Source organism: Leptidea sinapis, chromosome 23 (assembly GCF_905404315.1).
Source record: "Leptidea sinapis chromosome 23, ilLepSina1.1, whole genome shotgun sequence".
Taxonomy (NCBI): Eukaryota; Metazoa; Arthropoda; class Insecta; order Lepidoptera; family Pieridae; genus Leptidea; species Leptidea sinapis.
This window is the reverse complement of record NC_066287.1, coordinates 5,677,629-5,962,035: the sequence shown is the minus strand read 5'-3', so window position 1 is coordinate 5,962,035 and position 284,407 is coordinate 5,677,629. Positions and strand designations below refer to the sequence as shown.

The 284,407-nt window shown below is 35.4% G+C and overlaps 5 protein-coding genes, 2 long non-coding RNA genes and 1 other non-coding gene across 22 annotated transcripts; 4 read left to right on the top strand and 4 right to left on the bottom strand.

The window, feature by feature from the left end:
• Positions 1 to 8,128: 8,128 nt before the first annotated feature.
• Positions 8,129 to 10,779, bottom strand: LOC126971494 (uncharacterized). The gene is made up of 2 exons (XR_007730913.1): positions 10,221 to 10,779; positions 8,129 to 8,870 (listed from the first exon to the last, which is right to left on the bottom strand). It is a non-coding gene; the product is annotated as an uncharacterized LOC126971494 (long non-coding RNA).
• Positions 10,780 to 10,814: 35 nt separating this feature from the next.
• Positions 10,815 to 13,467, bottom strand: LOC126971473 (p53 and DNA damage-regulated protein 1). Of its 3 annotated transcripts, none has more exons than XM_050817805.1 (2): positions 12,329 to 13,467; positions 10,815 to 11,003 (listed from the first exon to the last, which is right to left on the bottom strand). In XM_050817805.1, the coding sequence occupies exon 1, from the start codon at positions 13,341 to 13,343 to the stop codon at positions 12,951 to 12,953; it is 393 nt and encodes a 130-aa protein (XP_050673762.1). In that variant the 5' UTR covers positions 13,344 to 13,467; the 3' UTR covers positions 10,815 to 11,003; positions 12,329 to 12,950. The 3 variants fall into 3 exon arrangements, with proteins under 3 accessions (XP_050673762.1, XP_050673763.1, XP_050673761.1); XM_050817806.1 differs by lacking the exon at positions 10,815 to 11,003 and adding an exon at positions 11,782 to 12,192; XM_050817804.1 differs by lacking the exon at positions 10,815 to 11,003 and adding an exon at positions 11,782 to 12,084.
• A 2,520-nt stretch (positions 13,468 to 15,987) lies between these two features.
• On the top strand, positions 15,988 to 25,639 carry LOC126971426 (basic salivary proline-rich protein 1-like). Of its 3 annotated transcripts, XR_007730896.1 has the most exons (10): positions 15,990 to 16,256; positions 16,387 to 16,580; positions 17,284 to 17,412; positions 17,627 to 17,870; positions 18,732 to 18,854; positions 19,483 to 19,554; positions 19,753 to 19,878; positions 20,263 to 20,405; positions 23,706 to 23,790; positions 25,534 to 25,639. XR_007730896.1 is itself a non-coding variant. In XM_050817745.1 (9 exons), the coding sequence occupies exons 1-9, from the start codon at positions 16,171 to 16,173 to the stop codon at positions 21,575 to 21,577; spliced, it is 1,125 nt and encodes a 374-aa protein (XP_050673702.1). In that variant the 5' UTR covers positions 15,988 to 16,170; the 3' UTR covers positions 21,578 to 21,944. The 3 variants fall into 3 exon arrangements, 2 of the variants coding, with proteins under 2 accessions (XP_050673702.1, XP_050673701.1); XM_050817745.1 differs by lacking the exons at positions 23,706 to 23,790; positions 25,534 to 25,639 and adding an exon at positions 21,567 to 21,944 and having other exon boundaries at positions 15,988 to 16,256; positions 20,266 to 20,405; XM_050817744.1 differs by lacking the exons at positions 23,706 to 23,790; positions 25,534 to 25,639 and adding an exon at positions 21,567 to 21,944 and having other exon boundaries at positions 15,991 to 16,256.
• A 4,352-nt stretch (positions 25,640 to 29,991) lies between these two features.
• On the bottom strand, positions 29,992 to 31,865 carry LOC126971475 (60S ribosomal protein L30). The gene is made up of 4 exons (XM_050817808.1): positions 31,754 to 31,865; positions 31,603 to 31,648; positions 31,214 to 31,359; positions 29,992 to 30,185 (listed from the first exon to the last, which is right to left on the bottom strand). The coding sequence occupies exons 2-4, from the start codon at positions 31,621 to 31,623 to the stop codon at positions 30,011 to 30,013; spliced, it is 342 nt and encodes a 113-aa protein (XP_050673765.1). The 5' UTR covers positions 31,624 to 31,648; positions 31,754 to 31,865; the 3' UTR covers positions 29,992 to 30,010.
• A 33,562-nt stretch (positions 31,866 to 65,427) lies between these two features.
• Positions 65,428 to 178,872, top strand: LOC126971424 (uncharacterized). The gene is made up of 3 exons (XM_050817742.1): positions 65,428 to 65,895; positions 162,452 to 162,803; positions 166,192 to 178,872. The coding sequence occupies exons 1-3, from the start codon at positions 65,428 to 65,430 to the stop codon at positions 166,506 to 166,508; spliced, it is 1,137 nt and encodes a 378-aa protein (XP_050673699.1). The 3' UTR covers positions 166,509 to 178,872.
• Trnas-uga (transfer RNA serine (anticodon UGA)) lies at positions 81,645 to 81,718 on the top strand. Its single transcript has one exon. It is a non-coding gene; the product is annotated as a tRNA-Ser (tRNA).
• LOC126971506 (uncharacterized) lies at positions 121,892 to 134,736 on the top strand. Its single transcript, XR_007730926.1, has 3 exons — positions 121,892 to 121,981; positions 133,005 to 133,079; positions 134,285 to 134,736. It is a non-coding gene; the product is annotated as an uncharacterized LOC126971506 (long non-coding RNA).
• A 3,602-nt stretch (positions 178,873 to 182,474) lies between the features above and the next one.
• On the bottom strand, positions 182,475 to 242,249 carry LOC126971371 (matrix metalloproteinase-14). Of its 11 annotated transcripts, XM_050817668.1 has the most exons (15): positions 241,987 to 242,249; positions 228,705 to 228,998; positions 204,139 to 204,292; positions 198,328 to 198,432; positions 197,252 to 197,420; positions 194,888 to 194,963; positions 193,006 to 193,083; positions 191,267 to 191,398; positions 190,453 to 190,624; positions 189,994 to 190,197; positions 188,550 to 188,806; positions 187,573 to 187,726; positions 185,246 to 185,425; positions 183,672 to 183,772; positions 182,769 to 182,816 (listed from the first exon to the last, which is right to left on the bottom strand). In XM_050817668.1, the coding sequence occupies exons 2-13, from the start codon at positions 228,864 to 228,866 to the stop codon at positions 185,379 to 185,381; spliced, it is 1,710 nt and encodes a 569-aa protein (XP_050673625.1). In that variant the 5' UTR covers positions 228,867 to 228,998; positions 241,987 to 242,249; the 3' UTR covers positions 182,769 to 182,816; positions 183,672 to 183,772; positions 185,246 to 185,378. The 11 variants fall into 11 exon arrangements, with proteins under 11 accessions (XP_050673624.1, XP_050673626.1, XP_050673630.1 ...); XM_050817667.1 differs by lacking the exon at positions 183,672 to 183,772 and having other exon boundaries at positions 182,475 to 182,816; XM_050817669.1 differs by lacking the exon at positions 185,246 to 185,425 and having other exon boundaries at positions 182,475 to 182,816.
• Positions 242,250 to 284,407: the final 42,158 nt, after the last annotated feature.

The following is a 284,407-nucleotide window of genomic DNA, read 5'->3' as shown; positions in this document are numbered from 1 at the left end:
ATTAGTGGATTTGACGATAGAAGAAGGTACAAGACTGAAAGTAATTTATGGATCCGCCGACGGGTTCCATGCTGTTGATCTCGACACTGCCAGTGTTTATGACATTTATATTCCGAAACATGTAAGTAAGATACATAAAACTCAATTTATTTTAGCGAGCCAATTCTCTCACACTGTCTTTCTCTGACTAATTTACTGACTGACTTGTTCGGCTGAAGGTGAACGCGCAGGGACGAGGATGACACTTGGAAGTTTTTAGGGCTAGTCTCTTGTAGAAAATATACTAAAAAATAAGCCGGAATCTTTAAAATTACAATCTGTGCCACGTCAGCATGAATAAGTGCGAGAAAATTATCGAGCAATGATTTTTTATGACTTTCGATGTGATTTAAGTCAACAAGATAGCGCTCAGACTAGGAATGGCCTTTAACGATGACGCCCCATCTCGTGCCACTGTTTGCAACTGGTTATATGAGTTTAACTACTCGCACTAATCTCACCGATGATCTATGTGAGGGACATCCTTCTATGTCGACGACGAAGAGTACCTATCAGCAATTTCGGAAAAGCTTACACATCAATAGAGTCAAGTGCTCCATGAACAGTTAGCAGTCAGGGAGCTTTGTTCCTGGTGGATATTGTGACCTCATAATTTGACCGAGGCCCAAAAACTCCATCGTTTTGATTGGTGCCGTGAAATGATTGAAAGATTAAACGTAGGTGACTCAAAGGCTATATGACGAAATCTGAACTTACTGTTATGATACTAAAACTAAAACGTAGGGTGTTGCCTTCCGAGGAGAAAAACTTATAAATTGCAGGTTTTATCAGTTTTTGTATTTATAAGAACTTTCAGTTTGACCCTCATAGACGCGAGTGTTGGAATCGTATAAGTTTCTGGAATCTTGATACTGGATACTATAACTAATCTTGAACAGAATACGCTCACTTTCTTGTAACAAACGTGCTCAATTTTTATGACGTCATCCGCACGCGCTGGTGTAATCCTTATACCTACAGAATAGATGATGCGCATAGTTGCATACAATTTCATGTAAAGATTTATTCTAAAACTAGCTGACCCGGCAGACGTTGTTTTGCCATATAAATTATTATTAGAGTTAGACCTACTTTATTTTTCTAAAATAAACGTAGCCTAAGTTACTATTTATTACATCCGCAACCTGCCAATATATGTCCCGTCATAATCGGTCCAGCCATTCCAGAGATTAGCCGGAAGAAAAAGACAGACAAACAGACAAAAATTGTAAAAAAAATGTTATTTGTGGTAGTAAAAAACGGTCATTTTAATATTACAAACAGACGCTCCAATTTAATTTATATGTATGTATAGATTAGCTAATTGAAGATTGTATTGTGGTTGACAAATATGTCACAACTTTACACAATTTTAAAGTGACTGTCTTCCCATCAGTTGCACATAGCATCCTTAAAGTTAATGTTTCATTATATATAATACCATCACTTTCTTTTTCATTTTGACAGTCAAAGGTAGCATGTGATATAACAAAAGATTAACTTTAAATATGCTTTCAGCAAATGGCGGTGATACAAGATTTGTATAATAATTCAGTTCTCATTATAAATTGTTAACCTATTTCAAACTACCTGCATCATTGAACTATTGTGCATCGGTTTTGCAAATATTTAAATTAGTCAAGTAATTTATTGTACTTAAATGATTGTTAATCTGGTATCAAATATTTTATAATATTCTTTTGCAAATATTAATTAGATACTTATTTTTTCAGACCCAGGGAGCTATTATTCCTCATTGCATTGTTCCATTACCCAATTCAAATGGCGGACAATTATTATTGTGTTATGACAACGAAGGTGTATATGTGAACACCTACGGCCGAGCTAGTAAGAATATTGTACTTCAGGTAATTCTTTTATAAATTATGCTTGTTGTCAACACTCATGCAATAAAGTAGTATTGCCAATATCGCCATCCTACTCACTTATAATAACTGTTTTAAACATCCATGTACCACTTTTATTGTTAAGTATTCATATAAAATTTATTAAAAATAACTTTTGATGGCGTGAGTGTTGTTACATATTGTGAACTACTACTTACTTTAATATTTTTTTTTCACTTTGTAGTGGGGTGAAATGCCTACGTCAGTAGCGTATATCGGAACGGGACAAATTATGGGATGGGGCAACAAAGCGATTGAAATTCGCTCAGTAGAGAGCGGCCATCTTGACGGTGTATTTATGCACAAAAAAGCCCAAAGACTTAAATTTCTATGTGAGCGAAATGATAAAGTTTTCTTCTCATCAGCGAAAGGTGGATCTTCTTGTCAAATATACTTTATGACGCTCAATAAGCCGGGAATGGCCAATTGGTAGTGAAGAGGCCTCTATGGCCAAATTTGCGCCTGATCTGTGATGTAGCACAAGGACCTCGCCGACACATTAGTGTCTTGACCATGCGATACAGAAATATAAATTAATACATTACAATGTGCTCAAATAAAAAAGCATAAAAATGTTGCCCACTGTGGACCTTATTATGTGGCATTTTGTATTGAGATGTGTAAATTCAATACAAACTACTGAGATATAATATAAAATAATATTTAAGCAATAACCTATAGGATAAAAGTTTTGATATTGACAATTATTCATAAGTAATGTAACAGTGCTTAGGTTTTTATGTTGCAAATGTTTATTTCTGAATTATAACGTAATTCAAATCATATTATGCCATAATATATTGTTTTTATATTAAGATATTTTGTAGTTATTGAATAATGATTGATTGGTAACCATTTACTTTAGTTCCACCATAAATGCCATGACATGATAAGTGACATTATTATTAATACAGTCAGCAATGTAAAATATTCCTTTCGTAAGAGTACATTTTGAATCATTGGCACTCTAGATAGTGTATAACATTAATCTCACCAATCTGCAATAATTTTATTTTATAATTGGATGTATCCTAAAATTTGGTACTATTTATTATTTATTTGTTGTGTACTATAACTATTATTTACATGTATAAAGATGTAACTGTGCATATTGAAAATTATATATTTGATGACTTTATTTTGAAATTACCTTAGCCCAATAAAACACAGAAATTTAATTATTTTTTATTTGTCAAGTATTTTTGTGTTATTTATTATGTATATATACCCCCCTATACACACAAATACTTGATACAACATAAATTTTACAGGTTGGCATTATTATAGAAAATACTGAACCAATTTTTCTATTTTAGCCTCGATTTCACCAATGACACTTCAAACTGAGTTTAATAATACCTGGTTATGCGTAAACGACTTCAAATTCCAGTCTTGAACACAAAGGGATTTCACCTTTAGAGCGTTTTGAGTTTACATGTCATATTCAAAAAACTTGTTAAAACTGCCATTGACAAGTATGAATATTAACAAAATTGTGTCAATGTTTATATTATGATACAACAGTGACAGCTCTTGAACGCAATCAAATTTGTTGAACGTCGAAAATTCTCAGTCTCAGCATTTAAACGCGTTTAGATTATAACTACGTTTAGTTTGTGTTGGTGAATGTGACAATAAAATAAAACTGAAAAAGATCGACAAATTTAGAATGAGTACTCAAACATTCATGTGGCATTATGAAAACTAATGATTAATAATACTAATCCAATCAAAAAGAAATGATTCAGAATATACTATAAATTATCTTAAATTACCATATGGTGTAGCCAGATCATATACAATAAAAAAATCATTTATATGGTACCGGGTTCAGCCTATTATGAAAGGGTATGGCCAAAAAAGTACGTTCCATGTACACATGGAGTACACGCACAGTAAATGCATTCGACAATAAAAAAGTAGTAAGATGAATGAATACGCCATTTTTAATCCTCGGAACTTGTTTGTTTTGATGTAAAAATATTAAGTCATTCTACTCACTCATCTCTACATGATTAAATTGGCAAATGTTTCTTTTAGTAAAATTATATTCATATTAAAAAGTTTTTAATAAATAAAACTTCTTTAGACCCGGTTTCCACCAACGTGGAGACGAGAGGAGATTAGTCTTGAAGCGGTCAGGTTATTTCCACCAAAGTGGAGAGGGGAGGAGATTTGCGCTCTGCATAGCGGAGATGCGAAAGCTCGAAATCAGTTAACTGATATCTATGAAAGGCAGACGTCATGTCGTTACAAAAGTTTTATTAAAATTTGCTTGAGGAAGAGGAATTAGAGGTAGAAAAACACAATTATTTCTTCAATATATAAACCATAGAATAAAAACGTTTATTATAACGAAAAACAGTTTCATTCATAGTTCCTGACAATATAGAAGTAACACTATAATTAATGTGTGCGTGAGCGTCACGTTCTCACATTCGCCAACACGCACACAGTCAGCCAAATAATGTTGCAAGTGAATAGGCATTTCCCTAAATCAGTAAATTGTAAGAAATACTAGGTTATATGTAATAAGAAAGAAGAAATAAAATATAAATTAAGAATTTTATAAAAACAGCACGTATTAAATTATCGTTGCAACAATTTTTTAAGTGCAAGTAAAGAAGTTCTTTAGAATCGTTGTTTTTTGAAATTCGATAAAACGAAAAAGCGAGACGATAGAGGCGCCGTTCCCAGCTATATCCGAGGTTCTCCAGGGTGTAGAGAATGAATTTGGGATCATTTTCGAAATCCAAGATGGCTGCCGTGGAAAATTATGATTTCAACAATATGAATATCGTATCCGAGGTTCTCGAGGATGCAGAGAACGAATTTGGGATCATTTTTTCAATCCAAGATGGCTGGGATGAAAAATTCTTTTTGAGGCTATACGTATGCGTGGTGTTTATAATGATAAGCCTAATGCCAACGTCTTATAGGCATCTTTCGGAAATTGTTGTGCCACATGGAACTAAAATCTTTGAAATCAGCTGGCAACATATTTTTTTAATGGCGTCTGTTTTGTTTACAAAATATTTTGCTGTTCTAACGAACGTATTAGCTTATATTAAAAGTTGTGAAATAGTATTTAGGTGTGAAATATGAGTTTCTTATCATAATTTTTAGTATAAAACGCTTTGTGACACCGTTTCACTGATTTTCCTGGAAGTTGACAGAATGACACTGACGAGGCGGGAAACGTATGTGGTCATAAACGACCACATTGAAAGTGCTTCATTACGCAGGGGCCTACTCACGTTCTAAGCGTTATTATTCTATGATATAAACTATCGACGGAAACATAGATTCTGGATAAAAAACCATAAAAAATGTCAGTCATGTCGAATATGTCACATTAATTCAAGAGTTTACGATTGAAGTTTTACTGAAAATATTATAAAATAATAAAATAACAACAAATACTTAGTGAAAAAATAATTTACTATTTATTTTATTTGACTATATTATGTAAACAAACTTTAATCTAATTCTATAAGAATATTTTTGGAGCCTCCTTTATTTGAGTTAAATTACTTTGCTAAACTACTAAAGTCGGTTAAAAATACGGAAGGAACGCCTTTTACATTCATGATCAGTCAGTCGAAAAAATTATTAAATGACGCTTTTGGGTGTGCGATGCGACAGTGTCTCGCCACTGCAAGACCGCGAAAACCGCTTAGGGGCCGCGTCGATGTGCATGTTTGTGTCAATGATATTATAGTATTAAAAGAGGTAGATATGTCACTATCGTGCCGAAAATCAATGGAGTCAATTGGTTCCTGTGGTCGTAGTTGCTCTCTCGATACGAAAACGGTACACATGCGTTTGCTGTTGACAGAATTGCTTACAATTTGATATAGGTACAACATTAAAACGCCGTCTTGTGTTATGGGAAGATGCACTAATATAAATTAAAAAATTATAGAATGACATACCTCAGTTAAGAAATCATGTATTATAAAATTTTATTTGATTTCATTATTTATCTAACAAAATATGTCGCCATGACAACGCCGATCGCCGCCAAGCCTAGATTCCTAGATCATAGATTAACGTACAGAAATGACAAAATATTGATGCTGTCTGTTGCGGGATGATCGAGTAGAATATTTTAGGAAATGATGTAAAAAAGTCGTTGTTGCAGTGAATGTTATACGAAATGTAATAATTTTCAATTAACAAGTGCGTATATAGATAGCTGAACTATCAAACTACTAAAACAAGTTTTAGGGTAGGTAGCGGATGTAGACAGTGAGTGATATTTGTTTACGTAGGAGTTTTTTCAGTAACACTGTCCCTTTCAGTATATCCCTTGCCAACTGCAGAAGAATCACTGGATTATTTTCTTCCTCTCCCATTACCTTATTGTAATAAACCCTCAACAAAAAGACATTATAAATAATATAAGATACAAAAAATAATAATTGTAATCTTAATAATTTTTGGGAGCCGTCCTTAGTAAAATTGTAAAAATGGGATTACTGTAGATACCTTTCGATTTTGTCCTGGTGTCTGTATATTTTTTATTATTTTATGTATAAATAATTGATATCATCAATGTGGCTATATCATATAAAATCAATGACACATTATCTACCTAATTTCAATTTTTTTTTATGGAATAGGAGGACAAACGAGCGTACGGGTCACCTGTTGTTAAGTGATCACCGCCGCCCATAATCTCTTGTAACACCAGAGGAATCACAGGAGCGTTGCCGGCCTTTAAGGAAGGTGTACGCGCTTTTTTTGAAGGTACCCATGTAGTATCGTCCTGGAAACACCCCACAAGGAAGTTCATTCCACAGCTTTGTAGTACGTGGAAGAAAGCTCCTTGAATACCGCACTGTGGAGGACCGCCACACATCCAGATGGTGAGGATGATAACCTAACTTGTGGCGTGTCGTGCGAAGGTGGAATTCGGCGGCAGGAATCAGGTTAAACAGCTCTTCGGAACACTCCCCGTGATAAATGCGGTAGAAGACACACAATGAAGCAACGTCTCTACGCAACGTCAAGTGATCCAGCCGTTCACAGAGCACTGGGTCCCGACAATTCGAGCTGCTCTGCGTTGCACGCGGTCAAATGGATCGAGCTGATACTGGGGTGCGCCAGACCAGAGATGACAGTTTTACTACTTTAATTAAATGCAGTTTTACTACTTTATAGCTTTTACTACATGAACTCATGAATGAATATTGCTATGGGGAAAAGCTGCCGATATTAATACAATATTTATGCTGCAGAAGAGGGCTATTCGCGCTATGTATAACCTAGGTCCTAGAGAATCATTGAGAGCAAAATTCAAATATATTAACATCTTGACTGTTGCTTCTCAATATATTCTTGATAATGTAATGTATGTTCATAGGCACATAAGTGAATTTGCCAGAAACTGTCATAACCATAATGATAACACCAGAAACGAGAGAGTTAGTAAGGCAGCCTACCCACTGGCGACCATAGACGCGGCCATGGTCGCCGGTGCGTAGGCAAGCGCGACATGCGGACGGCCGAAAAATTGCACTCGGCTTCCAAGGGTGTGTCAAGATGGACGTGCAGAAGATAATCACGCTAACTGTGCTTGTGTATTTACTACGAAAACGGAAGATTTCACGTAAAAGACAGTTTTGGGTGCATCCATTACTTTGCGAGAGAAAGACTAAAGGATTATATTATACTTATTTTTTGGATTTAAAAATGTATGAGAAGAGATTCTTTAATTACATGAGAATGTCAACGAATACTTTTAACCTGTTACTGGATACAATAAAACCAAAAATTACTGGAACTGGTAACAACTATCGGAAATGCATTACAGCAGAAGAAAAATTAGTGATAACAATAAGGTAAGCTTTTTCTTTTTTTAAAACAGAATGTTTAAAAAATACGTGATTTATTTTAAAGGGTGTTTCGGAATGGAGTATTGTGTACAGGGAAAATAAAAATAATGTGATAGGGCCTTTTTTTTTACTTAAACTGCTTAATGGATTTTTTTGTAAATTAGAATTATACAAGACTCGATTCTGAATCACCATTATTGTGTTTTTCACAACAACCTGTATAATTCATTGACCATGGTTTTGCCACTTTAAATAATTTATGAACAATACTACTTTATGACTTTGAAAAGGAGAGGAAAAGGGCTTGCTTATAACTATGTTTTTAAATAATAAAAAACTGAAGTAGATAATCAAATTATTTGTATTTTCGTAACTTAAAAAATGGCAATTGTGAACAATTAATCATTCAAATTGGGAAATAGGTCTATCATTTCTGAATTTTGGGAAATATCAGAATAATGAGTATGAGTATCGCTGTAATTTGAATCATCTAATATCCTGTTGGTAGTAGAATAACCTGAATAATTCGGTCGATGCGGGTCATATTCTTGGTCGTAAAGAGTATTAAAATCTCTTGAATAGTTTATGCGCGCTGTTGGTTCATAGTTCGGTTGATATTTTTCTATAATTTCCATGATTTCCATTTTCGCTTTGGTCTTCATTACAGCAGGGATATTTTGAAATCTGTCGAGGAGGGATAAAAGAAACAGTCTGTCACAATTTGAATCATTCTGTGTATCTGTCTTCTCTATTGTCGCTATGGTCTTATGCAGAACGGAAATTAAAGGGTCTGTATCGGATTCTTCGTTTGGTATTTTTTTCTTCCTTTTTGTTCTAAGCGACTTTGATGCAGACTGTTGAGTATCAAGATCAGAAGATGCACTTTCATTTTCTTGACTTGCCTGTTCAAGACTATTTTCTGTTGCGTTTGTGTCCAGCACTGATCTCAAAAACAGTAATTGGTTGAAATAGGTGTATTGACTTTTACGTTTTGCAGCAGAACCACTTTTCACATCTTTAAAACAGCGCAGCTCTCTTGTGAAACAGTCTCTAAGGTTTTTCCATCTTTTTTGGAGAGTCATGCCTGTAAATCAATAAATAAATGTAGTACATATTACAAAACTAATATTATGTTTATTAATGTGAATTTTATTTTCAGGTATTTAGCTACTGGATGTTCTTTATCTCATATAAGTCATGAATACCGCATAGGACTTCCTACAGCATCGGAAATAGTATTTGATGTTTGTGAAGCAATATGGGAGATATTAAAACCAATTGTGATGCCACAATTGACCAGAGATAAGTGGATTCAAACGGCTGAAGGTTTTAAAAAATACGCCCAATTTCCTAATTGGATCGGAGCCATCGACGGCAAGCACATTAGAGTTATCAAATCACAACATTCAGGATCTCTTTATTACAATTACAAGGATTATTTTTCAATCGTGTTACTTGCAATATGTGATCCAAATTATAAATTTCTTTACGTAGACATTGGAGCATACGGCAAATGCAGTGATTCGTCAATTTACAAAGGCTCTGTATTTTATCATAGGCTTTTAAATAATGATCTCGATATTCCGAGCAATAACCCCGTCAAAGAAAATGGCCAACCAATGCCGTTCATTTTAGTGGGTGATGAGGCGTTTTCACTATCGGAACATATGATGCGACCGTATGCTGGGAGAAACTTGAATAATGTAAAGACTAATTTTAATTATCGACTATCCCGTGCCCGCCGCTATATTGAATGTACATTTGGAATATTAGCCAATAAATGGCAGATTCTTCACCGACCCCTAAACGTCAAGAAAGAATTTGCAGTTGTGATTATAAAAGCTCTATGTGTGCTTCATAATTATGTGCGAGAAAGAGACGGATATGATTTCAAGGACACGTTGACTGTACCAGAGGCTTTATTAGAAATACCTGCAAGTTTACCTAATAGAGCAAATAGAACATCAACCGAATATCGAGATATATTCGCAAACTACCTCAGTACCGATGGTCGCTTGCCCTGGCACAATTTGTAAATATATGGGTGCGTACCTACGACGGCTGCTCAGTTTGTGCGTTGAGGCACTTGCTCGCCGCAAGCCGCCATTGCGCGCCGTAAACAAAATGGCGTCGAACGCACATTCGGTATGAGTAATCTTTTTAAAAAGTTATTCCAATCATTACGAAAACCTGGTAAATTTTGGCAAATAATTGTCAAAACTCATGTGCAAAGCGAAAAATAGTAGATATAAAATAGTTATACTTTTGACAATTACCTATTTGCTAAAATTTCTTAGATTTTAAATGAACGGAACAACTTTTAAAAAAAATCACTCATGTTACATATACGTGTCGAACGCTACTACAGCACCTGCTGCGTTTATTGTAGTTCATCGCATTATTAATTTAAGGCATAATAAAATAAAAGACTAACCAAGTTCTGCCTTTTCTTTATCTTCTATGGATTCACCGCCAAATATATTGATCAGTTCAAGCCACAACTGCCGCTTAACATCTTTATTGGAGTAATCATTTGATGATAAATCCCATAAACCTCTTCTATTTTCAACTTCAATTATGAACCTTTCCGTGTCGAAATTATTGGCCATTGTAAAATAATCATTCTGTAGCTATACACGTCTGGTCGCCGCGGCCGATGCGGTAGCACTGATGAATTTTAATACAGAAGTGATGTTCTCGACGGCCACGATTGGTCGCTGGTCGCGTGGCATCAAATTAGACGCCGAGGCCAACGGTGGCCGCTGGTCGCTGGCCGCTAAGTGCGTAGGGGCTATAGCGATGGCCATATAAAGTCCAGAATTCACTGGCCGCCGCGTCCAGGTCGCGGCGACCATGGTCGCCAGTGCGTAGGCAGCCTAAGTCTTTTGTGGGGCGATGTATATGCTTTTACAACAAGATCCCAGAAAATGTTCAAAACAAAAGTATTACGTTATTCAAAAGAATTGTTAAAAACGTTTGTGTGGTAAAGGTTACTATAACATAAATGACTTTCTTAATGATACCACAGATTGGGAATAGAGTGATCGCCCTCAGGCTATTAAATAATAAGTTTAATTGTACAATATTACTTTGTAAACATATTTATTCGATGAAAAAAAAAGCCCACTGAGTTTGTTGCGCCCATTCATCTCAGGTCTGAGGCATTCATTTTGGAATCGGTGGTAGTTTTTTGACTTTCAATAAGTGATGTCACATCCTATTTTGAATAAAAATATTTGAATCGTAATTTAGGCATAAAACACGGTGTACGGTAAAAATCATATCTGATGAATTAACTGTATTTTTTCTGTACAAATACGAAGCAATTAGCAAATTACAGTTATCTCTTTTTAGCTTGCGATAATTGCATTTACTATACTTCTTTGACGTGTAATCGTAATGTAGTGTGCTATTGCAATGTTAAATTATTCATGTGTGCGTTAGTGTATCATTTTCAAACACCGAATGTTGTCTACGTAACCTATCTATGCTTTTAAATATCATTGGTTTGTGTGTGTGTCATTTCGAACGTTTGTAGGTAGTTTGCATACTGTTACATATTATGTCTACTGTGTAAATCCTACGCAATAAGTAACGGGATTGCCTAAGTAAAAATTGAAATTTAGTTTACTATGAAACATACAAACAAACACCAGTGGGAGGTGAACACGGTGGATTTTGGCTATCTCCATTTTTTTTACAAGATTATAGGTTTTCATCTGTGGTATCAATGCCAATACAATTGAGTTAATCACTTTTTTCTAAGAGTTTCACTAGGCCATTCGACTACACTAAAACAGATAACTTTAAAACTTACACCAAGTCACTACACACACAGATACACAACTACCACCCACACTATCATGGACACCAACTAAACTACTACTTTATCTAATTATTTTTGTTTATCCTTCTCATCATTATAACCATGTGCTTTGGGAGCCCGGTGACTTGTAAAGTCAAAACAAAAATATTGATATAAATAAACAACTGTATCATGTGATTGTGAGAGAAAATAAATATATTTTGAATTTGAATAAAACTATGATAATTTAGTATTGCCTAAGCAGTCCTCTTCCATAGCAAAATAGTATTTTTTCTTTTCTATATTAGTATCATTGAGCACTCTGATGATATTTGCATCATTTACTGAAATAAATTGTACTCTTGGGCCAAATCCAGTCTTCTGCCTTTTGGATAACAGAAACTTTGTACTTGGGGTGATTTGCTTTTGTCATCATCCAGGGAACAGTGTGTAATGGAATGCATCAGTCCGATTAGTTGAACTAGAAGTTTGCCTATAAGCAATATTCAACCTTGATTCATATTTTTAAGATGTTAATGAGGATACTTATTCAAAAATAGCAGAGTAAAACTATTTAATTGTTTAGTACTGAATATGTCATCTGTATATGTAGACAAAGTAAAAAAAAATTAATCACTGATTGCATAATTTGATTCACTAATTTGTAAGACATGTTACAATGTTTAATTATAATAATAAGTATTAGCTTTCTACACTTCTCGTCTTTATAAACTTACACTATGCCAAATCCTATATTTGCTGGTTTGAGTACAGGTTCACTGGTTTTTTTGCTCAACTCCACATCTAATATAGCCTTCCTGATTTGAGGAAAAACAGCCCCAGGTTTAAGCTTTTATGAGCCTGTAGTTTTTTGTCAACCAAGGTGGCCCTGTACAAGTTGGTGAACTTTCCACACAACCTTTGAATTTATTTGCAGGTGAGTAGCTTCCCACATTATGATAATTTTTTGCCAAAAAAATGTAGAAGAAACTAACATATAAGATAATTTAAAATTCATTGGTATTTGGGGATTAACCCAGCACCTTGATGAAAGGTGATCTTAGTATTGCCTAAAATACAGCTAGGCTACTCTTGGTTTCATGCTAGAAATTTTTATACCAATAATTTTGTATCTTTTAATGTCTCTTAAAGACTATAATAAATTTAAATTATTTAATTTAGCCAACTAAGAATCTTGTCTTGTATACAATAAATTATTTATTAAATTTGTAATATAAAATTGTTTCTCCAAAAATCAGCAAACTATTATTAAATGACTTGATTTGAAAATATTTGGTTGCACATAGGAAATTGGATAGACACTATTATTTTAAAGATGCAAAGCAAGATTAAGGTAAACTAATTAATAAGCCCAGAAGTAGCTAAGGTTCGACTTTCTTTATATGACATTGGGACTAACATTAAACCGGGGACCGGGGGCTGCATTTCCAAATCTCTTAGATTATTTACTTTAATTTTAAGGTTGCTTCTTAGCTTGTTGATTTCTATATTAATTTGTTTTTGGTCATTTTCTAGTAACTCTTTCGTATCTTCTATATTATGTTTCACTAAAACAGAGCCCACTGCCAACCAACACTTCTTCTGCGATGATTTGTTTATATCTCTTAACGCTTCCCGGTTTTGATTCCTTCTTTTATCTAACAAAACAATTTCACGCTTGTCACTTAAAATTTCCTCAGCTAATTTTTCAACGCTTACTAAATACTTCAGGGTTTTTGCTTGATCATCCATATTTCAACAAAAGAATAAGAAAAGACATAAAAATAAATGAAAATGTTTAAAATTTAAACAAAATAGGTAGGTATATAATTCCAGCCAAGCGATACTCATAAAAAAGCGATTTACTCGCGATTGTATGAAACGTGCAGTTATTGTTAGACTGACAGATGACGGCTGTAACGTTTTAAAAAACTGAGAAAGCCGAAATCCACTACGTTCTAAGCAGCTGATTGCTTTCAAACTTAGCCGGATTATACTGTCCCGCCTCTATGTAGTATTTACATCCTCTTTGGGTAATTCTATTTTGCAATTGGCAATAGCAGATACCATCGATTGTATGAAACTTGAAGTAATTGATAGATTGACAGATGACGGCTATAATTACCGGATCACGTTTCGGTCTCGAAATTACATTTTGTGTGTGTGTGGAGTATTCTTGTCCATGATTTAGGGTATTTTCAGATATGCACTGCACAGTGCTATCACTGTAGAAAAATTCGTTCCGGCACTGCCAGTATACTGCCGTAGTACCCTAGGGAAATATATGACGTCATAAATCGCCGCCATACTACTGTGAGCACTGGCGTTTTCGAGGTAAGGTACTCGCAGTACTTTGATAACGTGAACAGTCAAAACCACTCGAGTGCCTAAAATATTAATTAAAATATTTTTAATTTGAAAGTACTCCGACAAAAGTTTTTTTAATGAATTAGAAAACTTTAATACACTCATTTGAATGCTGCGTCAAAAAATGCGGCTGATAGTATACGGGATTGCGTTCCGTTTTAAATAGTAACCAGTATAACTGGCTATAAAGGAATGGCTTCACAGCATACTAAATTGACGTCACACTGTACAGTGGTCGCAGTGCATATTGGAACATACCCTAAGTATCTATAAATTTTGATATTCTTAAAAGGCCAGATTGAATATGCTTCATTTCGCTTGGGCCTACTCACATTCTGAGCTTTATTAACCTTCAAAAGTTGTGACTAAAATTTATAAATATTAAAATCTACCAAGGCATTGGAAAATCTACAATGGGTATAGCAGTTGTTGATACTTGGAATGTTTCTCAGAGTGCGACTGTCTTGAAATAAAATTACAGCTTGGACTTAATGTTCTAGGTTTTAAGGTTACACAAAATTATTATTTCCACATTTTCAGTGTTCACAATTTGCCTGTTGATCATTGAGCACTACAACCAAAGAAAAATTTCAATCACAAAGCTTTTTGCAAAATTATAAAACCGGCTACACACAACATAATTACCTATGAATTCGATACATAAGCTGTTCTCCTTAATGCGCGCTCCACACTCACGCAAGATCCTCTATCCTAATGTTGAATATGAATTGGGACAATGAAACAATGCTAAAAATCCTGGAATTGTACCAAATTAATTCGTGTATATGGGACCCCCAGAATGAATCTCATAAAAATAGACATAGTGTCTGTAAACACCTTGGTGTTTACAGACACTATGTACAACATTTGGAAGCAGAATGCAAGCTGCTTCCAAATGTTTGTGTGTTTGTTATTTGACTGCCATGTGTGGATGTTTGTATTTGCCTTTATTTGCATGTTTGCCTGAACGTCATATATTTTGCCAAATACAACAAACACCCAATAGCGAACACAAATAGCCATGTGAAGTGCCACCTTATATCATATAATCTTAGTAAGAATCTCATCGAGATTCTCGGCTAGACTAGAGCTTCTTCGGGTACACACTCGCAAGGTTTTTTAATACAGTTCTCACACTCGATGACAATGGACGCAGAAGTAGCTGCTGCAACAAGCATATTTTTTGGTTTTTTAATTCATGAACATGTAATTCCATCAAGGAGCAAATACGTTTCCGCGCATCGTCAATTTTAGGTTATTTTTAAAACTTATATACCACAAGTTCGGTTGTCCTAATTCGGCTCATTTTGATGCCCAGTAAATATCACGCAATACTATTAATGATGGACGAGTTTATCGCTACCGAAACCGAAAAACATGCGAGTGTGGAGTCAATAGGCGTTCTTGTCTGTTCTAGTTCTTAGCTCGTATGTCTCATGCCAAAAATACCGACAAAAATCGGAAAACAAAAACAAGGCGAGATCCTGCGAAGAATATGGAAAGCGGTTCGACATTCCCGTTTTTCCGTTCTTTTATTTTTCTCGCGTGAATGTAGAGCGGTTTTAAGAGCTTATTACAACATTGAACTGATTACACATAATTCAATCAATAATGGGTAATGTAATAAGCTCTTTCCGCCGGTTTTTTATACATTTTGCAATCGCCTGGAAATGAAGCTGTCGTATTGCCGCTGCCGCATTAGCAGCCTGTCATTTACTTAATCAGGGGGACGCGAATCGCGATGCGAACCACTGGGCATTAGCCACACAACAAAGAGAATTTAAACACTACGTTCACCACAGAACATTTTTACTCTATCAACTATCAAATAGCAGTTTTTATACATTTGGCAATCGTCTGGAAATGAAGCTGTCGTATTGCCGCTGCCGCATTAGCAGCCTGTCATTTACGTAATCAGGGGGACGCGAATCGCGATGCGAAACACTGGGCACTAGCCACAGAACAAAGAGAATTTAAACACTACGTTCACCACAGAACATTTTTACTCTATCAACTATCAAATAGCAGTGGCGCCGGGCGCGTGGCGACTGGCAGACGGCGGCCATTTTGTAGAGTTTGGCATGGCTGGGGTTCCATTTTGCATTGAGTGTTCCATAACCAGAAAAGTTATTATTTTAAATTAATCAAACTTATATTTCATAGGAGAATTCCTGTGCTTTCTGAAAATAAATATTAAGAGTTTATAGATATTATGGATGGACCGCCGTTTCGGGGTTTTCGCGGAGGACGCGGTGGACCTCCCGGTCGAGGTCGCGGTGGCTTTGATATGCGAGGAAGGTAAGTTATAAATAACATCTAAAATATACAATTTAAGGTTAAATATATTTTTCAAAATTGAATCGCACCTTAGTAGTGACATAACCTAATGCAATCATTACATTATTCATCAGCTGTTGTGTATTTTCAGGGGTGGCCCTGGAATGAGGGGAAGAGGTGGACCTCCTAGAGGTGGAGGTCCACCTATGAGAGGCCCCAGGCCTTTTCGCGGTGGTCCAATGCGCGGAGGTGGAATGGGCGATAGAGGAGGCCGTTTCCCGCCGGGACCACAAGGTCCGGGTCCACACCCAGTTCCGACAATTGAATCTAGAGGACCTCCCCAAAGTAAGAATTAGTTAAATTTTAATAACGTAGCCACGTTTTAGAATCTAATGTCCACTGATTTGAAAAAAAATAGCCTCAATATTGTATTAGGATAGATTAGAAAATACCGAATTTAAATAAGTAATGAATCTAAAAACACACAAATCAAATCTTTCACCTAAATTTATAGACTTAGTCTAGATTTATATTTTTTTTTATTAAATTTTAGGTCGTAATATAAAAAATCTAACCTCTGAAGTGAAGGGAAGTCCCTATATTTCCGCTATCACTCCCTGGGGACTATTTCTTAACAAAATCTTTTAGACTTTGTCATAATATTTTAAGCATTTTAATTACAGTTAAACTCATGAAACACATAGAAGCTTGGTAGTCTACTTTAACGTCTTCCACAATAGCCACAGTAAGAAGAATTGACTAAATGATGTACTAAATAATTATTGTTAGTATTTTCATCATCATGATAGAAAACAACCTGACTGTGACCTTGACAGGTTGGTTATAAAGCACGACCTCACCGCTTCACATTTGAGGAGTGCAATTAATAAGCAATTAGCAGAGTATATAAAATAAATTTAATGTGTGAATTCATAATTACAGAGTACTGGGGTCCATTGTAGTATGTATTAATTATATAGAATACCACCAAAGATGCTAAAATCATTATTATTAATACAATTATTGTTTTTTTATTTTATCTAAATAGGAGGAGCAATGGGCAATAATAGGGGACCAGGAGGTATGATGCGAGGAAGAGGTGGAAGGGGCCGAGGTGACTTTGGTCCCCGTAATGATAGGGGAGGCGGACCTCCAAGAGGTGGTCACATGAGAGGAGGTAATTTTTAAGTTATATTTAGAAGTTTGTTTTTACCAAACAGTGTAACCTGGGTATCGTCAAGGCAAGAGTAAATAGGTATTGACTGGTTGTGTTCACTACATCCTCATTGTCTCTTGCCATCAAGTGAAATGGATCAATAAATAAATATTTATCATTACAACCCTATTTTAAAATTAGATTTTGTTTTAAAATCATCAATTATTTAATACAGGGAGAGGTAGCAGACCACCACATGTACCTAGTGGTCCTCCAGGGCCTGCACCTGGTGGGATACCAGGACCTGTCCCACATGGACCACCAGCACAGATTCCAAGTGGCCCTGGGCCAAGAGGGCCACCCCCACAAGCCATTGGGGCCCCACCACCACAAGGAGCAGGTGCACCACCATTTAAACGAGGTAGTGGACCTCCCCACGGTGGACCACATGGGCCCAGTGGACCACCAAAACGTGGAAGGTAAGTTTATGGTATCTTATTTTTAGTGAAATTCAAAAATTATTATTCAAAATAGTATTCATTACAATAACTTTGAACATCAAAAACTTCAATCCATTCAATAATGTATGCTCCAGACCTGAGAAGAATGGGCGCAAAAAACTCAGTGGGCTTCTTTTTTTTTTTAAATTTTTTATTTAAACAATTTGTTGGTGGTTGCTCCATAGCCATATTAAGATAGTTGTTGATTTTAAAGTAAGTAACATTTACCACTTAAAAGTTAGTTTCAACATTTCTTTTGAATTTCCTATCACATTTTCTGGGATCATGTTGTAAAAGCTTATTCACCACTGAGCAAAAACTCGACATAGGTGAGCTTATGTTTGCTACTGTTAACATTGTGATCATCTTTATTTTATTTATTCATTATATGTATATTTTTTTATTAAAGAGTGTAAAAAAGAATGCTGGGAGAGTTTCTTGCGCCGCTTCTTTTCTCTCAGAGCACCATTTGTTACCAAAAAGGTGGTATCGCTGGAAATGACATAAAAATGATACAGTATGACATATTTCAATATTTATTGATTATCAGTTATGCTTCATTAACACATACCTGTTTCTCCAACTTTATAGTTTTAGGAGTCTTAATAAACTCCATTGTCAACTGACTAACTGTAATTTGATAATGTCACACTGTCAAAGTCAATGTCACTTTATTCAACTTGGCTTAAACTAAGCGCTTTTGAATAGTCACTACAAATATTTCTTTTTAAATTATGATTACCATATATTCGTAATAAACCAACTCAACAGCCACTCTTTTCAGTCATGGCCACTGTTTTAATGAATTCTGAATACTAACTCAACAATATTATGATGTAGGTATGAAGGTCCTCGAGGTGGTGGTGGCGGCGGTGCGCGCCCTCCAGCCGTGGGTGGTGGTTACCAGCAAGCTCCACCACCACACAGTGTGGCACCACCACCTAATGGATATGGACCTCCAGTGTAAGTATAAATCAAATGACAACTAATACAACCCACTTCACACAGAACATACTTTTTGTGGAAAAGTACAAATTAACATAATATATTGGTCACCTAAGACACAGAAACACCCCAAGAGAACTTAAGATTAGAAGTTATAAAATTATTACTCACCCTCATGAAGTATTTCCGAATGGTCTGAAACTAGTTGATACCTATAAACCACAAGAAAAGCCTTTTTAGTTAAATGTATAAGTTGAAGAATGTCCTAAAAAAGGGCAAAGTTCCCAATATGCTACCATGTAATAGCAAAGACTTCCTCTTATTCTAATTCTTATACTGAAATGTGTAGACTTTATACAAATTAACTAAGCAGTATGGTGTCAAACAAGTTAGAACAACTTTCTATTTAGCATACATGACTTTGTGTTTAAGAGGTGAATGTGTTCATCAGTCAAATTCTTGACTAAAGGGAGAATTAAATATGTAATTCTAATTTAATACATGATTTTATGATGATCCAATTTCACGATAGGAATGTGCCGTCTGATACATATATGACGCTATTCAATGAACTGATAAAAGCTTTAAACATATTAGTATAATTTTTTTTTTATAATTTTTTCTGCATTAAGTATTTTGTTTTCAGACATACAGGATACCAGCCTTATGAGCAGCAAACACAAGAACAATATGCTGCCCCAGCATATGCTCCGCCCAGGTATGCTATCCTCAAAAAATTTTACCTGATACAAATTTTACATAATAATTCATGGTATGGAATAATGATGAAACTTGTACTTGATAGGAATTGCCGTCTGATACTTAGATGCAGACAAGTCTATATCTGAAACATTAACAGTAGTTATAACCGAATTGTCTTATTAACCTGTTGTTATATTAGCAGTTTTGATTTCAGTTCATATGACAGCAACCAATATGCAGCACCAGCTCCTGTACCTGCTGCTCCTGTGTATAGTGCTAATGGCTATAATACCAACTATGGATACTCAACTGGACAAGGCAGTTATGAACAGGGATATGGGTAAGAAATGAATTGTCAATCTTGTTGGTTATATTGTTACATAATATGTCTTCAACAAGCTTAAAACGGCATACTGCGGGCAATAGTCAATGCGCAATGGTTTACAAAATCAACTGAGATCCACGAATATCTTAAATTACCGAAACCAAATACCCTCTTGAACAACGCTACAAATGACAGTGGTTAAGCTACAGTTGACTGAAATGTGACCACATATTATAAGGGGGGGATTTGGTTGCTCCATGTCATAATCTGGTGACCGATTGCAGAAACAATTAATAAAAAAAAATTATCACACTCTAACGTCATAGTTCCTTCAACAATTTCGCTTATGGTCATGGGGACCGATTGCAGAAACAATTAATAAAAAAAAAGTTATCGCAGCAGTGGAGTCGGCGGTGCGGGAGACGCGGGCTATGGCCCTAGCGAGCCGGCGTACGGCGTGGCTCCTACCTACGATGCGTACGCGCAGCCCTCGTACGATCAAAGCTACCAGCAGCCACAACCGCAATACGGCGCCAACTACGGTAAGTCCTTGAACAGTAAACAACAATCATTGGTTGGGAATTTATTATATAGCGTGGCGCTACAATTGCGACATTAATATATAAAAACACGAGTAGAACTACTTAACTATAAGCATAAAAAAATATTCAAAATAAAATATATAATTAACATAAATATCAATTTTCTATAATATCATTTTGGAACACATGAAATATAGTACCCGTGTGTAGCATAGGCACCGACACCTAATTCATGCCGTCTTATGTGATCATGTAAGAGGGTGATTACAATTTTGTTTCCTAAATATATAATTTGTTTGTAAATTTCAATTATTTACTTTTTTTATGAATAAGGTTAGATAGAACTTTGTGGTCATTATACCGCCACGCTGTTTAAATCTGTGTCATAATAGTCTTGTGGGAAGTCTCAGCTTACTTCAACACACATAGCATGATTTAGAAGGAAATTATTATTTTTAGAATTAGAATATTTTATTAGAATTAGAAAGAAAAAGAAACAAGTTTTAGAAACTTTGTTTTAGAAGATTATAATATTATATAGAAAATGACATATAGTCAAATGTAGTTCTTAAGATTTCTACAAATGAAAGAAAATTTCCTAGAAATTAGATTTCATACATTAAGATATGTTAGTTACATGACTGTTATAAGCACATGTATTAAACCAATGTGGCTCAAAACAGTAGGTTTTGTTTAATAATTTAAGTCTATTAAGTCTTAAAGGGACATTCAAAGGTTGTAGAATAGTACCTACATATAATGAAAATTATATTTCTGTGGTTAAATATATGTATCAGAAAAATTTAATATTGAAATAAATTTAATTATCCAAAGGCAAATATATGATAAATGGAAGTAATAACTCCCTGTATCTGTGAGGAATTACAGAATGTTATGATCATCTACTAGGTTGTTAAAATGAAAGATCAAGTTAAATGTAATATAAGATCTGGTAGGTATTAAGCTAAGAATAATAAATGCCTTTTAAAATATTTATCATATAGGCCAGTATGACATGTCACTTAATAAAATAGTAATGATATTTCCTACTATTTTTACTGAAATAATAAAATAGATTTCCATATAATCTCCAACTAAAACATGACAGAATATTATGAAATGTGTAGAAATTAGAATCAACTTTAATTGTTTGCATTACAGGCAGTTGGTGATTGGTATGAGTTAAAACAACATTTATTGCAACTATCAAAAATAGCTAGCTGGAATACAATATTGCAAGTTTAAATGGAATACTAAAGAGTTGTATGTTTCGTTGTACTATAAGTAGTCATTAATGCAGTATGCAAATAAATTATATAATTTTTTTCCATGGACACCATGACTACATAGTAATGATTGAGTTATATCACTTTTAAATTAGTGTTATATGTAAGATACTGACAGATTCTAGTTTTAAAAGTTTACTGACAATGAAGTAATTGTATTTATAGATAATATTAATACATTTAATTGTGAAAAAGTGGTATTGACATATACCAAAATCTAGGTTAAGGTACAAAATAAATTTATGAAATAATATTGTGTGGAATTATTTGTCATACCAACATTTTACAGATAAACGAGTTTTTGTCATACTATAATTTTAATTGATAGATATATAAATTACTGTATTTATTATTAGAAATGGAATATTAATTTAATTGCAGTATACATTGTACAACATACCTAATATTAAATTAATCTAAATATTTGTAGCAAGATTTATTTCCAACAGACACAAAGTACAAAATTTATGATTTTATTAAAGAGCAGCTCCAGAAAATTATGACAGATCTTGCAAATTACCATGAAGTTTGGGAGGTTATTATATAAGTAATATTAAAAACAGGTAACATACATTTGAATATTTTTAAATAAGTTAATGATAATGACGATTTTAAGTGCTTATAGTTAAAGCAATATTCAAAAATCTTAACAGAAGTAACTTCAAGATATAACTATTCGTTTCCGCCCGGCGAATTTAAAAAGGAAATAAATTAATGAAGGAATGTTGTAATTTGAAAAATAAGTAGCCATAAACCATCTAGGATAAATTTCGCATCGAATGGTGGTAGTTTCATGTCGATACAATCAGTGGTTTAGGCGTGATTGAGCCTCAAACAAACACCATTTTCACTATAAATATGTAGTTTATAATAATTTATACTACTATTGGTATGTTATAATACAAGTTATGCATTACAACTAGAATATGATCATCACTAGAACTACTTCCATGAATTCTAGTATTGGTACTCTTTGCTGTGGCCTGTGCCTACTTACTTAATATGATGGTACATTAAATATCATGGGAGATGTCAGACAAATGAATAACAGAATACTATGATTATTATTAAGATTGTGACATTTTACTATCATAATTTAGATTAGGTATATACACCAATATTTTAAAATAACCTACCAAATAAATAACCATTAAAGAAGACATATTTATGTCACAAAATACCAAATTTTATTAATTAATCTGTAGGCAAACATGACCCTTATTGTAAAATTATGGTGTATAATGATTTGTTTAGTTGTATACCTACATATTTACTAGGCAATATCTGTTAAGTAAGGCATAGGTAGTTCAAATATCAGAAAATGAAAATAGTAATGTGGTAGATGCTAGGAAGCAAAATGAATGTTCTTGAGTTAAACTTAAGTCGTAGTTCCATGTGATGAAACAGTATCAATAATAAAAAAAAGTAATCAAACAATACAAATAAATAGGTCCTATGTAAATAAATATTAAAACTAAAGATAAATAATAATAATACTCTTGAGTTATGGGTGATATTTGAGATGAAAGTATTCTTAAATCTATAGCAAAATTATGAACGGATATGATAATACAATAAGTTTAGCTTTCTATTATTTTGTTGTAGTACTCAATATGGGATTAGGGATTGTTATATTATGTTCATTTTTGCTCTAAAATTGTTACTAAACACATATGTTGTGTTTTAGCAGTTTAATAAATAAATTTAAAATTGATGGAAACTGGATCTTACCTTGCATTGTCATTATAATAGCAGCTAGTAAATCATAGACTTGCAATTCAATTATTAAGTACTGAAAATAGACTAAATAAATTTATTAGTAATAATCTAATAATAACAGCTACCTTTATTTGTAAGTCATAACAACAATTTAAAAACAAAATTGAGCTCACACACTAGACAAATATACAATAGTTAATTATACTAAGCTACAAAGTAGTTAATTTTTAATATGCATGCACTAATAAGAGATACTCACTTAAATAAATGTAATGACATGACTGTTATATTTCAGGTTGAAGATGTAAAATAATTTAGAACAAGAACTATTTGCGAGGGCCCTTACCGAATCATGCTGGATTGTACATTTCAAAAATTATGTGAGTATAAAAAAATGTAAAAATATTGTATTACTGATAACAAATTCCGGTGGGGTTACAAAGGGTGCATGGGTAGCACTTGTAGGTGACACTGGGGGCTTTTGCCATCCTGTCCGATTGAAAAGTTTATTGTTGTAACAAATATTGCTATAACTGCAATCTTTTGCTGCCCAAACCAGGTTCAGTCATGTTAAAATTTTGGGTCAAGAAAGAAAAACATGTGCAATTTTGCCACCAATTGTCACCAAAGCGATGCGCATTATAAGTTGTATGCGTTAAATAATAAACGGTGATACAATGCACCCTTGGCAGACACCAGCGCTGGGATGAAACCTTTCTTGATAAAATGTCATCTGTTCGGACTGCAGCTGTTCCTTCTTCGTTCTGACGCCCTAGAAAAGGTGCACATGATGTTTTGGCGTGCCCATCTCTAAAAGTTTTACACAAAATTTGCCATTTTTCAGGGTCGAATGACTTGGAGAAGTCCTCTTATATAAAAATGTTATATATACGAGGGGCGGCTGAAACATTTTGAGCCTAAAGTATTGAAAATGTATAATATTATAAAAATATTTTTCTATATAGTCCCCTTCTACTTCAATATATTTCTTACAATTTCCATAAAGTGCTTTTTAACCCAGTAAAAAAAATTCACCGTCTTTGCCTTGAAATTGCTCTGGTACTGCCTTCACTAGAATATCTTTGCCCTCGGAGTTTTTTTAAATTATAAAATAGAAAACAATCGCAGATCTCAGGTCTATGGCTTGGTTAATTTTTTCGAACACTGTTTTAGCCTGCAAGAACAGCACACTTTTCGCCTCTCCCTTCTTGACAACCAATAATTGAGGCATAATAATCCCCATTCATCGTAACTTTTTTAGAAAGGTAATCAAAAAACAAAATCCCTTCAGATTCCTTAAAAACATTGGCCATGAGCTTGGATGTCGATTTTCTGACTTTGATATTCCTTGGCGGTTATCCCCTTTTTCTATACACTGAATAGACGGCTATGTTTAACCCGGGTCATATTGTCGGATCCATGTTTCATCAACTGTGACATTGCGAGTAAACATGTCATCAGGATTATCGGCCACAGATGTCCAAAAACTTAGCGAAGTTGTGACTCAACGCTGCTTGTCAAGCGGCGTGAGCATTTTTGGAACCCAGCGCGCGCTCACTGTTTGCAATGTGTAAATTAATAATTGTGGAAAATTTTGCCGATTCGTTTCCTTGCTTCCCTAAATTTCAGCTATCTGCCACAACTTAAGTCACCGATCTTCTAGACCAATTTTTTTGTTTACTGTTCGTCCAGACTTGTGATCATCTCTGTCATGCTTGAATTCTCGGCTTCAACGTTTTATGGTCGAAGGTCCAGATTTCCCGTAATCTAAAGACATATTCAAATATTTCTGACGGCGTTTTATTCTTTGTGGGGTATTTTAAAACGTCTCGGTACTTCAATTTCGTGCAATGCCCGCTGAGTCATTCACTCAGACATGGTAACGTTTACGGGTCAATAACTAGTAATGCAGTGACGCTAATGAAATGAAATTTGGTATTTATACTAAATAGGTAATGCTCACTTACAATATACATAGCCATGATACAGTGCAAGTCATTAGTGACACTTAAAGGCGCTTAGGTTCAAAACATTTCAGTCGCCCCTCGTATACACATACCTAGCTATAATGTTTTGTATATCTGCAGGCAACTTTTATTTATATAAATCATTTAATATTTCAGGTAATGGCGATAAGAGGCAGAGAAGTCATCAGAAGATCTTTCATGCATGTGTCTGATCTGATGAGTGAAAATCAAAGTGTCAAGCAAAATTAAATATTTTAACTTATGTTTGTTTTTATTGATAACCCTTAAAAATCTTACATAATCTGAATAATTAAAAATGTGAATAATGTAAGTAACAACTACAGTGAAATAAATAACGTAGATACGAGGTTATTATGTAATTCATATCAAAAATAAATATAATAGTGTAAATGTGAGTGTATTGGTGAATATTTGCGATAATTTAATACACCTCTTATGGAAACCTAATACCTAATTAATAAAATTAAATCTTTATTACGTTATTTTATACTTTTCAGTTTTTGAAGTCGGTATTATTAAACGTATTTTTTTTTATTTTAAGCAATGATATTTAAAAGTATAGATAGGTTACCTAGACAACATTCGGTGTTTGTAATTGATACACAAACGCACACATAAATAATTTACATTGCAATAGCACACTACATTACGATTACACATCAAAGAAGGATAGTAAATGCAATTATCGCTAGTGAAAAAGAGATATTAAGTATAATTTGCTAATTGACAGAATCATTCACCAGATATGATTTTTTACCGTACACCGTGATTTATGCCTAAAATAAGATTCATTCATGAGTTCATGTAATAAAAGTTATAAAGTAGTTAAACTACATTTAAATGAGGTGTTATTGATTTAAAAAAATATATTGGTTATAATATATAGACATATTGATGATTTAAATTATTTGTACATAAAATAATGAAAAGCATACAGACAACAAAGCAAAACCGAAATGTACTAACAATAAGGGTTCCATTTTTACAATTTTATTAACGACGGGCCCCAAAACGTATTAAGTTTACAATTATTATTTCTTATATATTATAATATTAATATGAATGTATTTTTGTTGAGGGTTTATTACAATTCACCAGATATGATTTTTTACCGTACACCGTGATTTATGCCTAAAATAAGATTCATTCATGAGTTCATGTAATAAAAGTTATAAAGTAGTTAAACTACATTTAAATGAGGTGTTATTGATTTAAAAAAAAATATATTGGTTATAATATATAGCCATATTGATGATTTAAATTATTTGTACATGAAATAATGAAAAGCATACAGACAACAAAACAAAACCGAAATGTACTAACAATAAGGGTTCCATTTTTACAATTTTATTAACGACGGGCCCCAAAACGTATTAAGTTTACAATTATTATATATTATAATATTAATATGAATGTATTTTTGTTGAGGGTTTATTACAATAAGATAATGGGAGAAACAAAATGATCCATTGATTCTTCTGCAGTCAGCAAGGGATAAACCGAAAGGGCAGTATTGTTGAAAAAATTCCTACGCAAGCAGATAGCACGTCTTACTGTCTACGTCCGCTACCTACCCTAAAACTTGTTTTTGTAGTTTGATAGTTCAGCTATACGCACTTGTTTATTAAAAAATATTAGATTTCGTATTACATTTGTTGCAGTGAATACTGCAACAACGCCTTTTTTACATAATTTCCTAAAATGTCCTAAAATATACTACCTCGATCATCCCGCAGCAGACAGGGTAGTTGCGATATATTAGGAGTATTATCGTATCGTTCCAAATATGTCGTCGCGAGTAGACCTCCTGGTACGTTACATACATTCCAAGATTAAGTACTAATAAAATATCAAATAGCCTGCTATTACTAATCTCATTCTATACCACCTTTATTATAAGACTGAAAGCTAGAACTTATTATAATCATCATAATATTATTTAAAAAAGACGCTCACTAACTAACAAGAAAACTCAAGTTCCGCAATCAAGCGGTTACGAACGCTATGTATTCTGGCTACGATTTTACTTTTGGTTGATTAATATATGACACATACTATTTGTCCTTGTCGCGTTGCAGTTGACGTCATAATCTCTATCTTGCTCGAAACACCACGTTAATAAATCGAGATTTATTTGTAAATAACAATGATATTAAAGTATTAAAAGAGGTCGATATGTCAGTGGCGTGCCGAAAATCAATCGCCTAAATTGAGTCAATTGGTTCCTTTTGTCGTAGTCGCTCTCTCGATACGAAAACGGTACACACGCGTTTGTTGACAGAATTGCTTACAATTTGATATAGGTACAACATTAAAATGCCGTCTTGTGTTATCGGAAGGTGCTCTAATTACGAAAGTAAAAAAAATCATAGAATTACATACCACAGTTAAGAAATCATGAATTATAACATTTTATTTGAATTCATTATTTATCTAACAAAATAAATATGTTGCCATGACAACGCCGATCGCCGCCAAGCCAATCATAGATTAACGTACAGAAATGACAAAATATTGATGCTGTCTGTTGCGGGATGATCGAGGTAGAATATTTTAAGGAAATGATGTAAAAAAGTAATTGTTGCAGTGAATGTAATAATTTTTAATAAACAATTGCGTATATAGGTAGCTGAACTTTCAAACTACTAAAACAAGTTTTAGGGTAGGTATCGGATGTAGACAGTGAGTACTATTTGTTTACGTAGGAGTTTTTTCAGGAACACTGTCCCTTTCAGTATATCCCTTGCTAACTGCAGAAGAATCAATGAATCATTTTCTTCTTCTCCCATTACCTTATTGTAATTAACCCTCAACAAAAAGACATTCATAAATAATATAAGATACAAAAAATAATAATTGTAATCTTAAAGCTTTTTGGGAGCAGTCGTTAGTAAAATTGTAAAAATGGGACCCTTACTGTAGATAGAGACCTTTCGGTTTTGTTTTGGTGTCTGTATGTTTTTTATTATTTTATGTATAAATAATTGATATCATCAATGTGGTTATATATTATAATAAATATTCTTTTTATAAAATCAATGACACATTCTCTACCTAAGTTCAATGCAGTTTTACTACTTTATAGCTTTTACTACATGAACGAATCGTAATTTAGGCATAAATCACAGTGTACGGTAAAAGATCATATATGATGAATTAAATGTATTTTTTCTATACAAATACGAAGCAATTAGCAAATAAGATTTATCTCTTTTTCGCTTGCGATAATTGCATTTACTATCCTTCTTTGACGTGTAATCGTAATGTAGTGTGCTATTGAAATGTTAAATTATTCATGTGTGCGTTAGTGTATCATTTTCAAACACCGAATGTTGTCTACGTAACTTATCTATACTTTTAAATATCATTGTTTGTACCTAATTAAAATTAAACCATCCTCAAAGGCCTGTCATTCAATCACACGAGTTGAAGCTTCTCAAAAACGACTATCTACTTCAGTACATAACTGCAATTATTGGTACCTACCTACTATTTCATTATCTAATGAAGTACCTACCTAGGTATATTGTGCAGATTGCTCACAAGAATATTATGTCAAAATTTGTTCTATCGTGCATTCTATAATGGCAGCGTAGTTTGCAGTTTTTACACGCTTTATATTAGCTTCACTTGTATGTTTGTAACAAACTTCTTTGGGCGCGATTTTGACCCACTATAAATGGCTAGATTTCGTTCAAACTTTGTAGATTTATCGAGGACCGATGACATTACACTAATTTGATAAAATTATTCAATTGCAAAATGTGATTTTTGTTATAATTTTTAAATAAATCACTTATAAGCGCCATCTAGTAATTTATTGTAAACTACAAAGGAAACGCGCGACATGTCAAGACAGTTCCACAAAATTAAAGTATCTAATTCGTTTAGAAGCGAATAGATGGCGCTGAATTTATATTTCCATTATAAAGTATTAATGCGTGATTTAACTGAGCTAATTATTATAAGAGGGGATTTGGGGATCTCGGGCTAGCTGAATTAAGTGATCATTCAATATAAAATATTTTTATTCGCAAATATTAAAATCCCTTCATTCAATCTAAAAATGAAAAATAAATAAGTTTAAAAAAAACTAAAGAACAAGCTTTATATAAAATTTATCTAAAAAATATTATATATTTCATTATAAAAAAAGCGTGGGATGTAGAAGAATTATTATTTTAATAATATCTTAAAAAGCACCACACGCTTTTTTTATTATGAAATATATAATATTTTTTTACACTATTTTCAATTTAAATTTATTTTCTATATTTTAGTTGAATTTTATATAAAGCGTGTTCTTTGGTTTTTTTTTGAACTATTATTTATTTATAGTGAAAACTTCTTTAGCCGCGTTGGGCACTTTTTGGTAATTATTATAGAAAAAATATTAGTGCTGTCATAAAAGTGAAATTGAATTCAATGTGAATATACTGTGCATTGTTGAAATAGTGTGTTTGTTTGTTAATATATTATTGAAAATAAGTTTTAATAATTAATTAAAATCAATAATTTGTCTTTATGACATTTCAAATAAGTTTCACTTCTTTAGGGGCCAGCTGTAAGTAAAAAGATAATAAAAAAATGCAATTATCTAAAATTAATTTATTTATGCAGTTGCGTCAGGTAATGTCGTAATAATATCTGAGTCACCAGGGTCTGTGATGGCTAGGGTACAAACTCGGTAGTACTTTCCACAAGCTGTTCCCAACTCAATGTTATTGCCACTGTAGTGATGAACTCCAGTCTTGGCTAGTAGAGCATAATACTCCACCTCAGATTTCCTGAAAAAATAGTAATATTTATCTACTGTGGCAGTTTGTTACATTCTATTTAGTTTTAACAGCTTGAAACATGCCAACCTACTCAGATATCAACACTAGCAAGAAACTTTGTACGAGGTAGCCATTAATGTTCTTCCATGAACAAATGTATCATATTATATAAAATTATACAAATGAATTTATTGATGTCTAGCTTCAGCAGTTCAAACTCTAAACCAAGATGAATTTAATTCTAGACAAAACATTATTAAAAAATATGACTATATATATTTTTTAATATATAAATGGAATATAAAAGAAACTGACCAGTCATGTGATTGAAACTGGCTTTAATAAACAAAATTGGCATACATATTTTCTCTTGTGACCTACAAGAACAAACAGTACCTACATAGAATTCCCTTAGATCAGTGGACTAAAACCTAAATATATGTCAGTCACAAAGTTGATGTTGAGTATGCTATCTTAAGTAAAGGTGAATCATACAGACATATAACACAATTCAACATCTATGGATGTCTTATTTATATATGTATAAAAACATATTTTAATTAGCAGGTGCATCCTTTACCACAAGTGCTGAATAAGTGTACATAATTTGAAAAATCAAAAAATACCACATTGATAAATGGTGGGTGATCAAACCAGTGCTTGCCACTTATGGCAGGCAGAGCATCGGCACTAACCTATATAAGAGTAATCCCAGCCTTTTCTGTGTTAGAAAGCAAATATAATAACAACTATATTACTACACATCTATGTAAATACTTAAATTAATTTGTAGCCAATCTAGAAATTATTCATTTTAAATATCATAGTTAACATCTTACCTGCCAAACTTAAAGCAGATGGAACTAGACTACTCCATAGTGTTCCCAAAATGATTCAGTGTGTGAAAGCAGTAAGTATTATAGTAAATATTCATACTTTGACACACTGAATAAGGGAAACCATACTTCTTAGTCAAGCGACTCCATATGCTTTCCAAAAAATAAATAAATGGGAACTCTACTTCTCAGTAGTCTCACCTTAGTGGGGGAGCATTTCTCGCAATGATGACCAGTTTGGCTTTTCCTTGTCTCAGAGTTTTTAAGGTTTGTTTGTAACCTAAGCAATATTTGCCCGATTTCATAACTAGAGCCAATCGCGAGTTGATTGACTCAATAGTCTTTTTCTGAAATAAAGAAAAACAAATTAATTTGTGACTCAAAGAATAATACGAACATTTTTTATAACCTAAAAACAGTGTCAGCTATCTTCTCAACATCCCTAACTACAAAAATTAGTGAGTCTATCATGTAGCTATTAGTTTCGGACTCAAATAGAAAGATTATATTATAAATTATATAAATAATCAAATCTAGAGAGTCCTAACATAAAATGTTTCATTATCCATTAACATACACGTGTTACTTACTTGCTTCTTAGCAGCGACCATTTTGACAGGATCACGAGAAATAAGTCTGAAATGAAATATAAGCTGTACACTTTTAATCTAATCACAATAATATAGTGATATTTTGTCGCAAAGCAAAATTATCAATAAATCTTAGGATATAATAACCTACCTTAACGACAAACTCAATGAAAAAGAAACATGAAAGTGAAACGTCAATCTTGTTCGACCATAGATTAACCGAAAAATTTTTTTTTTGGATTTTATGGCCTGGTAACGAGACCGAACGTAAAAGGAAAGACCACAGAGTAGGTACTTTTACTAAGCGTGGGAACTGAACAGAGTAAATAAATTCTATGTACTATGATAGAGTCTGGCCAGCGAGTCGAGCGAATTAAAAAAAATTATGCTTGCAACTCTGAAAATACTGTGAAAAATAGTTTTGATACTTTGATATTTTCTTTATTAATTGACAAGGTAGACAATAATTTTTGATGAAAAAATTACTAATTAAGCTTTTACTCGGTTTCATAATGAAAATCAGATTCCAAATATTCAATTACAGGAAATGAATCATAAGTATCATCAGAAGTGCTTTCATCAGCACGAACCTGTACAATAAACGGTTCCAATGTAGTATCTTATATCCTATCTCTCTCATTATTATTATTTTTTATTACTTACATTACGTGATCTTTACACTTTTTCCAATCTTCTGCAGTAACCTCTGCAAAACAGTATTTGAATCAGTTATTGATACACAGAGCTTGAAGCAAGCCTGCAACTAGCCATATCAACCTAGCGTTGTGGTTACTTGGAAACAACAAGCAAACAATTTAGAAATACGTACCTACGTCTCTGAGGGCACGTCAGTGCCGTCGTGGAAGTCAGAACATTAAAAATCTTTTATGTCTAAAATAAATAGATTGACATGGCAATCGCACAAAACAATCTAATCTATGAATAACAATTATAATGTGTTATAATGTGTTTTAAGAAAAAAATTACATTGTGCTTTCATGCGATTGTCAAGATAATCTATTTATTTTAAACGTTAAAGATTTTTGATATGGATAATATTGTCAATCTAAGATGTTCTTATTTGAGCTAATTACGTAATAACTTAAACAGAAGGACCCTTAGAGCAGAAGGACAGTAGGCACTGAATAAATTTATTGATTTGTCATTACAAGGATCTGACATGATTTTTATGGTAGAAGAACTGAGTTGCGAGACTTAGTTTATTTTACAAGTTATGTTTTTGATGTAGATACTTCCATCAACATCTGAAAGCACAAGCCAGTCTTCAATAATGTGTACCATCAAAGGAGATCTTGAATGACTTGACTAATTATTAGCGAATAGACAGCTTTATCTTATCTTCAAATCCATAGAAATTATCTGTATGTGTATTACTGTAAGCCACCTATCAGTAAAAATTTCTGACATCATTATACACACAGATTGAACTGATGCTAACTGAACGTGTAATCTTCGTCTAATGAACAGTGGACACACGGTACCTTGAACAAGAATTTTAATGTTACAATTACACCCTTAATCTTATTCTTCCATTATTTTTCACAGCATTAAACTACAGTGTGTTATCAGGGTTATTAGGTACTCTCCATAATATAATGAGAATTTATATGATTTGTTTGAGTCCAGTCAATCTTCTCTAATTCAGTATATAAAATATTATAATCAACATACGTTTTAGATACATCCTGTATACGCTTCGATGCAGCGTCGTTCACGCAGCTAAATATCGGTGATCCGCCAGTACTAGATCAATTTCTGAGGAGTGCGGTTCTAGTGTGGGGAAACGCGCAAACACGTGATCAATACAGGATTTAGTTACAAAATTGTTTCTCATCTCAATTCTAGTGTAATCCGTGATTACACTAACCCGCACACGATTGCGTCCTGGCAGTGATCAAATTTTCATAAACCTGTAATGTTATCAAATGTTGTGCTTTTATATAGAATCGGTGTGAATTTCAAAAAATTATTAGTATAAGTAATAATACAACCACCTTTTTTGTCAGTTTGAAACTTTGAGTAAGTACATATTATATTATCCAGAGATGTTATATATCTGAACAATATTATCGGATATTCCAACTTCGGTAACAATTATCATATCTAGTGGGTAGGAACAGTAATGAATTACTTGTAACAGTTGAGCAAAGTTTTTAATAATAGATCTTATATTTATATGTAAGCATGAGAACCGCAAATTGTTACGTGTAGGTAAATATGAAAAGAAATGATCTATTGTTTTACAATCATAGATTTCATCAACTTTATACATATTATACCACTTTATAAATATGTATGTGTCGCAGGGATATGATAAAAACAGAGATTTGGTCAATTCCCTAAGTGATTAGACGAAATCACGGAAGATGTTAAAATAACAACAAGATTTTATCATTTCTCTAAATAAATCTAATGATTTGATCAAATACCGGAATTGGTTCCGTGAAATGACAAAAAAACATGACAGTTCTTGTTTTGGTAGCGTCCGCGCATGCTAGTCGATGAAACTATTGGGATAATGTTAGTGATAATGAAAGTAAAGAGAACAAACAAGCAATATTATTACGGAAATAAATATGATGTAATGGAGGTAGGTACTACAAAATATTTAATTTTGAAAAGGATGTTTTTCTTCTGACTCTGTGGTGAAAATAGTGCCTCCAGATGAATATTATATTATCCAATCGACGGGCCACGGCGGCAGAGATAAAATGCTGTATAATTTGAAATCCAGATATTTAATTCCCACTTCTATTTTATTGGAATTTTGGAAACTGTGTACGGTGTGTCAATCCAAAAAGAAATTTTCAAGAGAAGGTATCGTTGTTTGTCCAATTATATCTACTGATTGTAACTACCGCGGTCAGGCTGATTAACTTACAGTCAACCCCCGAAAAAAGTTATAAATGGCTTTTACATTACCAGGATCACGCAACAAAATTCAGTTTTCTGCGGCTAATGATTTCAAAGAGAGTGGCTGAAGTAGCAATCGAACTATTAAATTTTTATAATTAATTATAACGGGGTACAAGTATCTATTATATATTTTAATATTTATGTTTAACTTAGCACCAACCAACAACAGTTATTTTTGATCAAGTTTACTTGTTTTAAATTATTATAGTATTTGTATATTACCTATTTGACTTGGGTATCTTTATTAATTTATCTCATAGTAACGTTTTTATTTTTCAAATTCTAATTAGCAACCTTACATACCTATCATATCATTTAATTATATCTAACGTTAAACGAATTAAAAACTATATTTCTTGTTTAAAAACTATTATTGTAGTTTAATACGGACAATTAGTGATTTTAAATCCTATTGAACAAAAAATATATTAATTTGAATTAACTTATTGCATAATGGCATTTAAATCATCATGCAGACGTCCAAAATAATTCATCTTCGATTAGCGTTCTTCAGGATAAATAGATATATTGGAATTGGAGCAATGTTTATGTTATCAGCACTTGATAACCGCGTTCTATCTTCCGTTAAGTACTTACGTACTTACAACTTAGGTTGCTACTAGTAAGCAGTATTATGTTCTATTTTCCTGTGAACGTAAATAATAACAGTTTTGGCATGTCAACAGTGTGCTTGAGTACTAATTAAATAATAATAATTTGATATTACGAATTAATTCAGAGTGTTTACGCGCAAATGCTGAGTAAGTACTTACCTCCTTTGTATATTATGATTGATTTGTATAAGACTCAAAGCAAAGTAAAGTGTTATGGAAAGAAAACCTGTAAAAACAAAATTATACAACTAACATTTGGAAAACAAAATAAATCATTAAAATCCTAAATCCATATCTACACCTAAAATTTAAAAATACTCAAATGTTATGAACATAGTATGACAACTTTTTTATATTATAACTATTCTAGAAATATCATGAGTCCATTCATTCAAATTCTAATCGGTCTTTTATGAAACTAGTAAGAAAGAGATAAAATTGTAATTTTTTTAAATTAATCTATATTACCTACTTCATCTTAATAGATAAGTCCCAATATACAAAATAGTAGGTACATATTTTTTATTGTTTTGTTGTTCTGTTTGCTGGTAAGCGGCTATTTTATGTATTTGTGAGAATTAATTTCCTTAAACCTAGCCTAGGTAGGTACTCAAATACTAGTTTTGCTCGAATTTATTTGTTTTAAATGAATGTAGTAACATCGTTAAAACAGTTTAACTACTAAAAGTTGAACTGATTGTTTTGAAATAAGGCTAGAGATGAGTGTTACATAAGATTAATAGGTTTTTGACGATAAAGAATCGAAGCCCACATTTTAGTACTCTATGTGGCACAGATCCGGATATACATAGAGTATTATTCTCATCTCTGTTCTGATGCGTCTTAGTACCAGGTTGAGCCATTCGTCCGCGTGCAATGCAGAGAGCCGATGTTCTAATTCGCGAATCTTAAATATTAATTCCTCGCTCTGTGAACGGTTAGATCAGTTGGCGTTGCAGAGACGTCGGCTTGTATGTCTTCATCCGCATTTATCATGGGGAGTGTTCCAAAGAGCTGTATTTTTTTTTATGGAATAGGAGGACAAACGAGCGTACGTACCTGTTGTTAAGTGATCAGCGCCGCCCACAATCTCTTGCAACACCAGAGGAATCACGGGAGCGTTGCCGGCCTTTATGGAAGATGTATGCGCTTTTTTTAAAGGTACCCAAGTCGTATCGTCCCGGATACACCGCACAAGGAAGTTCATTCCACAGGTTTGTGGTACGTGGAAGAAAGCTCCTTGAAAACCGCACTGTGGAGGACCGCCACACATCCAGATGGTGGGGATGATATCCTAACTTGTGGCGTGTCGTGCGAAGGTGGAATTGTGGTGTATATCCCTATCCTTGTGTGAACTTCAGCATCACAACACACACACCACCGCCACAAACGTAGATGCCTTACATAAATATAAACGCGCTATTCCTGCGCAAGGCTCCTGCTATTCCTCTAGCACCAACAAATCACGCTCCTCTTTCTCAATTTTTTTTTTTAATGAAAATGAGGGACGAGAAGAGCAGGACGTACAGTTGATGATAATTGATACGCCCTGCCCATTACAGGATTCGTGAAAATCCCCAAAAATTGTTAGCGGTACTACAATTGCGCTCGTCACCTTGAGACATATTTATTTTATTTATTTTTTTATTTATATTGACACACTTTTTACACAAATTATCTTGCCCCAAGTTAAGCATATATAGCCTGTGTTATGGTTTACAAGACAATGATATATTTAAAACAATATACTTACTTAAACATACATATATTCATATAAACATACATAAATACATAAGATTTGAAGTCTCATTTGCTTAGTAATTTCACTAGATACGGCGCCCTTCCGACCAAAACACAATAATGTTTACACATTACTACTTTACGGCAGAAATGGGCGCCGTTGTTGTACCCATAATCTAGCCGGCATCATATGCAAAGGAGCTTCCCACTGGCTTACCTTGGCGTTGGATAGAGACGTCGCGACATTGCGAAGAACTGTTCGTCCCAATCCCTACGTGATCTTCACCATTATACCTCACGCCAAGAATGTAAATGTCTCGACATGGAAACCACCAATACAAAAGCGTATACGTGCTGCCTAAAAGGCCATCAACGCTCCTGATATTCTTCTGGCACCAACAAATCACGTACACTTGTTTTTTCAGCTCCTCTTATTCAAATATTTAATAATTTAAAAGAAGTTTAAAAAAAATAGGACTGTCTATTATTTTTTCCATACCATCGGATTACCAATTGCTATTTATACATAGCAACAATTTCTGGCTAAGAAATTATGCTACTCGATAATGTTATTATAATAATAAACCCAGAATCAAACTTTTAAAACAGCCGGTGTACATCTCAGAAAATGTGTTTTTTCACGACCAGTTGTACCTACGTGGAGGCTTACAACAATATGTAAATTGAAATTTTGTTTACAGGGAAGTTTGGAAAAAATAGAACTGTCAGTTCTTTATTCCAAAAAAATGTAAATTGCGACGTCTTTAGGTATGAACTAGTAAGTGCGGTTTTTACTAGCGGTAGGACTTTTGTCGATAAGTTTAATTGCCCTTCCAGCAGGAAAATAATCTCATAGGAAATCAGAAATTATAAAGTCGCGGGCAACTGTGTATATATATATTTATTTATTTATTTAATGAACATAATTATCTTAATATATATAATAATAGAGACATACTCGTAAAACCTCTAAGGTTTATGTGCGAGCTGGAAGTTCGCATTACAATAATTGTGTTAATTACTTAAGACTTAATATAACATATAGTAGTAATATTAAAAATATACATCATAGGTATTCCTGGTTATTAGCTTCTAGATAGTATTTTTTTAGCTTTTCTTTGAAATTTTTCTTTTGCAGATATATATCTATTAGATCATTAGGTAATGTATTTAATATCCTAGGTAATACATAGTTACAAGTCTTTTACCATATACATTGTTATATTTAGGTAGACAAAACTTACTTAGGTAGGCTAGTTTCCTCATATTTTGTTTTCTTTCATATTTCTTAACATTACAATATGTATTATTATATTCTACAACTAAAATAGCGAATCTTATTTTACAGTGTATCGACATGACATTACAATAGGAAAATAGTTCTTGGTGGTTATTAGTAAATTTATATATACATATTTGAAAGAGGAGAAGAATTATGTATATCATTAAATATATACATTGGTTTATTTGGTTTGCGAGAGTACTTAGACTTTGCTGGGACTTTACTAACGAATAATTTAGCTGAGTGTGATAAAATTCTAATAAATTCTGCTTCATAAATTTTGGTAACAAATTGAATTTAGAAAAATATGCACTTGACTTAACATTTAATTTTAGTGGAGACGAACTCGTACCACCAAATAGGCCAGAGTGCAAACGAGGTGTGTGTAGAAATGGACCTCCTGCAGGTGGGGTCGGAGCCCGTTGGTATGAGATGTCCTTACTGTTGCGAGGAAGTGATGACGAGAGCGATGTATAAGACTTCTAGAACTACTCATTTGGTTGCTCTTATTCTGGCTGTGTTGTTTTGGTGAGTGCTGTTCAGGTTCCTGGACCTAACCTAAAACAAATAAACTATATTTACGTTTCTGACCTCAGGAAACACTCGTCAAGCATCTACTCCAATTTTTTTATTACTATTATTGACTTTATTTCGTGATGCCTGATAATATTTTCACAGCTTAGAGCAGAAATTTCTTTTGGCGAGCTGATTTATAGCTACTTTATTTTGTTTTGAAGATGAATCATAAGATACATAATAGTTTTATGGGTAAAATGTAAACACTTTTATAATTAAGTCCCATCCTTTGTTCAGGCATTATCTATAAATAAATTTATATGTTTTATTAGAAAATAGCTCTGTCGTAAATCCTACAAATCCACAGCGGAATATCTTAGTGATCAGACAGCCTGGGACTAGATTATGACTATGTTATAGCATTAACAATGACCGTAGGTACAATAATGTATTAATTATAAATATAAATATATTTTATTAAAAAGTGCGCAAAAAAAGAATGCTGGGAGAGTTATTTACTTGCGCCGCTTTTTCTCTCTCAGATGGCATCAAAAATAATTGTAAAGGAAACAATTTTGAGAAAATAAAAGCCTTTTATGAATAATCGTTTTCGCTCGGCTGTTTCGTTCATTCGGGTAAAGTTGGTTCGGGTCGACTAAGGGAGTGCGATCAGGTAAAGCAAAATGAAATAAAATAATTTATTTGTACATAATTTTTTGTTTCAAATTTGCAAATGTTATTAACAAAAGTAGCAGTATTTCGAATTATATATGAACCTCTATGAAGTTATCACTTATGCACGTGGTCCTGGGCACGCCAACGATTTTTTCTAAGAGCGACAAAGATTATGAATAACGTTTTATGAATGAATAGTCTGTTATGGTTCACTAGGACATCCTATGTAAAGCGAACAATGATTTCTCTCACATTAGTTAAGGTATTATATATTCTTTGGTAAAAGTATTAAATGAATAATGTTAAATATTTATTTATGTATGTAACCTTAGATCATTTATACGTTTAGATAGACTATGACAACTGTAAAAAGGTCGAAAAAAATGAGTTTAGGACCACAGAGCTGAAAAAACTAGTAGAAGTGGCATCATGACATTTTACTATGGAAACCGATGTCGCCAAACTCACACATTTATCTATTATATATGTAATACATACACTTAAATCCTGCTTTATGATAGGCCTAAATTTACAATCACGAAAAGACATAACTACAAATTTATTTACATCACTTTCGAACTTAATACCATTACGCTAATCTCATATTCTTAAAGTGTCAACGACAACCTCAGAACTTTTTCTTAAATTGCGAAAAATAACATATAAAAACTTGAAGTAATAGAAACTCTGTTACCATAGATTTGACTTCTGTCAAGATACCTAGTGTTGTACGAAAATTAATAAACATATCGACAACACAAGGGTTGATAAAGTATATTACCGATAAAGGACGTACTTACATAACGTAAGCAAAAATAATAATAGGCCAATATTTTTTCTTAGGTATAGTTTTATTTAAAAGGATGGACGGACAATATTTAGTCAAATAAAATCAAGACAGCGTACACGAATAGTCTTGGAAAGTTACAATACCAATATTATATTTAATGGAAAGAAATACACGCATAAAACATAGTTTTTTTTTATAAGTATTCATCGTTATTCTGTATATACCCAGGGGCCAGTAAGACATGAGATTTTATAAACGGTACTGCTTCCATACGTAATGCGCGTGCGAAAAGAAAATTTCCAAAACAAGCAGTAACGAATGATTAATAAAAAGAGAAGCATAAGTACTGATAAAGTATTAATAATCTTGTTAGTCTTATGATATATGATATTTTATTTTATTATGTACATATGTTACAATGATGGCAAATATTCCCAGAATTCATGGGTTTCGATCTATTTTGTACAATTCTATGACGTATTTCCTATACTCCATGATGTGATGAGGGTTTTCTTCTACTCCACCTAGACTCAACCGTATCGGTGAAACCTTAATATATGCCAAATATAAATATAATTTAATCAAAAAAATATTTGTCTATATTAAAAAATTAATAATTAAATAGTTTATCTGGAATCTTACACATATTTGTTGAATAATAATAAGCTGTACCTAAGAGACAATTAAAACAATTAATTTGAATTCATCGTAGTCTCTCTTGTCTCACAATTACCACAACCATATTATAATATTTTGTTTACTTACCCTTATCGCATGGTGCATGGAAAAAACTTGAATACAATTTATAAAGAAAAAAACTTATTTCGATAAAATTATATCGATATGTACATGGTACATGCATGCACTTGTTGAGTAGCAAGATATTTTTATTGTTTACATTACCACTAGTATTTTCTGTTCCGTGTTTAGGACCAACTTCTATTTTGAGCAATTCACGCACACTAACATAAAAGTGTCATACAAATCGCGAGTTTAAGACATAGCTTGTGACGCACACTAAACTAATAATCCTGGCCTGTTTTTATCGGTTATCTAACAGCTAGCCTACAGCTACAGCTACCCTATCTATCTATATATATATCTATCTTTTTAAAAATGTATTTCGAGACGAGCAAGACATTTATCCGGCGGAAAGTGATACTCCCTGCCCGTTAAAATACAGTGCCGCTCAGGATTCCTGAAAAACTCAATATCTGAGCGGCATTGCTATTTTTAACCGACTTCAAAAAAGGAGGAGGTTCACAATTCGTTTGTTTTTTTTTTATGTTTGTTACTTCAAAACTTTCGACTGGGTGAACCGATTTTGATGATTCCAAAAATAACAATAATCGTAACTAGAATTAGATTAATTAATTAGATTGTATAAAAATACTCTATTATTTTTATACTTTTTAGTGCACATTATATCTATTGTTTTGGAATAGTGTTTTTGAAGGCGGTTGTTTTTTGTTAAATTTTTTTTGTTCTTCACTTCACGACCGGAGATGTTGCATACATCTCCGGCCCCGGCTTCCTTCAAACAGAAACACGAACGCAGTTCGCAGTACTGTTAAGTAAAAGACAACTTTTTGTATTATTTTAAAACTTTATGGTTAAACTAATAATAAATAATACACTGACATCGATAATTTATTTAAATAGATATTAAGCAAAAAGTAACAAAAAAAATTCTAGTTTTTGAGGTTCGTGCCAAGTTAGAATACACACGTACTCAGGTGATTCACCTGGCCTTGCAAGAGACCAAGCTAGGTGACCAGCATTGTACTCCGTATAATATGGAAGATAGTTCGGTGTTTCGTAAATATGCCAATAATAATATAAAAGCGCTTTTGGAATATTCCGTAAGATTCTTGGATTATTTTGGTGTCATTGCAAGATAATATTGCCAGTTTTTATTACTTATCATTAACAGACAAAATAATACATTAATATAATCTCATAAGATTTCTGTTTTAATTATAACAGTTCTTTATGCAACTGTTGTGTAATAAGGGGTATTAAAACACCTATGTGGGTTTTACACAAGGCGAAGCCGAGTGTGATAATAGTACATGAGTGTTTTAATACCAAATTATCAACAGTTGCATACGGGGCTTCACTACCTTCTCAAGAATGGTATCTTTTGAAACTTTTTTCACAAAAGTGTGCCTCAGTCACTCCTTCATAGCATACAAGACTTTATCTACACCCATAATATGAATCCTCTATAAAATATTCTGAAACAGTTAGCTTACAGCTAACATAAAAAAGCCAATCTTATTAACCATAAATATCCGGACAACCGAGCCTTCCTCGGATTTTTAAGAATGTACAAACTTGAATTTAAAAAAAAAACTAATAGGACATCTGGATTCGAACCGGGTCTTCTGCTTTCCGGATCACTCAATGTCCCATCTGAGCTACTATAGTCTTGTATATAGTGTCGAAATTTACCTTTGTATTCTAAAGTTATATAGTTGTATAGTTTCTCATTAAAACGGATAAAACTACATTTTTTTAAATTGAAACCTAGCTAGATCGATTTATCGCCCCCGAAACCCCCTATATACTAAATTTTATGAAAATCGTTGGAGCCGATTGCGAGATTCCAATTATATATATATATATATATATATATATATATATATATATATACATACAAGAATTGCTCATTTAAAGATATAAGATATCATCCAAAGGAGTGTTATTATGAAAACGGATGATATTATGTTGTTTTCTGAATTTCATTACAACACTCGTTTGGATGATTTAATGGTTACTAGGACATTGGGTGTTTTAATGTTGTCAGTAAGCTAACTGTTTCAGAATCTTTAATAGAGGATTTAAAACATGGATGGAGATTAAAACTATTTTATATTTGTAAATGGGTGCTAATGGGCTTACCATTGACACCAGTGACTACATGATAATTAGTTTAGTGCGAACCTTGTATTACGCGATAATCATTATTAAACTACTTGTGCCCAACGGTTTCACTCGCGTGTCATTCAAGTCACTAATTCCATTATAAAAGTGCTAATTTGATTGTACATATATCTTATATATCTAAACGAACGATTCTTTCCACATACCTGCATGACAAATTCAAATTCAAATATTTTTATTCAAAATAGGATTTATAATCACTTATTGAACGTCAAAATCTACCACCCATTCAAAAGAGACTGCCTCAGACCTGAGAAGAATGGGCGCAAGAAACTCAGCGGGCTTTTTTTTTATATAAAATATGGATTACAATGTAATATCGTACAATAAACATTTATAATTAAAGAGCCTGAGGGTGTTCGCTTTAATCCCAGTCCGTGGTGTCATTAAGAAAATCGTTTATGCTATAATAACCTTTCCCACACAAACGTTTTTTAACAATTTTTTTTAAATTTCGTAACACATTTGTTTTGTACATTTTCTGGGATCATATTGTAGAAGCATATACATCGCCCAACAAAAGACTTACTAACATTTTACATATCTCGGAACAGACTTTAACGATTTGGATGGAATCTATTACACCGGGGTTTCGCGGGTGAAATTTGATGTGAGTCACTGGGAAAATAAGTTTTTCCGAGTTGTTCAAACCGAAAAGGAACTTCTTTGGGACCATCTTGTCTTACGTGATCTAAGTACCTACTTTATAATATTTATAACTCTCAATAAAGAATCTCAAATGTGTCACGGTTATTGATAAATTTCTTTTGGTGAGATCGTGTGTTTTTTTTTCTAATAACCTAATCATATAACATAAAATGAAAATCAAACATAACATAAAATGGTTCTAAAACTAAAGTATAACAATGCAAGCTGCGAATAACTATATTATTGAGATATATTATATTTATTACCTAATATTGTCTTATAATACATTCTTAAGCTTTTTCTTAAGTAATCCAATTTTTATCTTAGGGGTCTGTCTTAATATGTTTATATGTCTATATTATTAAATTCATAGGGCACCCAAATAATGAGATTTTTTTGTACCTAGAGAAAAAAAAATGCAACTCTGTTTGCCTAAGGTTTTTTTTTTAATGAAAATAAGGGACGAGACGAGCGGGACGTGTGTGGGGTTCTTGAAAAACCCCAAAAATTCTGAGCGGTACTACAACTGCGCTCGTCACCTTGAGACATAAGATGTTAAGTCTCATTTGCCCAGTAATTTTACTAGTTACGGCGCCCTTCAGACCGAAACACAGTAATGCTTACACATACGGCTTCACGGCAGAAATAGGCGCCATTGTGGTACCCATAATATAGTCGGCATCCTGTGCAAAGGAGCCTCCCACTGGTAAAGGTGGTTTGTTTTTTGGCAAATTTTGATACCTTCTACCGCACCCGGTGATCAATGCGGTTGACGGTATCAGAAACAGTCAAAAAAGATGTCAAACACACACACAGAAATATATGAAGAAATAGATGTCTTATTAGAGGCAAACGCTTCAGATATCATACTAGGAAATCATTAAGGATATATTGTGTGTATCCTTTACCGCTTACCGCAGTTGTTTCACTGAATTGTTTGCATTGCGCAGAGTAGCAGTCTACTGGGCCATGATGTCGATGCTCGGAAGTGCCTAACGACTTTGATGAAAGTGAAACTCATACCATATTTTTTTGGGTATGAACACAAAGAAGTCACTACTTTCTGTGTCCAACTCATAAGCCCTTTACATCTCATCAGTTGTGCGACAGACGCCTTAAAGTGACGTTTTCAGAAGACTGTAGTGCCATTTGGCCCGAAAATGAAAGCTTTGTCAGCTGTCACTCGCTTTGAAACCTTTCAACTTTTCTTTATTTGTGTCACTGCCCACTGGTCATAAAATGGCTGCTACTTCTAGCGTTTGCGCATGTATGTAGCTCTCGTGTTCCATATTGCATATTTACTCAACTAAATCTATCCTTTATGTTCTATGTTGTGACAAAATTAAATAACTCTACCGCGCAATTTCAACATGGTAAAAATTACAATACCTACATTAAAAAGTAGAGTTAGTTATTTAATTGCGTTACAACATTAAAAATGAATTTTATAATTTAGAGCATATATATAGTTATTTTCGGGGCCAATCAACAGATGGCGCTAGCTTTCAAATAGACAGCACATAATAAATAAGAGGGCTCTCTTTTCCCTATATATTATTATACTCATTGAGCAGAAATCGATCACGCAGCTTAAAAGAACCTAGTTATCAGCAAATATAATACATATCTATAATATATTTTTTTAAATGAAGTAAAATACAGCATCTTCATAGTTTCCTGCGGTCTGTAAAAAAAGTAATGATTTTTCCCAATAATTGATATAAAAATGATTCGATAATTATAATTAAACGTTTAAATCCAATTTATTAAAATCACTTCTGTAATGATAATTTAGTTTGCCACATCGAGTGACTTGAAACAATCGCAACTGAGAAGAATTTAATCAGTCAATAATATTTGGTTACAAAAATGTACCACAGTTTCAAAAACTCGTTGTCTTCTTTTTAGTATTTTCTTCGATTAACGAAAGTGTTACACAATTAAATAAAACACTTTTAAATTATTAAAACGCGTGTAAAAAGGTATGTCAAATCTTGGCGCGATTCGTACACAAACTGGGATGATGTTAATGTCTCGGCATCTTTTTAGAAAATTTAGGGATGCTAGAAAACGAGATACCTTTGTTTTGTGTCCAATTCTTTAAAAGTGTTTTATTTAAATGTGTAACACTCGCGTTAAACAAAGCGAATACTATGTGCAACAGTACGGGCTGGAAAATGCTAACCGAATCAGAAGATTGGAATGCAACAAAACAAAGGTATATCGTTTCCTAGCATCCCTAAATTTCTAAAAAGATCCCGAGACAGTAACATCATCCCATTTTGTGTACGAATCGTGCCAAGATTTGACATTTGGAGGCCTATCCTACGTATTTATGGAACCCCCAAAATTTATTGTTTTTTTTTTTCTATTTTTGTGTGAAAATATTATTGCGGTTCACAGAATACATCTACTTAGTACTTACCAAGTTTCAACAGTATAAATAGTTTTTATAGTCTTGCAAAAAAGTGGCTGTGACATAACGAATACATGAGGGTTCCGCTTTTTGCCATTTGGCGACGGAACCCTTACAAAACCTAGTAAGTAACAGACATCCATTTTATTTATGATAACGTGTTATTTATGTTTTCAGGTGGCTGTGTTGCTGTATTCTGCCATACATCATAAAGCGTTGGAAAAATGTAGAACATTACTGTCCTAGCTGTCGAAGATTTCTTGGATCATATACTACGAATAAAATACTATAACGACTTGTTTTTTTTTAAAAAGCCATAAAATATGAAATACCTATATGAAAACCTTTTCGTTGATAAAAAGCAGACTCTTAGATTAAGGATTGGTTTCCGCTGCGCTGCTAAGAATCTATCACTATCTAAGAACAATAGCTTTTTTGATACGGCAACTATTAGATGCTTGTGTGCGTGGCATCTTGACACTCAATGGCATCTTTCAAATTTTGTTACATACGCTTCGTGTTATTTTACATTGAAATTAATAAAATACAAAATAATTACTGGTGATATGTGATTCCAGTGTCTTTCTTATTTCTTTTAGTATTATTTGTACAAAGTTTTACTAAGCAACCGCCGTGTTTTAGTTTTAGTTTCAATTATTAGTAAAGTTTAGCAGAACATGTGGCACGTCAACGTCACACATTGTTCGAGACTGACTCGAGTACGCCCACTTGGCCTGCGGTATCTAGTTGAAGTGTACCGGAGAGCTTAATCTAAACATAGACTAATAAACATTTGGCAGATTAGTAAATCAAAGTATTTATGAATTGTTTTAAATTTTATTATACAAAAGTAATTAAAAACATTTAAATTCATAGAAATCCTAAATATGTATTAATATCGAAATTATCACAGTAAGAACACCAAGGACGTGCAAAAGGCATCAGCTGAGATACAAAAAAGCAAGAAGAGGCCGCTCCAAGCGTTGGTCACAATGTACCGCTTGTTAATTAATTCAGTAATTTGATAAACTCGAGAATACAACATAATCTAATTTGCTATTTTAATGAGCTATGGAGGGTAGAGGCAAGCAGAATCACCTCATATGGGAGAAAAGTTGAAAAAGTGTCCAGCTTATGCTGTAAATAACAGTTCACAAAGCTTCCACAATGGCGCTGGTGTAGCCACAGAGTAAGGTGAATGTAGCAATCGTAAACGAATTGAATTATGCCAAGTTAAAAAATTTAATATTATTGTCGCCTAAAGTAATTATTGAAAACTTCAACAGCTTACGTTGTAAAAAATAATGTAACAAATATAACCTCAAAAAATTATTATAGGGAAACGAGCACATAGAGTGATTAGTATTATTTTATATTTGGCGCTTCTTTTAAGATCTACCCTGATGCGACTGTAGCGCCACCCTAATTTTGTGCATTTTGACGGACACTTTTTCATGTACACAGATAATTCTCCTTGCTTCTAACCTCCATATTTTACATTTGTATATTATACAAATCAAATGAATCTTGCAATTAATTGTCAAATATGTGTTGTGCTGTTGTAACAACAAAAAGGACTGCACTGCTTTTGTGATTTCATCGGTGTTGCCAGAGACGTGGTGAACGTTTGGTGATCACTTAACGACACGTGAAATAAATAATTCTGAAATTACATATTGAACATTATTACTACCTTAAAATTTGATATAAAAACATATGTATCTTAGTATTCAATATTAAACTTAATATTGTACTAACAGAACGGTGCATTAATAGAAAATAAATAAAATAATAATTCTCTACTATTATATACCAAGACTGCGAGGTAAAAAAAAAGTCAGGTTAGACATAAAATATGATAAATCAGAAACTGTTGAAATATTTAAATAATTTTAGCAAATTAGCTGACAGGTTTTGATTGTTTATATTAAATAAGATGTGACCAGAAAATGGCATAACAAATTAATTAGCAAGTTAAATCATTTATAGAGATATAAACTTAAATAACTTTCCATAATCATACATACTAAACGATTTTTTTTAACGATTTTAACGATTTTAATTGACGAAACGAGCTATATTGTTGAAGCTATTTCCATAATGACACTTGCTTTTACATTTGACATTTGCAATTAACAGCTTGAAATCATCAGGCACGGAAATGAAAATTAACAAAACATTGGAATAATGGCCACTGCATTTTCAACCTTCCAAGTTCCAATAGGAAACATCAAAAATCTTACAATTTTCACTCCAGTAATTCTGTTTTTGTTTGTTACGGCAAATACTATAATCACATTATTTTTCATGAATATAACTACCTACTTAAAAAAGTGATAACGCTTCGAAAAATCGACGTGCCCACTCGTGTTAACTTTTAGAGTATACTTAAAATAATTATTTTGAAGCCCAATTGAAAACATAAGTATATTAAGGATACAGATTTATGAAACTATTTCTTAAACTCTAAGACAATATATTATTTATAGACTACCTACGTGAAATAAGAATTAAATATAATGTAATTAAAATGATATCAAGTTACATATACCTTTTTAATTAATCAAACAAATAAACAAAAATTTGACCAACTAAAACCTTTGACGGACAATAATGGTCTTCGATTATAATTTTAAATACCTATAAATTCGACACTTAATTAATAATAAAATTGAATTCGTAATAAAACTTTAGATTAACACATCTCCCTACTTACTTATATAATACAATAGTTATACATTCATCAGCATCAGCAAAGAATGTTATAATATGAAGTTTGTGTTCCGCTAGAGGCGCTCTTACGTTCGTTACAGACAGTAGGTAATATAAAAAAAAATATTGATGTAGGCGTTACTTTGCGGAAATCCATAATTATACAAATGATTTGAGTTTTCTTTAGTGTTAATTCGTCTTGTTGACGTGTTGTCTCGCCAAATTCTGGCACGAGACTAATAAGACTAATTTGGCGAGACAACACGTCCTGAGGATGCCTCGTGTAGAGGCGAAGCACGTGTCGAATTGTTTAAAGACAAATATTGGCGGAATTAACACTAAAGAAAACTCAAATCATTTGTATAGTAGGTAGTATGACTGAGTGAGGACACTAACGATACTTATGAAGAGCATTCCATACTTTATTCTCGTTTTAAGTATGAAATAAAATTAAGCCAATGATGACTACCAAGTTAAATGGTATACTATTAATCATAGCTCTATTTGATCCCACGATACAGTCTCCGACTAGTGTGGCGATTCAATGACAGTCACAATTTAGTCATATATATATAAGCATGTAAAATATTTAAACTTATTATAATTTAATGACAGTGCATATGTAAAAAGATCGATTTAAATAAATTATTCTTATTCTTAAGGTTAAGTAATTAATTTTTAATTAAATAATAAATGAATTGTGGATATACATCAAGGCTTAGTACGCGACTCTTTCGTTAGTTAAGCGCACGTGGCGACAGGTTCGTATATCCCCCGCCGAATCCTACTTGTTCCTGCATCCATGTTGTGCCCATGTTTTGAGCAATTAATTACTTAACTTTGGGTTAAGTTCAGTAAGAAGTCAAATAATTATTAATTTTTATTTTATTTTTACTTTATATAATATTATGATGATCGCCAAATACCGTTCTCGAGTATCGCTACCGCGTCACCAGAAACGCAGTGTAAAGTTACACCGAGTATAAAATTACTTCTCCCTGTAATGTAATTCTGTAGTGACAAAGGTAAGATAAATACAAAAAGTTTTAAACTTGAAGTAACTTTACACTTCTTTTATTAATGGGACAGTAATTGATGTAAATATCTTATATATTATTGTTAACTACTGCTACGGTTACATTAATAGATTTAAATTGCTGTGAACCCATTAGGAAGGCATCTTATATTTAGACATAGCTGGTTAGCCTTAATACAGCAGCAGCTGGTTAGGTTAATACAGCACAGACGATGCAACATTCTAAAGAATTGTTCATAGAATAGCAGTTATGTTTTTGGAAACGGAGCGACCAGAGATCTTTTCGAATGGATTATCAATTTTGACGTTGATAAGTCACTATCATATTTAATTTAATTTTGTTTAAAAAATAATAATTATCTCAATTTAAGTTATATCAAGAAGCGTGTAATGCCTTACCAAGAAGTATCCAGCATTCCAGTTATATTCGCACATTCTTAAGGAGTTGTGCTTTCTAAGGGACTTACGCAAGCCTCATGCATTACCCGATGTTTAGCGTCATCGGGATGCCATTCTATCAATATACGTGTGAATCTATCAAATTCGTGCGAGGCATTTCACAGTGAATTGGCACTTTTTGTACAAGCTTCAAATAGTTTTTACAAAATATGAAATAGTTTTAAATAGAATACGTATATTTTTACGAAGGCGTATAGGAGCCGATGAAGGCTTTACATGCAGGGCAGTAGTGATTGGCAGTCTTGCAGGATTTCATGCAGTAGGGGACGAAGCAGCCGCAACAGCATCTGAAAGTATCATAGAGATCCGTTAATAACTAAATAACTTTTAAATATTGTAACGAGCAGATGCCCCACATGATATTATAATAAGCGGTGGTATCCCCGACTCAATATTGAGACAGAGACAGGCCGCAATATGCGTGACATAACAGTGACGTTAGGACCTGACATACACTTTTTTTCAGCTCTTTTTTTATTTATTATTATTATACATCAACGCTTAGTGCTAACGCTAAGTACACTAAGAATTAATAACAATTCAAATTATTAAATATTATAAATAACTAATAATTATTATTCATAACATATAACTATGGTGCGAAGTGTAACATCTATTAAAGTGTATAGAGCATTCTCAAAACAAAAACACGTTAGTAAAAACAAAAAATAATAAAAATTAAACAAAAAAAAACATTAAGCAAGTTTATGTCATCAGTTTTTTTAGTTCACTTATAAACTTGGACTCTTTATTATATAGGCAGATATCGATAGTGCTATGATTAGCTTGCAACACTTGAACAATCACCAATGAAAATTACCATACATATGCATACAGACAAATGTCACCTGATGTCAAAATTCTGTCTCTGTTCTAAAGCGCGGCGGATATAATATTAGGTGCCGATAACAGTGAAGATATGGTCTGAGTGGTAACGCATCATATAAGTGTAGTAACGCACTGTATCTGTCACAATGTTTGTATGTGTGTCTTGTTCCATGTAACTATTAATTAATTGTCATGTCAATTATGTTTTGGACAGGTATTAATGTATTGGACCGTACGGAGCTAGTGTTCATAGAAAACGCCAGAAGTACTAATTTCTAACGTACAAGCCGCATTCACGGTTCGCGAAGAAAATTTTATTTTTTGGACGAAAGCGATTGTGCTCACCGTTCTGGTGTTCAATTCAAGGGGTAGGTATTCTTCGTTTGGATTGGCCAGCTCGAAGTTCCGACCTCAAGCCCATAGAGCACATTTGGGATGTTCTAAAACGAAGAGTAATTAAGAATAGCAGCGATAGCATGCCCGGACCAATACAAGCTGTCATTTTAGCAAGAGGAAGAGGGGGGGGGGGGGGGGCAAAATGGATATTATTTAATGAACATTAATTTGTTCATTCATTCATTCATTACATCGAAATGTAAGGATGAATTTTCACAGAAACGACTTTTTGCTTGTTTATATAAATTATTATGTTGAAACAAGCTACTTATAATTATGAAATAATCTGACGATGCCAGTGAAACAGGTTATTTACCTAGGTGCCCGTTTCTTTGGCAAAGAGTGTATATAATATACTAAGTCTTGCTGTAAATACTGTTACAATTAAAAATAAACAAAATATTACATTTGAATTTTGGATTAAATGATTGTTCATTGAGTTTTCTCATTTTGGCGCCAATATTTTGCGATATTTAAATAGAGATAGAGGGAACCGAATCGCTGTGATTACCTTACACAAAGTAGGTATGGAGCCAAATGCAACTCTCCATACGCTTGGTATTCGTAAAATGTTTGTGTACGGGTCTATTAATAGGTACAATGAGACCTAGGTAATCTGTTTGTGAAAAAGAAAGATCTGGCCGTCCGCGTTGTGTTCGTACGAAAAAGGTGGTCATCGTAGTAAGGGAAAGAATTCGAAGAAATCCTGTTCGAAAGTAAAAGATTTTATCTCGGGAGATGAAGAAAGCACCTAGAACCATATCGCGTATTATAAAAGATGACTAATAAGGACTTGCAGCCTATAAGAGACGTATTGGTCATTTCTTAACTGATAATTTAAAAAAGAATAGGGTGGTAAAATCGAAACAACTACTGAAGCGGTACGCAATGGGAGGTCACAGAAAAAAATTGTCTACGGATGAGAACATTTTAACAAACAAAATGACCGTATATTTTATGCTCAAAGCTCTAAGCAAGCATCTTAATTAGTCGACATATTGCAAAGTGGGTACTATCTGACTTCAGCGATGGTTTGGTGCGGTATTAGCTATGAAGGAGTGACTGAGCCATATTTTTTTGAAATAGTTATTAAAACATCAGCACAAGTGTATCAAGATTCTTTAGAAGGTAGTGAAGTCCCTTAACAACACCATGTCTAATAACCAAGAATGGTCCTTCCAGCAAGACTCGGCGCCGGGTCATATAGCTCGGTCTCCGCAGTCTTGGTTGGAAAGGAACGTTTCGGACTTCATCAGAGCTGAAGACTGGCAGTCGTCTAGTTCCGACATTAACCGCTGGATTTTGATTTATGGTTAGTTTTATAGAGTACGGCTTGCTAGAAACACCATGATAATTTGGAGTCCCTAAAACAATCCGTACGATTGGCAGTGAAGAATTTTCCCATGGAAAGTGCGTGATTCTATTGATAACTGGTCTCAATGTTTAAAGGACTGTATTGCAGCCAATTTAGACCACTTCGAATCAGCTTTTTATATTTTAAATTGTTTTATATTTATGTATTAAATTAACACACTGTAAAAGTAATAAATATTATTTTTAATAGAAATTTTTTGTTCTTGATTCAGTATTTATGACAAGACTAGCTATATTATACTATTGCAATATTACAACATACCAACGTGATAGCACAAACAGACAGCCTCGACACAGATCATAATCATTTTATTATGTATTAATTGAATCATTTGGTACAATTAAGTCAGTTGGTATATTTTTCCTAAAATGAGCCCTGTTGAGAGTTTAATAATAATACGGTTTTCAAAGAGCATTTCCTTGAAAAGAAGGAATCCGTCTTCTAGCAGACCTGTTAGTACGTTATGCGTGATCAAGTATATTGTGTGTCTTCTCTGCACAGTTATGAGGACAATGACATAACACAGTTGATCATGGATAACGTAAGCATCTTCAAGAACACTGTATTGTCTACTGTAAGATAGGCCAAAAAAGGGATCTTTAGGATGCAATAATGTGACATTACGTTTTATGCAAAATATTGCATTTTTATTGCAAACAATGGATCCTATCTGTTCCACCGCCGCCTTTACGCCATCAACGCTGAGGCAAAGATCTATAGAGCCTACTTAGACTTTGCTCAGACTTTACTTAAGTAAAACTTAGTTGAGTGTGATAAAACGAGAACTTCACTTTTACATTGGGCTTGTCTTAGCTTGAGCTCAAGTATAGTATTTCAGCCGTCAAATGACTCATCATCAGCCGGGAGACGTCCACTGCTGGACAAAAGCCTCCCCCAAAGATCTCCACGATGATCGATCCTACGCTGCCCTCATCCAATGTATACCATCTTATGGCAGGCCTTCCAACACAGCGTCTTCCGGTACGTGGTCGCCATTCGAGGACTTTTCTGCCTCACGAACTATGTCAGTGACTTTGTATCTCCTACGGATCTACGGTTCTCCTACGGTTAAATGACTATAAAAACGAAATCAAAGAGTATGCTAACCTTATCCAAGTTATACATAAGTCTGAGGAAAGCCTACTTACGCTCTGATCTCAGCCAAAGAATTAACGCAATAGCAATTACAAAATGTAGAACATATTCGTTAACCTTCATTGTTATTTATTTGTTAATGTGACGGAATTGCTGTGAGAATAAATAAGAAGTATTATAATTAGCTCATTACAATCCCCGGTGTGTATTGAACGTGCTTGTATCGTGTTTGTTTGCGCGTGACTGTGTTCAACATGACTGTATTCAATGTTCAAAATGCACAACTCGTCAGTTCCATGTTTGTCTTACTAGTTGATATACACATTCTTTCACATATATACACATTCATTCACCGTATAACAATATATATGGTGAAGTTCTTTGTTTGATGGAGTTGTACTATTATATATTACTTGCTGATAGTAAGTACCTACTGCCATTACAATGCGGTGCCGCTCAGAATTATCGGCAAACCCCAAAACTTATGTTAAGTTCATGTTAAGGGTATTTTCCGATATTCACTGCGAGCACTGCACAGTGCTATCACTGTAGAAAAATTCGTTCCGTTAGGGACTACCAGTATACTGCCGCAGTACCCTAGGGATATATATGACGTCATAAATCGCCGCCATATTCTACTGTGAGCACTGGCGTTTTCGAGGTAAGGTACTCGCAGTACTTTGATCACGTGATCAAAACCACTCGAGTAATGAAAAATGTATTATTTATAATGAAAAACGACTTAATTTTATTATATTATAAATTCAATTTACAATTAATATTATTTAAAATATTTTTAATTTGATACTACTCCAACAACAATAGCTTTTTAATGAACTAGGCAACTTTAGTACACTCTTTTGAATGCTGGGTCATAAAATGCGACTGACAGTATACGGGATTGCGTTCCGTTTTAAATAGTAACCAGTATAACTGGCTATAAAGGAACGCCTTCACAGAATACTAAATTGACGTCACACTGTACAGTGGTCGCAGTGCATATCGGAACATATCGTAAGTCTCATTAGCCCATCAATTCCTAGATGACACTTAATGTCACTAGCCCGTCAACTGTAGCTATGGCGACCTTCTAATCAAAATACAATTATACATCTCTTATACATAATATTTGTACATTAGTGCTTAATTCACCTCTGTGGCAAAGAGGATTTAAATACTACGTTATAAGTGGCGGGACTGCCTAAGTAAAAATGAAATGTAATGATGAAATTAAGTTTAGTATGAAACGTGCAGTGATTTGACAAAAGTTTGAAATAGTAATAATTACAGTACGGCGATTGGCGACGAAGTAAAATCCGGCTTAGTTTGAATGAGAACAGTTGCTTAAAACTCTATTTAGGCTAACTCTATTTCAGCTATCTTCGTTTTTACAAGATTATAACCGTCATCTGTCAATCTATCAATGACTGCACGTTTCATACAATCGAGTCGATCGCTTTTTCTTAGAGAGTTACACTAGGCTGCTCTGTAATTCCATCTAGTAGGCAATATGTGATAAGAAACCTCCCACTGGTTCTTGTGGAGGCATCGTGGAGCGGGTTGTTCCCTTCTTTAAAACATAGTCGAGGAAAGCTCTCATGTATCATTTGTTTATCTTGATGTGTCGATACAATGCACCCACAATGCGTTTGTTTATGAACACTGTCTGTACATTGGTAGATCTATTGTATATTATCTGTTGCACTACTCTGCACAGATTGTATTTGGATAAATTTATGAATTCATTAAACTCTATTTATCTACCTACATTGATTTGAGAGAGTGGCAATAACATTCTTCAACTTAAAATTGTGAATAGACCAAGAAGACTTACACTTCGCGAAGTAAAGTTATTCCAAATTTAAAACTTTTTGACATTATCATGCCTTTGTCACTACATCATTACATGACAGGAAGAAGTAATTTTAAACATGAGTAGCTCTATACTGCGTTTATTAATAAGATAGAATGTAAACCTTAATAATATACTTCATAATTGTGTGCAAGTTTCATGCAAGCTCAGCTCGAGAAGTTGGCCGAAGTTGTGGAACTTGAATTGTGCCGTTCGCGACTTCCTCCGACCTCGTCGGACTTACAAAAGCTAAGTATTTTGTATAAAAATAATGATATTTATTTTACAAATTAAATTTTGACGTAATACTTCTTTAGGCGCGTTATCAAAAAATGATGAGAATGAAAGTTAAAGTCGCGCGCGCATCACTGAAGTTGGTTCCTGAGCTTTTCTGACGTTTGCGATATTCGTTATTTTACTTGGTTTCTTCGTCCATTATTAGGACAGGCAAAGGGTTCAAGCCCATACAGCCGTATTCGTTCTTTAATAATTAATAGTCAAAGCCATCTTTGCAAGATTTTTACAAAATTATTCTTTCTACAAACGTAGAATAGCAGCAGCAATAAATAATTTTAAGGATTTTTGCTTTGTTAAGCCAAAGAAGTATAACTTCTTGCGTGTATACATAAGTACACACACACTTTTTTGACACACTCCTATAGTCACTGTTACGAGTATATATAGATGATAGTACTTAATATAACATCATATACTGCAATAAAAATGATGACATGTATATTTGTATACGGTACCTCTTCCGGTATTTGTTCCTTTCCAAAAAATACCTGACTTTGACTACTCGCACTTGCCGGATTTTAGTTCCCGCACGATAATTGCGGACTAGCTCCGCATGCATTTACTCCGAACGCTCCTCCGGCCACACGCAATGTTCCGTGTGACAGGAAAACCATTTTTAGTATATATTATTATTTAATTTACTTACCCAGTAATGACGCAAAGAGCTGCAGAAACAATGTGAGTTCTATTATTGGGCACATAATGCACTCTGGTCACAATGGATTTATTGCACGATGGGCAAGAAATGCCTGTTCTGCCTGGACCGAGTTTTACTGGTCTATTGGTTGTAGTCTCGGGCGCAGAGGTGACGACCACGGTTCGTGGTGGATCCGGTCTAGGAGGCGGTGGATTGTTTCCAAAGTATCCTGGTGGTGGGGCTGGGTTTGGCGGCAATTGTTCATAGGGTGGTGGCAAACCCATCTTATTTTCCACTGAAAAAAATATATGAATATATTGAATGGTCTGCAATGTGAATGAATGATGACATATTACTTATACCGGAAAACATTTGTAATCTTGGAAAAGACAGGATCTTTTTTGAAGAAAATTGTACTGGCGGCATCGACTTTCTATAAGATAAACAGGCACACGTTTTCCACCACCACACTGGTAAATAGATTTATATCAATCCAGAGTAGCACTGTTGTGTGCGGTGTGTTATGAATATTACTTGACCAATGAGCATTCAGTACACCACGCTCAAATAAAATCAAAATCAATTTAGTAATTAATGTGAAAGATATAATACATATGAATGTCAAAAGTTATACTTTTTATCATTTACCACTACTACCGAAGAGGCCGAGCTTTGATGAGAAGAAATAGCGTGAAACTCAGGATCGATTGACGAATTATTGTATCACAATCTATGTAAAACGATACAACAAAAATACTCAAAAGTCAAATGCTCAATGAATGACACAAGTGCAAAAAACGTAAATGAATAAAAAAATATACGAGAGCTATTGAATTCGGTATTATGCGAAAAATATAATTACAAAGATTTTAAATAACTTGCATTTTGGCAACATGATTCAGAGTTACCTACATGATACATGGACCAGCCATCGCGTTCTCGATCATATTTTAGAGAAGACCCGCCCCACGACGTGCGATCTTCTGAATTGGTTGACTGTTGATTTTTTGCATTGCGAATATTATACCAGTTGTATATATGGGGAGAAAAAACCCCATCCCAAGTCTCTTTTACCCAGTAATTTCACTAGCTACACTAGCACTTCAGAACGAAGAATTAATGCTTATACATTACTGCTTCACGGCCGAAATAGGCGCCGTTGTGGTACCCATAATCTAGCCGGCATCCTGTGCAAAGGAGCCACCCACTGATATTCATATTATAAGTTTTATTAAGATTACACTACGCCGTAAAATAAATATATTTTTATTTGTAATAAAACTTACGGCCACGCTAGGTATATCTATGAAGGCAATTAAAAATTTTCTCAAAATTGATTCCTTTAGAATTCTTTTTGATGTCATTTCTAATATACTTGATACTACTACCACTTTGCAAACAAATGGCGCTCTGAGAGAGAAGAAGTGGCGCACGAAACACTTCCAGCATTACGTTTTGCACTTTGATTGTATCTACTGATAAATACTCTCTTGCCTGACTTTATTCGATGGAGATTGATTGACATGTTGACAACGGTCTGCCTCACTGACCAACACCTAAACTAACATGACTAAATGATGGATTGAAATTGTTGGTGTTTTCAATCCACAACACTAAGCTATGAGTGTCATAGAAAAGAGCGCGTATCAAAGGCTGGTTAAGTTGTGTGATGATAGTTCCGGCGTAAGGGTAAGGGTAAGGGTGTTGGTGATGATGATGACTTAACGTAAAATAGGGTGAATCGACCGGTTTACCGATCATTGCCTTTTCGCTATCACTTTTATTAATTTAGCATAAACAGGTTTATTTTAGCCAAAATAAAAGCGTTAAATATGGCTGGAAATACATATTCAAATAATTATAATTACTAGAATAAATGAAGAAAAAACCGAAGCGACGTTTTATACCTGTTAACAGTAGTTACGGTGGCACGGCAGAATTAACTGCTTAAAATACAACACGTCAAACTGTTAACTAAAGACTTCCTTTGTTTGACGTCAGTTAGACGTTCTGACAAATCATTTTAGCAGCTTATGGCATTCTGGATTAATCAAGATAAAACTGGATTTTTCTTTAAAATCTATCCACACCACATCCAATAAAAATAAAGTGCTATGTTATGTAAAAAGTTATAACTTAGCGAAATCCCTTTCAGATAGCATTGCCTTTATTTCTACTTATTGTTTGGTTGTATAAGCCTTTGTAAAGCCTTAATATCTGTACTAATATCATAAATGTGAACATAATTTTGTTTGTTACGCTTTCACGGCGAAAGCACCTGAACCGTTTTTGATGAAATTTAGCACAGAGATCTTTAGAGCGTGCGAAAGGATATTGGCTAACTTTTATCGCGAATAAAAGGCTTGGTGGTGTTGAAATAGGAGTTGAAGTTTGTATGAAATGTAGTAAGATTTATTCTTCCTATTCCTGCCGTGTAGCAGTTATTTGTAAGCATTGTTGTGTTTCGGTCTGAAGGGCGCCATAGCTAGTGAAATTACTGGGCAAATGAGACTTGCATCTTGTCTCAAGGTGACGAGCGCAGTTGTAGTGCCGCTCAGGATTTTTGGGGTTTTCAAAAATCCTGAGCGGCACTGCATTGTAATGGGCAGGGCGTATCAATTACCATCAACTGAACGTCCTGTTCGTTATGTAATAGAAGGACAAACGAGCCTACGGGTCACCTGTTGTTAAGTGATCACCGCCGCCCACAATCTCTTGCAACACCAGAGGAATCACAGGAGCGTTTTTTGAAGGTACCCATGTCGTATCGTACCGGAAACACCGCACAAGGAAGTTCATTAAACAGCATTTTCATTAAAAAAAAAACGATTTTGCCTTTAAGATAATGAATGGGTGGATCCTGACGATGGTTTTTCTTTGTGTATATTAAAATTGGTCAAATATTTCGACTGCGCGCGCGCACGCCGGAGATCTAGCGTGGATATAGATAGCCTCTTAGTTACTTGAACCCTAAGCCTGGACCACAAGGAACTTAGAAACGCTGCAATATTACGAATTGATAAGCGATTTCTAAAGAATATTTAGTGCGTGACCAAGCCACAAGGTTTCTCATAAAAATGGAAAGTGTAGCAGTATTCTGGTGACGTCATAGTTATTATAATAATTATCAAACATTAAAATATTAATTGTTCAAAACTGTCGGGTTATTTCAAAATAATCGTTTTAATTTTTCTTATATCCGACAGTAAAGTGATTTTGTGGGATTATTTTGAATTAATACTATTAAATTTCTGTGTTTATTTTTTTGTCACAGTCCATTTAAATTATAATATGTGGCGTACGTGACTGAGGTTCGTACGTCAATTTTAAGGATAAAATAAAAGATTCGTTAAAACATAAATTAAATGTTCTGAAAATAATCCGGCTATTTTAAATACGTGATATATTCCGTGATCAATCAATCGAGTTACGAGATAAATAAAACATGGACAATCTTACAATATGGTTAATTATAGCTTACAAACACATTATATTAAATAAAAGTTTAACTAATAAACAGAAAGTTGTATGTTTTACATTAATGCATTGTTTAGGTAATCTTAAGTAATTGTATAAAAATATAGGAACCTTCAACAATGAGTCTATTTATTATGTTATAAGTAACTTACTTGTTGCATCCATATTGGCTTCAATTTCTTATTTTACAATCCACAAACACTTCGTCTTGTCTTGACACTTTAACAACACACTTTGGAATATAACTATTTAACTTTAATCTCCTTTTTTTTAATATTGCTTACGTTGTGCTTAAGTGATACTTGGTAAGTCAACGCCGGTCGTCAGTCGTGACTGTATTCTGTAAGTGAATGCACTCAAGCGCGCGCGTTTCATCACAGACCTTCGAATGAGACAGCACTATCGATTAACCGTGAGTGAAAGAGATGCAGAAACTGCCATAACCCGTTCTACATAACTTGCTTAATGCCTTCTCACTAAACATTGATAAACACGAGTATGTCGTTTGAGATAAAACTATTTTAACGTCTTATAGTGACGTCATACGATTAAAACTAGGAATTAGGTAGATCGTGTAACAATTCCGCGCAATTCGTATTATTTTTACACAATTTGTAAAATTTTAATTAAAAAAACTTATTCAGGCTTGCTGAACACTTTATTTTGTGGGTATTAAATATTAAATGAGACTGAGGTGTAATTTTTGGCTATGTAACGATCGTTTGGGTAAAATTGGCTCGAAAAAATTTATTATATTGGTTCCACGCCGGGCCTCTGGATGGCCCAAGACTAGGAGTAATCTTCTCATTGAGGAGGGCTATTGTCCTCTGTCCCCACGCAGACTAAGGACAGACAGCCCATGAACTCCAGAGAGGGCGAGATGTGCGCGTCTAAAGCATAATCCCAGACTCGTCTCCCGGACATGCTCGGGGCATGTCCGGGAGACGAGCCGGAAACCTGTACTGACCGCTGAGAGCACAACAACCTCAATTATTCCTATATTGTGAATGTTTTTACTTTTGAAAATGGAAAAGAAACAGTACCAGCCACTGTTCAGGCATTATCTATAAATAAGTTTAAATGTGTTATTAAAAAATGGCTCTGTTGTACATACTCCACAGCTGAATATCAAAGTGATCGGACAGACTGGGACTAGATTATGATTATTTTATAGCAATAGCAATGACAGTACATATTGTATATTTTATTAAAAAAGAGCGCAAAAAATAATGCTGGGAGTTTTACTTGCACCGCTTCATCTCTCTCAGAGTGCCATTTATTTCCGAAGCGGTCGTAGTATCCAGTATATTAGAAATGACATCAAAAAAAATTCTAAAGGAATCAACTTTAAAAAAAATAAATGCCTTTACACACCCACAAGGTAAATATTGCAAGGAACACATCTGTTTTCATTCGAACATCGTCATCGGTACAATAGAATATTCGCGAAATCTATATTTAGATTTAATAATGTCTCAAAACAATTTGCAATCACTACAATGAAGAATACAAACGACTCATTGATCAGACCACACATCGTGTTGTCAGTGTTACACGCCACGCCAATCATAATATTTAAATTCTTGTGACGTAAAGCAACCGCGTTGAACTTTTGACCTTAAGGCTATCCCAGACATGACTTGCCTACAGTTTTGTAACAGCTACAAGCTTGTAGTGCACTCATAAGTTTCTGAGATACAGTCCTCTTTCGCCCCTCTGAGACCCTATTTTTTTTACTGCGCTTCTATTCATAGCGACGTCGGAGCGAAGTGACTAGAAGATGTATCGCGAGAGTCGAGGGGTTTATCTTTAAGGCGAAGAGCAAGCAGAAAACACGCAAACATGATGTTTTTAGACAAGTTTTGTGGTGAATATATAGCATTTCGAGCTATGAACACTACTTAATCCTGTTACACATATCCTTAAGTCTTATTTGTAGGTTGCTAATACTTGCTGTTGGTTATAGTTAACACTGCCGAGCCTTTTTGAACTACCACTTTTCTTTGAAGTTAAACAAGTTTTTTGGCATGGCGTGACGCATCTTTTGGTACTTCTCTCAGAAAAGTTATTCTTATAGCTTGTACTTTTTTGTGTAGGTTCATTTATTCAGATTAGTAGTGAATAACGAGGATTGCAAGCATATAAACTGTTTTCCACCCAAGAATTTTGAAAATATTGGCTTTGTTACATAGATACATAGGCGGGCCGGCAGCCGTGAACTATTATTGCTCAAGGTCGCTGGCATTTAGTGTCGCCTGAACTGGAGGTGTGAGTCAAACTCGAACACAACAGCTTCTACAGTCGGACATATAAAACATCGTGGTTTTTTAGTTTGCATGGCGCCAATTTTGGAATGTGCTATTTTGGTTATTATACCTATTTGGAATGTTAAAGGACTGACAGACGGAGAGCGTAACCTTAGTAATAGGGTTACCGTTGATTATCGTTTGGGTACGGAATCGTTTTATTTATTTATTTAATTAATTACACATATAAAACTGAAAACAAAATTTTGTGAACGATAAGGGACTCGAACCCGCGACCACTCCCGTTCCGTGCGAGTGCTGTTTCTAATTGAGCCAACCGTTCGAGTGACGTATCGTTGATAAAATCTTTTTTGCTTTGTTCAACTCAAGTGTACCAAGAATACTGACAGCATTTCCTCGTTGGATAGCTAGGCTGATCATTTAAAAGAGTGGCAATGAGTTTCTTGCTACTCCTTCTCATTAGCTCAACCCTTTACGAAGTTGCGGTAGATTCAATAAGAAAAAATATATTTTTTTTGACATTCATAAGTGTCATTTCCGTGACCTACATGTATAAAGTGATTTTGATTAGATTTGATTTGATCCGTTGACCGAAATAGCTGCGAGCGCTTGGGTATCTAACTATCTAGTAGCCCTATTGAGGCGCGTAGATAGTACTTTGTACATTCTCTGTGCCTCTGGGCTTCACCGGCCACGTGTCTCGACACCAAACAGCACAAAGATGTAAGACTCTTTGAAATTGGTCGCAATTTATTTTGATATATGGTAAAATTACTTGCAGCAGTTTTATTGCAGGATTTGTGCAGTTGCAGTTCAGTGAAATTTAATAGAATACGTTAACTAGCGGTGCATTGCAATTTGCAATTTGCAACTGCACTACTCAAATGACAAGAATTGCCCTACAGATTTTTTATAGATTTGCAACAAAAAAGAAAACCGAATCGGAAGATGGAATAAAATTCTAAATTAACAAAATTTTCTATAATTCCTAGTTCTGGACTTACATTGACTAAATTACTAAATAAACAAATTTAAAATTTTTGAATTTCGAATATGGAGACCGCAGCTAACGACCTGCTAGCGTTCGTTGAGTATTAATGCGCAGTGCAATATCAATATACGCCAATATTCGTGCATAATAATTTAACGAACTCCTCCGGATTGAAATCGTGTGTAACTAGGAGAATGTACAAAACACTTAAACAAGAGTTTAGTCACGTAGGCACGCACAGTTCGTGAAATACTTGAGTTAATCATAATGGAAGGAAGACATGCTTTGATCGCACACAATACTGACACTCACATATTCCACTCTTTATAAAACGTTCTGCATACATACAGTTTTTGCAACAGAATAATGTATTGCTGAACTAAAATAATTGTCGATCAGCAATGTCATTATCAGACTGCAATATCTATATTTGTGTAGTTTACTGTATAAATTTGTAAAAAATTTTTTTGTAAAAAAATCTGAATACGTAACAAGGCTTAATTCTGTGGTTTGTGTGACCTTCTATAACTCGAAAACGAATTGCATGATCTTGATAAAAATTTGTGTATGCTATATTTTAAAGGGCCCAATGCCGTATCGTACCGGAAACACAAGGAAGCTCAATCTGCCATCTGGAGTTGGAATGCTTGCGAAGGGAGACATCCGCTACAACTGCACCGACACTGACTGCTGCACCTGCACCGCGCCAACCCGAGTATCAGCACCTGTAGCTGCTGTACCTGCAACCACTCAGACTTGTACCATGATGATATCAGGTGGCTTTGTCACAGGAACCTTGCTGGCTGTTATTTAGCCAGGCAAGAGAGCTAACGCCAAACAACCGACCAGTAGCATTCAATAAACTCTTATAACATTTAACAATCATTAAATGTGTATGTACTAAAAGCATTTTGAAACGCAGTTTGTTTATGGTCCTTCGAGCCCGATTTGAACCAGTGATCTATTGATTTGCTCCGTCGAGTATTGCTCCTGGAATTATGGTATTAATTTTTATGCAAAATGACTAGACAGTATCGTAGACAAATAACATTCTTCGCAAAAACCATCGTTTTTTGTCTGCTTTGGTATGCACATGTAAAGGAAGCATCACCAGAAGCCCCATAAGATGTAATATAAGGTAACAAAGCTCGGTGCTATCTTCCGAATTACAAAAGACGCCGCTTGTTGATGTTTTCAATACATAATAATATATTCTATTGCAATATTTTGAGTCGTTAAGGAATACGAATCGTCAAGGAGTACTAGGAGACTAGGTGCATTGAGTTGAGTTGCGTCCAGACGTTTTGTCGTTTAATGTCAGAATTAGATTTCTCACACGACTACTGACTACTGTAATGTATCCTAATTTACGAGATCAGAAGTAAATGACAATCAATACGGCAATTAAAGTGCTGATGATAATATGTGTCGGTAATAAGAGTCCTTGACAGTGCCACCTACAGCACCATCATTAAGTCTGTTCCGTTGAAGTTGTTAAATAAGGATCAGGCAGGATAATTTGAGGGATGCCCGAGAGGTGGCGGGTGGATCGCTTTTGAAGTTGACGGCAGGCGGGGCCTGCGATGCGCGCGCAGGTTACATAACGGAGATACGGCAGCGGCCGGAGACGCGCGCAGCACGAGCGGGGAGCGGGCGGATCGATCGCGCCGCCCGGGGGGAGTCAGTCGAGCGGCGACGGCGAGCGAGCGACATGGCGGCGCGGCCACCCCGCGCGGCGGCCCCGCGGCCCGGGCCGCGCGAGTAGTCGCCATGCGCCATGCGGCATGAGGCCGCGCCGCGCCCGGCGGGCCGGCCCCCGCTAGCGGCGCCGCCCCCGCCATGCGAGCGCCGCCGCTGCTGCTGCTGCTGCTGATGGCGGCCGCGGGCCTGGCCGAGAGTCCGCTCGCGCGCCTCAACCCCTGGCTGAGCGCGTGCGACCTGGAGGAGGAGACGGGCGGCGCGGCGGCGTGCGGCGCGTGCGGCGCGGGCACGGCGGGCACGGCGGGCGCGGCGGGCACGCTGGCGGGGCGCGACGTCGCCGCCGTGTGCGCGCTGCCGGGAGCCGCGCGCGCGCGCCGCCTGGCGCAGCTGCGGCTGCGGGCGTGCTGCGAGCGCTCGCCCGCCTCGGCGCTGGACCGCGCCGCGCGCGCGCACGTCACGGCGGGCGGAGCGCGCTGCGAGCGCACGCTGACGGACCTGCTGGCCCTCGACGACCTGGCGGCGCGCGTGCACTGCCACTTCGTGAGCATCCTCGAGCGATACGACTGCGACCAGCCCTACTCTGTACACACTTGTCACGAATGCCAGGTGAGTGACGGCCGCCGAACATTCTTTTATTTTATTTTTTTCAGGGAACATACAATCTTTAACAAATGATATAGTTAAAATAAATATCGACCGTGCGTCCCATACAAATTAAACACAAGAAAATTTTTAAAGTACATATAGACACAACTTACACAGACTTGACAATTACTATTTGACAAAAATTTTTGATTTTGTATTTTTTAAGCAATTTATACGGAGGATAAACTTTAGCAGATTGATTTATAATATTTGAATTAAGCAGAAGTTATAAATAACCTTAAATTAATTAATCAATAATTTTATAGTGACATGATAACATTACGCTTTCTTAGCTTATGAATGAAGGGATTGTCGTTCGTGTTATAGTCAAGGTAACAAACAATATAGGAACCAATAACTGGTCCATATAACCCGACAGCGCCGTGTGACCCGTGTTGGCCGTGTCAATGGTTACGCTATTATATGCGTGTATTGATCGTGGTCGGCCACGCTTCTTAACCTCAATATCTTAGATAAAATAAAGACCTCCCATCACCGGCTCTAACTTCAGAGTCACCCTGACAAACTCCAAAAGTTGATATATCATATAAATATTCATTTTCAATCAATTCTTGATCCAATATTGACATATCCTTAACTTTATTTGATTACCAAGCTATACTTATTATTTTTTAAGTATTTTTTGTCTTAATAACATTCATAAATAGATAAAATTCTCTCTAATAAAATATTAATAAAAAAAATCTGATGACTTTATTCTAAATAAAACTTTATGAGAAAGTAACATTATCTCAAATACAACAGTAAAGAAATGAACAAGAACTTATGAAATATTTTTTTTAACTGAAACGCAAGTGTGATAATAGATTCTGTGGCACGTAGACTGTGGAGGTTTCATTTAATTTTACGAATATAATAATACTATGGTTTAGTATTAAAAAAACGCTATTGGTGTATTCTGTGACCTCTCAAAAGCCTTTGATTATGTACAACACTCAATTTTATTAGAAAAAATGAAATATTACGGTATATCAAATAAATCAGTGGATTTAGTGCCATCCTATCTCAGTGAAAGATTACAAATTATAGACATAAATGGTTCTAGGTCAGATGGGTATTTAATAAAAATGGGAATTCCACAGGGCTCTATTTTGGGTCCATTCTTCTTTTTAATATATATAAATGATTTACCGTTTTATACTCAATCTTTTTGTGATATAGTACTATTTGCTGATGACACCTCTTTAATTTTTAAAACTGATAGGTGTAAACAAAGCTATAGCGATGTTAACAATGCGCTATCTCAAGTAATGAATTGGTTCAGCATAAATTATCTTGTACATAATCCAAAGAAAACTAAATGCGTTAAATTTGTCTTGCCAAATGTGAAAGACTGTGAAACAATCATAAATATTAACGACGAGCCCTTAAAAATTCTTAATAGTACTGTGTTTCTAGGCGTAACATTTGATAAAAAATTCCAATGGGGACCTCATTTAAGAGCTCTGTCAACAAGGCTTAGTTCAGCTGCTTACGCTGTTCATAAAATACGACAACTGACTGACGAACCGACCGCACGTCTTGTGTATTATAGTTATTTCCATAGTGTCATGTCGTATGGTATCCTCATGTGGGGCAATGGGGCTGATATAAACAATATATTTGTGTTACAAAAAAGGGCAATCCGCTCAATTTTTCAGTTGGGTTCCAAAGACTCTCTTAGACTGAAATTTAAAGAAATTAATGTACCCACAGTAGCCTCACAATATATCTAATCAAATATTATGTTCGTATATAAAAATATTCAAATATTTGAAAAGAAAAGTGATGTACATAATGTAAATATAAGAAGTAAGCAAAAATAAGTTAATACCTGTTTTAGATTAACAAAAGTGAACAACTCGTTTATGGGGAACTGCATACGATTTTTTAATAAAATTCCTGATGACGTAACTTGCTTAACGCTAAATAGATTTAAATCTCATGTAAAAAGTAAACTAATTGAGAAAGCTTATTATAATGTAGTTGATTATATTAATGACAAGAATGCTTGGTCCTAAAAATATCATACCTATATTGCTCTCAAGTGCCCTTGATTAGTTTTTTATATGTATGTTTGACATTAATGAGTGTAGTCTGTATCGATATTGTATAAATTTTAATTTAATTTGTAATGAATGACATTCCTATATTTTATATACATATTATTTGTATTTTTTAATGATGACGTATAAATTATTATTGTAATTAATTGACGTGAAAAAGTGTATTTTGAAATACCTACTTTCGATAAACTGTTTTGATTTGATTTGATTATAAAACGTGTAGTTGAAAGGTATTTATTATATCACAAATTAGAATACTATCACACTTAAAAAATACTATTATATGGTAAATAAATATATTTTAGGTACTATTTTAATTACCTATCTTTACCATGTTACATTTGGCCACTAAATCTTTATATTATATACAAGTCCAGTGTCCTGGATGTTTGTTTAGGAGTTCACCTAAACTAATGAACGGATGTTATTACTTCATGGAGTGCAGTTTAGTCCAACTTGTTTATTTCCATTATCTATGATAGAAATAATTAACACATGGTTTGACAGTTCTGCTGTGAATCCGTAAAATTGAGTTGAGAGAGAGAATTGAGTAAAAAAATGAAATTTTATTATAACAAGAGGGACCATATACGAAAAATAAGACTTACGAAATCATTCTTGATGTTAGAAATATTATTGACAAATTCATAGAAAACAGTTTTTTACTTTTTATGTACAGATCAACGTCTGTCGGGTCAGCTAGTATGTAATTATAACAATAACGTAAGTATTCATCGTAAGTCTTGCCAGTAAGCTTAAAACATAAATACTTATTAGCAATTAACAATCATGGCAATCAAGTACATAATCCATCTCAAATTATTCACAATCACGATACTAGGTCGATATCCACTCGTAAGTTCGAGGTAGAATTAACCTAGAATAAATAACTACTACGGTCATAGAACTTTGAAAACGCCTACCGTATTTCTTAAACAGCTTGCCTGAGGACATCCGACTAGAAGCCAGTAAGAGAAAATTTAAAACTGAACTTAAAAAATAGAACTATTATTAATGCCTCAAATTTCTTTTTACTACATTGGTTTATTATTACATTCGTATAAAATCAAAGTTCATATTATAAGCAACAACTATTACAAAAGACTTTATCTTGCAGACGAATAGTCTTAAGTTAGCTTAAGATTCTTTCTGTAAATGATTGAGAGGATAATAAATAAACAATAATAAAATCTTATCCACTTTAAAGTGATTCTTACTGGGTACTCGTAAAGATGTTTCGGTTCAACATTCATTCACTTACCAATCTATAGAACGAATCTTCTTTCACGGTGTTTTCACATCTAAATGATAATGTTCGTCTCTCTTGAAATCTTGTGATTTGTCTGGGTACCTATTGCAATAAAGCATGGCCCGCGATAGAAATACCACTCATAATTTTATGGCTCTCAATTATTTATTACTTGAAACATATTTACTAAATCTTAGATCATACGTAGATAGACGATGACAGCTGTGAAAACGTCGAAAAGGATTTAGTTTAGAGTTAAACTTTGAGCAATGCATGTACACTAACACAAAGTGTCATACAAATCGCGAGTGTAAGACGTAGCGTGTCACGCACACTTTAGTATTAAACCTGGTCTTTTTTTATCGGTTGTCTAACAACAAGAGACTCTATCTAGACGTATAAATTATCTAAGAACTAGATAAAGTGTCTTATCAATCATTTTAGTATTACAAATATTTTTTAATAAATATCTTAATTAAAGAAATATTGCCATTTACATAATTATGAAAAACCAACCAACCATTAACTTAATTATAAGATTGTGAGCACAAGACTAACATTTTTTGGACAGTAATGTCAAGTGTATGCAAGCTATGAATTATTGTTGTCGCGTTGTCTGTTTATATTACATTATATATATATTTAAATATACTTACATTAAGGCTGGGGAGCGAGCCAACGGCCTTGAATAATCGTGCGGAGCTAGGTTACCTCTCTCGCACAAGATCGCCATAGTTTTAATTCAGAATTAGAAGCATTTTTAATTTATTACAAACATAATATAATTTTCTTTACAAAAATAACAAAACAATGTTATGTTAAATAGTATTGGCAAACAGTTAATAGTTTTTCATACAATTTTTATCTGGATTGAATGGTAAGCGTGGCTCAAACTGTGAGAGTTGTACTTTTATGATTTATTTTCGCAATGTCTATTCAAGATAGAAATGTAAAGAAAATATGAATTTTCTTCTCATATTCTCTAGACATATAATTATTTTTTTTAATATTTTTTTTAAATAAACTGTTATGAAATGCTTTTAGTTATGCGCTATTTTGGCGATTCTCGGGAAAGCGGCCTTTATCTCTTACTTTTTTTATTATTGCGGCAAGTATTAGATGGTTGTGTGCGTGGTATCTTGACACTCAATGGGATCTTTCAAATTTTGTAACAAACAACATACGCTTCGTGTTATTTTACATTGAAATAAATAAAATACAAAATACTTACTGATGATAATTAGCGATTCCAGTGTTTTTCTTATTTCTTTTAGTGTTATATTTACAAAGTGTTACTACCCAACGCGGCATTTTAGTTTCAATTATTAGCAAAGTTTAAAAGAACATGTGGCACGTCAAAGTCACACAATGTCCGAGACCGGCTCGAGTACGCCCACTTGGGCGTAGTATGAGTGGTCGAACTTTGCGACTAGGTTTGCGGTATCTAGTAGGAGCGCAGCGGAGGCCAATCCTTAATCTAAGAACAGATGTTGTTGGATCAATCAACTTCGTGCTACGACACACGACATATGGTTTTTATAATATTTTAAATCGATCATGATATCGCTATTCTGCCCACGATAACTTTAGCAGTTGACGACAGCTGAGCGTTTTGTAAAGTAATAAGCAACACATACATGGCTTGTGGAATTTCTAGTGAATGCACTTACAAAATACAAATCATTTTGCTTACACAAGATATATATTATTTTATAAACGCAAGTACACAGATTTAAATTAAATACTTTTTATCTACACCCATCCTTTAAATCCTCTATTAAAGATTCTGAAACAGTTAGCTTATTGCCAACATTAAAACACCCAATGTTCTAATAACATCATCCAAAAGAGTGTTGTAATGTTGTACTGAATTTCATAACAACACTCCTATGTTTTTGTTATCCCTTCATAGGCAAAGAATTTCAACAGACAGCCACATTCTTATTGCTCGATGCGTGGTATCTGTATGAATTTCAAAAAAAGAACATTTTTTACGCGTTTTCCACACTACCAGAACGTCGCGCGCCGTAAAAAAAGTAGGCTATTCGAATCCCCGCCATTTTTCTTCGATATTTTCATTGTTTTGTTAACAAAAAATGAGCGATTCATTTTAAACGCTGCAAAAGAACATTATATTCGAGTGAATTTTGATTATTGCACTATATAAAATGTAAATTACTACTAAAATAAATAATTGTTTCATTAATACTTACTTTATTTGTACATAATCAGTAATGAATGATATTAGGTTACTACTAGGACTGGTGTTTTAATGTTAACAGTAAGCTAAACTGTTCCAGAATCTTTTAGAGGATTCATATTATGGTTGTAGATAAAGTCTTGTATGCAACTGTTGATAATTTGGAATTAAAACACCCATGTGATACTATTATCCACATTCGTGTTTTAATACCCCTTATTACTCAACAGTTGCATAAATAACTATTAATGCAAATGGCGTGTGTTATTTATAACTCAATGTTAATATTATATGCTGGAGAAATATAAACCAGGGATCCGTCTCTTTCCAATAGCAAATAATTACTAAATTGCATATTAAAAAGTAGACATTTCACAAACATCTATTACTATGAGACTTCAATGGAACAAAATTAGAAAAAAAAATATAGGAGATACTAAAATTTTATTATTTAACCACTTAAAAATTAATTATGCAGTTATAATACAGAGATATTTACGTTATTTATTTAATTTTATTTTGATGAAAATTTGAACGTTCAGTTGATGGTAATTGATACGCCTTGCCCATTACAATGTGGTGCTCACTCAGGATTCTTGAAAAACCCAAAAACTCTGAGCGGCACTACAACTGCGCTCGTCGCCTTGAGACATAAGATGTTAAGTTTCATTTGCCCAGTAATTTCACTAGACTTCAGACCGAAACACAGTAATGCTTACTGCTTCACGGCAGAAGTAGGCACCGTTGTGGTACCCATAACTTAAACGGCATCTTGTGCAAAGGAGCCTCCCGTGTGAATTTATTATAAATCTATGGAAATACAAGTGTATTATCTAGTATGCTTCTTGATCACAAAAGGTTATTCATTAAATATTCAGTCCTGCTTTTATCAGAAAGCCATGGTTTGGGCCTCCAAATTAAAACCCAAAACCACCAAAAATGAAGAAGTCAAGATATACATATATGTATGACCTTATGTCGATGGATATGGAAAGACATAATTATAATTATAGAGGTTTATGTATGCAATTACCGTTTTGGCCTCTTTTTCCCGACTTCAAAAAAGGAGGAGGTTCTCAAGTCGTCAGTATTTTTTTATGTTTGTTACCTCAAAACTTTGGACTGGGTGAACCAATTTTGATCATTAATTTTTTATTTGAAAGCTGGTGCTTTCCGTGTAGTTCCCAGTCGGTGTGAGCCAAGGTAAGTTTGTAACTACATACATAGTTATAGGTGAGATGTGCTTGTGTCGCACGCGCGACGTGAGACACTGATTCCAAAAATAGCAATAATCGTTACTAGAATTACGTTAATTAATTAGATTGTATTAAAAATACGCAATTATTTTCATATGTTTTAGTGAATATTAGATCTATAAGAATAGTGTTTTTAATCGTTTTGTTTTTTGGATAAAATAAAATCTCCTTGCTGCGAGATTTAAGAGTGAAAATTTATTCATATGAAAATTTTAAACCTCTCTCGTCTATAGATAGTGCTAGTTGTCTCACACATTTTGGTCCCCATGGTAGGCAGAATCTATTTTAAATACTAATATTGATCATAAAATTGATCATGGGAAATAATTTTGTACAACCTTAAAACAAGTACTTTTTCTATTTATTTCTCTCCCAAAAACCTTCATAATGTCTGCTTAAACTTGTTTAATTTCAAACAAACACTGAACCATTATTTCACCATGGGTTTTTGTTCGTTGAAACGTAGGTTTATTATAATTTATAGTAAAAAGCTTAATATCAGTTTTAATATGGCTTTCTTCAAGATCGTCACACCCCTTGAAATAATAAGCAACCTTCATGGTTACAGTCAGGTGATAAAATTATTTATTAATAATAATTACTGTTTATATTAAAATTAATGCTACTGTAACATAAAATCAATCCTGTCTGCGTGGATCAGGTAAAGAAATGACGTAATTGCGGTGTATATGTGAGTGGCGGAGACATGGATTGATTTAATGTGGTTGTTAAAACCACTTGGAATTTAATGCTTATTTACCGGGTGTATAAGATGACGTCATAACTCTGTTAGGATCAATTTCGTATTAGTATTTGTTACAACTGTATATTTGTCAACTTGTTCTCAATAATCTTCATGTGTATTCCACTTGCAAATTGATTCCATTTATAAAAAAGGTCTAATAAGGGAATGCATAATTGAAATAAACATGTTTGCAATTCACACGTGGTAGAAGCACTTTCAAAAATTTTGGCTTCAAGATAATTAGACGAATGTAAAATTTCGGGAATCATAGTGATACCGTTTGATAATTATTTTACATTTTCTTCGTATATATTACAGAGATTAATACAATAGTAACATTTTCGATAAATAATATAAGAGGCTTATGGTAACTAAAGTATAAAATATATATACTTTGGTCTTAATTTGTTCAATATATCTTTGAAATACTGCGTTAATTACTGTTTTTGTTGTTACAGTTACAGTATTTTGTTGCTGCACATTCTCAATTTAAATTTGGGGTTCAAAAACTCAATCAACGGAATCGCTTTATCCTGCAAAATTTACATTAAACCTCTAAGCTGCATATGAAGTCCTGGTACATGTTGCTCGGATGACACATGATTTCAACCGCTACGAAAGACATTACTATCACCGCTACCATACTTATATTCTCATGTTGTCTATGTAGTAGTAATACGTCGTGCGCATTACGTCAGAATATAGTAAGGTATGCATGCGTCATATATAAGACAATCTCTTCATCAACTATGATCGCCTGGTACACACTGTATAATGCTTCCTATCTCATTTTCTCGATGCTTTGTAAGGTCCGTAACACTCTTGGGATTACTTTCTGATCTCTGGTGTTATAAGAGTTTACGCCGCAGCAACCTTATTATTTTGACATCAAGTGACTCTTCCATAAAATAGTCTGAGTATGCATATGTATGCACGCAAGAAGTTATACTTCTTTGGCCTAACGAAGCAAAAATCATTAAAATTATTTATTCCTCGTGCTATTCTACGTTTTTAGAAAGAACAATAATGTATTCTATTCTATTCTATTCTTCCTACTGTGGCTTCTGTGGAAGCTTTTTTTTTCTTTTATGATAATAAGGGACGAGACGAGCAGGACGTTCAGCTTATCGTTATTGATACACCCTGCCCATTAAAATGCAGTGCCGCGCAGGATTCTTGAAAAAATCCAAAATTCTGAGCGGCACTACAATTGCGCTCGTCATCTTGAGACATAAGATGTTAAGTCTCATTTGCCCAGTAATTTCACTAGCTACGGCGCTCTTTAGACCGAAACACAGTAATGCTTACACATTACTGCTTCACGGCAGAAATAGGCGCCGTTGTGGTACCCATAATCTAGCCGGCATCCTGTGAAAAGGAGCCTCCCACTGGTTATACCACAAGTGTGCCAATGTCACGTTAAGGTAGACCACCAAGCTTAGAGCTTATTTTTAGAACCACAAGCTTATTTTTTTTCTAATTTTAATGGTAGTAATCGGTGCTAAAGATTGAAACAAGTTTTATTTTCTTATACCTGAAACAAATATACATGCTGTTAGACCATAAAGGACATACACTAATATAATTACTTAAATTATTAATTATAAGTATTTAGTGATATTTACAACTTAATCTTATTTATTTTGACACACAAAATATATACGACCTGTATAGCCGAGTGGTTAGCGATCCTACCTAATAAGCTAGAGGTCCCGGGTTCGAATCCCGGTAGGTGCAAGCATTTATATGATGAATATGGATGTTTGTTTCCGAGTCATGGATGTTTAAATGTATTTATGTATGTTTATTTGAATTTATGTATGTTTAAGTAAGTATATTGTATTAAATATATCATTGTCTTGTAACCCATAACACAGGCTATATATGCTTAACTTGGGGCAAGGTAATTTGTGTAAAAAGTATGTCAATATTATTATTATATACAAAAGGAGTGAGAACCAGGGAAAGGAGACATTTAAAAGAAGTTGGGCGGGGAACTGCAGGAGGTATAAAGTTGTACAAAGAAGGTTGCATTAAAGGGCAATTGAATACAATTATGTAAAAGTTTATTAAATTATTAAATAATGAATACGGCTGTATGGGCTTGAACCCTTTGCCTGTCCTAATAATGGATGAAGAAACCAACAAAAAATAACGAATGACGCAAACGTCAGAAAATTTTAGCAACCAACTTCACCCTGTTACTTTTGTGTACAGTTATGCGCGCGGATCTTAAAATTTCACTCTCATCATTTTTTCATAACGCGCCCAAAGAAGTATAACTTCACAAATCTTAATTACTCACGTATTTTATAATTTATAAAGTATAATGTTCATGTGGGTAAAAAATGAGTTGCGGAAAATGAATATAATTGAAATAAATTTAGTGAAGCGACCCGAAGAAATACAACACTAATTATGATTAACAATGGACCCCGCACTATGAGATACCTACTGGGTCGCTGGGCTTCCGACAATGATGAATGTATTATTAAATGGATGGACAGGAGGAGTGGTGACGTTGGAACACAGCGTTATTTTGGGTCTCAATGAACTAAAATGTAAGTTAATATAATTAAATAACAATAAATAGGTATCTACTATAATTTCTGAAGTTTTTATACATTTTTAAAACGTTTCTGAAAGTAAAACTGCCTATTTCTTACGGTTGAATGATAACAGCTAAAATCCTTAAAACCGATTCGATAAAATTTAGTATGAAATTATAGGCATGAAGGAAGGCATATACTTAATTATTATGAAACGTTTCAATAACGTAAGTGGGTTGTTTTATCTATTTGCCTAACATTGTATTGCATTATATACCTACCTAAATCATTGTGGTACTTAATTTAATTGTTAAAATGTTAATTTCTCATGTAAATAATAATAATGTTGACAAACTTTTACACAAATTATCTTGCCCCAAACTAGGCATAGCCTGTACTATGGGTACAAGACAATGATATATATAATATAATAATATACTTACTTAAACATACATAAATACATGTAAACATCCATGACTCGGAAACAGACATCCATATACATCGTATAAATTATTGCACCTACCAGGATTCGAACCCGGAACCTCTAGCTTAGTAGTCAGGGTCACTAACCATTCGGCTATATGGGTCGTAAATAACAAAAGGTCTTAATGAGAATAAAGTTATTTAAACCTAAATTAGTCTGAGGTAATGAAATGGGAATTATGATACATTTCATCTCATATAAGGCCGCCCTCAATACACTCGCGTAGGTTTCGTTTCAATATTAGCCTGACCATTGATTGGATTGTGTTCATAGTTTTGTCAAGAACCGGTCAAGACCGAGTTGCAGTAGTCTTGTTATAACGGAGATAGTAATAGATACTGTCAACATTAGAACTGTCAAACTGTTGCGGCTGGCATACAGCCCTTAACGTGACATTGGCAAACTTGTGGTATACCACAAGTTAGGCTCCTGTGGAAGGAATACCTTAGCCTTAGCCATAGTAGAAGGAATAGAATAGCCCTGTGACACACAGGTGGACTTTGATAATATATACGCCCAGAAGGGCCTCTTACATGATAACAGGCCAGATTTATTACTTTAGTGTGTACGTTACCCTCTGGGTACATACAGGGTACAGCAAGGTAGGCACTATGGATCTAACAAGTCGTAGTTGAGCTTTGGAATAAGCAAAGATTGCATACCGTAGGTATTTTGTATCTAGTATGGATTTTTTTTATAAGTGGGCGTTCAATTGTAATTTGGTAATAAAATAACGGAACATAATTAAACTAAAATACACAAATAAAATTTGAAAAACCAAATTTTATGAACGATGCGCTCGAACTCGAGAGCTCGTGCCGCTCGCGATCCGTGGGAGTTCCGTTGGGAGAGCAATCGGCTTTCCCAACTGAGTTAACCGTTGGAGTGACGTATCGTCATAAAATCTTGTATGCTTCGTTCAACTCTCAGGTTGTGGCTTCATCTACAGGATCTACTTTACAGTTGATAATCTGTTCAACCCCAACATTTGCATATTAGGAAATTGACTTGAGATGTTTTCAAATTTTGTTTGTGTATTAATCCTAGAAGTGAGGGTTATCACTTGAAAAACATAACAAATGGTTATTTATAGTTGCTAATTAAAGTGACACTCCATAATTTAAGAGATATGAACGTAAATAAATTAATCAAAAGTTTGGTCACGTCAGAGCATGCGTCACACCACGTAGAGACATGGCATTCCACAGCCTGATGACAATTTGTTCAAGCCTTCTAAGTGAGATTTCTTAATTTTGCATGAGCAACGGATGTTATATGACGTAAACAACATTTTTAATTAGCCAGTCGATTGACTTGATTGCCTTTTGGGTTGAGGGCTTAATATCATATTCAAAGCCTGTAACTAAAACCATTTATGTTCAAGCTTGTCAAAGTTAAAATTTTTCATGTATCTCCTTTATAAAATAATTATATATATTTAAATCTTTGATGTTATTTCTAATATACTAGATAGTACTACCGCTTCGGAAACAAATGGCGTTCTGAGAGAGATGAAGCGGCGTAAGAAACTCTCCCAGAATTCTTTTTTAGCGCTCTTTTATTGAAATATATAATATTGTACTGTCATTGCTATTGCTATAAAATAATCATAATCTAGTCCCAGGCTGTCCGATCATTTAGATATTCAGCCGTGGAGTAGTAGGATTTAATGTCTAATTACATGAATACCATTAGCGTGATGCTAACACATGGTGGTTAATTCTTTTATAATTTATTCGGAAACAAATATTAACCGTTGCATTGGTTTACTAGTGATCATAATATTACGAGGAACATGAAAATGGGCTTATCGCAGGAGACGTAGCTGAGTGATGATAGCATCACAGATCATTTTAATAGCTAATTTAAAAATTCATGAATAAAAGGCATTAAAGGAATTTATATTCTCAAAATTGATTCCTTTAGAATTCTTTTTGATGTCATTTCTTATACTACTAGATACTACTACCGCTTCGGAAACAAATGGCGCTCTGAGAGAGAAGAAGCGGCGCAAGAAACTCTCCCAGCATTCCTTTTTTTTTGCGCTCTTTTCAATAAAAATATACAATATTGTACAGTCATTTCTATCGGTTTTTCATCTCAATACATTGATGTCGAGCATTCCAGAATCTTTATTATATATAAATAATAGTTTCTTTACCTAACCTATATATTTTATACCTATCCTACCTATGTATATTTTTATACAATGAGTTTCTTGCTACTTCTTCTCATTAGCTCAACCCTTTACGAAGTAGCGGTAAATTCAAAAAGAAACAATATTTTTATTTTTTTTTGACAGTCATAAGTGTCATTTCCGTGACCTACATGAATAAAGTGTTTTTGAATTTGAATTTGAATTTATCCTATAAATCCTATACAAAGAAGCATATTTATATACATTAAGTCTGCCATAATAAGCAAAATGTCTTGTGACAGAGTGATATATTCATTAGAACTTTCGCTATTTTAATCTCCACTTAGCAGGTATAATAATTGTTAATCTCATTAAATTTCATTTGGCGGTTTAAAGGAAGTTCAGTGACAAACACACGTACAGCAAAATTATAGAACGTATGATGGATTTCAAGGGAGACAGAGCAAATGTTAATGTCATAGAGTTTTCGTCTAATGAAGTAGAGAAGAAGAGACAGATAGGACGAAGAAAACTAATGAGAGAAGGATGTAGATGTATGTATGTATGTAGTTCATTCAGTTACGTGATCGTAAAGTTGATTGACATCGTCATCTGGCGGCGAGTTACGACAGAGTGGCAAAACTTCTCCATGACAAACTACTTTGACTTAAGTATACACTGCAATTCTGAAGAGACATCTGACCTAAATGATTGGCATTACACTAGAGGGAGATATATCGACTAACCTCACGGTATCTGAAAATAAGGACCCTATCAGTGGGCCCGTGTCGAAAAACTTTCGTAATGTTTTTCCAAACGCGCCATAGAACCAGTGGGAGGTTACTTTGCACAGGATGCCGGCTAGATTATGGGTACCACAACGGCGCCTATTTCTGCCGTGAAGCAGTAATGTGTAAGCATTACTGTGTTTCGGTCTGAAGGGCGTAGTAGCTAGTGAAATTACTGGGCAAATGAGACTGAACATCTTATGTCTCAAGGTGACGAGCGCAATTGTAGTGCCGCTCAGAATTTTTGAGTTTTTCAAGAATCCTGAGTGGCACTGCATTGTAATGGGCAGGGCGTATCAATTAGCATCAGCTGAACGTCCTGCTCGTCTCGTCCCTTATTATCATAAAAAAAAATCCCTAAGGAATCAATTTTGGGAAAATAAATGCCTTAATGCCAAACCCAGTTTATTTGTATAAGAACCATGTAAGAAGTTAATCAGCTACCTGCCAATAAAAGTCCCGATAAAATCAGTCCAGCCATTTCAGAGATTAGCCGGAACAAACAGACAGACAGACAGGCAAAAATGATAAAAATTTATTTTGGTGTATATATATTCATATATAAATGTAGTAAAAAACGGTTATTTCAATAATACAAACAGACACTCCAATTTTATTTATATGTATAGATTATGTACTAAGATGTGAAAACGTTGAAAAAAATAGACTTTAGAACTGACCTGTATTTTGAGCAATTCACGCACACTAACACTAAGTGACATACAAATCGCGAGAGTAAGACGTAGCTTGTCACGCACACTAAACTAATACTCCTGGCCTGTTTTTATCGTTCTTCTAACAGCAAGAGACTCTATCGAGACGTATAAATTATTATCTAAGATTATGTAACTATATATAAGGCGGATTATTAGTAAACATTTTTAAACAACTATACATTAAAAATGTGACTCTATATTAGTTATAATTCTCTGTGGTCCGGAAAATCTGTGTTCTAATTGGCTGCATGTCGACGAACTATGTCCTTTTCCGTCCTTATCTCTTTCAGATGTCACTTGTGTTTGAGACACTTGAAAGCTTTTAAATGTTTTCCGCGTTGTTAACTCTTTACAATCGTATTGCAGGAGACGTTTCGTATAGATGTTTCTATTACTTGTATTTACTTCAGGGATTTTATATCTGTGTACCTTATAAAATGCCAGGAAATACATGCTTAGATATTTATATGCAAGTGTACAATAATGTCGACTAACGGCGGTTCCGAATATACTATCTACAGATAAAGATAAAATTACTACCTTCTACTGTCAGTAATTAGCTGTCAATAATCTGAAGCTGTCCCAATATACCCGATAAGCCATTCTTATCGCCTTATATTGGGACGCGTGAATTGCAATTTCCATACAAATTTCTATCGCTGGTAAGCTTTACGTCCTCCCATTGATAGACAGCGTGTACGAAAAGGTGAGTTCCCGTCGATAAGTTTATTGGGACTGAAAATTCAACGATAGTTACGAGTCTTATCTCAAGTAGGCTACAACCTGAGATAGACTGAGTATTGGGAACGGCCGTAAGTTATTTGCGATGATTAAAATTAATGATCTTTTTGATCAAAGAGTATGTAGAATTTAGAATAGACTCTATAGAATAGATCTAACAAAAACTTTAGTAACTATAGTAAGAGAAGTGGACAAGGGCAATAAATGTCTCGCAGTTTTCTTAGACATAAAAAAGGCCTTTGACACAGTTTTCCATTCGCAGATTAGAAGGCCTGGGAATTCGTAACAAAACTCTCTCTCTCTCTTCTTGACACCTACCTAAATGACCGAATAGAGGAAGTTAATATTAACTTTTATCATATCTATATTAACAATATCTTATGTTTTTAAAGTGATAACCCTCACTTCTAGGATTAATACACAAATAAAATTTGAAAAACAACATTTTATGAACGAAGCGGGACTCGAACGGTTGACTCAGTTGGTTAGAGCACCGGCATGGAACGCCGGTGGTCGTGGGTTCGAGATCCGCATCGTTCATAAAATTTTGTTTTTCATATTTTATTTGTGTATTAATCCTAGAAGTGAGGGTTATCACCTTAAAAAAATAACATATTGTTAAGATTTACAAGAGCGACATCTCAAGTCAATTTCCTAATAAGCAAACATTGGGCTTGAGCAGGTTATCAACTGTAAAGTTGATCCTGTAGATGAAGCCACAATCTTTGTTGAACTTGAGTTGAACAAAGCAAACAAGATTTTATAACGATACGTTACTTGAACGGTTGGCTCAGTTGGTTAGAGCACCGGCACTGAACGCCGGAGCTCGTGGGTTCGAGTCCCGCATCGTTCATAAAATTTTGTCTTTCCAATTTTATTTGTGCATATCTATATTAACGACTTATGTAACCTCCAGGTTGACGGGGCGAGGATATTCACCTATGCAGGAGTGATCTGCCATTGCATTTTCTGGTTTCTTGTGTGAACCCGTACAGAAGGTAGAGATGGGCCTTGAAAGAGTCTCAAATTGGCTAAACCAAAATCTCTTGTTGCTAAATATATCAAAAACAAACTATATATATATAATGCAAATAAAAACTTTGACTTTGAACGAAATGCTGGTACAATAGGTCGAAATAATTTCTGATGAGCCTTGTACAATTCACCAGTGTATCTGGTGTTTGAATATTGCATTAAATTAAACCAAAAAAAAGAATGTGTATAAATATATTTATCTCCATATGACAGATACCAGCCCGGTCAAGACTATATCAAAATCCATTAATGCTCCCACATAATTTGATTTGTAGTTATCCCCCCATAGCAAAGGTTAATTGTACCAAATATCTCGGCATCCTGATTGACCAAAAGTTAAGCTGGCACCCTCAAATCAAACAGATTATAATCAGGATAAGAAAATTTACCTCGATTTTTAAAGCTCTGCGACACGTTATGAATAGCACAGTCCTTAATAAAATGTACAACACTTCGGCTCAATCAGTAATCACCTACTGCATCCCACTATGGGATGGCGCTCCGAAAATAAGTTTAATAAACCGAAGACACCAGGAGAACATAAATATGCTAGCGGTGATAATAATGGCTTCCATAGCGGTTGAAATCATGTGTCATCCTAGCAACATGTACCAGGACTTCATAAGCAGTTTAGAGGTTCATGCACAATGCAGGTTTCACTTGTGATATTATGTGTACTTGGTACGCACGCAATTTTTTTTATTTTTATTTTATCATATCAGAGAAGTCACAGTTCAGTCAACGTGTTCGCTCAGTTCACGGAGCTTCAGTAAAAACGTGTTCGTCGTCAAGTAGCGTCACTGACTGTGTCATGTGTGAATTGACCTTTGAATGACCATTGAATGTTTTATTCGTGTGATCACGTTGAAGAATCGCGTACATAAATTAAACAATGCATGCGGCACTATTATATACTTTGAAAATAAGGAACGAGACGAGCAGGACGTTCAGTTGATGGTAATTGATACGCCCTGCTCATTACAATGTAGTGCCGCTCAGGATTCTTAAACACAAAAATTCTGAGCGGCAATACAATTGCGCTCGCCATCTTGAGACATAATAGCTAGTGAAATTACTGGGCAAATGAGACTTAACATTTGCCCAGTAATTTAACATGCACGCGCCGTACGGCGTCCTTCAGACCGAAACACAGTAATTACACAATAGTGATTCACGGCAGAAATAGGTGCCGTTGTGGTACCCATAAACTAGCCGGCATCCTGTGCAAAGGAGCCTCCCACTGGTAAGGTTTAGCTAAATTGTGCGGTACAATAATATTTTTATTAGTTATATTTTACCTATCCAAATGATTTGAGTTTTCTTTAGTGTTAATTCCGCCAATATTTGTCTTTAAACAATTCGACACGTGTTTCGCCTCTACACGAGGCATCCTCAGGACGTGTTGTCTCGCCAGAATTGAGTCTCGTGCCAGATTTTGAACTCAAATCATATGGATAATTATGGATTTCCGCAAAGTAACGCCTACTTCAATATTATTTTTTGTATTTTACCTTCTCTTTAACAATATTGTTCTATCTACAAACGTAAAATAGCACGAGGAATAAAAAATTTAAGGATTTTAGTTTGGTAACGATAAAGAAGTAAAACTTCTATACACGCCATTATTCTAAAATTCATTGTGGGTGAGAAGATCATTTGAAACATTATAATATAGTTAATATTTGTAGTGATTGTATCGTCAAGGTTCATTCAAAAACTCCTAGCAGGATGGAACGGGTGGTTATCGATGTGAGTACGCATGCGTCAATATCGCGCATGCGTACTACTCAGTCTGAATTTGGCAATGATTTCATCCCAAACACCTATAATCCCTACCTACGGCACTGTTCATTTTGTTTACTGAATATTACGTCACGCTGTTTGAAAGAATTGATTTTTTCATATTATATTATTTTATTTTTCAATGCCTCAAGCTATATTTGACATGAACGGAGATATCTTAAAGGATGCCGGCTAGATTTTGGGTACCACAACGGCGCCTATTTCTGCCGTGAACCAGTAATGTGTAAGCATTATTGTGTTTATGTCGGAACGTCGTAACTAGTGACATTAATGGGCAAATGAAACTTAACATCGTATGTCTCAAGGTGACGAGCGTAATTTTAGTGCCGCTCAAAATTTTTGGGTTTTTCAAGAATCCTAAGCGGCACTGCATGACAATGGGCAGGGCGTATCAAATACTTACAGCTGAACGTCCTGTTCATCTCGTCCCTTATTTTCATAAAAAAATAACAAAATTTAATCTGAAGGATTTCCTTCTTAACTATTTACTTCACTTAACGAAATACGAAAGTAGCGCACTGAAAAAAAAGGTAGCGTTAGAAAGTGTTCCATACTGTTAACGCTTTTAAAAAAATATATAAATAAATTAAAATAATTGTTACATTTAATTAACATTACTTAGTCCCAGTGCGATAGATCATTTCAGTCAATTTCAATCCTACCAGTAATAGCATAAGTATGTTGTTAAAATTGTAGTCATGACAACAATCATGACGACAAAGTTAAATGAGTTAAGAATCAAATTGTTATCTCTAATATACAAAATTCTCATGTCGCAGTGTTTGTAGTTAAACTCCTTCTCATTTTGAGTGCATGTTGGGTAGGTCTTGCGAATTGGACATCTCTTTTTCATCCCCCTAAATGTTAAGGTCCCACGCCAAATAGTTTTTTTAATTTATTTGACATTTTTTTTTAAATTTATTTGATTATGAGTCAGCATTAAAAAATACATACAACTTCAAATTTTCACCCATCTACGATCAACAGTTACTTTTCTATCGCGATTTTAATATCGCCAATACAACGTTTGCTGCGTCACAAAACTTGCTCTATACCAAAAATACTTATATGGCCTGTACGACTTGAAATATAACAAAAACTGTGTGAAGAGTTGGAATAATATGTCGTTGTGTAATATGTTACATTGTGAATAAAACATATGTTCTATTCCGATATATGTCCGAGATATCTCGGACTGGCGAGTGTCGCTTAACTATCGCAGTTCGTAAGACGGAGGTCATATTTTGTGGTACGAGAAACGTAGCTGTTGCCAAGCGCAGGACTGCCATTAATCGGGTCAATAATGCTCTACCATCGGTATCTATCGGTAAAAATAGCAATTAATGAACCGCAATATAAAATGATCTTAGAAATCATAATTTTATTTTGATTAACGTTTATTAGTGAACAGAAGTTCTGATTAATATAAATTATAACAAGACAAAAAGTAAGTTAACAACTATTATAAGCAACCAGTCTTTTTTTATGAAAAGGAACGAGACGAGCAGGACGTACAGCTGATGGAAATTGATACGCCTTGCCCATTACAATGCAGTGCAGCTCACGATACTTGAAAATCCCAAAAATTCTGAGCGGCACTATAATTGCGCTCGACTCGAGACTTAACAGTGTCATTTGCCCAGTAATTTCACTAGCTACGGCGCCCTTCAGACCGAAAGACAGTAATGTAGAAATAGGCGCCGTTGTGGTACCTGTAAACTAGACGGTGTGCAAATGAGCCTAAACCCAACTGCTAAAAAGTCAGTAAAATTCTACCTCGTGCTGGCAAATCTACGCAAATATGTATGTGTGTTACCTTACACAAGTACTCTAATGTAAATATTATTAGGGTACGCTCCTTATATTGTTTCCGTTATCGTTAAGGGGAGTGTAAATGTGCAATTGTATACGTCCGGTGTGATACACTGGTGCGGGTAAACAAATTGCTTAAGACGTGTCGACGTCTTGGGCCGGAAAGGGCGACAGGAATGAAGTTTTCCTGAAGGAAAACAATCCGTTCCCCTTATGAGCGACCTATTTCACCTTTTTGCTTTCCATTTCTCAAACATGAAATATTTTATTTAAATTTTATTTGCCAGATTGATTGAATCAGGTTCTTTAAAAATATATTTTAAGTTCTCGAGTTTCTACTCTTGTTTGTGTTCCTGTGTACTCTTCTTGTTTTCTAAATTTGAAGCTTCTATGTCTTCATATGTGCCTTTAACTTTTAATGATCGGTCAGTCAGAGAGTAAGTGACAAAATCAAGAAACTTAGACTAGTTTTAATTTTTAAAGTTCTGCTTCAAATTGAATGAAATTTTAATTAATTTTAAACTTCAAGGCTAGAAGCCTTGAAGTTTAAAGTTTTATCCACAACGAAGGAATAGGGGTCGAAAATGGATTCTACTACGAGAAAACTTCTGTGGTATGGCAGTGCCACATGTTTTTGCTCGACTTGGCGGGGCACTGCCCTGCCCCTAGATTGTTTAACTTAATCTTTTTAGTGTGTTGTTTCGTGAATGCATCTTGTATGGACAAGAACAATCACATCAAGTGATAGTAATTGACCACCTTCGATTATGTCAGATTACAGATACAACTCAATGTTATTAGTTCGCTCATGGTGTTTCAACAACCGAGTAGACAACACAGTCGTGAGTTTGTAAATACTTCCCCGTTATTCAGTTTGTAAATCCGTTCGTATTTCATGCAAGGATATTCAAATATTAATATAAATAATATTAACGCACTTACACAATTTATCTTGCCTAAACTAGGCATAGCCTGTGCTATGGGTTGCAAGACAACGATATATTTAATACGATATACTTAAACATACATCATCATTATTATTATAAACCGGAAGACGTCCGCTGGTGGACAAAGGCCTCCCACAAAGATTTCTATGACGATGTATTACATAAATACATGTTATAATCCATGACTCGGAAACAAACAAGCATATTCATCATATAAATGTTTGCACGTACCGGGATTCGAATTCGGGACCTCTAACTTAGTAAGTAGGGTCGCTAACCATCTCGGCTATAGAAGTAATGAAACAACTTTTTTTTAATAATCTGTCGGAAGTCGCAACACGAAAATGGCTCGCATTAGGAAAATGCGGGCACGTGTTGAAAATTACAACTCATTTTTTGTCTCATTTGTTCTTTAGTATTAAAAAGTGAGACGAAATTATTAAACAAAACATTCGATCATACTCTTAATTTGTGATTCAAAACTCAAAATTAATTAATATTTATCTTCCGAACAATGTATAAAAGAACGTTGTGAACGAATTCTTCTCATTAAAAACCTTTTTCGAAGTGGAGGTGCCTACATGAAAGAAAGTGACATTAATAAGTGTCATTTTTCGTACCTTCGTTTTTCGTTCCGTACCTCCGCAGGACACGTCACAAGTTTATATCTAAGATATCATCCCCACCATCTGGATGTGCGGCGGTCCTCTACAGTGCGGTTTTCAAGGAACTTCCTTCCACGTACTACAAAGCTGTGGAATGAGATTTCTTGTGCGGTGTTTCCGGGACGATACAACATCAAATAAAGCGCGTACACTTTCCTTAAAGGTCGGCAACGCTCCTGTGATAAAGTGAGTTTGATTTGGATTTTTCGAGCATGTGAGTTGTAATTAATTTATGGTAATAAGTCTATTTGATTAAAGATGTTTTATAAATTTCTTCTTATTCCAACTTCACGTGTGGAACTACAAACGCCTCGTTATAATTCTACAGAGCACCAGTTAGTAACATTAGCACTCGTGGTAGGGGCGCCGTGCTCCCAACAGGCCCGAGTGACTCTTCACCTTCACACAAGATACCACTTAAGTTACTCCATTTTGCGGTTCAACACAAACTGATTGCTATTATTCTAACTAACATAGTTATGCAGCATTTCGCTGTATGAACATGTTGAAGAGGTACGCTTCAATTCTCTCTCTAAGAATGAGTTTTGCGAATAAAGACATTTTTATTTTTCAATTCTTTTGTTTTTAGTTTCTATTTCAAAGCTTAATATAAATTTAGTTTGAATGAATATACTGTGTCGCTTCCGTGAGTACATTGTCTTTGGAACCCAACTGATAAATTAAATATTATTTTAACAAAAAAAATTATAAGTGGTATTTGTATTAGTATAGAGACAACTCTTTATACTTCAATATTTCTTTTCCGCGATATTGAAACCTTTAAATTTGGTCTTTTTATTACAATTTTTATGCACGGAAGAATTTAAAACTGACAAAGTTTTTGAAGCTATACTTCTTTAGGCGCGATATAAAAAAATGATCAAAATGTAATTTTAAGATGCACTCGCATCACTGTTACACAAAAGTAACAGTTGGTTCCTAAAATTTTCTGACGTTTGCGACATTCGTTTTTTTTGGTTTCTTCTTCCATTATTAGGATAGGCAAAGGGTTCAAGCCCGTACAGCCTTATTTGTTAATGAATAATTAATTATCAAAGTCATCGTTGCAAGATTTTTACAATATTGTTCTTTCTACAAACATAGAATATCACGAGGAATAAATAATTTTAAGGATTTTTACGTTGTTATGTCAATTTATTGAAGTAGGCGTTACTTTGCGGAAATCCATAATTATACAAATGTATTGAGTTTTCTTTAGTGTTAATTCCGCCAACGACACGTGTTTCGCCTCTACACGAGGCATCCTCAGGACGTGTTGTCTCGCCAAAATCTGTCTCTCACCATGTCTGTCATGATTTTGGCAAAAGAAAACACAAATAATTTGTATTGTTATGTCAAAGAAGTATAACTTCTTGCGTGCATACGTAATTACACGCACACTTTTTTTTAAATAAAGTTTTGGTAGCCATGAATGTAAAATATAAGCGATAATATCGGAGAGAATTTATCGACATAAAAACGTAAACAGAAGACATCGTTCCGATGTGCTCCAATTTATTTCCACGTTGCATCACTACATTAATCACCGTCTGTCTTTATAGTCAATCTCTTAAAGCCTTACTCATTATTTTTCTTGCTTTTTTGTGGAACTTTGATTAATGTTTGTATTTATATCTTACCTACTTTCGTTAGCAACTGCATGTTATAACTAACTATAAATATAACTGGATTTATGTCACACATTGAAGTGTCTGTACGTAATTTCAAATTAGCAGCTTTTGTTAAATGCATTTTTAATACCCACTGCGAAAATATAATTTGTGGCACTACTGTATTCGCGGTAATTTAATTGTTAATTAAGTAGCTGACTCAATAACACAATAACACACACACACACACACACACACAAGAAACAATACAGTTCAACCTTCCATTGTAATTAGAATTAAATAATGTATCTGGAAGTAATTAGTATTGAAATACAGGTCCAGCCTAGTTTAATACTATTAGTAGTAATTCGTTTAAATGAGCATTAAAGCAAGGTAATTGATACGCTCTGCCCATTACAATGCAGTGCCGCTCAGGATTCTTGAAAATCCCGACAATTCTGAGCAGCACTACTCTTGCGCTCGTCACCTTGAGACGTAAGATGTTAAGTAGCATTCATTTGCCCAGTAATTTCACAAGCTACGGCGCCCTTCAGACCGAAACACAATAATGTTTGCACATTACTGCTTCACGGTTGAAATTGGCGCAGTTGTGGTACCCATAACCTAGCCGGCATCCTGTGGAAGCCTCTCACTGGTTCACTCCCACTTGTAACAGATTTATAAAGTTATGATTAATTAATTAAAGTTTAGTGTAAAAATAATAGTGTATCTTTATAAAATAAAATACTTAAATAAATAAAGGTTATTCTAAAATCATTAAAAAAAGAAATTTTCATGTTTTTTAATAAGCAACCTTATGGCATAAAATAAACTACGTTTAAAACAACCGACTTCAAATACTGAAAAGTATCAAATAACTAAAAATTTAATATAATACACCTCTAATGCCAACCTTTACCTTTAATATTAATAAAATACTATTATTTGTATGTGCTACATATAATAGAATTTTATTACTATTATATGTAGCACATAGCTTGATAGCTTTGAAGTCAGTGCAAGCCCTAAACAAAATAAAACTTAATATTATAAACAACTTACTTACTGTAATTATTTAGGCTGTTTGGCCACGCATGTCTGTCCGCACGGGTTGTTTTGTTCTAGACGAAGTCGAGTGTATCCCGATCAAAGTCACGCGTGGCGAGTGTAGGTACCTTTATTACATTTGGCTTGGCACCGACTTTAAAGCTATCAATATGTAGCACATACAAATAATAGTATTTTATTAATATTAAAGGTAAAGGTTTGCATAACAGGTGTATTAAATTAAATTTATAGTTATTTGATACTTTTCAGTTTTTGATGTCGTTTTTTTTAAACGTAGTTTTTTTTATGTTTCACTTTTTAGTACCGGTTAATAATAATAATTAATCAACCCGAATCAAACTCCAAAAAAAGCCGTACACAGAAAACAATTACGTCATCCAGGTAGACGAAAATTTTCATATAAATGTTCATAAAACGGGACCAAATGGCATCTATTTCGCATCAAACAAAAGAAGAATTACGTAAATCGGATCATAAATCTCAGAGTAATCGGTGTACATACATAAAAAAAATACTGATCGAATTGATAACCTCCTCCTTTTTGAAGTCGGTTAAAGATCTCTCCCTTTCATAGTGAATAGTGATATTGAATACTGTGATTTCATATCCAGGCACTGTTCTATTGTTTGTAGTCGTTAACATCAATTTAGTTTTCATTTTAACAATAAGAAGTGCAGAGTGATAAGCACCCTTAGGCATAAAGGCATTTATTTTCTCATAATTCGTTACTTTAGAATTCTTTTTGATGTCATTCCTAATATACCAGATACTACTACCACTTCGAAAAACAAATGGCGCTCTGAGAGAGAATAAGTTGGGCAAGAAACTCTCCGAGCATTCTTTATTTTGTACTGTTATTGCTATTCAATAGTCATTATCTAGTCTCAGGCTGTCGTAAATCCTACTACTCCATATCTAATATATAAAATTCTCATGTCGCGGTGTTTGTAGTTAAACTCCTTCGAAACGGCTTGATCAATTCTCATGAAATTTTGATTGCATATTGGGTAGGTCTGAGAATCGGACAACATCTATTTTTCATCCCCCTCAATGTTAGGGGTGGTCCACGCCAATTTTTTTTTAATTTTTTTGACATTTTTTTTTTCAATTTGTTTGATTATGAGTCAGCATTAAAAAATACATTCAACTTCAAATTTTCACCCATCTACGATCAACAGTTATTTTTGTATCGCGATTTTAATATCGGCAATACAACGTTTGCTGGGTCAGCTAGTAATATAATATGGAGTAGTAGGATTTACGACAGAGCCATTTTTTAAATAAAACTCTTAAATTTATTTATAGATATTGTCTGAACAGTGGCTGGGACTTTGTTATAATAGTGTGTACATTTACCCTTAAAGCTATTATGTATCTTATGAAGCCTACTAGAATTAGTTACAAGCAATCCCTTATTTCTATTGTTATACTAATGAAAATCACTATTTGGAGTAAAAAGTTGAGGAATTTTTTAAACGTTTAATTAATTTTCATAAATGTACTGATAATGAACAGTCGTTATATTTATTTCTTTAAATTTTAAAGTGAAACTTTTATTACATCGTCTCCAACTTTTTCGTTTGTGTGTTGCAACTTGCATGTCGGGTGACGGTCGGGCGGCGCCTTTAGTTCGCAACAGCTGACCGTGTAGTGTGTAGACTATTACTCATTTGTGCCAGTGCTCCACGCTATTTTGTTTGTTTTTGTCAGTGTTTAATGTAAATGTTGTAGGTCAGTGGTAATTATAAATATTGTTATTTATAAACTACAGTAATCCTTTTCATTCAATATTTTTAACCAGGGCTAAGACACAGAGTTCAATAAAAATATTACTTCGAAACTTAGTCTACTTTTATTATTTCCCATTATCATTCCAATTTTCCAAGTATAAAATTAAGATTGATAAAGTGATTTTTATACACGTAATGGAAAATTATTCCAAAAATTTTTAGTTAATTGTCTATAATGTGAAAAAAAGTTTCAAATTTACCGTGGTTTCATAAAACCACTCAATCCTTTTTTTTCTTTGAGTGTCTGTATATAACCAAGCTGATATATAGCACGAACAGCTCTCATTTGTGTTCAAGGTCAGTACTTCCGAAATAACTCGACTAAAGACTTTAAACTAAATGTAACATTAAGGAAAAAGACAACACCATATACACAGGAAGACTATTTTGCTATCAAAGTTTTGTAGGCGTTATGTGCGTTTGATTCACACGTTAACGAACTGGTAATATATTACTTTTTTCCTTTACTTATGCAGTAAAACCTCGCAACTGAACCGTTATTACGAAGTAGGTCAAGGGAATAAGTTCATCACTTAATCATTAATAAGTCCTCATAAGTTTAAAAATGAGTTTGTAATCTTATTCTTTGTTTGGGGAGACGTTTGTCCAGCCGTGGACATCAGGATAAAGAGTGCATGAATCAAATAAGATAAATAAATAAAAATTCAAGAGCATCGTTTTATTTTTTGATGATTTTGGATGGCCTATTTACAGCCAAAATCTAGACACGATGTTTATAAAAATGTAGTAATAGTTTCAATTCGCTTATCTTACATATCTCCGAAATGAGTGATTGATTTCATCATATGGCCTGCAGATAGATCTTGTCACTTAATTTATGTAAACATTTTATAATTTTGGACCAATTCAAATTTCATTCCAAGCCCATACATACACGCGTTCACAGCTGTTAGTCAACGATCTAGAATCTAGATGGTCGCCTCAGACTGATAAAAATATAATAGTAAATGGGTTTTGTATCATTTTAAAATAGATAAAATAATTCCTTCCTTATTAAAACAACTATATATATTACTAATTTAATGTTAACGTAAAAATAATCTCTTAGCTGCAATGTGTACCTATGGCAGTCATAATTCTGTGTTCTGACAAAGTAAGAATTAACTTTTGTACTGTGTTGCGGTCACAGTACAGCTCTCTCCTCGCTCAGAGGGCCAGAGTTCGCCCCAAAAGAAGTTTAAATTGAGTGAACGGTATGACTTATAAGTAACATGAGCCGACATTCAACAACTTTTGTTCATAATTAAAGGGCGGCTTTCGTAAATTAATATTCTGTCGTTGATTCAACTTGTGTGGTGCGGCCGGCGGCGTCGAATGACTTCAATTAGCAATGTTTTGTTGATTTCAGAGTTATTGTTGTTTGTTTTAAAATAAATAAATATGCGGTCAGAAAAATGTACTATAATGCATTTCTTACTTCGTTCTCAATATAATTTATTGCTACCTATTTATTTGAACGCCAGACTGGCCACTTACAATTTATCTACGACACCTTTTAAAATTAAAATAAAATTAACAAAAAAAACACCCGACTTCGACGACGGCAACGTTATTCTAAAACAATAGATATAGTATACACTAAAAACTATAAAAGTAATTGCGTATTTTTAATTAATGTAATTCTAGTTACGATTATTGTTATTTTTGGAATCGTTGTCCTCCGGCCGCAACCCCGCACTCGCCTCTCGCCTCCTCACGTTGCTCGAGACGTCGATCGGTTCATCCAGTCGAAAGTTCTGAGGAAACAAACATAAAACAATACCGACGAATTAAGAACCTCCTCCTATTATGAAGTCGGTTCAAAATATTTTATACCTATCTATTACAAGTACGGAAAATGCCTTTTCATTGACAGGGTGAAGATGCGTTCCTTATTTCGTACAACGTGCAGAAAAGTTGCATGCATTTCCGTTTCTGACTCATTTTGTTCAATTGTTCTTTCTATCCGGCTTTTAAATATTTTAACTGAAAACGAGATTGTTCCGTTACAGCTATGAACAAACTTAAATAAAACACTTTTAAAGGATTAAAACGCGTGTAATTGAAACTGTGTTTTTACATTAGATTTTTTCATAAAAGTTACATTTTTATTTTAGTTAACCCGACGTTACAAGACCTTTCCAGATCTTGTTTTCAGGGGCACTGCAGATAAAAAGCATTCAAAGTGTGTAACACGATAATCAAAGCAAAATACTATGAAGAAACTGTGGCATATAACTTTTTAAATATTTTAAAAAGTTGCCAAACAGACATCTTTGTTTAATTCGAAAGATTTATAATATTCACAATGTCACTGAACATTTTTCCTCATTGGTATAGGATAAAGGAGCAATATCACTCGGGATGAAGTGCGATTGGTTCCACAGCTCAGATACATTGACTCTCGACTTCGTCTCGTACCCGTAAATTGCCACTCTCGTTAGGAATCGCTCACTTTCTCCCTTTAGTAAACATAGTTCTATTAAATAGCATTTTTTGTACCTTTTGCACCCCTTAAAAGTGTTTTAGTGAAGTAATAATTCAACACAATCAGAGACATCTTGACAAAACGTAGTAATAATGTGAGTGCGGCACGAATTACGGTCCACGCTGGCAGAGGGCCAACAGCATGCCACACACGGGAACTGACAGAATACTTACAAACATACAAAATGTACGTCAGACTATAGAACATAAGACTAGTTCAACCCCTAGCAATATGTTTTCAAATAAAATTCACATTATGTAAGTTTATTCGATGATTTGTAGTGTTGATGGAAGAAATTTACAAGTTGCGTGTGAAGCTGAAACTCGCGCTGTGCCAGCGTGGTCGACTCAAAACTACAAGCTAAAAATTGCTGAAAACCCAGACTCTTAAACAAGCTAGTAAAAAAGTAATTTTGCTTTAAATAAAAATGAATTTAACATTACTTTTAGATGGAAAGAAACAAATTAAAGGAGTTACTGTATCTGACCACTGCCATCCGTGACACTCAGTGACATTTCGTTACGTAACGTTACATTTCGTATTAAGTCGCCTTTTGGAATTCGGGCTACATATTACAGAAGGGAAGCGTAGCCAGTCACATATGTTGGCTGTAGTACTAGGAATCCATTTACTACTGAAAGTCTTAACTTGAATTAAAGAATTGGTTTTATAGTGATGAATATTTATAGTGAGTATTCAAAAGCGCTTAGTTTAAACCTAAATGAATGCTGTTTATTAGACTTTGACTTTGACAAGATAAAATAAGTGTCAGTAATAATTTAAATAACGTCTTCTGTGTCGTCATATTTTAATACTAGCAATGATTTTAAATATTTTGTTAAAGTATATTTGCTTATTTTACTTATATTTTTATTAATTTACTTACTTTGTTAAATAAAATTAATGTTATGGCTTAGAAAAGCCTATTTTGTAAGCTAAGAATAGTGTAGGGCCCAAAACAGTTCCCTTCGAAACTCCATAGCCAATGTTGATAAAATCACTAGTAAGATCGCCAATCTTATTATGATTCTCACTGCTGTCCATTAAGATAATTTGAACCAGTCCAATGCTATTCTCTAACTCCTAAATTGCAAAATCTATTGAGTAAGATAGGGATTGAGACTGTATCAAATGCTTTTTGCAGATCTAGGAAAACGCTTATGTATTTATTGCCACTATCTAGGGTATTTATTAGTGACATATTTTTACCTCAAGTACTGCATTTAGAGTAGATGGATTTGACCGAAAGCCGAATTAGTTTTGCGCTAGTAGCTTTTATTTCTCAAGAAACTTGGTTAATCTGATATTAACTATTTTGTCCAAGATCTTATTAAAAACACTCAGCAATGATATGGGTTTATAGTTTGGAGCAATTTTTTTGTCATCACCTTTAAAAACTGAAATAAAATCTGCCTTTACTATGCATTCATTATGTATATATAAAAATATACTGAAAATTAATTAGCACGTAATAAAAACAATAACAAGTCGTCATATCATAGCAGTGAGGTTATACGTGTTACAGTTGAGTATACATAATATAGTATGTGTGCTGTGCAAGTAAATATAGTATATATATTGTCAAGGTTTAATGAAACACTGTGCTGTTGTATGTTCACAGTAAATCTATTCGGAAAAGGCAGTATAATGGTGGTAAATAAGTGATGCTTGGCGGTGCTCGGAGCTCGGGAGCTCCCCTTCACTTGTGATGTAGAGACACTCAGCATCTTAACATGCCGTTGTTGTTTCAAAATTCTTTTGAAATTTCTTTAATATGCGCCATTTAAAGTTGCTGAATTAGTTGAATATTAACGTGGCATATTTTAATGAACTCAGCTTAATTTATGTGCTTAACTGGGTACTTATATTTGAGATTTTTTTAAATATACCAGATGTCGCCCATAGGTACCGTGCTGTGACTATGATTCATAAAAAAAAAACAAAGATATAACGTTACTAAGGCTTTACTCGTTTACTACTTATTTTGTCTGACAATCTGAGTCTTGCTTAACATTGATAATAATAACATGCTAAGTTCTACACTACCCTCATTTATAAAAATGCTATTTCACAGATGTGAATATTTTTTTTTATAGAATAGGAGGACAAACGAGCGTACGGGTCGCCTGTTGTTAAGTGATTACCGCCGCCCACAATCTCTTGCAACACCAGAGGAATCACAGGAGCGTTGCCGGCCTTTAAGGAAGGTATACGAGGTTTTTTTGAAGGTACCCATGTCGTATCGTCCCAGAAACACCGCACAAGGAAGTTCATTCCACAGCTTTGTAGTATAAAATAATTATTTATTAACTATTTTTTCCTTCAAAATGGGAGTTTAGAATCACTTATTCACTACAATAGTAGTGAATAATAATTGACATACCTCAGACCCGAGAAGATATTTTAATTAGAATCCTGATTTCCTTAAGTTACATCATGTTCTAAAATATACGGATATATAATAATTATTGTAATAATAATATGTTATTTATCCGCAGACACTTAATTTCTGCTCAATTAATGTTAAAATTAAAGTTATTATTTACCCGTTGTTATCCTTTAAAAAGCATTTTATAAATATTTGCCTTACTCAAAGTAATGTAAATACGGCAATTTTTAGAAATATTTATTATGATAAAATATTGGTTGACCTTGTTTTAAGAAATTGCATTAGTATTAATGGATAGGAACTAAAAAGTTCTGACATCTCCATTGTGTCACAAAATTACAAACGCTTACAAGGCACAAACAAGATTTTTTTTATTAACAGTAAGGGACGAGACGAGCAGGACGTTCAGCTGATGGTTATTGATACGTCCTGCCCATTACAATGCAGTGCCGCTTTAGATTCTTGAGAAACCCAAAAATTCTGAGCGGCACTACAATTGCGCTTGTCACATTGAGACATAAGATGTTAAGTCTCATTTTCACTAGCTACGGCGCCCTTCAGACCGAAACATAATGCTTACTCATTACTGCTTCACGGCAGAAATAGGCGCCGCTGTGGTACCCATAATCTAGCGAGCATCATGTGCAAAGGAACCTCTCACTTAATGGCAAAAAGCTATGATCATGTTTTAATATGTTATAAAGCTATGTTTTAATCCACATGACTGCGATATCCCAGAATAATGAATATGAATTCGGCCTCAATCACAGCACAACACGTATAGTGCAAGCAAACAAACCAGACGGTAATAAAACAATGAATATTATCCGTAGTTGTATCTCGGACAGTTTTCCCGTTCCAACAATTCTACCGGGATGGCGACTCAACATCCGATAGCTACGCTCAAACATTGTCGGTTAATTGTACTCTATCACGCTGCTGAACTGCAACAAGAAGAAACTTGTACATGTGGCCATCATTATCATACTAATATTATACATGTGAAAGATTGTATGTCTGGATGTATGTTTGAACTTCTTTAACGCAAAATCTATTGAATAGATTTTGATGAAACTTTACAATAATATAGCTTACATACCAGAATAACAAATAGGCTATAATTTATAAAACTATAGTGTGAAATATAGAAAATATAAAAGAAGTGTGATTGTTACTAATGAATACAACTAGCGCCATCTCTTATCAACTAGCAAGCAAAAGATCATTTGCCGGGTCAGCTAGTCGTACATATTATTATTTATGATATACTAGCTTTTACTCGCGACTTCGTCCGCGTGAAACAGTAACTTTAGGCAAAGCTTTACCCATCCTTTGCTAAATCATAAAGATATGATAAAATACGAAATCACAGCTAGACGTGAAACCGTGGCTTCCATACGAAATATCATGCCCTATTTCATCCGCACACAGGTCGAAATTTATTATTGTCTAATTTATTTATGTCTAATCAAGTGCCATCCTGTTTCAGCACCTGCAAGTCTTTATATCGCGATTTAAGGCAACCTTTGTCCTTTCCAAAGCTTTAGTCTGTCTGTGTACTGAATTTCATCAAAATCAGTCCCAGGCGTGAAAGCGTAACAATCAAACTTACATTCACATTTATAATATTAGTTGGGATTATGTTAACATGCTTAGTACTGCAGTTTCACCCCCGTATACTAAATATTTGTTTTAATAGCTATTGCGGTTACAGTATATGTTGAATATCATAATGGATAAGAAGTAGGGACCGATCTTTCTTATGACTTACTTGACTTATATAAGACTAACTGAAAACCTAAGGCTTTGCCGCGTAACTTGACTGAGCCGTAGATGAGCCGAAAAAGACGTAAGTATGTCTTTTTTAAATAGAATCTAAAAAGACATAGTGTGACTTCTTTTCTGATATGATTTGTATTATTTAAACAATTTAACTACCATCAACGTGCCGGCTATCCTAGAGCCGAATGGAATTTCACGTGATGATGGTAAGAGGCCTGATGGCATGACGTTGATTCCTTGGAGTCGTGGAAAGCCACTGGTGTGGGATGTGACTTGTGTGGATTACTACTTACGACTAGCCCCCTCTCATATTGAACATTCATCGAGAGCGGGAGGTGCAGCGGCGGAATCTGCCGAAAACCTAAAGCGGAGGAAATATGCATCACTCGGTGATGGATACATATTTGTTTCCTTTGGGGTGGAGACGATGGGTCCTTGGGGTTCATCGGCACAAAAACTCGTAAAAGAGCTATCCAGGCGTCTAGCCGATTTAACAGGTGACCCAAGATCTGGTACGTACCTCTGTCAAAGGATAAGTTTGGCTATACAAAGAGGTAACGTTGCCAGCTTCATGGGCACCTTACCTGCCGATAGATCGTTAAGATCGCTTAATGATATTTTTTATTTGTAATTAATTAATTTTGTTAGATTATTAAAGTTTTATTTTATTATTATTTATATAAATTGCGTTATTAATTATTAAGTCATTTAACTATACTAATTTATTGAACCTGTTCCGCTTTAGAATATCAAATAGTATCTGATAATTATACTTTTCATTTGTTCGTTTAGAATAGATTCTCCCATAAGTTATAACAAAGAACTTTTAAAATTAGTAACACTAGATTATACGTTAGTTATTTGACTATACTTTGAACTTACAAAGCCATGGATCAAGTATCATTTAAACTCTTTCTTTGTGGTTGAACTTTGAGGTGAACAAGCATTTATGAGGACACTTCGCTAAGTCTGTTTAAAGATTACCACAAATGCAGAGGCCAAGTGACAATGATCTCTTTCTAGAACTCCCTACACGAAGGGTCATAAAGGAAACCATAATATTATTAATACTACAGCCTGGCACCATTCATCTGTCTGTCGCCGGGTGTGTCTCATAAGCTGAAAATCTCATAAGTCACAATACTTACACCAGTCTAGCGAAACTATCGATTCACTCGATTGTATTACGGCCGTTCCCAATAAACTATCTACAGATAGAGATAAATTACTACCTTCTACTGTCAGTAATTAGCTAAAGCTGTCCCAATATACCCGATAAGTCATTCATATCGCCTTATATGGGATGCGTGAATTGCAATTTCCATAGAAACTTCTATCGCTGGTAAGCTTATACGTCGACCCATTGACAGAGAGCGTGTACGGATAAGGTGAGTTTATTGGGACAGAAAAGTCAACGATAGTGAAGATTTTTTTCTCAAGTAAGAGATAGACAGAATATTGGGAACGGCCGTTAAACGTGCAGTCATTGACAGATTGACAGATGACGGCTATAACCTTGTAAAAAAGGAGATGCGCTACATTCTAAGCAACTGTGTGCTTTCAAACTTAGCCGGATTTTACTTCGTAGCCAATCACGATACTGTAATTTCTACTATTTCAAACTTATGTCAAATCACTACACGTTTAATTCTGAACTAAATTTCAATTATTACAGCTCAAGAAAGTTAGCCCCCCAGATTTTTTTATTACAACGTTAGTTCGCCATTTGTTCTTGATTGTTCTCTATAAACATTTGTTTGTTCTCGATTTATTAATTTAAAAAAAAATTGCAATTCATTAAAATTGGTTAGGTTAGGTTATGTTAGAACAGTTAAAACAACGCACGAGCCGAGCGTAGCGTGCCGCGGCAGCGGCCGGCGAGTGCCAGAACCAAATAGTAGGCGTTTTTCCCCATTAACAGGGGGCGGGGGCTAACTAAAGGGTATGTTTTTAATTAATTGTTTTTTAATAAACAACAAAAGAACAAACAATTATTTATAGCGAACAATTAAGAACAAACTACGAACTAACGATATGCGATATTGAAAATTCAAAAATAGAAAAAATATTTTTGTGGGGGGGCTAAGTTTGATGAGCCAATTTTTACTTAGGCAGTCGCGCCTCTTATTACGTAGTACTTACATCCTCTTTGACTTACACAGCTGACATGTTGACAGAGCCATCATCGCACGGTGGTTTTCTTCGAGCAATTAAGAGAAACTTTATCGACATTAGTGGTTCATGTTATTTTGACAAAGAAGACCCTATTCAGTGAATAAAATGAATTTTGTAAAATATTGTTTCACTTGTTTTTTTATATCATATGGGGTGAAATGGCGTGTTGATCATGCTTAGCGCACCAAAAATATTTTTATTTATATTTCATGAAAATATGGGACGAGACGAGCAGAACGTTCAGCTGATGGTAATTGATACGTCCTGCCCATTACAATTCAGTGCCGCTTAGGATTCTTGAAAAACCCAAAAATTCTGACCAGCCCTACAATTACGCTCGTCACCTTGAGACATAAGATGTTAAGTCTCATTTTCCCGGAGATGTGCCCTTCAGACCGAAAGACAATAATGCTTATACATTACTGCTTCACGGCAGAAATAGGCGCCGCTGTGGTACCCATAATCTAGTGCAAAGGAGCCTCCGGCTGGTAACTAACTAAAATATGTAGCACATGTAATGAAAATAGAAATGCAATTTCTACAGAACTACAAAAATTACATTGGCAGTTTATTGACCAAAACACCAGGAACATCCAACAAACTTAAACAGGTATAGGTTACTTTAAACAGACTTAAATTAAAAAGAAGGAGTTAATCGTGTGACTTTTTTTTACCTATGTTATTTTATAGCTCCGTTGTTAAAACTCTAACTATTTGGATTTTTTGATACAGATGACAACAGGAAGATGAAAAAAGAAAATGTATGACTTAACGAGTTGATAGCCTAGGTATATCTTATTTCCGATATTTGTCATGCAACAGTATTAAAGTTGGCAAGTATATTTTATGGCAATGCAAAATAAATGATTGAAACGTAAACACTGTTCATTGCAAACGGATACAATGCGACGCTAATGGTGGACATTGTTAGTACATTTATGCAATTATCCAACTGACTACGGCAGTGGACTAATTTTAATAGTACTATAAAGAATTCGTGGCGCCAAATTTTGTTATTGTTATGTTCAGATCTCGAACGAAAACCTACTTTTCATTACAAAACCCTTCAGACTCGTCTATGAATAATTATATCACGCCTTAATGGAATGGCCACTTATGAAAGTATATTGAACATATTTGCCGTAGATTTCGATGGAAAATTACACAGATCATAATACCATTCTATTTTATTTCTGATTAACGATTTTAAAATATAATAAAATACTGAATTAGTTTTAAATGAAAAGTATTAAATATTAGACCGTAAGTAAAAATAAGTAAGGCTTAGTTAATGTAAAATTAGAATTACTATAGACTTTGTGTCATCTATGTAAAGCCTGAATAAATCAAAGAAAAATAGAATTACTCACTACTTACTTACTGTATAAAGAAAGAACTAGTAAAATAGTATTATTTCATAATAACATAAAATAAATAATTAAGTAAGTACTTATTATAACATTCCATACCTGAGTCATTTAATTTTCAACCTAATTTAATTAAGCTCAGACAATGTGATATTTCTGTGAAAACAGACTCAATAATATTAAAGTTTAGCAGATTTAATACTGGCTCAGTAATCAGGTGGCGTATCTCTACACATGACTGTATTTTAATATAAAGTATTGTTCATGAGTTACTGTTTGTGTTGAATCATAAAAGTTGTGCTGGAATTAATCTGTGGCGCTGTAGTGCGCGAGCGGACGGGCGCCGAATGCCGATCAAACAACTCGGAATCAATATGGCCGCCACCCGCCCAGCTGATCCGTGACCTCTGTGCCCCTCACCCCTTGTCTTACCTCTTCACGATAACTGCCTCCTTCACGGTATCCGCAGATTTTAACATATTACTGCTGAAGCGTTGCAAATAATTTTAGCTTTCTTCTTATTTATTTATATTCTATTATAGTTGTAGATGTGTTTATTGGGTGATTTATTTAGGCTGAGTAGGTACATTCGGTTATGTGTGATATGGAAAAAGGAGGACAAACGAGCGTACGGGTCACCTGGTATTAAGTGATCACCGCCGCCCACATTCTCTTGCGACAACAGAGGACTCACAGGAGCGTTGCCGGCCTTTAAGGAAGGTATACGTGGCTGTATTCACGAAGGGAAATACTTTACTGTTAATATAGACCGTGTGATAGTTATTTTTTTATTTACGAAACCTACATTGATTGAATTTGACTGATGAAGTCTGATACGCCACATTCTTGTCCAATTATATTTGTCAGAGTTGATACCGACGTCAGTAAAGCCGTTTTAAATAATTAAATTTTATAATGTGTTACACAAAAGTTTTAATAATTTAAACTCTTTTTAAATTTAAACTTTGATGTAGCATTACATTTTTCAAACAATTGATCAATAAATAATAAAACAGTCTTAAAATAGAAATATGGTCATAATATGCTCGTCGTATCTATTTATAAGATTGCACGAGTGAATGAATGAGTTTATATCCGATCGATACCATCACGGAATGAAGGAATCCCGAGCTAGCTGATAGCGTAAGTTGATTGCATTAATGTTAGTATGACGCGGAACAGACGATGAGCGTCGCACCCAATTGATTATATGGCTGATAACACGACGCGAACGAAAATAGATTATATGGAATATAAATACTGGCCTATTGGAGTTGGTTGGAGTTGGATTGGTGATCCAATAGATATATATGCAATTCTCTAACCATACCTTTTTATATGGAAAAGGAGGACAAACGAGAGTACGGGTTACCTGGTGTTAAGTAATTACCGCCACCCACATTCTCTTGCAACACCAGTGGAATCACAGGACCGTTGCCGGCCTTTAAGGACGATCTACGCGCTTTTTTTGTCCCTGTGTTGTATCGTCTCAGAAATACCGTACAAGGAAGCTGATCCCACAGCTTTGTAGTACGAGGAAGAAAGCTCCTTGAAAACAGCGCTGTGGAGGACCGCCACACATCCAGATGGTGGGGATGATATCCTAATTTGTGGCGTCTCGTGCGAAGGTGGAATTCGGCGGCAAGAATCGGTGTAATTCGAAATATGTAAATTGATACAATACTAATATGCCTCTACTTAATATAACATTTTTATATTTAATTTCACTTCTTCTCCTTCTTAGTCCTATCCTCGCTGATTGCGACACATATACGGTCATCGAGCGGTCTCTATCGGTTTCCCTCCATCCCCATCTTCTATGCGGTGCTTATGGAATCTTCAGGTTTTCAGAAATTCTATCCGATTACCGTTTAGGATTCTAGTCAGCCTCTAGGTCTTTTACCCTCTATTTTCTCCGTCACCATCAAACGCTCAAGGTTGTCGACTCCTCTGCATGCAACATGGCTAAATTATCGCACTATGCTCTGTAAGCAGGCTGTGTACAAACTTTGTTTCACATAAAAATATTATTAATACATATATATATATAAGTGATTTCCACGTATATAGTCACTCATCACGATATCTCTGGAACAATTAGAGCTAAAGACTTGAAATTTGGTAGGAATATTCTTTTCACCGAGTAGAGGTCAGCTAAGAACGGATTTACCAAAATTCCATCCGCAAGAGTTTTTTCTTATTATGAACAGAACAACGTCTGTCGGGTCAGCTAGTTCTACTTAATGTAACTGAAAGCTCAAATCTTTCAGGCAACCTATACGTAACCTTTGACATAATTGAAATATTGTATTATATATTGTAACGTGCTTTCCTAACATTTTAAACTTTTTTTTCTGTATTTGATTATCAGAAATCACTTTTTCTCACTCAAGAGAAATAACATTTCGACTACTAAGGTGTACTGCGGTCCTCCGCTTCGCCTCATGCTTACGATCTGGAGCCTCGTAGCAATCTGATATAACAGTACCTTCATAGTATGTGCTGAGCGTAAAAGTGCTTTTCACTTAATTAGCGTTGTAAATACGATTGGCGTTAAAATTATCGAATTAGTGGGAGTAGCAGTAGAATTTCACTACGCCGTAGGTCGTTTTGTGATGTGTGCTACAGATAGGTATACAAACGTGTGTAGCTCGGTCTGTTTACAAAAATCGCCAAAAGAAGTTAACACTTTCAAGCATAAGATGAGCGCCAAATCTGTGTTCAAAATAGTGGGTGGGTGTTTTTTTAATGAAGTTAAGGGACTAGACGAACAGGAAGTTGAGCTGATGGTAATTGATACGCCCTACCCATTACAATGCAGTGCCGCTCAGGATTCTTCAAAAGTCCAAAAATTCTGAGCGGTACTCCAGATGCACTCGTCACCTTGAGAAATAAGATGTTAAGTCTCATTTGCCCAGTAATTTGACTAGCTACAGCGCCCTTCAGACCGAAACACAGTAATGTTTACACATTACTGCTTCACGGCAGAAATAGGCGTCGTTGTGTACCCATTATCTAGCCGGCATCCTGGGCAAACGGGGGCTCCTTGGTAAAACACATAGCTCGCTGGACCAAGTTTTCACTTCAAACATTGTATAACTGTTGTAATAAATTATATTACAGCCTGTACGTTCATCGTGTATGATGTGATAAAAGCAATTAAAGAGAATAAGTTGTAAAATTTGCAGTTCAAGTTTTACAACCTCCATTCTTATCACATAAACTTTAAAATTGATGTTTTTACTTGAAGTCAGCTACCCATTCTACTAACGACTGGATAGCTGTTTGAAATGTGTTTTTAAATCATGTAAGTGCTAATGCTCTTTGGGTTAATTGGATGAAATAGATGTTCAAACTTTGTTCGTTTATAATTACTTTATCTATGACAGTGCTTTAAGAGGTCTTTTGTATAATAAATTTTTTATGTTTTTAAAGTGATAACCCTCACTTTATGACGATACGTCACTCGAACGGTTAGCTTAGTTGGTTAGAGCAATGGCACGGGACGCCAGAGGTCATGGGCTCGAGTCGCGCATCGTTCATAAAATTTTGTTTTTCAAATTTTATTTGTCTATTTTGTATAATTTGCTACGAATAAAAATGATAAGTATCATATAAAAGTGACGTGCAAGGCGTACCGTAATGCGATATATACACGATCATACCGGTCTGCACCCGTCATCCAACTGTCCTTTTAATTATGGAAAAAGAGGACGAAATAGTGAACGGGTCACCTTATGTTAAGTGATTACCACATACTCTTGCAACACTAGAGGGATACAGGAGCGTTGCCGACCTTTTAGAAAGCTGTACGCGCTTCTTTTCGAACCCATGTCGTATCGTCCCGGAAACACCGCACAAGGAAGAATAATTCCAAAGCTTGGTTGTACGTGGAAGAGAGTGGAGGACCGCCACACATCCAGATGGTGGAGAAGATATCCTAACTTCCTATATTGGTTTTAAGATGAAATAATTCATAAAAGTGAATTATAAACACAGCATTTTTTATTATATTTTATCTACACCCATGCTTTAAATCCTCTATTAAAGATTCTGAAACAGTTAGCTTATTGCCAATATTAAAACACCCAATGTCCTAATAACCAATACATCATCCAAACGAGTGTTGTAATGTTGTACTGAATTTTATAACAACACTCCTTTGTTTTTTTTCGATCCCTTCATGCGCAAAGAGTTTCAGCAGACAGCCACGTTCTTATTGCTCGATGCGTGGTATCTGCATGAATTTCAAAAAAAGAACATTTTCGTTTACCAAACCGTCGCGCGCCGGATATTCGAATTCCCGCCATTTTTTTTCGATATTTTATTGTTGTGTTTACCAAAAATGAGCGATTCAAGTTTTGATAGCACACCGCCAGATATTTTAAACGCTGCAACGTAAATTAGTACTAAAATAAATAATTATTACATTCATACATAGTTTATTTGTATATAATCAGTAATGGATGATATTACGTTACTACTAGGACTGGCTGTTTTAATGTTAGCAGTAAGCTAACTGTTTCAGAATCTTTTAGAGGATTCATATTATGGGTGTAGATAAAGTCTTCTATGCAACTGTTGATAATTAGGTATTAAAACACTCATGTGATACCCACATTCGTGTTTTAATACCCCTTATTACACAACAGTTGCATAAATAACTAATAATATATTTATAATTAACTACAAAACTGCTAAAAGATTCCACTCCTTACTACATGTAAGAGTAAACATAAAATGTGCAGTTATATTAAATTATAAGGCTTATTAGTTTTTATATCATAAAGATACTCAGATCTTGTTATGCTTTCACGCTCATGAAATCCGACGTAAATTATTAAAAGTTGAAAACGTCGCAACGTGGGAAACTGGCAACATTTTTAACTTTAAGTTACATTGATGTTGAAATTTCCTTTTTGGTACGTGCTGTGTTTCTAGGAATTTATGGATATATTTTACGTTGGAAATGTGATTAAATGATTTTGATGCTATTATTTATAATTCAATTTGTGTTATTCGATAACGTATTCTTATTTCTTCGATGTTGCAAACCTTTTTTTTTAATTCGCTTATTCAGGGCAGTCTATTGAACATACCATCTAGTCTTTCGTATAAATCCTTTTTTGAGGTTATATATTGAATGTGGCAAGTGCGGATCTAAAGGTATTAGAGATGCTTTGCCACTCTATTAAGTGTCAGGCTCGTTTTCCAGAAGGTGTCTAAGGGGCTCTAAAATGTATAGATTTTTGTATGTCCTTAGAAGACTAAAGATAATGGCTTCTAATAAGTTATCTTAAATGGCGTATCATACATATGTTGCGTCACTACTCAGATACGGTCTTCGCATCTTGTGAAATGGCACAGGAGTACATCAATCATTTGTTGCTCAAAAAATGTATTCGTTGTATACGCAGAGTTGAGCCGACCTATAGAGCACGGAAATACTTCAAGCCGGCCCACATTCTAGCGCTCTACAAAGCGCAGGTCCGGCCACACATGGGGTATTGCTGATCCAGTTGACCGCGTGCAACGCAGAGCAGCTCGAATTGTCGAGGACCCAGTGCTCTGCAAACGGCTGGATCACTTGGCGTTGCGTAGAGACGTCGGTTCATTGTGTGTCTTCAACCGCATTTATCACGGGGAGTGTTCCACCTTCCCACGACTCGCCACAAGTTAAGATATCATCCCCACCATCTGGATGTGTGGCGGTTTTCAAGGAGCTTTCTTCCGCGTACTACAACGCTGTGGAATGAGCTTCCTTGTGCGGTGTTGCCGGGACGATACGACATGGGTACCTTTAAAAAAAGCGCGTACACCTTCCTTAAAGGCCTGGAACGCTCTTGTGATTCCTCTGGTGTTTTAAGAGAATGTGGGCGGCGGTGATCACTTAACACCAGGTGACCCGTACGCTCGTTTGTCCTCCTATTCCATAAAAAAAAACTTACCACAGAAATGATTTACTGGACTCCTGTATAAATGGTTAATCGACAAAATTCTTTATAGTGTTAAGGATTTTTTAAATTTTAAGTAAACTTTTTGTCTGCTTACTTAAATTAGCCGAATAGAAGACACTTCACCAAATATAAGATCCAAAATGTTTACTGTATTCGACGCAATAAATAAATTTCATTTTTCATTTTCAAAAGTAATTCGTAATTAAGCGTATTTTGTTTCCGTCTTTATGATAATATGAACAGAACACACGCGGTAACGATTACGTATTGAGAGCCGTTCCGGAACACGAGACTTACTCTGCTGAGATATTGTCTTCTACCTTGCTATGTCTCACACTTGCAGTCAGTCGATGGTGAGTGACAACCCATTAATAATATCAATGATGTACCAATTTTAACCGACTTCGAAAAGGAGGAGGTTCTCAATTCGATTGGTTTTTTTATGTATGTACACCTATTACGCTGAGATTTATGATCCAACTGTCGTGATTCTTCTTTTGTTTGATGCGAAATGTTTGCCATTTGGTCCCATAAAAATTTGACATAGTTTGGCCCAGTAGTTTTCATTTTCATCGACGAATCATCGACGATCAAGTCATCTCCGATCGGCTTGATTCTCTAGCATTGCGTAGAGATGTGGGTTCTCTCTGCATCTTCTACCGCATTTATCACGGGGAGTGCTCAGAGGAGCTGTTCGGGTTGATTCCAGCGGCCGAATTCCACCATCGGACATTACGTGCAAAGTACCATCCGCATCACGTAGACGTCTGGCATTCCACAACCGCGCGTTTTCTTCGAAATTTCTTGCCTCGCACAGCCACTTTGTGGAATCAACTACCGGCAGCGGTCTTCCCGAACAGATACGACTTAGGGACCTTCAAGAAAAAAGCATACTCCCACCTTAAAGGCCAGCAACGCATTTCTCGACACACCTGTTGTTGCGGATGTCCATGGGCGGTTGCCTCACCTCTCCCCATCCCGTGAGCCTCTTGGCCGTTTGCCCCCTCTCATATAAAAAAAAAAATTAAATATTTATGTTTACGTGGATGATGTTTTTATAGATTGTGTACTGATTTTTAAGGAGTTTTCATTTAGATTGATGATATATTATTATTATTAACGCATTTGCCGATAAGTGGGTCTTAGGTTACCTGTCATTCATAGCTAACAAACGAACAAATAATAGTAATTTATTAATATTAGAGGTATAAGATTTGTATTAGAGGTGTATTAAATTAAATCTTTATTAAGTTATTTTATACTTTTCAGTTTTCGAAGTCGGTTTTTTTAACGTAGTTATTTTTACTTCAAACAATAACAAACTAAGGAAATAAGAACAATACTTACACCATGTTTGTGAACGTTGGTTTATTGCACTGTTAAATTTCATTTTTACACGATAACCAATTCTTTTATATTTACTGTTAAGAGTCTTTTTGTGCATTATCTGTAATCGTTATCAGTGCATGTACACATGTACAATGTACATCGCCCAACAACGACTTACAAACTTGCCTTAACCGAGTAGTAGGCATAACAAGTTTATGTTTGTTGCTGGTGTTAACATTATGGTTATCACAGTTTTTGGATAATTTGCTAAGGTAGATATTATAATAATTCATCATCAAGAATATATTGAGTAGAGAAGGATATATATATTATTAAATGCATGCATATTATGCATTTCCATACGCATGGTACTGTACATGTACTTTACCAGTGGGAGGCTCCTTTGCACAGGAAGCCGACTAGATTATGGGTACCACAACGGCGTCTATTTCTGCCTTGAAGCAGTAATGTGTAAACATTACTGTGTTTCGGCCTGAAGGGCGCCGTAGCTAGTGAAATTACTGGGTAAATGAGACTTTACATCTAATGTCTCAAGGTGACGAGCGCTATTGTAGTGCCGCTCTGAATTGTAGGATATCTCAAGAATCCTGAGTGGCACTGCATTGTAATAGGTAGGGCGTATCAATTACCATCAGCTGAACGTCCTGTTTGTCTCGTCCCTTATATTCATTAAAAAAAAAAACTATTGCAATTTAAATTTTAACTTTAGCTCAAAAATATTAAATATTGATGATTCAGTATTTAATATTTTTAGTATTTATATTATAGAGTCTTTCTGTCTGTCTGTCATTTATTGGCAGGTAGCTGATGTAATGTGGAGTAACTTAGGCTTCGTTTATTTTAGAAAAATAAAGTAATGTTGCAATGTCCAAGAAACGGTCTAACTCTAAAAATAATTTATATGGCAAAACAACGTTTGCCGGGTCAGCTAGTATACCTATATGTGACAAAAATGGTCCCAATTCTGCTGAATTTGTTTGCTGGTGTGAAAACCAACACTGGTCTTCCGTTGGGCCTTTTGGTGAATGAAATGCCAATGAACGTTCACAATGTAGTTACTTTATCAGTATTTTGTTTTTATTCGTTTAGACGATCGCTTCTTTGAACAGGATACCACAGCGGTTTTTCTAAGCAGTAACTGTGGAATTTTATGTTTTGGTTATAAGCGCGCTGTACCTAATGATATTACTGGGCATTACTTACTACTTATGGGACATCTTTTGGGTTAAATCAAGAATTCTGGGTGCCATTGAATTATAACAGGCAGAAGTATCACTCACCATTAGGTGAACTCACCAACAAGTGACACACGGTCGTACATTTAAAGAAGAGGAGTAATACATTTGGGTCAGCTGGCGGCCCATATGCTCTTGTCAAAGAGGAGGAACGAATTGTGAGTTAACGGTTCTAACTATTGCCCTCCCGTCGCTTCAAACTTCAAACATAGTGAGCCTCCTTTATCTGATATTGATCATATAAAGATCATTTATATGATCAATATCATATAAAGATCATTTATATGATCAATATCATATAAATATATATATTTTATCATTTCAGGTAGATGCTCTTGGACGCCACGGGTTATCCTGCCTAAAATCGGCAGGCCGTATCAATCGTCACGCCAGCATTAATGAAGTCATCAGCAGGGCCTTTGCCGCTCTTAATATACCAGCTGTTTTAGAGCTAAATGTATTACCCGCCGCGATGGCAAGCGTCCTGATGGAATGACACTGGTGGCTTGGGCACGGGGAAGGGCGCTGGTGTGGGACGCTACTTGCGTCGACACTCTGGCTCCTTCTCATGTCCAAGTTACGTCAGTTGGTGCTGGCGTTGCTGCTTCGACTGCCGAAGACAGCAAGCGTCGCAAATATGTTGGTCTCAGTGAGTCATACATCTTTGTGCCGTTTGGTGTCGAGACACTTGGCCCGTGGGGCCCAGAGGCGCGGAGAATGTTCAAAATACTATCTTCGCGCCTCAATAAGGCTACTGGAAACCCAAGCGCTGGCAGCTATTTCGGTCAACGGATCAGTCTTGCTATCCAACGCGGTAATGCTGCCAGTATTCTTGGTACGCTTCCACGTAATGATAGTTTTAGTTTTATGTGGTCGCAGTATTGTAAATATAATTGTAAATGTAATTGTCCCAAAGTTATGGGACACTTACATTTAAGTCGGTTCGATTCCCAGACGAGGCAAGTAATTTGTAGAAAATCTTTGAATGCAGAATTACTAACTTTTAAAAATAACATAAAGTCTTCTTTCAGTAAAATTACCTATCTTCGATATTTAAGGTACTTTCCCTTCATGGCCCATAACTTTGGGACATCATGTATACTCCTTCGGGCTGAACGTGCAATTATAATGACAATACGTTGGTAATGTGACGTAGCGGACGGACTTGTTACATGAAAATCTTTTTCTAACGCGATCTTCATTTGTTTTCTTTATGCTTTGAATATTAATACTTCGTCTGGCACGTACAAGTTGCACCCTGGTTATGAATCGCTAACTCTCTGCCCTTGGTGATCAATGTACTAACATATAATTTATATTTATATGTATTGTTAAAATTCCATTTTTTTAAATGAAAATAAGGAGACGAGACTAGCAGGACGTTCAGCTGATGGTAATTGATACGCCTTGCCCATTACAATACAGTGCCGTTGAGGATTCTTGAAAAACCAAAAAAAATCTGAGCGTGACTACAATTGCGCTAACAGGTGCTAAGTCACATTTGCCCAGTAATTTCACTACAGCTATGACGCCCTTCAGACCGAAACATATTCATGCTTACACATTACTGGTTCACGGCAGAAATACCCTTAATCTACCCATAATCTAGCTGGCTTAATTTGCAAAGGAGCTTCCCACTGACGTCTACTAATATACTGTCGATTATGATCCGAGAAATTTGGTTCGATTTAAAGTAGTATCATACCACAGAAAAATCCCCTGAATCTAGTGAAAAAACCTCGGCAAAAACTTGGCTTAAATTGTTTGATTTTTCAATTGGGTTGGTTTTGAGCCCTGATTTTATTTAACGCCACAACTCTGGTGCCGTAGACTAAGAGAAAAATAAAACGAATTAATACAATAATTGCTAACTCAATCATCAATCAAAAAAATATATATAAGAAATTGGAGTTAAATGTGTAAGCTAGTAAGTACATCTAAGATTTATAACTTTGATTGATTCCCTAAGTCGGTTTACTAAATCTTTGCGTCATCATACGAGGCCTGGTCAGATTGGTCATCGACTTTATACTTAGAATTAAACAGCTAATTACCGTGGAAATGGCGCCAGATTTTACGCGCGTGTAATGCCAGGTATGCACCAAAGCGGAGAGGAGAGGAGATAGCCGCGAAACTGTCGGGTTATTTCCACCAAAGCGGAGAGGAGATATTTTGAGATGTGCTTATAACAACGCTTTCGGGTGTGTGAGGCGCGGGGACCAGGCAGCGGGGAACCAGGGGACCAGGGGCAAGCGAGAGTGGGCCGCTCGGCCACCCGCCTACAAGCATCTTCGCTCAAAAGCACAAAATTCTATAGACAAATGAGACATCTATTCTCCTCTCTGCTTGATCCATTTCCACCGAATCTAAGCGGAGAGGAGATGTGGAAATAACGAAATCTGATTGGTTATCAAAATACATCTCCTCTCCTCTCTGGTTTGGTGGATACCATGCCTTAGCCCTGAGAATACGTATAATTAGATACCAAATCAGTAAGTAAGAGTAGATCGTGATGTACATAAACTAATTTATTAATGTGTTACAAGTCCACCGCAGCAGTGACTTGGATACGACTTAAAATAAATGTTATTAGGGTGGTCTAGAATTAGTGAGCTCTGTCAGAAAAATACATTAATTATTTCTATTAGGTACAATGTGCCTATTTAATGTGTACTTTACAGTAAAGTACACATTAAATAGGCACATTTCTAGCGTCAAGCTATCGATCAATAGCATTATATATTAGCGGCCGTTTACAATAACCTATCTATCCTTAGTTTAAATTACTAGAGGTAGACAAATCTATCCTTTTACCCATACTTACATTTCAATAAATTATCTACAGATAGCATTGGACTATAACTAATAATATAACTATTGGACATAAATATGGATAGATAAGAAATTGTCACTAAACGGTGACAGCAATATATACGTAACTAGAGATACGTTCCTGAAAACGGCCGTAGACGAACGGTGATGAGCCCACTACATACTGATAAATTTTATTCTTACTGGCATTTTAACTTCTATTGAGCCTTATACGTGTAATTGTAATCACATTTCTGAGTCTGGATGCTATATTTGCCCGACCACTCGACCCAAAACTGAAGAGTCGATCGTTTCTATGGCCCGTGTTGTTCTCTCTCTTGCCCTCGCTATTCACACAAATTTTAATGATATATACCTCCCTATTGCAATAAATATTTGAAATACAAACTGTGTGACATATCTTTGACGGCCGATTTCATTTCATACAAATTAAAATGAGAATCCGAAATATACAGCTTTTACCGTGGTGTTGTTAGCTTGGTATTATTGTGAATATGACTGAGAACCGTTTCTTATATTATTATTAATATCCGGACGACCGAGCCTTGCTCGGATTTTTAAGAATATACAAAACTTGAACAAAAATAAAACTTTTCGAACCGGGGTCTTCTGCTTTCCGGATCACCCAATGTCCCATCTGAGCTATAATAGTCTTGTATATAGTGGCGAAATTTACCTTTGTATTCTAATGTTATTGTAGCTGTTTCTCATTCAAACATGGATAAAACCATTTTTTTTAATTGAAACCTAGCTAGATCGATTTATCACCCCCGAAATCCCCTTCATACTTAATTTTATGAAAATCGTTGGAGCCGTTTCCGAGATTCAGATTATATATATATATAAATATATACAAGAATTGCTCGTTTAAAGATATAAGATATTCAATATTCTGAAGTGCAGACTCGAGATCGATTGACGAATAAGATACATAATACATAGCTTTAATGGTAAAAGTATACGCTTTTATAATAAAGTCCCAGCCACTGTTCAGGCATTGTTTATAAATAAATTTAAATATTTTATTAAAAAATGGCTCTGTCGTAAATCCTACTACTTCACACCTGAATATCTAAATCGGACCGCCTGGGACTAGATTATGATTATGTATTTTATAGCAATAGCAATGACAGTACAATATGAATATTTTTATTGAAAAGAGCACCAAAAAAAAGAATGCTGGGAGAGTTTCTCGCGCCGCTTCTTCTTTCTCAGAGCGCCATCTGTTTCCGAAGCGGTAGTAGTATCTAGTATATTAAAAATGGCATAAAAAAATGAAAATTCTAAAGGAATCAATTTTGAGGAAATAAATGCCTTTTACGCTTTTTATGCCTTTTAAAAATAATTACAATTGGAAGTAGATCCTGAAAAACGCTCGAAGCCACAAACATTACATTTTAAGGAATTCGTGTTTCATCATTATCATCATCATGAGCCAGAAGACGTCCACTGCTGGACAAAGGTCTCCCCCAAAGATTTCCACGACGATCGGCCCTGCGCTGCCCTCATCCAACGTACTCCGGTGATCTTGACCAGATCGTCGGTCCATCTTGTCCATCATCCATCAGTGACAGTATGGCTGCCATTTTTGGTCAGTCCGTTAATATAAATCACGTGGTTGGTTTTGTGTTCTTAACTCAATTTCGACATGATTGCGGTTTGGAACGTTTTCCTCGAATTACGTCCAATTATTGATCGGATTTTGAATGGATTTTGAACTCTCCAGTAATGCTCCAATACTCTCGCATTTATATTATTGAAATGAAACTTCCTTATCGACGTATGAGAGAAATTTTATATAAATGTCGTCACAATTTTTGGTTACGCGACATTAATTTTATATCAAAGTTCAGTATAGTGACGTAAATAATAATATATTAGTTTGTGACACGGACCAGTAAAAAAAGAAGGACTCCATATCACCTTACATAACAGTGAAGCAACAAAACAAGCCGGTAAACGTGTAAATACATAGCCCCACGCACACACTTACACTAGTACAAGCCGATCGGCCGCCGTTATGAGATTTACCATCGTCTGTGACAGTACAATTTGTGTCGCAATAAAATATTTTGAAAATGCCGTCGTGCGTTGTGAAAATGTGTAAAAACAATACTATAAAAGAATTTGTGGATGTATGATTATTAAAGGGAGAAAAAATTGTGTAACTGGTATCCCCCGTAACCGCACACACACTAGCATAAAGGTGCTTCACTTGCTAATATCACGGCACGGAGTCCTTCTTTTTTTACTAGTCCGTGGTTTGTAAGCGATAATTAAGTAAAAGCGAGAGTTATTATATGTTGTTGATAAATCTAATACGTGAGTGTGATATTAATATATATTTGAGGTACATATGTCTACTGTGTTTGAGGTACATATGTCTACTGTGTTTGAGGTTAATCTCACTTTTTCTTAAGCTTTATCTACCCAATTTCTATGAAATTGTAAAAAGTAGAAAAATGATATGTCGTAAAGCAGTGGGAGGGTTTCACCAGTGGGAGGCTCCTTTGCACAGTAAGCCGGCTAGATTATGGGTACCACAACGGCGCCTATTTCTACCATGAAGCAGTAATGTGTAAACATTACTGTGTTTCGGTCTGAAGGGCGCCGTAACTAGTGAAATTACTGGGCAAATGAGACTTAACATCTTATGTCTCAAGGTGACGAGCGCAATTATAGTGCCGCACAGAATTTTTGGGATTTTCAAGAATCGTGAGCTGCATTGCATTGTAATGGGTAAGGCGTAACGATATCCATCAGCTGAGCGTCCTGCTCGTCTCGTCCCTAATTTTCGTAAAAAAAAGCAGTTTCACTGCTTAACTGTGCACTCTGGTACACAGACATATTTTTTTGCGAATTTCCATACTTAATTCACATCGATATTTAGCAGTAATATTACAGTACAGTATCAACAGTAAGTAATAACTGTGCGTGTTTTATTTATTAGTATTACATACAACTTTTACACTCGTCCTCTACATACATATTATAAACTCAAAAATATAAATACTATATACGAGCGATGTAGGAGACATATGTTTTGATTGACGATCTGTATAGCCGAGTGGTTAGTGATCCTACCTACTAAGCTAGAGGTCCCGGGTTCGAATCCCGGTAGGTGCAAGCATTTATATGATGAATAAGATGGAGCAAAATGGCGTTAGAGGACCAGCTCTTAACTGGATGAGTCTTACTTAAAAGACCGTAAGCAATGTGTGGAGATCAATTCTATCGACGAAAAGGCTACCATAATTGCCCAACAATCAAACTTTAAATTAAATAGATTTGGTGTTCCGCAAGGAAGCGTCCTTGGACCATTATTATTTTTAATTTATATTAATGACCTGCCTAGTGTGACAAAAAATGACTGTTATTTATTCGCCGATGACATATCAATAATTATGACATGTAATAATAATAATGAGATTGATATTTATGAAAGTGAAATTAATAATGAAATTTATACAGTGGCAAATTTTAAGTAACCGCTCTAATAACTATAGCCTTAAGATATATTATACAAATACCCAAATAGAAGAAGCTCTGCATGTTAAATTTTTAGGAGTGCTTCTAGATAAAAATCTAAAATGGAAAGAGCATGTAGACATGGTATGCCTAAAAATCGATAGATATGTTTATGTGTTATATAGATTGCGTAAAACGGCTTTACCAAGTACAGTCCTGGCAGCTTATCATGGTTATGTCGCATCAGTACTTCGATATGGACTCATCTTGTGGGGAAACTCTAGCGAGGCTAATAGGGCTTTCATAGCCCAAAAGAGATGCTTAAGAGCTATGACAGGAGCTTTTTACTTAGATTCGTGTGAACCTGTTTAAAGAATTACGTATTCTTCCATTTCCCTGTATGTATATATACGAAATATGTATCTTTGTCAAACAACATGACCATTTATTTACAAAAGCAAGAAACGGTGACAGACTGGTGATTGCACACAAATTTCATAATGCATCCTACGGAAAATGTAGCTATGTCATGTGTATAAAAATATTTAATAAACTCCCTCCAAGCTTACGCGTATTACCCGTCCAAAGATTTAAAAAGGATCTTTTTACATGGCTTATAGATAAATGTTTTTATTCCATAAATGAAATGTTGACACATTAGGTTAAATTAAAGTAACTTTAAAATATATATTAATTCTAGTCTTTAAATAATGACATTTAAAAATAATAATTATAATTTAAATTAACCTAAGTGCTTAAAATATAGAGTTTGTTAATCAATTATAATAATAACTAGAATTTTGTTAATAATAATTTTCCATGCCAGATATGGCCGATAACATTGATACATTAAAACTATTTACACCCATTGTTACATGTTTTCTAGCAAAATAAAGGATTTATTTATTTATTTTCTTTATTTATTTATGGATGTTTGTTTCCGAGTCATGGATATTTAAATGTATTTATGTATATTTAAGTAAGTATATTGTATTAAATATATCATTGTCTTGTAACCCATAAAACAGGCTATAGATGCTTAACTTGGGGCAAGATAATTTGTGTAAAAAGTGTGTCAATATTATATGTGTCACCTACATCGCTCATAAAGTTTGTAATTAGGTTAAATAAGTAGTTAAATAAACATTAAAGAGTGAATCCAAGTTAACTGTATATTATGGGGCGATGTCTAGTCCAGTCACAGTGAAACTTGATTTTTCAAACAACTCTAGAAAGTAGGTCGGCTCCTAGACATTTTCGTTTCTTTTTCCTCTTAAACAAAACCTTTCATGTCATACGGCTTTTAATTTTGAAGCATATTTTTAAGTGATTCGACATTACTTTGTTTTGTACGTGCAATATAATTATGAATATATCAACAAATAGAAAGATACATTTATATATATATCTTATATAGATTTCCACGTATATAGTCACTCATCACGATATCTGTGGAACCATTAGAGCTAAAGACTTGAAATTTGGTAGGAATATTCTTTTCACCGAGTAGAGGTCAGCTAAGAACGGATTTTCCAAAATTCCATCCGCAAGAGTTTTTTTTTATTATGAACAGAACAACGTCTGTCGGGTCAGCTAGTGTTAACTATAGATTTGTGGATAGCACATTTTCTTTTAAATATTGTTTAGAAACGGCACTTAAAAATGAGAATTTATATTCAAACTGACTTTTTTTATGAAAATAAGGCACAAGACGAGCAGGACTTTCAGCTAATGGTAGTTGATACGCCCTCTCCATTACAATGCAGTGCCTCTCAGGATTCTTGAAAATCCCCAAAACTTCTGATTGCCACTACAACTGCGCTCGTCACCTTGAGACATAAGATGTGAAGTCTCATTTGCCCAGTAATTTCACAAGCTACGGCGCCTTTCAGACCGAAACACAGTAGCTTACATCGTTCCTACAGTTTGTAATTAGGTTAAATAAGTAGTTAAATAAACATTAAAGAGTGAATCCACGTTAACTGTATATTATGGGGCGATGTCTAGTCCAGTCACAGTGAAACTTGATTTTTCAAACAACTCTAGAAAGTAGGTCGGCTCCTAGACATTTTCGTTTCTTTTTCCTCTTAAACAAAACCTTTCATGTCATACGGCTTTTAATTTTGAAGCATATTTTTAAGTGATTCGACATTACTTTGTTTTGTACGTGCAATATAATTATGAATATTCCAACTAATAGAAAGATGCATCTTAAATATTTTGTAATTGTGGATAGCACATTTTCTTTAAAACATTGTTTAGAACGGGTACTTAAAAAATGAGAATTTATGTTCAAAGTAACTTACAAAACCTATAAGGCACCCTCGGGAACAATAAAAAATATCACACGAGATGTACTCCGGACAATATGTTTGAATAATATTATGATGAGAGTTCAGTAATAAAGGTGAAGCTTAGATTTTGGATTGGTCTCCGCTGCGCTCCAACTAGATACCGCACTATCTAATAACAACGGCTTTTTTATAATGGTAACTATTAGATGCTTGCTAGCGTGGCAACTTGACACTCAATGGCATCTTTCAAATTTTGTAACATACGCTTCGTGCTATTTTACATTGAAATTAATAAAATACAAAATACTTACTGATGATAATGTGATCCCAGTGTCTTTCTTATTTCTTGTAGTATTATTTTTAAAAAGTTTTACTACGCAACCCGGAATTTTAGTTTCATATATTAGCAAAGTTTAACAAAACATCTGTCAAACATTGTTCGAGACTGGCTCGAGTACGCCCACATGTGCACAGTATTAGTTGTCGTACATTGCGACTACGCCTACGGTATCTAGTTGGAGTGTACCGGAGACCAATTCTAAATCTACATATAGACGAATAAACATTTGGCAGATTAGTAAATGAAATTATTTATGAATTGTTTTAAATTTTATTATACAAAAGTAAGTTTAACAGTTTTTTTATACTGGCTCGAGTACGCGCACTTGGGCGTAGTATTAGTTGACGCACTTTACGACTATGCTTGCGGAATCTAGTTGGAGCGCAGCGGAGACCTATCTTTAATTTAAGGGTGTGAAATATAATAAACAAACAAATCGCATTATAATTGTAAAAATAAACTTTAAACAGGTTTTATGACTTACTTTTGAATATATAAGAAAAATCTATTTTGGTTATTTTTAGGCAAATATCGCTCACGGCGGAGAGTAAATTCTCGGATAGTATTAAACTTTATACGAAGAGGAACTGTTGAAAGCTAGAATTTATATTCACCTGCCATAAGCCTAAAGTAAGAATCCTAAGAAAAAAAAATGCAAAGATACAATCATGAAATATAATTGGCCTTAGAAGCAGTAGGTGCCACTACCGTTCTACTAGTGGGAGGCTCCTTTGCACAGGATACCGGCTAGATTATGGTACCACAACGGCGCCTATTTCTGCCGTGAAGCAGTTATGTGTAAGCATTACTGTGTTTCGGTCTGAAGGGCGCCGTAGCTTGTGAAATTACTGGGCAAATGAGACTTAACATCTTATGTCTCAAGGTGTCTTTTTGGGGTTTTTCAAGAATCCTGAGCATTGAAATTGGCAGGGCACATCAGTTGCCATCATCAGTTGGACGTCCTGATCGGCTCGTTCCTTATTTTCATAAAAAAAAAGGTTCCGTACAACTTGAAATGCCCGAAGTAACAAAATTCAAACTCACGAAAATAGAAAATTGTTATTCAAATACTTTTTTTTTAATTTAACTAACTAATTAAAATCCTTTCACTCCTGGCGAAGCCATCGAGGTATTTGAAATTTCATCCCTCACTTTAACTGTAGGGTGGAATGTATTCATAAAAGTTTTCAATGATATTATACTAATGAAAAAGAGAACCATTAAAAACAAAATAGAAGTGGGTTGAGAATTAGCAGGAGTATTTTGCTTTTGTCAAGTAAATGTTGCTATATTAAATACTAGCGAAAATGTCGATTTTCACATCTCTAACTTCAAAAACATAGGACTTTCATAGAACCTTGTCCCCCCCCCCTTTCACCCCCTTAGGGGAAGTGTTTCTCAAATCCGTTTCTTAGCTGACACCTACGTCCTAGAAAGAACCTACCTTCCAAATTCCAATCTTGTAGGCTTTTTAGTTTCTGAGATTTAGTGATGAGTCAATCATCGGTGAGATCTCTTATGTATATATATATATATAATGATTTAAAAAATAATTACAACCTACATAGGTACCTTAGATCATTTATACGTCTAAATAGACTGTGACAGCTGTGAAAACGTCGAAAAAAATTGAGTTTAGAACTAACCTCTATAAAGACCAATTCACGCACAGTAACACAAAGTGTCATACAAATCGCGAGTGTAAGACGTAGCTTGTGAAGCACACTAGACTAATATTTCTGGTCTGCTTTTATCTGTTGTTTAACAGCAAGAGACTCTATCTAGACGTATTAATTATCTAAGATAAGTACTTATGTGGCCGAGTCTAAAAATATTGTTCATTGTTTGTTTGTCGATTTGTCTGTTGACTGATTTGAATGAGGTTTTCACTGATTTGTGACCCTTCATGGCGTTTACTAAGTGTTGTTATAATATGGCATATTATGTTATGGTATCCACTCCAAATGGCAAATAAATATATTTTAATTCTTCTCTAATCTTCATTAATAGGATTGTATTAGTTTATTAGTAGCTTTAGGCGTATAATAATAAAAACTACAAAACTTAAGTTATAACTTACAAAGATATATGATATCGGACCAAAAACAGTTTCATAAAGTAAAGCCAACAATAGTTCATATTGCTGACAATGTAGAACTGTTATCAGATCTTACAGAAGGCTCTGTGAGGCTCGACCGCCCTAACTGAACAATCTCTCACCATAGCGTACAGCGTGTTATGTGAATCTCTACAAATCCTAAATGTTAGTAAAAATAATTGGCTTGACCGTTTCGTAAGAGTGGAAGAAGTATGTTCTCGCCTTGGCGTTATTTTAACGGGTGCTGCTTGTGGTGTCAGGTCAACCATTTATAGTTAATCAATCATTGTATGTGTTGGATACAGTTACTAATTATGACAGTAATCACGACCATCATGTTCACGAAGCATCCTAACACAAACGATGAATTCAAGCTCTAAAGGTTGATGCATCCAATATACAATAATTTATATTTATACAGTTAATTCTCTATAACTTTTTATGAAATAATTTATATTATTTAAACTCGACTCATAAGAATGCAGCACCTTATAAATTAATTTGTTATGTATATTACAGACATTGTAAAATACTCTAAGTATTGAGAAGAGTGGCAGTTGAGTTTCATGTATGTTCTTCTCACGAGCTCAACTTTTAACGAACATAATATGGTAAGATTTGTAATTTAAAAGAAATACTTATAGTGAAGATTCAAAAGCGTTTAGTTTAAGCCAAATTGTATAAGGATTATTTGACTTTGACTTTAAATTAAAAAGTTTTTGGTGGGTTATTACTATTGCGACCTTTGTTTAACGTTCAGTTTTTCTAAACAATATGTTCCTCCCTCACTTCTAGGATTAATACACAAATAAAATTTTATGAACGATGCGGGATTCGAACCCACGACCTCCGGCGTTCCGTGCCGCAATCTGAGGGTTGAACAAAACAAACAGAATTTTGTAACGAGGCGGTACTCGAACGATTAGAGCACCGGCACGGAACGCCAGAGGTCGTGGGTTCGAATCCCGCATCGTTCATAAAATTTTGTTTTTCAAATTTTATTTGTGTTCAGTTTTACGTTTATTGCAATTGATTATACATAAAAGTTAAATTAATGGAAATAATATGCCAAAATCTAGAAAGCTCGTTTACAATAAATATTTGATTTGGCTTTGACACACGGAAAACGGCCGTCGGGCGGAGTCGCGCCAGTTTCCTCCAGGTCTGAAGCTGAAGGCAGAGACGAAAGGGGCGCGGGGCCGTTGACCTACTCCCCACACGTCTGTGAAATCCTTGTCATCCAATTGTAAACCTTAACATTCAATCTCAGAGTATATTTTCCGTTTACTAAATCCCTGAAGGTTTATTGGAAAAATTTGTTCTCTAGTCTAATTGTACATTCGAGATACGCTCGTGGGCTGAGTGAGAATTATACTGTTCTCGTAAAGCACAATAGATTTGCAGCGAGATTTTATTTGCTTACAGTTGAATGTATTATTATTGCGTAGGTAAGAAAACAATGGTCTCTTAACATTACATTTCTAAGTCCGCTGACAATGTAATACTTGTGTAAAACTATAAACAGGTGCTATAATTTATATTATGGAGGAACAAATAGAGTCGTTACTGCGGTTGTAGGTAACGATATCGCGGTTAGATGTTTGCCATGATTTTGACCCACTTTAAACGGCGAGATTTCGTTCAAACTTCGTAGATTTATCAGGGATCGATCACAATACATTAATTTGATAAAATTATTCCATTTCTCAATTTGCAATATAAGCTTTTTTAATTTATATAATTTTCATCTATCGTCTATACGGCAGGATTTATAATATGTTAATTTGAAATTACTTTTCTATTTTTTTAAGTTCGGTTTTCTATAAAAAGCGTGTTATTTTGTCTTTTTTTTACTACTATTTATTACTCTTTTATTTACATTTTTTTGACTTACGCAAGGCATTTAGTAATTGACGTTTGAGTGTTTCTGTTGCATCACTTTGCATAAGATATTGTTATTGAAATTATTTGTAAATTTAATTGAAAATAAGAACTTGTATTACCATTCTGTTTTGACAAGAGCAAAATTAAAGTTTCTTGCTCGTTCTTCTGTAAGGAAATCTGCCTTTCGAATAAGCTGTAGGAAAAAATAACACATTTCAAGTGTAATGCAATTTAACTACGAGATAAAATAATTTTTATTTGATTTGATTTCTTTACTAGATACGTAAAGGCATAAAAAAGCAGGCATTTATTTTCTCAAAATTGATTCCTTTAGTATTCTTTTTTGATGTCATTTCTAATTACTACTAGATACTACTACCGCTTCGGAAACAAATGGCACTCTGAGAGAGAAGAAGCGGCGCAAGAAACTCTCCCAGCATTCTTTTTTGTTGCTTTTCAATAAAAATATACAATATTGTACAGTCAAAAGAACTGCGCGATTTAAACAATTTACAACCGTTTGCCATTTACATCGACTATCTGAACTCTTTCGCTTAAATATGATTTTAACAGATTGAGGGCTCAATTTTTCACTCCATAATGTTTTAGTTTTAGGAGTAAAGTTTCATGGTGGACGCAGTCAAATGCTTTTGACAAATCACAAAAAATGCCCAATGCATCCTGTGACTCTTCCCAGGCGTCAAAGATGTGCTCAATGAGTTTAGTACCCGCATTAATTGTTGATAAGCCCCTAGTGAAACCAAACTGATTTTTGTTCATTAATTTACAAAAATGCATATGTAGCTGTTGAAGCAAAAGTTTTTCAAAAATTTTACTAAAAACACTGAAATAGGTCTGAAATTAGCAGGGTCAAAAGAACTGCCCGATTTAAACAAACCTATAACTTTGCTGTATTTCATGAGGTCAGGGAACACACCCTCATCTATGCATTCATTAAATATTATTGCTAATTCAGGTGCTATAATGTCAAGTATGAAATGAAATGAAATTTATTTGCAGGAAACATTGTACTTAAGGTGTTAACAATATAATGGATAATCCAATATGTTTCGTCAATTGACATGCAAAATATGTTACAAAATTGTCTAAACACTAATCGTACTGTTATATTGAAACATGTCGGATTTCACAATGATATCAATAATATTTATAAAATGAAATTTTAATACTTATATAATATTATAATATGAGACGTAAATAACTTAATAATTCATTTAGTACCTATGTATAATATTAACAAATTCAATGTCATAAAAGTATATTAATTTACATATATTATTATCAAATAGACTAATTCATTATGACTAATTCATTATGACTAATTCATTATGTATTTTACAATATTAGTAGAATGGCCCCATAGGTCTTTTGTATTTTTTAGGTTAATAAATTTAAAGATTTTTATTATATCGCTACCTGTAACATACTTAAATTTCAAATCAGTGGAAGATACTGGTACGTGTAATTTAAGCATATCATGTGCTGCTTTTGGTGATACTGCGTGTGATTCTGCTTATACTTTCCAACCATCATTTCTCATCTAGCACGACTGCATCTGAAGTACGGGTAGCTGTGCATAATGTCTCTTTTTAATACTTATCGATGTGAAAACTTAATTGGGCACTTTTTGAAATACGGAAACAGCACTAAGCTCGCATGATACCGTAAACCTAGATTATTTTTTAATATGATGAAAATTAATAAGCCTAATATATTAATTAATAATATTATTTATGATCGCAAGAGTACATGCAGGCACGAGACCTTGCCGACATAAAATACATAATAGCTTTAAGGGTAAATGTATACACTTTTATAATAATGTCCCAGCCACTGTTCAGGCATTATCTATAAATAAATTTAAATGTTTTATAATAAAAATGGCTTTGTCATAAATCCTATTATTCCACAGCACATCTCTCTCAGAGCGTCATTTGTTTCCGAAGCGGTAGTAGTATCTAGTATATTAGAAATTACATCAAAAAGAATTCTAAAGGAATCAATTTTGAGAAAATAATAAGCCTTTTATGTCTCTATGCATTTTAGTGACTAAGGACACACAAAGGTAAACGATTATTTAATTTTAACATTTTAAATTTCATTTCAATAAAAACCCCCGATTGTATGAACTCTTTCTGTATAATTCACCATTTGTTATCATCGATCCGAAGGGTGTCACCCGCTAAACAATATTTAAGAAAACCGTAATTAAATCGGCCCACTGGCTTAACTAATGATGTCAAAAACAGCCATAGCAGATAAAGGCTAAAAGTTTTCACTCCCTCTTTTATGCAACGGGTTTCGGCGTCTAAGAAATTACCCATTAAAGCTAATGTTTTATTTATGAAATAATTACGGTCGATTATGTGAATAAATATTGCAATTACTAACACAAATTTCAACAATTTTATTACTTGATAACGTTTTGTAATGACGATCTCTTTTAGTCGCATTAATAACTCGTATTAATCAGTTTATTTCTACGAAATTAGGTGTTTTCGTTTTCTCAAACCTTTAATTTGCAATTCAAAGAACTATATAGGTGCTATTATTTAATAAGTACTAAAAAGGGCATAATATATAATATTATATTAAATTAGTATTAATATATCATTATAGGTTTCGAAACGCACCGCATATGGATCGAGTAAGAGAGATAGACTTATGCAACTGTAGCGTCATCTCTTTCTCACACCGCGGACCGCAGACAAATTTCTTTCATTCCTTCCATGAGCGATTCAAACACCATTCAGTTATAGGCACTTCATGGTACGAATCTTAGCGATTCAGTTTCGAAATTGAAACGCTTATTAAAAGTTGATGGTAGGCCTCCTGAACTGATTTGTCATTTAGGTTAAACGCTGCGTTTTTTGAGTGACCGAAACATATTTTGCGAAGACGTGCAGTAGAAGTTGGATCACGTGTATGTGAGTCAGGATGGTCAACCGCTGAACTGAAGAAGGTTAGGTTTTTAACATGGAAAATAGAGCAGCAATCTTATCCACATCGAGAGGCCATTATTAAACCGGATTTAATTCAGTAAACAGTCAAAAATATGAAATCTAGGTCCCCACACGCAGAGCATTTTAACTCTGTATAATTGAACAATTGTTTAGCTTCTCACTAGGAATACTTCATACGTTTCATCCAAGTTACTGATCTATATAGTAACAGATATATCTCCCGCGGTGGACAAAGGTAGAACCTTGTCATACTCACTCGGTTATTTGCAACGGGTACTAGACCTGACGTCACTGTCACGTGACTAAGATGGCGGCTTGTCCCTCTTTCGTCTTTTTTTTATGACAATAAGGGATGAGACGAGCAGGACATTCAGCTGATGTTAATTGATACGCCCTGCTCATTACAATGCAGTGCCGCTCAGGATTCTTCAAAAACCCAAAAACTCTGAGCGGCACTACAATTGCGCTGGTCTCATTGAGACATAAGATGTTAAGTATCATTTGCACAGTAATTTCACTGGCTACGGCGCCCTTCTGACGGAAACACAGTAACGTTTATACTTTACTGCACTGCTTAATGGCAGAAATGGGCGCCGTTGTGGTACCCATAATCTAGCCGGCATCCTGTGCAAAGGTGCCTCCCACTGGTGATTTATCTAGTAACAAATATATCTCCCGCGGTCAACACAGGTAGAACCTTGTCATTCTCACTCGTTTATTTGCAACCGATAATAGACCTGACGTCACTGTCACGTCACTAAGATGGCGGCTTGTCCTTCTTTAGTACGCGGTTATTATAGCAATTTATATTAACAGATCTGTGACGAGACCTACCCCTTAAGAAATTAACACTTCAATAATCGCACCTTTAAGTGGACTGTATTATGTTGTGTCATTAGTGACAGCTGCATTGTAGGTAATGGGGTTTATAGAGGTCTTTGTCACTCACAGAATCATTTAATACGACAGCACGAGTTACCAGGGTTACATAGATTACAATAACTGTCATGCAGCTCGTGGCATGTGCCAACAAACTAAGGCACGAACTAGAAATAAGATTGTTGTTCACTCTGCCTGGAAGCATTATTTCATATTATTACTAGCCGACCCAGCAAACGTTGTATTGCCTATATTAAAATCGCGATACAAAAGTAACTGTTGATCGTAGATGGGTGAAAATTTGAAGTTGTATGTATTTTTTAATGCTGACTCATAATCAAACAAATTTAATAAAAAGGGGGATGAAAAATAGGTGTTGTCCGATTCTCAGACCTACCCAATATTCACTCAAAATTTCATGAGAATCGGTTAATCCGTTTCGGAGGAGTTAAAAGCTTAACACCATGACACGAGAATTTTATATATTATAAGTCAATACAATGTGTCACAGTCTATTATTAAAACCATGTTCTTTTTTTTTGAACAAAATTCATTTAAAGTAAAGATTAAACATTTATAATTATAACTGATGTTAATTGGACTCATCTGCCAATAAAAAGTGTGTGTGTGCTTATCTAAGCACTCAAGAGGTTTATACTTCTTTGGCAAGCAAAAATCCTTAAAAAAATTATTTATTCCTCGTGCTATTCTATGTTTGTAGAAAGAACAATATTGTAAAATCTTGCTTTGGGCTTGAACCCTTTGCCTATCCTAATAATTGACGAAGAAACAAAAAAAAAAACGAATGTCGCAAACGTCAGAAAATTTTAGGAACCAACTTCACCCTGTAACTTTTGTGTTACAGTGATGCGCGAGCATCTTCAAACTTTACTCTCATCTTTTGCATAACGCGCCTAAAGAAGTATATCTAACTTCAAAAATCACATTACTCATATTTAGGCCAATTCAAATAGCTTGTTCTTTTAGCCAAAATAAAAAGATACTTCTTCTTACCTCATGGTCTCACAATTATTTAAAAAAAAGCTTTCACGCAACGCCCTACATTTGCCAACCATATATGATTATTCAAATTCATAATTTAAAAAAAAACATGGTAATAAACCGATAGTAAAAGAAAAATAGACTATTGTATTTCTTGACATGACAATAATTTGTATTGTTCTACTCATTAGTCAATTGTGTGCATTCATGCATGAGCTGGCATAGGTTGGATGAGGGCAGCGCTAAACCGAACGTCGTGGAGATCTATGGGGTAGGCCTATGTCCAGCAGTGGACGTCTTCCGGCTGATGATGATGATTATAGAATTAAGAAGGTTAAACATTCGTAACACATCCCGATCTAAGTCATGAGATAACGACGTAGCGTAGCATGATACGATATGTCCCCAATCACTTAACAATAGATTGTCAGCACAGCGCGCCTTCGTCTGCCGCTAAGGAGACCCTCGTCCTAACTGCCTAACTGTCCTAATTACCAGTGGGAGGCTACATTATGAGTAACTAATTCGCCTATATGTGCCGTAAAGCAGTAATGTGAAAACTTTAACTGTGTTTCGGGCGCCGTAGCTAGTGAAATTCCTGGGCAAATGAGACTTAACATCTCATGTCTCAAGGTGACAAGCGCAATTGTAGTGCCACTCAGAATTTTTCAAGAATCCTGAGCGGCACTGCATTGTAATGGGTAGGGCTTATCAATTACCATCAGCAGAACGTCCTGCTGGTCTCGTCTCTTATTTTCATACGAAAAAAACTGCAAATATGATTAGTATTTGTCTCTGATAGCGCCGCGTTACTTCTGCGCTCCTGAGACCAAGACCTCGTCTCGAGGTGAAGAAGGTCATCGCGGCACCGCTCAGATGTCTCTTGGTTCTTCAACGTTCAGTATGAACGAACACTAAGTATCATTATTCATCAAGTCTCACTCGTTTTCTTTGCTTCTTTCATAAACAAACTGAAGTCATAAGTCAAATCTTCACGGGTTCGTAATTTTTTTGCATTGTGAAGAAATATATTAGGGATTTTTTTTATAAGAAATTATTTATATCACTGTACAAATATAATTAAATTTTTATACAGTGCCCTTTCTTACACGAAAAAGAATAAATATCTGAATGATTCATACAAATTTATAAAAATACTAAAAACATAAAATTTAAGCAATTTCAACTTCTACATTACACACGAATTGAAATCCATAATAACATCATTATTTATTAAAACGTATGGCTGTAAGAAAACAATAAAATAAGAAAGATTAGTGTAGCCCTATATTATATATCTGAAGGTGCCGCGTGGAGGGTTCAGTACTTTTTCCCCATAAAAAAAGTTGCTTAGGTTCCCTAAGAAATTGTCACTTCGAAAAAAATCGAAACCAAGACTATTAGGCTCTATTTTAGACTGCATCACTATTTTATCTATACTAGATATAAATAAAATTAGAGTGTCTGTTTGAAAAATTGAAATAACTGTATTTTACTACATGTATATGAATATATATACACAAAAATAATTTTTTTTACAATTTTTGTTTTACTGTCTGTCTGTTCTGGCTAATCTCTAAAATGGCTGAACCGATTTTGATGGGACTTTTACTGGCAGGTTACTGATGTAATAAGGAGTAACTTAGGCTACGTTTATTTTAGAATAAAATCATTTATTTAAGAATAATAACGTAATGTAGCATCGCCCAAGAAACGGCTTAAATCTAAAAATAATTTATATGGCAAAACAACGTTTGCCGGGTCAGCTAGTACAAAAATAAATAAATACTGTGACAGTAGTGCTACGGACACACATCTCACATAGTATAGTTTAACTGTTAATAAATATATCAAGCTGCCCCGCTTATCGACTTCAAGCACTCGCTTTAATTAAAAAATATAAAACGACAAGTTCGCTCTTCATATCGTTACAATGGCATCATCCAATTTTAATGTATGATTGGAATCAAGTTGTATGGAATTTTCTTTTAAATAAAATACTTATTAACAGTTTTTAAGTGCGTGTAATTACTGAAATTTAATGTACATACATTGTAGGAAAATTAATTTCATTGAGTCTACGATTTAAATTGTTTACTTTACAAAGAAACGCATGTTCTTTGTGAAGTAAATAATGGCTTTCAAATCTTTTAATGTCCGTTTTCAATAACGTTTCTCTAGTTACGGATATATTACTATCACCGTTTAATGACAAGATCTTATCTATCCATAGCTATGCCCAATATAGTTATATTATTAGTTTTAGTCCAATGCTATCTGTCGATAGATTATTGAAATGTAAGTAAGCGTAAAAGAACAGATTTATGTACGTCTAGTAAGTAAAAATAAGGGTAGATTGGTTATTGAAATCGGCCGTAAATAACTTTGGAGTGAAACGCGTGTAATTGTAATTGTGTTTTTACATGAGATTTTGCGTAAAATTAATATTTTTATTATTATTTTAGCTAGCCCGACCTTTGCAGATCACGTTTTCGGGGGGACTGCAGTTGAAATAAGTCAAGATAGTATTTTATCATAGTTGTCATTATAAAGTTTAGCGCCATTTATTGCCTCAGGGGTGGTATTTGCTATTGACAGAGAATTACGCAAAATCTCATGTAAAAACACTGTTACAATTACACGCGTTTTAAACCTATATACAAAGAAAATACTATGCGTAATCGTGTTAAAAATAAATTAAAATACTTTTAAAGCATTACTATGCGTGATATAACTATAGTATTACATTATAAATTGTTAAACATTAACATTACCTTAACTCAATTGTTCGTTGCCTTTCAGAAAAAGAGGCACTTTTTACCTAATATAAATCGATGTTAATACTAATTATTTATTACTAGTGAAGCAGTAATGTGTATTAAGTAAGTAAGTTAGTAAGCATTACTGTGTTTCGGTCTGATGGGCGCCATAGCTAGTGAAATTACTGGGCAAATGAGACTTAACATCTCATGTCTCAAGGTTACGAGCGAAGTTGTAGTGCCATTCATTCATATTTGGGGATTTTCAAGGATCCTGAGCCGCACTACATTGTAATGGGCAGGGCGTATCAATTACCATCAGCTAAACGCCCTGCTCGTCTCGTCCCTTATATATATATATAACTAGTGGACCCGACAGACGTTGTCCATCAAATCGGTCCAGCCGTTAGGAGGACTTCACTAACAAACACATGAGCAGGAGAATTATATTATATGGACGGAATTGAAAATATTAACCAAACTCAAATACACTGGAACACATAAAAAAATCATCAATATCTCTCCAGGCGTTTTGGAGGTAGTTCAAATGCGAATCTAAACCATTCTCGAATCCACTTGAAGACACACCAATCTCAAATTCACTGGAACACACAAAAAATCATCAAAATCAGACGCACAAAAGAAATATATATATATATATTACTAGCTGACCCAGCAAACGTTGTATTGCCGATATTAAAATCGCGATACAAAAGTAACTGTTGATCGTATATGGGTGAAAATTTGAAGTTGTATGTATTTTTTAATGCTGACTCATAATCAAACAATTAAAAAAAGAAAACGTGTGTTGTCCGATTCTCAGACCTACCCAATATGCACTCAAAATTTCATGAGAATCGGTCAACCCGTTTCGGAGGAGTTCAAAGTTTAACACCACAACACAAGATTTTTATATATTAGAAGAGAAATATATATCAAATGAAGCAAACTGAGCAAACAACGCCCGGTGTGAATCACAGTGTGGGGTTATCTGTGGGGAGGTAGTGGGGACTGTCACGTGGCCACGTGGTGCACGAGGCGCTCCGGCCACCCGCTGCAGACACGGGCCTCGACATCGACCCGGTGCCCTCTATTTCATTTACTTGTTTATCGTAAACCTATTTTGATTATTCTAAATATGGCGACAAAGAAACATTCAGAACTCTATGTAGAGCCTTACGTTTCAGTTTTACGATTGCACTGACAGAAGTTGGTTATATTTGAATGTTGTTTTGAGTTTGGTTTTCTGAATATTTATATTAATTTAATAAATTCCGCTAATACAAAAACAATAGTGGTAAGTAAATATATGGTTAGTGATGCCTCAATTATAGACGAAAATGTCATGCTATTCAATTAAATCAAGCCTCTCACACCTTACTTATCACTCACAACGCACCCAATGCACACATACACCTTATTTCTTAGTATACAATATATTTGTTAGTAATTAGAATGTGTTAGATTGTCTGTAAATAATGTAATAAGTATTTATAAGCTATGGAAGAGCGGATTCCTCTAACACAGGCGCTATAGTGCTTAAAAGGAGGAACATGAGTATTGATTTATGTACATACTTGTTAAAGAAATAAACATTTTGTATTTATATTTGTATAATCCTAATATAAAGTAACACAAAAATAGATCCAGGTAATCCCACCCTTGAAAGAACCTTTTTTATATATTTTTTTTTTCTTTTAATATTGAGGCGAAGTAATTTTAACGTCGGAATTGTGTATTCCTTTGTGTTTAAAGATACTACTGCAAGGAATAAGTGCAAGCCTACAATGTTATTTTTATGATTCGACTTGGTTCCTTTGCACGACACGCAATCAATTTGACTATATCCTCAGTATGTGGAGGGTGGTTGTCATGGAACAATGGTTTCACAGAACGAGCCTACTTGCGCGGTGTCTCTAGGTCGATACGACATCAGTACCTTAAAATAAGCGAGCAAGTGCAAGTAACATAATATAAAACTTCTTGTAGTTCGTTTATTTATTTATTACGGAAACAAACAGATACATCACTAAAGTACAAATTAAGTTAAGTAAATATACAAATTACAATTTTGGATATATCCTAGAATAGTTTCACTGAGAACACAAAAGAATACAATTTTACAGAGATGACAACAGAACGATAAGATAAATCAAGACACAGACAGGGATATAATAATGAATAAAGATACAAGGTTTAAGGTAAGGACAGTAATTGTTGTTTTAACTTAGTCTTAAATGCAGCAGTAGAGGAGTGCGAAAACAGGTCGACATTAATGTAAGAATCCAATGATGAACACATTCTGTGAAGAGGCGCGCGAAACCCAATATTGGTTCTAGGAGTCGGTAGGTTGAAAGTTTTGTGCGTGCGTAAAGATTAACGACGTATTAAAACTAACTACTTACTAGATCTCGTTCAAACCAATTTTCGGTGGAAGTTTGCATGGTAATCTACATCATATATTTTTTTTAGTTTTATCATTCTCTTACCCTAGAAGTTACAGGGGGTGAGTTTCAGGAAGTATGTAGTCACTACGTATGGGGGGGGGGATCTATCGCGTGACTCTTACCACTCCTGATGACATTAGGGTTGACTTATTTACCTAAAACTGTACCTACCTAGTAGAAGGTCATCTTATAAAAATAGCTCAGTTTTTTCTATAATATAAATAGGTATGTTACTGTAATTTTAAATCAATATTCATCAATAGTTGCAGATAGTAATGTATGCGTGGAAACACCACAACCTAGTCAAAGATGTCTAAAAGATTTAAATTTGGATCGCAAATCGCATTTAATATGCATTGCCCTATTTATGTTTCTCCATTTTTAAAATATCAGTCGGATACGTCACTCCTCGCTCGTGAGGCCCTTCTAGCTGGCCTACTGTGTAGAGGCCGCCGCCCGTATTTACGATTTCGATACCTGACAGGCGCCAGACAGGCCTGCTGGTGGTGAAACTTCTATTTAAATTTCTATGGATGTGACGCTTCCCTAAGAAAAAACTAAATAATTCAAGTATTTGCAATTATTAATTGTAATCCTTACAGGCTAGAAAACTTGGTAAAAGTTACTCATTAACGTAGTACTGTTTCTGGAGGCAATGTTATAAATAAACGCTGCGACGTTCTGTTATACAACAGACTGGAGTCTCGCGAAAGTTCTATCGGTTTTTCTTTTGCAATTCTCCTGAAATAGTTTTTGACAGTGTGTATTATGCCAGCTCTCAATGTGCTCCGACAAGTTAATACTGAATACGAGAGGGAATACCCCCTGAATGTTTTATGTGGCACAACACTTGCTATTAGTTAACTGCTCAAGCACCGAAACTTTATTTATTATACAAGACTCTTGTCTCTTGTGTAACACACTCAGGATATTAATTAAATAAATCAAATCCTCTTCAGGTCATAGTGCCAGTGTTTCTATACCTGCCAGTTATGTTACCGATACAAGAGGGCGTCCTTCAGCACCATAAGGGTGCAATATAATGATGCATATCGCATTCTTATGAAGTTTCCGAAGTACTGCAGCGCGTCGAGCATGTTCGCCAAGCCGTGAATGCCCGATTCCTTTGCTGTTATCACAGCTCTTATATCTTCCTTCTGGGAAAGATTGCGTAGCTCTGGTAACAACATCTTCCAGGTGGTGGGCCAGGACCTGCGTAGTCCAATTATAGCTCATTGGCTCTCGACACATCGAGAAGTAAATAGAAAATAGCTTTGCACACAAAGCTGTTTTCTTTTTGCTTTTTTCTGATTGAATTAAATAATTGTATAACTGTATTGTATACTATTTTATTTGTACGGCTAAATATTGTGGTATGGGATTGTATGCCTGCAATAAAGATTTGTATTATTATCGCGTTTATCGTTTCTTCTCTCTCAGAGTGCTGTCCTTATTCTGGGCGGTTTGAAAGTTTATTTAATGAATAGGGAATCAACGGGGCGAAGATTTTGGTTGGTTTACATGTTTTGGCCTGTGATTGTTAATAATAATATTAATACTTGCAACGGTTTCGCATGCATTTACAAATGCAATGACTGACATCGACAATGTCTTTCATTCCGGTAGTACTTAGCGCAAAAGGTTTTTCTTAAATAATCATCAGTGAATAAAATTGTAACCCGTCGAAAGAAATAAACATGAATCTAATCAAGTAGAATTTATATTCTGTAGTACATATAATGCATATTTAACTAATTGTAGTTAAAATAATAATCAACTCAATTCACAAATGAATATAATATAGTCAAGATAATTGACAGAAAAAATGGCCTTCAAAAATACGTTTAGTGATAAATTATCACTAATAACCTAGTCTTGCCATAAATACTAAAACAAAGAAAAAAAATGTTCTATTGCAAATATCATTTATTACTTTTACAGTGTGTTAGTTTAAAAACATTAATATAAAACAATTTAAAATCTCCATTGGCTGCAATATAGTTCTAACGTTGAGACCGTTATCAATAGAAGCACGCACTCTTTCCATGGGAAAATTCCATGAACTCCGGACTCCAAATTATCATGGCATTTAGAGCAAGCCGTACTCTCTAAAACTGACCATAAATCATAATCCAGCGGATTAAGATCGCGACTAGACGACGGCCGACTAGTCTTCAGCTCTGATGAAGACTGGCCGTCGAAACGTTTGAATCCAACCAAGACTGCGTAGACCGAGCTTTATGACCCGGCGCCAAGACTTGCTGGAAGGACCATTCTTGGTTATTGAACATGGTTTTGTCAAGAGGCTCCACTAACTTCTCAAAAACTATCTTGATACACTTGTGTCGATGTTTTGATACCTTTTTCACGAAAGTATGGCTAAGTCACCCCTTCATAGCTAATACCCCAGAACCACCACTGAAGTCGAATAGTGCCCACGTTGCACACTGTCGATTAATTGGGAAGCTTCCTTAGAGCTTTGAGCATAAATACGGTCATTTTGTTTGTTAAAATGTTGCTCAATTGTAAAAAAAAATCTCATACGTAAACTAATATTCTATGTTTCTGCGCCAAAATGAGCAAACTCAATGACCAACCATATAATAAATGACAGATTCCAAAATTTTAAATTAAAAATAAACAAAATGCAATGTTTTGGTTATTTTTAACTGTAACAATATTAATGGTGAGCCTAACTACCTATATGAGATTGACACCATGATATTAGGTTGTTACCGTCACTTACAAACTTTGCTTATTGTGTTGCACTGCACTTGTTGTATCGTTGGCTATGCTAACAACAGCTGATGAAACTAAGCAATTTGAGAACAGCTGTGTGGTGCCTTATAATATCTCAGCTGCTATTAATCTACTGGCAGATCCGTGATTCAATCAACTTCCGGGCTGTGCTGTGTTGTGTTCGATCAACTTCCGATTAAATACTCTGCTTCACGTCACTAGCGTTTGACCGATCGGCAGCATGGGCTTATTGTGTCGTTTCATTTATGTATCGGACGAGCAATGTTCAGTAACATGACATTTATATTTTTTGGAACGAAATTCCTGCCACGTTTTGGCGAATAGAAGTTCGTTTGTAACAAGCGTAGGTACCAACGTAGTCACTATTATAATTACCTTAGCTAATTTATACATCTGAAAAGACTTTTGACAGCTAAGAAAAAAATAGAGGTGAACAGTTGCCCTCTATTTTTAGAAACGCACGCACAATTAAACAAAGTGACTGACGTATCGCGAGTGTAAGACGCAGCTGTCATTCACACTAAAGTAATAAACCTGGCCTGTTGTTATGCGTTGCCTAACAGCAAGAGACTGTATCAGCTATCTAGACGTATAAATCAGCTAAGATATTTATGTACCCACTCTTCCAAAGGGACAGAAAGTAATACATGTACAGTGCATTTTTATTGGTACCAACTACCAGGCGAACATAAGTAAACTAGAGATAGTATAATACATACACTTACAATATACTACCGTTTAGACAATAAAGAAGAGACATAACAAAATGGATAGCTGGGTCGGCTACTTATCTCAGCCAAACAGGAGCAGATTTGAGTATAAGTTGCTTTTCATGCTGTTATACATTGCATGCATAGTTTTAAAAACTTGCATACATTCCTGAACACTCCACTTCTATTTTGATATACAGGGAGTATTATCGGAGATTATAGAGATACTGTTCGGGTACAATCCGACCAACAGCCCAATTCATCATTTAATCATTCATCATCTCAGTCGGAAGACGTCCACAGCTGGACAAAGGCATCCCCCAAAGATCGCCACGACGATGGGTTTTGCGCTGCCCTCATCCAACCTACTCCGGCGATCTTGACCGGATCGTCGGTCCATCTTGTGGGGGGCCTACAAACACAACGCCTTCCGGTCGCCATTGGAGCACCTTACTACCGCATCGGCAATCTGTCCATCGAGCTATGTGCCTTACACAGCCAATTCAGTTTCGCAGTCTTTTGTGCTATGTAGGTGACTTTGGTTCTTCTACGGATCTCCTCATTTCTGATTCGATCTCGCAGGGAAACTCCGAGCACAGCCCTCTCCATTGCTCTCTGAGCGACCATGAGCTCTAGTTTAGCCCTTAATTAGCGACCACATCTGCGTACCGTAAGTCATCACTGGCAACACAAACTGGTTGAAAACCTTCATCTTCACGCCTTCTTCCCAGGACTTGGACGACATTACAGTCAGCACTTGGCCCCTAAATTCTCTGATACAGGCTCTCTCTTGACAAAATCTTCGTAAAATAGCGGTCTAAATTACTAGTACGGGGCAAGGAAAGATCTACTCATCTGTCAAACTTTATAGTTGCAAGTTTCAATTGTACACGGTGTATGCAGTTTCTTGTCTGGGGCTACTGCCGTAAAACAAGGGATATAATTATTTTTTTAACTAATGCTCGACTGTTTATATTGTTATAGAATTACAATAGTTATTTATGCAACTGTTGTGTAATAAGGGGTATTAAAACACGAATGTGGGTATCACATGAGTGTTTTAATACCTAATTATCAACAGTTGCATACAAGACTTTATCTACACCCAGAATATGAATCCTCTAAAAGATTCTGAAACAGTTAGCTTATTGCTAACATTAAAACAGCCAGTCCTAGTAGTAACTAATATCATCCCTTACTGATTATATACAAATAAACTAAGTATTAATGAAAGAATTATTAAATTTAGTAGTAATTTACATTTTATATAGTGCAATTATTCAAATCCACTTGAATATTATGTTATTTTGCAGCGTTTAAAATATCCGGCGGTGTACTGTCAAAACTTGAATCGCTCATTTTTTCAAGAAAAATGGCGGGGTTTCGAATACTACCTACTTTTTTTTACGGCGCGCCATGTTCTGGTAGTGTGGAACGCGCGTAAACGAAAATGTTCTTTTTTTGAAATTCATACAGATACCACGCATCGAGCAATAAGAATGTGGAATAATAATAATCAATAATAAGAAGCAATTCTGTTTGTTGAAACTCTTTGCGCATGAAGGGATCGAAAAAAAAACCAAGGAGTGTTGTTATGAAATTCAGTACAACATTACAACACTCGTTTGGATGATGTAATGTTTATTACGACATTGGGTGTTTTAATGTTGGCAATAAGCTAACTGTTTCAGAATCTTTAATAGAGGATTTAAAGCATGGGTGTAGATAAAAGTAGTTACGCCTGCGCCACGCCTTCAGTTTCACCTCAGTAGTCTGAGTCGAATTATAATTACTGAGTCTGTTAGGAAGATAATGCCGTTTCACAGAGTTCATGGCCTGCACGCTGTGACACTTCAATCCGATAAAATATCAGGTCATATATACATTTTTCAATGTTAGTTCGGCTTACGGCCGTTCCCAATATTCAGTCTATCTCCGGCTGTGGGGTACTTGAGATAAAAATCGTTACTATCGTTGACTATTCTGTTCCAATAAACTTATCCACGGTAACTCACCTTATCCGTACACAATGTCTGAAAAATGGGAGGACGTATAGCTTACCAGCGATAGAAGTTTGTATGGAAATTGCAATTCATGCGTCCCAATATAAGGCGATAAGAATGACTTATCGGGTATATTAGGACAGCTTCAGATTATTGACAGTAGAAGGTAGCAATTTATCTCTATCTGTAGATAGTATATTGGGAACGGCCATTATGAGACAGACGGACAGATGGATGAACGGGCTGACGGATACCCATCGGTGGCACAGTTATAGGGTTAGTTGTCATTGGTATGGTATATACATTTCATCACAGTAGCCAGCACAGCGCTTTCCAATTATAACACGTCTCATTGACCGAGATTGCGATGCATTAAATTCGATTTTAAATATTCCCGCAATACAAATCCGAACGGACTAAAAACTTTTGTGTTGATGGTTTTTCATTAAAATTCTCTACAGCCTCGTTGGGGTTGTATAAAAAGCGTTGCGATAGTCGAGTGGGTAAGTGGGGCTTGTTTGATATTACGGGACGTAGCAGCCGCCGGCTAATACGCGCCCTGCATGCAATCACTACGGCGCGGTGATGGATTATTATATTAATACAACTTCGCGTCCGCAACTCTAGATGTGCGGACTTTACTAATTCTAGTAGGCTTCATAATAGCTTTAAGGATAAATGTAAACACTTCTATAATAAAGTCCCAGCCACTGTTCAGGCATTATCTATAAATAAGTTTTAATGTTTTATAAATAAATGGCTCTGTCGTAAATCCTATTACTCCACTGCTGAATATCTAAATGACCGGACAGCCTGGGACTAGATTGTGATTATTTTATAGCGATAGAAATGACTGTACAATATTGTATATTTTTATTGAAAAGAGCGCAAAAAAAGAATGCTGGGAGAGTTTCTTGCGCCGGTTCTTCTCTCTCAGAGTGCCATTTGTTTCCGAAGCGGTAGGAGTATTAGAAATTACATCAAAAAAAAATCTAAAGGAATCAATTTTGAGAAAAATAAATGCCTTTTTATGCCTTACAAACCTCGGTCTTATAAATCATTCTATGGTCATAATAAACACAAAATAAATACTGTCTTTAAGCTAAGACCATACTTCCACCTTAAAAGCCTTCTTCTTCGTCTCTGGTGTTGCAGATATCCATAAGAAGGTTTTCTATTTCCATTACGTGAGGCAGTTGCCCACTCTTCCCTCTAATATTAAAATATACCACATCATGATAACTAAAACGTTTTATGAAGATAAGGGACCAGACGAGTAGAACATTCAGCTGATGGTATTTGATACGCCCTGCCCATTACAATGCAGTGCCGCTCAGGATTCTTGAAAAACCCAAAAATTCTGATGAGACATATGATGTTAAATCTCATTTGCCCAGTAATTTCACTAGCTACGGTGCCCTGCAGACCGATACTCAATAATGCTTACACATTACTGCTTCACGGCAGACATAGGCGCCATTGTGATACCCCAAAATCTAGCCAGCATCATGTGCAAAGGAACCTACCACTGGAAAACATTTTTAAATTCGTTGTAAAGTTACTACCAATTATTAACTATCTGATCGCCACCCGTGAACGACAGGGCCTCATCATTCAGTTCCGGTGGCCATTCAAGGGTCACATCCGTCAGTTACAATTTACCAAATTTTACCTACTGTATAACATATTAGGTGCTGTTTCTGTTTTGAAAAAAAAAACTAAAATCTCTACTCAAGCTTAAGTAGACCTTAATTACAGACTGATATAGATTCCATTATCCAGTCTGGAATTAATTCATATTGGGACCAATCTGGAAGTATAAGATGTACTTGAAACTTCAAATGAAATAAATTCAAATCGGCCCTCAAGCAAGGAAATCAGTAAGGTACTACGTTTTATGATTATGACAGAATTGTAATATTAATAAATGTGGAACTATACATTATCGAGTGGATGCAGGTGTGGTGCGGTGATTTATGGAATAGGAGGACAAACGAGCGTACGGGTCACCTGGTGTTAAGTGATCACCGCCGCCCACATTCTCTTGCAACACCAGAGGAATCACAAGAGCGTTGCCGGCCTTTAAGGAAGGTGTACGCGCTTTTTTTGAAGGTACCCATGTCGTATCGTCCGGAAACACCGCACAAGGAAGCTCATTCCACAGCGTTGTAGTACGAGGAGGAAAGCTCCTTGAAAACCGCACTGTGGAGGATACATCTAGATGGTGGTGAAGATATCCTAACCGGCGTGTTGTGCGAAGGTGGAATTTGGCGGCAGGAATCAGGTTAAACAGCTCTTCGGAACACTCCCCGTGGTAAATGCGGTACACAATGAAGCGACGTCTCTACGCAACGTCAAGTGATCCAGCCGTTCACAAAGCACTGGGTCCCCGACAATTCGAGCTGCTCTGCGTTGCACGCGGTCCAATGAATCGAGCTGATACTGGGGTACGCCAGACCAGAGACGACAGCACTACTCCATGTGTGGCCGGACCTGTGCTTTGTAGAGCGCTAGAATGTGGGCTGGCTTGAAGTATTGCCGTGCTCTATTGATGACGCCCAGCTTCTTCGAAACGAATTTGGCTTTGTCCTCCCGATGGCCACGAAATTGGCAATTGCTCGAGATTTCGAGACCCAGTATTCCGATACTAGGCGAGGCTTTAAGGGAAGTGTTGTCGAAGAGCGGTGATACGACAAATGGGGTTTATTTTTAGCGGTAAACGCGCAAACTTGAGTCTTCTGGGGGTTAAATTGGACAAGGTTCAATTTACCCCATTCCGCGACCTTCTCGAGAGAGGACTCGATAGAAGACACAAGTTTCTCCCGGCACTGGTCGACGATTTCCCGAGAGAGACCTGCATAACCCGTGTATACGGCATCACCAGTGCTGTCGTCTGCATAGCAATGTATGTTAGAGGTTTCCAACATATTATTAATATGCAGAAGAAACAGCGTAGGAGATAGCACACAGCCTTGGGGCACTCCAGCATTCACGGGCTTCGGGTTTGAGCAATATCCGTCGACAACGACCTGTATGCTGCGTCCAGTGAGGAAGCTGGAGCTTCACTTGCACAGGCTCTCGGGAAGCCCAAGGCGGCAAGCCCTCTCGCTTGACCTCGGAAAGGTCACAACCAAAGAGGATGTAAATACTACGTAGTAAGAGGCGGAACTGCCTAAGTAAAAATTGAAAATTAGTTTAGTATGAAACGTGCAGTCATTTGACATAAGTTTGAAGTGGTAGTAATTACAGATTGGCGACTGGCGGAGAAGTATAATCCGGCTAAGTTTGAAAGCGAACGGTTGCTTAAAACGTAGTAGATATCTCCGTTTCTTACAAGATTATAGCCGTCATCTGTCAATCTCTCAATGACTGCACGTTTCATACTATCGACTGCATCGCTTTTTTCTTACAGAGTTGCGCCAGGCTGGTATTATTGCATGTTGTTGATGACAACATGCATGTTGCTTCACTTGTCTCTAGATGGACTGTCCTTCGCTTTTATCACAAATCGGTTTGCATGTGCCTGCCTTCAATTGTCGGCTTAGTACTTTTTCCCCAATGCACATTAAATTCCACCACAGTAATTATGGCTTAAACTCTCCTCTACAGCTAATGTTACAATTATATAATTGTATTTTTAATATAGATGAAAACAATGATATCAAACTTTCTTAATTTAAAAAAAAAAATTATATTGCTCTCCAAAATTTATAGATTTTAGATTTTAAAATATCACATGTATTTCTTATAGTAATATTGTGCCTACCTATAATTTAAGTACATTTAAACTATTTTATTATATTTGTTTAATTCTTAGTGCATAAGTTAATAAATTGTATGTAGTTGGTAAGCCTTTATAAATAAATAAATAAAATAAAAATAAAGATACACATATCCGCAAACAAATTTATCGACGTCGCACATAACATGGCGGATAATTTTTTTTAGCATCTGTTTTTCTGTGAATTTATTTATGCATATCTCGTTCAGTTAGTACTAAACACAATTTGAATACTGTTTTTAATGATATGTTGTGACTAGCTCCCGTATTACTTAAAATAATTTGTTTCATTCCATTCAGTCTGTAGACATACAAACGTTATTTAAATAATAGATACATATATATATTTATGAAATAGCATTATTTGTAAAAACTAACCCTGACACATTTGTCAGAACATCTGAAATCCACAATATAAATTTGAGAAACAAGAATAGATTATGTTTACATGATAGATACACAGCTTCTATGTACAATAGTGTTCTTGAAATGGCGCCGAGAATATCTAACAAGCTGCCAATCAATATAACACAACTTAAGTTGACGTGTTATAAAAAGGAACTATTTAATCTCCTATTGACAAAGTCGTACTATTCTTAATACTTCTTTTCAGATGCATCACTCCATTGACGTTTTAAAATATCATATTACTTAATTTAATTACTTACTAACTAATGTTTTTACCAATTTCAATTTTTAGATATCAATTTACTGACATTGTGTATATATATTTCTTCGACTTGTTATTAATTTTTATTTGTTCGCCACAGCATGCGGGCAAGGAATGAAGAACTTTTATTGTGAGTTGTAATATCTTATGTGTACAATTATTTTTTTATGAAAATACGGGACGAGACGAGCAGGACGCTCAGCTGTTGGTAACATCCAGTGCCGCTCAGGATTCTTGAAAAGTCCAATAATTCTGAGCGGTACTACAATTGCGCTCGTCACCTTGAGACATAGATGTTAAGTCTCATTTGCCCAGTAATTTCACTAGCTACCTTCAGACCGATACACAGTAATGCTTACACATTACTGCATTAAGGCGGAAATAGGCTCCGCTGTGGTACCCATAATCTAGCCGACATCATGTGCAAAGGAAACTGGTAAATTTATTTAGTAGGTAGAGATAATTTATGACTTGTCAATCAAAAAATTGTAATATTAATTTTTGAAGAATAACTGACAAGCTATGGTTATACTCAACGTCAAGATCATTTATACGTCTAGATAGTCTTAGTTACCAGGTCATAAAATCCCAAAAAAAAAAAACGTCTAGACTATGACAGCTGTGAAAATGATAGCAATAATAGATAGACTGTGACAGCTATGTGCTTGCCCGTTTGGGTTGTTTGGTTCTAGGTGAAACTACCTAGGCTATTACATTTGACTTGGCACCGACATCAAACCTATCAATAGGTAACACATACATATAATAGTATTTTATTAAAATTAAATGTATAGATTTGCATAAGAGGTGTATTAAATTAAATCTCTATTAAGTTATTTTATACTTTTGAGTTTTTGAAGTCGGTTTTATTAAACGTAGTTTTTTTTTTATGTTTTACTGTTTAATGTCATTAATCAGGTTTACCTTATATATATACTTTAGTATAAGATTGTTGCTTTTTACTGCCATATATTAATATTGTGAAGAACGTTTCTTAGCTATGAATGATAGGAAGCTAAGCTAAGACCCACTTATCGGCAAACGGGTAAATGATAGTTATATATAGTCAAACTAAATGAAAACTCATAAAAAATCAGTACACGAACTATAACAACAAAAATTTTCATAAAATGAAAACTACTGGGCCAAACTATTTCAACTTTTTATGGGACCAAATGGCAAATATTCCGCGTCAAACTAAGGAAGCATCACAAAAATCGGATCATAAATCTCAGAGTAATCGGTATACATACATAAAAAAATACCGAACGAATTGAGAACCTCCTCCTTTTAGAAGTCGGTTAAAATATATGACACTCAGATAGTTATAGCTTATTTCCTAGGACGTCTTATAATCTTTTTTTGTTATGAAATAAGGGACGAGACGAGCAGGACGTTCAGCTGATGGTAATTTATACGCCCTACACATTACAATCCAGTGCCGCTCAGGATTCTTGAAAAACCCAAAAATACTGAGCGGCACTAAAATTGTGCTCGTCACCTTGAGACATAAGATATTAAGTCTCATTTGCCCAGTAATTTCACTAGCTACGGCGCCCTTCAGACCGAAACACAGTTTACACATTACTGCTTCACGGCTTCCTCTGCACAGAAGCCTCCCACTATATATACTATAATCTATATACAGTACAAATATTACAGCGAAGTAGGAAAGGAAACTATGATTTTGATACAAAAGTAGTAATGTAAACAAAAAATCATTAAGAATGGGGTCAAGCGACGTACTCGAATGCTCTTGGAATAAAAAGAAAATTGCGAGGAAATTTGTACCGGCTACGAAGGTTGGCAGGGCTCTGAATAGCGGCCGGCCATTGTAGCCGGATCTGCCTGTCGAAGCCTTCCACTTGCTATTTGTAACAATTTGCTTTATGCGAGGGCTGCTCTCGTACCTCTCAACGATCATAATGTTATTACTTATTTAAGTATTTATGGACTCTGAACATGTTTGAAGCATAATTTTGTATCTTTTCGTTGACAGAATTAAGTTTAACTATGTTTATGAGTAACGCCTTGTTAAATTTAAAATTGACAATTTATGACTGAAATAAAATATAGGGAACAAGGCAAAATGCATTTAAATGAAATAATGTTTGAAGGGCATAATTTTGTATCTCTTCGTTGACAGAATTAAGTCTATTTTTATGAGTAACGCCTTATCTTAATATATTATATAAATTACGTGATACGTTGTTTGTCCGCGATGGACACCTAAAATGAACGGATTTCAATGGGGATTACTTCATGGAGTGCAGTTTGGTCTAACTTGAGAGATACGATAGTTTTTATTTCGATTTGGGACCCATAATTATTTTTATTTTCAATATTTGTTTTGTATGGACATATTTTCTATGAGAGAATTTAGTGACGCACGGTTTGACAGTTCCGCTGTGATACAATTGCATTATAACAACAGGGATCATTTTTTACGAAATTATTATTTTAATTGATGTTTTGAAATATTATTGGCAAATTCCTATAAAACAATATTTTTTTTATTATCTACAGCAATTTATGACTGACAAAAAGTATAGGATCAAGGCGAATTGAATTAAAATTAAATACTTTCTGAAGGAAGGACATTTTTTGTATCTCTTCGTTGACAGAATTAAGTTTAACTATTTTTATGAGTAACGCCTTATTAAATTTAAAATTGACAATTTATGACTGAAATAAAATATAGGAACAAGACAAAATGCATTAAGATGAAATAATATTTTAAGGAAGGCCAATTTTATGTATCTCTTCGTTGACAGAATTAAGTTTAACTATTTGAGCTATTTTATTATGAGCAACACCTCATTAAATTTTTAAATAGAACCCATTATGACTGAAAAAGAATATAACAACAAGGCAAAATGCATTAAAATGAAGATGTAATATTTCTAAAGTTGATTGACATGATTTTCACTTTTTATACAGGTGGCCGAGAAGCTGACTTCCAAAGCTAAAATTTGAATGCCTCATGGTGATGAATATCCGAATCATCCCAATCTATGTTTGTATGTAGGTCCCCATTTTAATTTTTTTAGATACCTTGAACATTTTCATGAATAAAGCTGGACAAGTTATCTTGAACTTACGACTCAATTCTAAACTAGTACTACATTTTCTAAACTATTCATAGTTTCTTACTTGGTTATTGCAACTGTAGTTAATAATTATCAACAATAAAATTAACTAAAAGTCTTCAAAAAAATAAGAAATAAGTCCTAAACCACAACTATGTGAAAAAATCGGATAAAAGAGTAAATATTATTATCTTCTTAACTACGCAAAATCGTAGAACATAGGGGTGATTCGGATACTCATCACCATGAGGCTTTCAAATTTTAGCTTTGGACGTCAACTTCTCGGCCACGCTGTATGTGTTTCACGTATTAACTATTTATTTCACAAAGCTATCTTTTACTATTTTTCTTTTCAAGTCGATCTTTGTGCTGCAGAACAGAGCTTTTGGTGATATTTATAACCTTGGTCCTGAAGAATCATTGAGAGCAAAATTTTAAGAAATAATCAACTTGACTGTTGCCTCTTGATTCTTGATAATGTTATGTATGTAGGTACATAGGCACATAAGTGATTTTTAACTATTTACTAGAAAGTTTCATAAATTATGGCTAACACCAGGAACAGACAAACTAGTAACGCCTACTACACGGCTAAGTTGAGTTAGTAAGTCTTTTGTAGGGCGATGTTATAAATGCTTCCAGAAACTATAAGATTCCAGAAAATGTATTACAAAATTCAAAAGAATTGTTAAAAAAACATTTGTGTGGTAATTGTTACTATAACATAAATTACGTTGGGAATGGAGCGACCACCCCTAGGCTATTAAATAACAAATTTTATTGTACGATTTTATATTGTGACCAACTAATATATAAAATACTCATGTCGCGGTGTTTGTAGTTAAACTCCTTCGAAACGCTTGACCGATTCTCACGAAATTTTGAGTGCATATTGGAGAGGTCTGAGAATCGGACAACATCTATTTTTCATCCCCCTAAATGTTAAGGGTGGTCCACACGTTTTTTTTTTTTGACATTTTTGTTAAATTTGTTTGATTATGAGTCAGCATTAAAAATACATACAAATTCAAATTTTCACCCATCTACGATTAACAGTTACTTTTGAATCGCGATTTTAATATCGGCAATACAACGTTTGCTGGGTCAGCTAGTATATTTATAAAAAAAAACAAGCCCGCTGAGTTTCTTGCGCCCGTTCTTCTCAGGTCTGAGGCATACTTTTTCGTATGAGTGGTAGTTTTTGACTTTCAATAAGTGATATTATATCTTGAATAAAAATAGGCTGTCTGGGAGCTATCAACGAAAACGTTTTCTGAGCACTTTGAGATATACCAAATGGAATGGAATGGAATTATGTATGCTATATAGATGTACAGAAAAGTTCGCAATCGCATATGTCAACCGCTTAAGGACAACATAACATATCCATTTTAATACATTAAAAACTTATAAAGCGGTAATGTTATCTTTTACATTACATTAACAGCTTTGTTTACACACATACGATATTAATCCTTATCATTTTGTTACTATGTATATATAATCAACTTTGATTACACATTTCCCAAGACTTTACACTGAATACATACATCATTTTCTTTTCTGATGAACAGCGTCTGTCGGGTCAGCTAGTTGTAATTATAATATTATGTGATGTTGATATAACTATCTGAATAAATAAACAAGGAAATAATCAACTGTTCCGATTTATGAGAGCCGGGGGCGGAACGCGGCGGCTGTTCCAGAGCTGTGTGATCGCGATCTGTTCCCGTCTGGATAAAACGATAAGGAGATTATTACTCACTGCGATCCCGTTCATTACTGTTGTGAACTGTACCTCAAGCTATCATTACAATAACATAATTTTAACTTACTTAACGATATCCTTAGAAGATAACTGTTCGTATAACGTGTTCTAAGTGTTTAGTTAGAGTTAGAGTTAATGTTTCTTATGATGTCTTTAAACTGTTTCGGTTTATTCTATTTTTTTTATAGAATAGGAGGACAAACGAGCGTACGGGTCACCTGTTGTTAAGTGATCACCGCTGCCCACAATCTTTTGCAACACCAGAGGAATCACAGGAGTGTTGCCGGCCTTTAAGGAAGGTGTACGCGCTTTTTTTGAAGGTACCCATGTCGTATCGTCCCAGAAACACCGCACAAGGAAGTTCATTCCACAGCTTTGTAGTACGTGGAAGAAAACTCCTTGAAAACCGCACTGTGGAGGACCTCCACACATCCAGATGGTGGGGATGATATCCTAACTTGTGGCGTGTCGTGCGAAGGTGGAATTCGGCGGCAGGAATCAGGTTAAACAGCTCTTCGGATTCTTCTCTTCTCTCTTCTTCTATGCTACAAATAACTAAAACATTTACATTTGCATTCTGGCATTTGCACCAAATAAATAAGCAGGCTATTTTTGTATATATAGCTTCCTTGTGCGGTGTTTTCGGAACGTATGACATGGGTACCTTCAAAAAAATCAACTACATCTTCCTTAAAGGCTGACAACGCTCCTGTGATTCTGGTGTTGCAAGGCAGCGGTGAACACTTAACACCAGGTGACCCGTACGCTCGTTTATCCTCCTATTTCATAAAATAAGATAAAGTAAGATACGTTTTCGTGTCAATGTGTGAATTAATTTCTTTAATTCAATTTTCTTTATTATTTTGTAAGCCTTTAAAGAAAACCAGAGTACTGAAATTATAAAATGATCTTATCAATTCTTTTGAATATTTTGCTACTTTCTCAAGCATTAGCGAGGGAGCCGTTAAAATTATATTTTATTATAATCTGTCCCAGTCATTTTTCAGATTAGCCTATTCAAGTAAACAGAAAAACAGCCTGGTAAATCATTATTCCCAGTTATATGAACCGTGTAATCATACATTTAGCAATAAAAAACAGCTGTTATTTTGGCCATATAAATCTAGTAACAGAAATACTTGAGATTCAACTTTATTTCAGTCATCGTATTAGAAGCTTTTATGTAACCCACACAGATTACTTCGATTGATAGATATATCGTATGGTAGGCTTATTATTTGATACATTTGACCACCACTGAATATTTACACTAAGGCAATAACTACAATTCTACCTGAAAATAATATTATTATAAATAACATCGTGAAACGTAAATATTAATCTACTTATGATAAATCTGCATACATCCACCCGAAATGATCTCAATCCTCTTAAATACCAATTATAATTATTCAGATAAAAATAATGACACTATAATCGTCTTACAGCGAAACACAACGTTTATGAATTTATAGTGATGAAAAAAAAAATAATAAAAATCTTAAATAGGTACTTTCAATAAATTTTATTTCGTTTCTTAGCTTTCATGAAATTATGTGTTTATATAATTTTGGATCGATAACGCAACATAAAAATTTTAATATTCTCAGAGGCATATGAAAGTAAGGGACGAGACGAGCAGTAATTGGTAATTGAAACGCCTTGCCCATAACAATGCAGAGCCGCTCAGGATTCTTGAAAAACCCACAAATTCTGAATGGCACTAAAATTACGATCGTCACGTTGAGACATAAGATGTTAAGTCTCATTTGCCTAGTAATTTCACTAGCTACGGCGTCCTTCAGACCGAAATACAATAATGCTTACCCATTACTGCTTCACGACAATAAAAGGCGCGGTTGGGTACAGATTATGGGTACCACCCATAATCTAGCCGGCATCCTGGCAAAGGATCAACTTATAATTCAACTAGCTGACCCGGCAAACGTTGTTTTGCCATATAAAGTATAATTCACGCGATAGTTTTATAAGTAATAAAATATTGCCTATATTATAGCCTGTACATCATTTTGTTCTATTGTCAATAGTTTTTGCAGCACGCGCAAAAATAGGTTTTCGATTTTACACCTTGTGTTACAAAATAACAATTTTATTACGGATCCCTAATTTTGAAAAAAAAAACATAGCCTCATAGCCTTCCTCGATAAACGGACTACCCAACACTGAAATAATCATTCAAATCGGACCAGTAGTACCAGAGATTAGCGCGTTCAAACAAACAAACACTGCAGCTTTATAATATTAGTATAGATTAGAAACTCACTCTAGTTTATGACATAAATGAGCCAGGCTCACTAGTAATAATCAGGCCAGTAAAATAAAGATGACATTATTGGGCCGCCGGCTATTGGCCCCGTGACCTGATAATATCATTAACGACTACTGCATGTCGATTGGAACTGAATAGTGAGTCATTGTTTGTGTTGCTCGGCTGAAGTCTACAATCGAAACGACATTGTGCAAACCATTGGAGTTGTCAGCTCGAGTACACGTCGTTAGAAAAATATGCGTTTCAATGTTGAAGTGTGTTGGGTTTGTTGGAAAATGTTTGTCAATTTCCTCGCTCTTTAGAATTCTGCTCGATGGAATTTATGTGAATAACTTATGTGGTATTTATTGGTTACCATTTTCAAGGCACGTTGTTAGTTTCAACAAATGCAATTAAATATAAAATATAACTAGTGGACCCAACAGACGTTGTCCTGTACACACGTCTTAAATTTGAAAAATCGGTCCAGCCGGCTAGGAGGTTGTTTAATTGTGAATCTAAACCATTCTCGGATCCACTTGAAGACACACCAATCTCAAATTCACTGGAACACACAAAAATATCATCAAAATCGGTCCAGCCGTCTAGGAGTTCAGTGACATGCACATGCTCAAAAGAAATATATATATATATATATATAAAGATAATACAGTTATAAATGACATTTTTTGGGAATACAGATTGATAAATATCTCAACTACACTAGTCATATGATACATTGCATCAGTTTTACGTTATGGACTACTAATATGGGGTCATATGTTCAGCGAGATTTTGTTGCCCAGACAAAATGTTTATGTGCAATAGTAGGTGTAGGGCCGAAGCACTCTTGCAAAACGCTATTTAAAAACATAATCTGCAAAATCTACCATAAATATGTATGTACATTTTCGAGGCTTGCAAATTTGTACGATTACAGATATCTTTTCACGTCAGCTGTTGAGGTGAATGCTAGAGTTGTTACTCTATGTAAGACAGCCGCATAGACTTTGGAACATTGTCCTAACCTTACAATGGGGCCCCCATATTGAAGGATTGGCGAACAGACTTACTTCTGCAGCATACGCGGTTAAAAAGATTAGACAATTAACTGACATAGATACGGCGCGACTAGTATACTTTAGTTATTTCCATAGTATTATGTCCTATGGTATATTGCTATGGGGCAACGCTGCCGATATTAATACAATATTTGTGCTGCAGAAGAGGGCTATTCGCGCTATTTATAACCTAGGTCCTAGAGAATCATTGAGAGCAAAATTCAAAGAAATTAACATCTTGACTGTTGCTTCTCAATATACCTATTCTTCTGTAATGTATGTTCATAGGCACATAAGTGAATTTGCCATAAACTCTCATAACCATAATGTATACACCAGGAACAGACATAAACTGATGATGCCTACTACTCGGCTAAGTCGAGTTAGTAAGTCTTTTGTGGGGCGATGTATATGCTTTTACAACAAGATCCCAGAAAGTGTTCAAAACAAAAGTATTACGTTATTCAAAAGAATTGTTAAAAAACGTTTGTGTGGTAAAGGTTACTATAACATAAATGACTTTCTTAATGATACCACAGATTGGGAATGGAGCGACCGCCCTCAGGCTATTAAATAATAAGTACAATGTTACTTTGTTACTTTGTAAATGTAAATGGTACTTTGATTGTAAAACATATTTTTGATGAAAAAAAAAGCCCGCTGAGTTTGTTGCGCCTATTCTTCTCAGGCCTGAGGCATTCATTCTGGAATGGGTGGTAGTTTTTTGACTTTCAATAAGTGGTTTCACATCCTATTTTGAGTAAAAATATTTGAATTTAAATTTAAAGCAATACCTTTTCTTAAAAATAGCCATAACATGTGTATAAAAGTATATAAGAGTCCTTGAAAATACAGTCAAAGAAAATGTTTATACCAAGACTCTTTAAATGGCTGCTTGAAAATAATTTTTATAGTATTAATGAATATTTAAATATTTGTTAAGATTTTGCATGTTTTTAATATAAGCTGGATGGAGGACACATTGTAATATTTAAGATCTGGACATACCCTATTCCAAAGCAAAATTTGACCTGGCTAGTTAGGTACTTGGCCTCTTGCTTGGGCCATTGCGTATTTCAGCTGAATTTCTTACTCCAACCAGCTCAGAGTCAATCTAGAAAGTTAGCATTTTTTCAGACCGTTCCAGGCTTGGGTGCGATTCTGGAGATTGGAGAATCCTGCACGGAAATAGACTGATAGGCATAAAAATAATCAGTAAATAACATAGGGAACTAAAGGTTTATTATCACTCATAGTAAGTATAATAGTTATTGTACGAAACTGTTTCTTGCTTATATAAATAAAAAAAAGTGTGTGTGTACTTATGTATGGACGCAAGAATTTATACTTATCTGGTTTTACGAAGCAAAACTCACTAAAATGATTTATTCCTCGTGCTATTCTACGTTTTAAGAAAGAACAATTTTGTAGAAATCTTGCAAAGATGGCTTTGAGAATTTATTATTAAATAATGAATACAGCTGTATGGCCTTGAACCCTTTGCCTGTCCTAATAATGGACGAAGAAACCAAAAAAAAAGCAAACGAATGACGCAAACGTCAGAAAATTTTAGGAACCAACTTATACCTGTTACTATTGTTTCCTTTATCATTTTTTCATAACGCCAAACTAATGCCTAAAGAAGTATAACTTCAAAAATACCTATCTTACTCGTATAAATAATATCTCTCTCTTTTACATTAATTGTAAGTTAAAATGTGAACAGATAAAAGACGGATGTTAAAGTTGTTTCACTGAATTACAAAATGTGTGTCGGAGGGCGGGAAGATAAAGGGATGCTCGTAAAAGGACATTGTATTGACTATAACCTGTGACGGTGACAACACGCCCGGCCGTTAATTGGAACGTGTTACACGCGGCTCCGTGATGTGTCATCCGTCTACAATTAGCGACGTAATAGCTCTATTACTGGTTGCTATATCGGATACGTGTTAGCTCATTCATCAACGCTAGTTATGCTATTCTCAGTCGGTATCCACTGTCCGTCTGTGTCTACTAACTCGTGAACCACGCAACAGTTTTTGATGCGGTTTTTCACCATCAGATAGATAGTTCTTTACGGAGGTGAACAACTAACAAGATAGTAATTCAGTTTGAATTGTAAGTAGAAGAAAACAATGAATTGCAACATAACAGTCATAATTTTTTATATAATATACAAATACTTCCTCGTTACTTGCATTTTTATGAAAATATCATCTAGATATTTTACAGAACTGTCATGCAAAGTTATTAAGAAAAAAAAAACAACTGACTTCAAAAAAAAGCTATTCCAAAACAATAGATATAATATGCACTAAAAAGTAAAAATATAATTGTGTATTTTTATATAACCTAATTAATTATTCTAATTTTAGTTACAAATATTACTTTGGGACCACACGGCAAGCACCAGCTTTTATATAAAAAAGAATTATTCAAATTTGTTCGCAAATCAAGAACCTCCTCCTTTTTTGAAGTATTTTCATATATATATAACCAGTGGGAGGTTCCTTTTGCACAGGATGCCGGCTAGATTATGGGTACCACAACGGCGCCTATTTCTGCCGTGAAGCAGTAATGTATAAACATTACTGCTGTGTTACGGTCTTAAGGGCACCGTAGCTAGTGAAATTACTTGGCAAATGAGACTTAACATTTTGTCTCGAGGTGACGAGCGCAATTTTAGTGCCGCTCAGAATTTTTGGGTACTGCATTGTAATTGGAATTGTTGGGTAGGGCGTATAGGGTTATAGGTTATCACGGGCTATTATCCGCCTATTTTGCGTGGTTCGTAGTGGGTAGGGCGTATTACCATCACCATCAGCTGAACGTCCTGCTCGTCTCGTTCCTTGCTGTCATAAAAAAAATATTATATAGATACAGAACCTCAAAAAGGCCATACCTGTACAACTTGATGATTTGTTGAAGTCCTGTATCATTTGATTTATCACTTAAGGTTGTTTAGAAGAGAACACCATTCAAAAGACGACCGTTATGTTGCAAAGTATTGTGGATAATCTGACGGAGGCGAATTTTGAAGTGTTCGCTTTCCCCAACATTGTTATCGGTATACGAGCTATTTCGCGGCGGACGTGCTACTTCAATGTTTCGAGTGTCCTCAAGAGATCTTTATAAACTTCAGATATGATATAGCCCTCCAGGAAATAATTATAGGACGTGTATAAGCGCGTGCGCGGGCGTAGAAAAACATATGGTATCAAAAATAAAAATAAGTTATGGCAAAACAATAAACAGACATACCTGAGGTTTGAGGAAGAGATGGTCTGCAACTGTATTAAGTTTGCTGTATGTGCTCCGCGTTTGGTGAATTAATTGTGTTACACCGAGTACTTTGATGCGATGCGATTAGGCCGTTGAGCACTGATGAATGAATATGCGTGCGAACTGTGCCGGTGCTCGGTGATAATTGATTATTAACCGGTGCGAGAGTCAATTGGCATTAGATTAGCCAATTAGATACCAATACGTCTATTGTCTATAGGTATCTGTCTATTTCTACAGGTACTATCTGCACTATACTTTGACATAACAAAAAAAATACATAATAAAGAATAGACAAGTGCGGCGCGACCTGCAAGCCTACCATGAACTCTTATTGCGATTAAATTGACAACCTAAAATGAACTGCTTTGCTATTTCGTACCACGACGTGATTAGAGCTATCTAATTTAGGTTGACGTCAAATCAACTGATTAAATCGCAATGATGTCAATTGAATGTCAAAACTGATATCAACTGAATCGCAAACTGATTTAGTTCGTTCATTCATTCGTACTATGAGGTGTTATTTCAACCTAAACTGGATAGCTTATTTGTCAAAGTGACCGATTCGAAAAAAGTTGCTACTTCCTTAGAGGAAAGTGAATCGTGTTGTTAATTAATAGAAAAAAATTATTGATTAAAGATGAGATGAGTATACTTTATTGGCCTTTTATTAAAAACAAAATACTGAAAATAAATACCAAAAATGAAAATACTAAAGACGAGGCAGTAAGGACCCGGGCCTGTTCGCAAGAACGAATTAAAAAAAATGTACTCTGTGGTCCTGTCAAATCAAACATCAATGGAGGTGCGTTCATAACTTCGTTATTTTTACGAAAACATATAAGCGAACATTTAATTCGTAATTCAAAGAACTATATTTATTTATATTACTATTATTTAATAAGTATAAAAAAGGGCTTAATGGTTTATAATTTGACGCAATTGCGCAATTTAAAAATGTTTTTTTAGTATTTTCTACGCAAAAAAACCGATAAAATCATATCATTTTAGGTTTTGAAACGCAATTTTATTTCGTTTATTCTTCATGAGTGATCCAAACGCCATTCAGTAAAAGGCACTTCATGGTACGAATTTTAGTGATCCAGTTTGAGTACCTAAACTGAACTGCATCGGATTCTCATCGCTTATTAAAAGTTGATGGTAGGCCCTCAGGACGCTTAACATAGAAGAACACGATACCCAAGGAAGATCACCAATTAACTTGCGATGCCTTGGAAACATTCCTGTTAAAATAAAAGATCCATATTAAAATACAGAGCTGGTGCAAAAACGCATGCTTTCTTTCTTCGAAGAATTACATGAAAATAAAATGTATGGACAAAGCACGGCAACTAATACTCAAGTTAGTCTCGAACAATGTGTGACGTTGACGTGCCACATGTTTTGTTAAACTTTGTTTATAATTGGAACTAAAATGCCGGGTTGCGTAGTAAAACTTTGTAAAAATAATACTACAAGAAATTAGAAAGACACTGGGATCAGTTATTATCAGTAAGTATTTTGTATTTTATTAATTTCAATGTAAAATAACACGAAGCGTATGTTACAAAATTTGAAATGCCATTAAAAGGCATAAAAGGCATTTATTTTCTCAAAATTGATTCCTTTAGAATTCTTTTTGATGTCATTTCTAATAACTACTAGATACTGGTGCTACTACTACCGCTTCGGAAACAAATGGCGCTCTGAGAGAGAAGAAGCGGCGCATGAAACTCTCCCAGCATTCTTTTTTTGCGCTCTTTTCAATAAAAATGTACAATATTGTACAGTCATTTCGTCAAGTCGTTAGCTAGTACGGTATCTAGTTGTAACCAATCCTCAATCTAAGAGAAATACTTTATTCATAATTTAATCAATGCCCCCCCCCCCCCCCCCCACCCCCTGACTTTTTCGCCATAATTCGGTCTCGCGTTGCCTCTTTCTGGCGGAGACTGCAACGTTCTGACAACAAAATACTCGTGGCGCTTTGTCTCTGACGACATCAGGAATCCATTGTTTAAGCGCTGGATCTCTGTACACATGGACAAGAACAAAAAACTGCACAAATTTGTTCAATAATTATATAGTTTTAGTTAGTCTAATTTTACTTTTAACTTGGCACCCCTTTACGGTGTCCAAATTTTATTGTAACTATGGGTTTTATTATGCTTGAAATAAATACCTTTTATTTATTTATTTATTATTTAATGCGACGTACTGACAACAGTTGCAACATAAACAGTCAACAGAAATTGTAAGATGTCATTTTAATCATGTTTCACCCGATATAGTTGACATGTTCTACAAGAAAATACACGACATGTTCGTACAGCTAACATACATACATTAGTATGTTATCTGTGAACTTAATTCGCTATTTTCGTAGATAATTTAAACATCTAGATAGAGTCTCTTACTGTTAGACAAGCGATAAAGACAGGCCAGGAATATGATTTCAGAATATTTATTATCTCAAAAAGAATACAAATTCACTTACTGAGATACAACATGATACATATACTCGTATTGAGCGGCAAATCGTAGTGAATATACTATACATAATTGAAATCGTTATATTTAAAGTTACAATAATTACACAGAGTTACAATAAATACTAATTAGGTAGATACATTAATAACGAAATAGGTGGGTAGCGTATAATATAAATGTTTACAGTGATTAATGAAATACCTACATTATTTTATTATTTGTTATAATGACAGCTATGAGGGTATTTGTTTATTAGGGTCTCGTTCATAGTCATAGCCGGAAGCGGTCTATTAAAATAAGTTATGAGAAATCCTTCAAAATGTGGTGTTTTAACGTTTTTTTTAAAAACATTTAATGATTGTTATTCTTTAATATCTTTTGGTAGGTTGTTATACAATTTTGCCCAAATATAAGTTTAGTATGCGTGACAAGCTACGTCCTACACTCGCGATTTGTATGACACTTTGTGTTAGTGTGCGTGAATTGCTGAGAATTAAATTAATTAAAATTAGTTCTAAAGTCAATTTTTTTATCGTTTTCACAGCTGTCATAGTTTATCCAGATGTATAAATTATCTAAGGATATTTTATCATTAAATTGAAGTGCAGATTGTATTCTTACATTGCTTCTAGTATTTTGTTGATGTTTATCGTGGTATTTTAACTGTTTAAAAATTAAAAAAATACTACGTTTAAAAAAACCGACTTCAAAAACTGAAAAGTATCAAAAAACTAATTTTTTTTTAAAACACCTCTTATGCAAACCTTTACCTTTAATTTTAATAAAATACTATTGTTTGTATGTGCTACATATTGATAGGTTTGAAGTCAGTGCCAAGAATTACGTAAATCGGATCATAAATCTCAGAGTAATCGGTGTACATACATAAAAAAAAATACCGATCGAATTGATAACCTCCTCCCTTTGGAAGTCGGTTAAAAACATTTTAAAAATAAGCTTTCATATATGTCTGTACATGTATATGTCTGAAATTGGATTGGTTTTATGATTCTGGCGGCGGAAACGTACTATACATATATGCTGAAATTTATTTTATTTATGCTGTTGCGGTAGATTCGCCGATACCGCTCAGAATTTTTGGGTTTTTCAAAAATCCTGAGCGGCACTGCGTTGTACCATGTAGCGCGTATCAATAACAATCAGCCGAACGTCTTGCTCATTCGTCCCTTATTTATAATATATATATATATATATGTATTTCAAATCGGGTTTATATTTCTTAACTTTCGGATTAGTTGGTGTCTTTATCTTTCCATTTCGTTCGTAAGACTTTCCGAGACGTTTAAAACCAAACAGAAACTACAAGACTATATTTTTCCAAGAAACGTTCTCAAGCAGGCTGGAGATGTTAATGGAACAAAACTCGAGGAGTGCACGGTTAGGCGGGCTTGTTAATTGTGAGCCGTCACTCAGCATTAAAAATGAACGAGCTGTGCACCTGCCGGAGACCGTCTTTGACTTGTTTTACGATTAACAGACTACTTCTGAACACGTTAAATTATAATCATCAACAAAACGGGAACTACAATGAATTATTCACCAAAGGGAGAATTTTCTTATAAAAATAAGTGACGTACATCTGATGTTAATTGATACGCGCTGCCAATTACAAAGTAATAAACTCTACTCCTCTTACAGCGGCACGTAACGCTTATGAATAAAAAAATTAAAAAATATTCTGACATCCGTAAAATCATTATAACTAATTTCGTTTGGTAGCTTTCATGAAATTATATGTTTATATAATTTATTGTTATAATAATAATATTGACACACTTTTTACACAAATTATCTTTCCCCAAGTTAAGCATATATAGCCTGTGTTATGGGTTACAAGGCAATGATATATTTAATACAATATACTTACTTAAACATACATAAATTCAAATAAACATACATAAATACATATAAACATCCATGGCTCGGAAACAAACATCCATATTCATCATATAAATGCTTGCACCTACCGGGATTCGAACCCGGGACCTCTAGCTTAGTAGGTAGGATCGCTAACCACTCGGCTATACAGGTCGTCATTTAGAATCGATAAGGCAACATAAAAAAGTTTAATATTCTCAGAGGCATATGACGGTTAGGGACGAGACGAGCAGGACGTTCAGCTGATGGTAATTTATACGCCCTACCCATAACAATGCAGTGCCGCTCAGGATTCCTGAAAAACCCAAAAATTCTGAGCGGCTTTGCAATGACGCTCGTCACCTTGAGACATAAGATGTTAAATCTCATTTGCCCAGGAATTTCACTAGCAATTTCACACGGTAACAAACATGAAAAAAAACATACCGACGAATTGAGAACCTACTCCTTTCTTGAAGAAAAAATATATTGTGATTATTTTTCACTAACAGATTCTCAACTTATTCGTTTATAGTACGGCCATTTTGTACATCTGACCTGCACAAGCCCCTCAAAATCTGGAGCCTTGCAAGCATACAAATCATAATATATATTTTATAATTAATTAGTTTATTGGCCAATACAAAATAAATACATAACATTTTTATGAAATAAGTACCACGACAACCTCACGGGTTTGTCTGGGTACCTAGAGCCATTCAATTTATTTGTAAATTTCAATTTTCAATTTTTTTTTCAGGAAGTATCATATATTCATTTTTAAAAGCGAGTTTAGATTTTCGTGGAATTTATATACATTTCTTGCAGCTCTTTGGGCAGTTCGTTAATGTAATCTGGTATTACTATTTAGATTTAAATGTTCTTGATAATGCTTTATATGTTCATAAGCACATTGACGAATTTGCTAGAAACTGTGACAATCGTAATGTTAACAGGAGGAACATACATAAACTTGGTTATGTCGATTAAGTCTTTAACTGTTGTATATGCTTCTACAATATGATCTTTGACAATGTACAAATGTGTTACGAAATTTAAAGGAATTGTTAAAAAACGTTTGTGTGTGATAGGTTACTATGGCATAAACGAATTTCTTAATGATACATAGACTGGGAATGAAGCGAACACCTTCAGGCTCATTAATTATAAATGTTTATTGTACGATATTACATTGTAATCCATATTTTTATAAAAAAAGCACGCAGAGTTTCTTGCGCGCGTACTTCTCAGGTATGAGGCAGTCTCTTTCGAATGGGTGGTTATTTTTGACGTTCAATAAGTGATTTTGAATCCTATTTTGAATAAAAATATTTGAATTTGAATTGGGCGATGTATATGTTTCTACAATGTAATCCCAGAAAATGAACAAAACAAATATGTTACGAAATTTAAAAGAATTGTTAAATGTTACTGAAGCATAAACGGTTTTCTTAATGATACCACAGAGTGGGAATGAAGCGAACACCCTCGGGCTCTTTAATTATAAATGTTTACTTTTTGTTAAATGTACGATATTACATTGTAATCCATATTTTTATATAAAAAAAGCCCACTGAGTTTCTTGCGCGCGTTCTGCTCAGGTCTGAGGCAGTCTTTTTTTGAATTGGTGGTAGTTTTTGACGTTCAATAAGTGATTTTGAATAAAAATATTTGAATTTGAATATAAAGTTGCTAACGTAGACATGTACACTGGAATTAATAAACAGCGAACGGATAATGTAGATTATAACAGTGTTATGCAGCAAAATCGCCCGCCCCGCGTATTACCGTCAAAGTTGTTCGGCTATAATCCGCATTATCAAAGTGAACCGGCATTTTGGTGTACACTGCTTGCGCTACATTGAACGATGGACCTCGCTGGTCTATGAAGTACCAATAACTACAAAGTTTGGCTGCATGGAGCTACGTAATTAATTAATCTGTGCCACAGAAAGCGGTAATGTACACTGTGATAATGAAAAATGTTGCAATAATTGAGATGGGTTGCGATCATAAGATATTTTATTGCTTTAGACCTTTAGAGATTAATACTTACAGTGGCTGATGGTATTAATTAAATGAAACAAGTTCGCGGCGGTTGACTATTTAAAATAATTTTGTGTTAGATTAAGGATTGGTCTCCGCTGCGCTCCATCTATTTAAGAACAATACCTTTTTTATTTCGGCAACTATTATATGCTTGTGGCAGTGCGACGCAGGTCCGGCCACACATGGAGCTAGCTGTCATGTTTGGTTTGGCGCACCCTAGTATCAGCTCCATCCATTTGACCGCGTGTTACGCAGGGCTGATCGAATTGTCGGGAACCCAGTGGTCTGTGAACGGCTGGATCACTTGGCGTTGCGTAGAGACGTCGCTTCATTGTGTGTCTTCTACCGCATCTATCACGTGTTCCGAAGAGCTGTTCAACCTGATTCCTGCCGCCGAATTTCACCTTCGCACGACACGCCACAAGTTACGATATCATCCCCACCAACCTCCACAGTGCGCTTTTCAAGGAGCTTTCTTCCACGTTCTACGAAGCTGTGGAAGAAGCTTCCTTGTGCGGTGTTTCCGGGATACGACATGGGTACCTTCAAAAAAGAGCATACACCTTAAAGGCCGACAATGCTCCCGCTATTCCTCTGGTGTTGCAAGAGAATGTGGGCGGCGGTGATCACTTAACAAAATAAATTAAAAAAAAAATGTACTCACACAGTGCATTGTTATTGGTACCAACTACCAGGCGAACATAAGTAAACTAAAGATAGTATAATACATACATTCACAATGTAAGACAAATTGGACGTAGTTCCTGAAAAACGTTCCAAGCCACAAACATCACATTTTACTAACTTACTAAGTCATGATGTCATTTAAACAGTGACAGTAGGGCTGCCATTTTTTGTCAGTCCGTTAATACGAATCACGTGGGAGGCTCCTTTGCACAGGATGCTGGCTAGATTATGGGTGTGGTACCCACGGCGCCTATTTCTGCCATGAAGCAGTAATGTGTAAGTATTACTGTGTTTCGGTCTGAAGGGCGCCGTAGCTAGTGAAATTACTGGGCAATTGAGACTTAACATCTTGTCTCAAGGTGACGAGCGCAGTTGTAGTGCCGCTCAGAATTTTTGGTGTTTCAAGAATCCTGAGCGGAACTGCATTGTAATGGGCAGGTCGTATCAATTACCATCAGCTGAACGTCCTGCTCGTCTTGTCCCTTATTTTCATAAAAAAAACGTGACCAGTTTTGTGTTCTTATATAAATTTCGACATGATTTTGGTTTGGAACGCTTTCTACAATAACGTCTAATTGATAAACAGAATTGCCAATTTTAAGTAAGTAATACAATTGTTCCAGGAGACGTATCGACGCTGGGCGTGCAGCACGATGGTACCGCTGTGGGTGGAGGAGGGGGTGGAGGAGAGCGAGGAAGGTGGAAGGTCACGTCGGGCACAGAGCGAGCACTCAGGCCGGGGGCACGCTCGTCACCTGGAGCGTGTGGGACACCTGGACCGGCGGCGAGCGGGTGGCGTGGTGGGTCGCTGGGTGAGAGCTGCGGCCGCGGGCCCTGGCCGGCCGCTGGTCAAGCTCAAGCCGTGTCTGTCCGTCTGTCAGCGCGTGGAACAACACTGCCCCTACTTCCTGCCCGCCGACCGCGCACCAGCCTATCCCACGCAGTACGCCGGCGAGCCCACCTTCCTGTGTCTCGGTAACTATATCAATACTATCTATCCATCAATCGTATAGCATAAGTATGCTATATATAGGTAGTAGTTCTACAACTATCGTTGACAGTATTAACTTAAGTGTTCGTTACTATTTTTATCTACTTTATTTATATGCTTTAAATCCTCTATTAAAGATTCTGAAACAGTGAGCTTATTGCTAACATTAAAACACCCAATGTTCTAATAACCATTACATCATCCAAACGAGTGTTGTAATGTTGTACTGAGTTTCATAACAACACTCCTAAGTTTTTTTTTCCGATACCTTCATGCGCAAAGAGTTTCAACAGACATCCACATTCTTATTGCTCGATGCGTGGTATCTGTATGAATTTCAAAAAGAGAACATTTTAGTGTACGCGCGTTCCACACAACCAGAACGTCGCGCGCCGTAAAAAAAAAGTAGGTTATTCGAATCCCTGCCATTTTTCTTCGATATTTTTATTGTTTTGTTTACAAAAAATGAGCGATTCATTTTAAACGCTGCAAAAGAACATTATATTCGAGTGAATTTTAATTATTAAACTAACAAAATGTAAATTACTACTAAAATAAATAATTGTTTCATTAATACTTAGTTTATTTGTATGGATGATATTAGGTTACTACTAGGACTGGTGTTTTAATGTAAGCAGTAAGCTAACTGTTTCATAATCTTTTAGAGGATTCATATTCTGGGTGTAGATAAAGTCTTGTATGCACCTGTTGATAATTAGGTATTAAAACACTCATGTGATACTATTATCTCACGAGGCGAAGCCGAGTGTGAAATCCACGTTCGTCTTTTAATACCCCTTATTACACAACAGTTGCATAAATAACTATTAACTAATATGTTGCTATCCATGAGGATCTTTAATTGGCTTTTTGTCACTATTTGATTTTATTTAAAACTATTGTACGCTGTTGGTCTTCCTATATGAATAAAATAATTAATTAATTAATCACTCTGTTTGTTGTTTCACCTCGTTCCAAATGTATATGATACGTCGTATTCTTCTCAACCATCTTCCTCATCACTGCAAGTCTTGTCTAAGTAACGCACGCACACATAGTTTGATGTTAGCATATCCATAATGTTGACCCATTTGCGTGGAATCGATAAATGAAAAGCTTGGAAACTAGGTGCTCTATAATTTAATGACCTAAAAAGATTCAGGCATTCAAGCTGGCCTTACCATGCAGCACAGAAATGTAGGGATTTTGGAGCAAATTGAGTTGTTGTGATGCTTTACATACCGTGGATGGCTAATAGAATAAAGATGCAAGCTCGCATTGGCTCTAGAATATCCACAATCTGCTATCAGAAGCTTTTGGGCTATTTTAGCCACATTGCCCGACGTCTCAGACTCTTCCCAGTAATTTAGCCAAATTAATACTCATAGCCAAGGTGGAGGCCAAAAGACCACGCGGATGATCACACAGCCGCTGGTCGGACCAGATCAAGACACTCACTTACGACCGCAATAAGGAAAGCCGAGGACCGAAAGGAGTGGATGGCTTTAGTGACCAACGTTACGAAAACTTTGAAGTACGGACACGACTTTCAGAATGAAGACTGCGACCAAGAAGAGTGATGCGTGATTAAAGGTCAAACGATGCAGCAATGCCCTGGAGAGAAGCTTATCCTAAGAAAAATGATAGTAACTGTTACATGGTTACATCATCATCACAACATATCACTACATATTCTTCAGATCCCGTCAAGCAATTATAGCAGATGTTTTTTTTTGGCAGTAAAGAACGAGACCAGCTCCTGTTCGGTTCAGCTGATGGTTATTGTACGGCCCTGCCCATTATAATGCAAGGCCGCTCAGGATTCTTGAGAAACCCAAAAATTCTGAGCGGCACTACACTTGCGCTCGTCACCTTGTAAACACAATAATGTTTACACATTATTGTGTTACATATTTTCAATTTCAGCAATTTCATTCTTTGACCCTATTATATTGAGTTCATTCTGTTAATAAATTATTGGAATATATCGTTAAGGCAAAAAATTCACCTGAGTATTTTTTTTGTTAAGACTTACTACTATTTTTGTTGAATCAAAACGTAATTAAATATGTTACCCTTAATATGACAAAAATGTATACAAAAAGTAAAATTAATAATATTTCGTAAACAAAAAGTAATGTTTCTTAATTATAACATTAAAGAAATAAGATAACACGAGTTTTTTAGAACGATTTATCCAAAATTCAATTATAGATTATAAGTTAGATGAGATAGCATGTATGCAAAACGGGAGCACAAAAGCTTTAACTGACTAATTATTATGCTATTGTTAATTGTACAAAGCAGGTAAGGAATATCCTATTTATAAATAATAGAAAAAGCACAATATCAAGAGATAAAATAGCCTTTGTCTTCCTGAATAAGAGGCCGTTACTTATTTGTAATTATGCAAATGTAAGAATACACGTCGCTTGCAAACAACACCAAAGAAACGCTTTAGGCACGATTAGTTCGTGCCGCCGCCGCACGGCGCTGTCGCGCCCTACGCTTGGCCACAATTCAAACAGAGAATGCCCGAGACAAGCGGCGCTTGCTCTAAATGCACTCTTTTGCATTTGACCAATTGTTGCTTCTCAGCTTTCGTATTGACTTTTTTCTGTAGCGTTTATTTTGGATATCTTTTTTAGTGTAATGCGGCTGTTTAAACCTTGATGCTATAACAAATGTCATAAGAAATATTAAACAAAATAAAAATGATTTTGCTTAAAAAACACTTAAATCTCCAGGGTAAGAACGCAAGATATTTAGATGATTTACCTCCAAGAGCCCCTTTTTTGTTATCGAATCAGAGTTAAATGAGTTGAATGCTGCGACTCCTCGGAGAGAGAGAGTATTTCTGTGATAGAATGGACTAAGTAATAGTCTGACAGCTTACGTTTTGGAGACGGTATTATGGCAACGTTCCGTCGCTAGTCCAACAAACGAGGTTATGATGGTAAGTTCGAGGTTCCTAGAATCAATAACTACTACGGAGATAGAACTTTGAAAACAAGCCTACCTTATCTATTAAACAGCTTGCCTGAGGACATCCGACTAGAAACCAGTAAAAGAAATTTTAAAACTAAACTTAAGAAATATTTATTGTCAACACTGCCTTAAAATTAAAATTAGATTTTTTAGTATATCTTTATCAATATTTGTATATTAGTATTAATTACACTTGTATAAAATCAATGTTCTAATAAGCATTAGATAATGTATTACAAGAGATTTGATTCTGCAGACAAACTGTCCAAACAGTTTTGCGGGACTATGTTAGCTTTTAAGATTCTTCCTGTAAATGATTAATAGTATAAATAAATGAATAATGCTAAAACTAGTAAAAATTGTAGTTCTATTAACAATTTCCAGATCCACGCATACCAGAGACTGGTGCTCAAGCGAACAAGTCCAACTACGGGCCGGATGACTGCTGTTACTGGCACTGCGAGGGCCGGCTGTGCCACCAGTGCGAGACCCGACTGACCGAGCAGCAGAGGCCGGAGGCGCAGCAGTGCGCGCCCGTAGTGGACCGTGCCGCGACATGTTCCGTGCCGTACCAGGCGCCCGCTGTGGCAGCGACCCTCGGCCCCGCGCCGCTGCTCCTCGTGTCCACCATCTTCATTCTCAGCGTCACACGGACTCACTGGACGTCGTTTTTAGTGAATGTGCGTGAATCGAGGTTATAGTTTTACGTTTCCGTGCGCGGCTGTATCGTGCAACGCCAGCGCCGACCCACGCTGAGGACTACTAGTGATGTACTTATGATAATAAACTTCGCGCGATGACGTTTGAGGCCCGGCCGCCGCCCGGCCGCGGACTTCGGTTTTATAGACTATAAGTTAATGTTTGTGTCCGAATGTTCAATAAATAAACGAAATAACACCAATAATTATTATTGTTAACTAAGATTTCTCAAAATGTATGCCGTTGCCGACGTTCCGGTCAGTGTACACGATACATTATAATATATTATATATTTTTGTGTTGCTGTATTCATATTTAAATGGTTACTATATAGATATCATTTTGCGAAATCAGAATGGGATGGGATCTTGTCAAAGTAATTAAACAATCACATTTTTCGTGTGAAAATCGTTAGCAGGAATTTTAAGAACTAAAATTGATTAAACGGCAAAGTCTATAGTGACATTACGTCTACCTGTTCCCTCGTGAGGCTCGATGACAGCTTGGCTTGCCGTCGTTATAAAGACTAACATCCCGACGTTATAAAGAGCATCCCATTCAGATTTACATGTATAATGAATGATAATTACTTGGCTGCTTAAAAAGAATGGGCATGTATGAAATTAAATTACAACAGTAAAACAGATAGCTAACATGATGCATTTCATATAACATCTGGCTATTAGATTACAAACGGCTTTGTAATATATATATTTTTGTTAATTTTCCATAAAAACTATTTCATCCATATAAAGAGCAAAAACGAACGTTCAATAATATTATTAAAGAGATACTCCAAGAACAACCGAAACAAGTGCTCCCTATTTATCATATAATTTTATTTTTATTGGACGATGCAGATTTAAAGTATGGGTTCCAAATCAGTCCCCCTTTGTTATAGCGAGTCCACTCCTTTGTTCTGCCGCTAAATACCTACGCTATGTCGACATCTAGTCTTTAATAATATGCCAGGGCAGTCACAAACACTTACTTTAAGATGTTGATACACTGTCATGAGCGAACCGCGCGATAGAACCGCAGAGCCCGCGGACAGCATTGCGCGTCACTCTCACCCGTCGCTCCATCTAGTGCCCGATTTGACTCAGTACCTAATTGTATTTTTCTCCGGCTCCATTTTAATATAAATAAAGTATTTTAAAAAAAACATGTTTAAGTGTGCCCACTCTTTTTAAGGCTTCTTTTATAGAATGCATTTACGAAATTGGATTTTGAAGTCGCACGGTTCTAACTATTATGTAAAGTCTTAGGTCAACTTGGAGTTGATAAATTGTTAAGATTTGTTTTTTACTTAGTGGTAGGACGAGTTAGTATTTGTGCGGCTTTAAAACATGCTACGCGGCGCAACAGTTGGCGCTTACTATTCTAATAATTAAAATGAACATCACATCAGAGTCACAGTAGTAATTAAGTTTTGAACGTTGAAATTGTTTAAATATTTTGACAATCGTTTTTTTGAGAATTGGTTTTAGAAAATTATTTTTGTAATACATTAGTCTGTTGTGGCATAGAAGAATAGTGTGCGGACAAAATAGAATGTCAAGATCATTGAGAATTAAATCAACATTCAGCGTTATAGCTCTCACAATTTGCTGTGAATAATAATTGGTTCATTAATGACAATCTTGGAGTCTCAGGGCGCCAAGGCTTGCTACTCTATTTCTTTCACAACACAAACATTTTTTTACAATAATAGCAATTTGCATAGATGGTCAATCATGTCAATAAAGGTTCAGTTTGCCAAAGGTGCTTATCAAGAAGTAATTGTTATTCAAAGCAACAACATAGAATTGTAACAGGTAATTGATTATCTACTACTTACTAAAGGTAACTTTTTGACTAATCACTATCTTATTTTGTATATAAATGGGAGATAATAAATTAATATTCAGATATACATTACTATATTGGCAAGTAATGTCATTACTTCCATGCAAATAATGACTATAGTAACTACTTTCAAACTAAGTTACTAATTAAAAAAAAAATCTAAATCTATCGGAAAAAAACTTACACAGATGTGAAAAATCAGCAAGGTGAATTCAAGTGCGTTCACCAAGCGAGTCTTCCTCAGTCGACTCGAAAAGCCTTTACTCGAACCATCCTTGCCTATTTCGGATATTATCCGAGTATGACAACTCATTCTTATTCAATTCACATAAAAATGATAAATATGCAGAGCACGCTTAAAGAAACTTTCATTTCAATAAGCCCATTTGAATCATTGTACTGTATAATACTATTATTTCCATGAATAAAATTGAGTATTGATACAAAAATTAATGACAAATATTTTAGGAATGATGTAGAAACCTCTCACTTCTATGACAGCATATTATAATGAATGATGTACAAACCCATCACTTCTATGACAGCATATTATTATGAATGATGTACAAACCTATCACTTCTATGACAGCATATTATAATGAATGGTGTACAAACCTATCACTTCTATGACAGCATATTATAATGAATGATGTACAAACCTATCACTTCTATGACAGCATATTATTATGAATGATGTACAAACCTATCACTTCTATGACAGCATATTATTATGAATGATGTAGAAACCTATCACTTCTATGACAGCATATTATTATGATTGATGTAGAAACCTATCACTTCTATGACAGCATATTATTATGAATGATGTAGAAACCTATCACATCTATGCCCAACAGACTCACGACGCCTACGACCGGTCTATGTCTTAATGTTCAATAAAATAAAACTTAGGAGTAATTAATTATGGTAGTTGTCGTTTTGTAAGAAGTAAATAAAATTATATGACTTATTCATGTAATGAAATTGTATGTAATAATATATCCGTCTTATGAAAGTGTAAGTTATCAAAATGTACACGTGGTTGGTTGGCCATAATTTTTATAATATGACGTTTGTTTTATATATATGATGTAAAATATATTGTGTCCTGTATTATGATGGATGACTATCAGATTTTGGTATAGTCTTTTGGAAATAACAGAGATTGTTGGGTTTCCTGATTTTTAATGAAATCGTTGAACATTTAATCAGTAATCAGGCAAGTTATAATTGTAAAGACTTTATCGAGAGGAAGTTTGTTGAGAGTGTCCTCGAGCGGGGATCTAGTTGTTGTATTCGAATGATAAATGATAATAATATTAAGTAAGTTGTTTATTACGTTTTTATCACGTGCGAGAATAACTCTTGCTCGGATTGTTGTTTCCACTTATCCTTCACCGAACACACACAAGGTGCTAATTTCATCCCGTAACTTGCCAAACAGTGATGACTGCTTATGTTTTGTATTGTTAAAGTAGTAGACACAGATTGTACTGAAACTTTATATAGATGACTCTTTTAATACTCAAGCCGCCATTTTGTACTGTCGCGTCAGTGTGACAAACTACAGTACTAAATATATTCGCAGTCAACGTACGACAACGTGTTGCTGTAAGCCGTGTCGTACCTACATGTTTGTGTTACAATATGTCCGCGTCACTGTTTGGCCTATCTACAATGTATTGCCAATCATTTTTTCAAATGTTGGTGATCATTTTTCGCTTCTAGCGAACTAGCTTACTTCTAGCGTCTATTACTGTACATACTGTGGCCTAGTACTATTAATATGAAGTTTGATCTTACATTAACAACAAATTTCTTGTGTTTCAGTTTTAAAGTTGAGTATGCAAAGTAGTACGACGCTAGCGTTACAGGTACACTTACACAGTACTCAGTACTCGCCTGTATGTGAAGAATAGTTGAAAAAACCTAGAGAATATGTGTCAGACCAAGCACATGACCTGGTGGTGTTGACGACACTATCTGTCAGTCACGAATATACGACGAGTCCGTCACGCGTCACGCTGACTCCTATGCCTGTCATTACCCTTAAAACTGGAATACATGAGCACTAATGCGCTGGTGTGGGAAATTATTAATATATCATGTATGGGTCACTAGGTCAAATAAGACTAAATAGTATAATCAACAGTCCTTAGCCGCTCGCGATGGGAGATATAAAAGAAGAGTTTAATGCTTAAGAAAACATCACGGTAGTGAAAATTGCATTAAAGCGAGTACAATAATGCAAAATTACGACTATTTTTTTGTTCAATAAGTAAAAACAATTACAATATATTATATACGTTTATAATTACTATTGTGTATGAATTTTGGGCTGACTGATCGTAATCGAGTCAACATTATCCGAACGATTGTTTCATAGCCGAGCGTAACAGTTCGTTCTCATTCAATATCACCAAATCATTTCAAAACAGTAATTTGACAGTGTTGGTACTAAGTCACAGTAGTTACCAAGATAATTTCTTCTTTTATAATATAATCTTCAAATATGTCTAGGATGTGATTATCGTCATATTATTGAGGTGCAGATAGTTAATTGATCGGAATAGATTTTGCTTGCATTAAATAATTGATAACCTAATTATGTACTTTATCTATTCACGTTTAGACACAGCGAGGTTCAACTTCACTCACTTAAGCAACATAAGTAATAATATTTTAATATCGCGAATAGAATACGAATACATTATTTACTAAAATTATAAAATGGTTCTAAATATTTCGTGCGTATTTCCCGACACATTACATCCTAACTTAAATTCAAATGATGCATTTCATGACAGTTAGTTTTCCATCTAATAAATATACTTAATATATTAATTACTTTACTATAATTACCGACCTTAACTGTAAGCCTTATTGCAACACCATATTATGGTAAAATCGGTTTCATAAAAACCACATAACTAAGGTTACTCATATGTTTATTATCTTCTAAAACACACATTTTTTTTTACAAAAATATTAGGAATAGCAGTGTTACTCCAAACAATTGTCTGTGAGATGTATAATTTATAAGATAAGGTTTACGTGGGTAGCATAGCCTTGTCAATAATTAACGAAAATGGAAAACCTTAAAAACAAATTCGATCCCGTTATTTCCCTTATCATAAATAACTAATTGTGTTTAAATACGTCACCTTTAAGACCACGGTGCATCGGAATAATTAACTAAAAATATTCCATTGTAATAATTAATACAAACTTAATCTTTCTTTACCTTATGAGACTAGTTTTAATTAAATGTTTTGAAAAAGGATATTGATATTGTATGGAGCAACCCTTGCTATACTTCGCTACGAATTATTATCAATTACTAAGCAAACATTTCTGAAATAAAACTCACTCATAGTGCGTTCACTCTTCTAACAGTGAAAGCGTGTCATAAAAATTGAAAAATTGCCGTTCAGTGTCTGACATAAAGCAATAGTCTTAACTCACATTATAAAGTTCTTAAATACGCACATAGCATTAGGACTTTGAATAATAATAATTAATGAAATGATAATAACATGGTCGTAACTTGTAATCAAAAAGTGTCCCGTTTTATAACTACCAACCTCCACTCTCCTGTTAAATGTTATCTATCTTATCTTGTAGGCTGTGGTGTCTTCTCCTCTCGTATTAAATGTTGTTATAACTAATAATGGCTTATCTCAACTTCTGCCATCAGTCATGTTCGCACATTATAGTAATGTTCAGAACATAGTTCTGTGTGAGTCAACCGTGAAACCCGACTCACGTGCCTCTGTCAGTAAAGGCACACACATGGATATACCTTTTCCTTTCCACTTGAGAACAAATATACAACGTGGCCGAAGAAATATACTACTTAACCTAAATCATAAAAAAAGTAATAAAGAAATAAAAATACATAATTCACCTAAATAATCCAATTTTCCAAAACATCATTTCGGAACACCCTGTAAGTAATCTAGTAGCCGCGAACTAGCGTAGGCACTGACACGTACTTATTTCACACCGCGCCGTAGCCGTTAATACTCGTAGGTGTAGCGGCCTACGGGTGATTACTATTTTGTTTTCTGAATGTATAATTTCTTTGTTTGAAAATTTTAATTATTTCTTTAATTTTGCAAACTATTTTTTATGATTACGATTAAGTATCTCTCACTCTACCAATGGGCGCTTCTAGCGCCACCTTGTATAACCAGGCGAACATCAGTTATAGCTTTCTAAAGCGGGTTCAATTCTGTGCATCAATCCATGCTCTGTGTTTCAATCAAATTAATGAAAAAATAGTTCAAAAGCGAAGCTATTTGATGAAAAGGACCCGATTTTATCTACAGAGACACAAAAAATGGAAACTACAGAGCCCAAAGCTATAGTTAAATTTATAATAAAACGAATTCAGTTTCACATACGTTATATAGAAAACCGTTGAACACTTTTAGTTACAATGTCTATGCACTCTAAACCAAAATAATAGGGATAAGTAAGAAATTAATAAGTTATTGTAATTATTACAGTAACTTATTAATTTCTTACTACTTACGATACCTTAATTTAAAAAAAAAATATGTGCCCAAAAAAACAAATTAGCTGTTGCAAGCAGGCTTTTACACAAATTCTCTTATTTTAATTGTAAGGGACACTTAAAATCCGTGGCTACTTCTACTAATGCACACTGAGAATCTAATTATAAGTTTTTTACTGACATAATATATTCAATTTATGCTATAGGTAATAAAGTATTGATTTTTTGAAAAGTCGATATATATCGTCGTTGTTTTTAGAATTGAAATAACTTTTGGTTTGTTTTCATAATGGAGTAGCCATATCTATTCACAATAAAATATTCAAGGCTGCTGGTACTAATTCCAGCTTTTTACGAGACACATCTATAACAAATTAAAAAAGAAATACGGAGTAGTGAAATGTAATGTTTAGCCAATGTCATAAACTTACTCACTAAGAACGGGCCTTTTGATTACAGCATCAAATATGTGTTATATTATTGAATATAATGACCATAGATAACTACAAACATAAATAACGCCACTTACTTTAACCTTGTGTACTTAGGTATATGTAAATTATCAAGATTTAGAGTTAGTGAATGAATTACTAGAACATAAACTACTTAGTTGAAACACTTTCAAGCACTCGTTAAAACTCACACATTGACCGTATACTCCTATTTGGATATTTATTCTCTCTCTTTCTCTCTATTTCTTACTTATCATCTCTATTAGTCCAATGTATTATATTATTAGAGTAGAGTATTGATGACCAAAAGAGGATTCCGGTTCAATTGTTGTTGTGAAGTATTTGTAATAGATCTATGGCGGAGACTTCGTCACAGTCTCCAAATTGAACAACTGTTGAGTCAAAAAAAAACTGTACCAGAAATCTCCTCTTCATTACAAATAGGGACACAAAGTAAGCAATAAAAAGTTGAAAATTTTCGTTGACAGAAGATAGATATGACCGGCTGAGTAAAAAATACAAATACAGTATTTCTCTCTATAACGCGGTACAGTGATAACTCGCGTTTATATGACGCGATTTCATAACGCTTTATAACACGGGCATTCATATAATATGTGGATTTCTCACATATATATTCCTTTATTGTGAAATTAAAATGATTTGTACAGTTCATAATTAGCTTCGCGTACCTTTACACGTGTGTCAATTGTGGTATTACAAAATTAAATTTTTTGATTATTAAAAAATAATTAAATCATAACAAAATAGTGAAACTAGGCAAACAAATATAAATACTTGTTACGAAAGATGATTTATTATTATATTAACCAAAATTGTAAAAACGCGTAATAAGGCAATATCAAATCGCACATCGCGCTTTCCTAAACGCAGAACCAATCCGCCGCGTTATAGGGGGATTACCTGTATATTGTCCTAGTAACGTTTTTAGGGACTTGTTTTTATGTTTCATTACATTTTGATAGCATGTAAAATATGTTTTTAATTATATGAATGTATGATTTGTTGTACATAATAATGTGTAAATGTTTAACGCACAAATATTATGAAAGAATGGCTGATAACAATGTATGTTTATGTATTAGCTGTAAGTATTACTGGAAATAGTATAGGAATACGAACTAGTTTTTTAGTGAATGCTCTGTTCTGTTCGTGTCATTTGTGTATCGAAAGTTACTGATTATTAAATTGGAAACTGTTCAGTAATGAAAAAGTGGTGCCGCAACTTATTTGAAATCCCGCGTCAAATTTAAATGACTGTTTAGGCATTTTATAAATTAATATCTACAGCCGATATGTCATTTGAATTTAATGACTGTGATACTTTCATAGATTGTTTCTGTACAAAATGAGTCACAATCTCAAGCTTTTTAATTTTAACCAAATTATTTTTAACTTATAAATAATTTAATTTGATGTGATACGCACAATAGTGAAATGTCCTTTCGGGGTACACCTGCTGTAATAAATAATAATCAATATTTTATTATAAAATATTATTACTTAATTCATAAATTTTAAGGAAAAGGAAACTGAAAACAGACATTTTCTTTACAAAATGTGCTTTAAAATAATCACAACGTTAAGTGCAATAAATAAGTGAAGTAAAATGATCCAAGAACAACGAATTCTATTTTCTATCAAATGCTTATCATTATTCAAACAAAGAATTTAAAATGTATGTTTTATACAATCACATTAAGTTTTATATTGTAACTAAGGGTGTTTGGGTGGACGCACCTAATGAATTTATGCCAGATTGACCTGAAGAAGCCGCGCGTATAAAAATCGTTATCATGTTTGCATACAATTGGGAGGAGATTCCTTTAGGACTGCATCGTAATGCACCGCATATGACTAGTTATAGTCCGGAAGATTTTATTGGTCAATTTGAAGCGGACGCAGAGCCAACAACATGCTCATTGGCTCACAAGACGGTGTTTCATTTGGATTAACACGTGTCATTCGACAATTGGGTATTTAGAACATTCATGAAACTCGTAACTCTTTGCTATCTGTGCTCACGACAGGTGCCTGACAGGGATGTACCATTTATACGTCACTTCAAGAAACATTCAGATTAAAGCTCAAATTAGTTTTAAATTTAACTGTTGTTAATGGTTAGAACCGGTATTTCCCAGTTAATTTCGCGAGAGTCGAAACGAACCCAGCGTATCTACCACATGGTAGAAACTCGTCTAGCGGTGAAGAATTAATATCAATAGTTAAACATTTTTCTGTCTAATGAAGACAAGGAAAATAGGCACCGTTCTTAACTCGTTTATCCAACAAAACTTTAATAATGCACTTGGAGAATAGTTGTAAAAGATAAAACAAACGATTATTTCAAAGATTTAGGTTATCTTTTCGTTTTTTAGCCTTAACTCAAATTCAAATATTTATGTTAGGATTTAAAATCACTTAAAAAACCACCCATTCGACAAAGTATGCCTCAGACCTGAGACAAACAGATTATTAGCACCTTTATGGAATATTTGAACGTCACATTCAGTTCATATATCGGGTTTCTCATACATATACATCACTTTACATGTTCAACACTTGATAGTTTTAATTATAAAGCATTTCTAATACTACAAAGACCTTCGTCGACGATGCTGTGGGCAACTCACGTTCAATATTGATTGACTATATCAAAGCTTTTGTATTTGTCTCACCGACTTTTATATCAATACTGGCTAAGGAGAAGCACACCATATGCTCGTCATATGACAGAAAAAAATATTTTTAATGATAAGTGATGAATAATAAGAAAACAATAGTAATAAATGGCCTTCCATTTTGCAATTGTTATGTAATTTTGTACGGTACGACTCGATGTACCCCGTTGTCAATAGATGTCTTATGATTGAATAGATTATATAATAATTAATAGGCCGTGACTATATACAAAGTACGAAAATAGTTGTGGCATAATTAATTCATCTAGTACAATACCATCACCTACCTATATTTATAATATATATATATATATGTACTTATTAAGAAAATAACATCGATAGTAATTAAAGGAGCATAAAATATATGCTTAATTAAAAACAAATTCGCACTGTTTAAAAAAATATAAATACCATCTTTAATCTCAGAAAGTTTTTGTAGAGCATTTTATATATTTGTGGCAAATTTTTCAATTTTCAGTCCCTTAGAGCTGAAAACTCCGTTCGATGTAAAATTTTAAGATTACAATTGTTTACGATCCAAAAAAGAGGCGCAATAGAAGGGATATTTAAATAATATGTCGCGAAAGTTGTTTGTCTGAAACCCAAAGGTGTGTGGCCGACCTAATATCAGATACGCATTTGACGATGATAAGGCTAAGCGTACACTGAGGAGGACACTAGGTGACGCAGCACAGCACAGTACAGATTGTGCAGGGCAGGGCATAAGAGACAGACATAAGCCACGAACGTATGCTGCGGCACAACAAGAACTATTTTGCGTCGTATAAAGAATAAACTTATTCTAGCTGACGAGTAAAATGCCTTAGCGACATATGCTGTTACAGTACGGGACACTTTTATAAATAATTTAATTACAATAGGAACAGTTTCTTTGTGAGGCGGTTGCAAGAAGTCGCTTGTAGTTTTATTTTCAACATACATAATATGAAAAACGTTTTATTTCTCGGCAATGATCACAAACACACAACTGCAAAATGTGCAAAGGTGCGCGAGAAATGATGCGCACCAAAATCGTTACTATCCCATTTGATGGGTAGGTTTTACTCTCCATATTTTCCTCATACTGGGCGCCTTATATGAAAATCGATTCTTAAGGAGTAAACTCCAACAAAATTCAGGATAAGCAGTAAAAACATGCACGCATCGCGCAGAAATCTGTGCCGGCCATACAACGAGATGCAGAGCAGAACAGACGCATGTTTGCATCGCAGCGTACGTAGCTCTTAGTACGTACATATGTTACAAAATCTGCTCTGCCCTGTGCTGCGTGGACCTGCGTTGTCTGAGTCCGATCCGTATCCGTGTGTTCCAAGTACAATAAGTGATTTTTCATTTAATATTTAAGTGCATTACAATCAGACTTTTCCGACACGATTCTGCAACCAGCCACTCTCCATTCACCGAACGTTAAACATGGTCCTTCGAGCCGGAAAACTTGTCGCGGTTACCTTAGAGTATAACATAATACTTTTATGTTGTGATTACAACACCGCGAAAACATGGTCCGAAGTAGTCGTAGAACTATTTCCAGTGTGGATCTAGTGCGTAAACTGCCATAGAAATAGTTATTCGTCTACTCCGGACTGTTTTGACACGGATTCGGATCGGACGTGGTGCGAAAGCGCTCTAACTGTCCGCACGCTTAATTCCGTACTTACAAGATGTCCTTGTTGCACTACATAGTAAAGTGTTGTGTGATCGTAATAATATCTTTAATTGTATTTTTTACGTATAAATAATAAGTCCTATAAGGATTCCTATGAACAATCTGTTTGTACGTTGAAAAAGGCGGAGACCATTTCATCCACGATTTATTTTATTTGGATTAATGAGTATTAAAAGGACTGCTGAGACCCCGAAAGTGCAATTTTTTTGTCCACAACGCTTGAGAAAAATGAAATAGATTAAAATGTGACACAAGTAGTTAGTGCTTAGTGAAGTGGAATTTGTAAGCTACGAGAGGAAAAATATAAAGGAATTAAAGTTTATTAACAGTTTGATATGTAAACCTTAAAACATCATGAAATATTGTTACTGTTTGTGAATTTGTTTTAATTTGTTGTACAATAAACACATTCTAATTATTACATTTATAAAATAACTCTATCGTCGATGCGGGACACTTGTATGATTAAATAATATATTTCTAGATCATATAAATATATTGAGGCACTGAACCCTGAACTATAAATTAAGCATAAAAACTATATATTCGTTACCTACTCGTGATTTTGACAGCCAGGTACATGTTTAATGTTTCACAAACAAACTTAATTGCAATTTTTTTACTGGTTTTCGTAAGCGAGTTCGTATTGTAGTAAGCAGTTAATTCGTTCGTAACGCGCCAGAGGATTTATCAAACATGAATGATTTTCCAGTAAATTTGTTAAATACCGCCTCAGAGCTGGATGTATGTATATGAAAGAAAATGTAGAGTTGTGCTTCAATATATTGATATGATCTAGGATGTGGTAGGTGTTTCTCAAGTAGCTGTCTTGTAATAAGTTGTTACGTCGGCCCCGCGCAGAACGTGCGTAGTAGCGAGCGGCCCGCACGGTAGACATTGTTTAACACTCGTCATAATTAATGAAGTTCGTATTAAAGTAGATGGATTTTGAAATTAAATATTATTTGCATTTTCCTATAAGAGTTAGATCGAGACAGTAGGTCAGGTGACCGAGTTATGAATCGTGGAGAGGTTTATAAAAAAACTTTATGAAAATGAAATAGAATGGAGCGTCATGTCGTGTGACCGTGTAATTACTAACTTAAGAGAAATTATTGAAGGAACAGACAAATGTTAAATAAACCGATTAAAACATAATCAAGTCTCTCATTTAGTACCTTTAGCATATTCATAAACATATTATTAAAGTGAAACTTTTATTACACTGTCTCAAACTTTTTCGCCTGTGTGTTGCATGTCGCGTGACGGTCGGGCGGCGCCTATAGTTCGCAGCAACTGACCGTGTAGTGAATAGACTTTTACTCATTTATGCCAGTGCTCCACGCTATTTTGTTTATTTTTATTATTTCCCATTATCATTCCAATTTTCCAAGCATAAAATTAAGATTGATAAAGCGATTTTTATACCCTTAATGGAATATTTTTCCAAAAATTTTTAGTTAAATGTCTAAAAATGTGAATAAAAGTTTCACTTTTACCGTGGTTTCATAAAACCACACAATCATTTTTTTTATATAAGAGGGGTCAAACGGGCAAGAGGCTCACGGGATGGAGAGAGGTGAGGCAACCGCCCATGGACATCCGCAACAACAGGTGTCAAGAGATGCGTTGCTGGCGTTTAAGGTGGAGTATGCTCTTTTCTTTAAGTTCCCTAAGTCGTACCAGATCGGGAAAACCGCAGCCGGTAATTAATTCCAAAAGTGCCTGTGCGAGGCAATAAACTCTTGCAAACGCACGGTTGTGGAATGCCAGAGGTCAATATTTGACAAAACATAAACCATTTTTGGCGTTTACAAGATATAAAAGACAGTAACAGACGACACAGACTCACACAGAGTGGAGCACGACCATCTCACAATATAATTTTACTTAACACCTATTATACAGGCATAAAAGGCATTTATGTTCTCAAAATTGATTCCTTTAGAATTCTTTTTGATGTCATTATATAAACTTTAACAATAGGTCTGGCGGCTATTGTTATTGTTCTAGCGACTATAGGGCGGGCATACACTGTCAAAATTTCAGCTGAATCACTCATGCAGTTTATGACACAGAGCACTGACAGACAGATACACGGACGGACATCGGGTTCTGAGAGACAGGGTTGTGATGCCGCTGTTTGTATGTGTGTTATTAGAGAATACGGGCCGCCACTTATGTTACATGGGACCTGGTGGTATGTTTTTTTTATATAAAAATAAGGAACGAGACGAGCAGGACGTTCAGCTAATGGTCATTGATACGCCCATTCCATTACAATGCAGTGCCGCTTGTATTCTTGAAAAACCCAAAAATTCTAAGTAATTTCACTAGCTACGGCGCACTTTAGACCGAAACACAGTAATGTTTACACATTAGTGCTTCACGGTAGAAGTAGGCACCATTGTGGTACCCATAATCTGGCTGACATCCTGTACAAAGAAGCCTTCCATTGGTGTGTTTGTCTACCTCCATCTATAATACGATGTCCAGCGCCCGATACTGCTAGTCCACCTGTGTCTGCCGCGAAGTACGTTTACAGTTGAATGTTGTGGTTGTGTGTTTTATTAACACACAGACCACGAGGTGCCAGCCCGGGTGAAGATCTGGCATGGGTAATCATGGTAGGGTTTGACAAATTTAAAATCAAGTTTTGTTTGCAGTAAAAGCTCCTTAATCGGGGGAGTAAAAAGTTGCAACTCATTCTTGTTTTTGTGCCCCAAAGTTTCGCTACTCTTTTGGAGTGATTCATAAAGAACAAATGTAAAAAGCAAAAAAGTATTTTTGCCAATAAGCGCAATGTTCATTGAGTGGTGGTTGAGATTCTTGTATGTTCTTCTCACGAGCTCTACTTTTTCCGAACGTATGGGAGAGTCAGTAATTTAGAAGAAATATTAAAATATAGTCTTTGGCAATTTTGTGACCCCAAATAGTTGTACAACATTGGTTTTTTACGCTGTAATCCCCTCAATGAACTGAGCATAAAGTGACAAAGAAAAGGTACATACAGTGAACGTGTTTGAGACATAACAGATTTTATGAAAAAAAAAATTCTTATTAAAAGGGTTTATGTACTTTCCAACCCTGGAGAGTTGTGAATGTACAAATCTAGGTTTGCTGTTGGCAATTCAATGTACCTGTTGAAAGAAAATATGTCAGGGAATTTATAGATGGATAGAAGTTGTATAATTGCTGTGTGGGACCGAAATGCTGTGAAAGACAAATTTGGCACGTTTTTTATTTTTATTCAAAACAGATGAGGAATACTGAGCTACGCAAACACGCCTAAAAATTGTATCTATAATTTGGAACCACTTCAAGCCAGTCTATCTCCAACCACTCTTTTCCACATTACTCCTGCCACTCCTCTAATATCATCATCCCATCTTTTCTGGGGTCTGCCTTTCTCCTTTTTTCTTCCATAGGTAGTAGGTAGCATACCATCTTGTCACTTTCTTACTCCATTTGTCATATCCTCTTACCATGTGCCGTGCCCACCTCCATTTTAGTAATAGAAATAGATTTTTAATACTATGAAGCTATAAAGGGTCTGATCGACTTGGAAATCTTGGTAAGCTCACAAAAAAATAACTTCAATATTATTAGTCCTCGAGACCAAAGAGGATGTAAATACTACGTAAAAAGAGGCGGGACTACCTAAGTAAAACTTAAAATTTAGTATAGTATGAAACGTCCAGTGATATTTGATAAAAATCATAGGTTTGAAATAGTAATTACAATAGGGCGACGAAGTATAATCCGGCTAAGTTTGAAGTCGAACAGTTGCTTAAAACGGAACGGATTTCGGCTATCTCCGTTTATTACAAGATTATAGCCGTCATCTGTCAATCTATCAATGACAGCACTTTTCACACTATCGATTGAATAATTTTTTTCTTAGAGAGATTCGCTAGGCTACACGAGACACTACAATGATTATGATTTTAGCGTGACACTTACGTAAAAGTGATCTCTGGAAAGAATATTTCATGCTTCATACTTTACTGAACGCGATTTTAAAGCTCTCGTGTTATAATTTAAAATCGATAGAAGTGGAAAACGTCTTTTGGCGCGCTGAGATTTTTTTTTGTAGGTTTTTAATACAAATGAAGTGTCACGCTCGGTCGCGTTACGCTCGTTCAGGTGAAGTTGGCTCAAGTCGAGTAAAGGTGTACGTACAGTCAGAAAAAAATACCAGTGTAATGTAACCACAATTGGAATTATATTTTTGGTTCTAGGTGCTATCTTCATCTACCGAGATAAAATCTTTTGCTTTCGGACAGGATTTCTTTGAATTCTTTCCCTTACTGCTTTGACCACCTCTTTCATACGAACTTTCTGTCACAAAGATCTTTTCTGTCACAAACAGAGGTACAATGTACCTATTAATAGCCCGTTACATAAACATTTTACTAATACCAAGCCTATGGAGAGTTTTAAAAATTGCATTTGGCTCCATACCTACTTTGTGTAATGCAATCACAGCGATTCGGTTCTCTGTATCACCCCACTCCATTTTAATTACTTGCGCCAAAATGAGAAAACTCAATGAACAATCATATAAAAATGACAGATTCCAAATTGAAATATAATAGGTATTTTGGTTATTTTTAATTGTAACATTATTTATGGCCAGAATAAGTAGAACATACCTATAGTTGTGTCATAAAATTACTCGTCCCATGATGTTTATTCTACTGTCGTGTGTTAATTGTTTAATAAAATATTCTTATTTGTTTTTTAATAAAAGACACTAATTTAAAAAAAATATTTAATACAAAAATTATTGCTTACTTCAATATCACACGCGAGCTTACATCATCTATTTATATTACGTATAAAAACTATGACTGGGTATTAAATTATTGTTCACAAGATATAAAGAGTTCTCAGTCGTCCTCACAACACGCCGTTCACTTTACACAAGGTGCGGAACAGACAGACACGCGATCACAGGGAGAGATGCGGTGACTCCGACCAACGCTTCGGATGCCGGTGGTACTAAGACAGGGACTTTATCGCTATCAGACCAGCGCTCAGAGTCAACAGATGGACCGATGTCGACACGCCACTGTTACCCCTCATGCTGTCAGGGTCATCTGTGGAACACACGTGAATGCTGTAGCCTGACCTGTGCATCTAAAACCTTTGAGATTATTAACAATCATTTGTTTATCTTTAAGCTGCAGAAGCATAGGCTTGGACTCTATACAATTTCTAACAATTTTAATGCCAAAAACTTGTTGCCCGCAGGGTAATTTAAACTGTAGTTCTATGCAAATAACAAGCAGACTCCACCTGCTGTAATTTCATTATCTGCCAATAGCGGTGACAATATTGTATAAATCGTTCAAACAAACATCAGGATAAAATATTAATATTGATATTCTTACACTAAAATTTGAAATCAAAATTTTATGAACAATAGGATGGTGGGACTCGAACCCGCGACCTCTCACGTTTCACTTGTTGGCACTTCTTGTATGCTTTGTTCAACTCTCAGGTTGTGGCTTCATCTACAGGATCTACTGTACAGTTGACAACCTGCTCAACCCTAATATTTGCATAATAGGAATTTGACTTGAGATAGTGCTCTTGCAAATCTAAACAATTTGTTATGTTTTTAAAGTGATAACCCTCACTTCCGGCATTTATAAACTCTATTAATGATATTCTTACCAAAGATTTAATGCTGTAGCTAATTCAGTTTTAATTAGAAACTTATATCGCTAAAAAGTATTTTGTTTTGGCATTTCATATAATTTTATCTATCGGTATGCATAAAGTCCAAGCCACGCTCAACTAAAAGCACAAACACACAGCAAACCAAAACATGCACAATCAAAAACACTCAATGAGTAATGATATGAAAATGATAATTGTAAAACATCATGAGATCAACTGGGATCCGTGCATCCTGTTTTAGCAAACAAAACAAATGAAAAATAACCTACGATGTTAATGAGTGATGGAGCAACGAAGGACGATTCAAGTCCTCCTAATTATGAAGCCCTGGTACATTACAGTCTAGCTCCACTTGACTGTACGTTGATCACTGAAACATTAACTTGCCTTTAGCAAGAATTTAGTAATTCCACCGTTACCGACTAACTACACCTCCAAACTAAAACAAATTTCTATACTACTATACGTGCATAGTTATAAATGATCAATCTTAATCAAAATTAATGTAAATAATTACTTTTGTTGTTAATATGGTCATCTGTATTCATAGCCCATTTTGTAATTCTACTCTTAACTTAATTGTTAGTCACATTGTAAAAACTAAAAATAATTCAATATTTTCTAGTATTCTTAACCCAAGGGTGCAAAACTGATTTGCATAGTTTCATTCCCAACCTCAATTAGTTTTAAATTTCACCACAAACTTGCAAAATAAATCACACGAGTGTAATGTGACATAACTAAACAACCTTTCTTACGTTTCTGTATTCGTAGCAGGTTGGCGAGTACTTTAAAAACTTAAATAGAATACTCGAGTTCTTTTCATGAAGTCATCTAAAAAATTAAAAATTTATAATCTACTTACTCAATATTACCATAACTTATTTATTGCTATATAAATATAGTATTTATATAATCCCCTACAATTTTAAGTGTTAATCTACAGTATTATATACTCATATTTACAACTCAAATTCTACTAGTAAGGAACAACCTAGTTATGTATTTTGTACGTTATAAAGTGATAACTTCATTTGCGGCGTTGTGCACTTTTCTTGGGATTGGTATAAAATGTTAAACTCGCGTCAGGACACGTGATCTGATCGATAATTCGTAAGACAGTCGTTGAAATTATGAATGAAAGTTTATTTTTCTGAGAGATAGGTAAACTTTTTAATGTAAAATAATTGTAATAGTTCTGAAGGGTTTTTATGTATTATAGATTGTCATTTTTGTGTACAGTAGCGCAATAAATGAATATTGTATTTACACAAATACTGATAAATAAAGCAACTCGTGCGAAATTATTCTGTAACCATTCCAAAATATTAAAAATGCACAACGTTAATGTTCAAGATTTCACTTCTGCTGGTAAAAAATTATTATTATTTTCAACTGCTACAAAACTTGGTAAAGCATCAGGATTAGGTTCTTGCAGTTCCATAATACTTGACAAATTGCTTCATTGGATACAATATAAAATGTCTGAGACTTTCAATGATATCGAATCGATAAAGATTGATTTAATAAAATATGTACTATGTATCATTTACTTTTGCCACATCTACTCTCTTTTTAGATGTTATTATATACGTTTTAATTTAACAAAATTAGTCTATTATTCTTTGAAAGTTCTTTAATTGAATCATCAACTAAGGATTAAATAATTTGATTTAAATATTAGCTAAGTCGTGTTCCGTAGGTATCTAAAAGTTTGTGTTTGTTGTGTTCTATGTCATATTGGAATGATTTATTGTTTTGCCTGAAGCTACCACAACCAATATTCATGCAGAAAAGAAAATAAAAGCTAACTACGCATGCTTATGTGAAAAACAGAACGTACACAAAGTGCATGGTGTGTACGCCAGAATGAAATCACCGCTTGTAATCTCACTGGTATTCATATATCCCCTATTAACTAATTGAGTCTTTGTTCTATTAATTGTCTATGTACAGCGTTCAGGAACGTTGAGATGCTATTTCCTGAACCAGAAGAAAGATCTGGGAGCGGATGATTTTAAACCTAGAAGACAAACACAAATACAAATTGTAAAGTGGACAGTGAATGCCCAGTCACCAACAAACAACAACGTCATAGTTAGTGAATTAGATTTCAAAGTGATAAATAATAAAAGTGTGTGTGTACTTATGTATGCAGGAAGTTATACTTCTTTGGCCTAACAAAGCAAAAATCCTTAAAATTATCGCGCTATTCTACGTTTGTAGAAACAACAATATATTAAAATCTTGCAACTATGGCTTTGACAATTAATTATTAATTAACGAATATGGCTATACGGGCTTCAACTCTTTGCCTATCCTAATAATGGACTAAGAAATCTAAAACGACGAAGCAAGTTCACTCTGTTACTTCTGTGTTACAGTGATAAAATTTCACTCTTATCATTTCTTCATAACGCGTCTAAAGAAGTATAACTTCAATCATTAATAATTGCATTACATTACTACGTGTGTAACTAATTCAAAACAATTAATCAAAATTACAGCTTCAGATGCAAACAAAAAAACTGTGTTGTTTAAATTTGTGAGTTGGGACTTTAGTTCTAATATTAGCTGTATTAAGTGCTTGAGTGTATTCAAAGGTTATAAACTATTTTGTTAATTTTATGCGTTGAAAATCAGCATTTAAGCTTTATTTCAACGCAATACGGTATGTTCGTAGGCGCCCAGAAGCCGCGTCAATAAACGTTCTTCAACAATAATCCACGGCAAAAGCAAAGGCTACAAACGAACAAGTTTGTTAATAAGGAGGCTAAAAGTAAATGTCATGTTAGTAAGTTAATAAGGCTTGATAGCAGTCAACAAAAATGATGTTAAGAGTCAGAGTTAGTTGGTTAGTTGTTGTTATAAAGATTTGAAGCATCTGAAAATGGTTATGAAAAAAACAAAATCATAAACACAGAATCAAAGGTTAAAAAAACATTCATAAAAATATAACACTAAGAAATGAAGTTTGAGTTTAAACTAATCTAATAGGGAAAATGAATAACACATACAAAAGTTGAACATAAATAAAATAACAACCAATTAAGAAGACAAGTCACAAAGCAAATTTTGGATTCGTAGTCGAAACGGAAAGACGCATTACGGCCCTAAATAATTAAATACTCTTGATTTGTGATTTGAAACTGTATAAGTAAAAAAGTTATCGAGTTATAAAGTACGTATATCTTGCTAATGAGCGTTTCTCCTTATGTCAAAATTCATTATTTTTTATTTCGCTAGATGGCGCTGTCATACTTTAGCAATAACTCGTGAGTAATGAGTAAGTACCACCTATATGATATTATTCTTTGATGTTTAATAATTAATTTATGTGATTTCTGCTTTATATGACGACTCGGCTACATCTAGTGGATTTTTGTTTCTGCTGTACGAGTAATCGTTTCCTTAATACTTCTTAGATTCTAGTTGTATGTAGATAACTAGAATATAGAAAGACAAACAAAACAAGCAAAGGGGAAATCGGAACGAATTATTAAAACATCACAGAGCAAATGACACTTGACAGAATATAAATTATGATTTAGGTTTGACGTTTATTGCTATGAATCAGGAATTCTTATGTGTCATTAGAGCACCGCCATCTAGCAAACCTTTCAGAAAAATAAAATTGCAAAACGCTCATTACCTATATTCTGTAGATTATATTATATGAGCGTAAATTTTTATGTAATTGTCAAAACCGCCATCTTGATTTTTTAGGTCACTATAATTTGAATTTTGAATTTAAATTAGAAATATGTGAATAAACTAGATTGTCTAGTACCTAAGCAATTAATTATTGATTTTGTGCAGAGAAAATATTAACGAAATATATAGAATACAGAATATTTTACTCATTTTTTAAAATTAGAGATTTAGTGTAATAGAGAAAATATAACTTTTCAATAATATGAAATTATTAAAGATTACGGTGCTCTACTTTCTGAATGTTTGTTTTTAGTAACTCATTAAAGTTTCAGACCAGAATTAATATTTTCTTTTTTAATGGATTATAACAAAATATTTAACATTTTAATCTATCACTTTGTGCTTGTATGATCCATGGTCTACTCCTATCTGTCAATGTCTTTGTGTTCCAAATCACAATCAAGAGAACCTTCATGGTATCGGTAGTTTCTCTATCCTCTGGGTGCCGGAACATACCTGAGTCGAAGATGATATCTCCGACATCATCATCAGATCTGTCATCGTGTGCTGTGATACGCGCGTTACCTCCAACTGTCCCTCGAGGTGCGCTACTACATCCTAACCACCAGTATGCCGTCGATCTTGGGAAGGCTGGGTTATCGGTATCCACCTTTGGGAATAAAATTATGATATAATTAAATCTGCGTACCCTATGGTCTAATGCTATCAATATTCCAATCCAAATATTTTTATTCAAAATAGGATGTGACATCACTTATTGAAAGTCAAAAACTACCACCCATTCCAAAAATAATGCCTCTGACCTGAGAAGAACCGGCGCAACAAACTCAGCGGGTTTTTTTTTGCATAAAAAATATGTTTACAAAGTAATATCGTAAAATTAAACTTATTATGAGGGCAATCGCTCCATTTCCAATCTGTGGCATCATTAAGAAATTCATTTATGTTATAGTAACGTTTACCACACAAACTTTTTTTAACAATTCAACAATTCTTTTGAATATCGTAATACTTTTGTTTTGAACATTTTCGGGGATCTTGTTGGAAAAGCATATACAACGCCCCACAATAGACTTACTAAATCGACTTAGCCGAGTAGCAGGAATCATAAGTTTATGTCTGTTCCTGGTGTTAACATTATGGTTATGACAGTTTCTAGCAAATTCACTTATGTGCCTATGAACATACATTACATTATCAAGAATATATTGACAAGCAACAATCAAGATGTTAATTTCTTTGAATTTTTCTCTCAATTATTCTTTAGGACCTAGGTTATAAATAGTGCGAATAGCCTTTTACTGTAGCACAAATATTGTATTAATATATATATATCTAATATTTAAATCATAAAAGTTTGCGGGTTGCTATGACCATATGAAATACCATTTCATATGGCCAATATTAATCTTCAATGCAGGCCCTATTCTTACTTAAAAATTAATAATAATTAAGAATAAAAATAAACTTACACTGAAGGTTCTGTCATTAAATCGCCAATAGGATCCACCTTTGAAGAAATAAGTGTAGCCATTTGTATATTGCAAGGCAGCATCTATATTATCAGGGATCCCTTCCCAGTTCGACAAGGGTTTCGGGTAAGTGGATTTGACCGGTGGCCGTTGCGCGGGGTCAAACCGCCAGAACTTCGAGCCTTTGTAGAAGTAAATTTTACCATTTCCTGACCAGACTAACGCTGCGTCAATATTATCTGGGATACCAGTGAAACCTGTAAAAACATAATAACCTCTATAAGATTTATGTGGAATAATATTGAGGATGTTGAACACTTATTAAATACGAAATAGTAGGACTTATGGGTTTGAACAGATTTGATACGGGCATGTTTGTTAATATACTTGCCCGTCCTGCATCTAAGGATGCCATAAGTCTGTTTGAATCCATAAGTCTCATTTGTTGAAGACTGTATAACTTGCTTTTCCTTTTTTTTTTTTTGGTTTGATAAGTTAAAATTTTTGTTTTTCTTTTGTTTTAGGGTTAATGTACTTGCTTATAATGGAGCTGACATGTACATACATAAAAAAAACCCCTAAATAAATAAAGAAAAAAAAGAATACATAATAAGAATACAATAGATATTATATATTTTATATATTAGTGATATCCTAGAAAATTTACATTATAGTATAAATCTGCCAACATTTATATCATAATAGCACATTGGTGCCACGAAGACAGCGCTTTTAGTTATCCTTAGCGTTGACCTTTTTTTTTATTTAAGAAAATAAGGTACGAGACGAGCAGGATATCTTCTACTGATGATAATTGATACGCCCTACCCATTACAATGCAGCTCAGGATTCTCGAAAAACTGAGCGGCACTACAATTGCGCTAGCCACCTTGAGACATAAGATGTTAAGTCTCACTTGCCCAGTAATTTCACTAGCTACGGCGCCCTTCAGACCGAAACACAGTAATGTTTACGCATTACTGCTTCACGGCAGACCTAGGCGCCGTTGAGGTACCCATAATCTAGCCGGCTTCCTGTGCAAAGAAGCCTTCCACAAACCTGAAGTTAGTTTATTTCTGCAGAGTGGATTGAGCCGCTAAACAAGTTATAACAATCTATTGTCAAAGAAACTAGAGGAATCGTTGCAATTTTTTGATCTTTATTTTATAAAAAACATCGTCGAACGAAACGTTTCCCTACTCGTTTTTTCCCTTTTCGTACCTTTGCTTTCTTTCACCATATTCCTATATGTGGACCCAGAATGAAATTTAATAATATTTTGCAACAATATCTGTGTCGCACAGCAGAATGTACTTGGAACTGACTTTAATTGTACTGTTGCATTAGTTTAAATCTCTTATTTTTATAATGAAATTATTAAAACAGATGAATCAATTTGATATCAAATGCTTCCATTTAAATTAATTACTTAGCAATACGTTACCTTCACTTATCTCCTTAGGGTATGCGCCGTCCATTTTCTGTCCATTGTACCTCCAGTATTTGGAACCTTTGAAGAAGTAGGTTTTGCCATTTTTATAGGTGAAGGCGGCATCGATGTTGCCTGGTAAGCCGGGCCAAGCGCGTGATATTTGTCGTGGGTATCCAGCCGCTACTCCGTTCTCAGTCAATCGCCAGTAGTTCTCCCCTAAAACACAATGTTATTGCGATTAAAATAATCTGATGCAACCCAATAACAGACATACACTAGATGTCATATGACACTTAACAATTATTAACAACAGAACATATTGTAATTGTTTTAGCAGATGTTACAGTTTAAATGCGTGCCGTTTGCTTGACTCGTACTTTGACTTGTATAAATAAAGGACGACAGTACAAGTACTGCATATTATTTTAGGCTTTACATCTTGTTCTTGTATTTCTGCATATTTCTCATTACCTTTGAAAATAAATGTTCCTCCGTCGGCAGAGTTGAATATAGTGTCGATATTGGGATCGGAGCACAGGCCCGGGTCTTCGGAAGATGGCTGCTGTGTGGTGACGCGAGGAACTGTGGGACTTGGAGCCACAGCACCACCGATGTCTAGCTGAGTCTTGTGGCCATACAACGCCTGAAATTGTAATATTAACCTAAAGTTAAGTATCTAAGCCTAGAAACCTAAGTGCTTTATAGGGATAGTTTTGGAACTAGGGGAATTAAATATTATATTTGACTATACTTGATAACCATAGTAAAATTATGATGAAACTGGATTGGCTCCTTCTCATGTCCAAGTTACGTCAATTGGTGCTGGGGCCGATGCTTCTTTGCAGAAGACAGCAAACGTCGCAAATATGTCGGTCTCAGTAAGTATTACATTTTTGTGCCGCTTGGTGTCGAGACACTTGGCCCGTGGGGCCTAGAGGCGCGGAGAATGTACAAAGTACTATCTTCTAGATCAATATACCCAAGCGTTGGCAGCTGTTTCGGTCAACGGATCAGGATCTTGGTGCACTTCCTCGTAATGATAGTTTTATTTTTATGTAATTATTATAAATATAGTTATAAGATTTGTTTTGTTTGATTAAATTATTTTATTATGATGAAAGTGGTGAGATATTATGTACTATATATATTTATAAAGCCTCCACTCACGGGGTATACAACAGTGATATCATCACACTCTCCCTGATCTGTGATTGGTTCGAAACTAGTCGGTACCGGTTGTATGTATGTATGTGCTTATTAAAAAAATTGCGTGCATTTTTATTACCTGGATTCCCTGTACGTCATCTTGGTCAAGTTGGAAAGCAGGATTGTAACCTCGGTAGAACGGGGCCATCAGAGCGGACCTCACATCACTATGGGACAGTCCTAGCGAATGACCAAACTCATGAGCAGCCACCTGCAATGTAGTTATATAGTTAGTTACAAGTGGGAGACACCTTTGCACAGGATGCCGGCTAGATTATGGGTACTACAACGGCGCCTATTTCTGCCGTGAAGCAGTAATGTATAAGCATTATTGTGTTTCGGTATGAAAGGCGCTGTAGCTAGTGAAATTACTGGGCAAATGAGACTTAACATCTTATGTCTCAAGGTGACGAGCGCAGTTGTAATGCTAGTGTAATGTATATCAATTACCACCAGCTGAACGACCTGTTCGTCTCGCCCCTTATTATCATTAAAAAAAATATACTAAATGACCCGAGCGAGATTGTTCTGTATGTAATAGATAAATAAAATACTGTTTTTAATGAATTTGTCAATAATATTTCATTACATTAAGAATTATTTCGTAAAATATGCTTCCTGTTGTTATAATGAAATTGTTGCACAGCAAAACTGTCGAACCGTGCGTCAATAAATTCTCTCATAGAAAATATCTCCATAAAAAACAATGAAAATAAAAATAGCTATGGGTCCCAAAATGAAATAAAAACTGTCCTATATCTCAAGCTGGACTAAACTGCACTCCATGAAGTAATCCCCATTAAAATCCGTTCATTAGTTAAGGAGTTGACTGGAAACAATCATCAGGAGACATGGATTTATATATATATTAAGTTCGTTACAGTAGTAGTAGGTACCTATAGCACTTTACAGTATCACTGTTACCGGGGAGGAGCCTTTCTTATCTCAAGAAACCGGCTAGATGGGAGACACAGTCGCATCTTTGCCTGTTATTTATATTTAGATTTGAAGAACACTGTAGCTACTAAAAATCCTACATTAATAAGCTATAAAGTGAAATTAATTTTTTTTTTAAATATAGTATTTAAAAATTACTGAACATCAAAAACTACCACACATTCTAAATAGTTTGCCTCAGAACTGAGACCTAATTTTGAAACATTTGTATTGTCCAACTTTACTTTTAAATTATCCAACTATCGACACTACGAGTATTTACTATTTAAAAATATACACCTTATTATAAACATTGAGTCTATTACTAGCGTCGCGCAGGCGGCATCTATCCATTCTCAAAAGGATTTTCCTTCGCTTTTCTTCAGCAAATGCCAGTAACATTATACGTGCCGTAATAATCTGCGTATTTAATTCTCCCAGAAAAACATAATCAAACACTACAAAAGTCTCAAGTTGAATAATCTTTTAAATATCACTAAATTTATAACTTCGGGGCTACTAGGACAACATCAACTCTAGGTGATGATCGTTATCGCAGGACTTTTAATAATTCTAGGTTTACAAAAATCCCGTGCGAATACGATTTGTTTTGGGCGAGACGTATTAATGTCTACCAGGTGAAAATCTTGGTCCTCTTATCAATAAAATCAATGTAACACCACAGGAGTGTCCACCGTCTATTATCTCATATCATCATCTTCTGAAGGACTCTACTTTTTCAGAGCAGTCAATATAATTATATGAAAAAATATAATTGCGATTCTAATGTTCTAATTCTAAGCCTTATATAAAGTTTAGAGAACTACGTAACTGAAGACTAATGGATTAGTTTTCTAATTGATTCCTTATTGGCTGACTTACTTGAAACAGATTGGTTCCCCGCTGAGAATTAACTGACCACATTTCAGCATCATCGAAGTGAGCATCGCCTCCATAAACCTTTAATCAACCAAAGATAATTAAATAATTCTAAATTTCCAATTCTGTGACAAAAAAATTTAACACAAAAATCATCATCTATGTTTTACACGATACAGAGGTCATAATACTAAAAAATAAATCAAATAATTTATATGTCAAATTGCAAATGAAACTTATTAAATAATAAACTGATATTTAAATATTTTGAGTTAGTTTGAGTAATGAGTAAAAGAAAGTCGCGCCCGCGTAAAAGAACGATGCATTTGCAAATATTTAATTTTCGAACTAACATATAGCTTCTGAAAGTACGCCATATTTAACAAATGTACTGTTTTTTTTTTTTTTATTAAGAACTAGAGTAAAATAAGGGCAATAGTGGAAACCTAGAGCAAATTAATTAAGACTATAAGTGTACCTACATATACTGAATAGAGAAGATTATTTAAAAAAAAATTGACATTTGTTCTTTGTTTTACTTTTACTTACATAATTTATTAAAAGGACTAATTGTTTATTAACCAGTAGACTAACCACCACACAAAGGTGGGACCTTTGCTTTAATTCGTTTATTTAGCAAACTAAATTAAATTTGATATTTTAAATAAAGTCTACCTAAATAAAAAAAATCTGTTATTAATCTTTACATTTTGCGTTGTGTTTATTAGGTTAAAGTCATCTAAATTGAGCAAAACTGGATCAAGACGGAATAGGCATGGTTTCGTTAATGATTCTGTTGTATATATAGATAAAAAGGTGTTGAAATATAAATCGGAACAAGCTATTTTGAAGTCAAATTATATAAATTATTATAATAACCATTGAATTTCATGTGAACGAATTTGAATAATATTTCCACAATCAACTTTCTCTTTTGTGACAACGCGTCATATCCGCTGTGTTTAAAATTTGAATGAACAGCCATTAGGTGCCGTCTTCACGCATGTTGCTATGTTTGCTTTATGCTGCCATGGAAATGAATAATTTATTCGATATATAAACCAGACAAATAATCGTTTGTACGACAATTTCATAAGTTGGCTTCTTGGCAAGACTTTAATATCTTTGTTGGATATTTTAATGTAGTCTGTGTCTCGAATATGATGTCGATTCATTGTATATATAATAATGTATACATGTTTATGTATGTTGTATACAATCTAATATTTGTAACAATCTCTCTCTGATTGTTTAACGGCCGTTTTCAGTAACGTATCTCTAGTTACGGATATATTGCTGTCACCGTTTAATGACAAGAACTTATATATCCATAGTTATGTCCATTACAGTTACATAGTCCAATGCTTTATGTCGATAGGCTATTGAAATATATATAAGCGTAAAAGGATAGATTTGTCTACCTCTAGTAAATTAAACTAGGGATAGTAAGTCTTTCATTAGAGTGATCAGTGATTCTTAATAATTTATAGAAAACTCGGATGGGTTATAGATCTATATCAATTTGAAAGCTGTTATTTCTACAATAAATATTTAAATCATAATTCATATGTGACGTGAAGAACTAACTGCAGCTCTACTGACATTATTAACTTTGACGTCATACTAAATTAGTCATTATTACTTTGAGTATAAAAGGTCACTAACTAATATCAGCTCAGAATTAGCAAAGATGTAGGTGAAAAAAAAGATCAATACATTCAGACAAAACAGTGCAGACGAATTAAGAGCTTATCATTTTTAATTCAGCTAAGAATCCTAAAAGAAAACGAACCACCAAATCAATAATATTAAACATGGTTCTAAGTGACATAATTCCGTGGCGGTATTTCACGTCTCCCCTACAGGTTGCTAAGTAATTACTCACCGGGAAATAAGCATGCGCCAGGGTACCGCCGGGGCCGTCGAAAGGATCTCCGTCACCGTGTTCACCCTTTTCAAACCTAAAAAAAGAACGTATAATCTTATTATATAAGATTCTCGTATCCCGGTGTTTATTACCAAACTCCTTCGAAACGGCTAAACCATTTTGTTTGAAAATTTGTGTGTATATCGGGTAGGTCTGAGAATTGGCCAACATCTATTTTTCATAACACCAAATGATAAGATGATGATTCAATTTTAAATTTTTTATTTATTTTTTTTTATTATGATTCAGCATTAAGAATACACACAACTTCAAATTTTCACCCGTCTAAGATCAACAACTATTTTTGTATTTTAATATAATTCTATTCCATCCACAGATACGCAATAGAGATACAAGATGGCAATCGAAAATTATGATTATTGTAGTACGATAGTATGTACGATATATTTGGTAGGTCTGTTGTCATCTATTTTTTGTTCCCCAAAAATTTTAATTATTTAATTTTTTTATTTCTTTAAATTTTGGCAATACAACGTTTGCTGACCAGCTAGTATATTATAATATTGTCGTATTGAGTCAGTATGTGGACGATACTTTTGATTGGTGGTTTAAGAAGTGTATTTTGGTTTAAGTAGCGATTTTAGTGCCCTGAATTGCCTAATGCATGTTTCCTTTCATTCTGTTTGCGTATAATAAGATTTAAAAAAATGAATTATGACGTATTATTTAAATTGATTTACGTATAAATTGCAATATGAAGTTCACTAAGGATATTTGATAAATTAATTTGAATGTCTCTAATTAAAATTTTGGAACAAACTTTCTTTCAAACTTTCGTTCATAAATACAATGACTGGCATCAAGTTACAACTCTTAACGATAACAGGTGACGAGGCAAGCTAGGTCTCCTATGGTAGATGCAATTATAATGCAGTACCGCTCAGGATTCTTAAAACATCTTGAACGATTCTATTAAACGTTTAGCTGCCCGCCGATTGCACTCGTCACCTTGAGACATGAGGCCTTGTCTTTCATGTCTCCATCCAGCTTTCTCTTATCTTCGTTCATTTTATGTGAAACCACCCTTCGATTAAGTGTAATTTAATTAACTACGGCGTCTTGTTTAAAACTAATAATAGAATATGGAATATAATAGAGTAAATAAATAATATAGGTTAGTCCACTTAACAAATTGTTTGCATATTAATCAACCTTAATTGTAAACTTAATCCAATTGAAGCAATAAGAATTCTCCTTGATATATATTTTCTGGGTGCTGATAAACCCGGCAAAAGTCTTATCGATACTTTTTTATGCAAAGCCCACGTTCCAAATTCAATTATTTGGCCAGTTCTGTACCAAATTGAAACTAGCAAAAAATTGGATTGCGCAGCCTTACAGCCTTACGTTAAATGATATTAAATACAAAATTAGTTGTAACATGAAATAATAACACTGGTCAATGCCAACAATCTGTGTTCCGGGAGACTGGTCGCCATTGTGACGACTGAATGCTGCCATTATATGACATCACAGTAACGGATTTCAAAATCACTTTTTAGAATTCACTTTTATGTTATAATTGGGGCCTTTGTAGTGACATTTGTAACGAAAACTCAATGCAATCCATATATTTGGAGAAAATTGATTTGAGTGTAGTACAGGTCCTAGCACACAAGGTTCTAGAGTCCAGGCTCCTTACTAGAAGGACAAACATCAGAATACAAATAACCATCATAAGATCAACATTAATGAATAGTTGTGACACACGGAGCCAGGACACTTACGCAAAAGGAGTAGACCAAACTACTCGTAGCAGAGCGAAAGATCCTACGTAAGATCCTGGAACCCTGCTGCGGCTGAAAATGGGGCATGGAGAGTCCACAAGAATGCCGAAATAAAGAAGCAGTCAATATTTACACCACAATAACGGGCCATATGATATGATGCTTTGAAATTACCTAAACTAAACGAGACGTGCGGTCGATGATGAATTTTTTTCCAGCATATGCCGCGAAACTAAGTCCGACCGATAACTTGCTTATATCAGATCCCCATTGAAGCTTATCTTACGTCATACCCAGAAAGACTTCCACAAAACTGGGGTTCCACTCAAATGGCATTTGGTAGTCTCAAATTGATTCTTCTAAAGTAGATAAACTTTGCCTTTCATGCAATATCATTTAGAAAAATATTTTTGATAGTTACGACGATGACCGAGTGCGCGATACTATGGTGCGGTCCGGTGGCGGGCAAACTTCTTAACAATTTTCATTTGTATATAAGATTTAGGTAGGCAATCCGAATTCCGTCGCAAGTATTTTATGAGTTAAATAATTAAATGTAATGAACTAGGCTTACCTGACTTCAATGTGGACCTGTCCGGACCGTTTCTGGGTAAAGGTAAGGTCGGTGTAGTCCGACCAGACGGAGAAGGCTTTGGCAAGCTCGGCGTCGACTGCATCGCGGTTCAGCCTTGATGGATACTTCGAGATCTTGTATGTGAGGTTCTTCACCCGCCACCTTGAACCTGTTTCATTTTAAATTTGATAAACTTAATATTTTCTAGTAGTTTCACGTTTCACTCTTGGAAACATTACTAATTCGCTCAGAAGTTGTCACGCGCATTCATTCACCATTTGTGAGATACATTCCCAATTCGCTCCTCTGTGACCCTATTTCTTACACAAATAAAATTTCGACGGACTCGAACCCGTGACCTTTCGCGTTCTGTTCGAGCGCTCTTCCAACTGAGCCAAACGTCCGAGTGACGTATCGTTGATAAATCTTGTATGTCTTGTTCAACGCTCAGGTTGTGGCTTCATCTACAGGATATACTTTACAGTTGATAACCTGTTCAACCCCAATATTTGCATATTAGGAAGTTGACTTGAGATGTATCTCTTTTAAATTTAAACAATATGATATTTTTTAAAGTGACAACCCTCGCTTCTGGGATTAATTACACAATTCTATTTCTTGTTACGGCGATTTATTTGGCAGCTATTATTATCAGGGCGATAAAAGATGTTAAGCAAAAGGTATATCACCGTACCGTATCGTATAAGATGATCACTGATTCTTTAGAACACTCTTCTACAAGATCAAAATTTCGCCACAGGCTTATTAATTATCGTAATCGCCTTGGGTTTTTGTGGGTATGCTTCCCAACACGACGCAAAGGTTGAATTTTCATATGAAACATTAAAAATAATTCAATAAACTGAATGATTCAATAGTTAGCCTTGAAAGTCCCTTCCCAACAAGCTGTTGTATAAACAGACGATTACATAGATAATAATAACCTAACTTACACAATAAAACTTAGTTACAATTACAATAAGACAAGCGTGAAGAATTGCCTCACTTGATAGTAAGTGATCACCTCCAACTCTCCCAAATCCATCTATGTCTGATATATACTTCATAATAAATACCTTGTAATGCGTATCTCTTCGCACGGCTCTCTCCAAACCCAACTTTATCCTTGACACCACACCTTGGCAGTGACATCAACTTTACTGTATCCTCGTCAAGTTCACCTGAAAATAAACACGTTAATTAAGTGTTAATATTTTTTTTATTATATGGATTCGTAGGAAAACCAAAGTCATCGAAATAGCCCAAATGATTGCGAAACTGAAGTGGCAGTGGGCAGGGCACATAGGCGAATTCCTCGAATGGCGCACCTGAAGACGCAGTATTGGTAGGTCTCCCACAAGATGGACCGACGATCTGGTCAAGATCACCGGAATACGTTGGATGAGGGCAGCGCAGGACCGATCGTCGTATAAATCTTTGGGGGAGGCCTTTGTCCAGCGGTGGACGTCTTCCGGCTGATGATTATGATGATACTTTTTTTTTTGAATATTTTAATGGAACTGCATCATTATATTTATCACATTAAAATAACTTAGTTAAAATCATTGCAAAATATTCATTGGCTTATATTTGCCTCGATTACTGATAACATACGATATCTGTATGAATTAAATTGAATATTTCGATTGATTTAACATAGACAACAGTACTAAGAAGCATTTATATTCTAAGAATATCTGTTAGTTGTATTCTGCTTCGATAACTTTCTAGTAATTTACAGTATTTTACGTTACAATATACAAGCACTTACTCCTATTGGGTATATAAAGAGGAAGTAATTAAACAAACTCACAAAAACCACATGAGGAAAAGTTTGTCATGCAGGAAGTACGTCACTAAAGTATCACTAATAGTAATTAGATAATAGCGAAATAATGGCAGCATTGAATTTTAACACAGCGATTGTATTTTGTTTAGCGGATTTTCTCTTTAATTTAACGAAAGTTTAAATGAAATATGAACATAGGTTAAGCTATGTGATGTAAATATTTTTATGTTGAATATGTAACAGAGAGAGGAGAAGGCATACTTAATGCTAGGCGGAAATATCTGAGTGACAAAACTATCTAAAGTGTAGCGGACCACGATTACACTCCGTGTGCTCATCAATCTGTGACTTAAATATATACATTGTACTGGCACATATGACTGAAAGTATGTATAATTCCTAAATAATTTGGAACGTTACAAACTTGAGTTATTTAAAATTCTGCTTTAGTAAGAAGACTATAACGAAAACCTTTTAAGTTAAAGTAGAACTACTTATTAGGCTAAGTTAAGGCTAGATTGGAATGCAAGTGGATCAACATTATAATTACTTTATTATTATGTGGAAAAAAAAAATTAAACTAAACTACTAAACGCCAGAAGAATTATTTTAGAATAGCGTAATATAATAGGTATTTTAATTCAAGATAACTTTATTTATTATATGGGTAGCCTATGAGTCATTTGAGTGAACGGAATTGGCCTCCAACGCGAGAGGAATCGCAGGAGCGTTTTCAACCGTTTTGAGTGGTACTTTGTTGAAGGTACGCTGTGTCGCATAAACCTGGAAACACCGTACCGCATTCTCCAATTTGGTTGAACGTGAATTAAAGTTACTTTAACACATTTATATTTAAGTGTGTGGCGTACATCATACATACTTTGTGCCGTTGGTTGTCGAGATACTTGGCCTGTGGGGCCCAGAGGTGCGGAAAATGTACAAAGTACTATCTTCGCGCCTCAACAAGGCTACAGGAAGCCCAAGCGCTGGCAGCTATTTCGGTCAACGGATCAGACTAGCTTTCCAACGCGGAAACGCTGACAATGCGCTTTTGAATCAAAACTTAATGATTGAGTATAAGAAATTGAAGGTAGGATAATGTTGTTAATGACTATTAAAGAATGTCAAAACTGTCAGAAAAAACAACATTGCGCGTAACCGAAAATCGTGACGACATTGCTACACGATTTCACTCATACGTCGATAAAGAAGTTTCACTTCAAAAATCGAAGAATAGCCTATTCACATAGCTCGAAGTTATAGGAATACAAGCTGAGTGTTCAAATAAAACAAAAGATTTATGTGAGCGCCTCTGAATTATTTATTATGAATCTATTTGTTGTTCGTTATTTGGTTACATAACGAGTGACAACAATCAACTAGTTTTGATGTCAAGGCACGTACATATCGTGGATCCAAGTTCAAACCACGTAATGCTATGGTATTCAAGCTGTTGTCTGTCAGCTTGCGTGATGCTGGTAATTGGACGGTCAATGGCAATATATTACATGACTCATGCTCCATGACATATTCAAACTACAATTTAAACGCTGTTTTAACTACAGTTGAATCGTAGTAGTTAAAACTACAAGGGATATGATGGATGCGATTGTGATTTATGAGTCATACTGTGCCAACTCTTTTAACGGCCAACTTCTCTAAGCTTATAAACCTTTCTGTTCCAGGAAACTCTATGATCGCGCAGTATGCCTCAGATCGGCGTGCGCTCCCGCATCGTTCTGTCAACGCGTATCATTTAACCTGTCTTAATAGATTACTTATAAGTAGGATGATTTGAGTGAATGTATCTGAAACCTATTAAAACAAGCTATAAGAGCATGCGAAATAAACAGAATAAGGATCAGAACTTGGTGAGTGTATAGTGTGCCAAACGGCACTCTCGGTTTTGGTGTTTCTGAGAAATCTAGTGCCCTGCTTAACCTTAAAGGTACCTATGTCGTATCGGTTCGGAAAACTGCAGCCGGTAACTGATTCCAAAAGGTAGCTGTGCAAAAAATTTCTCGCAAAACGAGCTGTTATAGACGTCAACATGACACGCGTGGAATTTGGTTTTTTAACCGTCCAGTCCAATGTCCCTCGGTGGAATTCAGCTGCTGGTATTAACCCGAACAAGGCTGAACCAACATCTTTACGCAACGCCAAAGAATCAAGCCAATAAATACAGATTTCAATCATATCTAGGGGCGTGAATACCATATAGGCAATTAGGCAGTGCTTACCTCGTTAAAAACCTACATAAATATAGCGTTAAAGTTGATTTAGTTTTATTTGGTTCCGTTATACTATTACCACTTTTTAATTGAATACCCACTCATAAAATTTTTCCTTATGCCAGATAGACACCTACAGTAGGCAGTCTACAGACTATAATATATTCGATATACAAATTCAATATTTGGGACTAGTTAGATCTACAGTGCCTACCTTGCTAGAAAATCAATCACATCACATATACGAGAGTTAGATTAAACCTTTGCGGTGCCGAAAAAAATCATTCTTATATTTTTCCGAAATGCGTGTGAATTGCAGAATGATCTCGTATTAATGATGGTTTATTGGTATGTCACATTGTGTGTAATTTTACGAACGTATCCTACTATCATTGACAAATAAAATTATTGTCTATTATGATATAAGTAAGCTAAGTTGCTCATAACTCGAGTCGTCGGCGTAACTCAGCCGAGTGTCTCGTGAGCAAGTTGTTCACGAGTTTCATACGCACTTTTTTAACACACTTGCGAGGAAAAAACAAACATACATTTTTAAACTATCTTCAGCAGCAAAGTTTTTTTTTTTTTTATGATAATAAGGGACCAGACGAGCAGGACGTTCAGCTGATGGTAATTGATACGCCCTGCCCATTACAATGCAGTGCCGCTCAGGATTCTTGAAAAACTCAAAAATTCTGAGCGGCACCACAATTGCGCTCGTCACCTTGAGACATAAGATGTTAAGTCTCATTTGCCAAGTAATTTCACTAGCTACGGCGCCCTTCAGACCGAAACACAGTAATGCTTACACATTACTGCTTCACGGCAGAAATAGGTGCCGTTGTGGTACCCATAATCTAGCCGGCAGCAAAGGAGCCTCCCACTGGTGAGTGCTTTTGTCTAGATTTTGCAGGTATTATATATAGGCTTTCGTTTGCATTTTGTATTGCATTATTTAGTATTTCTGGCGGGTTTAAATCTATGAATTGTTCATCTTCTATAAGTACTAAAACTTGATAGTTTTACAAAGAACACACAGCAATAAATGTGAAACAAACAAAATATGGGGAATGGCGCGCATGTTTTTTTTGCACGCGCCAAATATAAGGGATTAATTGCTTAAAGCCATACAGTTTACTTCAAAATTATAATTTTAGTAATAAAATGCATATATTTTACAACAAATTATTGTGAATTAAAATAATTTATTAATATTAAATGATTTTTCGTCTTAATTAGGGACACATTTATTTATTCCAAAAATCTAAATAGATTTTCAGCGGCATGAAACCTCTTTGTACCTACAATAATACTGTATTACCCGGTTAAATTTAAAATGCTCTGTTTACTCTCATATAAATTCCAGTTAGGTATTTATTATTTTATGCACTAGTATCTATTATAATGCACCGGGTTATCGTTCGGTTTATGGTGTTGAAAAGAAACTATTTCAACATACAATTTTAATAACATAGCATCGTAATTGTCACTGTTTATCTTGAATAATATATACCATGTGGATTAAAATATTTGCTTAAAAAACTGAATTGTTGTACAGTGAATAATTCAGTAAGTAACCTCACAAGGCCAGCTTAAACTGTTATGGGTTTCTATGTATTACAATAATTACGTCAAGTGAGCTATTTAACACACATACGGAGTACAATCACGAATACATTGGTTAGACGAAGACCAACTAACTAAACTGTTATTCGCGTATATTCTTTTTTTTTACGTAAGAGAAGGCAAACGGGCGAGAGGCTCACCCATGGACATCCGCAACTAAAGGTGTCAAGAGATGCGTTGTCGGCCTTTGAGGTGGGCTATATGCTCTTTTCTAGAAGGTTCCTAAGAATATGGATGTTTGTTTCCGAGTCATAGATGTTTAAATGTATTTATGTATGTGTATATGTATGTTTATTTGAATTTATGTATGTTTAAGTAAGTATATTGTATTAAATATATCATTGTCTTGTAACCCATAACACAGGCTATATATGCTTAACTTAGGGCAAGATAATAGAAAATAAAAATAAGAATAAAAAAAGTGTGTCAATATTATTATTATTATATCAGTTCAGGTAAACAGCAGCCGGTAATTGATTCGACAAAGTGGATGTGCGAGGCAAGAAATTTCTTGAAAAACGCGTGGTTGTCGAATACCAGACGTCAATGTAATGCGGGTAGTATTTTGCATTTTGACGTAAAGTTCTGTGGTGGAATGAACTGACCAGCTCTGAGAGAATATTCTTATGACAAAACCTCAGTCCTAAATACAGTCTTAGAATGAATTTGATCTTGACAGTTTTGAAGAGAAGCTTTTATACGGACGCTCGAGCCGCGCGGTCGCGCTATCGTGCGAAGCGTCAGATTCTCGCGTTACATTAGAGCGTCAGATTTAGTACGGTTACACGATATGTATAGGTTTACAAAGTGATAGCTGCCGCGCACCTCAGTGTTCGTGGCCATGTGTCTCTCTTCCACTCATATCCGTCTACATGGCTGGAGTGACTTTTCATCTCTTTCTCTACTCTATGAATCCACACCAGTTTTTTGTCATGTACAATATGCTCACAATGAAAACAATAGCCGGGCAAACGGAAGGCATAAAGGCATTTATCTTCTCAAAATTAAAAAATTCTTTTTATGTCAATTAAAACGGCGCTCTAAGAGAAGAAGCAGTGCAAGAAACTCTACCACTAGTCTTTTTTGCACTCTTTTAATAATAACTTTAATTAACATTCATAAATTTGTATTAATTGAGATTTAAACAAAACATGTGCCACTGACATCTGTAACATCGTCACCTGAAAGTGTTTCTTGAAAATTAAGATCTTTTAGTGTTTAGTAATAGAAAAGAATGTTACCTGTAGAATTGAGTCCAGCGAAGCTTTGAAACTCCGAAATAGCTCGTCGCCACGAGCTCTCATCCATGATGTGTCCGCTGGAAGGGTTCCGGACTGAAGGGCTGAGGTAGCCGTACTGAGCTAGATACATCTGGAATTTTCCATCGTAATCAGACTGCCGTATCCATAGCGGATATGGACCTTTGTTAACATGAAAAGCATGAAAAGCAGTGAAAATTAAATAAGAAGTTTGATTAGTAAAAGAGTAGAGAAGGAGAAAGTATGAAATATGAGGAGTCATATGTATATCAGTTGTGTCCCGCAGTTTTATTGGCGAAAAATACATTTTTATTATAAAAACCTATTGTGGTTCCAGTGAAACTTAGAGAAATACAGTATTTTGAAGTTGTAGTAACGTAATACGTCAGTGGATTAAGTAGTTCGAGAGAGCTTTACCTCCGACTAACATAATAATGATATTTAAGGCTGGCTCAAAGCTGCAGTATTCCTTATAAATCAGGCTGCCTCATACAAAAAGAATTAGTCAAACAAACAACAGACACGGCTTAGGTTTCTAATTTTGACTTACTCGTGTAATGCATTGACTATTTGACGTTTGAGTATTTTTGTTGCATCGCTTTACATAGAATTTTATAATTGAAATGATTTGTAAAACGATGAAAATGTAAATGATGATTTAAAAGAGTGGCAATGAGTGACTTGCCACGTCTTCTCATCAGCTCAACCCGTTACGAAGTGGCGATAAATTCAACAAGAAAAATATTTTTTTATTGATATTCGTGTCATTTGTGTGACCTACATGAATAAGGTGATTTTGTATATTGTATAGATTACTTTTAATTTAAGATCACAGCTTTCTTTATGTCGCTCTGTTGCACGGAATAAGTACCAATAACGCGCAGCTTTCCATGTTCAATGCGTTGTATCTTAATTGAGATCTGTATAAGGTTGGATGGGGCGGCTAGACGAGCATGTGAGCTCTATAATAAGTGATTTAATTGACTAGCATGACGTCCAGGTGATGGTAACGGATACGCCCTGCGCATTACAATGAAGTACCGCTCTGTATTCTTGAAAACCCAAATATTTTGAGCGGCACCACAATTTATCTCGTCAATTTGAGACATAAGATGTTAAGTCTCATTTGCCGTAATAAATGCTTACACATTACTGCTTCACGGTAGAAATAGGCACCGTTGTGGTACCTACAATCTAGCCGGCATCCTGCGCAAAGGAGCCTCCCGCTAGTGAATGTGGGATCTAGTTTATTACTGGTACGAATAAAGAACGTATGAATGAACATGGAACAAATCGATTGGAATCAGATAAAACGGCGTCAAATATGAAGTAGGTTTAATTGATATTATCAGCTACGGAGAACCGACAGACTTACTCATTGGTATCCATGCCCTTCCATTATAATTAACACTTATTCATCAGTAATTTGTATATTGACGTGGAATATGCCGTCATAAAAGGAAATAATAAATTAAATCCATTATGGAAACAACATGAAGGAAATATTAAATATTTAAGCTTAAATAGCTTCTGTCTGATGTTCATTATTTTGATTATTATATTAATTAATAACATTTTACGTTCCGGAAAGGGTACGTTCCAGGGATGAGTTTTTAGTCTCTATCACTGAATGAAATAAATTCTTAGTATTGTTATATTATATCACATCTAGCTGACCCGGCTTACGTTGTTTTGCCATATTGCGATGGTTGAAGGTTAATTTAAATTGAGAAAAGAAATATAATTAAAGTAAATATTCGATTGGTACCATGTATTGCCAATTTCGAATCTGCGGATGGAACAGAATAATATAAAAAGGGCGATACAAGAATAGGGGTTCATCGTAAAAAGGTGAAAATTTGTAGTATGTATTTTTAAATGCTGAATCATAATAAAATAAAAATTTTGTCAAAACAATATTCAGGTGCGCATTACCCGTATTATTTAGTAGTATGAATAATAGATGTTGGCCGATTCTCAGACAGCCAGGTTTAGCTGTTTCGAAGGAGTTTGGTAACAAACACCGCGACACAAGAATTTTATATCTTATATCTTTAAACGAGCAATTCATGTATATATATATATATATATATATATATATACATGAATTGCTATATATATATATATATATATATATATATATATATATATATATATATATATATATATATATAATCTGAATCTCGGAAACGGCTCCAACAACGAATTAAGTATGCAGGGGATTTCGGGGGTGATAAATCGATCTAGCTAGGTTTCAATTTAAAAAAAATGGTTTTATCCATGTTTGAATGAGAAACAGCTACAATAACATTAGAATACAAAGGTAAATTTCGCCACTATATGCAAGACTATTATAGCTCAGATGGGACATTGGGTGATCCGGAAAGCAGAAGACCCCGGTTCGAATCCAGAGTTTCTATTAGTTTTTTTTTTGTTCAAGTTTTGTACATTCTTAAAAATCCGGATATTATAAGATAAATATAGCACTTGAAGGCATCTGCAGCGCACCAGTAATTGTGTTGCGGATTGAAGAACGCGAAATATAATAGAAATACTGGGTTAATGAGACTTATACTAACATTTTACCTCTCAAAGTGAGAAGCGTTGCTCAGGTTTTTGTGATTTTCAAAAGTGCTGACGGTAATGGGAGGGAAGTATGACTTCCACCACCAGATGAATGTGTTACTCGCTCGTGTTGACACTGCTTAGTAAAAGTTATTATTATTACTTGCGTATTATCTGAGTTGTGTATAACTAAATGTAATATCATGACACAATAAACAATGGGAGTGACCTCGCGCGGTCGCACGCTTCGTCAGCTAACAGATTAACAGATCAAACTAATCCCACGTGACGTTGGTCGTCGTTGTTATCACTGGTGATGCAAATCTTTATCAAAATACAGGTTCCAGGTTTTAAGAGACGCACACTTCACTTTAGACGTTACTATATCTCACCTCAACCTTATCTAGAAGCTGGAAATATTGGAGACTAAGGAAGTTCGTTATGTAGATATAATTAATGACACTGACTTCAAGCCTTTTCGCTTTTACCAGTGGACGGGTCTTTTGTACAGAATGCTGGCTAGATTATGGGTATGACAACGGCGCCGTTATCTGCCGTGAAGCAGTACTGTGTAAACATTATTGTCTTTTGGTCTGAAGGGCGCCGCAGCTAATGAAATTACTGGGCAAATGAGATTTAACATTTTATGTCTCAAGGTGACGAGTGCAATTGTAGTGCCGCTCAGAATTATTTTTCAAGAATCCTGAGCGGTACTGCATTGTAGTGTGTATCAATAACCATCAGCTGAAAACGTCCTGCTCGTCTCGTCCCTTATTTTTATTAAAAATAGTTTTAATATAGTCAACCTCCCACTCTTAAACTTAACGTATTGTTGACTCAGTTCTACAATACATGTAGGTACATATATGTACACAAAAGTAAACGTCTATAAAGAAATTTAATACAGAAATATTATCAAACAGTAGGACACGTGCTTGCATGCAGATTGCAAAGTGAACGACACGATCGCGCCCCGCAGTCACAGTCTGCGAGTGCACCCGACCTTGTCTTGGAAGCGTGTACTGCATCATAATGATGGCAAAACATCTCCAACTGGTAGCAGCTCCCACTCTTTGTATCATCTAAGCTAAGGATAGAACAATGTGGTGGCAGTCATTACCCTCTCATTGTTTCCTTCGTGGACGTGACCCGAAGACGAACGAGCTTCATATACGACAGCACGCGCGAGGATGTTTCATTTGAATCTGGAATTTGTGAGACTCGATCTAACGGATTTTGATTTTTACTTTCTTATCGTATGACATTCAGCTGATGGTAATTGTTACGCCTTGCCCATAACGATGCAGTGCCGCTCTGGATTCACCCTAAGACACAAGATGTTAAGTCTCATTTGCCCAGTAATTTCACTAGCTATGACGCCCTTCAGAACGTAACAAACAGAACGAAAGAAGAGAGAATTCCACAAATAAATAGTATTGGTGTACAATTAATATATTTTCGTACATTTTTTATCTAGATTGAACGATTAGCCCATGCTAATGCTCAAACTATAAAAGTTAGGGGTAGTTTGGTGATTTATTTTCGCACCGTCTATTAAAAATAGAAATGTAAAGAGAAAATTTTCTTCTCATAGTCTGTAGGTATATAATTATTTTTTGGAAAATATGAGCTTTGTATAAACCATATAGGAATGGTTTCAATTGTGCGCTATTTTGGCGATTAATTGAAAAGAGATGCTTTTTAATAGCGCTGAGTGAACCTTATTTATATATATACTAGCTGACCCAGCAAACGTTGTATTGCCGATATTAAAATCACGATACAAAAGTAACTGTTGATCGTAGATGGGTGGAAATTTGAAATTGTATGTATTTTTAATGCTGACTCATAATCAAATAAATTTCAAAAAAAAAATTCTAAAAAATGAAAAAAAAAAATTGGCCTGGACCACCCTTAACATTCAGGGGGATGAAAATGTTGTCAGATTCTCAGACCTACCCAATATGCACTCAAAATTTCATCAGAATCGGTCAAGCCGTTTCGAAGGAGTTTAACTACAAACACCGCGACATGATAATTTTATATATTAGATTAGAACCTATGCACCAATTTGGCGTGGACCACCCTTAACATTTAGGGGGATGAAAAATAGATGTTGTCCGATTCTCAGACCTACCCAATATGCACTCAAAATTTCATGAGAATCGGTCAAGCCGTTTCGAAGGAGTTTAACTACAAACACCGTGACACTCATGTCACGGTGTTTGTAGTTAAAGTATGGCATTCTATTGTCTCTGCCTACCCCGACGGGAACAAGGCGTGAATGTGTATGAATGTGTATGTATGCATAAGTTTTAATCTAATACATAAAATTGAGATTTTATATATTAGATTAAAACTTATGCACAATTGCTGCCAATAATTAGATATGAAAATGTTGTATACAAGGCCTAATAATTGATGTTATAGTAACGTTATTCATATCTAAAATAATACATACATACATACATACACATTCACGCCTTGTTCCCGTCGGGGTAGGCAGAGACAATAGAATGCCATTTGCTTCTATCCTTACAAACCTCACGCGCTTCCTCTACATTCATTACTCTTTTCATACATGCTCGCCGGTTGCGGGTGCTTCGGAACTCTCCTTTTCTCAAAACGTCCCCAATTTGGTCGACGAATGTTCTACGAGGTCTCCAAAATCTAAAATAATCTTGCTAGAAAACCTGATTGCGAAATTATAACAGATTCAACAATTTCCTTTGTGCAACAATAACTTCCATTTCAAAGCGCTTTATTTTGCGGTTTATGTTCACGCGGTTAATTTAAGATATTTTCCAAGTAGTAACATTACTTCCTAACCGGTAGTTGTTTACGTAAGGTGCACTCAAAATTACGAGAAATGAAAAATGAAGCGTGTCGTATATGAAGAGACGACAGAACAATGATTAAGTGTTGTGGTATGTTCTCTGTCGCTGTGACGAACACACGGCCACCAACTGATGGTTCAATGACTTCTAGCAGCCAAAATAATGCACCGCACAATATAAATTACTTGTTTGACGATAATAATTCCATACACACACATACTCCTTGTTCCCGTCGAGGAAGGTAGAGACAATAGAACGCCACTTGCTTCTATCCTTACAAACCTTACGCGCTTCCTCTACATTCATTACTCTTTTGATACATGTTCCAGTTGCGAGTGCTTCGGATCTTTCCTTTTTATAATAATTCCAATCCAAATATTTAATATGTATATGGTAAAAGAACCTGTAACTATGTATTACCTAGGATATTAAATACATTACCTAATGATCTAATAGATATATATCTGCAAAAGAAAAATTTCAAAGTAAAGCTAAAAAAATACTATCTAGAAGCTAATAACCAGGAATACCTATGATGTATATTTTTAATAATACTACTATATGTTATATTAAGTCTTAAGTAATTAAAACAATTATTGTAATGCGAACTTACCGCTCGCACATAAACCTTAGAGGTTTTGCGAGTATGTCTTTATTATTATATATATTAAGATAATTTTGTTCATTGAATACATAAATAAATAAATAAAAAACAGGAAGATCTGACGCAACAAACTCAAAGGGTAAGTTGAATTTGCACCAGTGAAGATATTGGGTGTGATCGCCCTATTCCCAAAAAATAAGCCCTATGATGATTATGAATGTAATTTTTTTTTTTTCTAATTGAATTTACCGTCACTTCGTAAACGGTTGAGCTAATGAGGTGAAGATGCCACATTTACATTTTCATCGTTTTACAAATTATTTTAATTACAATATATTATGTAAAGAGATGCAATAAAAATACTCAAATGTTAAGTAGTCAATGCCTTACACGAGTAAGTTAAAAAACTAAATGTAAATTAATACAGTGCAAAAGTTATTGAGTACAGTAGCTGCATCATCCACACACACCGTAAATAAATAAAGATATTTTGAGAGCATTTTATAAGCGATTATAAAAAAAAAAACTTTTAAGAATCTGAAGCAGAATTTCTTTTTACTTCTTTTCTTGGTTACAGAATCATCCTGCCACCAAAAGTAGCGCCCGTTTACGAGCATGACACATGGGCCAGCCATCGACTCCCTCGACCATATTTTAAGGAACGGAATGACCCGTCCCATGTCGACGCCACAATCAGTGACACTTAAGCGTGCTTATTAAGGTGAGCCTAATATCTTTGTAAGAAATGCGGGTACGTCACCAATTCATAAGACCGTTAGTCATATTTGCGAGACATCGGTCGTACTTTCTTGTCACGGAGGTTGTATTGAAGACAATGTAACAGTAAATCCTATTATCATCGCGAGGATCATGTTCGCGAGTTGCTCGTGTCTTAAATTCCTACGTACCCGAATCGGGGTCACTGTGTCTTAACGGTTGTATCGGCGGCCGCGAATGACAGTTTCCGAATTACCATTTAAACCCGAACTCACCGTCGGAGCCATAACGAGAACGAGGTTTGATCACTTTCGACTTTATATGAACCACAAAGATTTTCGTATTTGATCAAAATAAATTAAGAATATTGTTTTTTTTTTTCATTTATTTGTTGTACTGATTTTTGTTGGCTGCTTTATTTATTTATATTATACTAGCTGATGCCCGCGACTTCAACCGCGTAGATACATTTTTAAAAATAATAAGCAAGTTTGGAATTGAATATTATATCATTTTCTATTCCAGTTCCGGTTCCCGTTTTCGCTCCCGTTCCCAACATATTATATGAATCATATTTCGAGGAATATTGCTATGGCACACTAATACTACTATGGTATAGTTATAGCTCATCGAAGTCAGATTTCAGTTTAACGTAAATCCCGCGGGAACCTTGAAATTTTCCGGGATAAAATGTAGCCAAATTTCGTCAAAATCTCGTAGCTCTGGCGTAAAAGCGTAACAAACAAACTTATATTCACATTTATAATATTAGTAGGAATATATGATATACAATACAATTTAAAAATCGAAAATAAAATTGTTAAAAAATTTCAAATGAAGAGTCAGATTTTTATGATATTTTCTTAATTCAAATTTTAAAATATTTTAATAATAAGTCATTGACATAAACAGAAATATTATTATTAACAATATATACTTTACAAATCGATCTATCTTTGTGGACATTCTTTTGCTATCGGACTGATAATTCTAAGGTTGCAATGTTTCATAGTTTCAAAACACATTTCTGAACAATGACTGATCATTCCAGGAAGTATAATATTCTGGATTGATAGCTCTTTTAGTACGTGACTTACACGTGCTTGCTACATTAGATTAATTGTAGTTAGTGTTACCCTGTACAATAATACAGGAATTACTCGATAAATTATATAGATTATCAATCCATTGCGGCTTATCTATAAGACGGAAATTTGGTCAAGGTATAGAAGTGGTTTCTTATTTGGGTATGCAATAATATTAATCACAACAAAAATAATATAATACTTGATTTTAAACGAATTTCTATAATAAATATATCACAAATGTTGATTTATTTAATATACACAAATAAATTAGGAAACCAAATTTATGAACGATGCGGGACTCTCTGTCTCTCCCAAGTCAATTTCCTAATATGAAAATATTGGGGTTGAGTAGTTTATCAACTGTAAAGTAGATCCTGTAGATGAAGCCATAACCTAAGAGTACAAGACATACAAGCTTTATCAAAGATACGTCACTCGAACGGTTGCCTCAGTTGAAAGAGCGCTCGCATGGAACGCGAGAGGTCGCGGGTTCGAGTCCCGCATCGTTCATAAATTTTGTTTTCAAATTTTATTTGTGTAATTAATCCCAGAAGTGAGGGTGATCACTTTAAAAAAATAACAAATTGTTATTTAATATTAATATCAAAGTTTAAATCCGTTCTCTCTATAAGTTTAACCAATGTTTGATATTACAAAAAAACAACTGTTTTATAATAATAACAATAATAATAATAATTCTTTATTTGCATAATGTGTGTATACAAGTTAGCAAAATAATTCTATACGAATGAACACATTAGCCAAAAAGGGCATGCAAATTACATTACCTCCATATCATTATATAATAATAAAATTCTAAGATTACAGCACATAATATTTCATTACATTAGTTTGTTACATTACATTAGCATCTACACAAAATATACATGTCATATCCATATTATGTAGTCAAAGTTAAACACAAGATTATAAAAAAAAAGAAAATCACAAATTTAAAAAGTCGGATACAGCATAAAAATTGTAACTAATTAGCCATCGATATAATTGAGTTTTAAAAGGACCGATATTCAACATTTTAATAGTATTGGGAAGTTTATTAAATATTTGAATACACATGGCATGACAATTTTTAGTAAACAAAGTAGTCCTGGGTGCTTTTTTGTAAACAAGTCTATTTGGATATCGTTGGTCGCGGTCATACAATTCCTTGGCAGTGGTGAAAAGATATTTATGCCTATTTACAAAAATGCTTATTTCGTAAATGTATAGGCACGGCAAGGTTAACAATTTCAGTTTAATAAACAGCGGTCTACACGATTCGTACGGACCTACCCCACAAATCGCACGGATACATTTTTTTTGTGCAATAAATGCTTTTTGGATGTTTACGCCATTACCCCAAATTATAAGACCGTATCTCAAGATAGATGCAATATGAGCATGGTAAGCTGACAGTGTGGTACCTAAATCTGTAATTTTTTGTTAACGATCACTATCATTGTCAACATTTGAACAATGTATTTTTAACTAGTTGCCTTAATTAGGAAAATCAATTGCAAAATAATTTGCCTAGTCTAAGAGTTGCTCAATAAGAAATTAATATTACTAGGTAAGTTAGGTATAGGTCTTTAGTTATGCTTACTTAAATTTGAAAACAAAATTTATGAACGATGTGGGACTCCAAGCCACAACCTGAGAGTTGAACAGGACATACAAGATTTATCAAGGATACGTCACGCGAAAGGTTGTTTCAGTGGAAAGAGCACTCGCACGAAACGCGAGAGGTCGCACGTTCGAGTCCTTCTTCACTATAAAATTTTGTTTTTAAATTTAATTTGAGTAATAATATTTTAGTCAAAATATTTGACATATTTAACAAATGGATCACTAATAATATTTTTTTAAATCATATCTTAAAAATAGCTCATGTTATGCTATAAGAATCCTATATAAATGACAAAATCGTGTTAAATTAAATACAGGAAGAACATAAGTTATTATTTTGAATGAGATACTAATCAAGATTACAACATAATTTATAAACCTTAACCTTTGAATGAAAACAAGAAGATTTATTACATAACCGATGAATTATGATGCTCATCAATAAATAATTCAAAGAATGTAGTGCATCGGAACAAATTAACATAATTTATAATAATATTAACTTGAAAACACAACCATTTGTACCCAGAGCAAATAAATAATGATTTGATAATGTGTAAGCACGTGTAGAATCGAATTAATTACTATTTACTAATACGTGCGGTGAGATTTTGAAACGCCATCGCAAACCCGTGGACTTAATTCGTTCGATATAATCATTAGAACACATGTTTCATCTAATTTCCATTTAATTGACATTTAATCTGTTTATGTTCTTCAATTGCGTTTTAGTTCAACCTTATTATTTATATGTATGTCTTTATATATGATGTATGAGAGAGGTTTTTACATGTAGCACGACATTAAGCGAAAAAACATTCTAAAAACTTTTTCCTTGTGCGGTGATTCTGGGACGATACGACGTGGGTACCTTCAAAAAAAGCGCGTACGCCTTCCTTAAAGGCCGGCAACGCTCCTGTGATTCTTCTGGTGTTGCAAGAGAATGTGGGCGGCGGTGATCACTTAACAACAGGTGACACGTACGCTCGTTTGTCCTCCTATTCGATAAAAAAAATCCTAATATGTAAATACTTGGGTTGAGCAGGTTATCAACTGTAAAGTAGATCCTGTGGGTGAAGCCACAACCTGAAAGTTAAACAAAGCATACAAGATTCCACCTTCGCACGACACGCCACAAATTAGGATATCATCTCCACCATCTGGATGTGTAGCGGTCCTCCACAGTGCGGTTTTCAAGGAGCTTTCTTCCTCGTACTACTAAGCTGTGGAATGAGCTTCCTTGTGCGGTGTTTCCGGGACGATACGACATGGGTACCTTCAAAAAAAGCGCGTACACCTTCCTTTAAGGCCGGCAACGCTCTTGTGATTCCTCTGGTGTTGCAAGAGAATGTGGGCGGCGGTGATCACTTAACACCAGGTGACCCGTACGCTCGTTTGTCCTCCTATTCCATAAAAATAAAGTCTTTATGACGAAACGTCACTCGAACAGTTAGCTCAGTTGGAAGAGCACTCGCACGGAACGCGAGAGGTCGTGGGTTTGTAACTGCATCATTCATAAAAATTTTTTTCAAATTTTATTTGAAAAAACAATTTTTTTTCTTAAAACAAACACGTGTCTCACACGTAGATTTGATAAAAATTAGTTATTAAGACGGTTGAGGGTGTTACGGACAAGACTCATTTGTAAATAACATACAGTCCGTATAACGTGTACTAGATGATGTAACAAAATATAATATGATGATATATTCTTATTAACATATTATTATGTACTATTAATTCTTCTTGCTCGCATATTTTTTTTCATTCCGTTAAATTTTCTGCGATAAACCATTTTTACTCTTTATTAGCAAATTTGAATGAAATGTTATTTTATGTAATCTAGACATGTTCATGTAATCCTTTCTTTATATGACTAATAATTGACTCTACAAAAAAGAAATGGGTTGCACTCCAGGTGTATCGGCAGAAGCTTGAATTTTTTTGATTACTTTGGAATGGTCAGGGAATAATTTTGCACGAATTGCTTTATTTGTCATTATAAAAGTACTAGCATTTATGTGGTTAAATACAATATTGATTTACTTCGCGATCGTATACAAAAACGATATATATTACATTAAAACTTAACACTTCACAACTTATTTTACATAAAAAAATGTTATCTCTAAGAAAAATCAACGTTAATCCATAATTTCAACGACTGTCTTACGAATTTTCGATCAGGTCACGTGTCCTGACGCGTGTTTAACATTTTATACCCATTTTAATTAATATTTTATTTTTATGAAAGGAAAGCATTATAAATTGATCTTACAGTCATGCTATAATATATCATATTACAACGCCACCCGCCACATAACAATGTAATTTCGGTTTTCAAATTTATGAGTACGTTTATTCGACGCTTCATAAGATCGGCAACGCTCTTGTGATTCTGGTGTTGCAAGTATGGGTTGCGGTGATCACGTACTATCAGAAGACCCGTATGCTCGTTTACCCTCCTCTTAGATAAAATAAATGTACTGGCAAATAGATAATGATAAGAGAATCTGAATTAAAAAAAATCATCTTTTAATTTCCTTTTTACGATAATAATTTCTACGGCAATAAATAGCATCAGCTAGTTTTAATAGCGCTTATTATTTTTAATTATAAAGGATTAACAAAAGATTATACACAGGTACCTACATGTTGCATGACATGCATTTGTCTCACTAAGGCTGGGCACACGCTATAAATTTGTCGCGTAACGGACAGACGCGTCGCTTCTACACCGCGCCATAAGACCTTTAGTATCACATCTATTTCAATAGACGCGTGTTTGGTAAATTCGTTTCTTCAAAACGCCTGTAATAAGGTACTACCTTTTTGTTTACTCGAGATTGAATTTTTGCAATCGAGAAATTGCATACGCATCAGTTACACTAGTTCTAACACTCGATGAAAGTATATTTACAAATTTATCATGACAGCCATTAGTTTAACCAAATATTAACATTACTCTCGTACCTAAACAATATCGTTACCCTGTCTATTGACTACACAGGGTAACGATATTGTATCCAGTTTAGTTATTATATTATAGTTATTATTCGGTTTTGTACTTGATGAAGGAAGTTCATGATCTGTGAGTCCATAACTTTCTTTCGTTGTCATCCACTATTATAACACTTCCATATAAATTTCATGCAGAGGTAAAAAAATTGTAAGTTCTTTGGCTGTGCGGTAAAAACTCTTCGTGAGTATCTAGCCTAATTCGCATCACGTTAAACGTATTTTTTCCAAGTGAAGCTGTCCTTTGTGTCACGTGTTTATATCATTGTTAACTTATAATCGAGGCGGTCTGTTGATTGCCTGCTAATCATCTATAATATACCGTCGATGGAAGATACCTTACACGTGTACTATTGTAGTACTTATTTAAAATTCGAGACGCAATTTTACGCCATGTTGCGTCCTAAGGGATATAACTGAAGTAGGCCGCGGCAATTCCAGAGAAATAAAACTCTCCCACTTAAAACCAACGTGACATAGCGACGTTGCCGCTGTTCTCTGCGATCTGTAGAGAATAATACTACTCCAGGAAGGTACTTCTAGACGTAATTTCACGCCATGTAGCGTCCTAAGGGATATAACTAATACAGGCCGGAAATCCTAGATTAATAAAACTCTCCCACTTAAAACCGACGTGATACAGCGACGTTGCCGCTGTTCTCTGCGATCAGTGGGGGATAATACTACTCCAGGATGGTACTAGACTAAGTAGTCCTGGAAAATTCATCCCTGGGCATCCACAATTAACAAAGGCTCCTGATGTTGCGGGGTTGTGTCCCATCACGTGAGCCGCTGGCACGTTAGTCCAGTTATATATAAAAAATATTAATTAAATTAAATATAATGTAATCCTGTCGAATTGCTTCTTATGTAAGTTTCTACACAAAATACACGTTGTTGGACTGAGTAATCCATGAAAGTTCAAACGGATATTGAAATAATGTCTCAAAGCAAAAATATTAATTATTGATCAAAACTAAAAAAGTTCTCGTAGGAAAATGACGTTCCACGAAATTATTATTTAAAAATTTATTTGTGACAGGCACCTACTTGATTAATAATTTACTTAAAAAGACTACAGAAGATAGTCCCACAGCGAACAACCTATTTAGTTATCTCACACGTAATTTATTTATAAAAAAAAATATGTAGTATTTTATGGGGAACCCAGTAATCAGAATATTTATAATAATTGATGTTGGTATATATGTGTGTGTGTGTTTCCTCCAAAGCGTTGCAGGAAATCTTATAACTCATCTTTTTTTTTTTTTTTTTTTATTTTATGGGATAGGAGGACAAACGAGCGTACGGGTCACCTGGTGTTAAGTGATCACCGCCGCCCACATTCTCTTGCAACACCAGAGGAATCCACAAGAGCGTTGCCGGCCTTAAAGGAAGGTGTACGCGCTTTTTTTGAAGGTAGCCATGTCGTATCGTCCCGGAAACACCGCACAAGGAAGTTCATTCCACAGCTTCGTAGTACGAGGAAGAAAGCTCCTTGAAAACCGCACTGTGGAGGACCGCCACACATCCAGATGGTGGGGATGATATCCTAACTTGTGGCGTGTCGTGCGAAGGTGGAATTTAATTATAACTCCTCTGCAACGGTATATCTATATATGTAATGTAATGTAAGTTAGCAATAACAGGATATAATGTAATGGTATGATATTATTAAAATAGCGCGAAAAAATAATACTTTGAGAGTTTGGTCTTCCTTTTTCTCTCTTAGAGCGCTATTTGTATCGGAAGCGCTCGTACTGATATAATTGACAACAAAATATTCAGGAATCCTTTTCGAATTAATATATGACTTTTATTACACGGTTTTATTAGCTTCACCTGTATATATGTTTGTTTGTAACCGACTCGCTCGATTTCGCTCAAACTTCGTAGATTTATCGAGGACCGATGACAATACATCAATTTGATAAAGGTATTTTTCAATTTGCAAAATAAGATTTTTGTTAATTTATATCAGTTACATCTATCGTCTAAGACAGGAATTGAAATTAATTTTATATTTCTTTTCTATATTTTTAGTAGGGTTTTCCATAGAAGCGTGTATTTTAGTTTTTTAACTACTATTTATTTTTTGTTTAAAAGCTGATGTAATAGAAATGATTTTTGTTTATAATAGACCTTCGTATCTTTTAGTTTTATTTGAAGTCATTGTTTTGTTTGATTTATCAGTATCGGTTATAAAATAAAAGTGTGGTAAGGTACTGATGTTTGTCACCGCACAAGACGCCACTTGTCAATGCGATGTTTATTTTAGCCAACAACGTGAAGTGATAATGACAGGCTGCGCAGGAGTGCGGCCATGACGCGCGTGTCGAAGGCCGCCGTCGGCTTCCTGCCTTCGTGACGAGAATCACCATCACCGCCGTCGATGTACACCGCATACCGCATACCACGAAGTAATAACTCACAATCAACGGAGCCGCAGTGTACTCTTCACATTTGTATACTGTCGTAACTTCACATTAGTATGCGAATTATTGTCACTGGCTTTCTTTGAGGTGTGAACGTTTAAAAAATAAACGTAAATACTACTTTAGTACTACTAATGTCAATATACGAGATATTTCTTATGTCTTTTTAGCGCGTAGTTCAAAACGAATAAATTATTTATTCGTTTTATAATAATTTAACAAAGAACGGTGATTTACGGGTACCGATCGAGGGATTATTGTGGGTTCGATTACGGATTCGATCGCCGTCACTTCTAATCACAAAAAATATTACATTTAAATAGTCATAGAGCATCAATGCCCCATACCAGTGGGGCATTGATGCTCTATTACTTTATATTATTGATGCTCCTTTACACAGGATGCCGGCTAGATAATGGGTACCACAACGGCGCTTTTTGCTGTCGTGAAGCAGTAATGTGTAAACATTACTGTGTTTCGGTCTAAAGGGAGCCGTAGCTAGTGAAATTACTGGGCAAATGAGACTTAATATCTTATGTCTCAAGGTGACTAACGCAATCGTAGTGTCGCTTAGAATTTTTGAGTTTTTCAAAAATCCTGAGCGGCACTGAATTGTAATGCAGGTAATGATGATTTAGGATGATAATGAGGGTAGGGCGTATTAATAACCATCAGCTGAACGTCCTGATCGTCTCATCCTTTATTTGCATAAAAAATGAATGACTCCGTTGATTGGCGACACTTGCAACAGGGCCGAAACATCGTAAGCTCAAAAAGTATATAAATAAATAAGCTCAAAAGTTCAGTTTGAGATTGTTGCATAGCTTCTTCTCTTCCAGGGGTCGTTTTTTTATGAAGCCGTAGTTATTAAATACTCACAGTTATTAATTTGTTATACACAAAATAAGTCCATATAGGTGACATTTTCTTAGAAAAATATTTAATAATTTTTAATTGATTTATAAGTAAAGAAGTTAACGTTTAATTATATCTACCCTTCACTGTATGTTAGTTTAAAATCCTCAATAGGTTCTCAAGGGTTTATCACTTTTTTGTCAATAATCATATGATAATAATAGGACTCACTTGATGGCGGGTAATCCGCTGCTGATCTAGTTTCTATTCTAATTTAAAATTACGAGAAGATTCACAAAGTAACGTAATCTTACTGCGAAATTTCTACCGAACAGTAATGTTATTAAATTTATAATGTTGAAAACAATATATTATAAGAATAACGTTCTATTCTTAGATTAAAGATTGGTCTCCGCTACGCTCCAACTAGATACCGCACTGCCTAAGAACAACACCTTTTTTATTACGGCAAGTATTAGATGGTTGTGTGCGTGGCATCTTGACACTCAATGGCATCTTTCAAATGTTGTAACATACGCTTCGTGTTATTTTACATTGAAAATAATAAAATACTTCCTAATGATATGTGTTCCCAGTGTCTTTCTTATTTCTTATTTCTAAACTTGTGCCACTTGGCATTTTAGTTTAAATTATAACCAAAGTTTAATAGGATATGTGGCACGTCAACGTCACACATTGTTCGAGACTGGCTCGAGAACGCCCACTTGGGCGTAGCATTATTTGCCGCAATTTGCGACTACTCCTGCGGTATGTGGTTGGAGCGCAGCGGAGAACAATCCTTAATCTATGGTTCATATGTATAACATAAAAAATACTTGAAAAGACTAAGAGCTAATAAATACCTTTTATTGTGCTCTCTTACACTACTAGCTGTGCCCAGCGATTTGTACCTATATTGTTGTTGTACAAGAAATAGACATAACGGTATGCGGTGTTGGATTCAATATCTTTGTAGAGTATGGACTTTACTGACAATTACATTACAGTAGCACTTATTCTTCAGACTCTCTACACTATTATTAATATTTACGGCTAACTGAGAGGTAAAGCGTACTGCTATATAAAAATGATTCTAAATAAAACACTTTCAAAGGATTAAAACGCGTGTAATTGTAACTGTGTTTTTACATTAGATATTTGCGTAAAATATTAATTTTTATTTTTGCTAACCCGACGTTTCAAGAACTTTTCAGATCTCGTCTTCAGGGGGGACTGCAGATGAAATGAGTCAAAGATAATATTTGTCATAGTTGTCATTATTAAGTTTAGTGACATCTATTGCCTCTGAGGTGATATTTGCTGTAGACAGATGGTTTAAAGTGTTTTATTTAAATTTGTAACACTCGCGTTAATCAAAGGAAATACTAAAAATTATTCTATCATATAAAAATATAATAAGTTAAGCACGACTGGTGGATATAGAGATTAACGTATTCATATATCACAAACAAACAGAGTCTTCAAGTTTATTAGTAGAGATAGTAAATGTCGTAAACATATTATATCTATGTTAACATACTCTACATTATCTCTCTCATCGTAGAGTCCATGCAACGTTCTACTCAGGAACGCAGATCGTGATACACCAGTCTTGTTTGAGAAACTTAAATATTTTGTGTAGTCGTGATCTGAAGATTACCCCGTAGGCATTCTGCATGGGAATTTCGCTATCTATCTGAGTAATTTATGTTATTTAAAATCCCACCGATTATATCTCTACGTTTGTGCATTCCGCATACAAAAACAACATTCTCCATTGAATCTCAGCAAAAACTTCAAAGTTCATTGTTCTAAGTTGAAAATTTTACGAGATGTCCGCCCATCGGCGCATGCGTCGAATTTTTATATCGCATTAAACTTCCGCGCAACACGCGCTAAGACAAAGGATAACGTAGGTTCTTGGCACTTTCTGTTCGGGCATTGTTCATGACGGAATGTTACGGGAGAATGACCGTCTATATAAGGGTGCGTTATTCATAACAGAAGCTATTGAAAGTAACAGAAAACATGTTTACAGCTATGCCAGTGGATGCCATAAATGTCACGTGACTTTACGAGCACAGGATGCCGGCTAGATTATGAATACCCTAATGGCGCGTTTTTAGTTGCCTCCAGGAGACCTTACGCTAAAATACTTTAGGATTGACGATCATCTACCAATATCTATATAGAGCTCATAAACCTCTATATTATATCTCTATAGAGCTCGAAGGGTTCTATATAGATGTAATATACGACCTACAAAAGTATTGAACTGCACGATTGTTACTAGGATACGCTTTGCTGCCCTATAAACAGCTATATACCACATGTTTCACACAATGCAGTTGTATTCCAAGCGTATCTATCGACGTTTTAAGGAAAATAAGTGACGAGACGAGCAGGACGTTCAGCTGATGGTAATTGATACGCCCTGCTGATTTCAATGCGTTGCCGCTCAGGATTCATGAAAAAACCAAAAATTCTGAGCGGCTCTACAACTGCGCTCATCACCTTGAGACATAAGATGTTAAGTCTCATTTGCCCAGTAATTTCGCTAGCTACGGCGACCTTCAGAAACACAGTAATGCTTACACATTACTGCTTCACGGCCGAAATAGGCATGGTTGTGGTACCCATAATCTAGACTAGTTGACAATATAGATTAGGCATTAAAAAGTTTTCCGTGCAAAGCCTAATCTTTGTTTTCTTTAAGTTTCCTAGTTTCTGATTGTCATAAGGAAAACCCCGACCAATCGTGATTAAACCCGTTCTGTTAATATTACATACGTTGAGAAATAAATTTAATTGTCAGTTAGCTGTTGTATCACAAAGCTGTTATTAAATAAATAGTAACAGTTTTTCCTACTACAGTATAACCTCGAAAATCAAAAGTTAAGCGTAAAGTATTAGAGATAGAAATTCGGACAGATTTAGATTATTTCTATGTAATAATCTATTATTACGTATTTTACAGGGAAAATATTAGCTTAAAGAAATTTTAAGGCTTACGTTGGCTATTATTATCAGCTAGGATTAGTTTCTGGTCCAACTAGATACCGCACTACCTAAGATCAATAGCTTTTTTTATTACGACAACTATTAGATGCTTGTGTGCGTGGCGTCTAAATGTATTGATAATTTTATATCAAATAAGTTAATTTAAGCTCAAAATATTCCGGTCCAACGTGAAGACCGTGATGATGTATGGGTGTGAGACGTGGAAGGTCACCAAGCATGTTTTGAATAAGTTGGATAGGCCACACACTCCGGAGGGTTCCTAGATATATACCGAGGCAAGACTTAGACTGGGACCGTTAAGGAAAACGCATACGTGGGAGTCCAAAGCAAACCTGGCGGAGGACTATCATTGACGAAGCGAAAGACATTGGAAAGACCTGGAGTGAAATTATGAGAGATGCTCAGGACCGATCGCGATGGAGATGCACTCTGCCCCAGCTACAGGAACTTAAGAAGAAGAATATCAAATAGTAGTTTAGAAGTATGTTTGTTGCATCACTTTACATATTATATTGTAATTGAAATGATTTGTAATACGATGAAAATGTAAATCTTCATTTAAAAGAGTGGCAATGAGTTTCTTGCTACTTCTTCTCATTAGTACGAACCCTTCTCTCAACCCTTTACGAAGTAGCAGTAGATTCGATAAGAGAAAAAAACATTTTTTTGACATTCATAAGTGTCATTTCCGTGATCTACGCGAATAAAGTGAGTTTGATTTGAATTGATTTGGAATAAAACAATCCTGAATTTTAAAACGATAGTTCGTGACGTGGTTCTTTCAATTTGATACAACACCTTGACATCTGCACGGACTGTGCTTTCCTATTTAGGTAATTGAAATTTTACGCAATTGATAATAAATGTATTTGAGACTAGCTTAATACAGTCCTTCATGCTAATCAAGATTGGAAATCTCAAATGAATATTACTTAAGTTATTATGAAAAGATTAAAATAAAACTATTTAAACACAAAGACGATACCGGCGTATTTGTATGATGTTTAGTTCAAATAAACTTTATTACCCAGTAGTTAACTAATATTAAAGAGTTTAAAATACAATATTTTGTGTAAAATTTTGTAACAGAACTACAGTAACTCGATCGTAGGGCGAGTTGTCGAGTTTACTGGTGGGAGGCTTCTTAGCACACCATCCATCTAGGAGGCTACACTAATACCCTAAACACAAGATCGGATCTGGCACGGTGGTCTATCCTTCCGGTGGGCACCTCGAATCAATTCATCCGGCAGCGTACTCGGTACGGTCTGGACAGTAATAAAAGTTTGTTTTTGTGTGATGGACAATGCGACATACTATCGAATATGTATACCAGTGGGAGGCTCCTTTGCACAGTAAGCCAGCTAGATTATGGGTACCACAACGGGTATTTTTCTGCCGTGAAGCAGTAATGTATAAGCATTACTGTGTTTCGGTCTAAAGGGCGCCGTAGCTAGTGAAATTAGTGAGCAAATGAGGCTTAACATATTATGTCTCAAGGTAACGAGCGCAATTGTAGTGCCGCTCAGAATTTTCGGGTTTTTTGAGAATCCTGAGCGGCACTGTATTATAATGAGCATGGCGTATCAATTACAATCAGCTGAACGTCCTGCTCGTCTCGTCCCTTATTATCATAAAAAAAAATATGCTATGTTATCAGACCGCGTCCGATAGTTCGGCCGTACCAAATCCGATCATGTGTTTAGGCTTTAAGTGCTGCCTGCTTCTGCCGTTAAGCAGTAACATACAGAAAGGAAAAGGGTAGCTCGTGACGTATCTGGGCCAACGGTACTGGATATCTAATTTCTCACAGTGACGAGCGCAATTGCGATGTCCCTCGGAATTTTGGGTTCAATCAAGAATACTGAGTGGATCTGCATTGCAATGGGCGGGGCCTTTCTTGTCTCATAACTTCCAATCATATGAAATGATATTGCGTGCAATTGTAAAAACTAAATCAACCTATATATACAACATATTCAAAATTATATCAAAATTCATTCACCCATTTGGGAGTGCGTGCCAAAAATACGTACATAAGATTTATATAATATAAATATAAGATTAGATAAAAAAAAAATATATGTGCAATTAATCGATATCTGTACCTTCATTCTTCACAATATCTGTTTGACTGTGCATTTGTTAATATCACAGATAGGCATTAAGATTTGGATGGGGCTGTCACTGTAACATTGTATCGTGCGTGAGGTAACTAAATCTCTACAAGAATTGAATCTTTATACTTGATACTAATATTAATAATATATTTTTTTGTTTGTCTGTGCATCTATTCCCGCCCATTTCGGACCTAACCAGTTTGGTAGAGTTTTTCAATGATGAGTTTTGACAATCTTGTGATAAAATGATGTGTTTCTTTTATTCCAATCCATTCAAATATCAAACAATATGTAGAATTGCGTAATCTTTTTGTAAATTTAATAATTAAAAGATTGTCATCTATTTGATCGCTATCGGAAAGGCGTAAATAAGGTATAAACACGGCATCTTAATATTTTTCCCCGTGGACGTATTTGTGAAGTCCACGCAGAAGAAATCGGGGGTATTAGCTTGTTAGCGACTCATATAGTAATTCTAGTTGATAGACGCCATAATCAGGCAATTCCAATGACGTTGAACATATGTCCAGTGCACTTTGGCCTAGAACTTGGCGGTAAGCAAGCGGCCGCGGCGTAGTAACCTGTTAGTGAGTCATGCGGTCGTTCTCCGTACATTATTACTGTTTCCTCTACAACACTACCAGCTACCAGTAGTAAGTGTCTCTGACTCACTGAGTCTGTGACCGCCTTTATCAGTTTATGTCATCTTTTCATAGTTGATATGCTTTTCGTAAACAGGGGTACTGTCCTCAGAACTTAGCAGAAAATACGGAAACATTTTCGTAAGTTCTTTGAATTTACGAAAGGTATTAATAGTACCTTTTTTCTCTCCTTTTGAATTTATTATTTTCCATTATTTAGATAACAGGCAACGACTTTTTTATTTATTTATACAGATAAGGATGAAATGTGCAAGTCATTCAGCTGATGGTAATTGATACGCCCTGCCCATAATAATGTAGTGCCGCTCAAGATTATTGAAAAACAAAAATTTTGAGTGACACTACAATTGCGCTCGTCACCTTGAGACATAAGATGTTAAGTCTCATTTGCCCAGTAATTTCACTAGTTACGGCGCCCTTCAGACCGAAACCGTTTGTCGTAAGAAGGTTATCTTATTTTAAGTTACTTACTTTTGGCAATTTATTAAATCACTTTGCGATCGACATAATATGGTTACTAACAGCCGTTCCCAATATTCAGTCTCCGGTTGTGGCCTACTTGAGATAAAAATCATAACTATCGTTGACTTTTCTGTCCCAATAAACTTATCGACGGTAACTCATCTCATCCGTACACGATGTCTATCAATGGGAGGACGTATAGCTTACCAGGGATAGAAGTTTGTATAGAAATTGCAACAGTGAACTGGCGATAAGAATAACATATCGGGTATATTGGAATAGCTTATTGACAGCTAATGACAGTAGAAGGTAGTAATTTATCTCTATCTATAGATAGTATATTGGGAACGGCAGTAAATGAACATATCCTTTCATCGACTGGAGTACATTACCTAGTATATGGTTGAGTCATCGTTTATCGCACAGCATGATAAAGTTAAAGATTGTTTTCATTTGTATTTAAAATCAGCGAAAATGGATACTTCTCAAATTGGTAGGATAGCGGCTCGAATCATGAATGAACTAATATTGAGTGGGTTTAATGTGTGTATAGTATGTACAAGATTTGTAAGGCGATTTCCGAGAACCAGTGATTCATTATATCGAGATCAGTAGTGATACGAGTCATTCACGTCGTTATTTATTTAACGGAACTTATTAGTCATCGATAACTCTTATTATATTAAGAACGATAAGAATTTTGTCTGTATGTTGGTAGCGAAGGTCAGCTGAATCAGATTAACAGGTTTGTTTACTTTTTGTTACTTTAACGTTATCGAGGCAAGGCGAGATTAGTTGTATAAATGCTCTAAGATTTCTGTTTATATCTATATATATAAAAATGAATTGCTGTTCGTTAGTCTCGCTAAAACTCGAAAATGGCTGGATCGATTTGACTAATTTTGGTCATGAATTATTTGTGAAAGTCCAGAGAAGGTCTAAAAGGTGAATAAATATGATAATGCTCGGAAGTAAATAAAAACAACAATAGTGTTTTTCCTTTGATGTGTCCCCCGTCGTTCATAAATCAAATTGAAAGAATAGTTTAAAATGTTTTTGAATCTTTATATCTTTCTAACTTTCTCCGGAGGTAAGAAACAAATTTAATTTAGCTACTTATAGTTAGTAGATTTTATGTACGATTTAATATTTGGTACGTCTGAGAATCGGTCGTCATTTATTTTTTATGTACCAAATTTTTTAATTATTGATTATTTTTTTATTACTTTATATGGAAATACAACGTATGATGGGTCAGCTAGTACGAAATAGTTTCAAATTTATAGTGTCTCTATTAAAATAAGAAAATATTGTACGTATTTCGATTCTGTCAATTGATTCTTTCCGGCAATCGAAGAAAAATATGTGTGTTATTTTTTTGTCGTATTATACTTACTTATTTTATAAGATTTCGCGTAATTGAAGTAAAGAAGAGAATAATCCAAGGAAATGTTTTTGTAGACGTATTAAAGAAGCTTTGATCAAATTAGTAGGATATTTATAAATGTCATGTTTAACAATGATTGGTATCTTTTTATATACGCTTTATATTAGCTTCATCTGTATGTTTGTATGTTTGAAACCGACTTCTTTCGGCGCGATTTTGACCCACTTTTAACGGCTAGATTTCGTTCAAACTTTGTAGATTTATCGAGGACCGATGACATTACACTAATTTGACTAAAAAATGAAAAATAAATAATAGTTAAAAAAAATAAAATCTTTTTAAGATATTATTAAAATAATAATACTTGTACACCCCACGCTTTTTTTTACAATAAAATATATTTTTTGTACTATTTTCAATTTAAATTTATTTTCTATTTTTTAGTTAAATTTCATATAAAGCGTGCTTTTTGGTTTTTTTTAACTATTATTTATTTATGAAATATGCTTACGTCGATAAATTTTATTATGTAACAATTGTGTAATTTTAATGAATAGTATGAATCGCAAATGAAATGGGATGTTAAAACAAAAGTGCAACAGCTTAATATAACATAAAAATAGGCCGAGTACAGATCTGGTATTTTAGTAAGTAAGTTAATAGTATTAATGTCTCCCATGTGCTATTAACAATTCCTTACAACTTTCCAATTTAAATTTTTATCGTCATATTCTGCAATCTGTAAGTTAAGGTTGTCTGGTTTAAGTTTGGTAGATAAAATTTCATATTGGCAAAAACAATCGTTTGCAAATCGTGGTGTGGACATCAATTCACGACCCTTATAGCCCAGTTAGTGACTCTACCTATTGAGCTAGAGGTCCCGAGTTCGAATACCGGTAGGTGCAATCATTTATATGATGAATATGAATGTTTGCTTCCAAATCGTGGATGTTTATTTGTATTTATGTATGTTTAAGTAAGTATATTGCATTAAATATATTGTTGTCTTGTACCCATAGTACTGGCTGTGCCAAGTTTGGGGCAAGATAATATGTGTAAGAGTGTGTCAATATTATTATTATTACCGACTAATGGCTATTCGAACAAATTAGGATCTGTAATCGGCCTAAATAATAAATAGTTTGTCTCACCATTGCTTTGTCGGTGCCCCCGAAGGCTGGAGCGGCGCTACTTCGGCTCAGGAAGACCAGGGCTGCTAGCAGTGTCCACAGTATCCTCAGAGTGCTTCTCAAACTAATGTCCGCCATGCTTCTTGAAGTTATACTTTCTCTTGTGCTACTTATAATATTCATTTGTTCCTAAGTTATATTAATATTTCTCTATTGTTTTTTCTTAATCTCTCTTATTCATTCTACGTAATATAATTATCGTTAACTATATTTGAGAGAGTTTTCGAAATGTAGAGTGCCTCGAAATTTCGGGTTCTGAAAAGAGATATTCAAGTTTAGTAAAGGGATTTTATGAAATAAGATGACAAGCTAGGTCATCTTTTTTTATGAAAATAAGGGACGAGACGAGCAGGACGTTCAGCTGATGGTAATTGGTACGCCCTGACTATTACAATGCAGTGTCGCTCAGAATTCTTGAAAAACCCAAAAATTCTGAGCGGCACTACAATTGCGCCTGTCACCTTGAGACATAAGATGTTAAGTCTCATTTGCACAGTAATTTCACTAGCTAAAGCACCCTTGAGACCGAAACCCAGTAATGATTACACATAACTGCTTCACCGCAGAAATAAGCGCCGTTGTGGTACCCATAATCTAGCCGGCTTCCTGTGCAAAGGATGTACCCCTGACTGTAGGTGATCACAGGATCGTGGAAGGACTTATAGGAATTAATGGAAGTTAAACGAATCTCTCCAAGTATGTCATCGGGTCTATAAATTAGATGAGTGGTGCTTATGATGACAGTAGATTGATCACCTCATCACCCTCTGTGGCTAATACACAAATAGTCGCCTTTTTTATGATTTCCGCACGAAGTAAACTCATTCATAGTGTGAGTCATAACCGACAACGATAATCTTTAAATACATTATATTAACACAAACACATACAGAAATATATAAAATAAACATTGACAATTATATTTTATTTAATTATATTTATACTAGCTGACCCAGCAAACGTTGTATTGCCGATATTAAAATCGCGATACAAAAGTAACTGTTGATCGTATATGGGTGAAAATTTGAAGTTCTATGTATTTTTTAATGCTGACTCATAATCAAACAAATTTAAAAAAATTAAAAAACGGAGGATTAGGGGGATGAAAAATAGATGTTGTCCGATTCTCAGACCTACCCAATATGCACTCAAAGTTTTATGAGAATCGGTCAAGCCGTTTCGAAGGAGTTTAACTACAAACACCGCGACATGAGAATTTTATATATTTGATTTACCAGTGGGAGGCTCCCTTGCACAGGATGCCGGCTAGATTATGGGTACCACAACGGCGCCTATTTCTGCCGTGAAGCAGTAATGTGTAAAAATTTCTGTGTTTCGGCCTGAAAGGCGCTGTATCTAGTGAAATTACTGGGCAAATGATACTTAACATCTTATGTCTTAAGGTGAATTTTTTCGGTTTTTCAAGAATCCTGAACGGCACTGCATTGTAATGGGCAGGGCGAATCAATTACCATCAGCTGAACGTCCTGCTCGTCTCATCCCTTATTTCATAAGAAAATATATTAATACTTGTTACTGCTGGGACTCGAATCCAACTGATTATTACTGTATATGTATCACTTATATATGTAAATATATTGTATACTTCTAGATTTATAAACCTCTAAAATTATTAAAAAAAATCCATATATTGGTTGTAATTTTAGGAAAATATATTAAGCGCCCTTCCTTTAAACTACGTTTTAAATTATTTCTGCAATGTATGAAAATTGTATGTACTTATATGAGTAACAAGCGAATTATTGCGGCGTTATGACATTCCTAGAGATAACAAGTTACTCCACGTTGACCTAAATTTACCTCACACGTTGCTCTACAAAACACTTATCAATCCAATTGATAACTATTCCCCACTACTCGTTAAAGGCTCTGCGCATATTTACTCTATACTTTTATATGAAAAACTAGTCACTTCTGCGGTTTCATTAACGCAAAATTTGATAACGTGAGAAGTGACGAAAGCAACACCTTCATGCATTCAATTATCAATACTTACTCATTTCTACATTAAAATATTGCCATTATAAGCCATGGAGAGGAGTATTCTGAATATTAATAAAACACAAAGTTCGAAACAGACTTAAGACAGAACAAAAAATCAATAATGTCAGTAATGCTATAAGAAAATTTAAATGGCGCTGGACGGGACACACCCTTCGGGGTATAGACAAATGGATCACAGACTTGTTGTATCCCAGTAACTTAAAAAGGAAACCGGGGGGACAATACAGGAGATGGTCAGACGAACTTAGGACGATGGCAGGCCAGACATGGTATAGGTTTGCTAAAGATAGAAAAGAGAGGAAGAAGTTGGAAGAGGCCTTTGTCAATAGACAACCAGAAAGTGATAGATACATAGTTAAGGATAGTTTGTAAGTATATATGTAAATGATACTATCTGAATAAAGGCTTATATTATTATTATTATTACATTAAATTATTAGTTTATGTAGGAATCTCTAATTTGATTCTTAATCTAATTTTATTTTAATACAGCTTTTAAAATCGATCAGAAATTATTTGAGTTTATTTATTACAAACAAAAAAATAATTTATAAACATTTGTTCGAGCATTTTTGAAACTCTGACCTACATGGGGATGAAATAGGAGATTAAACTTCACTGGGAAATACAATTACAAGGGCACTGTGTCATAGAACAGCGGGCAGAACAGTTTGTATGTGTGTTATTTGAAAAGTAACCATTTTTTTTCAAATGAAAATAAGGGACCAGACGTGCAGGAAGCTCGGCTGATGGTAATTGATACGCTCTGCCCATTAAAAGCAGTGCCGCTCAGGATTCTTGAAAAATCCTAAAATTCTGAGTCACCTTGAGACATAAAAAGTCTCATTTGCCCAGTAATTTCACTAGCTACGGCGCCCTTCAGACCGAAACACAGTAATGCTTACATATTACTGCTTCACAGCAGAAAAAGGGGCCGTTGTGATACCTATAATCTAGCCAGCGTCCTGTGCAAAGTAGCCTCCCACTGGTAGAATAAAAAAACGTCCAGAGTTACTATTCAACGTAGACGAAGTCGCGGATAAAAGCTAGTTAATAATAAATAAATATATATGTGTGTGTGTATAATACATTATCAGCGACTGCTAGACCAATCAGAAACTGGCGCGACCAAAAGTCGCGTGTAATTGTGTCCGATCACCCGTATCGATGGTTTCTCCGACATTGATTCAACTCTTACTTAACTCCACAAATCGAACCTTTTTGTGAGACATCAACGGATTGCAACATTCACGTTGGCACTTTGAATCTAATTATTTTGTGAAACTGATCGATAGATAATCAATTTAGCCGAAGTTTATAATTTTCAGTTGTTGACCAAGCGCGTGAAATTACACCTTGTTTACTTTGTTATTTCAATAGATGAGTGTTAAGAAGAATATTTCATTTCATTGATAATTTTTTTAGACTTCTAACTTTTTACCTCAACATAAGATAAGTTCAAGACCTTTTACATCGGTGAAGAACATTTGTAAATAATGTTTAATGTTATCAATATGAGGTTAGGACTAGAATCTCCCAGAGTCAATGTTATAAAAAATACTAGTATTTAAGCCCCATTGCGTAAAAATTGATAAAAATAACGGATTACACTCCGGGAGTGCCAGCAGAAGTGAAAAATTGAACTTTAACGTTGTGTGTTTTTGAATATTTTGGAATGGTTAGTTTTAATTAATTTAATTTAATTAAATTTGCACGAATTACTTTATTTATCAGTATAAAAGTACTAGCATTTGTGTGGTTAAATGCAATATTCATTTATTGCGCTATCGTACACAAAAATGAAAATGTATGTCCTAAAATAACTTTGCTGGGAAGTCTCAACCACTAACATGCATATGCAACCTTTGAAATAAACGAAATTTACTTAAATTATTTTATTAATTAATTTATATTACATAAAACAATTAACACTTCAGAACTATTACAATTATTTTACATTATAAAGATCTAAAATCTCTCTATATATCTATTATAAAATCTCTCAGAAAAATCAACTTCCATAATTTCAACGATCATCTTACGAATTTTCAATCAGGTTACGTGTCCTGCCGCGAGTTTGACATTTTATTACCCCAGCCAAGAAAAGTGCTCAACGCCGCTAAAGAAGTTTACACTTCAATAATATTTTACGTCTGAGATTTGATTCCTCGACCTCGCGGTGTTTCGGTTTCGCAATCACAATCATTCAACCACTGGTCCAATGACCGTATGATCTTAAGTTGAAATAGCCGAACTATGTTTAGTTAGAAAAAAAAAATCATGCATAATTTCAACGACTGTCTTACGAATTTTCGGGCAGGTCACGTGTCCTGACGCGAGTTTAACATTTTATACCCATCCCAAAATAAGTGCTACACCGCTAAAGAAGTTTTGACATCAAAATAAAAAGAAAGCCTACTATATTATACTAATTTCTTTATCGTATCGACTTACATCATTACTAATACTTACTATAAATGTAAATGAAATTATGTTTGTTACACTTTCAGGCCAAACCACTGAACCGATATTGATGAAATTTAGTACAGAGATAGATAAGTATATAAAGGAAAGGAAATAAGGCTACCTTAAAGTCTTGAAATAGGGGGTGGAAATTTATATGAAAGTTCGTCAATATGTATATAGTCTTTGTATTTAGGCACTTGATAAGAAATAAATAAATATTTGTTTTTAAAATTTAAACAAGTGTAGGGATGTAAATTCCCGTTTTGATAGTTTAAAGTTGAATAGTTACTAGTTTATAAAAAATGTTTTAACCACTGCAGTTTGTATGTCGTGTATTATTTGCAGTGTCAATATTAAAAAATCTTCTTGAAAATCTGGAACAGCTGATGGTGACAGGCAAGGTAGATGGCAGGCGTCCCAGAGGACGCAGTCCCGCGGGATGGTCGGACCAAATACGATCTGCTCTAAACATCAACTTCCATGATGCCCTTCATAAGGCTAAGGATCGCAGCAGATGGAGGGGAATCGTACGGGAATAACGTAACTATTTGCACCCGGACGAAGACGCGAGTAAAAGCTAGTCATACATAATTGTGAACGTTAATGTTTATATCTTTCTATTGGCTAGTAATTAAAGTAAATAATTAACTATTTAGTAATTTTTTACAATTTTACATTTACAAACTACGAACTTTGAACCCTTCGACACCTTGAGCCATAAGATGTTCGGCCTAAATGGACCATCAATAATATATTCCACTATAAATAAACAATTTAAACGTTGGCAATTTTAAATCATTTCGTAGAATAAAGATGATTGATCACCAATGGTAGTGGTGGCCAATCGTGCGTGTCGGATGGTCATGTCGTATAATGACAGGAAAGTTCATTTCGCTACTTTTAGTGATATAAGGAAAATATTAACTTGTGACTAATTCTAGTAGGCGTTAAGGATAAATGTATACACTTTTATAACAATGTCCCAGCCACTGTTCAGGCATTATCTATAAATAAATTTTAATGTTTTATTAAAAATAGCTCTGTCGTAAATCCTACTACTCCACAGCTAAATATCTAAGTGATCGGACAGCCTGGGACTAGATTATTTTATAGCAATAGCAATGGCAGTACAATATTATTTATTTTTATTAAGAAGAGCTTCTTATTTCTCAGTGCGCCATTTGTTTCCGAAGCGGTAGTAGTATCTAGTATATTAGAAATGACATCAAAAAGAATTCTAAAGGAATCTATTTGAGAAAATAAATGCCTTTTAGAACTACTATGTTGTTTTTAAATCAAACTCGTTCTACGAGAGGTTGGTCAAAGTTATGTTGAACCTTTAACTTTACTAATACAGTAGAATTTCTGTGATTCTACGACCTCTACAACTTGAACTATGTTTACCAATGAGAGGCTCCTTTGCACATGTTGCCGCTTAGATCAGAAGTAGTAATTTATAAATATTATTGTATTTTGGTCTGAAGGGCGCCGTAGCTAGTGAAATTACTAAGCAAATGAAACTAAAAATCTAATGTCTCAAAGAGACGAGCGCAATTTGTAGTGCCGCTAACAATTTTTGAATTTTTCAATAATCCTGAGCGGCACTGCGTACCATCAGTTGAACTTCCTGCTCGACTCGTCATAAAAAAACCCTTCAAACCACTTTAACTACAGGTAATTTCCGTTTATATATTTTCCCCATCCAAAACCACATTGGGTTTCGATTTCGAACATAACAATGTTTGATATTATGTACCTATAAAACAATTTAATTAAAGTTAAATGTAAAAAGTTCAAACCCTCACATTGGTCCTTAAAAGTTGACTTATGTTTTATATATTAGACGCAGCACCTTACAAACTGCTTCGTTATATATATTACAGCTGTTATTAAATACTCATTGATTTAAAAGAGTGGCCGTTGAGTTTCTAGTATGTTCTTCTCACGAGCTCTACTTTTTCCCAACATATACTAGATTCAGTAATTTAAATGAAATACGTATTTAAAATTATGAATAAAGCCTATTATAACTTTGACTGTAGAGGCTTTAATACATTATAAATTAACTATATTGCAATTCTAGCGTTTCTGAACGAACTCTACAAAATGTATGTATGTATGTATATATTCACTAATAAGATTTAAATTCATAAAAACAATTTGTATGCAGTTCAGCTGTGAATGAGTAACAGACAGACTGAGTTACTTACACATTTTAATATGAGTATCAATAAAGAAACATTCCAAACGTATAGAAAATAAAGTTCCACCATTTAAGAAAGAAAAAAGAAAAACATTTAGTTCACAAAACACTCACAGGATACATTTAATAGAATAAGATAAAAGTACAAAACAAACCGAAAAATAACATATTTAAATAGTAATTGATTTAATATTGGAGAGCTCCTGTGCAGTGCAGGAAATGGGTGACCGACTCAGGATTATCTGTGACACGGCTGTGCTTATGAAATAGCACTGATTTACAATGTACATAATATCAAAATCACACAGAGGACATGCTCCATATATGCAATCATTTATATGATGAATATGAATGTTTGTTTCCGAGGCATGGATGTTTATATGTATTTATGTAAGTATATTGTATTAAATATATCGTTGTCTTGTACCCATAGTACAGGCTATGCCTAGTTTGGGGCAAGATAATTAGTATAACAGTGTGGCATTATTATTATTATTACCCTCGCTTCCTCCACCATGTCATTCGACATCATCGAAAATAACACCTCACAACACCCCTGTCATGTTGAGCTATTCTCTCATAAAATACACTCTTTTTAGTATTTCAGATATTATGACGTTAATAATATTTAAGTTTTACTACTATAACTAGGAGTGTTATTATTAAAAAATTTAGTATCTAGTATCTATATTAGAAATGACATCAAAAAGAATTCAAAAGGAATCAATTTAGAGAAAATAAATGTCTTTTATGCCTTTTAAAATATGCAGGAAACTTAATGTAAATTCTTATTTCAATCACATGTGACATGGATGGTACGAGTATGCGCGGTAACGTGTATAGATTTCCATCTCAAGACCCTGAAGTTCTTCCTTCTTCCGGAAGCTCGCGACAAATTGCAATACCTACTAATGATATATCATCGTTGATGACTACAATAAATAAATAAATTTCGTTCATTTCAAAGCTTACATGTACATTTTTAGTGGTTGAGATTTTCCAGTAAGTTGTCTTAGGACACTTTTATTGGGAATATCTCGCAATTTTCTTAGCAGATACAAATTATTTAATAAAGAATATAGAAATAAACAGAAATGATTAAAAACCAAATTTTACAATTATCTCACAATGAAAACAAGTCTGAAAAGTGTGTGTGCGTGTGTGTGTGTGTGTGTGTGTGTGTGTGTGTGTGTGTGTGTGTGTGTGTGAGTGAGTGTGTGCATGTGGGTTTGAATTTCGATCTTTAATTGAGTCCATCTATAGAATGCATGTGCTTGTCATGTTAGTCTGATCAGAAGATTTTCCACTTATCATAAGCAAGACAAGTTAGCCAATCATTTAAAGCTTTTCTGCATAGATGTAATGTCATAGGATATACTAGGATATAGGCCAAAAATACTGTTACAATTAAAAATAAACAAAATATTACATTTGAATTTGGAATCTGTCATTTTTATATGATTGTTCATTGAGTTTTATCATTTTTTTTTCAGTCTTGGTTGGAAACGAACGTTTCGGGCTTCATCAGAGCTGAAGACTGGCCATCGTCTAATCCTGATATTTATCCACTGGATTATGATAGGATATGGAAATATGGAGTCCCTCAAACAATCCGTACGATTGGCAGTGAAGAATTTTCCAATGGAAAGAGTACGTGTTCATAAATGTACTGACAATGAACAGTCATAATACATTGATGTACGTGACGGTCGTATTTCCTTCACATCCAGTGACACACAGATGTTACACCTTCCTGCTGACACTTCACGTCCAAATTGTGGTCCAAATCATATGAAACGAGATATTTGAACGCGATTTTTGCCGACATCAAAAAGTTTTATAGTTATTTGACGCACGTGTGAAGGACTGACGGCAGCACAATAATTTATTACTTTGTCCGGGAATCCCCTCCAGTAGTATGGTTATGGTTTATAAAGCGGCTTTGTGATCTATTGTGATAGCCACTATTAACTATAGCTAAGTGCTAAGATTGATTCTTTTCATATAATTGATCATTTTCATTTCGAGCTGAACGTATCTCAAGTGTTTGAAGAATTAAACTTCCCAAAGATATACTACGTACGCATTAAAGGACCACATTCAAAGAGGATATGTTACTGGGTTTCTAAACACTATTACACAGTCTACACTAGTCTTGGTTAGAATGCGTAGCTTTTCCTTACTTAGCCTAGCGCCTCGTGCGTAGCCTTCTTCTTGAAGGCTTGGATTAGGGTTTTGGAATGGGTTAAGCCAGAAGTGTTGCTCCGGAGTTTATAACACGAAATTTGTTATAGTAATAGACGAGTGTGCATACATATATATACTGAACGACTTTTTATAATTTCATAATTATTTTTTCTGCTTTTTGTGACCTCTGTGGCCAGTGTAACATAGATATTAAAACAATGTAGAGCTAGCGGTCTTCGGTTTCCTAGTCCTATTACATATTATTTTCAATATACACTTATTGCCTTATACATAACAAAACGCTTTTCGAATGTATAAAGCTATATTAGTTTGTCGTGTTTTAAGCCTATCGAACGTTCGACAAAATTCCTTATTCATATTCGTTAGATAAATCTTCCATAACTAATACGTCTCTACTAATTTAATGAGGAACTGTCAATGGAAACAGACATCTTTTCAATGACAATGGTTTGTCAGTTGGCAAATTAGATGTCAAAATAATTTGAAACTTAAAAAATCAAAGTTTTGAAGTCTGTCGGTTGTCAATCTATGACGGATATCCAACAACTTTGATCGGGAAGCTATTTATCACATTATTTAAAGAACAGCTGATCGATGTCGGCCATGTTTTTTTGCGTTCGAGTGCTTAAAATAGGTTTATAGATGGGTCCTAGCTACTATAAGTCACGTCAGCTTTATCGAAGGGATAATGAGCGTTTTAGCTCTAATATGCGATTATGAATACCATTTTTTAACAAGCGTATATTAGCGATGTTTTAAATCTCCGCTAAGTCATTATGAATAAGACTGTAAGAATTAGAAATTAGTTTAGTTTGCGTGTAAGCTACGTCTTACACTCGAGATTCGTATTTTTCGACGTTTTCACAGCTATCATAGTCTATCTAGACGTACAAATGATCTGGGGTCAAAATATAATTTCATTTATTTTTTATGTTTTTTATTGTAAACCATTAATCGCTGGAGCCCTAATAATATTTTGTTTAGATTATTTTTATCACCAAATAAAAATTAATTTATCATTACATAGACGACCTGTATAGCCGAGTGGTTAGCGATCCTATCTACTAAGCTAGAGGTTCCGGGTTCGAATCCCGGTAGGTGCAAGCATTTATATGATGAATATGGATGTTTGTTTCCGAGTCATAGATGTTTAAATGTATTTATGTATGTTTAAGTAAATATATTGTATTAAATATATCTTTGTATTGCAACCCATAGCACAGGCTATATATGCTTAATTTGGGGCAAGATAATTTGTGTAATAAGTGTGTAAATATTATTATTATGTGTCAATATATTACATAGGAGGTTAGCTAGAAACCATTTACTACAAATCACTATATAATTATAATTGTGGTACAAGATTATAAAGAAAAAACAAGATGTAATTTCCTGGTCATTGTTGACATTTTTACGTCAATAACATTAATGAGTTGAATCATTCACACTTGAATACGAACACCTCGGAAAATTGTTTGTTTTACCGCGGTTACTGACCATTTTGAAACCTTACACTATAAAGAAATAACTCATTATTGAGCTCCCGATGGATCAATTTGTTTTGATTGTATAAATAATGAATTATTAATACTCAGAAGTTAGCAATCGTATTTGTGAATGGCAGGCGACACTTAAGGAAAAGCATTAAGTTTTAAAATAAGTCGTTCATGTGTTCTGAAGTGACTCAACAATTGTATCTTACTATTATTTAGTTCTTTATGTAACTTAAATTGTCCAGAGATTGACATTTTATTATAAAACAATCTAAATTGTTCAATCGTAGTTTAAATACTTAATCTGTCGTTTTTTAAATAAGAATATTGACACACTGACATAAATTGTCTTGCCTCAAACTAGGCATAGCCTGTAATAGTACAGATACAGACAACGATATATTTAATACAATATAGATACTTAAACATACATAAATACAAATAAACATCCATCTCTCGGAAACAAACATCCATATTCGTCATATGTGTGCACCTACCTGGATTTGAACCCGGGATCTCTAGAACAGTAGGCAGGGTTAGTCACTAACCACTGGGCTATATAGGTCGTCTAAATATATTTAAAGATGGAACTTTTTGCCTTTAAAGCCGGTTGGGCTCGGTACTCTCTACTGTACTGAATAACTCTTGTGTTTTTAGTTAATTTAGCTTTTGACGTTTGAGTATTTTCGTTGCATCACTTTGAATATATTTTAATTGAGATGATTAGTAAGTTTCATTTTCCTTGTAATACTTAATGTATTCTGAATTCCTTCCGAATGAGCTGTATGCCAAAAAAAATACATATTTCAAGTGTAATATGATTAACCTATGAAATAAAATATTTTTCACGAGATTTGAATGACATAAACGTAACACAATACTTTAGATTGCCTCAAATTGTTTAAAATTGGTAAAATTAACTATATGTATCTTCATTTAGATGATAGAGTTGGTGAACATACACTGATTGACAGACCTTAGGACTAGAGATAAATAAATAAATTAAATACTACTACTACCTACATTTAACAAGATTTACAATGTATACATTAAATTAAATTATGTTTATGTATCAAATCAAAGTAAAATTATCAAGAAAAAATCTAAGATAAAATGATATCTAATAAAATAAAATTAAAGTCAATGTTAAATTTTAATTGCATTAAAATTAATTAAAATCATAATTATGTAAAAAAAAATATATTTATGTCAAATTATTGAAAGTAAATTATTTCTGTTATTTAGTAGAAGTCGCCTCCTTGGCGTAGGTAGGTCTAGGTATATATATATATATATTACTTCGTACATATATATATTACTTCGTTAATCTTTTACGTGCGAAATAATGTACGTTTGTGTTCTATAGGTACTTGCAGGTACATTATGAAGTATCGTATAAAGATCGTGTTATCAGCGAGATAGCACACAATGCCTTATCCAAAATTATCAGATAACACAAGCTATTTGGTCTACACGTAAATGGAAAACAATCAACTTTAAATGGGAATTTAAAATTTTTGCCCAACCTTTAATACTGCAATATTATCTTATAACATTTATATACTTAAGGGCCTCCCTTCAAAAATACTGTTAATGCTTTCTTTATTTTCATCATGTGATCCGTTGATAAATCTGACAGGTTTTGGCATTTTGAATTTGATTTAAAGTATCACAAGAGTCGAAATACGATTAAATTCAATTTAGTCGTGAATAAAACCCAAACTGACGTTTAGTAGCGCGATCGCGTTTTCGATTTTACTTTACAAGAAAGTCTTTTCATTTAAATGATTAATAAACTTTACACGCGTTTAACCCAACTCCCATGCCATGTTAATCTATTCTAAATGTTTGCTCTTAATACATATTATTAAGGTATATAAGAAGAAATAAGTTAGCAGTTTTAAAGGTTAGGTGATCACCGCAACCTATACCTATTACTACACCACATTCATAAAGAAAGCTGACTTTAAGTTTGGCGCTTTTTCGTAGACACCTACGACCAACTTCAATTTGTAAAGAACACGTTAATATTATCGTTACAAACTTTATTCACCTTGAAAAACATCCCTTCATCACTCCCATATCCAAATCTCTTGGAAAACTTTTCATAATAATTATGGAAAAAAAAAGAAGAAATTTGTACACTAAATTGAGACTACAATATAATATGAAGTATCTGTTTTTAACTATATAGATGCTCTTTGTGCGATTATCTTATATTTATATTCATCGCCAGTACTTCATCTAGCGATGATAATGCATTGTCTCAATATCAAGTATTCAACTCAGCTCCACTGGGTGATCGACACTGACCAGTTTCAAAGAACACATACAAATAGACAATTATAGTTAACTTGGCAATTGTATTTCAAAAATATATTTTTGTAGTTTAAATATTAAAACAAATAATCAAAGATCTTATGCATAAAATGATTACAAAAACTATCTTTAATTTAATTTTAATTTTTAATGACATCAAAAAGAATTCTAAAGGAATCAATTTTGAGAAAATAAATGCCTTTTTATGTTTGTTTTTTATCACGCTACATAAAGGTATTACAGAAACAATATTTGTATTAGTATTCAATACAATATTCATAAATTCTTTGTATGTTTGTACAATCATTATATGTTCTATAATGATTTATTACTAGTGTACGTAGATATATCTAATGATAGTTCGTGATAAAGTCAGAACATGTTGTTATTTATTTTCAGGAAAAAACAATTTTGATGAAATAAAGGCACTATGAAGTTTTATATCAAGAATTAGTGTTAGTAATTATGTAATAGTAATATACAAAAATACAAATTAAACTATTATTAGTAATAACTAAGGAACACTCGCCTGTAAATCAAACTCCGCGCTCACGCAATCCTTCATCAGTCAGAAAGTTGTCACTTATGAAGTGAACACGTGGGTTCGACGCTTGGGAATGTTCACAATGCACTTAAGTCACTAATTGCGGTCACTTATTTCTTTGCAATTGCACGAAATTTCAAAGAAAATGAGTGTTGCCGTGCAAGGGAACGACGATCGTAGTGTCCCCTCGAGACACGACCTACCGTCGAGTGCGACTTGGTTCGTGTGTGCGGCGCGCGCTCGGACCGCCACTTATAACAGTCGCCGCCAGAGCCTCCGCCGTGCTCCGTGCTCCATGCACGTACAGCCTACTTACTGCCGGAAAGCTTCTCGCTAACACACGTGGTTTGCCAAAACTTTAAGACGTCATTACTCATTTCATTCTTTATACATATAATTCTTTTGTACGTGTGTTGACAGTGAACTCCTCCTTAACAGCTGAACGATTCGAATGAAATTTTATGTGTGTGTTCAAGTGGATTAGAGGATGGTTTAGATTCACAATTGAACTCCCTCCTAAACGGCTGGACCAATTTTGATGATTTCTTTTGTGTGTTCCTGGGAATTTGAGAATGGTTTAGATTCTCAATACAGTCCATATACATGACTCCTGCCCATGTTAGTGAACTTCTCCTAACGGCTGGACTGTTTTTTCAAATTTAAAACGTGTCTACATTACAACGTCTGTCGGATTAGCTAGTTAAATTATAAATATTTAACGAAATTGATATTTCTCAATTAAAAATTCCAACAGTGTATTTTTTTATGACAATAAGAGACGAGATGAGTAGGACGTTCAGCTGATGATAGTTGATACGCCCTAGTTCTAAGCTCTACAATTACTCTTATAATAATATGAATAGTTTAACATACGCAAGCCTAATAGAATATTATTGTACCTAATATAAGGAGTATAAATCTACACATATAAATAAAATTGAAGTATCTGATTCAAATATTGAAATGACTAGTTTAGACGGAAGATAGAAATACTCGACAAAAAATTTAATATAAGATACATTGTTTAAGGGATGGTTTAATTTTTTTTATTTGTTTTTCTGCGTCGTGGCAATCTGTTATTTGAAACAATAAGCCACTTTTGCTGCATATATCTGCTCAAAGAGTCATCGTCGAGAGCCCGAAATTGATGTAAAATTACTTAACATCAAACTCTCCATTTACTATTGAAATCTTTTACTCCGATTTGTGACGTCATATCTCTTCAGCCTGGTCATCTGCATTGTTATGTTATAACATGGGTTGCTAGTTTCTCCTAGTATTTCAGGCTAGTTTGGGCTCTTTTTTGCTGGACAGTTTTAACGTCGAGGTACATGTATTTATTACTTACCAGTGAGAGGCTCCTTTGTCCTTTGCCTCCACAGGATACCGGCTAGATTATGGGTACAACAACGGCGCCTATTTCTGCCGTGAAGCAGTATTGTGTAAACATTATTCTGTTTCGGTCATAAGGGCGCCGTAGCTAGTGAAATCACTAAATTAATTGAGACTTATGTCTCAAGTGACGAGTGCAATTGAAGTGCCGCTCAGAATTTTTGGGTTTTGCAAGAATCCTGAGCGGCATTGCATTGTAATAGGCAGGGCGTATCAATTACCATCAGCTGAACGTCCTGCTCGCCACATCCCTTATTGTCATAAAAAACATCATCAACCCAATACTCTCACATCGAAGCAGCACTGGGCGAGCAGGCTCGGTGAGCCTCAGTCACTCGGCCGCGCCCTTTTGCTTATTTTAAACTTCCGCCCAATTTCTAACGACTTTAATTATTTATTTTTGCAGATCGGTTTCTTTATACAATACATTAAAAACATCAAATTAACCACTCATGTCATTCTGTACTAGAATCTTAGTTCTAGAAATTTTACAAAAGTGTTTTAAAAAACTTAATATTTTGGATACTTATACCCAGCAAAACAAGATATAATTTTACATTGAATCGCAATTTTATCATGTTATTTAATTATGTTTTGAAGTATCTGTGAAGTAAATACAAATACTTAATTAAAAAAATAAAAGTGTGTGTTTTAAAATTTATGCACGCAAGAAGTTATACTTCTTTGGCCTAACAAAGCAAAAATCCTTAAAATTATTTATTATTCGTGCTATTCTACGTTTGTAAAAAGAACAATGTTGTAAAAATCTTGCAAAGATGGCTTTGACAGTTAATTATTAAATAACGAATACGGATGTACAGGCTTAACCGGGGTGGGCTGAACCCTTTGCCTGTCCTAATAATGGACGAAGAAACCAAAAAAAAATAACGTTTCAGTCAGAAAATCTTAGGAACCAACTTCACCCTGTTACTTTTGTACAGTGATACGCGCGCATCTTAAAATTTCACTCTCATAATTTTTTCATAACGTGCCTAAAAAGCAATGTTTCGGTTTTTCGACCCCTTGTATATATATCCTTTGATTCTCGTACAAAGGGAGCTACGTCGCGGTTGGCAAGCGTTGGAGTATATATAAACAAGCAAGCTATATGCCTATATAGTTTGAATTATAAATTGTATAAGACACAATATAAAACGATTAATTACTTGTTCATTAATAGCTCATTAATAAACAATGTATCTATCAATATATCTTGACATCAATTGCCAATATGAATCATTTAATACGAATTAAATGTATTAAAAACACGAAGAGGTCATTCAAAATAGATTCATAACTGTTGAAGTCTAGATTCTAGACAACTGAGATATCAAATATACTAGATGGGCTTCTAAATTACTTTAAAACTTTTAACTTTATTAGATAGTCATGCTAGTTACAATAACAGTTTTTTTAACGATTTCCATGAGCCTTTTACCCACATAGACACTAACTTAAGCTAGCATACGTCGCTCGAACGGTTGGCTGAGTTGGAAGAGCGCTGGCAAAGAACGTGAGATGTCTCGGGTTCGAGCCCCGCACCGCTTTATTTGAGCTTTTTATTCATATCCGTACGTACGTGTACGAAATTTTAATATTGTTCATCGAAAGTCAACACTTTCCTGAGTTGGTTTTATGTAAATACCAAGTTAACTTCCTCGAATAAATACAATGGGTTCTCTAGGTATCTATCGCGCATATCAACAAAGGATAGGGAGTGGATTGTTAAACATATGGTGAGGTGCACCGAACAACCTTGAATGGCTGTTATCGACGTTAGAATGACGAAGCCATTGTCTGCGCTGACTAACCAGGGTGGCTTCCCTGAAGGCTGGTGGTGGCTGGTGAAGTCACCGAGGTGAAGGTCGGTTTTGTTGTGCCCACGGCGGCAGTCGTAACCCGTGAATCGTGAATTATTAGATGGCTTACTGATAACATGTTTCACAACGAATTTGATGGTGAACGTTACTGATGTTATGACTAAGCCTTAGTTTTATACACATTGCTAAGCAACGGCTGGCTCATGACTTTGAAACAATAGGAATAAGTAAATATCATAAAAGTTTTAGACATAAAATAATATTCATTTCTTTGAGGCATATTACTCACACAAAATACAAAGATTATACAAGAAATGATTGAAAATTACGAGAGTTTGATTTGCAATTTACATTTTATGGTATAAGAATTTTATTTCACTTTCTAGGATAAAATAAAATTCACGATACTGTTGGGCTAAATATATATAAAAATAAATATACAAATATATATATAAATAGTCAAGAGAAACTTCATTACTGTTAAATATGAGGTAGTATCCTTATATATTATAAGCTTTGAATGGCCGCATATTTGGTTTGTATTAATTTTTGAGTGAGACGAGCAGGACGTTCAGCTGATGGTAATTGATACACTGCCCATTACAATGCAGTGCTGCTCAGGATTCTTGAAAAACCCAAAAATTCTGAGCGGCACTACAATTTCGCTCGTCACCTTGAGACATAAGATGTTAAGGCTTATTTGCCCAATAATTTCTTTAGCTACGGCGCCCTTCAGACCGAAACACAGTAACATTTACACATTACTGCTTTACGGCAGAACTAGGCGCCGTTGTGGTACCCATAAACTAGCCGGCATCCTGTGCAAAGGAGCCTTCTACCGGTAATCTGGTTTCTTCTCTCTCAGAGCGCCATTTGTTTCCAAACGGGTAGTAGTATCTAGTTGTTATTAGAAATGACATCAAAAAGAATTCTAAAGGAATCAATTTTGAGAAAATAAATGCCTTTTATGCCTTTTAATTTAAGTAAAAAGTAAGTAACTGGTAAATTAAGAGAATTGTTTGCTTGCAATGTCGAAATTTCCCAAGACTAGTTCAGTATTAATGTCAATGATATCTTAATGCCGTGAAATAGTAATAACAATAGTAGCTACTTGTCACACATTTATTTAAAACTCGGTATTACGCGTACTTTAAGTTCCAGATACCTATAAATATGAAATACAATATATACACTAAAACATACATATTAATATTCATGACTCTGTTACAAACATACATCTAAGACGGGACTCAGATTTCAGCCTCTTTAAAATATTTCGGTAGTTCCCGAAGTTAAAATTAATTGAAGGCGTGTGATTTTAATAATGAGCATTGGCTGTCATTTATTGTTTAGTAAGACTGTGTCTTATATTTTATTTAAAATAACACATTGCTGAAATGGAAGAGCAGACACACCTGGTACAGGCATTTTAGCCTAAAAGGTGACTCCGGCTACCAGCTGCTGTAAACCTATGTTCTTAATATAAAGCTGACAAGCATCAAGCAATAACAAAGAAAATTAATATAGTCTCAGAACGTCTTCACAGGCGGAGATGAAATGTTATAAATAACAACAATGGTTGGAAAAGCGGAAATATTGTGAATATATTATACACCTTAGATTAAAGGATTGATCTCCGCTGTGCTCCAACCAGATCCTCCAACTCCAACCGATAGGCGTAGTCTCAAAGTGCGGCAACTAATACTACGCCCAAGTGGGCGGGCTCGAGCCAGTCTCGAAAAACGTGTGACGTTGACGTTCCACATGTTCTGTTAAACTTTTCTAATAATTATTGAAACTAAAATACCGGGTTGCGTCGTAAAACTTTGTAAAAATTATACTACAAGAAACAAGAAAGACACTGGGATCACATATCATCAGTAAGTATTTTGTATTTTATTAATTTCAATGTAAAATAACACGATGCGTATGTTACAAAATTTGAAAGATGCCATTGAGTGTCAAGATGCCACGCACACAAGCATCTAATAGTTGCCGTAATGATAAAGCTTTTGTTCTGAAGCAGTGTGGTATCTAGTAGCGCAGCGGAGACCAATCCTTAATCTAAGTTTTACACATAACATAACAAAATAAAACGACGAAAACAAATTTGTGAACAGCCCTGGCTTACATTTGTCAAGGTTATTTTAATGTGCCAGTGACTATAACCTACGAGGAATTTCTTTTCATTTTGCCAAGGACATTTCTACACGAAGGTTACTTTTGTGTTGAACACAGAGGTTTTATGTTACAAGTAAATTCCTGTTTTAGAATGAAATGACGAGTAGAGGTGGAGCAATAGAGTCCTTGAATGTATTAAAAAAATAAGGCATTTAGTGAGGACTGCCGACAGAAATTTCATAACTTTGAAATAAACAGGACCTTTAGTTATTATTTTTGTAGTATTATGTCCCAAGGTATATAATGTTATGGGGCAATTCAGATCGTTGTGCTGTAGAACAGGGCTATTCGCGCTATTTAACCTAGGTCCTAAAGAATCATTAGGTAACAGAAACATTTAAGGAAATAAACATTTTACTTTTACATCTCAATATATTCTTAACTCGCTGACCCGGCAAACGATGTTTTGCCATATAAATTTTTAGAGTTAGACCGTTTCTTGGACATTGCAACATTACCTTATTTTTCTAAAATAAAAGAATTTTTCTGAAATAAACGTAGCCTCACTTACTCTTTATTACATCAGTTGCCTGCCAATAAAAGTCCCATGAAAATTAGTCCAGCCATTTCAGAGATTAGCCGGAACAGACAGACAAAAATTATAAAAAATGTTATTTTGGTTATTAATTAATTATAAAAAAATTATATTCATATACATGTAGTATAAAACGGTTATTTCAATATAACAAAAAGACACTCCAATTTTATTTATATGTATAGATAATGTACTGTATGTTCATAAACACATTAAGGAATTTGCTAGAAACTGCGACAATCATAATGTTAATACGATTAACAAACATATACTTGTTATGCCTACTACTCAGTTAAGTCGAGTTCGTAAGTCATTTATTGGGCGGTGTATATGCTTTTACAACATGATGCCAGAAAATGTACAAAACAAATGTGTTACGAAATTTAAAAGAATTGTTAAAAAACGTTTGTGTGGTACAGGCTCTTATAACATAAATGATTTTCTTAATGATACCACAGACTTGGAATAAAGCTAACATTGTCAGGTTATTTCATTATAAATGCTTATTGTATGATATATATTATAACAAAATTAAATAAAAAAAACCTCTGAGATTCTTGCGCCTGTTCTTCTCAGTTCTGACGCTATTTCGAATGGGTGGTAGTTTTTAACGTTCAATAAGTGGTTATAAAAAATATTGAAATTTGAATATTAATTACTATTTGGGATATTAAATTGATTATCTATGTATTGATACGTAAAGGCGGGCAACGCTCCTGTGATTCCTCTGGTGTTGCAAGAGATTGTGGGCGGCGGTGATCACTTAACAACAGGTGACCCGTACGCTCGTTTGTCCTCCTATTCCATTAAAAAAAAAACTATGTGAGATTTGAAAAGTAACTGCTGTAAGCTAGTGAAAAAGTTCAGAAAACTAAAAATAATAACTTTTTAGAAAGCTTTTGATGTGTTACAAATTAGTAAATTGAATTAAATAATTCAATTACTGATTACTCTTTGAGAGATAAAAACTTTTTTCCACGTCTAACCATGCTGTGAAAGAGCTTCCTTGTGCGGTGATTCCGGGATGATACGACATGGGTACCTTCAAAAAAAGCGCGTACACCTTTTTAAAAGGCCAGCAACGCTCCTGTGATTCCTCTGGTGTTACAAGCGAAATAGATAAAGTGTGCACGTTCTTAGCACGGCTGCGTTGTTAAGATTTTGGTGATGTTAGATTATGTTCTAACTACATTATTAGGCGCAGGCCAGACTACCTTGGCTGTGCTACAGGATAGTGCTAAAGGATGCGTATACGTATAGGCATCCTATAGCATGGACCGATTCCTTTTTTTCTTTCGACCAGTTTTCATCAGTGCGAGGCTCCTTTGCACAGAATGCCGGCTAGATTATGGGTACCACAATGGCGCCTATTTCAGCCGTGAAGCAGTAATGAGTAAGCATTACTGTGTTTCGGTCTGAAGAGCGCCGAAGCTAGTTAAATTACTGGGAAAATGATACTTAACATCTTATGTCTCAAAGTGACGAGCGCAATTGTAGTGCTGCTCAGAATTTTTAGGTAGGTCGTATCAATTTCCATCAGCTGAACGTCCTGCTCGTCTCATCCCTTATTTTCATAAAAAAAAACATAATATATAGAAGTAGCTGATCGTATTATTTCTATAATAACTACGACCATTAGACCAAGATACTGTCTCTATTTGATTGGTTCATGCCGTGGAGAATTAAATAGAGTGATATAATTACTTCACTCGTAACAATAGAAATGTCTCCTCCATAATAAATTAAAGTTTATTGCTGAGCTAAGATAACATAATTAGGTGTTAATTATAAATTTCCTTAATATCTGTTTTATTAAAAACCTGCACATCAATCTTATATTGCTGCCGTATTTAATGTCGTTGTAGCAAATTGTATAAGTAGAGTATATGTATAAACAGAATATGTAGAGTTACTATAGTATTGTTAAAAGGCATAAAAAAGGCATTTATTTTCTCGGAATTGATTCCTTTAGAATTCTTTTTCATGTCGTTTCTAATATACTAGATACTACTACCGCTTCGGAAACAAATGGCACTCTGAGAGAGAAGAAGCGATGCTTAAACTCTTCCAGCATTTGTTTTTTCACTCTTTTCAATATAAATATACAATATTGTACAGTCATTTCTATTGCTATAAAATAATCATAATCTAGTCCCAGGTTGTCCGATCACTTAGATATTCAGCTGTGGAGAGGATTTACGACAGAGCCATTTTTTTATAAAACATTTAAATAAATTTATAGATAATGCCTGAACAGTGGCTGGGACTTTATTATAAGACATTAGTATATATTTACCCTTAAAGCTATTATGTTGGCGGACTGATACTTAATAAAGTGTGACTTTTACTATTCGTTTTATGGAATTACCAAATACGTCATCATCAGACGGGAAACGTACACTGTTGGACACAGGGATTGCCAAAGATTTCCATGACGATCGATCCTGCGCTGCGCTCATCCAATATATTCCGGTGATCTTGACCAGATCGTCCGTGCATCTTGTGCGGGGCCCTCAACACTTCGTCTTCCGGTACGTGATCGCCATTCGAGGACTTTTCTTCCCCACCAGCCATCTATCCGCCGAACTTGTGCCCTGACGTCCACTTGAGTTTCGCATGAGGAGAAGCGCCTGAGGGTCGTTATTAGAAACGTCCCCAAAGAATTAGACGAGGCCGATATTCTGTCGGACCTCAAAGAGCAGGGTTACCCTGCACACGAGGTGCACCGTATGCGCGGAACTAACAATAAACAACCATTTAACATGGTTCTCGTTGTCCTCGACCTCACGCAAGAGGGAAAGGAAATCTTCAATTTAAAATCGGTTTGTTCCCTTCAGGGCATCCGTACCGAAGCTCCTCGCAACCGCGGGGGGCCCGGTCAGTGCCACAGATGCCAATTATACGGGCACTCGGCACGAAACTGCGAACACACTCCGAGGTGTGTGAAGTGCCTCGGGAAACACGGCACGCCAGAGTGCCCTCGACCAGCGCAATGCGCGGAGCCCCCGGCCTGCGTCTTGTGCGGGGAGAAGGGGCACCCCGCGAGCTATCGCGGGTGTCCCAAGGCACCCAAACACAAGCGTCACCCAGGGCGCCGCCAGCCGCAAGGCAGAGCAGAGAAGGTGGAGTTCACTCCAACCTTCAAACCTGCGCCGCCTCCGAAAGTAAACGCCTGGGCGAGGTCTCCTCCGGCTGCCACAGAGGCCACTCTCGCGGCCCCCGCGCCCCTCCGGCCTCCGCTAGCGTCCCGCCCGGCGGCGTCGGTCCCGCGACCGAGGCCACCGGCGCCCGCGTCCGCGGCAACAGGTAGCAAAGGCGGCAACACCTTTGCTTTCATGTTCGAACTGTCAGAGATGTTCGACATCGACGAAATAATTGCCCTGGCCAGCAGGCTCGATGCTGTCCGGGAAGACCCGCCGTCGCTCCTGCAAGTTATGGCAGACAACGGCAAAATATTCCGTGCCCTCACCGAAATAGGGCTAAAGTATAAAAACAACATTCGCGATGCCTAATAACGTAAGCGGACGGGTCAAACCACATACGCTCCGTATAGCGTATTTTAACGCCCAAGGCCTTAAGCCTCAACTAGACTTGGTGAAGGAGTTCGCTCACGAACATCAATTAGACCTATTCTTAGTGCAAGAGACATTTTTAAAACCACGTATACGCGATCCGCGTATCGCTAATTATAACTTAGTTAGGAATGATCGCACCACCCGTATGGGCGGCACCCTCATTTATTTTAAAAGGTCTCTACACTGTATACCTATAGATCCTCCGGTCCTCACTAACATCGAGGCCTCTGCCATCCGGGTCAGTATGGCGAATCACCAGCCGATCACTGTTATTTCAGCTTATCTTCCGCCGAACAAACAAATATTAGACACAGATATAGAAGCATTACTCGGCCACGGGGCCGCAGTCATAGTGGGCGGCGATCTTAACGCCAAACACTCTAGCTGGAACAGTAGAGCCACAAATAGAAACGGAATTTTATTAGACTCTCTCACAGACACGCGGAACTTTTCAGTTATAGCACCCGACGAACCAACACGTTATCCGGATAACGTCGCGCACCGACCCGACATTCTAGACGTTGCGTTACTTAAAAACGTAACGCTCAATGTAAATTCAATTGAGGTTCTTCACGAATTAGAGTCAGACCACCGGCCCGTCGTCCTAAATCTAGGCCCACCGGTTAACTTTCAACCACCGACGAAAACAGTGATCGACTGGCAACGGCTGGAAAAGGATCTCGAGTCTATCAAGTCCGACGACCTTGACCGTATACCGGACGTCATCGACTCGGTCGACACGGCTCACAGTGCTATCTCTCATGTGACGTCACACATACAGAGTAGGATCAAGGCCTGCTCTAGGCAGGTTCCGACGATGCAGCCGCATCGCCTAAACCTGCCTCCAGAGGTCAGGAACTTACTCACACAGAAGCACAGAGCCACTAGACTTTACGACAGGTATCCGTCGGTCGAGAATAGGCGCCACCTCCGCTACCTACAGCGGGTGGTACGGGAACGTATCGCGGAACTCCGCGGCGAACGTTGGGACCGCTTGCTCGGCAACCTTAAGCCATCACATGTGGCTTTCTGGAAGCTGCCTCGCGCGTTCAAACAGGAGCCGCCCACTGTCATGCCTCCTTTGGACAGACCGGGACTGCAGCCGGCGCTCGATGACGATGAGAAGGCTGAATGCCTCGCCGATAGTCTCGAGAGTCAGTGCTCTCCAAATGCAGCAGCCGACCCGACACACGTTGACGAAGTTGATCGTGAAGTTGAACGTCGCTCCGCTCTAAGCCCTTCAGGCGACGTAATAAAACCCACCTCTTACGAAGAGGTGAAACAAATCATTAAGGAGCTTCACTCCAAGAAGGCCCCGGGGCCCGACACTATAAACAATAGGGTTCTTAAAATCCTACCCTCGACCCTTATTACTTTATTGGTTACCATTTTTAATATTCTATTGTCTAATAGCGCGTTCCCCGAACAATGGAAGGATTCCATTGTTATCGGTATCCCAAAACCCAATAAACCTAAAGCTAATCCGAGTAGCTATAGGCCTATTAGTTTAATTAACTCGATCGGGAAACTTTACGAAAGATTAATTCTCGCGCGTCTTAATCATTACATCGCGGAGCTTAACCTGATACCCGACATACAGTTCGGATTCAGAACCGCTCACTCGTGTCCCCAGCAGGCTCACCGACTCACCGAGTACATTCTCATACGGCGTCAATTTCACGCTACCACGGCAGCCGTGTTTTTCGATGTCGCGAAGGCCTTCGACAAGGTATGGCACAACGGCTTAGTATTCAAGCTGTATCAACTGGGAGTGCCAGACAGGCTCGTGCGCATCATTCGAGCCTACCTTACCGATCGCTCCTTCCGATATCGAGTAGAGGGCACCCTATCCTCACCCAGACCCATCAGGTCTGGCGTGCCACAGGGTTCGGTCCTCTCTCCCACTCTTTTCTCGCTCTTCACGAGCGACATTCCCAAGTTTCCGAGTGTCCAGCTCGCTCAGTACGCTGACGACACGGCACTCTACTTCGGCTCCAACCGCTCAACCTTGAGCAAGAACATTAAAGTGCTTCAAGCCGCCGTCGATGAACTAGGCAACTGGTTCAGAAAATGGCGGATTGAAGTGAACCCCACCAAGAGTGCAGCGGTACTCTTCGGTAACGCGAATAGCATCCGCGCTAAAAAACAACCGACTGACGTTATTAAACTGTATGAAACACCCATACCGTGGGTGAAGGATTACAAATACTTAGGAGTCACGTTCAACAGCAATATGAACTTCAAGAAACATATTGATACGGTATGCAATAGAGCCCGATTTGTCCTCAGTCGCCTTTATCCACTTGTGTGTGGGCGAAGCAAACTTCCGCTCAAACACAAAGTGACGCTGTACAAAACCATCGTACGGCCCATACTGTCATACGCAAGCGTCGTTTTCGCGCACACCCGACCGAGCTACTTACGTCGTTTACAAGTAGTTCAAAATAAATTCACGCGCATGGCAACCGGAGCCCCGTGGTTCATCCGAAACGTTGACCTTCACCGCGACCTAGAGCTTCCGACAATAGCTCAACACTTTAAGGAGATCTCGCGACGCTTCTTTGACAAGGCGCCTAACCATCCCAACATCTTGGTTAGAAAGGCATGCGGGTACACCCCCCTTCACCATAGTCTCAACCCAATAAGACGTCCCAGACACGTAACGGTAGACCCGGATGACGACATCACCATCGCGAACGCGACACCAACACAAACACCGACACAGACACGCACACACCGCCTTCGCAGGCGTAGGCGCGGTCAACCACCGCAAACCACTGGCACTCGTCACTCTGACGATGGCCAGCGGCCCGCACCCTAGATACACCACACATTCTTTTGATACCCGACGAGACGTTAGTCCTCGTCCTGTAATCGCTTCACTACACTCACTCACACACGGACTGACTGACGGACTGACATACACCACTTACACAATCACAAACACACTCCACAAACAGACACAAACACAAACATACATGCACACAAACAATTACACTACGTACATACATACAACAACACATACATACAATCATAAACACATACATACACACTTACATACATTACACAAAACATCACCACACTCGCCGGCGAGTGTGCTCTTATCACCTTTTCATCTTTCATCATCATTTCATCTTCATTTTCATTCTCTCTCCTTCCCACAAGCACACAGCCGGACTGAGGTTCGAGTCTCCTTAGGAGACGCCCCGCGACTGTTGTTGCGTAGTCTTTGCGGCCTCCACGGCCCACGTCCTACTTCGCTGTGAAAGCCAGGGCTGCTAACAGCACAGAGGAGGTTTTAGTCGGTATGGGGTGTCCGCTTACGCGGACACTCGAGTCCGACATATTACGCCCCGTTCCGGGGCGTAAATACGTAACAGTATTTCCTCCTCTCAAAAAAAAAAAAAAAAAAAAAAAACCCAATCACCAAATACGTATTTCTTTAATATTCAGGCAAGACCAAATTGGTTAAAAAGTACTGAGTTTAAAAAATAAGTACTGACGATACAGTTACGAATTGCGTATGAGAATATGGTGAGTTTTAGGGAGAAATAAAATTCTAGGAAAATTAATATAATTCTAAAGAAATATTATGATTTAAATTCATTAAATTCAAGAATATAGAATAAATGCGCGCTGTGTAATAGATTAGCTAGTTAGAGTTAAAAGCTATTTCATACGTGGGCTATCTACCTATTTAATAGCCCTTCTAGTATAAAATTATATAATAAAATATCAGACATTTACAAGAAATTTAAGAAATATATAAACGCTTCTTTGGCAAAGAAGGCTTACTATAGTATAGTAGATAATCATGCATGATTCTTGTCTGGTTTTCCGCACTCGTAATTATTGTGTGCGTGGCATTTTTCAAATTTTGTAACACACGCCTCGCGTTACTTTACATTGAAATTGATAAAATACAAAATAATTACTATAATTACTAATTAATAATGATAATATGCAATTCCAGTGTCTTTCTTATTTCTTGTAGTATTATTTATACAAAGTTTTACTACGCAACCCGGCATTTTAGTTTCAATTATTAGCAATGTTTCACAGAACATCTGGCACGTCTATAACACACATTGTTCGAGACAGACTCGAGTACGCCTACCTGGACGTAGTTTTAGTTGCCGCATTGTGCTACCTAGCGGTATCTAGTTGGAGACCAATCCTTAATCTAAGATGAAGTGTATTATTATATAAACGTTAGCGAACAAAATTAAAACAAGTTTTGCTTGAGTTGACTTTTCAATGGCATCAAAAGTGTCATGGATGGCTCATTAGATTTAGGTTAAGATTAAGGAGATTGTTTGCCGGCACCCACTCATCTCAACTGTTATCAGCCTGGCGAATGAGTGTGTAAATATATTTATGAGTATGTCATATTAATAACAATTATATTATGGCTACTTTAAAACGAAAAAGCAGCCAAGTGTGAGATGGCTCGCCCTTGAAGGTTTCCGTAGCAGCTAGGAACATAATATAAAGGCTATATAGAAAGGAAAGTGATATTAAATTATTTAAATGGAAAAGGTAAAAATTCGTTGCTCAAAATCGTACGTCATTTATTTCATATTATCATTTATACGTATTAAAAAAAACAACTTATTTTAGAACTTACAGGGGGGGGGGGGGACACAACTTAACCACTTTGGAAGAGTCTCTCGCGCTAACTATGGGGTTAGAAAAAAATGATATCAGAAACCTCAATATTATTTTTGATGAACTATCGATGTGATTCACCACACCTTAATTTCTAATAGTTTTGGAAAAACATATGACATACACGGACAGACATGACGAATCCATAAGGGTTCCGTTTTTTGCTATTTGGTTACGGAACTCTAACAATCTGTGAAGTATAATTTCTTAGAGTGTTTGTATTGCATGCCTGATAGAGCGACAAGTGGAAGTAGTCTATCGTCTCACTTGCCTGGGTCAAGGTGGTGGATGTTTCCTGTTCATCAAGAGTATTGCCATCGCAAGTGTAAGTGATTTGATGATCTCATTTTTCTTTCATCATTTTATATCATCAGCTGTGTTTCAAACAAGACATGAAATGGGCGCTTCGTAGATTAAGAATTGGTATCCGCTGCGCTCCAACTAGATACCGCACTATCTAAGAACAATAGCTTTTTTAGTACGGCAACTATTAGATGCTTGTGTGCGTGACATCTTGACACTCACTGGCATCTTTCAAATTTCGTAACATACGCTTCGTGTTATTTTTCCTCCTTATCGCAACCCGGCATTTTAATTTCAATTATTAGCAAAGTATAACAGAACATGTGGCACACACTGTTCCGTCACACATTGTTCGAGACTGGCCCGAGTACGCTGCCGCACTTTGCGACTACGCCTGCGGTATCTACTTCTGAGCCAGCGGAGACCAATCCTTAATCTAACAGGCATAAAAAGGCATTTATTTTCTCAAAATTGATTCCTTTAGAATTCTTTTTGATGTAATTTCTAATAACTACTATATACTACTACCGCTTCGGAAACAAATGGCGCTCTGAGAGAGAAGAAGCGGTGCAAGAAACTCTCCCAGCATTCTTTTTTTGCGCTCTTTTCAATAAAAATATATAATTTTGTACAGTCATTTCTATCGCTATAAAGAAATCATAATCTAGCCCCAGGCTGTCCGATCATTTAGATATTCAGCAGTGGAGTAATAGGATTTACGCCACAGCCATTTTTTTTATAAAACATTTAAATTTATTTATAGATAATGCCTGAACAGTGGCTGGGACTTTATTATAGAAGTGTATACATTTACCCTTAAAGCTATTATGTATCTTATGAAGCCTACTAGAATTAGTTACAAGCAATCCCTTATTTCTAGTGTTATAATAATGAAAATCACTATTAAGAGCAAAAAGCGCCTTAATTATGCAATTACGACCTACTTAAGGGATGAAGAGACGACCCGAGGGACAAAATCGGACAGAGACCTATTCAAAATCTGTTTTGTTATAATACTCATATTATGGCAACATGATATTTTTACCAAATTAAAGCAGGTATAGTTTTGTTTTTAATGACAATAAGTGATAAGACGAGCAGGACGTTCAGCTGATGGTAATTGATACACCCTGCTGTGATTCTTAGTGTCACTACAATTGCGCTCGTATCCTTGAGACAAAAGATGTTAAGTCTCGTTTGCTCAGTAATTTCATTAGCAACTGCGCCCTTCAGACTGAAACACAATAATGCTTACACAATACTGCTTCACAGCAGAAATAGACGCCGTTGTGGTACCCATAATCTAGCCGGCATCCTATGCAAAGGAGCTTCCCACTGGCAAGTTCTTTTTAACTGCAGTTTAAAAATACTGGCCAAGACAAATGTATAGAATATTTATTATGTGTGATGTTTGGGTCTAGGGATACATCGTAATCAATAGCAAATCACTGGAGAATAGTACAAGTCAGTACGATACCGACCTGGCTATAAAGCGACGCATTGTTTAGTTCAGTAGGTATGCTCTACATCAAAACGTGGTTCGAATTTAAATCAATAATACAATGCATTGGGAGGTAGCATGCAATGTTGGTTAAAAATTTTGACAGTCAATAAATAGATTTAAATCCTATTTTTTACCGACTTCAAAAAAGGATTAGGTTCTCAATTCGACAGTATGTTTATTATCTCAGAACTCTTAACTGGGTGAACCGATTTAGATGATTCTTTTATTATTTGAAAACTGGTGCTTCCCGTGTGGTCTCATGCAATTTGGTCCAGATCTGACAGTGGCATCAATGAGAAAACCATAAAAAACTTTCATTAGCATTAAGCGCACATAGCACGAAAAATGGACAAATAACTAAATATCACGCCAACCGATTTCGTTTATTCTTTTTTTATTGGACTATATATATACGATATGATTAATGTGTCCTTCCGAACGAATCACAATGTCAGTCGAATATGTAATGGCAAAGATCGATTAAATAATTCCGAAAAATCCGGCGTTTATAAATTAAGTTGTGACACTTGTAACGGGGTATATATAGGTCGAAATTTCGAAATAAGATTAAAGGAACATATTGCCGCATTTAGGAATAATCATCCCGAAAAATCACACTTCGCAAAACATTTAATTGATACAGGTCACTCACTCGGAAACAATAATAATTTTAATATTTTACATACATGCGAAAAAGGATTTCGCTTAAATGTGTTAGAGCAATTAGAAATAATAAAACACAAAAATAACATGTTTACATTGTTGAATGAACAAACAAATTTAGTCCCATCACCTTTGTTACGTGTCTCTTCGGGGGGTAATACGTCACAACAGCCGACCAATCACAGCGCGTCATTTCATGGGACGAGGGTATAAAAGAGCGGCTTCCGGCTCATTTGATTCAGTCTCTTGCCAGATTTTAGCGAGACAACACGTCCTGAGGATGAGGCGAAACACGTGTCGAATTGTTTTAAAAACAAATATTGGCGGAATTAACACTAAAGAAAACTTAAATCATTTGTGTAATTATGGATTTCCGCAAAGTAACGCCTAATTCAATAAATGTACTTAATCAAATCGCAATATGCTTACGTTCATTGCTGCATTGTAAAATTTAGTTCAGATTCAGACAAATTAGTTGGTATACTTCACAATCACTAAAACTAAAAAAAATAATTAACAAAAAAGCTATTCCAAAACATAAAAAACATAAAAGATAAAATGCACTTAAAAGTTTAAACATAATTGCGTATTTTTAAGCAATCTAATTATTTTCTCTTTTAATTTGAATTAAAAATATTAATTTATAATTATGATTTGAATCTTTGAATTATTGAATTGTTTTTGTGTGATAATAATAAGATTTAAGAAAAGTAATTTATCAAGTAAATAAGGCAAACAACTAAAGTATGAGTCATGAAGATTTTTTATAAGTAACCTATTTTTAAGCAACCGATCCAAAGAATGAGTTAAGAAGAATAAATGCTCTGCATAGACTACTACTCTAGAAGAAAAGAAATAATTTTTTATGCTAAGTTAACAAAATTTTGGACAAAGGCCTCCCCCAAAAATCGTTATGACGATCGGTCCTGAACTTCCCTCATCCAACGTGTTCCAAGGATCTTGACCAGATCGTCGGTCCACCTTGTGGGGGACCTACTAACACTGCGTCTTCCGATACGTGGTCGCCATTCGAGGACTTTACTGCACCAACGGCCATCTGTCCGTCGAGCTGTGTGCCCACTGCCACTTCAGTTTCGCAACCATCACAATAGCATCATAACTATGATAAAATATACTTCAAATATTATTATTAATAAAATAACTACTATTAATATCAAGGTTCAATTAATTCAATGTATAGTATCAGACATAATATTAAATCATTTCCATGAAAACGCAGTCATCGTAGCTTTTCCGAGTCGGAAAACTTCTTGAGAACAAGGAAACCGTTTACAGATAATATAACGACTATGCGATTATATGGCCCATATATTAATGTAAGTAGTTATCGGAAGTTGATCATTTCACCAGTGGGAGGCTCCTTTGAACAGGATGCCGGCTAGATTATGGGTACCATAACGGCGCCTATTTCTGCCGTGAAGCAGTAATGTGTAAGCATTACTGTGTTTCGGTCTGAAGGGCGCCGTAGCTAGTGAAATTACTGGGCAAATGAGACTTAACATCTTATGTGTCAAGGTGACGAGCGCAGTTGTAGTGAGCATTCAGAATTTTTGGGGTTTTTTAAAGAATCCTGAGTGGCACTGCAATGTAATGGGCAGGGCGTATCAATTACCATCAGCTGAACGTCCTGCTCGTCTTGTCCCTTATTTTCATTAAAAAAAATCAGTACATAAGCATTTTTAAATTGACAATACATTTTTACTAAATCTCCATATATCTTGCTCAAAGTTGTTTTTTTGTCGGAACTTTAATCATAGTTTTCCATTTTTAGTCTAAACCATTTAAGATATAACAAAATAATGTAGATATGGTGGAATTGTGTATCTTATATAGATCTACAGAAAAGTCCGCGAAGGGATATGTCTATCTCTTAAGGATAACATATATATCAATTGTAATACTTTAAGAAATTGGTAATGATAAAGCGGTTATAAATCCGATATTAATCGCTTTGATTTTGGTTGCACATTCCCGATTGCTTCAGACTACATTATTCCCTAATATTTACATATTTTTTTCTTTTGTTATCCTGATTCAGTTAAAAGATGGTCCTACATGAATAGTGTTTAGTCATTGAACTTCACAGCATGAGACGAACATATTTACAAAGCCACACGGCGAATTACCACGATGCAATTTCACAGTAACTCGTCGGACAAAAAAAAGTGCACAAAACTTGTAAACAAGCGCAAATCAAACACATTTCTGGCCTCGAATCCCTCACAATAGAATTTGACATAGTTGTTTTTCAGCCTTAATAATTCGAAACAAAAGCAGCACTTACACTTGAAAACAAACTGTAAATTTTGTAACCGTTTGGTTACATAAAGCGAGTTTATAATGGCCATTTGTGGGGCACTCGGTGACTCACACTTATCCGTTACTATAGTTTGGTATGTCACTTACACATGTATATCGCGAGCTTCCATCTAGCAACACAAATATTATAAACTAGTAGTTGCCCGTTGCATTTGCAACTAAAGGTTTTATCTCAATATAATGTATATACAGGGCAAGCCTGTCAGCCATTAAGTTGGCATAGCGACATCCCATTCAGCACGGACGCACGCCAAGAAAGGGAAGATATAAGTAGGATTTTAAATGAATAATCCATCTTCTGTCAGTACTTTTATACGGATAAACTAAGAAAACAATATTGAAGAAAGTAAGTGAGGTACAGCCCATGGAAACGGATGAGTAGACAATTCTTTTCCGAAATTTTCCGATTTCAAATGAATATAGTTTTTTTTTTTGGAGAAAAAAACAGAACAATTATCTAAAATCTAGGAACAAATAAGTGGCTTATATTATACTAGCTGACCCGGCAAACGTTGTTTTGCCATATAAAGTATAATTCACGCGATAGTTTTATAAGTAATAAAATATTGCCTATATTATAGCCTGTACATCATTTTGTTCTATTGTCAATAGTTTTTGCAGCGCACGCAAAAATAGGTTTTCGATTTTACACCTTGTGTTACAAAATAGCAATTTTATTACGGATCCCTAATTTTGAAAAAAAAAACCATAGCCTTGCTCGATAAATGGACTACCCAACACTGAAAGAATCATTCAAATCGGACCAGTAGTACCAGAGATTAGCGCGTTCAAACAAACAAACAAACAAACACTGCAGCTTTATAATATTAGTATAGATAATACTTAAACAATTGTTCCTTAGAAATTTCTCACTAAGCCTTGAAGTTTCTAATGTGACATGTACAGTTTAATTAACTAAATATTACTGAAAAAGAACGTTAAAAAAAAGACTAATGTTACAGAATTTATGAGCTTCATTTTAGATCATGTATTGCAGTAACTCTCTTGTTTATTACATTTTTAAATTGTGCTAAATTAATTATATTAAAATCTATATCAATATCAACAGAGACAAAGTTTTTATTGAATGAATTCATAAGTCTATTAATTGGAGCGCGGAAACCTGCATTTGTGCGACATCCATTAACTATGAATGGTTCTTGCGATCTAGTACCAAGTGCAGGTATTCTAACATTAATATCTTGCAATAGTTCTGGTGTTACTAGTAACACACGCTAGTAATACGAAGCGATACGTAACAAAAACAAAGTGGAAAACACGTTAAATAAATGCTTTGAGTTATAATAAATACTCAAACATTCTTCGTTGCACGACGAGTTCTCGAATGAATCACTCCACCGCAACGCCCCCAAAAGGTATAAACAAAAACCTATAACCATATATATATTTAACCAAAGTTTTGTGAACTTTGATCATTTCTAATTATTCTGTATGATTCCATACGAGACTAATTTGCGTACTTCCCGCTTTATTGTGGAATGATTTTGCAGAATCTGTGGTAGGAATTGAGATCACATGACATACATTCACGTAGAACGCGATGCGTATTTGTTACACCTATGATTCACCAATGTAGAGATTTCTTAGTAAGTGTCCTGGAGACGAGACCGACCTGGGGACATCGCTGACACTTCGCAACGTTCATTAGATAAACACAACTAATGGGTTAGCAGAAGCACCTATAGTTGCACATGTAAATAAAAAATGGCTTTTAAGAAACTTATTTTCCAGTTATAATTTATGTTTAACTAGCTTTTTCCTGCAGTTTTAGCCGCTTGTTATTGTGATTCACTTAAAAATATCTACATATAGGGGCAAATTTATAATATATATCATACACAAATAAAATTTAAAAAGCAAAATTTTATGAACGATGCGGGACTCGAACCCACGACCTCCGGCGTTCCGTGCCGGTGCTCTAACCAACTGAGCTAACCGTTCGAGTACCGCATCGTTACAAAAATTCTGTTTGCTTTGTTCAACTCTCAGGTTGTGTACGTACCGGCACGGAACGCCGCAGGTCGTGGGTTCGAGTCCCGCATCGTTCATAAAATTATGTTTCAAATTTTATTTGTGTATTAATCCTAGAAGTGAGGGTATCACTTAAAAAAAAACATAAAATACTGAATATATACTATCTATGTTATATCATCTTATATCTAAACTAATATTTTTTATTTATTTAAATAAAGAGGAAACATTAATTTTTTTGTATGTATGTTTGTAATGTTTTCTCAAAAAAGCTACCGGATTTATTTCAAAAATTCTTTCACTATTAGAAAGCTGCATTTTCACTGAGTGACAAAGGCTGTATTACATTTTCAAAAAAAATAGGGATCCCTAGTAAAAATTTCATAATACAACCCAAGATGTGTAAAAAGTAGTCTTAAAAAATATGTCATCGCGTGCACTGCGAAAACTATTGACGAAAAAGTGTCTTACATAATTATAGAACGTATCAATATCTACAAAAAAGTCTGATATACCATATGTCCAACTACTGTAGTTATGCCACTATAACATTTTTTTTTACATTTTAAAAGTTCATATAAGTGCCGACAGTAAGAGAATCATATTATTCATACCTCTGTATTAATCCTTATCCCATTAAATTACATTTTATTAAAGACCGTTTCAACACATGTAAATACTTTTTAAATTATAAAAATTTGACATTTCATTTATTAGATATAACGAATTTAAAAATGTCAATCGAAAGAAAATAATGCAATAATAAAATAATAATAAAGTGAAATAGATCTTTTATGTTAACAAAAATAAAATATAGTCCGACTTAGTACACTTTTCACTAACTACCACGAGATCGGTATCTAAGCGAGTGAAACCGCGGGGCATTGCTAGTGACTAAATAAAGAGATAAAACTTTAATGTAACTTTAATTAAAAGGTGTTAAACATGCTAGCGCTCAGCCGTGACTTCGTTCATTTATGCCTACTACTACTCGACCCAACCGAGGTTGGGTCGAGTTAGTAAGTCTTTTGTTGGGCGATTTATATGCTTCTACAATATGATCCCAAAAAATGTACAAAACAAATGCGTTATGAAATTTAAAAGTATTGTTAAAATACGTTTGTGTGGGAAAGGTTATTAAAGCATAAACGACGACGACGAATAAAGCGGACACCCTCAGGCTCTTTAATTTTTAATGTTTATTGTACGATATCACATTGTAATACATATTTTTATATAAAAAGGGGGCTTATTGAAAGGGGGAGAGTCACGCTACCGTCTTTTGATGTCAGCACAATCGGCCCAGACTCGTCCGGTTTACTTACCACACTCGAACAGAATACCGGCGTGAAGTAACGGCCTAGTGCCGCTATGTTACGCATAGGTTAGTGTCGAGGACCGGAGGCCATTCCCTCCCCCCTCCCCTTCCCCCCAACAAAAAATATGAGAGCGATATCAAAAGATAAATTACCCCAGGAGGGTACCGGCTCCTGTAGAGCCGGAGAATCCCTCCCCGAGCATTCGCGCTCGGGCTGCCCCTCGTATTCTGGGGAGGGCACAGTACCGCGCATGACCAAGGACAAACGAGGCAGTAACACCACGTCACCCCACTCCACGCTTAATGTGGACTTTTGTAACATCAGGGGAATTCACTCTTACTTAAACGCCGTCCACCACCACCTTAAGACGGCGCAGCCGGCCTTGTGTTTCCTTACGCAGACGCAGATATCTCGACCTAGCGATACGTCATATAAATCGTACCCCGGGTACAATATGGAGCACAATTTTATGCCTCATGCCGGGGTATGTGTGTACGTTAGGGAAGATATCTGCTGTCGTCGTCTTGGCAATTTTGAGGGTAGGGACCTGTCTACTCTCTGGCTCCGCGTAGATTTAGTGGACCGCGTCCGCATCTATGCGTGCGTCTACAGGTCCCATAGTGGTAACGCAGAAATCGATCACCTCATGGGCTGCGTTCAAACGGCAATTGACGACGTGCTTGCACAGATCCCCTCCACAGAAATCGTAGTCTTGGGTGATTTCAACGGGCACAATGCCGAATGGCTTGGATCACGTACCACAGACTACGCAAGGCGAACTGTGCATAATTTTGCATTGGCGTATGGTCTGTCCCAATTGGTTGAGTCGCCAACGTGGCTCCCGGATATGGACAGCCACATGCCGTCCTTCTTCTGATATTCTGATGACTACACATCCCGATGGTTACTAGGTCTTTGTCGACGCCCCTCTCAGAACGTCCGACCATTGCCTGGTCAGGAGTGTAGTGCCCATCCGACGCCAACGTCGCAGACCACGAGCGACCCGCCGCGTTTGGCACTACAAGTCAGCAGATTGGGATAGGTTGCGTTCCTTTTTTGCATCCTACCCTTGGGACAAGGTTTGTTTCCCTTCGGATGATCCTAGTGCCTGCGCCGTTGCAGTAGCCGACTGCAGGGCATGGATATTTTTATACCAAGCTGTGTAGTACCGATCAGTGGCAGATCACAGCCTTGGTTCGATGCGTCACTTAAAGCAGCTTCTGACTGCAAAAAACAGGCGTATCGAACTTGGGTTGCGGCGCTGGGCACAAAGAATCCAAACTGCAAAGTTCTTAAGAGGAAATATAACCGTGCCTCCAGATTTTTTAAGCGGCAAATCGCCCGTGCGAAGTCAAAGCACGGAAAAACACCGCCGACCATCCCGCGGTGTCAGAGCTCTATGCCTGAAGTACAGTTCAGACAGAAAACTGTCAGGCGAGCTCTGTTTTCGTTGGACGTCAGGAAGTCGAGCGGGCTGGATGGCATTTCTCCAATCGTGCTTAGAACGTGTGCCCCTGAGTTGACGCTGGTGCTAACGCGTTTATTCCAGCACTCTTATTCCAAAGGCGTAGTCCCTGACTCATGGAAGTCAGCCCTTGTCCATCCGATCCAAAAAAAAGGAGACTGTTCGGATCCGGAAAACTACAGGCCTATTGCTATAACCTCCCTGCTCTCCAGATTCATGGAGAGCATAATTAGCCGCCAACTTTTGGTATACCTAGAGGGTCACCAGTTGATCAACGACCGACAATACGGCTTTCGCCATGGTCGGTCGGCAGGTGATCTTCTGGTATACCTAACACATAGATGGGCGGCGGCTATTCAAAGCAAGGGGGAAGGCCTCGCAGTTAGCCTGGATATAGCGAAGGCCTTTGATCGTGTATGCCACAAGGCGCTCCTCTCAAAACTTCCATCATTTGGGCTTCCCGAGAGCTTATGCAAGTGGACCTCCAGCTTCCTCACTGGGCGTAGCATACAAGTCATTGTCGACGGTTTTTGCTCGAATCCAAGCCCGTGAACGCTGGAGTGCCCCAAGGCTGTGTGCTATCTCCCACGCTGTTTCTTTTGCATATCAATGATATGTTGGACACCTCCAACATACATTGCTATGCAGATGACAGCACTGGTGATGCCGTATACATGGGCCATACAGGTCTCTCTCGGGAAAACGTCGACCAGTGCCGGGAGAAACTTGTGTTTTCTATCGAGTCCTCTATCGAGAAGGTCGCAGAATGGGGTAAATTGAACCTTGTCCAATTTAACCCCCAGAAGACTCAAGTTTGCGCGTTTACCGCTAAAAATAAACCCCATTTGTATCAGCTCGATCCATTTGACCGCGTGCAACGCAGAGCAGCTCGAATTGTCGGGGGCCCAGTGCTCTGTGAACGGCCGGATCACTTGGCGTTGCGTAGAGACGTCGCTTCATTGTGTGTCTTTTACCGCATTTATCACGGGGAGTGTTCCGAAGAGCTGTTCAACCTGATTCCTGCCGCCGAATTCCACCTTCGCACGACACGCCACAAATTAGGATATCATCCCCACCATCTGGATGTGTGGCCGTCTTCCACAGTGCGGTTTTCAAGGAGCTTTCTTCCACGTACTACAAAGCTGTGGAATGAGCTTCCTTGTGCGGTGTTTCCGGGACGATACGACATGGGTACCTTCAAAAACAGCGCGTACACCTTCCTTAAAGGCCGGCAACGCTCTTGTGATTCCTCTGGTGTTGCAAGAATGTGGGCGGCGGTGATCACTTAACACCAGGTGACCCGTACGCTCCTCCTATTCCATAAAAAAAAAGGCCGCTGAGTTTCTTGCGCCCATTCTTCTCCGATCTGAGGCAGTCTCTTTTGAATGGGTAGGATTTGGATAGGTTTTCACGTTCAATAAGTGATTTTGAATAAAAATATTTAAATTTGAATTGAAACGAATTTGTCCAATTATCAAAGTTTTTCAATTTTTCAAAATTCTTTGGTAACAATATCTGGTCCGTGTCCAACAGACTGATACTATACGAAATGAACAAACACTGAAATATATTACATGAGATGCATCTGATCATGATATCTATCAAGTTAAATTTTCTTATAATATAATTACTAAAAAAACGTTTAAATCGTTTCTTTTAGATATTTTTTTAACTACAATATTTTATTTTCTTCTTCTTCTTCTTCTTCGTCGGATTACTCTTGACAGAGCAGTCGTGGTCACGTCGAACGACGAACGATTCTACGCCAGTTATCCCTGGCTATTGCTTCTCTGGCACATGTGTTGAGGGGAGTATTGGTTAAGGCTTTGATCTGGTCTGTCCAGCGCATAGGGGAGCGTCCTCTTGACCTACTGCCGTTGACCCTTCCCTGAACAACAAGTCTCTCTATGGCATGCTCTCCACGTCGCGTGATATGTCCGAAGTATCTGAGGATACGGGCTCTGACTATAGATGAAAGCCTTTCTTTCACCTTGAGCTCTTCAAGTATCGAGACGTTTGTGCGGCGTTGTGTCCAAGATACTCGTAGCATTCGTCTCCAACACCACATTTCTAGTGCGTCAATCCTTTGTCTCTCTCGTTCTTTGACTGTCCATGTTTCGGCACCATATAGTAGTATGGGAAACACTAGAGATCTTACTAACTGAACTTTAGTAGCTTTGGTGATATTCCTGTCCCGCCATATCCTCGTCAACTTCTGCATTGCAGATCTGGTAATAGCCATTCGCCTTCTAATTTCGTCTTCCGAGTCACCAGTATTAGCGACCAGTGATCCTAAGTATATGTATGACTGTACAACCTCGCAATTAGCAATCTCGACTATATTTTCTTATTTACTTGTAAAAACGCATAAAAGGCATTTTTTTCTCAAAATTGATTCCTTTTCTGTCATTTCTAATATACTAGATACTACTACCGCTTCGGAAACAATGGCGCTCTGAGAGAGAAGAAGCGTCGCAAGAAATTCTCTAAAATATACTAAAAACCTTCCTCGAGAACCGCGCTATCCATTGATGAAAGTAGTAAGGAAATCGGTGTAGTAGTTTTTGAATTTATCGCGAACAGACAGACAGACAGACGCGGCGGAGGACTTTGTTTATATTATGATATTATGTAGTGATTAATTCAATGTTGTTGTATTTAACATCAATTTTATACGTCAACGATGCATAAGTACAATTGTGGTAATCGCTCGCAATTTAATTGAACACTTTTTTTTATCGATAGCTTCTTTTAATAATTAAATTCATATTTCAAAGTATGCTTACAAATGAATAATGTGTAAATAAGATGTGGGAAAAACTATGTCATCTAAAATAATTAATTCATACGAGTATCTCAGTACGGCTTTCCGAGCTGTAAGCCTTATTAGTAAAGTTTTATCACAACGAAACTCTCTTAAGGACATCGCGATTCACTCGATTGTATGCAACGTGCAGTCATTGATAAATTGACAGATGACGGCTATGATCTTATAAAAAACGGAGACTGTAGATCCACTACGTTTTAAGCAACTGTTCACTTTCAAACTTACGGCCATTTTCAATAACGTATCTCTAGTTAAGGATACATTGCTGTCACCGTTTAATGACAAGATCTAATCTTTCCATAGTTATGTCCAATATAGATATAGTCCAATGCTTTATATCGATAGGTTATTGAAATGTAAGTAAACGTAATAGGATACATTTATCTACCTCTAGTTAGTTAAACTGAGGATGGATAGTTTATTGAAAACGGCCGTTAGCCGGATTATACTTCGTCGTCAATCGCGATACTGTAAATACTACTATATCAAACTTACGTCAAATGACGTTCAATTCAATTTCAATTTTTACTTAGGCAGTCTATCCCCGCCTCTTATTACGTAGTATTTACATCGTCTTTGGTTGTCACTGTAACAGGTTACTGAGCCTCGACTGTTACGTATACATAAATATAACTGTAGTAGAATAACGATTTCTTGAAGTGATAACTTCTTTGCGGGCCTACCATGAACTCTTATTGCGATTCAATTGACAACCTAAAATGAACTGCTTTGCTATTTCGTACCACGATGTGATTCGAGCTATCTAATTTAGGTTGACGTCAAATCAACTGATTAAATCGCAATGATGTCAATTGAATGTCAAAAATGATATCAACTGAATCGCAAAATGATTTAGTTCGTTCATTCATTCGCACCATGAGGTGTTATTTCAACCTAAACGGGATAGCTTATTTGTCAAAGTGATTGTTATTTGTGAAAGAGAGTGTCAACCGATTTGAAAAAAGTTGCTACTTCCTTAGAGGACAGTGAATCGTGATGTTAGTAACTTTTAAAAAATAGTGAAAACATAGATAAGAAAAATTTTAATGATTAAAGATGAGATAAGAATACTTTATTGGACTTTTTTGTAAAACAAAATACTGAAAATAAATACCAAAAATGAAAATACTAAAGATGAGGCAGTAAGGGCCCGGGCTATAGCCTGTTCGCAAGAATGAAATAAAAAAAGTACTCTGTGGTCCTGTCAAATCTAGCATAATGTAGGTGCGTTCATAACTCGTTATTTTTACGAAAACACAGAAGTAAACGTTTAATTTGTAATTCAAAGAACTATACTTATTTATATTACTATTATTTAATAAGTATAACAAAGGGCTTAATGGTTTATAATTTGACGCAATTGTGCAATTTTAAAATGTATTGTGTTATTATGTCATATCATTTTAGGTTTCGAAACGCAATTATATTTCGTTCATTCTTCATAAGCGATCCAAACACCATTCAGTAAAAGGCACTTCATGGTACGAATTTTAGTGATTCAGTTTGGGTACCTACACTGAACTGCATCGGATTCGCATCGCTTATTAAAAGTTGATGGTAGGCCCTCTGAGCACTTTATTTTGTGGGTATTGAATGGTACTCATACTTACACGCTTGGACATTTAATGCTCGTCCGGGCAAAATTGTAAAGTTTTCACTTCTTCTACATATATAGGTATGGTGTTGCAAAAAGTATGGCGATGATCACTTAACATCAGCAATGTTTTTATGTAAAGTGGTCGCCGGCCCTTTAAGGTAGATGTCACAGAAACACAGCACAAGGAAGTTCATTCCACAGCTTCGTAGTACGTGGAAGAAAGCTCCTTGAAAACCGCACTGTGGAGGACCGTCACACATCAAGATAGTGATGATATCCTAATTTTTGGTGTGTCGGGCGAAGGTGGAATTCGGCGGCTGGAATCAGGTGAAACAGCTCTTCGGAACACTCATTTGTTTTGTTATTTCATGAAAGAGCACAGATATCCAGAGCTTCCATACACTACTACATGGCGACACAACAAGGCAAGCATCCTATGATCCTATCCTAGCTATCTACCACTGGGAGGCTCCTTTGCACAGGAAGCCGGCTAGATTATGGGTACCACAACGGCGCCTATTTCTGCCGTGAAGCAGTAATGTGTAAACATTACTTTGTTTCGGTCTGAAGGGCGCCATAGCTAGACAAATGAGATTTAACATCTTATGTCTCGAGGTGACTCAGAATTTTTGGGTTTTTCAAGAATCCTGAATGGCACTGCATTGTAATGGGCAGGGCGTATCAATTACCATCTGCTGAACGTCCCGCTCGTCTCGTCCCTTATTTTCATAAAAAAAATCCTATAAAACAAATAGGTGCAGGCAGATGCGGCCCTACCCATTGAGAGGCTCCGGGTGGCAGGTCTTTGCGAGGGTCTTTGTACTTCGTGAAAAGTATGTGATGCGAAAGTAGGTCTAGTAGTTGAGTTTAGGTATTTGTCATGTTAGAGGAGAAATGCTAAAGTTATACAAATAAGTTAAATTTGAGATTCAAAATATTTTATTTACATCGAAAGATTCACTAAATTAACAAATACAGAGATGATTTTAAAATTAATATTTGGGGCTTTTCCTAAGACTAAAATCTTTACTTAAAGCACAATAATCTTACAAATGAGAATTCATCAGAGCAAAAATTTTCGATTCACAAAATAGCAAGGGCTGACAGCCGATCCTGTGTCATCGAATTCCTAATATATGTTTTAATAATTTTAAGCCTCGAAAAACTCCTTTCAGCAGATGCAACTGTAACAGGTGTGGTAGCATTGGCATACTTGGCGTCGATATATCGAGCGACGTTCAGTACCGTGGTCACTTGGAAGAGAAGGCCAAACTGGCCTCAAAAAAGCTTGGTGTACTCAGTAAGGCGAGACAGTACTTCACTAAAAGCCACCGCCTGCAACTTTATAAGGCGCAAATTCGGCCTCACATGGAGTACTGTTCTCACCTCTGGGCGGGTGCTCCCCAGTACCAGCTTCTTCCATTTGACCGCATACAACGAAGAGCGGCTCGAATCATCGACGATCAAGTCATCTCCGATCGGCTTGGTTCTCTATCATTGCGTAGAGATGTGGGTTCTCTCTGCATCTTCTACCGTATTTACCACGGGGAGTGCTCAGAGGAGCTGTTTGGGTTGATTCCAGCGGCCGAATTCCACCACTGGATATTACGTGCAAAGTACCATCCGCATCACGTAGACGTCTGGCATTCCACAACCGCGCGTTTTGTTCGAAATTTCTTGCCTCGCACAGCCACTTTGTGGAATCAACTACCGGCAGCGGTCTTCCCGAACAGATACGACTTAGGGACCTTCAAGAAAAAAGCATACTCCCACCTTAAAGGCCGGCAACGCATTTCTTGACACACCTGTTGTTGCGGATGTCCATGGGTGGTTGCCTCACCTCTCCCCATCCCGTGAGCCTCTTGCCCGTTTGCCCCCTCAGATATAAATAAAATAATAAAAATAGTAATCATTTTCAGAACTACATATATCGATATTGGAGTAATCTTCAGTTAACTTTTTTTCTATTATGTATTTCAGCACCGAGGTAATGTCGTCGTTTTCTATGAAGCGACCATGCTTATGAAAGCATGGTTGAACATACATGGTCTTTGTACAATTCATGTCCATCAATACCACATGATTCTCCTACTGTCATAGATATTTGCAAGTCGCTGCATTGCTTCAAAAGTTCACAATCACTAATTTTCTTTAATCTTTTTATTTTATATTACACATTTAACCAAATATCAAGATGCTTAAGAGCCTCAAACCCAGGAAGGCAGCTTGCGCGCAAATTATCGACAATGAAATAAAAATTGTTCATTTTGAAAATTTCTTTCGCATTCAATTCATGAGCTTCATCTTTTTCTTCATCAGAATTCATTTTTTGTGCAGACTTCTTCGAACAGTTTGTCAATATCATTTCCCTCAGCTACTTCTCTCATTGTTATATTGGGAATTCAGATTTTCCATTCCGGTAGTATCCAGTTCCATGGATGTAGACTTAAACTCGGTCTCAGATTCGTATCCTTGACTAGATAACGTTGATGGCTGCACCAGTGACCTAAGAGACAATAATGTAGTTAATTCATCATCATCCTCAGTTAATGACGGTGGCACTCATGATAGTGTAGACAGATTGTTTTCAGCTGGATCAGGATAAGAGTAACTTTCAGTCAATAAATGTTTTGTAGAGGTTTTTTTATCATCACTTTTTATATATTTTTATAAAGATCCACGTAGATTTTCTTTAACCTGTTTTCTTCTGATAGCTCATTTCCATTTTGAACTACATGACTCAAATTTTCAACGAGATTCAAGATCATCATTTCGTAAATGTTATTTTGTTTCACATAAACAGTCAGAAATATTTTTCGAGTATAACTGAGTTTATAAATAAATTCCATCTTACTCAATTCTTTAAATACTAAGAGGAACGTATCTATATACATAAAAATGAATTGCTGTTCGTTAGTCTCGCTAAAACTCGAGATCGGCTGAATCGATTTGGCTAATTTTGGTCTTGAATTATTTGTGGAAGTCCGGAGGAGTTTAAAAAGCCGAATAAATATGAAAATGCTCGAAATGAAATAAAAAGAACATTTTTGTTTATCCTTTGATGTGTCCCCCGTCGTTCACATCTCAAATCGAAAGAATAGTTTAAAATGAATAACTAATTAGAATCTTTATATCGTTCGAACTTTCTCCCGAGGTAAAAAAAAACTTAATTTTAACTACCTATAGATTTTATGCACGATTAAATATTTGGTAGGTCTGAGGTCTAATTTTTTTTCTTATCGCAATACAACGTTTGCTGGGTCAGCTAGTTCTTCAATAAAAATTAAAAGATATGTACTGTATTTAACATTATGTCCCGACTCCCGAGCTGACCCGTGTCCTTTGCAATTAAAAAACTGATTATCACGTAATTCAAGGCGCGATATTCAAGTACTTACTACATAATGAATTTTTTAATCATATTTTGAATGAATTATTAGTTTTAACTAACTTTATTTTAATTTACCGTTATGTTATAAGGTAAATAAGGATCAAAATAAAAAAAAGAATTGTGGCACTCGGGGACTGCCCCGGTAAAGCTATTGCATAGCATTTTTTATCAACTTATGCAATTATAATTATTTATTTATTTTATTTATGCAGTATTTTTTTTTTTGATAAAATTAATTAAACAAAAAGCAAACGCTTCCCGTTTGCTTTTGAGTAAAATTTTACTTGCAAGATTTGATTACAGACAGACAACGGGATAGGTGAAACTAAATAAAAATGCTTGTCATAATAATAAAAATTAAAAAAACGTGATAAAAAAAAAATAAAGAAATTAAAAAAAAATCAATACGTACCCCAGGCTCGAACCTGGGACCTTCTGTTGTCTGCTGTTCCACGGCAACTTTAATGATGGTGGCGAAATATCTATATAGATCTAATAAGTAAGTGTTAGGTTATTTTCGTTACGGAATTTCTGGACTCGGTCTCCACGCTCAAGGCACGCGATAGAAGCTATGCAATAGCTTGAAAAAAAACAATTTTTTAAATTTGCTTGGGTTCTTGAGGCCCCTGCAAGCGAGACCCCGGGCGATTGCCCTTTTTGCCACCCCCTTAGGCCGCCACTGGGTGCAGGTATGTCCAACATGCTAGATGTAAATAAATTAGGATACATTAAATAAATGTAAACAGATAAGTAATTCTTTATAATCAGCGCGCAGATAACACAGGCAGGCACCATTTGTCAACCGTTGGACCCGAGCCAGGCATTAGGATGAAGTGATGATAAATTCTCCACTTCCTCCTTTTCCTTCCTTCCTGGCTGCATAACTTCTAATATAAACACGCGTTTGTATTGTTTGAGGAAGGAAAATATGTTGGTATGTATAATTTATCTGCAATAGTGCGGTAACAAGTATATGAAACAAGTGCGCCGAAATGAAATAGATTTATGCCATCAAGAACATGACTTGTAAAAAAAAGCAAGTTTCGCAATTCAGTTCTACCGTAAAAAGTTGTGTATTTAAGGTTACTTGTCTTAAGTTATTAGTTATTGCATAACTAGCTAACCTACCAACATCTTATAATGACCATATCAATTTTCAAAATCCTTTATGTTTTAAATAAATAGAATAAATTAACCTTAATTGAAGTATCATAGAGTTTTGATGATCAGTCAGTTAGTCAGTAAGTAATAAAATGAAGAAACTTTAATTAGTTATAATTCTTAAATTACTGGTTCAAATTGAATGAATCGTGTTTATACAATGCATGATTAGTGACTGAAGAAATTCAGGTTTCTATTAACCATTCAAAGCTAAAATCCTTTGATAATTTGTACGTCTATATATAGTCTCTTGCTGTTAGACAATCGATCAACCAGGCCAGGAATATTAGTTTGGTTAGACACCTTTTGTTAGTGTGTGTGAATTCCTTAAAATAGAGGTTAGTTCTAAAGTCTATTTTTTACACGTTTTCACAGCTGTCATAGTCTATCTAAACGTATAAATGATCTATCTAAGCTAAAATCCAGTTTTGAGAGAGCTTCCTTTGAAAACAACAAAATTACAAGCAGACTTTTAACACTTATCATCTTGGATTGTAATCATCTAAAGCACGTGTTTCTTCACGGCTTTAGAATACAAGACATCCATACGATGCAGATGAGTTTTCGTATTTCTTATGTGTTCTGTGGTGAACGCGGGTTGTTGATATTGACCAGAAGTTGCAGGCAGAACCGAAATCCACAAACGTGCGTTTCACAAGAAACGTTTTGCCTCACAAACACATTTTGTAGAATCATCTGTGCTGGCAGATTATTAACCTTAAGTTGTATCGGTTCAGATATACATACATATCTGCATGCAGATATGCAGTTAGATCCCGACAGTACACCTCTTCACCACTGCATATTGCCGATATCCACAGAGGGCTGATTTTAACTTTCAATCACTTTCTGTTATATCGCGTCTGATTTAAAAAACTTTAATAAAACCGTCACCTGATTCCTACCGCCTAATTCCAAAACGTTTGCACGACACGCCATGAATTAGGATATCATCCCCACCATCTAGATGGGTGGCGATCCTCCACAGTGTGTTTTTCAAGGAGCTTTCTTCCACGTAGAAGAAAGATGTGGAATGAGCTTCCTTGTGCAGTGTTTCCGGGACGATACGACATCAGACCTTCAAAAAAAGCGCGTACCTTCCTCAAAGAACGGCAACGCTCCTGTGATTCTCTGCAAACTTAACACCGGGTGACCAGTACGCTCGATAGTCCTCCTTTTCCATAGAAAAAAAACTTTAATAACACACTAATTGTAGTTCAGTAGAAATCACACATATTCATTTACTTATCGATGTAACAAAACTGGATTAGTTATTGATTACTTTTGTAATACCGTTATTGTCGACGCCTGCAGCTTTAAGCCAGCAAAGTTTATATTTACATGTTTAATGTATTTTTGTAAGTTTTTAGTGTAATGTCCTTCTTGTTCAATTACACGTGCGTCAGCAAGCAATAAATTTGTTTTCATTTCTTTAATTAAAATTAAAATACTACCTGTTGAGTGCTTCTACATGGTCCTAGATCAAGCCGGATATATAAGTTTTACCAATTACTTGGAGTACATTGGAAATTCAGCGATAATTAAAAGAAATTAAGAAGAATTAAAATCACAAGGTCATTGAGGTTACCGGTGTGAATTATTATGAAGAAAGTTCATTTGGATTGGACATAATGCATCAGGATTAAGTTGTGTAAAGCCTCAATTATTCTTTTTATACACCCAGTGTTCGATAACAGGTAGTATTAAGCTTAATTAAAAGGTCAGTACCTATAAATATTACCTACTAATGTTAATTGTGAACTAAATACCTACATTGTCATTGTTAGTTAATAGCAGGTAGCACACGTGCATTATAACTTGGTTTGTGTTAATTAAATATTTTATATTTGAAATTAAGTTAATTTGTGCTTACAAATAGTACTGTTGGTTTAAACCACATCAATTAACTATCTTAATAATTGACACAAACTGTATTGATACCTCATTAACAGTGATTATTATTATAAGCAATAAGTATCTACAGTGCAGATATTATTGTAAGTCTTAATGGAAGGCTGTAACTTAATTTTCTTGCAACTAAAATTGTAACATATAGGTACCGAATGTAAGAAATTAGTATCAACATATAATATTATATAGAGAGATATAAATATATCTCAATTATATAGGTATACTGTTAATTTAATAACATTTTATTACAGATTACGTTCTAGATTCCTCAAATCTTATTATTTGTATATGTAATTAATTTTAAATAAACTGTAGCAATCAAGGATAGGTACATAGGCACCTTGTACATTGCAATTAAGTTAATTAGAGATAAGACTTTATATCGAGAGCTAATATTTGTGTAGGTTCTTAAATTGTTAGTTATTACCTATCTTTATTTAATTTGCATTGTATAACGTTCCAGGTTGACAAAGCACTAGTTCTTCCATAATGTCCGAAGAAAAAGAACTCATTAAGAAACGCGGTAGTTTCAAGGGTCGTCTCACGACATTCACCAGCTATTTGAGCACCCTGACTGCCAGTTCAATGACTGCTGCCGATGCAGGCGAGTTACAGTTGCGTATAGGTAAATTGGAATCCCTCTACGAGCAATTTGACGAGGTACAGTTGCGATTAGAGTGTAGTAGTGATCCTGATGGACAGATGATAGAAAGGAATGCATTCGCGTCGCAGTATTATAAAATGCTCGCTACAGCACACGAAATGTTAACGTCATTTAGCAAAGCTAATGAGGATGGTCAGAGTTCAAAACATACTCGGGAAAACCGCAACAACATTGTTAAATTGCCTACAATTCAATTGCCTAAATTTAGTGGTTGAATTTTGAGATACTTTTACAAGTCTGATACATAGCAATGACGACATTGATGAAATAAATAAATTTCATTATTTACGATCGTCTTTGGAGGGAACTGCTGCAGTGGTAATTCAGTCTATTGAATTTTCAACTAGTAATTACAATGTTGCGTGGACGTTGCTGTGTGAAAGGTTCAATACCAAACGGTTACTAGTACAAAATCATGTAACATCTTTATTTAATATTGAACATATAACAAAGGAGTCGTCATTTGCGTTGAAGCGTATTATCGACCAAATAAATAAAAATTTGCGTGCATTAGAATCGTTAGGAGAACCAGTCAAACATTGGGACACTCTTCTTATTCACATTATCACACATAAATTAGATACTAAAACATATCGTGAATGGGAGGAGTTTAAGGGCCGATTAGACAAGGATGTACCTATATCCTCTCAAGTTTCAATTAAGTCTCGCAGATTTAATTGAAACTTTAGAAATATCTCGAAATAGTGCTTATAATAGTTTCAAAGAGTGCAATAAATCTAATACTAAAATTAAATCTATGATTTCCGTTCAAAATAATCACAACAGATCTAACTCTTCGCTCTCGCTATCTCAAGTATGTCCTAAGTGTCACGGGGAACACACTTTAAATAATTGTCCTCAATTTTTAGCGCTTAGTAATAGTGCAAGGTTACAGCTGTTGCCTAATTATAAAATTTGTTTTAATTGTTTTCGCAGTGGCCACTTTTCGAATCGGTGCAAGAAACCAGGCTGTAAGATTTGCAGGCGTAAACATAACACACTAGTTCACAGTAGCAGAATTGAAACCGAACCCCATCGCGAACTCGGCGCCGCTGGCCGCTGTACCAACGGCTACCGATGATAACAAACCGGTTTCGTCACGTCCTGCCTCTAGTGCTGTTTGTACTGATGACTCAAGCGCTAAGTTGACTCTTTCAGTACATGTCCGGGTTCGATTCCCTGTGAAGTTTTATTGTCTACGGCGTTAGTCAAATTATTTGATAGTGAGAATCGTGAGCACATAGCACGTGCTGTACTAGACAGTGGCAGTACGTCATGCCTGATGACGGAAAATTTATGCAAATACTTAACTTGCCTTTACATCGTATAGATACCTATACTAGGCATTAATAATTCTTTGTCGCATACAAGTAAAGTATGCAGCGCACCTTTGAGCTCGTTATGTGAGGATTATACAGTTGATGTTAAATGGTTTATTTTGCCATCCATCACTGATAAGGTGCCTTCAAATAAAATAAGTTTAGTGAATCTGAGTATTCCGTCTGATATTTGCTTAGCCGATCCTAATTTTAATCAGCCTGCAACTGTTGACCTTTTGATAGGAGCTGATCTGTTTTGGGACCTGTTAGGTACTCAACGCGTTAAATTAGGTCATGGAAAACCGGTTCTTTACGAGACTAGACTTGGGTGGTTAGTCTCTGGCCCGATTAACAGCGGCTATTTACCAGGTTTTTCTCGGCATATCAAATGCAATTATCTTCAATTAGATATGATGAACGAAAGCTGTGAGGACATTCAAAGCCAACTTACGCGCTTTTGGCAGCTTGAAGAAGTAAGCCCTCAGTCACATAGGTTTTCAGTAGAAGAACGGTTATGTGAAGAATATTTTCAAAAAACAACTTCACGTTTAGAAGACGGCCGTTTCTGTGTTAGAATACCTATTAAACAAGATCCAAATTTATTAGGAAATTCAATAAATCGTGCTAGGCAGTGTTTATTTTCATTGGAGCGCAGAAATAGTAAAAATCATGTATTCAACCAAATGTACCATGATTTTATGTCAGAATATGAATCTTTAGGTCATATGTCTAAGTGCGCGGTTACCGATTCAATATTTCATACATATTATATACCTCACCATGGCATTCTGAGAGAAAGCAGTACGACAACCAAATTGAGTGTAGTTTTTAACGCTAGCAGTCCATCTACCTCAGGCTTTTCTCTCAATGATCTTCAGATGGTCGGCCCTACCGATCAAGATGACCTCTTATCGATTCTTCTACGTTTCAGGCAACATAGGTACGTATTGTCTGCCGACGTAGAAAAAATGTATAGGCAGGTGGCCGTACATGTTCATGACAGACATTTACAGCGAATCGTGTGGCGTGACGATCCTTCTCAGCCTCTCGATGTTTATCAGCTGAACACGGTCACCTATGGTACGGCTAGTGCTCCATATCTCGCCACGAGATGCCTCAAACAGATAGGGTTAGAGTGTAAAGACAAGCGGATTGCAAATATTATCATTCATGACTTCTACGTTGATGATTTGCTCACAGGGGGCGCCACAGTCGATGAACTCAAATTTATACAGCAGGTTATCACCACGGAACTTGCATCCGCCTGTTTGCCTTTACGGAAATGGAGGTCGAATGAGTTATCATTAGTTGGTGAAGGAAATCAATCTTCCGTAAATTTAAATATTGGCTCTCCCGAGCCAAGTAAAACTTTAGGCCTTGGATGGTTGACAGACACTGACAAACTGTGCTTTTATAGTCCAAAAAATATTTCTAACGAAAATACGAAACGCAACTTATTATCAGTTATTGCTCAGATTTTTGATCCGTTAGGACTCCTAGCACCGTTTGTGATAACCTTAAAAATGGTTTTACAAAAACTCTGGCTATTAAAGATAGAGTGGGATGAACCACTACCACCAGAATTCTCAGATCTATGGTCTAAGATAATTGTAACATTACCTACTCTGAATAACATTCGCATTCCACGTTGTGTTATATGTAATTCACATCAATCTGTAGAACTTCACATATTTACCGACGCTTCGGAGCGTGCTTATGCTTCCTGTGTGTATGTTCGTTGTGTAAATAGTGTAGGTGACGTCTTAGTACGACTATTGTTCTCAAAGGGTCGAGTGGCGCCAATTAAAACATTGACAATTCCGAGACTTGAATTGTGCGGTGCTGTGATGGGAGCTCGTCTTTATGAAAAGTCTATTGATTCGTTAAGACTTCAAATTAGGCAAGTGACATTTTGGACGGATTCAACAATTGTTCTTGGATGGCTCAATATGTTACCAAGAAAACTAAATACATTTGTTCGTAATCGCGTCGCCGAAATAGTAGAAAAAACCAATCCATTTCCATGGAGACACGTTCCAAAAGGGCAGAATCCCGCAGATTTCATAACTCGTGGAGTTGGTGCTAATTTGATCAAGTCTTTAGACCCTTGGTGGTGTGGTCCTGAGTTTCTTCACTTAGAAAAATCTAGCTGGCCTAACGTTACCGCGGTCGCAAGCGACTTACCAGAGACTCGCCCAGAAATAACTCTCCATACAATGAAAAGCCAGAGCTCTCAAAACTCAATTATTGAATTTCATCGTTTTTCCAACTTTACTAGATTACAGCGTTCCGTTGCATACATGTTACGTTTCATCAATCGTTGCAAAAGGCAAATCATGCCAACGTCTTATTTAGGTGAAGATGTATTACGGATTTCGTTGTATTTAATCATTCAAATGGTACAGAAAGGGTCCTTTCCTGAATATGAGTTACTATTAAACAAACAGAAACTTCCTCCGAAGAGCTCTTTAAATAAATTTAATATTTTCTTAGACAAAAACAATATAATTCGAGTTGGAGGTCGCCTTAATAATTCACAGTTTTTATATGATAAAAAATATCCTATTTTAATACAGTCCACACATCGTTTTACTAAATTATTATTTCAACATGAACATAAACGTCTTATGCATGCAGGCCCCCAGCTTCTTTTGGCCGCAATTAGAGAAATGTATTGGCCCATAGGTGGTCGCAACCTAGCAAGGATATGCTACCATCAATGCGTGCTATGTCGCCGCATGAAGGGTCAAACCGTCAACCCTATAATGGGGAACTATCCACAGCAGCGTCTCGTTGTAGGAGAACACCCATTCACTAGTAGGGGTGGCTATTATGCTGGTCCTATCACCGCAGCAAGTCGTCAAGGTCGTGGTTGCAGATTTGTAAAGGTTGACATTGCCATTTTCATTTGCTTTACGACTAAGGCCATTAATTTGGAGTTAGTAGGTGATTTAACGAGCAATAACTACTTGTCGGCATTGCGTAGATTTAAAGCGCGAAGAGGAAAACCCTCTAATATGTACTCCGACAATGGTACCACCTTTGTAGGTGCTTATAATGAGCTCTCTAAATTTCTAAAAAGCAACTGTGATTCGATTGCTGAAGGTGCAGTCAATGAAGGCATTAATATTCATTATATACCGGCGTACAGTCCTCATTTTGGCGGATTATGGGAGGCTGGTGTTAAGTCGACCAAGTATCACTTAGTGCGCGTGCTGGGAAATTGTCATTTAACGTACGAGGAGCTTAACACAACTTTGGTTCAAATTGAAGCCCTGTTAAATTCACGGCCTCTGACCCCGCTGTCATCGGAGCCTGACGACCTGATGCCACTAACACCAGGACATTTTCTGATTGGGAGACCATTCACATCGTTACCAACAAGTGACCTCACAGATCAGTGTACAAGCCACCTAAGTCGTTATCAACGGATTGAGCAGTTACGTCAACACTTTTGGAACAGATGGTCCAAAGAGTATATATCTGAGTTACAGACAAGGTCTAAATGGCAGTTGACGAAAAGTGAGGTGACAATGGGATCATTAGTAGTGGTAAAGGATGATCATCTACCACCATTGAAATGGCGCTTTGGTCGCGTTGTGGGAGTTCACCCAGGATCTGATGGAGTGACAAGGGTCGCAGATGTTAAATGTTCCAACGGGATACTCCAACGTGCTGTCACCAAGATCTGTCCACTGCCAATCAGCACTGAGGATGCTGAAGGTGGTGGGAAATAGGTTTTCCCACGGGTGGGGATATGTCGACGCCTGCAGCTTTAAGCCAGCAAAGTTTATATTTACATGTTTAATGTATTTTTGTAAGTTTTTAGTGTAATGTCCTTCTTGTTCAATTACACGTGCGTCAGCAAGCAATAAATTTGTTTTCATTTCTTTAATTAAAATTAAAATACTACCTGTTGAGTGCTTCTACAGTTATCAAAACAGGAACAAATATTTGGTTGTTATTTTATGTGATCCAAGTGAGGACGTCTCGGCCATGAAGTGCCCTTGCCATATTTTATTTTTAGCGATATGTTGTGGATGTCGGGGTGCTGTCAGAATACTGATACCACGTTCAGTTCTTGTCAATTAGTGATTCAGAGCACCGCGCGGAATTAGCGACATCCGTGGACTGCGCATGCTCAATTTCGATGCGAACTAACACTTCCTTACTCAATAAACTGACCATTACTATGTATTTATAACCAGCTGACCCTAGAATCTAGTATTTTTAGTAAATATCTGGACGACTGAGCCTTGCTCGGGTTTTTAAGAATGTACAAAACACACATCTGGATTTCGAACCGGGGCCTTCTGCTTTCCCGATCACCCAATGGCCTATCTGAGCTATTATAGTCTTGTATATATAGTGGAAAATTTTACCTTTGTATTCTAATGTTATTGTAGCTGTTTCTCATTAAAACACGGATAAAAATACATTTTTAAAAATTGATAGCTAGATCGATTTCTCGCCCCCGAAACTACCTGTATACTAAATTTCATTAAAATCGTTGGAGCCGTTTACGAGATTCAGATTATATATATACAAGAATTGATCGTTCAAAGGTATAAGATATAACGTTATATGTGTCAACAAAAACAACTCCAAACCGCGGGATGATCTCAATTACCCCATAGGGTATCGGTTAAAAAGGACGGACAATATGTTTTGTTTTCATTTTTATTTCTGACAACACGTTGATTTTTTATATTTTTTGTCACATATAAGTAGATAAATAAACAAAGTTTAGGTTGCAATAAAAGTTAATTATCATTGACTTTTTCCTATTATTTTTGAGGGTTGGAAGTTAAGTGTTCCCAATTCCCCCACTTACCCCTAATGATTTGTAATACAACTTTAGACAGCAAAATTTATCTGATTTAATGAATTTGTCAAAAGCCATTAAAAAGGTAGATAAAAACACGTCTAATAATAATACGCCCTGTGCTGCCCCGGGGCGTAAAAAGAATAGGGTAGTCCCAGGTCCAAGGGTGTCGTAAGAGGCGACTACGGGCTTTTTGAAAGTGGGAGAGTCACGCTAATGTCTTATGACGTCAGCACAATCGGGCCAGACTCGTCCGGGTTACTTACCACACTCGCACAGAATACCGGCGTGAAGTAGCGGCCTAGTGCCGCTATGTTTCGCATAGGTTAGTGTCGAGGACCGGAGGCCATTCCCCCCCGTCCTTCCCACCCCCCAACAAAATATGAGAGCGGTCCTAAAAAAGAAATTACCCCAGGAGGGTACCAGCTCTTGTAGAGCCGGAGAATCCCTCCCCGAGCATTCGCGCTCGGGCTGCCCCTCGTACCGCGTATGTCACAGGACAAACAGGGCAGCAACACCACGGCACCCCACTCCACGCTTAATGTGGACTTTTGTAACATCCGGGGAATTCACTCCAACTTAAACGCCGTCCACCACCACCTTGAGACGGCGCAGCCGGCCTTGTGTTTCCTTACGGAGACGCAGATATCTCGACCTAGCGATACGTCATATTTAACGTACCCCGGGTACAAAATTGAGCATAATTTCATGCCTCATGCCGGGGTATGTGTGTACGTTAGGGAGGATATCTGCTGTCGCCGTCTCGGCAATTTTGAGGGTAGGGGCCTGTCTACTCTCTGGCTCCGCGTAGATTTAGAGGACCGCGTCCGCATCTATGCGTGTGTCTACAGGTCCCATAGTAACGCAGAAACGGATCACCTCATGGGCTGCGTTCAAGCGGCATTTGATGACGTGCTTGCTCAGATCCCCTCCGCTGAAATCGTAGTCTTGGGT

Bases quoted from the DNA above. Each gene is read 5' to 3' on its own strand.
- LOC126971426 (XM_050817744.1), top strand. From the start codon at position 16,171: ATGGATGGACCGCCGTTTCGGGGTTTTCGCGGAGGACGCGGTGGACCT. The intron at 16,581-17,283 runs GTAAGAATTAGT...TTATCTAAATAG, and splicing joins ATCTAGAGGACCTCCCCAAA to GAGGAGCAATGGGCAATAAT. The intron at 19,555-19,752 runs GTATGCTATCCT...TTTTGATTTCAG, and splicing joins CCAGCATATGCTCCGCCCAG to TTCATATGACAGCAACCAAT.
- LOC126971371 (XM_050817665.1), bottom strand. From the start codon at position 228,866: ATGAATATTATAAGTAGCACAAGAGAAAGTATAACTTCAAGAAGCATG. The intron at 191,399-193,005 runs GTAAGTCAGCCA...ACTACATTGCAG, and splicing joins GGGGAACCAATCTGTTTCAA to GTGGCTGCTCATGAGTTTGG. The intron at 190,198-190,452 runs GTAATGAGAAAT...ATTGTGTTTTAG, and splicing joins AGGAACATTTATTTTCAAAG to GGGAGAACTACTGGCGATTG.
- LOC126971475 (XM_050817808.1), bottom strand. From the start codon at position 31,623: ATGGTCGCTGCTAAGAAGCAA. The intron at 31,360-31,602 runs GTAAGTAACACG...TCTTTATTTCAG, and splicing joins TGGTCGCTGCTAAGAAGCAA to AAAAAGACTATTGAGTCAAT. The intron at 30,186-31,213 runs GTGAGACTACTG...CTATTTTTTCAG, and splicing joins AGAAATGCTCCCCCACTAAG to GAAATCTGAGGTGGAGTATT.
- LOC126971424 (XM_050817742.1), top strand. From the start codon at position 65,428: ATGCGAGCGCCGCCGCTGCTGCTGCTGCTGCTGATGGCGGCCGCGGGC. The intron at 65,896-162,451 runs GTGAGTGACGGC...CAATTGTTCCAG, and splicing joins ACACTTGTCACGAATGCCAG to GAGACGTATCGACGCTGGGC. The intron at 162,804-166,191 runs GTAACTATATCA...AACAATTTCCAG, and splicing joins GCCCACCTTCCTGTGTCTCG to ATCCACGCATACCAGAGACT.
- LOC126971473 (XM_050817805.1), bottom strand. From the start codon at position 13,343: ATGGATGATCAAGCAAAAACCCTGAAGTATTTAGTAAGCGTTGAAAAA.